This window comes from Muntiacus reevesi, chromosome 1 (assembly GCF_963930625.1).
Source record: "Muntiacus reevesi chromosome 1, mMunRee1.1, whole genome shotgun sequence".
NCBI classification, from domain to species: Eukaryota; Metazoa; Chordata; class Mammalia; order Artiodactyla; family Cervidae; genus Muntiacus; species Muntiacus reevesi.
In genome coordinates this window covers 198,851,535-199,076,986 of record NC_089249.1, presented here as the reverse complement: position 1 = coordinate 199,076,986, position 225,452 = coordinate 198,851,535, and the positions used below count along the sequence as shown (strand labels likewise).

Genomic DNA, 225,452 nt, shown 5'->3' with positions numbered 1-225,452 from the left:
CAGGCGGGTCCTAGCGCTTTAGCGAGTCTGAGAAGCAGTGGGCGGAGCAAATGCGAACGAGGACCTGTAAGGAGCGGGGCCAGGGGCGGGACCAAGAGGCCGGCCCAGAGAGGAAGAGCAGTCGGCATGGGAGGGGACTAGGAGGCGTGGTCAAAGAAGGCGGGGTCTCTGGGGCGTGGCCTAGGAGGCGAGTCTTGGGGGCGAACTCTCGCTGGTCCTGAGGCGGGGAAGCCTCCAGACAGTAGGTTTAAATCCAGACTGCTCCAGGAGACGAGGGGTGGGAGCTGGAATGGAAGCCGAAAAGTCTTAGATGATGGGCTGACCCTCTGTGAGAGTCATCATCATGCTACACCACTGCCAATACTTGTGTTTCCTGGATCAAGCTTTAAAAAATCATTTGCATAACGTCTTATAAGTTCCTCATTAACTCATTTTATAGATGGGGAAATTGAGGCTAAGAGAGGGAAAGTCACTCCAAAACTCCGCCCCCAATGAGCCAGTGTAGCGCTGTGATTTGAACTTGGTGGCCCATCCGCCTTTGTCCTGTAGGTGCTGGCGAACCATGGGAGGGCTTTGAGCAGGGAGGGATGTAAGGGGTCTTTATCTTTAGGTGGAGTCCCTGCAGGGCCATTAGAGAGGGGCAAGACCACAAAGGGGCGAGAGTGTCATCCCGAAGAGCTGAAGGAGGCCAAAGTCCTGCTCTGAGTTCCTCAAACCCCACCCCAGGGGATGGTGCTTAATTCTTTAAGCCCTCTTTAAATGTGTAGAACACAACTTCCAGACACCATCCTAGATGCTAGCCTTGCATATTCTGCTTGGTGCTGCAGCGTGGGTTGGTGGGTGATGGCATGGAGGCAACCCTTGTTAACTGCCTGTCTTGGGATGTGGGTTGTCCTGATGACAGGCTGGCCCAAAACGTGATTTTCCCCACCCGGATGCATCCTTGAGCATATCTCCTCTGACCATAAGGGAACATAGTTGCGATTGCCTAGCCAACAAGCTATGCCATCTGTGTCTGGGATCAAAACTGGGTTGCCAAGGGCTTGCTTACAGACAGGATCTTGTTTTCAATGCAGTGTTTCTCAAACTGGGAGTCAGGGAGAAATATTTTCCCCTTAAAAGGGGTCCATGCATTACTCAGTTTGACGGACTGGCAGAACATTCTCTGGGGAGTGTGTGCTCCTGAGGTCAGCTTTTATTTACTTTAAAAAATCTTTTCAGCCAGGCAGCATGTGGGATCTTAGTTTTCTGACCGGGAATCAAATCTGCGTCCCCTGCAGTGAAGTGCAGTCTTAACCACTGGCTTGTCAGGGGAGTCCCCTGCAGTCAGTTTAAAAAATTTTTTTCCAAGCCAAAGTGGAAGCCAATGCTACTAAAGCATTTGGGTCCATTGTTGATCTTATTTATTGTGATTCTTACTAATGTTTCTTTGTGTTCTCCTTCAAACTCAAGTCTTTAAACTCCCACCCAGACCACCAGAGAGACAGAGAGAGGTGGCTGATGCTTATTACCCGATTTATTAGAGATCTCTTCAACGTAAAAAGGGGTGGGGTGGGGTGGCGGGGATGGGGCGGGGAGGATCTGGGGCTGCATACGAGTGTTATGGGGCCAGCAGTGGCTGCAGTCACAGAGGCGCCCACGGCTCTGGGTTTGAGCGGGCTGGCGTCCTGCGCCCGAGGAGGCTGAGCCCCGGATTGTCACACACCAGACCACGGGGGCTGAGCACACGGGACCCCCAGTGAGATTAAGACACACAAGGTTTGCAGTTTTGTTGTGTTTGGAAATCAGTTGGGCCATAAAAATGGGGTTGGGGTGGGGACGGGCGATGCAACCGAATCACCAGAGGTGACTGAGGGTGCCTGTTCTGGGGTGGGGACCGAGGGGCTGCGGCGACAGTACCATGGCAGGGGACCCCATGGGGATGGGAGTATTGCACTGAGCCAGGTGGTGGAGGAAGGGGACGAGAGGAGGCTGAGGATGGCGGCTGGGAGGGGACACGCGGGAGGTCCCACCTTGTCAGTCTCAGGATACACCTTTCCCGTGTACAGTACGGCACGGCAGACAGTGCCCACATTCTCAGTGACAGCAGCTGTCAAGGACGAGCTGGGATGGACGAGCTGGGGCATCACCACCCAGGAGTTGGCAGATTTCTATCCTGGGGGTGGGATGACAGCTGGGTGGGTCCAGGGCCCTTACTGTTGGGGGTCTGGGGAAGGCCGTGAGTTCGCTGCATGTTATAAATAAGGTCTTGCCTTCCCACCCTCTCACCCTGACCATAAGCATACGCTTTCTGGCAGCCTAGTCCGAGGACCACCTTGCATCCATGTGACAGGTCTCTGAAAAAGGGACAAAAAAATACAACCAACACAAAGGGGACTCTGAAGGGGTATTCATGACTTAGCACGGGAATGAAAACATCATGATGTCCAGGAGGTTTGCAAATTTCTCCAAGTGAGCATCTGTCTGTGATTCACTCAGGAAAGCCCCGGGGCCCTGCTCCCCGGCTCCAGGTGGCCGAGGATGCCCTGGATATGAGGCCTACGGCTCTGGTCGTCCCCACGGGATGCACCGCATCTCTGCAGCCGGCCTTGGGGGCCTGGGCAGGGGCTCTGATGTCGGCATCAGGGTGACATAACAGTGGCTATTAAGTCATCTTCAGACCTCTGCCCATTCAGCCCACCTCCTCTGGGTGGGACAGGGCACCGATTGGGGACTTGTGCGCATGGGGCACTGTGGACGGTGCCTTGGTGGAAGTCCAGGTGAGGATGCTCCAGGGTCTGGACACACCCTCGTGGGTAGGAGGGGAGCAGAACACCTGCAGGATTTTTCTGATGGGTCCTCTTCCCCAAGCCTCATGCTGTGGCATCCTTGGTGGCCCTGTGAGGAGAGAGCCCCCGGGGCACAGCCCAAGGAGGGGTGCAGCCAGCCAACAGGCTCCATCCAGGTGCACAAAGCAGGCTGTGCCAGGGGATGCGACGAGGGGCCCTCGTAGGAAAGGACAGCAGTGTACATAGCTTGCAATGAACTTGAAAATTAGATCCTGGCTTGGCGGGTTCTCCAGACATCTCAGGCTCCACCAGGGAGGCAAAGGTGGGAGTTCTGCAAAGTGCAACTTCCACTACACTCTGGCTCCCAGCTCCTCCCACGCAGGGCCGGGTGGGCCAGGTGAACAATCCCTGATGCGTCCCTCTCCGGAGGCAGGCAGGAGAGACCCTGCAAAGCTGTCAGCTCCAGCAGTCGCCTATGGACGCAGCGGGGCCCCTGGCAGTCACCCTGTGGGGCTCTGCGCCCAGAAGTGGGACCATATAAAAAAAACATTGTTTTTTCACCAATAATTTCTTCTCCTGTCCTTCACTCGGTACAGATGTCTCCATCATTTAAAAGAGAGAGGATGCCCACCTCAGTCCTTTTACAGGAGGGGGTCTGGTCTTCTAGCCCTGGTGGCCTGCCTCGGGGGGCTCCCTTTCAGGACACAGACCTTGGGAAGTCCCAGGGCCTCAGTGCCTGGCTGCCTCTTCCTGGCTCAGCCGTCTTCCAGAGGAGAGTGAAGCCCACAGCCCTAAGCTCCACTGAGTCAGGGCAGCTATGTGTCCACATGGAAGTTCTCATCACGCCTGGGGATTCCTGCTCACGGTCACAGGGAAAGCAGGTGGTGGGAGACAGATGCTGAGAGATGGCAGGGCCACTGGTGAAAGCCATCCCCAGCCACCACTGTGCTGCCCTCAAGGATGGTGTCCAGCTCTCTCGGCCCAAAAACCTGAGCCAACAGTGCTTGGCAGTCGCAGTGTGCAGCCTCCAGAGGCACCCTGGGGAACATGGTGGTCCTTCTGTCCTAGGGGCCTGTCCATCCCAGTCCAGACCTAGAGTGGATTCCGCTGGGGTGCAGTTCCCTCAGCAAAACATGCAAGCACAGCAATGAACCAAAAGTGCAGTGAAATAGTTTCTTCTTTTCCATTGTGGGTTTTTTTTTGCCTTTTCCTTTTTCTTAAAAAACACACACGTGTGTGCTACCATGTCTGTGCAAAGAATAAGGACCCAAAATAAATACATGATCGGAAATGCAGGAGGGTTCACAGTATCAGGCGTAGGTAGTTGTCGGGGAGCCAGGGCAGGGCAGGCCGTCTGGATGGGGGTCGCTCAGCAGCCAGGAGTGTCGGTGTCGTCAGGGGAGGACGAGGGTGAGGGCTGGCTGCCAGGCGGGCATCTCCCGAGCTCTGGGCTGAGCGAGGCGGGCAGTGCCTCCAGGAAGCGGCCGGGGCAGCAGCGGGCACTCGGCTCCGGGTCAGTGTCTGCATAGGAATTACTGCAGAGGCAAGGGGGCAGGTGAGCTTGTGGTGGGCTGGGGCCAATCCCCACCCGCCCGGCCTCCCGTGGCTGATGTCACAAGCCAGGGACCCCAGGAGCCGTGAGGCCATGGTGCGGCAGAGCCCGGCTGCCCCTCCCGCTGGAGACCTCAGTTTCCCCGTCGGTCCCAGAGGTGTCTGGGGGTCAGGCCCTCAGGCCCTCCTGGGCCAAGGCCGTGGTCTGAGCCCCGAGTGGGCCTGGCTGGCCAGCCATGGGCTCACTTACTGTGTCGCTCTCGCCGTCGGAGGCAGGCTGGGCCTGAGTGCTATAGTGAAGCGGGGAGTACACCCAGCTCCTCTCATCGGTGGGCTGCAGGGCGGGTGGGCGGGCGGGCGGCACGTGCAGGAGGGGCGCAGAAGAGCAGGGTGCGAGGAGGCGCGAGAGGCAACAGGGAGGAAGGAAGGAAGAAACAGAAATAAAAGAGGGGGACCCCCAACGTGGGACGAGTGGGCGGCTCAGCCCCCGTGCCCTCTCCCTGACAGGACCTGCCCCAACCTGGATGGCCCTTGGGCCTGGTGGGGCGGGGGCCGGGCCTCCGGGGCTGAGTGGCCAGAGCGTGGCAGGGGGCGGGGTTGGCAGCGGGAAGCGGCGCGTGGGTCAAGGCAGAGCCGGCACAGCAGGAGGGGGAGGCGGGTGGGGCTCGGTTTGCTCTGTTGTCCACCCACCCCCGGCCCCCTAATCTCTGCCCTAGCCCGGCAGCACCCCAGCTTCAGGCCTGCCTACCACTGGGGACTGCCAACTGGAGCAGCACCCTGGGGACCCGCTGCAGGGGGTCCTGGGTGGTAAGGGGGCAGGGTGGAGCCCACTTCCTGCCCCGGAACACACAGACCTGCTCCGGGACCGAGGCAGGTGCCCCCAGAGAGCAAGCAGCAGTGGCCTCTCTGCCCCATGCCTGGGGCACAGGGACGCCTTCCCGGGGAGGGGCACAGGCAGAGTGGGGATTGGCCACCAAGGGGCCCCTGGGTCTGGCAGGGGCAAGCTGACCTTTCTCCAGCCGTGTCTGGGCAGGGGTCCCAGGATGGGCTCAACTAGCGGGAGAATGTATGCTTCCCCAGCCCCCCTTGCCCTTCTGAGGTCTGCCCTCACCACCAGAGCCCTCGGGCCTGGCAGCTCCCTTGGGGCTCCCCAGCCACCTTCTTGTCTTTCCTTTTTCCCCCCACTGCACGCCAGCCTTCAACACCCCACAGCCTGTTACTTCCACCCCAGCCAGAGCACACACCTGTCCTAGCCACATCCCCCTGGCTGTCTTATGGCCCCTAAACCCACCATGGCCCCCCAGACCCAACCCTCCTTGGCCTGGCTGGGAGGATCATCAGCAACCAGCCTCTGCCCTCCTGCCTCTTGGGGTCTACCTGTTCCAGGTACCTACACAGCCCCTGCCTCTACACCTGCTCCACCCAACTTTCCCCACAGCTCACAGGCCATGATGGTACCCACGTGGACCCAGAAGGCCCAAGAAGGCTGTGTCCCTACGTGGGCGGGTTCCCACAAAGGCACCCAGAGGCATGGTAGCAGGGTGAGACCCAGTGCAGGCCCTGCTCATGCCTTCAGGGGGCCGCAGAACCACAGAACCCATGTCTGGCCACGTCGGAGCCCAAGGCGCAGGTACAGGCCTGTCTGTGGCCACAGCAGGTGCTGACGCTGGGTGGTAGCCCTGCTGGGCTCAGAATGTGGGGGACACAGGGGTCCCCAGGAACCCTGTGATAAGCTGGCCCTGGGTGACCCACACAAGCTGAGTCCAGGACATGCCTGCCCCGCACAGCAGGCCTTGGGGTCCAGCCTTCCTCTTGCCACTCCCTTGCCTCCCTCTCCACCCATCGGCCCTCAGTATCTGATTCTGTGGTGCCTCAGTGAAGATAGCCCTTCCTCTTCCACCTCCCCACACCCCAGGTGCATCTCAGAGCCCGCCTGACCCCTTCCAGATGGCCTTTGCCACTGGCTCCCCTCCCCATGGCCCTTGGGCACCATGTGTCCCCAGCTCTGGGACCATCTCTGGGGTGCAGTGTCCCTGGCTGGACCAAGCGTGGAGGGGATCTCCCCTTTTAGGCTTGCTCGGCAGCGCATGACACCTAGCGACACTCAGAGGAACGACTGATGGGGCTGGAGTGTGGCCTCTGAGGAGCCTCAGCTTGAGAACACAAAGGCTCGCATTAGATCTTTGCCCTGTTCTGCCCACTGAGCGCTGCGTGCCTCTGGGAGGTCAGCTGGCCTCTCTGGGCCCCCTGTTTACTGCTTACGATGACAATAACGAGCACTAACAATGCCACTGCCACACAACATCCCCACAGCATCCCAGATACGCCGGGTGGACAAGTGTTTATTAGACATACGCCTGAAGTTTGGGACCTAGATTTTGTCTACACTACATGCTCGTGGGCTACCTGGGGAGCCAGGGTCTGTTTCTTCATCTGTGAAATGGGTACAGAGACACCAACTCCTCTCTCCTGTAATTAAGAGCTTGGCTTTGTGGTCCTTCCGCTGACCTGGGAGGAGGTCACCCCCTTCAAGGGACAGACGCTCCGGGAGTGCTGTCAGCAGCAAGATCTGAACAAGTGGGAGCTGTCCACGTGACACACCCCTGACCCAGGAGTGCTGGGACGAGGGGCAGGGGCGGCTGCGGGCTGGGGGTCAGATGCCGACCCTGCCATGGCCAGGCTGTCCCTGGGAGCCGCAGCGGTGTGCCCGCAGGTGCCATGACGCCCAATTCAGTGGGGAGTAAACGTCCCCACAGGACGCCCACAGCCCAGCGCCCCATGCGGGCCAGCGTGGCCGACCTCAGCCGCAATGATGTTTTCCCCACGTCCCTTCTTGGAGGAAGAGGGACCAGGACTTGTGGCTCCCTGCTGCCCAGGGCGCGGGGTGGGGCCTGGCTCCCTGGAGGCCTGCCGTGGTCACTTACAGTCCCTGAGGAGCTCAGCGTCACGGCCCGCAGTCGGCGATGCCGGGGAGAGTAAATCCAGTACCTCCCATCGGTGAACTGGGCGGGCCGGGCGGGCGGGGGAGGAAGCAAACAGAGGACAGGATGAAGTGATAGGACAAGGCCACGGGAGTCTGGCGGGCGGGCAGGCGGGGAGGGCATCGGGCGGGGCAGGTAAGCTGTGCCAAGCGGGAAGAGGGGGTTGGTGTCCCACTGGCTTTCTTCTCTGCTGCGTGCCGGGCCTGGCTGCAGATCCGGGTTTCACGCCCCCGACTCCTGACAGGACAGGGCCCCTGGGGCCGCCTCACACACAGATCCAGAGGACGGGACAGATCAGCCCCGCTGGGGTGGGGGTCGGGGGGAACACAGGGTGCGCTCGCTTGGTGCCCTGCAGGCCAGGCAGCGTTGGCTTGGGGACTGAGAGCAGGGGGCTGTTAAGAAGCAGCGATGTCAGCAGGAGGGCCAGGCTCACCCAAACAGCCCCGAGGCCCAGCGCTGGGCAAGGGCAGGGTTGGGGGTCACAGGTGAGAATGAAAGTCTGGGAAGAGGACAGCAGGCGGGGCTGGTGTTTGGCCCTCTCTGCTGTAATCAGGACCATCTGATCCCGGAGCGGGGCATCCTGGGGAGACAGCTCAGGACCCGCTGTTAGGGGTGGGGCAGTCACTGGACTGGGCTTTGCGGGCTCCCAGGCCCCCCAGGACCCCCTTCATCCAAGTTCCTGCCTGCCTGTGGGAGGTGTGAGGGGGAGGAGATGGCCAGCTCTGGAGGGAGGTCCCAGGTACTCAGGGGAGGGCCCCCTCCTGCTCTGACAGACCCCACCTTGTCCAGGAGCAGCTGTGCATCCTCGTCCCTTGAGGCCAGCAGCGTGGAGCCCACCTGCCCCGGCCTCCCTAAGCACGGAGCCTGCCTGCTGTACCCACTACCCGGTGAGAGAGAAGGTGTGTGTCATGCCAGCCCCACGGTCAGCCTGGGCCTCCCCTCGGGCCAGGGGGCTGAGCACGCCGGGACTCCAGACGCCTCCCCAAGCCCTGCTGGGCGCAGGGCCAGACGTGGGCACAAGGCTGGGGAGGATGGCGGGGGCAGGGCGCTGCCGCATCACCTGAGAGTGAGCTAGTGTGAGAAGGTGAGCACACACTCGTGCCTGCGCCTGAGGGAGGCACCTGCAGGTGTGTACGAGTGCTGTGAGCGTGCAACGCGTTCATGGGAGTGTGTGAGGGAGTGGCGCGCCCGTGTGTGAATAGGGTGGATATGAGCATCCGTGGGTTTGTACGGGCACGTCTACACACACGTAAGCACAGGTGAGCACAGGTGGTCGAGGGTCCGGCGACGGGAGGAAGCCCTGGGGGACTTACAAAGTAGATGTCCGTGGCGGGCGTGTCTTCCTCGTCTGAGGCCTGGCTGGCGGGCTCGGAGGCCTGGCTGGCGGTTTCCGCTTCGACAGCGGCAGAGGCACAGGCTGGGGACGCCCCCTCCCTGGGTACACGGGCAGGACATGGGAGTCCTGGGCGGGCTCTGGAAAGCACGCATCTCCCCCCTCCACAGCCCGGACCCTCCCCACTCCCTCCATCTCTCATGGAGACCACAGACGCAGGAAGTTCAACGGCAGGGATGGGTTCTGCCTGACACATTCTGGTTCCCCCACAAGACAGAACACCCCCAAACACCACTGCTGCCAAGGGAGCCAGGAGCCCGGCTCCGAGCAGGTGGCCTGGCCCCCTCCACTCACTCAGGGGCACGCCTGTGGGCAAACCCCCTCCTCACCACTCACTCGCTGGGCAACCATTAGGACCACCTTCTTTCTCAGGGCCTCCGTTTCCTCACCTGTAAAGTGGGACACATACCTGCCCCTGAGGGGCCAGAGCCTTTCGCTCCTCTTTCCAGGACACGTCCTAGGTGCCAGGCCTGTTCGAGGGCCTGCTGTCCTGTGTTGCTGATTTGCTCAGCTGTGTCTGACTCTCTTGGGACCCCATGTACTGTAGCCCACAGGCTCCTCTGTACATGGGATTTCCCAGACAAGAATACCAGAGTGGGGTGCCATTTCCTTCTCCAGGGCATCTTCCAGACCCAGGTAACGAACTCACGTCTCCTACATTGGCAGATGGGTTCTTTACCACTGAACCACCAGGGAAGCCCCTGTCCTGTGTTACAGATGAGGAAACTGAGGCACAGAGTGAAGGTGGGGAATGTGCTGGAGGCCACGGCTGGCAGCCACGTGATTAGTGAGAAATTCACTTCTCGGATGAGGAGCTCAAAACCTAATACAGTTAGAAATAAGTACCAAAAAGGTAAACAAAAAATCTTAAACACTTGAGAGACACCCCTGAAATGCCTCAGTCCAGGGTCTCGCCCTCAGCACTGTTGACAGTGGGCAGGTCATTCTTTGTGGGGGGCAGTCCTGGGCACAGTGAGGTGTAGGGCAGCCTCCCTGGCCCCCACCATGATGCCAGCAAACCCCCGACTCATGACCACCAGAGATGTCCCCAGACATCACCCACTGTCCCCTGAAGGCAGAATCACCCTCAGGTTGTTGAAAGCCCCTATCTTAATTCAAAGAGGAAATTAAAGAAGAAAATTACTACCCATCTGTACCTGAGCCAATATAAAAGAACTGCTTCATGTCAAACCCATGGCACCTGGCTATAGCAGCACTCAGAAAAAACACATAACCTTAAGGGCCTCATTGTTAAAGAAAAGAAGGAACTTAAGCACTCAACCTACACTGGAAAAAAAGAAACAAGTAGAAAACAAACCAGAAGCAGCTAGAAAGAAGACATTACTGCTGAGTTACAGTGAATGAGATAAAAACAGAACACAACAGGGGACCAAACTTAGTTTTTGAAAACCTTATAGGTTACTGTCGTGCAAGCCCTGACAAAGCCAAGAGGATGCAGAGAGGAAATGTGGCAGGAAAAGTGACCTCAGATGACAGGGCGGTTCTGAGTTCTGGAGGAGGAAACCCTTCCTGTAGTGAAAGACCCACACTATTCCTGGCCTTCCGTGCCCCCTTCCCAAGCTGGAAGCCCCATTCCCACCTCTAGCTTGCATACTACTTTTCCCAGTTCGCCCTGCGGCCAGCTGGCTACATGACCATGCTCGGCCAATGGGGCGAGGGCAGAACGAGACCAAGAACTAGTCAATCTACTGTGGGGACCACTCACCCTGCATCTTCCTCCTTGGGGACCACGATCTCCACGCTGCACGCGGGCTCCACCTGCACTGTGATCTGCTGCAGGTCCTCCTCCGCGTGCGTCTCCTCCTGGGGCCTGGAGGCAAAGGGAAGCCGCGCCTCAGTTTCCCTCCTCACCCCCTCCGCCCTGGAAGGGCCTGCTGAGCTCCAGGCCGGTGTCAGTTTCCAGTCGCAGTAAGAAGCTTGGAGCTCCAGGAGGTGCTATCTCTGGGCGCCATTGGACTAGAGCCCTGGGCTGGCCCAGCTCATATCTGGTCCCTGGCTGTTCTGCTCACCTGGGGCTGCAAGAGGGCAGTGACTGACCATCCACCTGGGGCTAGCCTGTGACTCTGGCACCAGCTGGGACATAATGAGTGAATGGGGGTCTGGATCCTGCCCACCCACTGGGGGCAGTTAGGCACCTGCCTGGGGCCTGCACTAGGGGGCTGGGGTGGTCCTGGGGTTCCAGGCCTAGATCCCTGATGTAGGTGGGTCAGAACATGCCAGCAACCAGGTGTGCAGATGGCACACCTCCCTGGATAGCAATACCAGAGAGCAGACGGGTGGCTGATGTCAGAGCAGGTAGCTGGACAGAGTGACACACATGACTTTTTTTCCAACTGGCAGAAATTACTGCCCCCTGAAAACTAATTACAGAAAACAACCCCTCTTTAGTCCAGGCCTGTTACAAGATCAGACAACTGGGAACAACCCACGTGCCCGGGAGGGCAAGTCACAGCCTGTTAGAGAAAGGGGACCAGCATCTACTCCACCTGTTCACAGAGGTGACCTGCCGCCAGCAGGTGACACAGCAAAGGGCAGGGCGGCGCCCAGAGCGCATACTGGTTGAAATGAGAGGGAGAGACAGGCCCGAATGTGTGTCTCTTTGTATATTCACAAATGTCTCTGGCAAGAGACAAAAAAAATCCGTCCGCGGGTTACTCCCAGAGAGGGGAGCGGGCATGGGGCAGGGTGCAGGCTTTTCTATTTGTATTTCTTACAATAAAAATATTAATAAGAAAGAGAGAAAGAATAACCAACAGGCAAGTGCGGGAGATGAGTCCTCTGGGTACCGAGGTGGAAGACAGATTCCGAGTGACCTGAGATTCTCTGTGCTTCTAGAGCCTGACTTGAATCTGTGCTCAGAATGGCGTGGTCAGAGAGGAAGGGCTCTGGTGGGGAAGGCAGAGGAGGGATGGGGGCAGGTGGTAGTGGGGGAGAGGGGAGAAGAGACAGGAGAGAAGGGAGAGGGCTAGGGTCTCATCTCACCGGCCATCCTGTCCCGAGGACTGTGTGCGCCGCCTGCAGAGAGACCGCGAACGCATGGAAAAGTGAGGTGAGGCCCCTCCCAATCAACGTCCTGCCCACCCCACGACCCCGCCCATCCAGCGGCCCAGGGACATGGTCAGGTCTACTCACCTGTACCGCGGCTGCTCTGATGACTCCGAAGGGGACCGCTCTGGGATGGAGAGGGACGTGGAGGACAGGGTCGTGGCGATGGAGGCGGTGGTGGCCTCCTCAAAAGATGGCGGCGTGCAGGGCAAGAGGTCCGGCCGGCCTATGGGGAGGAGCAGGTGGGTACTTGTGCCAGCCAGGCACCCAGGGCTGCTCCCGGGAGGCCTCTGAGCTCTACCTGCAACCTGGCTCACCCCCAACTATCCATGCCCTCTCTCTCACCCACCACCTCACACTGTTGTCCCGGCCAGCTTCAGGAGGGGAAATACGCTCCAATTTCCCCCTGGTCTAAGGCCTCCCAGTACCTGTCCCCTGCTCTCAATTAAAAACTCCCCTCAGGGTCCTGCTCCACTGGCCTCTCTGCCTCGCTCTGCTTCAGCCACACACACTTCTCGCTATTCCCTGGACACCCATAGGCTAGGCCCCATCCTGCCCCCAGGCCTTTGCACAGGCAGTGTCTCCCTTCCTTGATGCTCCCCCACACCACGCCTGCCCCTCCCTGCCTGGAGCCTCTGACCCAGGAGATGGGAGGGACCTTCCTGAACACCAGGCTGACCCCATTAAGCACTTCATCCCCCCAGGTCTCTGTGCATCTTTGATGTAAGGGGAGCCTGTCACCTGAGGGTCGGGGGTGGGGGGTGAATTCTGTGCTCAGCTCTCACTGTGGCTCTTCCAGGGGCCCAGTCCCAGCTGCTGCCCACTTCTCAGCTGCAGATCTTGGGCTGAGGGGGGTGACTGTGACCCAGCCCCTCCCATCCAGGTTGGCCCAGCACAGGGGCCCCTCCCTTCTCAGCCCCCTTGTCTCCCAGCCACCTGCTCACCTTCGTCCTCCAGTGTGGGGTAGCTGCGGGCCCCCCGCAGGTCGTACTGTGCGTCCTCCCGCTCGCTGGGGATCTGGCTGGCCGAGAAGGCGGCCGTGGGCCCCAGGGGCTTGACGGCCAGCAAGGCACCACGGCCCTTCTTGGACGGTGAGGACTTCAGGGCTGTGGAGGGAGGGCGGCTGGTGCTGGGGAGCCCGAGCCACACAGCAGCACCCAGACAGGGCCCCACAGCCCCCAGAGCCTCCTCTGTACCAAAGCCTGGCGGCCCCACTGCCCCACCTCAGCCTGTTCGCCAACACCCTTTGCTCTTGCTCTCGGTAGGGGAAGCCTGCCCTACATTCCAGCTGGCTTGCCGGCAGGGGCAGGGTGGGGGTGCAGGAGCCCAGGTGCCCTGTCCTGCCCACTGGCAGAGATGGGATCCCAGGGACCCAGAACTCCCACTCTAGCCCCCTGGAAACAGCAGTAGGATCAGCAGCTGCCAATGTTTACTTAGCACTTTGGGGCCTGAGCCCCCGAGTCGCAGCCTACCTGACTCTCAGACATGGAAGCCAAGGGCCTGGTTACTATCCAGGCTGCATGGCTTTGGGGCCCCCGAGACCCCATCTGCAACAATGGGTCAAAGGAGGCAGGAAAATCCTGACACACCTTCCATACCACCCTGGCCCCACCAAGGCCTGTCACCAGCCTCTTCCGCGCCTCCGGTGGCCGCTGCCCCCCACACAGTAGGTGCTCAGTTTGCCTTACACAGCCATCCAGTCCTGGAGGCTGAGGAACTGCCTGGGTCCCCAGCTCTATGCCACGTCCCAGAGGGGCCACCCCAGCTGCCCTGTTCCCTGGACCAAGTCCCTGACTATGTCCTAGGGCTGGTGAACGGAGGACCAGGACCCTGGGTTTACCCTGCTCTTGACCTCCCACCCTTTTCCCTCTGCACCCCCACCCAGAGGGCCCGGGCACTCACAGGAGTTCTTCCGGAAAACTGTGTTGCTCATGAACTTGAAGAAGCGCTCGGCATAGAAGCTGGGCCGGTGGACGGAGACTGTGTCCTGGGAAGGGAAGGGGGGCCTGAGGGCAGGCAGGGGATGAGGGCTGGGGTGGGGCCCGTGGGAGCCCCCGTGTCAGGGTTGGTGTATCACCTTGGTGGGGATGGGACCCTAGGAACCGGTAGTGGTGGCAGAGACAGGGAGGCAGGGAGATGGTTTCGTGGTAACGGTGTCCATATTTTTAATTGTTGACCCTCATGAATAAAATGGCTATTCAAAGAGGTAACTGAATAAACATCAAAATCAAGAAACTGCGAAAAATCTCTAGAGCTGAGGGGTGGAAGGAGAGTGCAGCTGACCCTGCTGCAAAGGAAGGCTTTGTCCTGGGGGCAGGCAGACCCGCTCCTGCACACATGGTGGGGCAGCCCTGAGCCTGCTGGGCAGGCCAGGACGCAGGGCTGGAATGCCTGTGAGGCAGGGAGCCCGGCACACAGTTGGGGCGCCATACTGCAGGGCCCCTGGGTGCACACCCTGGCTGTCCCTGGATCCAGTCTGCTCACTTGCTACGGCATTATCTCCCCAGCACTGCTGATTGCAGGCCGGTCGTTCTCTGGGGGTCCATTCTATGCCCTAGGGTGGCGCCAGCATCCCTGGTCCCCACCCACTAGATCAGTGTGACCACCAGAGATGTCCTCAGACACTGCCTGGCAGCCTCCCCCGGCTATAACTTAACAGAACGCATCTGGACACAGGGCCTCTCTCCCATCCTGGCCTGCCCTGAGGTGGTCACATGGCCTCGGGGACTCGTCCTGGTTGATGGTGAGTGAACAAAGACAGCAGAAGAGTCTCTCCGCCCCAAGAGGAAGATGCCTCTCTCTCTGGCTGGAGCCAAAATGGGGGCTGCCATCTGGGCCAGGGCCCAGGGGCAATGCCTGGGGCGTACGGGGACACACAGAAGAAGCTGGTCCCCAGTACTGTGGCGCCACCCTACCAGTCTCAGGTTTCACACACGTGGATGGTTACTTTTTTGGGGCCATGGTGCATGCATGGCAAGCGGGATCTTAGTTCCCCAACCAGGGACTAAACTTGTGCCCCCCATGATGGGAGCTTGGAGTCTTAACCACTGGACTGCTAGGGAAACCCCTGGATGGTTACTTTGATGTTTGGGTTCCTCTGGAGCTGACTTCGATCTTCTGACAGGGTTGCGACCCCTCCATCTGCTTTTCCTTCTGCTGTGGGTTCACCGCACAAAAGGGTTTCCGGCCAGCCCCACCCAGGAGGGAACATTCTGAAAGCTCCCCCGAACCCTCGAAACACTCTGAGGAGTAGTGGGGGAGGCTGTTGGGACCTTGGGTTTTGCAGACTGCACACAGACAGCCCTCAGCCCTCAAGTAAGAACTGGCCTGTGGAAGCTACAGCGGGAGAGGCCTCTGCCTAAGGGTCCACAGCTGGACTAGGGCCACAGATGGACAGTTTAACCCCAGCAGTTGGTCCTCACAGTATTTTACACTTTGAAGTAATTCACTGCAAGGGTTTACAGGTAGGCTGTGCTCACAGGAAAACATGAATTTCTAGCTTTTTTTAACAACTGAGCCCAACTGTGTAAGCAGGCCCAACCTGCAGGGTCAGCAGGGTCAGAGCTGTGCAGTGCTGCCCAAGACCCCCTCCATACCACACACTTCCAGAATGTTCCCTGCCTGACTAGCCCCTGACTTTCCCAGCCTGTCCTCACTTCTAACTCACTTGGGGCCCCCAGTCCTGTCCCTTGGGAAGCCTGTATGCTAAGCCTGTACCCTCACAGATGGCTCGGGCCCCTGGTGCGAGGATCCCATGGCTGCCTCACTGCCTTGTCTTGGCTCTGAGCCCCTGGCCTGTGACTGTGGCTCCAGAAAAATGGACGTGTCCCTCGGCTCTTTAGCACCCAGGTCTGGCCCAGGGTGATGGTCAGGATGTTTGCGGATGGCTAGACAGAATGAACAAGTGGAGGATGCTCACACCATCGTGGACGAGTGCCTTCCAGGTGTGTTCCAGCTTCTTGATGAACCTGCAGAGGAGAAAACGCCCAGGACATCAGCCACACCTCCAGGTCCGGAGGAGGTCTCTTCCAGGCGAGCTCGTCCCAGGGCACACAGGTAGTCTCCAGGGACCTTTGTGGTCATTATGACTGGGAACGTTCCTGGCATCAAGGGGGCAGAGAAGCCCTGGTCGAGAGGAACCAGGCCACCTGCTGCACCAGTCAGAGGCCACCCTGCTCTTTCCGGGCCCCTTGACCCCTCCCCACTGGCTGGCTGCTCCCATTGCTGCTACTCTGTAGGACAAAGTGGAAAGGCTGCGGTGCGTGGCCCTCCATGGGGGACAGAGCCCGCCCTTCCTTGCTCCCTTGGCCCAGGCTGAGCCTGTCTTCTCCCTGCTGGAGGAAGTGCCCAGTGCCTCAGCCAGGCCCCCGTACCACACCTGGGCTGGGGAGCACATTGCCGCCTCCAGGCAGCCCCCCCAGACGCCTCTGGGCTGCAGGGGGAAGGATATCCTCCTTGATACACACGCCTGCCCTGGGATGAGCTCTGGCTGCCCGCCCTGGGCTGTCTTGCCCACCTTGCCCCACCCGGGTCTCCACGGAAACCCTCACCCATTGCTTGGAAAGCTGCCTGCTCTGCTCCACGCTGGGAGGGAGACACCAGCAGGAGATGAGGTAGCTTAGTCTTGGCACACAGCAGGGCCCACAGTCAGCCAGTGACACCCCACTCTCTACCCTGCCCTGTGCCAGCCCTGACCTGTCCCCGACCAGGCTCTCACTGGGGAGTGGGGAAGTCGGGCCAGGGGCACGCACCCAGCCCGGCAGGATGGGGGGCAGTGACCCACCTGTAGGACTGCAAGATGTCGATGATTCCAATGTGCAGAAGCAGCCGCTCTCCTCGACCATTCACAGCGGGGATCCCCCCCATCCTGAGGAGAGGGGTCAAGACTGTCAGCACCCATGGAGCCAGCCCAGGGATGAGCCCTGTCTATCAGGAGCACAGGCTGGAGGCGGCCTAAAGCCCCAAGCCAGGGGTACCTGGTCTGAGCCTTAGTGGCACTGAGACAGAGGGATGAGCAGGCAGGAGTGACGGAGCCCAGGGCTTGAGGATCCACACGCTCCCTGTAGGTGGCCACCTGGCCGGGCCCCCGGAGAGGGGCCTGACAGCAGGGAAGGCCGCCACGAAGAGGGACTGGGTGGCCTTCCTGGCCTGCTGAGTCAACATGGGCCAGAGGCTGCCCAAGGGTCCAGGCAACGAGACTCAAGTACACGCATACCCACACGTGCACACGCGGAGCTTGCACACATACACAGGTGCATGCACACCCACATGTGCACACGCGGAGCTTGCACACTCACACACGCGCATAGGTGCATGCACGAGCACATACACACCCAGGCAAGGCTGGGCTTTGGGTGCAGGCTGGGGAGTTAAAGCCGCTGCAGCCCCAGGCCAAGCCCGCCCGTGCAGTTAGTGGGGCCCACGAGGCAGCAGCTTCCTGCACGCCCAGACCCCCCACAGGCTCTGCCAGCCGCACTCCACACTGCGCTCACCTTCGCACCTGCCGTCTCGCCTGGCCTGGCACCAACCCTACAAATGCCAGACGGCTGAGCTCTGGGCCTACTCAGGTCCCCCCCACTCATTCCAGGCAGGCCCTTCAGCTGGTGGCCCAGTTTGATGGCCAAGCTTTAGCCTGTCCCCCAACTGGCTGTATACTCTGATGGCTACCCACCCCCACCGTAAGGACTGGACAAGGTCTGGACGTGGAGGGTCCAGCCAGCTCCCATGTGGTTTGTGCATGGTGATACAGGGTCAATTGCGACACCTGTCTACAGCAGCGGTTCCCATCGGGGGTGACCGTCCCTGGGGACACTGGTGCTGTCTGGGGACAGTCGTGATTGTCACAACTATGGTCAGGAATGCTGCTCCACCCCTCACAGTGCCCGGGACACCCAAAGAGTGACCGGGGCCTGCATGGGGTGGGGGTAGAGATGCCCCGTGAGTCTGTCTCTGTGCCTGAGCCCCGAGGGCAGGACCAGGTCGGCTGTTTGGGGGGTCAGAGGGCGCACTCTCCTCTGGATCGTTTGACCTGGCTGCTCCCACAGCCACCTGGCATCACTAGGGAAGAAATGTTCTCAACCCCTGCACTCCTCCTCCCCGGGGTCCTGGGCAGGGATCTTGCTGTGAAAGGGTCCCTCGTGCCCAGCCCTTTCCACCTTCTCCTGGCTGCCTTCCATTACCTTTCCAGCTTTGCTGCCTATGGTGAGGCTTTAACTCCCCTGGGTCCAGGGCGGGGGTACCTGTGTTTCCCACAGGGCTGGCCAGTGACCTCCGTCTACTGACTGACTGAGTCGGACGCCAGGGTCAGAACACCTAGTCATAGCTGTGCGCCCAATATCTAACTCACAGGGCCCAGGGGGTGGGGATGGGTGGGCACTGCTGGCTTACAAACCAGAAACCAGGAACCTGCCAGGTTCTGGACTTGGCCTTGTCCCTCTCACCTTCCTCAAGGCTCCCCCTCCTCCTCCCCCTTGCCTGCTTCTTGCCTGGCAAGGGGGCCGGCGCAGAGATGAGAGCTGAAAGCCCCCCCAGCCCCAGCACCTACGTGTCATCTGTCTCGATGGCCTCCCCGCGTGCGGCGCCACCCTGGATGGACTCCATGGCTGTGGAGTAGAGCGCCTTCTGGCCCAGCGGCCGCTTCTCATCGGCTGTGCTCTGGGCGCCCTCAGCCTGCCGCTCGCGCTCCTGCTGGTCAATGTTGTGGACGCCCAGGAGCAGGCTGTAGTCCATGATCTTGAAGCTCTCCAGCACCTGCGGGAATAGAGGTCAGGGGTCGGCCGACTCTGTCCCGGTACCTTGACCCTTGGCTGGTGCTGAGCCTGAGCTGCATCCAGGTGTGTGTCCACTGGGTCCCCATGGCCAGGTGGGGAGGTCCTCATCCCATTTTACCAATCAGGTGAGCAACAGGCCCAAGCGGCTAAATAGACCACGGTGGGTGGGCCTGGGGTGTGGCTCCTGACCTGAGGTTCAGAAGCCCGGCTTACTGGCCACCCCATCCAGCTCCAGACCATGAGGTGCAGCCCAGGACGTGGACACAAGGACACTGAGGATGGGGCCTGGAAGCCATGGGACCCAGAGATGGCTGGTGGTTTTCTGGGGTGTCTGGGAGCCAAGGGTGCAGGGCAGACCCTGGAGGATCCAGGCCTGACCTGAACCCCCTCCAGACCTCCGTATCTTCGCCTTTGAGGCCAATGAGGGGCGGGGTGGACCACAGTAGCAAGGCCTAGGATGAGCCTGGCAAGCCTTCTTTCTCCCTAAGAAATACCTGCCTGTGGAGGAGGGTGGCTGCACAGACCTGGGTCTGCTGCTAACTGCCGGGTCTAAGGAGAGCCTTAAGTTTTTTCAGTTTTGCTTTTGTTTTGGCTGTGCCGCAGGCATGCAGAATATTAGTTCCCTGATCAGGGATCGAACCTGTGTCCCCTGCAGTAGAAGCTCAAAGTCTTAAACACTTAAACACTCAGGCCAGGCAAGCCCTGAGGTGCACCCTGAGTTGAGCCCTGAAAACCTCAGGCTGCCCAGAGGCTCTGGCAGCAGAACACAGCCTGTGGGGGAGGGTGGGCGTGGGGCACCTCCCCAGCTCACATGGCGCTCGCTTCTCCCTGCATCCCCACTGCACAGCTAGGAGGACGGGGCTCAGACACGGGATCCTGGCCGACCAGCCGGCCGCGCCTCACCAGGCAGTCGCGCTGCAGCGTCTTGACAAGTGCAGAGAAGGTGTCGGCGTCAAGCATTAGCCCCTCGGGCATGTCCTGAATGAAGTCCAGGTCCTTGTAGGTGGGGATGCTCTTTTCCTTCTCCTTCTTGCTGGCCCGCCGCTTGTACGTGGAGCCTTTGAGATCGAACTTAAGATGCATCTTGACCACGCGTGGCAGCACATTGTTCATCACCACCACACGGATGTTCTTGCCGCCTGACTGCACGCAGTATAGCCCATAGAACTTGGGCAGCAGTGTCCGGGGGTTCTGGTTGAGGTTCTGGTGGAGGGGAGAAGGCAGATGGAGAGGACGCCAGGAGCCTTGCTGGGACCCCACACAGCACCCTGTGGCTTGCTCCTCAGAGCTCAGACCAGAGGCCACCTCTTCAGGAAGCCCACCCTGACCACCTCCCTGAGGCCTGCCCTCTCTCCTTGCCCCTAGCTCCCGGTCAGCTGAACTCCTCATTGCCCCACCTGACAGAAAGTGCCAGGAGGGTCTGTTTCTACAAGGCCAGGCCCAGGGAGAGGTGGCCTTTCCATAAAGGGCCCCAGGGGACTTCCCAAGGAGTTGGGCCTGGTTTCCCAGGAGGTCAGACCCAGGTCTCTCACCTCCCTAGTCTGCCCTGGGGGGATGGGGGTTAGTTGGCCTCTACGTGTCAGGCCATTTGTCTTTTTTTTTTTTTTTTTAATTTTTTGGGCTGTGCCTTGTAGCATATAGGATCCTAGTTCCCTGACCAGGGATTGAACCTGTGCCCCCTGCATTAGAAGCATGGAGTCCCTGGAACATCAGGGAAGTCCCAGGCCACTTGTCTTTGTACAGCTGGGAACTAAGAATGGTTTTACATTGTTAGGAAGCTGATAAAACTAAACAAAAAATAGTGTTCTGTGGCATGTAAAAATTACATGAAACGCACACGGCAGTTCTATCAGCACTCAGCCGGGGTCACTTGCTCTCTCCCTGTCTGCGGCAGCTCTCTTGCTAGAGCGGAGCCATGGAGACAGAGGCTGCGCTCAAAGCTGAAAATGTTTGTTTTCTCATGTTTCACAGAAAACGTTTGCTGACCCCTGACCTAGGGGAGCTGAGGATCCCACCCAAGATCATATATGGCGGGGCGGGTTACAGGGTGGGGGACGGGTCACAACTTTGTGTGCAAAGTTGCCCAGGGCCTGGCCACGCCTGCCAGGCAGCAGGGAAGGCTGGCCTTCAGGCAGGGGTCCTCATGTCCCGTCTGGGTGTGTATCAGGACCCCCACCCCTGGGGGGCCAGGAAGTCTGAGGTGCCTGCTCCCAGAACCCCAGGGGCCTGAGTGACAGCTGATAGCCCAGGTCCTCCTCAGTGCCTGTCTGAGTCACTGGCTGTTGAGACTTGAGGCCCGAACCCATGATTTCTAGGTGGGTGGTTGGGGATGGCCACCAAGGCCCAGATGGCTATTCCTGCTCGCCACGTGAGGGGGTCCTGCGGGTGAGGCTCGGTGACCCAGGACGGCCAGTCAAGGCCTGCCTAGAGGGGACAGTTCCTGGAGGGGGTGGTTCCCAGGAGGGGTAGTTCCCAACGTGGGGATGCCTGGAGCTCCTCAGCAGAGGAAGGAAGGCCTACGTCCAGGGGCAGCCAGGCTCCCCACCATGTAGTAGCCGGGCAGCAGCTTCTGCAGGAACTCGGCCTCCTTGTGCATCACCGTCTTGATGATGAACTCGTCGTCGCTGGTGACGTAGAACAGGGAGCCGCTGGCACCAGGGTTAGACAGCTCAATAAGCGGCTCGTTGCACAGCGAGTACTGAAAAGGGGATGGTGAATGGGTGGGGTGGTCACCGACACCCCACAGGCCCAGGGGCTGGTGGCTGATCCCGGAAGTGGTCACGGTCAGCTCCATGTGATAATCACACAGGAGACCGTAGTGTCTGGAAGGAATGGAAGGCCTGGCCAGCAAGGACGGAGCCTGGCTAATGACGCCAGGGGTTTGGAAGAGACCTGATGCAGTTGAATCCACCTGAGGCCACAGCCTAGCCCTGCATGACAACCTGAGCAAGGAGCCCAGCAATGCTGCAGCCACGTCCCTGCCCCATGGAGGCCGAGGACGACAAGCAAGTGGCAATCTAAGCCCCCGAGCCAAGGCTCAAGTGGGTGACCATGTGACACAGCGGCTGCCGAGGACACACTCACCAAGTAGTCGTCTGGCCGAATTCCAAAGAGCTCCCGGAAGTAGCGGAAGGCAACAGGCGCATAGGTCTTGAACCTGAAGTCCTGGAAGTGATGGGCGGGAGTGAGGTTGCTGCCTTCACTGCAGAGGAAGCAGGGGGGAGACTGTGAGGTACCCAGGCCTGTGTACACTCCCTTCCCCCACCGACAGCCCGCCTGCCCGCCCAGCCCCAGCCCCAAGGCACCTGAATAGCCAACCCAAAAAGTGACATGGGGCTCCCATGCTGGACACGGGTCAAAGGGTTGTGGCCAGTCTCGGGCTGTCCTCCAGTGATCACCCTCCCCTTCCTTCATTAGCCCAGTGTGGGGTGTACACATGGCCATCCAGAATAAGACCACTGCCAGCCTCTTCCACAGCCAGGCATGGTCAGGGTGCTGTACTTGGCCAATCCCATGAAGGGAGGAGAATGACTTGGTCTTTTCCTAGTCATGCTGTTAAAGGGCAGGGGTATGTGCTCTCCTTCTCTTTCCTGTGGTTGGAACGCAGATGTGATGGCAGGAGCCTAGGCAGCTCTTGCAGTCACTGGTTTGTAAAAGCAGCATAGATGGTGGAGAAACCAGAAGGAATCTGGGCCCAGCAACATCATGGAGCCACCTGACCAATCTTCCAACCTTGGACTATGTGTGTGTGTGTGTGTGTGTGTGTGTAGGTACACACACAGAAAGAGAGAAACAACAAACTTGTCTTCCTCTCTTTCTAAGAGTCGCCATTCTATTGCATCTCTCTGATTCAGCAGCAAACATCCTGACTGACACAGGACTGTACCTCAAAGGTAAGGGGAGCCCAGGAGGGGCTGGAGCCATTTCCAGCAGAGAAAGGCTGAAAGAACAGCCGGGGGGGGGGGGGGGGTTTGTGTGTGCAGGGAGAGTGCAGAGGGCTTGGAGCGGCCAGGCAGGGTACCTGGGGAAGAAGATGCTCTCCACCACATAGAAGTCCTGCATGAGCACGTCGCGCTCCGGCTTGGAGCTCAGGTTGCCCACGGTGTAGCCGATGCCCAGCTGGATGGCCCCCTTCAGGGTAGAGGACGTGGTCTGCGGGAAACCCAGCTGCATCAAGACCCCTGGGGCCCACCCCTTGGCTGCCATGGTCAGAGACAGGATGGGAAGCCCCCTTAGGATAGAGGGGGCAGCATCCGGCCTGCAGCTCAGCCCCCAACACCCATGACCTCCAAGGGGCCCCCAGGCAGCACCCACCAAGCCCGTCACAGACATGCTAGCCTCGGGCCCACCACTCAGCCCGCATAACCACATGGCCAGGAAGTGGCCTGAGGTTACAATGCCACCATGAGGCCCCGTGGCCTGTTTTCTATCCACATTCTAGAAGGTTCCTAGAGCTGAGAACCGCCCCGACTTGGAGGGGGGTCTACCACTGCCAGGGTTCTCTTTCGGGAAGCTGGAGTACAGCATCCAGCAAGGCCCAGGCCTCCCTTCTGAGATCCGGGCTCCTTCTGTCTACCCTCAAAGGGATCTGCCTCTCGGCATCCCAGTCCTCCACCCTGGCACTGGCCCTCCTGCCGCCCTCCCTAGAGAAGTACCAGCTGCCTGTCCATCTGTCAGCACTGCCATTCACGTTACCATCACCATGAGCCCTAAGCAACACGCCCACCATCGAGGAAAGACGCCTTGGTGCTCAAGTTACCGACTCCGGTCCCCCACACCCCCATCGCAGGGACAAGCCCTTCTCAAGCATCCACCCCTCCTCCTGAAGCCCCCCCTCAATCCATTCCCTCAAGATGACATCGACTGAACATATCTCCAGAGGAGATGCGCAGATGACCGGTGAGCACAGAAGGTGCTGGGTACCACCAGGTGCCAGGAAGGTGCCAATCTAGACAGTGGGACCTGCTGCCCATGCACCGGGAGGGACAGATCAGACAGACAAGCACCACATGGGGCGGGGAGTAGAGTCCCCACGCTCAGGTGGCAAGAATGGAAAACGGGACGGCCACGGTGAACAGTGTGGCAGCTCCTCTGAGGGTTACCTGTGACCCCCCGGGGGCCCCAGTGGTTCCACTGCTAGGACTGTGGCCCAGGGAGGGCAGTGCAGCCGTCACAACAGCCAGAAAGGGTATCAGCGGAGGGTGGATACACAGAACATGGTCCCTCCACCCATGGGAGCATCGTTCAGTCACAAAAAGGAGAGAAGCCCTAACACCCACTACCACGTGGATGGACCCTGAGGACACGACGCTCAGTGAGAGAAGCAGACACAGAAGGACACACAGGGTGTGATTCCACTGATGGGAAATGTGCAGAACAGGCTGATCCAGACACAGAGAGTGGATTCCTGGTTGTCAGGGGATGGGGGAGGCAAATGGGGACAGGGCTTTTGAGGTGAGGGAAACGTTTTAAAATTGACTCTGGCGATGGCTGCACAGCCCTGAATATTCTAGAAACCGTCTAACTGAACACTTCAGAAGGGTGACTCACTCGCTGCACACACTTGCTCTCAGCGAGGTGGGTGTTTTGGGAAGGTGTGACCAGGCGGAGAGGACCAGCAGCAGTGGGGCCAGCTCATCGCACAGAGCCCTGGTCCAACCTCAACTCCACCCTGCTCCCAAGGGACGGGAGGAAGCTGCAATTTCCTCTCGCCCAAAGTCACAGTCAAGGCCACAGTGACTTGAGGAGCGGCAGGTGGTGCAGCCTCCAGCCACAAATGGCTCACACCTGACCTTCCGTGGGCCCCATGCACATGTGGGGGGCCCCTCCTTGTCCCACCCCCGTTGACTGAGGGCAGAGCAGGAACCTTCTTGTAGGTGGTTTCGCCAGATGCGTCCACACCCCGATGACCCAGCTTCTTCCCGTGGCCAGGACCGGGCTGTCCAGTCATCAGCGGGACCTGGGGAGGAGGAAGCAGGAAGTTCAGAATTGGCAAGAAACCAGAACGCTCTGGAAATCCTGGCCAGAAAGGGCCTCTGTCGCTGGGCCCAGCTGGAGTCTGGGGCAGGGGCTGGGTGGGTAGGCTGCAGGGCATGGGGACTCCTCTCTCTGGGGGCCCACATCCCACATCTCAGCAGCCTGGGTCCTCTGCAAGGAGAAGAGCCCCAACTTCAGGGTCACCCCCAACCCCAGCACTGTTGACTTGGGGCTAGTCACTCTCTGGGGGGCATCCTGAGTGCTGTGGGGTGTGGAGCAACATCACTGCCCCACCTCTTCACTGCCAGGAGCCCCCCAGTTGTGACAACCACAGATGTCCCCAGACGTGGCCGGGTGAGACCCTTTGAACTGAAATAACAGTATCTCCTCCTGGATGGGGGAAAGGTCCCGCTGGTCTGTGGGCAGGTTGGTTCCTGCCAGCTTCATGGCACAGGTGTGACATCCTGGCAAAGTTGTGTGGAAGCCACTGGCCCCCATGTGTGACATCACAGGGCAAAGATGGTGCACAGGGCTATGGGGTCTGAAGGACACAGCTCGAGAGCCGGGCTGAGGCCAGCCCGCAGATGGTGTCTACTTGCTAGCATTCACAGGGCTCAGACCAGCCTGCTCTGCACACTAGCCACCAGGGGGCGGGCTTCCCTCAGGCAATGTTAGTTGCCAGCCCTGCTCGGCACCCCTGCTGGCTCCCCACCGCCAGTCAGCTGGACACCCCCCAGGGCTCCAGCAGATAGGCAAAGCCCTCCTAGGAAGGACCCTGGGTGCCCAGAAGTGTCCTGGGAGAGGAGCCTGGCTGGAAGGGAACATGGATGCCAGGGTGGCTCCTGCTATACCTGGGGTCCTCTAAGCTGCTGCCCACGGCTCCTCAGATAACAGGGCTCACAGAAGCCCCTCGCAGGTGGCCTCCAGGAGTGACCGGAAATTAACAAACTAGAGACAGTGTGCCAAGGGCTCACGCAAGTAGCCCTTCCTGGCCACCACCAGGAAAAGCTGCCTGGGGACAGGACCAGCGGGACCCTGGGTGGGCAGGTGTGGGACAGCAGCAGGCAGGGGGGGAAAGCCAGCTTGGAGGCACTGCTGGCAAAGACAGGCAGGGGGGCCACCCTCTCCAGGCCCCTCGGGGCTCTCCTCACCCACTCCATTCCTCCCAGAAACTCAAGGTGCTGGTGGGACAGACGGTTTTCACCATCTGACAACATGTGCTTATTTGCTATGCCAGCATCTGAGGCCCAGAGAAGTGCAGTGAGATGCCCAAGGCCACGGAGCAGGACGCGGGCAGGGCGGGGTGCTGCCCCGTCCACCTTCGGGAGGCAGGGAGGGTGGGCCTCCGAGGACACTCACCTCTGCTGGGGTCGTCTTTTTCTGGGCCGAACCTGAGGAAGAGAAGGGATACTTTAGTCTGGACCCTTGGCCTCCGCCGTCAGCACCGCCCCACACACTCACCCTGCACCCCTGGGGAGGTGGTAGGGACCCCGCGTGGTAGATAGGCCTGGAGATGCAATGTGGCAGCGGATGCGGAGTGACCATGCTGACGCGGCTCTGCAGGCAGGGGTAGTGGGAGGTCGGGTGGAGACAAGGCACAGCCCATCGCTAGGAGGGCCCCAAGCGAGGAGGGTGGACATCACAGCGACCGGGTGGCAGTGATCAGCGGCTGCGGCCCAGGCTTGAGTAACAGCACCAGCCCCTGAGGCAGCTGGGTGATGGAGAGGCAGCCAGCTGAGGATACCCCTGGTCCCTGTCTACATGGCCCCTGTCTGCACAGCCCTCATCCACACGGCCCCCATCCCCACAGCTCCCGTGGAAGGATGCTCCCAGTGGGAAGGCCAGCGACGTTCACCTCTCAGGACCACTACAACCCCCTCCAGCCCAGCTCCTCAGGGGGGCCTCAGGCCAAGCACGGGCGCTGCTGAGCTGGTGTCCTCATCCAGAAAGCTGGTTTCTGCTGAGGGTTATCTGTTCAGTGCGAGTGCTCAGCACACACCTGCCCCAACCCCCAGGATGCTCACATTCTGGTCCCAGAATGGGCTGTGCTGGGGGGTTAAAACCCCTGAGATGGGGATGACCCTCCCTCCCCAGGAGGCCCAGCACCATCACAGGGTCATCATAAGAGGGAGGGCGAGGGTCAGAGGCAGAGAGACGGAGACGTTGCTCTGCTGGCTGTGAGGGTGGAGGGAGGGGCCGTGAGCCAGGGATGCGGCGCCTCTAGAAGCTGGAAAACGGGGGAGCCAGTGCTCCCGTGGAGCCTCTGGAGGGATGGGCCCTGCCCACACCTGGATTTAGCTCCGTGAGGACTGAGGTGGACTCCTGACCTCCAGGACTGTGAGATAATCAATCTGTGTAGTTAGCAGGTCAAGTCTGTGGTGATCTATTACAGCTGCAAGGGGGAACTCATGCACTGGTGTCTGCCAGGAATCAGCGTGGAGGGGAGGCAAGTGGTGACCAGGACGGTCCTGGCCCCACCTTCCAGGGCCCACAGTCAAGGGGTGCAGAGAAGGGTCTGGACAGCACAGCGAGTGCCAGGAGGACCACATGAAGAGACAGGTGGGGGGTCTGATCAGCAAGGGAAGGCTTGGGCTCTTACCTCAGGGAGGTGGGAGCCCTGGAGGGCTGGGGTAAGGTGGGGACACCTGACTCAGGTGCTCACAGGCGCCCCCTGGTGGCCGTAGGGGAACAGACGGGGGGCGGGGGGCGGCACACCCAGCCGGGAGGCAACTGCGCTACTCCAGGTGGGAGATAATGGGGTGGACCACGGTGGCCACCGCGTAGCATGTGAGAGAGAAGTGGGCAGATTGGGGAAGATCTAGAGTCAGGACAGACAGGCCGTGCTCACTGGAGGTGGACTGAAGAAAAGTGAGGCGTCAGGAATGACTAAGGATTTTGGAGCAACTCACAGAAGGATGGAGCTGCCTCAGCCAGGATGGGGGCTGGGCAGGAGAGGTGTCGGGGGTGGTCGGGGGCAAGGTGGCCATGTTGAGTGTGAGACCCCTGCGTGAAGACGGGAGGGACAGCTGGACCCCACGTCAGGAGCTCAGGGAGGCCCCAGCTAGAGGCAAGGCTGGAGGCAGTTGTCCTGCGGCTAGATGGGCTTTGAGCCCCAACAGTGGGCAAGGCCACCCAGGAGATGTGGGGGCGGGGGTGGGGAGCCCGAGGACCCAGCCCTGGGCCCACGAGCCGGGGGGGCCGGCCAAGGCCGCCAGAGAGCAGCAGGCCCAGATGGCGGGTCAGGGGTCAGAATGTGCTCTCTGTTCACTGGGCTCGGGCCAGGCCTGGGTTGGGGATGGCTACTGGGGACTCAGCTTCCTCTAGGAGGATGAGAATGGTCTGCAATCAGTGGTCATGGCCACACAGCACTGTAAAGATACAGGAAAAACTGAATTACACACCTACAAGTGAGTTTTCTGGTATTTATGAATTATCTCTCAATGAAGAACACAAACCCAAGATAGCACAGCCGTGGTGCAGCCAGGCTGGCTGGGGTGGGGGCTCTCCTGAGCACCCTTCTGCCTGCAGTGCCCCTCCCCCCGCCCCCACCATCAGGAGACAGGAAAACCAAGGCCAGGGAGCAGCCGGCTCAGCCCTTCATGACACCAGGGTCCACAGAAGGGACTCTCCTGGAGGACACAGCCCACGGATCCCAGGAAGGTCGTAACAGCGCCAGGATGGGACACACCAGCCCACACGCCCACCTGCTACATGTGGGGCTCCCTGGCCACAGGACGAACCTGGGCTCAGCCCACCCCGAGGCCTGGGGGTGGGGGGTGGCGGAAGGTGCTGGAAAGCTGACATAATATTTTCGTTGGCCGCCCAACGCAAAACAATTCACGGTTTTGTGTCTGGGGTGTGGGGGAAGGAAGGGGGGATGAGGCAGGAAGTGCCAGTGGACTGAATGGAACATTCCAGACCTCATCTGGGGGCCCCAGGCATCTCCTTCTCAGTCTAGCTGGAGCACCTGAGCCTGAAGCCCAACCCCTGGGCCCACCTATGTCCTCTGCAGCTCCCGACCCATCCCAGGGTGGAGACAGTCCAACACCGTGGTCCCTGTCCTCTCCACCACCAAGGCCTCTGCAGTCTCAGGCCTGTGGGGGCGGGGCCCGGCCAACACCAGCGCCGCAGTGAAGTCCAGCCGGGTCCATCCCACCCCACCTGGAATCCCCCCAGGCATGAGGCCAGGAGGGCAGCAGGCAGGCTCTGAGCCAGCCCCGGTCACAGGCAGGGGTGCGCAGAGCAGGGGGAGAAGCAAGGGCAAGAAGTGACCAGCACACTTGAGACGGGGTTCTGCCTAGACATGCACCTAGATGTCCCCTCTAGGGGCCTCCTTTCCCCCTCCTCCAGAGTCCCACCATCCGTGCGCCCACCCGCTTTCTGAAATGCCCTTCTGGAGCCTTGCCCTTCAGCTCTGGGACCAGGCAGCCAGGTGGCTCTTGCACCCACTCCTGCCATCCGGGCTGGGGGTGGCAGGGACCAAGATCTTGCGCTCCTCCCAGCCCAAGACGTGACCAATTATCTTTTGAATGAGCCACCCGGTTTCGAGGAAATTAGGTTTTAAAAATAGCTGGGGGAGGGGGAGAGCGTGAGGCGCTGCAGGCGGGAGGCAGGGCTGAGACCTGGGGGGGAACTGGGGACACAGCTGTGCCTCGGGCTGGCCCCCCCACGTATGCCCACGAAGGCTGCTGGTGAGGGACCCCTCCCCCGGCATACACAGGACTACTTCTCTTACATTTTTTAATGAGGAAACAGGCAGAGAAAACACACCCCAAGGACTGGGGCAGGGGGCCTTACCATCTATCCCTCAGCAGAAACACTAGGTTATTTTTACTTTGAAGTCCATTCATAGTCCACCTCTGCCTGGCTCCTCTCAGCCCCCATCCGGTACCAAGCGGAAAATTGCCCCCACCCCACCGAGTCTGTCCTCCCCAGAGCAGCCACCAGAGGGTATCCGTGAGCACGAGTCAGGCCCCCTCCTCTGCCCACAGCCCTCGGGGTCCCACCTCCCTGCAGATAAGAGCCCAAGTCACCTATGCGGCCTATAAGGCCCTGCGCGGCCTGTCCTGTCCCCTTCCCGTGCTCCACCCCCCCCCATTCACTCTGCTCCACAGGGGCCTCCTCGCTGTTTTCTTCCAGCATGCCAGGTACAGACCTGCCCCAGGGCCTTTGCACGGGCTGTTCTCCCCACCTGAAACGACCTTCCCAAGACCTCTGCAGGGTTTGCTCCCTTGCTTCAGCCAATACCTGGCTCAGACATCGCCCCTTCAGATAAGCTCTTCCCCTGATCACCTCACCCCAGAATGCCCCCCTAACTCCAGGCCACTCTCCCCACCTTCTGGCTTTCTCTATCTTCCAGCACTGGGCCCCACCCCACCTGTGTATCATCTCTCATACCCCCAGTCACGGGGCATCAGGTCTGCCCTGCCACCCGCAGAGCTGTCTGCAGTGCACAGGGGAGCGTTCCTCAGAGACGGGCGGGGGGGCCTGAGGTGGTCACTGTGCGATCACTGCCCGCCTGGTGCCCAGGGGAGGGCTGCTCCCCATGACTCAGAGCAAATGAGACAGTATGAGGCAGTTGAGACAAGAAGCAGCACTGGGGCCAGGGCTCACTCACTTCCCATCAGCTGGAATGGTCTGGCCACAGGAGCAAAGTCCCCCTGGGTCAGGGCCCCCCGGAGTCTTGGTCCACCATGACTGGAGTGGACAGGCCACCCACAAACCACTGAGGGAAATCTGCTTGTAACCCACAAGGAGGGTTCTGTGGCTGACCCCAGGCGAGGCCGCAGCCCCTGCAGCCAGGCAACCCACCCTGAGCCACCAAACCCAGCGGAAGGGACCCTGCAGCGTGAGGAAGGTGGGTGGCTTTGAGCCACAAGGTCCCTGCTGAGGCCCTGCGGGAGACCCCATGGGGGCAGGACCAGGCAGCCCCCACCCCCAAGTGCAGGAGCCTCCTAGACGGTGTGCTGCCCGCTGAACCCAACCCGGACGACAGAATCGCAAGTGTGTGCAGTTCGCAGCCCTGCGGCCCCAAGGTGGCTGGTACACAGCAGCAGCTACCTGATGCAGGGACCACTCCTTCAGGCGAAGCGCATCTCCAAGAGGAATTTAAGGACCTAGTCTCAGCCTTTGGGGGATGGAGACAGAAGTGAGTACTTCATGCCCTCCATCCAACTTGCGTTCCTCACATTCACAAAAGCATTAAAGGTACCCACACGACAGATCACTCAGCCACGGAGAGAAGTCCTGACACTCACTACCACATGGATGGACCCTGAGAACATGACGCTCAGTGAGAGAAGCAGACACAGGAGGACACACAGGGTGTGATTCCACTGATGGGAAACGTCCAGAACAGGCAGATCCACGGACACAGAGTGGGTGAGTGGTTGTCAGGGGCTGAGAGGGAGGAGGTGGGGGGGTGACTGCTAAGGGCTTTCTGGGACTGATGGAGTGCTCTGGAATTAGATTTTGGTGGTGGTGACACAACAAATATAATAATGACTGTGCATTTTAAAAGAGTTAATTTTATACTATGTGAACTATGGCTCAAAAAAATTTTTTTAAAGGAAAGGTCTTTAGTTGCAAAACCACCACCCAGTGACATGTGGCTCCAGGGCCTCCTCCAGACCCTGCTCCTCCAGCAGTGATACTGCGAAGCAAGAGGACGCAGGACCTTGGTCCCCTGCCCGACCCCAAGATGAGGTCGTGCAGCCAGATGGAGGAGTCTGAGCTCAGGAAAGGCAGCCAAGCCTCCAGGTTGGCTCTCCCCCACCTCCTGTGGGGAATGGCCAGCTTGTCCTATTTCTTACCCATCTTGGACCGAGATGTCCACACAACACGATAAACATCAGCCACCGGAGAGGTGAAGACACATAAGATCAAGCCCAAGGTTTTGCTGCTGCTTTTTCAGCCTCTGTACAACTGCAATCACACAGACAGAAGCACGGGGACCCCACCACAGCTCTCACCTGTCAGCTGAGCTGTGACACTGTGAAGCCCAGCCTCTCCTCAGAGCACTGCACAGGACACCGACAGTGTGGGGCTCCGGGCACCCCCAAGGCCCATTCACTAACCCAGGCCCCAGCACTGCAGACACGAGGGTGGGGTCACTCTGTGGGACATCTGGGGTGTTGTGGATGTGGAGCCACATTGGCCCCCCAACTGGATGCTAGGGGTTTCCTCCCAGTATATATAATCCCAGTCATGACAACTGCAGACATCCCAGGAGACAGGCAGTGAGACTGTCTACATGAGTCCACGGTGGAAAACCCCAGACAAGGCGTTGATGATGGCAGCGGCACGGTAACAGTGAGCACCACACCCCTCGCTCTGCGGGCCCTGTCCGACAGACCCCCCGACTCGTCCCCTCACTCCACGCTGACTTGGTGACACGGGGACTGCCTCCCCAGTCTGCATGGGGACCTGGAAGCTGGTGGTCCCCACAGGAAAGCGAAAGGCAAAGGTGTGAACTCAGGCCCCCCCCCACCCACTCCACAGCCCCAAGCTCGGTGAGTGTATCCCCCAGCTATGCCACCGGGAACCCCTACCTGGGCTTGCTTTCTGGCGGTAGAGGGTCAATGCAAGTTGAGTCAACTTTCAAAGTCACAACGTTTTGGAGATAAACCTGGGTTTCTTGGAAAATGAGCACATCGACACAGACAAGGCCAGCATGCTCGCTCGTCTGGATCCACGTTCTCACCCTTCAGGGTCTGCTCCATAGCAGCCAGGGGGCGCCTGTGAGCACCTGAGCCAGGCACCATCGTGATCGCATTTCTTTACCACCATTATACAGAAGAAAGCAAGGGTCTGGAGAAATTTAGGAAGTGATCCCAAGTCGGAGGTGAAAAACTTTATGGTCACATCTCAGAATCCAGAACAGTGTTCCATAAAATTCAACAGAAAAGTCATGTCCAAAAAGCTATTAAGAAACTAGAGGAAGGTGGGGGTGGGGGAAGTAGGGGTGGGTTGGGGGACAGGAACAACCTTTACTTAAAAACAAGTAGGGGACTTCCCTGGTGGTCCAGTGGTTAGGACTTCATCCTTCCACTGCAGGGGAATGGGTTCAATCCCCGGTCAAGGAACTAAGATCCCACAAGCCATGCAATGTAGCCAAAAAAAGGGGAAAAAAGTACAAACGTTAAGCACATTAACATCAACCACAAGACAGAGTGCAGCTGCGAGGGCTACCACTTCAGTGGGAGAACTGGCCAACGCAATAAAATAAGAAAAAAAGAAAAGGAATGAATTGAAAAGAAAAAAAATTTTTTACAAAATCTAAATCTAACAGAACCAACTGACCAAGCATTGAATTAAGTGGAGCAGAGCAAGGTGCCCAGACAGATACCAGTAACTCACCTGCGGTCATATTGCAAGCAGATCCGGGAGTTTCTGCCCTTTGGACCACCATCTGCTCTTATTCTTATATGCATGCCTGTCCCTGGTTTCACACTTGAGTTAATTTTTATCTGTTGGACCTGACCTCTCTGATTAACAGACATTAACAGGGAGCTGCTAATCTTTCCTTCACCAGGGTCACACCTGGTGTGACACTGAATAGGGTGAATCTGGGGTAAGTATCACACAGTGACAGAAACAAAGAACTTTCATATTTTTGTTGTTATCTCAGACTTTTACCACCAGTACTAACGACAGGGAAGGCTAAGAAGTCTAAAGTTAATGGGTGATCAGAGTAGTTAACATCACCAAGAACATGCTGGAAAATATCAAAGTCTAATTAATGAAGCACATGCTGAAGCATTTCAAGGGGAGTGTGCTGATGTCTGCAGCTCTGAAATGCATTCAAAAGGTTAGACGGAGAGACTAATGGATGAGTGATGGCAGGTGCTGGAGGGATAAACACAGCAAAACATCTATTCTAGGATCTGAGAGGTAATGAGTGAGTGTCCACTCTCCAATTCTTCTGACTTTTCTGTACAACTGAAAATGTTCTTAAAAAAACATTTTTCCTCTGCATTAAAGGTGAATTTTGACCTTTCCTGTCAGGTATTTTCAAACTCTGGAGAGAAATATTTTTTGAGGTTCTGCCCACAAATGTGAGTGATCCCAGTGAGCAGTGAGCAGCAGTGGCCATACATGATGAGCACACCTAACAAACTCAGTGAGCATCCCCCATGTCCAGCGTCCTGCTTCAGGGATAAAACACTCCAGAGGGAACTGGCTCCTTGCCTGATGTTTAGTAAGAAAAGAGCTTAAGTGCCCAGAAAAATCCAAAATAATATAAAAGACACCAATGTGTTCCTATACAGGTTAAACAAATCTTTGTTTCTCCCTTAAGTCAGGAGTCAGCAAACATTTTCTGTGATGGGTCAGAGGAGACTCAGCAGAGGCCAACCAGGGGTCCGGGTGAGGGGAGTGCCCTAAAGGCGGTTCTCACCCTGGTGATCCTGCCCCCAGGGGACACTGCGCAATGTCTGGGGACGTCTGTGATTGTCATGACTGGGGGCTCCTGGCATCCAGTGTATGGGGCCGAGGTGTGCCCAGCACCCTGCAGCGCCCAGGATGGCACCCAGGGGATGACCTGACTTGACACAGGCAGTGCTGGGGGGAGACCTGGAGCACATATAAAGATGTGTGGGACAGGGGGCAGAGCCTGGAAGTGGGTGCTTATTATATTACTCTCTGGTATTTAAAATATTTCATGATAAAAATGCATTTACTTGTACTATCCTGTTTTGTCTTCTGTTTGAAATGCATTATAATGAAAGGCTATAGCATGTGCGCTCAAGGGCGCGCACACACACACACGCGCGCACACACAGACACACACACACACACACACACACACACACACAGCCTCCCTGGGTTAGGGTCGATTCAGCCAAGTCTCCAACCCTCTCACCACCTCCAGGAGATAACTGCCATTCGACCCACTTAACAGCTGGGGAGGCTGAGGCCCATTGGCCCGGTGACTTCAAAGGCTGCAAGGTCACTGCTGGCTGCATTGATAGCTACCCCGAGGCTGGAGCAGTGGCGGGGGGGGGGTGGCGGGTAAGACGGGTGGAGGAGGTTCTGGTGTCCAGTTTCCAGATAATGGGGTCAGAGCCACATAGCCTGACTGAGGTTGCGCAGCCAGCAAGCCCCAGGGCCTGGGGGGTTTGATAAACGACTTGCTCTGCGCTGGCCAGACGTGCCTGGTTGTGCGAGGTCTCCCACTGGGCCCAGACCGTCACCGGGTAAGGCACGGCTCCACCCCTGTGATACAGGAACTAAGGAGAGGGAAGCCGTGTCTGGTTCACACCTGGGCAGAGCTAACCTTCCCTACGCCTGTCCTGGGGCTGCAGCAATCCCAGCTCTATCCTGCCCTGGTGGCCTGGATCACCCTTCTGCATAACATACCACAATCCTGCCCCTAGTGCCCTCCCAACTCCACCAAAAGCTCCACTTCCCGCCCTGGATGCCTCTGCACCTGCCCAGGGCTGGGCATGGTGTGGACCTCAGCGAGTATCAGCTGAGTGAGAAACCCGGGAGGGTTGCATGGAGGAAGCTAAGAGTACGCCCTATCAGGAGCCTTGGGGAAGAGCGGTAGGAATGCAGCCCACACGTGTCTCCAACACATTCCATCAAGCTGGACATCAGAAGAAGGGCTGGAGGCCAGTACGGCCACAGACTGTGGTACTTCCGGACCAGCCTGTCCCAAGCAACACCCTGCTAATCTCTCCTATTCAGAGGAAGAAACTGGGCTCAGAGAAGGGGTATTCGGATGTGAGTCGAGACAGAAACACAACAGATGCTGCTGGAAGAAACCAGGTGGGTGTGGGGGAAGATATTTGTTGATGTGAGTCAAGAACCAGCAACCTGCCCCGTGGACCAAACTCACCACAGGTGTTAAAAGGTTTTACTGGCGCATGGCCCCTCCCGCTCATTCACAATCACAGCTGCATCAACTCCCACACAGACCACCCAGCCCCTCACAAAAAAGGTCTGCAACCCAGCAAGACCAAAGAGGTCGGGTGATGGGCTTCAAGCCTCGCGGGACTCTGTCTCCCCGTCTCAGCACTGATGCCCTTGATGCTGACCCCCCAGCAGATGCCTGGGTCCAGGGGTGGACCAGCTGCCCCTTCCTCTTGTCCCTGCGAAGTCCCAGGGCGGGGAGGCTCTGACTCACCCGGCCACAGCACTCTGCCTGGCGGGGTAGGCAGGGGCTCCCCAGGGGAAACCAGGGCACGGGGCCCAGTGCTCAGGAGGCGGACAGCAGACAGGGGCCAGACTGGAGGACAGTGGCCAGAGTGCCCAGGGATAGCACCCTGCCCACCCCGCAGGCGTCCAGTGGAGGGTCATGTGCTGTCTCAGGGCTGGTGTATAAGGCTTCCTGGCCCAGTTTTCCTCCCAGATGTATTTTTACTTTCCGGCAGCCTGTGCTGGGCGACACACACTGCACCAGACGACACACATCATGCCGGACGACACATGCCACACCGGATTCCAGCGGACGAGGGCTTCAGGGTGAGACGGGGGCCACGGCTGGAAGTCCCCTGCTCGCTGGTGGGGTGTTGCTGCCAGCCAGGTGGGGGCTGTTCTCACATTCAGTCCCAGGCTCCACTTCAAAGGGGGCCTCCAGAACCCAAGGGCCTGGACCCGCCCAAAGTCCCTGGCAAGCTGGCAGCCGAGCCAGGTCCCCACTGCCTGGCTGGGCTCCGGGAGTGTCACAGGGGCTCCTGCCCTTTGAGGTCCCTTGAGCCAGGCTGACCACACAGGCCCATGTGATGAGACAGGGGTTAGGAACGTCCCATTTTACATATGAGGGAATGGAGGCTCCATCCTGGGGGCGGCTCCTCCCGCCTGGCCCACAGCCTCACTGCGACCTCATAAGAGATGCAGCCACGAGGTGTGGGGATAAGCCACCTTGGGATTCCCGACCCACAGAAAGTGGGAGATGACAGGTGTTTATCACTGTTTTAAGCCATGAAGCAGCTCTGGGGTAATGTCACACGGCAGTAACTAACGGATGCTACCTGGTCTCCACATGGCCCCTGAGGGACAAAGCGGAAGAGCAGAGACGGAGATGGAGAGCAGTTCATATGGGGGTCCTCCGGCCCTCACCCCTCCTCCTCCTGCGCTTACTCCCTGCGTTCCCACCACGTGGCCCCCTCACTGCTCCTCACACGTGCCAGGCACAGTCCTGCCCCAGGGTCTCTGCACATGCCTCTCCTCTGTCTGGAACACTCTGCCCCAGCTCACGGATCAGGCCTGGATCAAATGGCACCTCTTCAGAGAGGCCTTCCCTGACCACTGGCTGAAGTTGGCCCCTGACTCCACTCCCTGCCGTTGATCACAAGTCACACCCTGCCTGGTTTAAACCTTCTCCTGTACCTCTGCTCCTCCAGCAGCTGCTCCCTTAGTGGGGAGCAGTCACATCTCCTGCATGGCTGCAGCCCAGGGAGCAGGCACCTGGCACCACCATGGACACCAGCACCCACCCTCTCTCCCTGGTGGTGACCCCAGGAATCATGTCGAGGTCTTGCACCAGGGCAGGCAGGCTTGGATCAGAGGGCAGACGGGGGCAGGAGGCTTGGGGTACAGCCTGCCGTGTGGGCCTCCAGCTCTGGCCTGCTGGTCACTGTGAGGAAAAGCCGGAGCAACAGGATGAGGGCCCAGGAACAGTTACTGCTGAGCGTGACCATGCGATGAGGCCGGTGCTGCTGATTTACTGAAACTGCCCATCAGCCCACAAGATCGGTTCTATCATCACCTCTACACAGCAGATGTGGAGGTCGAAGCTCAGAGAGGCCAGGTCACTCACCAGAGGTCACTCAGGACCAAGAAAGGAGGATGCACTTGACGCCAGACAGCAGACTCCAGGCTGAGCCACAAGTGCATTCATGGAGAGCTGGGAAGGAACTAGCCATCTGAGAGCCGCACAGCCTCCCAGCAGCAGCAGAAGCGAGCACCAAGGTCCTGAGGTAGGACTGTGACTGCAGAGCTGGGGGTCAGCCAGAGGCTGTTGAGGCCAGAATAGAGTGAGCGACAAGAGGCGAGGGCAGGGAGGGGACAGCCCGGCCACATCTGTCACTGCAGGACCCATGCGTGGTTGGTGATTAGGGTCCACCTGCAGCTCTTCCCAGACTGGAGTCCTGCTCACAGCAACACAAAACTAACTCAAACGCATCACAAACCTAAACGAATGCGAGGGCTAAGGCCATAACACCCTCAGAGGAAAACAAGGTAAATCCTCATGACCCCAGGTCAGGCAGGGATTTCTCAGCTACAACATTCAGGGAACCAGCAGCCAAGGAAGAGAGAAATGGGGCCTGGTCACAATGAAATACATCTGTGCTTCCACCGGCACCACTGCGGAGGTGAGACGACCACCCACAGAACAGGAGGGAGCACTATGGATCATCTGCCCGAGGAGGGGCTCATGTAAAGACCACAGAAAGAGGGTCTACAATAGAGTGATGAAACGAAAACCAACCCAACTGGAAGACAAGCAGGGACGTTCAGGGCAGTTCCTCGTGGTTAAGACTTCGCCTTCCGATGCAGGGGGTGTGGGTCTGATCCCTGGTCGGGGAACTGAGATTCTACGTATCACATGGCCAAGGCACCAAACCATAAAACAGAAAGGATGTTGCAACAAATTCAAGGAAGACTTTAAAATAGTTCACATCAAAAAAAAAGAAAAAATATTAAAAGAAGGAAAGAAAAAAGAAAAGAAGCAAAGGATTTGAACAGACATTTCTCCAAAGAGGAGACATGAATGGCCAACAAGCAAGAGGTGTTCACTGACCGTCAGGGAAACTCACCTGGACATCATCGTGAGCGCCCACCCCCACCCCACGATGAGGACGGGGAAGGGGAACTGGTGCAGCTGAGTGGGAACAGAGCGGTGTCTCCTCAGAAAGGTAGCCGGAGTTTCCATCTGACCCAGCAGCCCCGAAGCTGGGTGTCCGCCCAAGGGACATGAGGACCCGTGTCCACATGAGGGCTCTACACAAATGTTCTCAGCATACGAGCCACACCGGCCGAGAGGTGCAAACAGCCCGATTGTCCACGGACGGGCGGATAAACACACGTGTCCCTCCACCCCGGGAGCATCACTCAGCCACGAAAAGGAGAGAAGCCCTGACACTCGCTACCACGGAGACGCACCCTGAGGACACGATGCTCAGTGAGAGAAGCAGACACAGAAGGACACACAGGGTGTGATTCCACTGATGGGAAACGTCCAGAACAGGCAGGTCCACAGACACAGAGAGTGGGTCCCTGGCTGTCAGGGGCTGGGGGAAGGGATGGAGGGTCACTGCTCATGGGGACGGGTTTCCTTCTGGGGTGATGAAAGTGTTCTAAAATCGACTGTGGTGATGGCTGCACAACTCTGTGAATATAGTAAAACCACTGAATTACACACTGAATAGGTAAAACCAAGTGGCATGTGAATTCTATCTCAACAAAGCTGTTACCCAAAAAAGTGTTTAGGAAAACGCCTAAGTGCAGACTGAGGTCTGCAGCCCAGCCTCGCCTCATTGCACAGGGCAGACACCACGCGCTTCTCACATTGCACGTCTGCAGGCACCCTGCATTGGGCAGGTGTGCCAACGTCGTTTACCCAACAGCATTTGCTCCCTTCAAGCCTCTGAGTCACATTCCGTTAATTCTCACGTTTCAAACTTTATCACTATTATACTTGGTACAGTGATCTGTCGTAAGCGATCTTTGATGTTACCACTGCAAAATGATTACTACTTTCTAAAGACTCAGATAGCCAATAAAGTTTTTTAGCAATAAAGTATTTTTAAAATATTTATTTATTCAGCTGTGCCAGATCTTAGCTGTGGCATGTGGGATCTAGTTCCCTGACCAGGGATTGAGCCTGCACTGTGGGCGGGGGTGGCGGGAGTGGGAGGTGGGGGTGCTGGTGAGAGAGGTGCCTGGGTGGGCCTGAGGGTGGAGCCAGATCTGTATTTTGTGCCAGAAACACACGGCAGCTTCACAGAAGAGGAAAATCACGAGAGCTGAATTCTTGGGGGGGTGGGGGATGCAGTGGGCAGCACACACAAAGGCCCTGTGGTAACGGGATGGGACACTCTCCAGGAACAGCAGACAGGGTATGATGTGGCTGGAGGGGAGCGTGCAGGTGGGTGCCAAGTCCTGACCAGCAGCCCACACCGCCCCCCCATCTCGGTGCACAGAGTGAGTGTCTCCAGAGTGGTAAACAGGAAGCCTTGCACAGGACAGGGTCGGGGATGGCAAGGGGGGTGGGGGCAGGGGGGTTCGTCCAGGACTCTGCGGGCCCTGAGAGAAAGAAGGTTCCAGAACCTTCACCACAGACAGCAGAACAGCCATCAGGGCCAAGCACAGGTCTGCTGTCAGAGTTCAGGGCCCGCAGCTCAGGCAGAGACGACCCAGAGGGCAGTGGACGGTCACCACACGGCCATCACGTGAAAGGTCTAAGGATGGGGGGGCAGCCTTGGCCAGGAAAACCAAGTGGGCTTCCTGGAGGAGCAGGCAAGGATAGGTTCCCTTCCCAGGAGGAGGGCAGGGTCACCAGGCACATGCCCGGTGGCTCCACAGGAGGCAGGGTATGGGTGGTCATCTGAGGTTAAGGTCACAGAGGGGCCCTCAGAGGGTCCCACTGACCCCAAATGTGAGTGTGATCCTGGATGGAGTCCCAGGGAGGAAGCAGATGTTACCACGCAGGATGGCCTGGGTTAACTCATGGAACTGAATTCTGTCCCATGTTCCATTTCCTCCACGTGACCCTGTGCTGGGCTCAGACAGCCTCTTTGTTTATGGGACACACAGCCCGGCCTCCTCCGTCCTCCTTACTCACAGATTCCCCATCTGCAGGTCTACCTAGCGGCTGGAATGCACCTGTAACTCACATGTTCACTCCCAGGTACATGCAGATCAGCAAGGTCCTAGAATGCTCCTCATGTGCCCAGTGAGGTGACGCCCTGGCTGCTGGGTTCAGCCCTCAGACAAGGGTCCTTGGCGGGGTCTCTTTAGTGCCAGGCTTTCTGCATTTCTGACTGAATCAACAGCTGGTGTCAGACTAGGCTGCATGGGGATCAGTCGTGACACTGGGTGACAGAGCTCTAGGGAGCCCAGCCCTGCGTGTCCTCCTTCCCCTGGACTTCATGGCAGAGGGCAGGTGGGTGTTGCCAGAATGTCGCCCACAACTCTGAGAAGGTTTCAAAGTTTTCAAAGTAAAATGTTGAAAGGATAATAATATACACGGAGACAGGTAAACACCCAGAATAACAGTCATTGCCTCTGCAGAGATGCAGGGTCGAGACAGACACAAATGCTCACTTTCCACGAACTGCAGGTCTCACTGCAGCTTTTCTCCTGGTAAACGTGTTATTACTTGCAGCTGAAGGCACGACTTCTGCATGAAGGCAGAGGCAGACGAGAGGAATCGAATAAAAGTCCAGAAATAGACCAGCCACTCGCCGGAGTCTGGCCAGCAGTCGAGGTGACATTTGCCAGCGGGAGGAAAGCAGATTATCCAGGAAGAGGGGCTGGGATGACCCAGAACTGCCCGGGAGCACTCTGCTCGATTAAACCCTCACACATCTCATGCCAGAATAAACTCCAAACCTAACAGGAATTTAAACATAAAGGGAAAAAAGTAAAATTATAGAAGCACTAGAGGAATTTAACTGTAACCTCAGCACAAACAACACACTCACCAACCTGAGAAACCATAGAAGGAGAGACAATGATAAATGTGACCACATGAAAACAAAATATCTCCCTGGCATCAATAATCACTGTAAGAGAAGATGGGGAGAAGCTACTTGTATCATGGATTAAAAAAATAAATAAACCTTCCATAATACATAAAGTGAAGTCGCTCAGTTGTGTCTGACTCTTTGCAACCCATGGACTAGTCCACGGAATTCTCCAGGCCAGAATACTGGAGTGGGTAGCTTTTCCCTTCTCCAGGGATCTTCCCAACCCAGGGATTGAACCCGGGTCTCCCAAATTGCAGGCAGATTCTTTACCAGCTGAGCCACAAGGGAAGCCCAGGTCCTACAGATCAGTAAGTAAAAGACCGATAAATAATTTGAAAATGGAAAACATATGAAGTAACTGATATGCAATTCCCAGAAAATGAGGTAAGAGTCCTGAGATGTGTAGGATGGAATGCATTTGACCTCAGTGGGTAGGTCCCTTTATCTCAGGTTTTTCTGCTCCTTTTGCTGGGACACATTTTTCTTTCTTTTTTTCTATTTTATGGCCATGCCACTTTGCATATGGGATCTTAGTTCCCTGACCAAGAATCGAACCCGTACTCCTTGCAATGGAAGCGCAGCATCTTAACCACTGGACCACCAGAGAAGTCCCAGGACACATTTTCAACAAAATGAAGATGAAACATTAAGATGAAACAATAGGTGAAAACCTTTCCCTCTGATTCATGTTTTCTCTGACTCAGTTTCGATAAGTATTAATATGAGAGATATATATACACAAGTTGCAACTACATCAAGACATCCTTTGTGTGTAAGTTCAGCAAAGATGGAAGAAATGAAAGAGGCGCTGCGCTCTTGTCCTTGCTGGAGGGAGCTCAGAAGAGTTCACCTGGGGTTAATCACATGCATCTTAACGATGCTCCAACATCTTGGGGGCCCTGCAGACCTGGGGACTGTCCCTCCAAGAGTCAGCCAACTCCCAGATCACAAACAACTTGCCCATGAGCACATGTGTGCTGTGCAAACCAAGCCACCATGGTTCACACCCTCCCCCTCCTCATCCTGCTCACACACAAGCCAGAGGGCCCCACCCCAACCACCCCCGGCCAGGCCAGGCCCAGTCAGGGTTCACCCCACATCCCAGAGCCACCGCCATCAAACCAGTCAACCCTAAGCTGGTTCAGGGTGCTGACCCTGATCGTCCCTCCTATCCTGAGAACACCCCGATAAAGGCCCCTGCTCTCTCCACATCCATCCCAGCCCCTGGCCGGTGGCCAGAGACAGCCCACTCAGCTTCCTGCCCTGGTGGGTGCCCCCAAACCACCAGCCCCCAATGGCTGGGCCCTGTCCTGGACAGCTCCTGTGGGCCGGCTCATCTAACCCTCACGGGACCCCGAGAGGAAAGCAAGCCTGGATCCTGCTTCCCCCATGAGCCTCCCGGGGCTGCTGGGACGCCCGCTCCCTGGTCACCTTCCCTCCAGTGGCACAGGTTGAAAAGGCCATGTCCTACCAGAGGCACTAAGACGTGTCCTCAAATGGGGACTTCAGCTGCCCAGTCATGGCTCCACGCAGGGAGGCCCTGGCCCTATCTCGCCCCCACCTCCCCGCCCCAAAGCCACCTGCCCACCACCCCCCCGGGCTCCAGACTGGGACCTCTGCCCTCATGCACTTCTCTATGTCTCATACTAACACTGCACCTGACCGTCCCCCACACCTGCTCCCAGCCCGTCTGCCACCTCAGACAAGGCAATTTGTCTTTCTGGGGCGCAGATCACAACATGGGAGTCACCCCCTACTCCCCACTGTCTCTTGCTCCTCCATGCTCAACTCTTCAATCAATCCTGTCAACTTGGCTTCTAAAATCTACTCTGAGTCACTCCTGCCTCCACCTGAGCCTCAGCCCTACCCACCAGGACCCGCACAGTCCCCTCTGCCCCAGTGCCTCACTCCCTCCTCCCTCCCCACAGTCTGTATCCTACTGTGGCTCAGTCTGTGAGCACCTAAGTCAGGCCCCGCTCCTCCTCTGCCCACAGCCCTCCAGGGCTCCCAATTCCCTGGGGAAAAAGCCCATGTCCTCCCCCAGGTCCATGAGGCCCTGCACAACCTGCCTGTCCCCTCCCTGACCTCTCCTCCCCTCCTTAGCCTCCCCTCCTGGCTCTGCTCCAGACACACAAGCCTCCTCTTTGTTCCTCCAACATGGTCTGCCCCAGGGCCTTTGCACGTGCTGGAAGCCCCTCCCCACACTCCATAGTACACACCCCTCTGTCCTTTCTCTCCCCTTCTCTGCTCTTCTCTTCCCCTTGGCAGCATTACACCTCTTTTCCTCTTTCATTTACTGTCTCCAAGCACCCCACCAGCAACCCCCCCCCATACACAAGGACCATGCTGTCTCATTCAGGCTGGCTCCAGCACCTGGCCCAGCCACTCTTCAGCACCCACATGTACACGAACACCCGCCCTGCATCCCACAGCCTCAAACTTTCAAGGACAACCCCAGCCCCCAGGATCAAGGCCCACATATGGACATGATGAGTATGTGATTGAGTGAGGCACGACTGTGACTAATGCTGGGGTCCCCTTCCTAGGTCAGAGCCAGACGCCAGGTCACCAGATGCCCTCCTGCTGGCTCTGGCACCTGGTTCCTCAGGTTGGACCCTAACTTCTCCAGGCGGCCTGGTGATGCCTAGTTAGTGCAGGGGACCCTTGGCTAATCCCCAGGCTAGTAATCCCCAACATGGGCGGTCTCACCTCAAGCCCCAAAGCCCAGCTGGCAGCAGCCCGGAAATTCCCAGCAGGGTTCCAACCTGGACTGTTATGAGTGGTGACATGCGACTGGGGCTGGGCCGGGGCGGCGGGCTTGGGGAACAGGGGGACCTGGAGTCCAGACACTCTGGATCCTCAGTCCCCAGGCTGGTAAATGCTGTCACTTAATGAGTGCTGCCAGGGGAGGTGGGTCCCACCTCTTCCTGTCCTACCAAATCTTTGGGACTCCACTGTCCTCACCTTGCGAGGTGGAAAGAGGTACACAGTCCTTGGCCCAGGCAAGAGTGAGTCAGGCCGAGCCTCAGGCCACCCCACCCAAGGTCCCGTGGGCCTCCACCTGCCTCGGGAGTCCTGGGAAGCCCATCAGACCTGCCCTTCCCCCATCAGCACAAGCCTGCCAGGGCCTGGACCCCCAAACCGGCTCCTTCTTGGGCCCTTCCCTATCCGCCCTCATCAACTCCAGGGTGCAGACTCCCTCATCTTCCTCCACCTCCACAAGACCCCCGTCCAGGCCCCCAGCCCCACAGCCTTCTCCCTACCAAGCCACCAAAGTGTGATCCCTCTGGAGTGTGACCTACCACCCTGCTCACACCCGCCAGTGCCATCAACTGGACTCAGACCAGAACCTGAGTGAGGCCAGCCCCACCATGCTCATTCCTGCCCCAGGGCCTTTGCACAGCTGATCTCCTGCCTAAATGTTTGACATGGCTGCTATTTCTCCCTCGGGTCACCTGCTCCCCTGACAGCTCCAAGGCAGCAGCTCCTGGTCACCCCCTGGGGCCATAATGCCCCTTTCACTGCCCACACAGCTCCCTTGGAGCCAGTGTGGTCTGACTCAGGGGTTGGCAGGCATTTTCCATAGAGCACCAGTCAGCAAGTGTCCCCGACATCACAGGCCACGAGGCCATCTCAACACTCAGCTCTGCCGCTGCAGCTGGATACCCTGTGGACGACAGGCAAGTGACAGGGCCTGGCCAAGCGCCAACGAGATGCGACAGACAAAGACTGGCAGGTGGGATAGACTCGGGCCTCAGCCTATGACCCCAGTCTCACCTGCTTGCCATCGCACCCTGACCCCACCAACCTGAGAGCAAGGGAGCCCTGGTACCTGACCCCCACCCCCAGTCAGCCTCCCCGAATGTCCAACAGGCCACACCAGGCACAGAGCGACAAATAACCACAAGACCCCATGAGCCGAGTTGGACATCGGCCCTGCCCGTCCAGGTTCTGAGGGAAGTGGTCCCTTGAGCAGGTCTCCACCCATCCTTCCAGGGCTCTACATGTCAATCTGCCTGGCCCAGCCCTCCAAGAAAGGCACAGTCATCTGCCCATTTCACAGATGAAGACACCAAGGCAGAGGGTACCCAGCTGGCAAAGGTGGTCTAGCTCCCGAGGCTGCTTTACAGAGAGCACTGAGTGTGCTGGCCCAAGTGCCGGATGTCACATCACTAGAAAGGGGCCAGGGTGGGATCAGAACTGGGACCCTTCTGCCTCCAAAGGCTGTAGCTGACTCAGCGAGGGGACGAGGGCGGCCACAGCCCCATCTTACCATCTACCCACAGCTGCAGAGGAGGCCTCATGAAGAGGCCCCGCCCGCCCAGCTATGATGGCCCCCACTGCTCTTCAAGCCACTCAGGCCTTTGCCTGGGCTGTGCTGGCTTCCTGCCCCTCCTTCAGGCCCCTCAACCATCAGGGGAAGCCTGAGAGGAGATGTCAGAGCAAAACCTGGAAGGGCTCCAGAAGCAAAGACAGGGATATGAAAGACAAGCATCCCGGGCAGAGAGCACAGCAGGTGCAAAAGCCCTGAGGCAGGACTGGGTCTGGTGTGCTGGAGGAGCAGGGTGGAGGCCCGGGTGTCTGTTACAGAGTGAGAGAAGGGGAGCAAGAGAAGAGGGGAGGGCAAGACATGCATGGCCTTGGGGAGGACCTGGGCTTTTACCCCAGGGAGGTGGGATCCTGGAGGGCTGTGGCAGAGGAAGGGCAGAGCCTTCTGGAGTTGAGTGGCAGGAACACAGGAAGAGACAGGAGATCAGGCCAGCCATAAGGATGGGGCTAAACCAGGTGGAGGCAGAGGGGTGGGGGGTAGTGGGTGGATTTTCAGTCCATTTGGAGGCAAAGCCGACAAAATCTGCCAAGTTAAACGTGGGAAGGGGTTAGGGGGTCTGTGGGACGAAGCTGACTGTTCTGAAATATCATGGTAGCAAGAAGGGCAGAAGGGAAATAGCTCAGAAGCACCAGACCATAGCACAGCCGAAGCCCACAGGCAGCTCATGGGCCCCCACAAGGCCCAGCCCTCCCTGAGATCCTTGCTGGAGCCAGACACCCCATACAGCCCCCAAGAACCAGAGGAGAACCCCAGCAGGCCTTCCCTGGACCAGGCCTTGGGAACCTAGGCGTTTAAAGTAACCAGATTCTAAACACCACTAACATTTAACTCCCATCAGATTGGCCCCAGTGACCGAGGCTGATAACATCCGGAGTGGAGCTGGCAAGGCTGTGGGCACACAGACAGTCAGGCTCTCTCAGCCCTGCCGGGACTCTCCACAAAGACCCCAAGCGTCAACCTGCTTGCCCCTGACCCAGCCACTCAGAGGCAGGGACTCCAACCTCTAGGGATAAAAGCAGCACAGCACCAGGCCACGTTCAAGGGTGCTTACTGCAGTACGGCTGAGACAACAAAGCCGGCTCCAGACACCGCCCCACTGTCCCCCACCAGGAAGCCCTCTGAGTCAGTAAGGCCTAACTGGCGTGGGCTGTTGCTAAAGTTCCCCAAGCACTATCCACTTGCTGACGCGCTAATTCAGGTACTGCCGGCGGCGTGGCCCCATTTTACAGATGGGGACACTGAGGCTCAGAGAGATCAAGGCATTTGACCTTGGAGGTCACAGAGCACCTAAGTGGAACTGAGGCAAGCTACAGAGTTTCTACCCTCTCAATCATAGCGCTGGATTCTCTCTCTCCGAAAAGAACTGATACCAACACGGGGGCGGGGGAGGGTACATATTGTGGATAAAAAAGCCAGCAAGGCACAGAATGATACGGGAAGTGCAGCAAGCCTCACCCTGGGTGGCTGCATCTCCAGGGAACACGGGTGATGTCTGGGGAGGAGGTCTGTGGTCATCAGGACTGGGGGGGCTCCTGGCATCGAGTGAGTGGGGGCAGGGATGCTGCTCCACTCCCCACAGCATCCAGGATGGTGTCCCCGCAACAAAGAACTTTCCAGCCCCAACCGTCACTAATGCCAAGGTATGAGGGTACCCTCCGAACCTTGGTAAATGAGTAGCCCCGGTTGTGTATTTACGTGTCTGTGTGAGCAGCAGGAAAAGCGCGGACAGTTGTTCCCCAAACTTAACAGAAATGGGTTCAGCAAAGGAGAGGCAGTTCTTTACCCTACAGTGAGTGAAATAAGCCATCAGCTGTGGGAGTTGGGTTTCTGTGGATCGGGGTGGGGGGCGGTTCTCACTGGTCAAGTCCCTGTGCTCAGACCCGACCACAGCCGGGCCCTGGAACTTTATCTGCACCCATCACCTAGCCCCTGATAAGACAGACGTTTGCTGTGTGGCTTTCCTGTGGTCACTGCGTCCTAGGCTGTTTTGTCTCTGTCCATATAGGGTAGAGAACTGCTGGTGGAGGTCAGGGGGCTGAGAAGGGACTTCAGCCGGGTCCCTCCACTGTCTGGTGCCGGCGAACCAGGGTATCGCTGCCAGCAAAGAAGCAGGGCGTGGGGGCCGGATGGTGGAGTTGAACGGGGTCATCCACCACGCAGCTCCAGATGGCAGCAGGAAGGGGAGCGGTGGGAGTGCTCCGGAGCCCGGGGTGGGGAAGGGGGTGGAGATTGCTCCCCGCTCCAGCTCTTCCTCCAGACATTTCTCCCAACTCCTGGGCAGTGGCAGTATCTCCCGCCTGCCACGGAAGCTTCGGGAGGCCCGGGGGAGGAGGATGATGGGTGTCCCAGGTGGGTGTCCATAGGGACTCGCCAGCGAGGGCTGCCTCGGGGAGGGGGAGGAGGGAGAGGGAAATGGAGAATTCTGCAGATCCGGAAACTTCATACTGGGGAGCCTGAAATTTGGACCAAGAAGGAACCGGCCCCTCCAGGAAGGGACTGGGCTCTGCCTGGAGCCTGCAGGACTGGGTGAGGCCGCATCCCTCCAGAAACCTGCTCTAGGGAAGGGCGAGGGATACAGGCCCAGGAGAGGAGAATGGGAAAGCAGTACCCCCTACAGAGCCACGACAGCCCCCTCCCAACATCCAGGGAAAAGGATGGGGGCTCGCCTGTTCCCCATCTGCTTGCAGAGCCCTAGCACTGAAGGTGTCTGGAGATGTCAACCCCTAGCCCCCTCCTATTAGAGCAAGTAAACTGAGGCCCGGGAAGGGAAAGAACGGCCAGTGAACTAAAAACCTGGTCTGGTGAATTCCACAAAGAAAGATAAGGTAGTCAGGAGGCTGGCCTTCGAGACCCCCCATTCCCACCACAGCAGCCCCTGCCCTTCACGACCAGTAAGATGGGCCCAGAGGGTGCCCGCTTGCAGAGCAAGAGGTGAGGCTCAGGCGCTGACACTAGCAAGGTGGGCGGCCGGGAACAGAGGGTCCGCATCACCCTTTGGAGGCAGGGCTCCTCACCGGAACGGGGGTACTCCACAATCCCACGCGTAGAGCAGCCCCCTCACAAAATCGGGTGGGATGTCCTCCCCCAGTACCCTCAGCAGGAGGCAGGAAGGGCACCCACTCACCCATGGCGCGTCCTAAATGGGGGTCGCCTCCCCCCGCCCAGAGGTGAGGACCCATCTTCCCCGCGCGCCTCCAACCCGGGCTGCTCCACCCACAGCCTCCCAGAATGGGGCCCTGCACCCACCCCCGCCCCCAGACCCTCAGCTCTCCCCAAGGACCCCAGGAAAGGGCGGCGCCACCCCTGAACCACCAAGGCAGGGAGTTCCGTCCTCCCTCGGGGCCCAGGCAACGCGTCCCCTGGCCCCGGAGTGGGGCGTTCCATCCCCCCCGCGAGCGCCCCCGAGTGGAACGTTCCGGCCTTCCTGCCGCGGGTCCCGACGCCCCTCCAGCGCTTGGACGGGTCCACTGGGTCCCGGCAGGGGGGTCAGGCGGGTCCATTCGGGAAGCGGGGAGGGGAGGAAGGTCCGGAACCGTTACCTGCTGTCGCACCGCTCTCCGCCGCCCAGGCCGCCTCCGAGGTCACGGCCCCGGCTTCGGCGCTCTCCGCCTCGTCCGGCACCTCCAGCTCCATGGCCGCGCGCGGACCCGCCGGCGGGCTGGCGGGCGGCCGGGCGGCCGGAGGCTGCGACCCGAGCTGCGGCCGCCGCCGCTGAACAACAACCGCCGCCGGCTGGAGAGCGGAGGGAGGGGGCCGGGCCAGGGAGCGAGGGGCGGGCCCGGGGCGGGGCCAGGCGCTGCGCCCTCACGCACTGCGCGCGTCGCCAATAGGGACTCGGGGGCGGGGCCTGCGTGCGTCAGAGTCCCCGGTAGCGTCGCGAGCGCCCTCACGCGCCCACGGAGTGGAAGAGCAGCGCCATTTCTGCCAATACTGCCAATACTCTCTGTCGAGTGCGATTCTATGACCCCACGGACTGTATGTAGCCCGCTAGGCTCCTCGGTCAGTGAGATTATCCCAGGCAATACTGGAGTGGGTTGCCATTTCCTTCCCCAGACTGATGTAGTACTTAAGAGCATTATTTATAACGAATATAAAAAACAATTACAGTTTAAAATCATCATACTAGTAAGACTTATATTAAATATGCTTACATTTGATGTCGGTAATGGTTATGTAATAATTTAATAAGTAACTTTAATTTTTATCATTATGCAGAACATACAAATTATGTGTAATTTTGTATTGATGTATTAACATTATTAAATAGTGATATGGTATCATGATAAGTAATATTAATAAGTAAAATAAAATATTATTTATGATATATAACATGTGTGTTCGTAATGTGGTAAAAATTAGTTACACATAATAACATTCTTAAGTGTCAAGCTCAGTGCTAAAGCCTTTATATGCATATGCAATATCCCCAAAAGTCAGAGACCTGATTTTTATTTATTTATTTTTTTATTTAAAAAAAAATTTATTTATTTAGCTGTACTGGGTCTTAGTTGAGGCATGTAGGATCTAGTTCCCTGACCAGGAATCAAATCCAGGCCCCCTGCATTGGGACCATGGGAGTCTTAGCCACTGGACCACCAGAGAAGTCCCTGTTTCGTTTTTTTAAAACTACTATTATAGCCGCATTCAGTTCAGTTCAGTTGCCCAGTCGTGTCCAATTCTTTGCAACCCCATGGACTGCAGCACTCCAGGCTTCCTGGTCCATCACCAACTCCTGGACCTTACTCAAACTCATGTCCATCGAGTTGGTGATGCCATCCAACCATCTCATCTTCTGTCATCCCCTTCTCCTCCTGCCTTCAATCTTTCCCAGCATCAGGGTCTTCTCCAACGAGTCAGTTCTTTGCATCAGGTGGCCCAATTGGAGCTTCAGCTTCAGCATCAGTCCTTCCAATGAATATTCAGGGCTGATTTCTTTTAAGATTGACTAGTTGGATCTCCTTGCTGTCTAAGGGACTCTCAAGAGTCTTCTCCAACACCACAATTCAAAAGCATCAATTCTTTAGTGCTCAGCTTTCTTTATAGCCCAACTCTCATGTCTGTACACGACTACTGGAAAAACCATAGCTTTGACTAGATGGACTTTTGTTGGCAAAGTAATGTCTCTGCTTTTTAATATGCTGTCTAGGTTAGTCATAGCTTTCCTTCTAAGGAGTAAGCATCTTTTAATTTCATGGCTGCAGTCACCATCTGCAGTAATTTTGGAGCCCCCCCCCCCAAAATAAAGTCTCTCACTTTTTGCACTGTTTCCCCATCTATTTGCCATGAAGCGATGGGACGAATGCCATGATCTTAGTTTTCTGAAGGTTGAGTTTTATCCCCATTACCTAACACAAAACATTAGACCTAGAAGACAATAAATACTTGATAATGTTGATCAACCAGATGGAAACTATTATCATCCCCATTTCACACATGAGGAAACAGGAATCCAGAGAGCTGAAGCCACGTGTTTGGAATTACACAAAATACCTCGTCGTAAAGCAGCCTCTTTTCATATTGTGTTAAGAATGATAATATTATTAAAGTGCAGTGGTGAGCTCACCAGTGCTATCGTCAGGCAGTTATTTATTCTGAAGTCATGGTTTGGGGGATAATAAATGTTGCTATTAGTAGTTTTATTCATTATTAATGATTTCTGCTCGGAGGCAGGTGGGGGAGTCGAGGACACAGGTGGTGTGGTCGGAGCTGGGATGTTTTCACCCAGGCCTGTCCAACTCCAGACACGTGACCTTTCTCTTCACTGTCATGTTGCTGGCGAGGTCAGCGGGAGGCTAAGACTGGGCTTTGGGGAGCTGGGTGATGGGATGAAGGGGAAACAGCGAGACAGAGCAGCCTTCAGTCAGACCCAGGGCTCAGGAAGATGCTTCTAAAATATTCTCTATCAAAACAAGGAGACAAATGAAGAAAAGGAAAGACATAGAAACAGGACCCAGGATCAGGTGGAGGGATCCCCCAGCTTAGCTGTTAGAAATGAGCCAACTCAGAGGGGAGGGGATCAACAGATGATGGATACACCTATGTGGTCTACCCATACGCTGGAATATGATTCCGCCTTAAAAAGGAGATTCTGACTTTTTAAGGAGGTTCTGCCACATGGATGAACCTTGAGGACACGATGCTCAGTGAGAGAAGCCAGACACAGGACAAATAGTGTCTGATTCCACTCACCTGAGGTCTCTGGAGGAGTCAGATCCACAAGGACAGGAAGTAGATGGTGGGGAAGGGGTGAGGAGTCAGTGTTTCATCGACACAGAGCTTCCGTTTGGGAAGCTGAGAAAGTTCTGGAGATGATGGTGAGGATGGTTGCACAACAATGTGAAGGTACTGAATGCAGCCAAGCTGTGCGAGTGAATACTATGCTTTGTGTATTTTGCCACCATTTTTCTAAAAGGCTCCAAGAGGAGTTCTTTGGTTCTGATTCATTTTTAATCTGCCTTGAGAAAAGATTTATATCCATGGTTCTCAAAACGAGGTGCCCGGACCTGCCCCCATCAGCATCCACCAGGAGCTTGCTAGAAATGCAGGTTCTCGGGCCGCCCGCACCCCAGGGCTCCTGCATCAAAAACTCGGGGTGCGGGGACTCATAATCTTTCTCTGAGCCTCTCAAGGCGTTTCGGATGCCTGATAGAGTTTGAGAACCACTGACTCAGACAACTGGAAGTGCAGAGGAGGGGCCAGGATCGGGATGGGGCAGCGGCTTTTGCTCCTCAGAATTCATCCTCCCGTGTCCCTGCACAAAATTCCCATTTTGCAGGATGGGAAACCAAAGCTGCCGCGACTGGAATTGGTAGCTTGGTTTCGGGCGCCCCCTGGTGGCCTTCGAGGTTATTACCGGCAGTACTGGGTCCTGCAGGTTGTTCAGTCGCTCAATGGCGTCGGACTCTGCAACTCCATGGACTGCATGCAAACTGTCCATCACCAACTCCCGGAGTTTGCTCAGACTTATGTCTGTTGAGTCGGTGATGCCATCCAACCATCTCATCCTGTCGTCCCCTTCTCCTCCTGCCTTCAATCTTTCCAATGAGTCTTTCCATCAGGGTCTTTTCCAGTGAGCTGGCTCTTCTCATCAGGTGCCCAAAGTATTGGAGCTTCAGCTTCAGCATTAATCCTGCGGGTAAAAGGGACTTAATGAATCCCCAGACTTCCCCATATTCCTTCCATTCATTCATTCATTCACTTCACAAATATTTACTGGACACCTGCTGTGTACCAAGCACTGTTCTATGCCACAAGGACACGCGAATAAGCAAGACCAAATTCCTACCTCAGAGAGGAACCATCTAAGGGAACTTCCTGGTGGTCCAGTGGTTAGGACACAGTGCTCACACTGCCGAGGGTCAAGGTTTGATCCCTGGTCAGGGAACTAAAATCTCACAAGCTACGTGTGTGGCCATAAAGAAAAAAAAAGAGAGAGAGAGAGAGAGACATCTAGGAGAAACAGATAAACAAGCAGACAATACACAAGGCATTTTAGCTGCTAACAAATACTTTGAAAATAATAGAGATATTGTACAGCAGCGAGAGAATGTGATCAAAAAAGCCTCCACAGTTGATGTGTGTGTTTTTTGTTGTTGTTTAGTCACTGAGCACTTATCCCAGTGTTTTCCAGTAGAGCTACAAGGCAATGTAAAATTTTAAATGTCATTTAAAGTTTTCTAGCAGCCACATTCTTAAGAAATTTAAAAAACCATGGACTTCCCTGGTGGTTCAGTGGTTAAGACTCTACATTTCCAATGTAGGGGCTGTGGGCTTCATCCCGTGGTCAGAGAACTAAGATCCAACATACCATGGGGCATGTCCAAAAATAAATAAATAAAAGTAAAACAAGTAGGTGACGTTACTTTTAAGAATATATTTCATTTAACCCAATACATTCAGAACCATTGTCATCTCTACAGGGAATCGATGTGTAAAACTAATGAACTATTTTAGGTTCTTTCCTGCAGAACGGCTCTTCCAAATCCTGTGTGTATCTCTCCCACCTCTCATTCATTCAGCCCAGCCACCTGTGGGTAGAGATTAGAAAGTGCTGCCCTACTGTGCGCCCGCAAAGCTCTGAGCACTTTATGGACCAACATTCATTCAGTTACTCAAGGAAACAACCCTAGGAGCAGACACCAGTGTTGTTTCCGTTTTTAAACATTTTGTGCTTGTTTGTTTTTATTGGAGTATAGTTGCTATACAATGTTTTATGTTGTTTCTTTTTGGGGGGGGGGGGTTGATTTTTTTGTTTTGGCTGCAAGGCGTGGCACCTGGGATTCTAGTTCCCTGACCAGAGATTGAACCCATGACTCCCTCTATTGGGAGCACAGTCTTAACCACTGAACTGCCAGGGAAGTCTCTGTTCCCATTTTTTGAGAAGAGGAAACAGGGGGCCTGGGTGACTGGCCCAAAGCTGCCCAGCTGGGAAGTGATAGAAAATTCTCAGAGTAGGGATCTTGCCACTCATGTGGGGGTAGGGAAGCAGATTTTGTGCTCAGATCCTCAGGAAGGAAAGGAGCAGTCCTACCCCCAGGTGCGAGACGGGGCCTTGAGGAAGGCAGGCGGAGCGATGGCGGGGTGGGGTGGGGGCGGGCGGGGACGCACCATTCATTCACTCAGTTCTGAATTTATTCCACCGATGTCTTCCACCTGCCACGTGGGCCCATCTCTTGCTGATGCCAAGGGCTTGGCGGTAGCCAGTGCAAGCGGGATGGGACTGGCATCCCTGGCCTCTGGGCGGGCAGGGGTTAAGGCCAGCGGCTCCCACGTGAGTGCACCTTGCGACAGAACCACACACCCAACCAGGCCTCTCTCACTCTCGCCAGCCGGCCTGTGGCTGTCGCCCTGCTGGTTCCACCTGGCACGGGACGGGCCAGTCTGTGGCCACCACAGGAGGAAGAGCTGGGCAAACAAGTGGGCAGGCCGGAGCCCAAGCTCGGGTCCCCTTCCTGCCCCCGATGCCAGGCAGACATCCAGGCCCTGACTGCTGCTGCCTGCCCAGAGGCCACCCAGCCTCCTAGACAGGTGAGTCCCCCACCCCTATTGGCCTACCACCCCAAAGGTACTGTCCAGATGGGGCTCCCCACCACGAGGTCCCGGGCCCCCTGCCACCTCCCCCCACCACCAGGCTCCCGGGAAAGCAGGAAACCGACACTCCTGTGTGGGCATTTGACATAGTTTCTAAGGGATTATCTGGCCAGCAGTTACTGCCCCTGGCAGCCCGCCCAGGACGCCACAGCCACAGACTTCAGAGGGTCATTGTTAGCCCAAGCTCTTTCAGGGAGGCTGAGGGGGTACCAGCTGGCCTCTGATCCCCCAAACTGAGGAGGGGAGGCTGACGGGGAGGTGGCAGGTGAGACAAATTGGCACCTGGTTGGTATCTGGACCTCCTGGAACTTCTTAAGGGGCCCCCAAGTTTTCAGACAGTTGCATCTCGTCTCCCTCCACTCCTGCTGCTGGAGCTAGGGGCGACAAGGGTCCTGGGGGAGGAGGGCTTATCTCCTTATCTCTTATTTCTTCTCTGGGTGAAATCTCCCTACGGAGAAATGAAGCAATGAGTGGGTGGATGATGGCCACAAGAGTCTGCAGAGTGGACTGTGGGCAAGAAGCCAGGATGGTTTCCAGGCAAAGGAAGATTAGACCCCCAAGAAGACAGGAATCCGGTGGCAAGAGCTTTTCTGGGTCATTTTCTCCCAAAAAGTGCAGGACAAAGAGCGAGTCCTAGCCAACCAAGTGTCTGATTGCACCTCAAAGCTCTTTGTCCGAGATGAAGAGGGCCCTCTGGGGCTCAGAATGCGTGAGCGTCCCAGTTGCAGGGTATGTGGTTGTGGGGGCAGGGAGTGGTGACTGGTGTTTGGAGTTACTCCTGGGAAACAGATGCTAAGATTCAGGGTCTGAGGAGTTAGGAGGGAATATACCTCAACTGGGGTTTGGAGAAAGAAAAACCCATGGAGTCAGAGAGATCTGACTTCAGTTTTCCACTCTGTGAAATGGGTATAATTAGAGACAGCAAGTCGCAGGGCTGCTGAGAATAGCATATGCTAGAGCACATAATAGATTCCCAATCATGCAAGGGGCAGGGTAAACTGCGCCCCCTCAAATCAGAATGCCAAACCAGGGGTAACTGCCTTCCTGTTTTGCAGAGGTCAAATCCAGGCTCAGAGAGGGGCAGCCACCTGCCCTGGGCTGCACAGGAAAGTAGAGCTGTCAGCCTGGTAGGAGTGAAAATGCGGAGAGTCGGGGAGGTGTGGGGGCTGCCTAAGCCCCCACCCCCAGCCAATACCCCAGTTCCAGCATCTTGTTAGAGTCCTGCCTCCCTGGCTCAGGGCTTCCTTGTGGCCCCGGTTCTGGGGAAAGTCCACTGCGGGAGTCTGGGTTCCTGTTCTTCCTCCTCGGGTCTGGCCTGGTGCCAGGGAAGCTGTGTTTGCTCAGGGCGGAGCCTGACACCCTTTGGAATGGGCTGAGGTTAGCCGGGATCATGCCTGGGAGGAGGTGCTCTCCAGGGAATGAACCTGCATTTACGGAGCACCTAGTACTACGTGCCGAATGCTGGTCCAGGCCTTGGGGATTCAGGGAGCAATCAAGAGAAACAAAGATCCCTACTCTTGTGGGGCTTGTGTTCTGGTGGAGGAAGACAGACAAGAAACAAGAGATAATAAGGAAGTAAACTATATCCTGGGTTAGAAGATGTTCAGTCTTACAGAAAAAAGAAAAAAAAAGAAAAAAGTGAAAGAGGTACAGCTGCTGCTGCTGCTGCTGCTAAGTCACTTCAGTTGTGTCCGACTCTGTGCGACCCCAGAGACGGCAGCCCACCAGGCTCCGCCGTCCCTGGGATTCTCCAGGCAAGAGTACTGGAGTGGGTTGCAGGGATAGGAGTAAAACAGGCAGGGAGGTATTTCACAATTAAGTAGAAAGATCAGGGGAGAACTCATTGCTTTTCAGTTGCTCCATTATGTCCGACTCTTTGTGACCCCATGGGCGTCTGACAGCATGCCAGGCTTCCCTGTCCTTCACTATCTCCTGAAGCTTGCTCAAACTTATATCCATTGAGTTAGCGTTGCCATCCAACCATCTCATCTTCTGTTGCCCCATTCTCCTCCTGCTTTCAACCTTTCCCAGCACCAGGGTCTTTTCCAATGAGTCAGTTCTTCACATCAGGTGGCCGGAGTATTGGAAGTTCAGCTTCAGCATCAGTCCCTCCAATGAATATTCAGAGTTGATTTCCTTTAGGATTGACTGTTTGGATCTCTTTGCAGTCCAAGGGACTCAAGAGTTGTCTCCAACATCACAATTTGAAAGCATCAGTTCTTCAGTGCTCAGCCTTCTTCATGGTTCAACTCTCACATCCATACATGACTATTGGAAAAACCATAGCTTTGTCGGCTCAGGGTGACAAAGTAATATCTCTGCTTTTAATACATTGTCTAGGTTTGTCATAGCTTTTCTTCCAAGGAATAGACGTCTTGTAATTTCGTGAGCTCATTGAGAAGGGGACATTTGAGCAGAGACTTGAATGAAGTGAGTGGTTGGGGGAGGGGCATTCCAAGGGCAAAGGGCAGCCTGTGCAAAGGCCCTGGGGCAGGATTGTGCCTGGTAGAACAGCTGGGAGCCCTCTGTGTATGAACAGAGGGGAGAGAAGGAGACAAGGGGAAGGCCTGGAGGGGACAGGACAGGTCCTGCAGGACGTTGTGAACCTCCGGAAGGACACTAGCTTTCAGGCTTAGGGAGGTGGGAGACCTGGAGAGCTGTGAGCAGAGGAGGGGTGGGGCCTGACTCTGGCGCTCACGGTTGCCATCTGGTGGCTGCTTCAGGGAGGACAGACTGTGGAGGGTGAGGGTGGAACCAGGGACCTGGAGGAGTGGACTCTGCTGGTCCAGGTGGGCGAGGGTGGGGTGAACCAGGTGGAGGCTCAGAAGGAGAAAGAAGTGGGAGGATTCTGGACACATTTTGGGAGAAGTAAGAACATTTGCTGACATATGAAAGACAGGGTTCAGGGTGATTAGGAAGAAAAGTGGGAAGAATGTTCTGGGACTTAAAGATGTTAACGGGTAAGAGGGAATAGGTGGAAATTTCTTGAGGGAGGAGCCTTGGACGCTAGAGTGAAGGCTTTCAGTGTAATGGAGGTAAGGGATTTTTTTTTCAAAAAAATATAAAAGCATGACTATACTGTAATATAAACCAAACAAGGCCTTCCCTGGTGGTCCAGTGGCTAAGAGTCCATGCTCTTGATGCAGAGGGTCTGGGTTCGCTCCCTGGTCAGTAAACTAGATCCCACATGCTGCAGCTAAGACCTGGTGCAGCCAAATAAACAAATAAAAATAAATATTTAAAAATAAAACAAACAGGTGCTTTATGAGTTTACTTAACTCATTCATTAATATGGGAACTAATAAGATCTTACAGCTTGTTTAAAGGAGAGCCTATTAACAAAGAACACATACAGGCAATCAAGGCTGAAATGAAATAACAAATAGTTATAAAACCGGTCAATAACCACAGGACAACAATCAATAGTCTCCGCAGGACAAAATTCATTTATATGTCTGTGGACAAGAATAGCTTGCAATGTTACCAGTTTCCTGTAACTTTGTTGTTGCTGTGAAGTTGTTAAGTCGTGTTTGATGCTTTTGCAATCCCAGGGACAGTAGCCCACCAGGCTCCTCTGTCCATGGGATTTCCCAGGCGGGAATACTGGAGTGGGTTGTCATTTCCTCTTCCAGGGGATCTTCCTGACCCAGGGATCGAATCGGAGTCTCCTGCATTGGCAGGCAGGCTCTTTACCACTGAGCCATCAGGGAAGCCATTCCTGTAATTTACAGGGATGTAAAATAATTTGAAGACCATAAGAAGCACAGATAACTAAGAAGAGTGCCCGGAGCCTGGCATTGATCAAATACTCAATAAATATCCTGACCAAAGGCTAGGGAACTATGGAATGTTCTTGAGCTAAAGCCACAGCTTTTTAGCCACACACTAATTGCTGACACTGTTCTGTTTATTTATTTATTTTGGTCGAGACACACAACATGTGGGGTATTAGTTCCCTGCCCAGGGCTCAAACCCACATCCTCTACAGTGGAAGTTCAGAGCCTTAACCACTGGACATGCAGCGAAGTCCCTCAGACTGTTAGTTGCATGTCTGCTCTGAAAGTCTGTGAGCTCACCTCTGCAGTGTCCTGAGTTCCTATTATAGTGCCTGGTATGCAGTAGGTGCTCCATAAAGGAATGAATAGCTCATGGGGAACCACCTAAGATTCTGAGCAGAGTAGAAAGACGAGTACTGTACATTTTAGAAGGACAGATTCCAGCTGTGGCTGGCCCAGTCACAAAGCAGATAAGACCCCTAGCAAACTGGGGGTCACGAGGAACCTTTCATGGGACGTGGGTGGGGGGGAGCTGGCGGGGGCACAGCTGCAGAAGCCAGACTGGAGATAGGGATGCAGGTATCAGGGGTGTGGGTGCTTCCCGAGGCCATTGTACCAAAGGATGAAACCTCGAAGTTGACATTTCTGTGGGCGGTCCCTGTCCAGCCCTGGGGGACACCATAATTCACTTCACTTTTTCCTACTAGGGGCTTATTTCCCTCCTCCTGACTCAAGTTGGGATGGAGCCACAGAGAGCACCCGGGCAAACCTTTCAGTGCACCTGCTGGGTGCCAGCTGCTTTAGTCTGTGGACCTTCCCAATCATAGCGCTCAAAGGCAGAAGCAGGCCCCATTATACAGATGAGAAAACTGAGGCTGGAAGCAGAGAGGCTGGGATTCTCAACAGGCACTGCTCTGCCCCCTGCGGTGGGCCTCCTCCCACTCAGGAGGCAGGCGATACGGGGAACACACTCTGTGAGGCCCCCTACGGCTGCCCCCAGAAGGGTCTTCACCCCTCTCCTTCCAACATCAAAGTGCTCTCCCTAACGTGCTCCAGCGCCCTCACGGTGCCAACTGCTGGGACACACCTCAGTGCTGTGAGCATACACAAGCCAGCCGCACCCCAGAATCTGCCCTTCGTCCCATGCCCTCTGCCTGAACCCACAACCCCAGTCCAGGCACTGGACAATTCCCAAATGAGGAGTAGTATACAAAGCCGCTGCCTGGTCTCCTCCAGGCTGGAGAGGTCCATGGCACACGGGGGAGTGGAGCCCGAGGAGATGTGAGGACCGGATGCACTGTGAGATGCTAAACGGGGTCCTGGTGCAGTAAAACCTGAACGCAGCCTGGAGTGTAGTTAGCAGTGATGAGACTGTGGTTTCTTAGTTTTGGCAGGTACATCGTGGTCATCTTAAATGGTGTTTGGAGAAACTGGGTGAGGAGCATAGGGGGCCTCTCTGAATTTCATCTACAACTTTTCTGTCAGTTTAAAAACAGGCCAGGAAGTTCCCTGTTGGTCTAGTGGTTAGGCCTCCGCTCTTTCATTGTCCGAGGACCTGGGTTCAATCCCTGGTCGGGGAACTAAGATTCCACTAGCGGCACGGCCAAAATTAAATAAATAAAATAAATAAAAAGTTCCAAAATAAAATGTCTTGGTTCTTTTTGGCATCGCAGCTTGTGGAATCTTATTTCCCTGACCAGGGATCGAACCTGGGCCCTCGGGCAGTGAAAGCGCAGAGTCCTAATCACTTGACCCCTAGGGAATTCCCCCCAAATAAAACTTGATTTGAAACATTTTTTTTTGCAGGGCCTCTGGGTTTGGGCTCACAGCTTGCCTAGCTTCTGCCCCCACCACTCTGTCTGTTATTCTAGCAGTGGGCCCCTGAATCAGGCCCTGGCCATTCATCTGCCCATAGCCCTCCTGGGTCCCACCTCCCTGGGGCCAGAAGCCCTTATCTCCTCCCAGCCCTCCTCTCCTCCTCTCTCCCTCACTCACTCTGCTCCAGCCATAACGTTTTCCTCGTTTTCCTCGCTGTTCCTCCAACACTCTAGGCCCAGTACTGCCCCAGGGCCTTTGCACTGGCAGTCCACTCAACTCTCCCATGGTGCCTCCCTTACCTCCTTCAGGTCTAGCTGTTACCTCCTCCCAGATCCCTCTCACTTAGGTCACTCCTATTAATCTCAGTAACACCTCCTCAGAGAAGCCCTCCAGGAGTCCCCAGACCAGCTGTGTCTCTGTGCAGGTGCTCTCAGAAATCTAGATTGGACATTTTATTTCTGCTACCTGAAGATTATTTCATTGTCTATCTTCCCCAAGGGCCCTGGGCTTCCTTTTGTTGGATGATCGGTTGTGTCCAACTCTTTGTGACCCCATGGACTGCAGCACGCCAGGCTTCCCTGTCCTTCACTATCTCCTAGAATTAGCTCAAACTCATGTCTACTGAGTCAATGATGCCATCCAACTATCTCATACGCTCCTCTTCCTGCCCTCAATCTTTCCCAGCATCAGGGTCTTTTCCAACAAGTCGGCTCTCTGCATCAGATGGCCAAAGTATTGGAGCTTCAACATCAGTCCTCCCAATGAATATTCAGGGTTGATTTCCTTTAGAATTGATTGGCTTGGTCCCCATGCTGTCCAAGGGACTCCCAAGAGTCTTTTCCAATGCCACAATTCAAAAGCATCAATTCTTCGGGTGCTCAGCCTTCTTTAGGGCAGGGCCTGCGTCAGAGCTGGGTGTACACAGTGGGCACTCAGTAATTGAAAGAGCCAGCGCCTGGCCAGGTGGCTGAGCAGCTTCATTCTTGGGTTCTGGTCAGACCTGTTTGACCACAAATAAGATCTCCGCCTCCTGCAGCCCAGCAAAGCAGCCTCCACCAGGGAGTCTTTAAGCCTCAGGCGTGATTGACCACCACTCCCTCCCTCCAGGTTCCCACCCTTCCTGGTGGCCACCACTCAGGGGGACCTCAGCCCTGTCCCCACCCCTTTTGAGCTGAGTTTCCCCCTCGAGGGCTCAGAAGGGGCAGAGAAAGGTCATCCCTCAGGTTCCTAGTATCCTCCCCTCCCACAACATCACTTCAGGCCATGTGCACACTGCCTCCTCCTGGTGGTAATCAGCACTGCAATTCCAGGCGGGAATTCCTTACCCCCTCACTTCCTCCTTCACTTGGTGCATAACAAGGGTTTGAAATATTTTTTTGCATGAACGACTGAATAGGTGATAAAATGAATGCATGAATGACCCTACCTCTGTGAGGCAGCACTGGATGCATCCTTCTCCAAAGCCCTGAATTTGAGTACAGATTATCTGATGGATACCGGGGAGCCGTTGAGTGTTCTTGAGCAGGGAAAGAAGCATGTGAGGTGGCTGAAGGAAGACCACATATCTTGGGGTGGTTATCCCCCTTAGAGGACTTTAAAGTGGGGTTTCTCTACCTCAGCACTATTGACTCTTGGAGCTGGGTGGTTCTCTGGGGTGGGGCTGTCCTGGGCTGTCCTGGGTGGTGAGCAGCATCCCTGGCCTCTGTCCACTCCATGCCAACAGGAGTGCGTGCATGCTCAGTTGTGTCCAACTCTTTGCAACCCCATGGACTGTAGTGGGTCAGGCTCCCTCTGTCCTTGGGATTCTACAGGCAAGAATACTGGAGTGGGTTGCGATTTCCTCCTCCAAGGGATCTTCCTGACCCAGGGATGGAACCCTGGTCTCCTGCATTGCCAGGTGGATTTTTTACCACGAAATCACCTGGGAAGCCCACTCAATGCCAACAGTATCTAGTAAAAATGTCTTCAGATATTAAAGTGGAGTTTTGAGGGGGAGTGAGGGGTAAATCACCCTGCACACAGAGTGAGGGGTATGGCACCAAACAGAGCCAATCCAGCTCTTCTAGTTGGGCCCGCTACTTGACATATCTGGTCTCAGTTTTCTCAGCTGCAAATGGGCATGTGTAACAGTGGTTGCAGCAAAGCTAACCCTCTTAAGAATGAGACAGCCTACTTGTCTGATTTTGCCAGACCTACATCCCAATCAGTAACTCCTCCCCAGTAATCGCAACCGCAAATTACTATATATATGTGGCAGTGGAGAATTTATTTATGTTTTTTCCTGTAACTCATTAAAACAAATATACATCTATTTTTTAAAAAATGGTTGACTTTCTTCTACCTAAAATCATTTTGTGTTTGGCCCAAGGTCACCTGCTGGTGGCCCAAGGTCACATTGGAAAAGACTGAAGTTGGCTAAGATGGTAAAGAACCTGCCTGCAATGTAGGACACCTGGATTTGATCCCTGGGTCGAGATCTCCTGGGGAAGGGAAAGGCTACCCACTCCATTGTTGCCTGGAGAATTCCATGGCCAGAGTAGCCTGGCGGGCTACAGTCCATGGGGTCGCAAAGAGTCAGACCCGACTGAGCAACTAACACTGATTTATTTACTTATGAGTGTCCAAATAGGTCCTTAGAAAGGGGCTCTGGCAAAGGGTTATTGCCTTAGAAGCTTTTGGGCACCCTTAAGGGGTAAATTCTGGCTAACTGGGATCTCTAGACTAGTGTTTTGGGTAGAGGTGAGACATCAACCTTGGGCGCCTCAAAAGATTTTGATTATCTTCTTGCACATTTGGCAAATTCTTATCCAACCTTCTGGCTGGGCTGGATGAATCACAAGCTGAAACTGAGATTGCCAAGAGAAATAGCAACAACCTCTGATAGGCAGATGACTCCACCCTTATGGCAGAAATCGAAGAGGAACTAAAGAGCCTCTTGATGAAAGTGAAAAAGAAGAATGAAAAAGCTGGCTTAAAACTTAACATTCAAAAAACTAAGATAATGGCATCTGGTCCCATCACTTCATGGCAAATAGATATGGAAACAGTGATGGACTTTATTTTCTTGGATTGAAAATTACTGCAGACAGTAACTGCAGCCGTGAAATTAAAAGACACTTTATCCTTGGAAGAAAAGCTATGATAAGCATAGACAGTGTATCAAAAAGCAGAGATATCACTTTGCCAACAAAGGTCTGTATAGTCAAAGCTATGATTTTTCCAGTAGACATGTATGGAGGTGAGAGTTGGACCATAAAGAAAGTTGATCGCAAATTGATGCTTTCAAACTGTAGTGCCAGAGAAGACCCTGGGGAGTCCCTTGGACTGCAAGGAGATCAAATCTGTCAGTCCTGAAGGAAATCAACCCCTAATATTCAATGGAAGGTCTGTTGCTGAAGCCGAAGCTTCAGTACTTTGGCCACCTGATGAGAAGAGCTGATTGGTTGGAAAAGATGTTGGGAAAGACTGAGGGCAAGAGGAGAAGGGGATGACAGAGGAAGAGATGAATGGATAGCATCATCAACTCAATGGACGTGAGTTTGAGCAAACTCAGGGAGATGGTGAAGGACAGGGAAGCCTGGCATGCTGCACTCCATGGTGTGGCAAAGAGTTGGACACAACTTAGTGACTGAACAGCAACAGCAATATCCAACCTTCTAAACCCCAGTGGCAATGCCCCCTCTTCCAGGAAGCCTTCCCTGATCCCTAATTTTCCCCTCTGCCTCCCTCTTCCCACAATCTGGAGCTTCTCTCAGCCCAATCTTGGCTGGGTGAGGCTGGGAAGGGGTGTCTATGCCCAGATTTGCCCCTTCAACCTTGAGCTGGGTGGGGCAAGGAAACAGTTGGGCCTCAGGGTCTATATTTTTTAAACAAGAAGGAATGTGAGGGTAGAGCCAATGGTGGCTCCACCCACCCAGGTGACTTTCTCCCTTCCACACCCTTAGAGGGTTTCCTCCTCTGGTCCAGTTATTCCCAGACGGGTCCCTTAAGGGTGAGGCAGGGGGTGGAGAAGGAAGCATGACCTTTACTCCAAGAATCTTAAAGAATTTCCTGCCTGCCCTCCCCAGCTGGGGACCCAGCCCAGGGCTAGGTGTGAAGACAGGATGATGACACTGGATTCTGGCCAGACCCAGAGGTGACGGCTGTGCACCTTCTGGATCCTCCACTGTAGGGGACATCAAAAGGGAAGTCTCCTATCAGCCTACACCTTCAGAAAGTCCATACCCCTCACCCCACCCCAGGCTTCTCTGGGCCTCAGTTTCCTCTCTAAAATAAACTCCCATAAATGAAAGAAATAAAATAGGGTGAACTTGCTGAAGATGAGGTGACCGAGAAAGACCAGCCATACTCTCCGGACGTCTCTGACCCTTGGCTAGCTCCTAATCATAACACGTCTCTCTGCAGAATCTCAACACGCAGAGGTTTTCCTGGATGGAAAACCTTCCACAGCCCCGGCTCCGTTCCAAACGCGGCCTTAATCCCTGCCTTGTCTTCCTTGCAGCCACTCCTGGCGGGTCTCCAACCCGGCCGCCGGCTAGTGCGCAGCTGGGTGGAAAACTCGGCCTGGAATTCCCATCCCAGGGCCTGGATCCTGTGTTGGGAGGGGCGGGGGTGGTGGGAACGAAGGCGGCCTCGGCGGCGTCCGGGAGGCGTGTCGGAACAGAGGCGGGGCCGGGAGGGGACTCAGAGGAGGAAGAGGTGCAGGTGCAGCCCTGGCGGCGGAGCGGGCTGGAGCGGGGCAAGTGCTGGACACCTGCTTCGCCGCGACCCTCCCCAGCCTCCTCCCTCACGCCAGGGTGGGGTCCAGTTTTGACTGCTTCTAGGCCCCCCGCCCTGAGCCAGAGGCGCTGGACAGCCCCCAGGGTGGGCTATGGCGGTGAGATTCCAGGCGAGTAGCCCGCGGAGGGCCGGAGGGGGAGGGGACCGAGGTGGGGTCGGGGCTGGTGCCGGGACCCCGGGACTCCAGATCACCCCCTGCCCAGGTAACAGATGGGGAAACTGAGGCCCAGGAGAATGTGGAGGCTAGCACGGGGAGAGTGTCCGCGCCCACTGGCCTCCAACGCTGCCTCCCGGGGCTCCCTCTGCCCCGGGTCTGCCTCCCTTAACAGATAGCGTTCGCGTGTGTACTAAGTCACTTCAGTCGTGTATGACTGTTTGCAACCCAATGGACTGTAGCCCGCCAGACTCCTCTGTCCCATGCTCTTCTCCAGGGGATCTTTCCGACCCAGGGATGGAACCCGCGTCTCTCACGTCTCATGTATAGGCAGTCGGGTTGTTTACCACCAGCGCCACTTGAGAAGTCCCTTAGTAGAGAGACCGGTGTTCGAATCCCGATTTTTCTGTGTAACTTTGAGCCAGCCAGTGAGTCCACGCCTCTGAGAACCTCGTCTATAAAGTGGGTGATGGTCACTTTATAGAAGGGCGTGGGGAGGACCCTAGGAGAGGAGGGGAAATGCTCCTGGTACATAGTAGGTGTGCAGTTTCCCAGGGGGATGGGCCGAGTTGAGCTTGAGCACTAATGGTGGGACAGTAGGCAGGGACTTTGTGGGCTGGAACGGCTGTGGCGAAGGCAGTGAGGCTGTGGAAGAGGGGATCACCATTTCCTGAGTGCCTACTGTATACAGAGTCGTTGACTTGGGCGATCTGGCTTGAGAGCCCTGTTTTGTTGCATCGGGCAGGCGGATCGGGGCTGGGGCAGGGAATCCCCGTGGCTCTGTGGTGAGGGGGGCGTGCTTCGTTCTCTAGTGTTGGAGCTTGAACCGACTTTGTCACACCCACCCTTCTGCGTCTCAGGTCGAGTCCCAGAGGCATAAACAGGTGAACAGGCTTGGGAGATCTGTGGCTGGCCCCCGGCCAGACCACCCGAGGCTCTAGGGCTGTGAAGCTCTTTCTCCTTCCCGGCTGCAAGCAGCAGCTCCCAAAATCCCGTCCTCAACTCGAGTATTTGTGGTCCCCTCCCCTTCCCTCCCCCACTCCGACCCCCGCTGTGGTTCCCAGAGGTGGGGGCGGGGAGGGGCAGAGCGATCTGCAGCCTGGCAACCATGTGCCCCGGCCGGTGTGACTCGGTAAGCCCAGTCCCCTCTGGAGGCCTTTCGTCTCCGGTGTTTCTGTCCCGCGCGTGGCAAGGGGCGGGGATGTAGGCCCGGGGCCGCCTCTCGGAGCTCACCTGGAGGGGGGCGGGGCTGAGGAGGCTAGGAACTCTGGACGGATTTGCAGGTGGTGGTGGTTGTCGCTAAGTCGTGTCTTAGTCTTTGCGACCCTATGGACTGCAGCACATCAGGCTCCTCTGTCCTCCACTATCTCCCAGAGAACCTGGTGGAGTTCCTGTCAAAATCAGCCTTTTATTCTACCATTAGTGCATTCCTCAAACTTCCTCCCACACGGTCCTGTGGGGACAATGATGGGGTCCCAGGGCCCCCAACCCTGCGTACCAGGAATCCCCAGACTCAAAGGTATAGGGGAGACAGGTGGACTGGAACCTCCCACGCCTCAATAATCAGAGGCAAGAAATGTATGTGTCTTGCGGGTGTGTTGAGGACTTATTTCCTGAAGGAAGAGAAAGTGCCCCTGGGGCTGTGAAGGATGAATAGGAGTTTGCCAGGGGGTACAGCATGTGCAAAAGCCTGGAAGGGAGGCTGATTGAAGGACCAATCAGCAAAGTACCCAGAGAGACAGCTCCGACTAGCCTTCACACCCAAGAGGAAAGATCAGAAACTCACAAACTGATGATTAAACAGGGCAATTGAAGATGGTTTTGGATGCCATGAGTAAAACCTAATAAAAAAAGCAGAGGAGTGGTAGGATACCAAAGATTGGCTAGTCTGGGAGGTCTTCCTGGGGAGGTGGCATTTGAGCTGAGACCCCAGTGTCAGGGGACAGCTGTATGCATGTTGGGAGGATGTCCAGGCACAGGGGTCAGACGGGGAAAGGCTGGGGGTGAACTAAGCTGAGGTGGGCTGCGGGGTTAGGTGTGACCCTATGGGTGTCAGAGAGCCTGCCAGTATCCATGGAGGCGAACCTGCACAAGCCAGGACAAGCCATGGCCACCTGTGCCTGCCCCCTCAGGGGCTGTGATTCCCTGGGGGCTGATTCTTAAAATAGAGCCAGGAACTCAAAATTCAAGGGGATCATTTAATGACACCAAACATAAATCAGAGCAAGTGAAAAGATTTTGTTCCGAAAAATAAGTTTAGAAGGAAAAAAAAAAAAACCAAACAAACAGAAGGATGCTGGGACCAGGTGGTTGAGAGCAAAGGCATGGGACAGACTGCCAATGTTCACATAGTGCTGTGTGACCTCTAGTAAGTTACTGAACCTCTCTGGGCCTCCTTTGCCTCCCCTGTGAGGCAGGAAGGCAGAAATAGAAGCAGCACCGCTTCCTGAGGTCACTCAGGAGTAAAGGAATGGGCACTGCAAAGTGCTCGCTGGCAGCTCATGGAATAGTGTTGCTTATTAATGTTACACAGAGGAGAAGGGCCATTATTATTACTTCTCACTACAACCACTGCCGTCCCTCCAGAGGCTCCTGTTGCTATTTGTGGGAGACTCCAGGCCCCCTTCTCACACCTCAGTGCTGAAAGATGGGGCGGCGGGGGTGAGGGAGGTACCCATTGTACAGATGGGGAAGATGAGGCTGGAGAGGTACCACCACAGCCAGTCAAGTGCAGACTGAAGGATTTGAATCTTGGTGAAAGCAGGCCTGGCTCCCAGGAGGGCTCATGAGGCCCCGCCCTTGGCTGTGTTTCCCTTTTCTCCTCCGGCTTCCTACCTCCCTGGAGCCTGGAATGCTGCTCTCCCAGGAACCTCTAAGAAAAGGTAGGGAAACACACCACTCCTGCTATGCTATGTGGGGAGGGGGCGTCATTTCTCCAAGGACCCCCAGGGGCAGCAGAACCCCCAGGTAGAAGTAAGGGATTGGTGGGGGCCAACATCCCCCCTTCTGTTGACTTCCTGACCTCTATTCCCAAAGCCTCTGATCTCATCTGTACCCTAGACTTGAAAATAACAGAAGCCACGCCTCCCCAGCCCTATGCACCAATTGCTCTGTTGTCTTGACAAGTGACTTTCCCTCTCTGGACCCAGCTTTCCTCATCTGTGATTGTTCAGTCACTCAGTCATGTCCGACTCTTTGCAACCCCATGGACTGCAAGCATGCCAAGCTTCCCTGTCCTTCACCATCTCCCAGAACTTGCTCAAACTCATGTCCATTGAACTGGTGATGCCATCCAACCTCCTCATCCTCTGTCATCCGCTTCTCCTCCTGCCTTCAGTCTTCCCCAGCATCGGGGTCTTTTCCAATGAGTCAGCCCTTCGCATCAGGTGGCCAAAGTATTGGAGCTTCAACTTCAGCATCAGTCCTTCCAAAGAATATTCAGGGTTGATTTCCTTTAGGATTGACTGGTTTGATCTCCTTGCAGTCCAAGGAACTCTCAAGAGTCTTCTCCAACACCACAGTTCAAAAGTATCAGTTCTTCGGCATTCAGCCTTCTTTATGGCCCAACTCTCACATCCATACATGACTGCTGGAAAAATCATATAACAGATTAATAATAGAATATCTGTTAACAGAACACCTGTTAGTGAGAAGATTAAATGAGATCTTACTGCAAAGAGCCTGGCTCATAGGAAGCACTTCATTTAATCATTCTATAGATAGAAAGAATCTGAGGCAGATAAAAATCTCTGCCATCCAAAGCAGACATTCTAGAGGGAGAAGTGCAGTGACCAGATTTTTAAAATTCAGAGAATGTCAAGGGCTCACAGCTTCTATTAACTGGGAATCAGGGCGAGGTGGAAAAACTGGTCTATTGTAGGCTGGGGTGGGGGCCAGTTGCAGACCGGGTGGCTGGGAGAAGGAAGTAAGGGAGGAAGCCATGTAGAGATCTAGTGGATGAGAGTTTCAGGCAGAGGAGAAAGTGTGTGCAAAGGTCCTGGGGCAGGACTGGGCCTGGCATGTTGGAGGAATGGTGAGGAGGCCTGAGGGTCTGGAGCAGAGTGAGTCCCTTGTGCCTGTGGGCCTTGCTTGATGCCCCTAGGCACCAAGTCAGATCTCCCAGAGGGAAAGCAACAAGGATTTGTCTCTTCTCTGTTTCCATTACAGTTCAGCACCATTAACATCTGGGAAAGGATATTTTTTTATTGTTGTTTTCTGTATTTCTGGTTGCTCTGGGTCTTTGTTGCCATGCGCGGGTGTTCTCTAGTTGCGGCAATCAGGGGCTATTCTTCATTGCGCTGCACGGGCTTCTCATTGACGTGTCTTCTCTTGTTGCAGAGCACAGGCTCTAGAGGCATGGCCTCAGTAGTTGTAGTGCGTGAGCTTAGTAGCTCCTCATGGCATATGGAATCTTCCCGGACCAGGGATCAAACCCATGTCCCCTGCATTGGCAAGCAGATTCTTACCCACTGTACCACCAGGGAAGCCCATGGATCATTCTTTTTGCTGGGGTCTGTCCTGTGCACTGAAGGAATTTGAGAAGCACCCCTGGCCCCCACCCACTTGATGCCAGGAGCACACCTAATTGTGACAACCACAGATGATCCCAGATACCACACAGTGTCCCCTGGAGGAGGCAGAACAGCTCTGGATTGAGAACCACTGACTTAAGTCCACTTTGCAGATGAAAAAACTGAGGTCTCAGGAGAGATTGCAACTAGCCCACAGGCTTGGGCCAGGAGAGTGTCAGAGCCAGGCTCCCCACCAAGGTATGAAGACTCCTGAATCCTCACACCCACCTTCCCTGTCACCTCCCTCCAGGTGTTGGACATGGAGGAGCTGACCATCTGGGAGCAGTACACAGCCACGATCAGCAAGGTGGGACCTCGCTCTCCCTGCATGGGTGCCAACAGAAATGGTGGGTTAGTCCCCATAGGACGGCCTTTGTCCCAGTGAAAAGCAAAATCGCATTCTGTTTCTCATCCTCTCTCAGGACCCCCGCCGAGGCTTTGGCATCGCAATCTCCGGTGGCCGAGACCGGTCCGGTGGATCTGTGGTTGTGTCCGATGTGGTGCCTGGAGGGCCGGCTGAGGGCCGGCTACAGTGAGTGTCAAGGCAGCTGGGTTACAGGGGACAGGCATGTCAAGAAGAGGGACCTATGTGGACCAGAGTCGGGAGGCTAAAAAATGCCTGGCACCTTCCAGCTCTGACAACACAGGACTGAAAGCTGACAGCATGACTGACTGTGTTCTCGGGGTCATGGTGGTCCTGGAACGCTCCTGGAACAAATATCCTGGAAACCTCTTTTTGGCTGGAGGGAGAGTGACCCAGTATCCTGAAGTCTTGGGGGCAGGAGGCTCCTGGGAGTCATTTTGGGAAAAATGGTTCTTGGGCCTGAGTGGCTGACAGGTGACGTGATAATCAGAATTGGGGGCCAGCTTCAGAGAGAAACAGAGTGTGAAACAGAGACAGAAGGGAAGAAAAGCATGAAGAGGTGGGCCTAGAGAAAAAAGTAAGGGGGTGAGATGCCAGTTGCAATTGCAATTAATGTTCTACAATTGCATTTCATTACTATGTGGGTTCTTTGATCAGCCCCACTTTACAGATGAGGAAACTGAGGCCCAGAGCCTCAGTGAGCCTGGGGACACTGATGGTTTGGAACCAGGCCTTGTAGAGCTGGGGGTACCTGCCAGGGGCCCTCAGGGAAGGCCTGGGGAGAGGGGCTCCCAGCAAGGCCTCCTCCCTGAGACCTGGCCTTCTCCCTTAGGACAGGGGACCACATTGTCATGGTGAACGGGGTCTCCATGGAGAGTGTCACCTCCACCTTCGCCATTCAGATACTCAAGACCTGCACAAAGATGGCCAACATTGTGAGTGGGAGGGGCAGCTCCTGCTCAGCAGCACCTCTGTCCTGGCTGAGTCAACCCCCCCCACCACCCCATCCCCGATCCTGCTGCCCATGGGCAGATGAATATAAGCTTTCCCAGAGCCACTGGAATTGTGTCCCCGTTTCACAGCTTGGATGTTGAGGTTCAGAGGGACCAGAGTCCCCCAGGGCTGCCCAGGGGATGGGCCAGAGCCTTAAACTGGCACCCCACCCATCTCTGCCTCCCTTAACAGACGGTGAAGCGTCCCCGAAAAGTCCAGGTGCCTGCCACCAAGGTCACTTCTGCCCTGGGACACGAGGACTCAGATGAGGAAGACAGGCTGCAGCGTTTGGAGGAGGTTGACCACGGCCGGGGATACGAGGGGGACACGTCCAGCGGCTCTGGCCGCTCCTGGGGCGAGCGCTCCCGTCGGCCAAGGGCAGGTCGCCGGAGTCGGGCCAACAGCCACGGGCGCAGGAGCCCGGGTGGCGGCTCCGAGGCCAACGGGCTGGCCCTGGTGTCCGGCTTCAAGCGGCTGCCGCGGCAGGATGTGCAAATGCGGCCCGTGAAGTCCGTGTTGGTGCGGAAGAGAGAGAGTGATGGTGAGCCTTGGGGCTACGTTGTTGGCAGGGGTCTTGGAGTCCCTGGGAAAGGGCCACATTGCTGCCCTGACATTCGGTCCTGCGTGGTGTGTGGTCAGCAGAATAACGGCTCCCAAAGATGTCCACACCCTATCCCAGGACCTGTGGACGTGTCACCTCACGCGGCAGAGGGGACTCTGCAGGTGCAATTAAGCTAGGCCCCTGCGATGGGGACGACCCTAGATTCCCTGGGGCCCCAGTGTCTTCACAAGGTCCTTATAAGAGGGAGGGGGAGGATCAGAGGCAGAGAGAGGCAGAGAGAGGAGATGCTGAGCTGCTGGCTGTGAGGATGGAGAGAGGGGCCACACGCCAGGTGGTGCCTCGGAGCTGGAAAAGGCAGAAGCCGGTGCTCCCTGGGAGCCTCTGAAGGAACCAGCCCTGCCCACACCTGGATTAAGTCCCATGAGGCCCATTTCAGACTGTGAGATAAATCTATGTTGTATTACATGCATTAAATTTGTGGCATGTTCTTAGAGAAACAGGAAGTTCACACATCGTGACATCAGTAGATTGTCAAGGTGTTCTAGGTAGAGAACAGTAGACCTCTACCTCTACAGAGGTAGAGAGACATGACCTCTCACCCCCCTCTTGATTCAAGGACAGCATCATGATCTCGGAATTGTGGTTACGATGGGACAGATGGCACTTGGACCTCTACCCCAGTAGACATCGTACTTTGAATAATCCTGAAAACGTTTGTTTTGATCTCATTGAATATTGGGGGTTGTGACCCCAAAGCCCCTTTGGTGTTGTCATCAGGGTGTCCGGAAGGGACAGCCCGGGCTCTGTCCCTTCTCAGGTGCCTACTGCCGACCACTATGCAATGACATCAGAATCCCTGCCCCAGGGCATTTGCATAGACCATTTCCCACCTGAAACAACCTTCCCAAGACCCTTTTAGGATTTGCTCCCTTGTTTCCTCTGAGACCTGGCTCAGACATCACCCCCTTAGAGAGGCCGTCCCCCGACCACCTCGTCCCAAACGGCTTCCCCCTTCCCACCAAGGCCACTTTCCCCACCCCCCTGCCTTCTCCATCTTCCCAGTTCTTGGCACCACCTGGTGCTTGTGTGTTGCATCTCCAGCTACGGGGCACCAGGTCTGCTGTCACCTGCTGACAGGTACCTGAGGGGGAGAATGCCCGCTGGAAATGCTGAAGCTTGCCCTGTCCCCTCAGGACAGCAGCTGGGAAGATAGGATGGTAGAGAGCAGGTGAAAAGGCTGGGATCTGAGAGCCCCTGGCAGCCTAGAGCCCAGGCCCTGCCTCAGTTTTCCACCTCCTCCCACAGATTTTGGGGTCAAACTGGGCAGTCAGATCTTCATCAAGCACATCACAGATTCGGGCCTGGCTGCCCAGAACGGTGGGCTTCAGGAAGGAGACCTCATCCTCCAGGTAAGCCTGGGCTTCCCATTAGAGGCAGGGACACCAGGGCCAGAGAGTAACAGCGCTACCAAGACACCCAGTAAGGTCAGCAGAGCTGAACTACTTGCCGGCTGCATTGTTATCTATTTTCCAAAGGTTGGAGATAGCTATGCAGGATTTTCCCCCCTTTCCCCTATCTGCTGCTAATCCATTGCCAAATGTTGGTTTCTAGTACACCCTTTGGGTTGTCTGTTTCTAGTATCCTCAGAATCACATGGCCAACTGGCTACAGCACTGATTCATGGACCTGCCTTAGGTGACTGGATACTAGTGATCCAGAAACCAGGCTGCAAGGAGCAGCTCTGCCTTAAGAGTTCATTTCCTTCTAGACTCCTCCCCTGAAAATCTGTTTCTAGTGATTCCTGGTGTTTGATTTCCAAATCATTTCTGGTTGATTGTTTCTAAACTCTTCTCAGAGTTGTCTGTTTCTAGTGACCCTGAGGAATTGTCTGTTTCTAGTGGCTTTTGTGTGTTTCTAGTCTACTTCTGGATGTCTGTTTCTAGCACCTCCTAGAGATGATCTGTTTCTAGTATTTAAGTATTTACTCCCTCACCCCAAATTAGAGTTGTCTCTATTATTACTCCTGAGTTGTTGTTTCTAATATCTGTTCCCAGTGTCTCCTGAGAAATTTTCCTCCCTGGGGAGATGAGAGAGTCAATCCATTTAAAATTTTTCCCTAGCATTCCCCCACCCCTCTTAGAAAACTATGTGTTTCTAGAATTCTTCGGAGGTCAGTTCTTGACAGTATCCTCTCACAGATGGAATGCAATTCTATCATTTTCTCTTGAGAATGTCTGTTTTTAGTAACCCCTGAGAGTTGTGTGTTTGTAGTTCCCCCACCAAAATATCTGTTTCTAGTATCCCCTATCTCTCATGAACTTGCCTCCTCTCTTCTTTCCTGATTCCTTTTAGATCAACGGAGTGTCCAGTGAGAATCTATCACTGAGTGACACCCGACAACTGATCGAGAAATCAGAAGGGAAACTGACTCTGCTGGTGCTCAGGGACCGAGGCCAGTTCCTGGTGAATATCCCTCCAGCCGTCAGTGACAGCGACAGCTCCCTCCTGGAGGGTGAGGGGCCAGGAGGCCAGCTCTGGGCAGAGAGGTTCAAACAGAGGGCAAGGGAAGCAGTCTGTGTCTGGCAGGGCCAAGCAGGGGTTGGTAAGCCTGGCCCTGAGAGGCTGAGAGAGGGACAGAAACTTGCCCAAGGCCACACAGCAAATCAGAGCTGGAGGTTCCCAGCTGAGCCTGACTCTGGTCTGGGCCCCTTTGCTTAGAGGGGCCTGACATGCCCCTCCGTGAAATGGGTCCAGCCTGGAAGGCCATGCCCATGGCTGACACATGTTTTCCCCCACAGACATCTCAGACCTCGGCTCAGAACTGTCCCAGGCACCACCATCTCACATCCCACCGCCACCCCAGCATGGGCAGCAGAGTCCAGACACCAGTCGAACCAACTCCCTGGTGTATGTAATCCCATTGGCTAGAATGGCCAAATGAGAGGGGAACACGGGCATGTCTTTTCCCACATGGAGTAACCTTGAGGATGCAGCCATGGTGGCCTGCCTGGAAGAGGTCTCTCCTGTCCATGGGAGGTTCCAAGACGTGGTCTAGGGCTATGGGCTTTTGGGGGTGGATAATCCCCTTCTAAGCTCCCTTGTATGGTTGTTGGTGGGAGGAATCAGACCCTCAGCAGGGGGGTCTGTCTAGGGGAGGGGACCACACAGGAGTAACAACCAGGGGTAGAGGTCACCACAGTCCATCTTCGAGGCCAGAGGACAGCCCATGCCAAGGTTCCAACTCTTACTTCATTGTTGGCTCTTTAGGTCATTAACTAGTCATGGCATGAGGAGCAGAGGGCCTGAGATCACACAGCTGCAGAGGGGCAGGACTAGAATTAAAACCCAGTGCTGATAAATTAAAATTCTAAAATTTGCTGCTCGACATCCCCCCGTCCACCTCACCCCAAATCTGTTTCCCACCAGGGAGAGCCACCAGCTTCGGCAGGAAAGTTCAATGGATTCTAGGACCGCGTCAGAACCAGGTGAGCAGGGATTTCCATGGTGGTCCAGTGGCTGAGACTCCGTGCTTTCAATGCAGCGGGCTTGGGTGCAATCCCTGGTCGGGGAACTAAGATCCCACATGGCACAGCAAAAAAAAAAAAAAAAAAAAGGCATTTCAACAATGCTGACTTCTCATTTGTCATCAACAAATATATATATATTTAAAAACCAAACAGGTGAGCAGAGGGTGGTCATTCTGAGCACCTCTCCTCTGGTTTTTCTGATCTCAGCCAATGAGGTTGTGCCATGCAGAGTGTGGAAGGCTGGCTTGGGCCTCAGAGGTCAGGGACAATTCCCTCCGGAAGGAGCGGGGGTTGGGCAGCCACATTCCAAGGGGCAGGGACACCCTACAGCAAAGGTTTGGCGGCTGGACCGGTCAGTGCACTTGGGGAAAACTGGCTGTTCCTTTTCAGACTCCCCGAGGCCAAGAAACTATGACATCTACAGGGTGCCCAGCAGTCAGAGTGTGGAGGACCACGGGTATGTGCCCCAAAAGAAAACTGAGGACCTGCACACGCCGAGGTGTCTCCCCGGTCCCCACCACCTGCCTTCCCGGGACACCCATGTGGGGCTGTTTGGGAAGCTCGGCTTGGAAACAGGGGAGCTCACGGTTCTCCTGACTCCGCCTGCCCTGACTCCGCCTCCGCCTGCCCTGACTCCGCCTCCCACCTGACTCCGCCTCCGCCTGCCCTGACTCCGACTCCGCCTCCCCTGACTCCGCCTCCCACCTACTCCGCCTTCGCCTCTCCGCGCAGGTACAGCCCAGACTCGCGGGTGGTCCGCTTCTTCAAGGGCGCGAACATTGGGCTGCGGCTGGCCGGAGGCAATGACGTGGGCATCTTTGTGTCCGGGGTTCAGGCGGGCAGCCCGGCTGACGGGCAGGGCATCCAGGAGGGAGATGAGATTCTGCAGGTGAGTGGGAGTTTTGCCTGGGGCGGCTGGCGGTTGGCGTTCTGGGTGGCCCCCGAGTCTGTTGCTGCCTGTGAACCCGCCTCTTGGGCCTCCCTGGGAACTAGCAAGACCGTCAGAGACACTCGAATTTATATATATATATATATTTATATTATTTGTTTTTGGCTGCTCTGCGTCATCCTTTTTCTTGGGGATAGTTTTGGTCACCACCTCCTATACAGTGTTACAAACCTCCGTCCATAGTGCTTCAGTCACTGTGTCTATCATATCTAATCCCGTGAATCTATTCGTCACTTCCACTGAATAATCATAAGGGATTTGATTTAGGTCATACCTGAATGGCTTAGTGATTTTCTCTACTTTCTTCAACTAAGGTCTGAACTTTGCAGTAAGGAGCTCATGATCTGAGCCACAGTCAGCTCCCGGTCTTGTTTTTGCTGACTGTATAGAGCTTCTCTGCAGCATGTGGAATCTTCCCGGACTAGGGATTGAACTCTTGTCCCCTACATTGGCAGGTGGATTCTTAACCACTGGACCACCGGGGAAGTGCCTGTCTTTCCTCTTTCATGTTTCACCAAATTCCCACCAGTGTCCTGGTCCTGTCACAGCTGAGACCTGTCCACCCCCCACCCCCCCCCCATTCCTGTGTCTTGATGTTGACCACTCACTGAGACTTGGTTGTGCCTGAATTGATTACATTTCCTGTTTCCTAGTTTCCGGGTCAAACCTTCACGAGTGTGTGTGAAGCCCGGGTTCCACAGGCAATGCCTACATTGGAAAGCCATCCCCTAATCTCCAGGACTCTTGACAGCAATGCTGGAAAGAGAGGGTTGAGAGCTTTGTCAAGAGGAAGACCTGGGATCTCTCACGCGGGGCATTGTCCCACCCCTGCACCCCATTCCCGGCAGGTGAATGATACCCCGTTCCAGAACCTGACCCGGGAGGAGGCTGTGAACTTCCTGTTGGGGCTGCCAATTGGCGAGGAGGTGGAGCTGGTGACACAGCGCAAGCAGGACAGTGAGTGTGTGTGTGTGTGTGTGTGAGAGAGAGAGAGAGAGAGAGAGAGAGAAAGGTGTGCGTGGCCCATGGCTGAGTGTGATCCACAGTCAGGCCCTGGGGAAAGGTGCGGTCTGGGTCCCACCAGTTCACAGAGTCTCCCCATCCAGTCTTCCAGAAGATGGTGCGGTCTGGCTTGGGCGACTCCTTCTACATCCGCACGCACTTTGAGATGGAGCCCAGCCCACCGTCTGGCCTGGGCTTCACCCGCGGAGATGTCTTCCACGTGCTGGACACACTGTACCCCGGCCCCGGGCAGAGTTCCGCCCGGGGAGGCCAGTGGCTGGCGGTGCGCATGGGGCGTGACCTCCGGGAGAAGGAGCGGGGCATCATCCCCAACCAGAGCAGGTGGGGATCAACAGCACACTGGAATGGGTTTAGCATCGCTACTTAGCATCCCTGGTGGTGCACTCTGGAGAGCCATGCAGAAGGCTCCAGCCAACCAGTCAGCATTAGGATCAGTTTCCCGCAGCTGCTATAACAAATTATCATAAACCTATGGACTTTGAGCAACATGCATTTATCATCCCATGTTCTGGAGGTCTGAAGTTTGAAATGAATCTGATGGGACTCAGTCAAGATGTGGGCAGGGCTGGGTCCTCCCGAGGCTCTAGGGGAGCATAAGCTCCTGCCTTTTCTAGCATCTAGAGGCACCACTTCCCTGGCTCACGGCCCCTCCTCCATCCTCACAGCCAGCAGCACAGCATCTCCTGTCTCTCTCTGCCTCTGACCCTCCAACCCCCCTTTTTTTTTTTTTTGTAAAATTTATTTATTTTTGGCTGCACTGGGTCTTCCTTGTTGCACACAGGCTTTCTCTAGTTGCAGTGAATGGGGGCTACTCTTGGCCACAGTGCTTGGGCTTCTTATTGCAGTGGCTTATCTTGTTTTGGAGCACAGAGTCTAGAGTGCACAGACTTCTGTAGCTGTGGTACAGGGGCTTAGTTGCTGTGAGGTATTAGGATCTCCCTGGACTAGGGATTGAACCCGTGTCCCCTGCATTGGCAGGTGGATTCTTTTTTGTTGTTGTTGTTGTTTTCCATTTATTTTTATTAGTTGGAGGCTAATTACTTTACAATATTGTAATGGTTTTTGCCATACATTGACATGCATCAGCCATGGATTGGCAGGTGGATTCTTAACAACTGGACCACTAGGGAAGTACCTCCCACCCCCCTTTTATAAGGACCCTATGGTGACACTGGGTCCCCCCGGGAGCCAGAGTTGTCCCCATTTCAGGGGCCTTAACTTAATCGCTCCTGCAAAGTCTCCTCTGCCCACTGAGGTGACATGTCCACAGGCCCCTGTTTAGGCCATGGACATCTTTAGGGCTGTCACGCTGGACTCCTGTGCTCACTTACCTCCTCCCTTCTCTCCAGGGCTGAGCAGCTGGCCAGTCTGGAGGCTGCCCAGCGGGCTGTGGGGGTCACACCTGGAGCCTCAGCGGGCTCCAACTCACGGGCCGAGTTTTGGCGGCTGCGGGGTCTTCGTCGGGGAGCCAAGAAGACCACCCATCGGAGCCGTGAGGATCTGTCGGCTCTAACCAAACAGGGTCACTACCCACCATATGAGCGCGTGGTGCTGAGAGAAGGTGGGCCAAGGTGGGAGGGGAAGGGCCTCAAACAAGAGTGTTCAAAAGCCACAATCCTTACCTCCCTCCTTCAACCCTAAATACCCACTTTCGGTTACCTTAGGACCAAGAATGCCATGCCATGTCATGCTTTAGTCGTGTTTGACTCTTCGTGACCCTATGCACTGTAGCCCACCAGGCTCCTCTGCCCATGGGATTCTCTAGGCAAGAATATTGGAGTGTGTTGCCATGCCCTCTTCCAGGGGATCTTCCCACCCCAGGGATTGAACCCATGTTTCCTGCGGCTCCCACAGGTAGAAAGATTCATTACCACTGAGCCACCAGGGAAGCCCAGGACAAAAATACATACGCACAAAACCAGGAGATTCTTTCCCTCCCTGAGAATGTAAAAATACACCTTATCCAGATTCTGGAAGGGAAAAGATTAAGCTCTTACATACAGCCTCAGGGCAGAGGATTAAAACCAGGTGCAGAGGCTTTTAGAACAGTGGGAGGATGGGAATAGCAGGTGACCCAGAATGAGAAGGTGGCTCAGATGGTAAAGAATCTGTCTACAATAAAGGAGATCCCTGGGTTGGGAAGATTTCACTGGAGAAGGGAATGGCAACCCACTCCAGTATTCTTGCCTGGAGAATTCCATGGACAGAGGAGCCTGGTGAGCTACAAGTCCATGGGATTGCAAAGAGTTGGACACAACTTAGCGACTCACACACAAACAGGAGAAATAGGACATAACCAGATGTGACTCTGTGCCAATAAAACTTTATTTACAAAAATAGTCAATGGACCGGATGTGCCTGAGGGTTTTAACGGCAGTTACCAACCACTGAGTTAGCTGGATTCAGCTGCTCTAACAGACCTCAAGGGACAGCTGTATAAACAAGAAGCTTCCTTTTCTTTCAAGTAACAGTCCTAGTGTAAGAAGTCAAGGAGGACTCCTACCTTTCCATGAAGGTTACAATCCAGACGTCACTTATCATTCTGCTTGCATCCCATTGGCCAGGACACAGTCACATGGCCTCCTTTAGCTGCAAGGGAGGCAGGGAGTTGTAGTCCTTAGCTGGGCAGCCATGGGCCTCACTAGATCTACTGTGAAGAAAGTGAAGAAGCAGTTGTGCAATAGGCTAGCAGTCCTTGCCACACATGGGATCCTGATTCTTGTCATTGATTCTCTGCCCTTCAGCAAGTTTCAAGCGCCCGGTGGTGATACTGGGACCCGTGGCTGACATTGCTATGCAGAAATTGACAGCTGAGATGCCTGACAAATTTGAAATTGCAGGTGAGAAACTGGGTCCTTTAGCAACCTCACTGGTGATTCGTTTCATAGCCTTTTCCTAGGAACTTCCCTGGCGGTTCAGTGGTTAAGACTCCACCTCTCAATGTAGGAGGTGTGGGTTTGATCCCTGGTACCAAGATGCCATGGGGTGTGGCAAAAATTGAAAAAAAAAGAAACCTTTCTCAGCCTCTGGGGTTGAGGCAGCGTGGTAAGGGAGCTGCTAATGATGTAGCCTCAATCGATCTTGGCACTCTTTGCCCAGAGAGCCTCAGAATCCTTAACATGTTCACCAGGCAGTCATTGGCAATGGAGCCAATTGAACAGTTGCCAACCGTCCATTCATTAGTTTAAGACATTTGTTTATTGAGCTCTAGACACAGTGTTGAAAAAATACACAGAATTTCTGGAAGACGCCAAAAGTGAACAACTACAGAAACAATTAGGATAGGGTAGAGAATCAGCAAATTATAGCTCCTGGGCTAAATCTGGTTGTTTTTATTCAGCCTGCTAATGGAGAATGGCATAAATTTAAAGTGGTTGAAAAGAAGTTAATTTTTTTTGGTGATATGTGAAAAGAACTGAAAGCTATGACTTGAACAGATACTTGTACATGAAGTTTCGGCATGGTTCACACCAGCTGGAAGGTGGACACAGCCCAAGTATCCATCAACAGGTGATGAATAAATAAAATGTGCCCCATCTATCCGTGGAATATCATTCAGCCTTAAAAAAAGGAAGTAAGTTCAGACAACATGGATGGACCTTGAGGACTTGATGCTCAGTGAGAAAATCCAGACACAAAAAGGAAAAATACTGTCTGATTTCACTCACAGGAGGTCCTAGATAAGTCAGATTCACAGAGACAGGAAGTAGATGGTGGGGCAGGAGCTCGGGAAGGGGATGGGGAGTCAGTGTTTCATGAGGACAGAGTTTCAGTTTGGGAATATGAAAAAGTTCTGGAGATGATGGTAGGGATGGTTGCATGATACTGTGAATGTATTTAATGCCACTGAGCCGTGGACTTAAAAACAGTTAAGATGGTACATTTTATGTTACACAGATTACCACAACAAAGAGAAAAAGGCAAGGTTGTGTCCCCCTCCCTTCTAGGCACCCCAGGGCAGGGCGTGCCTTCTCCCTCAGCTGCCAGGATATCTAGGAGGGCTTCCTGCAGGAAGCAGTGCTTCATCTAGGGTCATAGAAGACACGTGGGGGTGGGAGAGTGGCTTCTTTTGGGTCACAGCCCAAGCAAAGGCCTAGAGCTGGGACTGAACCTTGGAGAGTGAGTGTCTGGAGCTCAGACTCTGCACCCAGCTCCTCATGCCATTTGGTTCAGTGACTCTGAGCTGGTGACCTTATGTCCCTGAGGCTCAGTTTTCCCATCTGCCAGATGGGCCAGTAACGCCACTCTTGTTCAGGAGGAGGAGGTGAGGGTCATGTTCAAGAGGGGACCAAGTGTAGTGTCAAGCATGAGGCCAACAGGAGCTACTATTGCCGGTGTTAGGATTTCCCTCAAGGGCCATAGGGAGCCATGGTGGGTTCTTGAGAAAGGGAGGGGCAGGTAGACATGAATTTGAAGGGCCAGTGACTGCCTCCTGAAGCTGCCAGTCGCCTCTCCCCTCCACAGAGAGCGTGTCAAGGACTGAGAGCCCCTCCAAGATCATCAGACTGGACACTGTGCGGGTGATTGCGGAGAAAGTAAGCAAGGCTCTGCTGTGGGTCCCATTTCATGGATGGGGAAACTGAGGCCCAGGCCTCCAACCTGTTCTGGTCCCATGCCCCACAGATGTGATTTTCCATGGAGGCCCATTTTGGAGGCTTTTTCATGTGGAGGGCTTGAGGGGGACAGAGCCCGCCCTGTGTCATGCAGTGGCAAGCCCTGAGAAAAGGCAGAGAATCAAACTGGGGACTCTGTACTCAAGACACTGTGACCCAGGCCAACACCAAACTCCACCCCAACATGCTGGCCTGCAGATGTGAGTGGTTTGGGGGTCCACTCTGACCTCAGACTCTTCATCTCCATCTGTTTGATTCTTCACCTGTCTCCAATGCTCTGTCTCTGAGTGTGGTTTTTCTCTCCACTATCTCTCTGTCTCTGTCTCCTGGCCCCGTGCCACTGCCCCCGACGCTGGCCGGCCCAGGACAAGCACGCGCTCCTGGATGTGACACCCTCAGCCATTGAGCGCCTCAACTACGTGCAGTACTACCCCATTGTGGTCTTCTGTATTCCTGAGAGCCGCACAACCCTCAAAGCCCTGCGCCAGTGGCTGGCCCCCGCCTCCCGCCGCAGCTCCCGCCGCCTCTACGCCCAGGCCCAGAAGCTGAGGAAGTACAGCGACCACCTCTTCACAGGTGGAATGGGAGCCGAGGGTCTGGGGTGGGTGGTGGGCCCTGGCCTGAGTCTCCCAGCCATGCTGATGTCCCCTCCCTGTAGCCACCATCCCCCTGCAAGGTACGAGTGACTCCTGGTACCAAGAGCTCAAGGCCATCATCCAGGAGCAGCAGACGCGGCCAATCTGGACGGCTGAGGACCAGGTACCTGGGTCAGGGGGTGGGACCTGCCTGGAGTTAGGGACTAGGGGGCGTGGCCAAGATTTGACCCTGAGGCTAGGGTCTCTGGACCTGGTTCCTGGGATGAGATGGGACTGGGGGTTGGGTTTGGGAACTGGGGTCTTCTCTGGGGGCTGGAGTCAAGACTTGGGGCTCAGTTCAGATTTGGAGGCTCTGTCTTGAATAAGGTCAATGGTGAGAACTCACCTTGGGGTCAAGAATTAAGCCTCAACTTGAGGTTGAGGACTGGAATTTGAAGGGTGGTGTCATGGGTCTGGGGTTTGGTCTCAGATCAAGGAAGTTTGGGGCTGGAGGCGGGAGTAGGGAGGGGGAAGGGTCTTGGCTCAGCCCGGCCATGTGCACCCGCAGCTGGACAGCTCCTCGGAAGACAACCTGGACCTCCCCCACCACGGCCTGGCGGACAGCTCCGCGGACCTGAGCTGCGACAGCCGGGTCAACAGCGACTACGAGACAGATGGCGAGGGCAGCGTCTACACAGACGGTGAAGGCTACACGGATGGAGAGGGTGGGCCCCACACAGACGTGGATGAGGGACCCTGGGTGCCAGCCCTGGCCCGGTCCTCAGAGCCCGTGCTGGGGGATGAGCCCCGGATGCTGCAGGATCATGGGAGACCCTCCGGTCCCCAGGGAGCACAGGTGAGCAGGGCATGGGGGTGGTGCCAGCGAGGGTTTGGGGATGGGGCTGAGACGTGCAGGGAGCCTGTTACCACCCCCCCCTGCCCCCGCACCCCTGGATGTGAAGGAACAGAAACTTCCCGGATCACATCAGCATCTTGGACCCGCTTCTAGGGTATTTAAACTGAATACACTTAGTCCAAGTCCCTCCCCATTGTAGTCAAGTATTTAACAATAACAAATATTGACTCAGCACTTATTCTCTGGGGGGCTGCCTCAGCTGCCTAGGTGCTTTTCTGTGAATTAGAGAAAGTTCTCCAGATCCTCTCTAGGGTAATGTAAAAACGTACAAATCTATGATGTCACTGGTAGAATGGTGCTGTGGGGTTGTGCAGTGCCCAACCTGTTCAACTGTCTATGGCATCCTGTTTATGAGGCAGCTCTATGCTAAGCAGTTGACATACATGAACTCATTTATGCACTCCTGACAACACGACTCTGAGGAATGTCACAGATGGGAAATCCAACTCTCCCTTTGTTGACAGGTTGGGAGGTCTCAGCCAAGGCCCTGCCCTGTCCAAATCAATTTTCTCATTTAAAATTGGGGATGGTTTCAAGACTTCTGTGGGGACAAGGAGAAAGTCTGTGGGTAGAACTACCTGGGCAAAGGGAGGGAGGTAAGATGGGGGTGGTTACTCATCCCTATTTCTCATTCCTTGGTGGGGTAAGTGTTAACCTTCTTTCTCCCTTTCCAAGATGGATAGCCGCCACCCACAAGGTCAACGGCGACAAGACAGCATGCGGTAAGAATCCCTGTACTCCACATTGGGACTGTTCAACCCCCCGCCCCGGGATTTTGGGGTGCTTAGAATCAATCTGTGCCTTTGTGGTGCTAGAGCCTCGTGGGTAAGATAGAGCCAGAGAGAGCCACTCCAAGCCCCATGCAGTCAAGGCCATAAGAGTAGGAATCATCTTCCTGGGAGGATGAGAAGGCTTCCCGAAGGAGGGGATATTGGGGCTGGGGCTTTGAAGGATGTTTAGGAGTTTGACAGTCTTGCTCATCTCTGACTACACCCACTGTGCCTAGCCCAGAGTCAACTCACTTAACAGTAGGTAAGTCCACACTCTCCCTACCCACAGCCTCTTCTATTTTCTGATCCCCAGGACATATGAGAGGGAAGCTCTGAGGAAAAAGTTTACACGAGCCAGAGATGTGGAGTCCTCTGATGAAGACGGCTATGACTGGGGACCAGCCACTGACCTGTGATCCCCTTCCAGGTGGCCAGCTGGCCTGTCCTCCTATTTCCTCCCTGGAGCTGAGACTCAGACTTCCATACAGAACCTAGAAACCTGCCTCCCTCCACCTGGTATTTAATAGAGTATTTTCACAGCACTGGCTTCTAGTGATTTCCTGGGACAAGGGGCCACAGTCAATGTTGTCTTTCCTCTATCAACCTCACAGACTCAGATCTGAGATTTTGCCCATTCAATAATCTTTTAATATTTTACATCAGAAAATAATATAGAACCAAGAAACCTTTGGGACCTTGGCCAGCCGAGGAGGTTCCGCGGACGGAGTTCCAGGGCCGGCAGGGGCTAAGGCACAATGGTGGGAGTGAAGGTGGTCGATCACAGGTACACCGGCTGCTCCTGGCCTGTGAGCAGGCGGTAGGTGGCGGCGGGCATCGTCTTGATGTGGACCTGGGGGTGGAGAGGACGCCGAGGCTGCGGTTGGGCTCATCCCACTAGACCCCGCCCACAACTGGCTCCTCCCACAACAACCCCGCCCACAACATGCCACGCCCACCTCAATGTGGGCCTCAGTGAGCAGCTCGATGATGCGAGCGTGGGGTGTGGCCACCACACTGTGCCCATTGATCTCAATGATGCGGTGTCCCACGCGGACACCCCCACGTTCAGCGATGCCACCCCGAAGGAGGCTGCAGATCTGGGGGGAGAGGAAGGGCCATGCTGCTCATGGGGCTGGGATTGGGGCCACCCCACCCCCTTCCCCAGTCCCTGGGCTGGGAGCTCACGATGCCATCCTCCACGCAAAAGCCCAGCTGCTCACGGACGTGTGGCCGGCGGATGATGGCTGTGGTGACCGGAGGGCAGTGGACGATGCTGAGGGTCACCAGCGTCTGCGACTTCACTTCCTGTGCAAGATGGGGGCTGTTGGCTTGGCTGGGCCTTCGCGGAGGGGGCGTGGGTGGGGTGCTGCCAGGCTTCTAGTCAAACTGCAGCCTCCTGGGCCTCAGTTTATCGACTCGTAAGATGGAAGCTGTAGATTCTACAAGACCTCTTGAGAAGTGATTAAGAACCCAGACCAGGGCTGGGCGGCCTAATAGTGAGAGCTGTGTCACCTCTCATCTCCCTGGGCTTCAGTTATGGTCAAAAGTGAGGTTCCAGCAGTGCCCGCAGGACAGGGTTACAGAGAGTAACACGGTATGGACCGTGTCAGTCCTGCCCTTCTGGTCTGGCCAGGTCCCTCCCCATCTCTGGGCCTAGATAGCCCCATCTGGGCAACAGGAGTCAAGACTCAAGAACACCCTTGCTGCCTCGTGGCACAGAGTCAAGGCTGTCTGCATTCCATCCTGCTCTGGCACCAGGAGGGTGTCCCTGGGCTTCTCCTCTCTGAGCCTCGGTTTCCCTAAGTGCCTGGGAGCCTCGTGGGGGGGCAGAGTGGGCCTCGCAGGCCCTCCACCCTGGAGCACTCACCCGGACGGCAGCCTGACAGGCGGCCAGGGGCAGCCCCACCAGGCTGGTCCCGTTGATGGCGGTGATGCGGTCGCCGATGCTGAGGGCCCCCGAGCGCTCAGCGGGGCCCCCGTGCAGCAGATTGGCAATGACAGCAGTGGGCAGCAAGGAGCCCCAGCCCGATTCCACTAGGGCCACACCTAGACCCTCGCCCCGGCGTTTCTCGATGAACACCTGCGGGGCCACGGGTGGCACTTGAGGGAAGCTTAGAAGAGGTGGGAGGGATGGGGTGGGGGGGTTCTTCAGGTCCACTCAGTGGGCTGGGGTGGGGGGCCCTGGTTGCTCACCTCCCTGCAGTTTTCGCTGTTGGAGAAGTGGTCGAGGTCCCCGTTGTGGAGGTGGCCGGGGCCCATGGCCCCCTGGCTCTGCTGGGTGCCCACCTGGCTGGGGTCGATCCCGCTTTCCCGCAGGAACTGACTGTAGGCCACAGCAAAGGCCTGGCCAATGGCCTGAGCGATGAGCTGGGCCTGTGGGATGGGTAGCACCTCTCTGGGGGTCCCGCCTACCTCCTTCAGGTCCCCCACCAATACACTGATATTCCCAGAGCTGGCCTTTGTACCCCCAAGTGGGACTGCCCCCCAAGCCTCTGCCTGAGATTCTAGGGGAGGGGAAGGGAGACAGGCCTGGGGCGGGGAGGGCTTGTGGAGGTGGCTGCCAACCTCAGTGTCTTACAGGAAGGCCGGGGATATATGGCCTGGGGCCCAGAGCAGGGCGGGGATGGAAGAATGCAAGGGTGACAGAGTGGCTGGGTGGGGCTCTGGTGAAGGGCAGGGGCCCAAGCCATGCCCCCTCACCCCCAAGGACACCCAGAGCCCACTGCTCACGTCCTCTGAGTGGAAAACATGGCAGATCATCTTGTAGAGGCGGCGGCTGTGAGGCTGGGCTGCTGGCCTATGGGCCAGGCGCCGCCGGGCCATGAGAACCAGTGTGCTGCCGATGTCAGCGATGTACGAGATGGTCTGCAGGGCATGGTCCATCATGGCCTCCTGGCGGGAGCGGGGAGCCTGAGCCGGGTGGGCTACAGGAGCCTTGCTCGGCCCCGCCCCTTGGTGGAGCCCCCCATGCCCCAGAGACCAGGCCCAACCCAGTACCTGGGAGTCGGTCATCAGGACCTTGACCCTCTTGGTGGAGACGAACAGGTCCACCTCCGTCATGGGCTGAGTCTCCCCATCGGGGGCCTGTGGGGAGCAGGGTGGGGCATGGAGACCCCCAGAGACCCAGGCTCTGACCCACCAGGCTCAGGGGGTCTCAGAGGAGCCTGCCTGCCCGCCCATCCACCTGCCAGCCCAGGGCTTCACCTTGACACGGTCCATAGCTTCCTGGGCCTGTGCCATGCGCGTGCTGGGGGGTGGGTTCCTCTCAGATACCAGCTGGGTGGAGCCCAAGTACTTGGCCCCAAATATGACACCGTCTAGGAGGTCTTCGTGGTCGCAGGGGCCAGATACTAAGGGTGACAACAGAGGTGGGTCAGCCCCCTAGAACCCCTGCCAGCTTCATCCACCCCTATGGGCTCTTCCCAGAGTCCTGGATGGTCTGGAAACACAAAGTTCTGCTCTGCGGCTCAGCCCTGGAGCCACACCGGTCCACCCACTCTGGGGTTCCAGAGCCATTCCATTAGCCAGAGCCATGGACCAGAGGCTCGACCCTCAAAGATGGAGAGCCCTCTGTCCATCTATAGCCTTGTCTGCCCAGGGCGCAAGGACTCCCGAGCTGAGCATGCAGTTTCAGGAGCAGGCTGTGGGTCTAGAACCATGGCCAGACCCAAAAACCACTCTAGTGCCCACAGATGCCTCCTCCCTGTGTTTCTGGAATTCCAGGAATCAGGCTTGAACCAGACAGCCTCACTCTTATGTCTAAGATATGTGACATTCTAGAACCATGGTCAACTCTGCTGGATGGTTCAGGAATCCCAATCAATCTAGAAACAATTAGGTATGCCCATTGTTCTAGAATTCTCTCCAATCAGCCTACGACCATAGACATCTCCATGGTCATAGAACTGTGTAAAATACAAAGAGGCAACTGTCCACATAACTCAAGCTCTCATTCTATCGAGAACCCCAGGGGCTCCTGATCCATGAGTATAGAACTCCCTGACAGGTCTCAAACCACAGAATTCTGCCAGGGATTCTAGAAACCTAGAATCAGATTTCTCCACTCTATGATTCCAGAACTTCTTAATCAAGATAGCACTGGGGGGACTTTCCCTGGTGGTCCAGTGGCTAAGACTCCATACTCCCAATGCAGGGGGCCCTGGTTTGATCCCTGGTCAGGCAACTGGATCTCACATGCTGCAACTAAAGATCCCACATGCTGCAACGAAGACTTGGTGCAGCCAAATAAATAATTTTAAAAACAGATAGCATCCAGAAGCTCTTCCAATGGTTCTACAATCCCCACAACGATTCACAACTGCAGGTACACCTGGAAATTCTAAGAATGATCTGAACAGTCCAGAAACAAACAACTCTGCTCATAGTTCTAGAACCCCCCAACCCAGCTCAGAACCTCAAAAAGCTTTGCCCACATGGCTGTAGAATTTCCTGAGTAACCTAGAGTCAGACAGGAGTGCCAGTGATTCTAGAATATTCTAACCAATAGCTATTGTTTTTTGGAGAACCACAGATGTAGGCCCTAGGGAATGAAACCACACCCTCGTGAACTTAAAGGATAGCCAGTTCTGTCCTATTGTCCTTCATGAGCTCAGCATTCCCTGGACAGCAGACAACTCTGCTCTGGGGTTTCAGAGATGAACCATCCAATATGGTAGCCACCTGGCACAGGCAGGCGTTGTGCACTTGAAATGCAGCTGGTTTGAACTGAGACATGCTGTAAGTGTAAAATGTGACACTGGATTTTGAAACTCTCATATTAAAAAAAATAATAATTATAAAATGTTAATTGTACATTGAAATAACATTTTAAATATGTTGGGTTAACTTTAAAGTTAATTTTTTCCAGTAGTCATGTATGGATGTGAGAATTGGGCCATAAAAAAAGGCTGAGCGAAGAATTGATGCCTTTGAACTGTGGTGTAGGAGGACTTTTGAGAGTCTCTTGGATAGCAAGGAGATCAAACCAGTCAATCCTAAAGGAAATCAACCCTGAATATTCATTGGAAGGACTGATGCTGAAGTTGAAGCTCCAATACTTTGGCCACCTGATGTCAAGAGCCGATGCATTTGAAAAGAACCCAATGCTGGGAAAGATTGAGGGCAACAGGAAAAGGGGGTGACAGAGGATGAGATGGTTGGATGGCATCACCGACTCAATGGACACGAGTTTGAGTGAACTCTGGGAGATAGTGAAGGACAGGGAAGCCTGGCATGCTGCAGCCCATGGGGTTGCAAACAGTTGGATACGACTTAGTGACTGAACAACAATAATTTTGAGTGGTTTTTTAATGTGGATAACTAAGAAATTTCAAGTGATATGTGGCTGGAATTGTATTTCTGCTGTATAGCTCTAGAACTTTCTGACGACTCTAGAACTGGACAGCCCTGCCCAGTTCTAACAGAGTTCCTAATGGTCTAGAAACCAGAGATAAATTCTATTCGCTCCATGGTTCTAGACTGCTCAGTTGGGAGAACCGGACAGCTCTGCTCATCATTCCAAAACGCCCTCAGCAGCCCAGGTCACATTTAACCACAGGCAAAATGCCAGGTTCTGGAACTTGCTAGGTGAATCTAGCTCCATGACTTTAGAACCTTCTTGGAACTACAAGTCCAAACCAGCACCCTTTCCCGTGATTACAGAACTTGTCCTTTGACCTAGAGCCTCAGGCAGCATGGGGGGGAGAATATTCTTGAATATTCCAGGTGGCCAGAACAGTACTTCTCATGCCTTGAGGGCGGACTGGCAAACTCTTCCGCAAAAGGCCAAACAGTAATTATTTTTCCTATGGTCTCTGATGCAACTACTCAACCTGGCCTGTGGTAACAGGAAGGCTGCCACAGACAACACTTTAATGAATGGGCTTGAGTTTGTCCTGATAAAACTTTATTTGTGGATACTGAAACTTGAATTGCCTATCATTTTCACCCATCAAGAAATACTTTCCATTTTTTCAACCATTTAAAAATGCAGAAGCCATCTTAGCTCACCAGACATAGCAGAAGGCCCATGGACAGTAATGTGCCAACTCTTGCTCTAGAATCAAGTGCTACAATTTGCCAAGGCTGCCCTATTCATTCCAGAACATTTTCAAGACTGTCTTTCTTCTCCTGGGTATACAGAATCTATTCAAAACCAACCTCAGGGCCTCTCTAGAAGCCACTCCTCACAGGCTAACTTTGTGCCAAATTTTGGGAACTCGGGTAGGGCTGTTCTGAAACCCCTGAGCCCCTGGGGCCAGGGTGGGCGGGACACTCACCCTCCTGGAGGGCAGGGTAGGAAGCCAGGGTCTTGGGTCTCTGGAAGAAGAGAGAAGAGGGGCAGGCCTGAGTCCTCCTGCTTGGCTCCCAACAGTGGAGGCCTGGGGGGCGGGGTGAGCTCTACCTGGACACTGGTAGGTGGCTCCTCAGGAGTGACCAGAGGTGAGGTCTCCAGCCAGGGTTCCGGGGAGCTGTTGGAGCTCCTGTCCTCATCCTGCTCAGCAGAGGCTCCGTCCGTCCACTCCTGGGGGCCAGTGTCCTCAGGGGGCTGCAACAGGCGAGGAGCAGGGTCCGGAGGAGGTTCCTGGGGACCCGGCAAGGAAGGAGGGCCCTCATCTTGTTGCAAGAGACTCAGCAAGTCTTCCCGATCAGCCTCAGCAGACAAGAGCCCATGGGCATCAGCCATGTCCTGTGGGGCCAGGCCATGGCCAGTGGCAATGTGCAGGGGGCACGGGGATCCATCTGGGGACAGGCCCACGAGGTCACCTGGCAGAGCTTCAAACTGTTGCACCAGGTCCTGAATATTTAGCCCATCAAGTTCCATCTGACTCAGGCTGCCAGAACCTCCTGGTGTGGGGTCCCACTGGCAATCACGGGTGAGGTCCTGAGAGGGCAAAAGTGTGTCCCTGGGCTCTTCCAAGTCCATGGCTGGAGGTCCTGGAGGGGGTTGGGAGGCTGTCAGGAATTCCATGCCTGGACCCTGGGCTCAAGCCAGCATCTGAAAGGGAGATTCAAAAATTAGATTTTCTGGGCTTCCCTAGTGGCTCAGTGGTAAAGAATCAGCCTGTCAACGCAGGAGACATGGGTTTCGATCCCTGATCTGGGAAGATCCCACATGCCATGGAGTAATTGAGCCCAGTGGACCACAACTATTGAGTCTGTGCTCTACAGCCCGGGAGCCACAACTACTGGGGCCCCTGCGTTGTAGAGCCCAAGCCACCACAATGAGAAGCCCATGCACCTCAGCTCAAGAGCAGCCCCTACTCTACACCACTAGAGAAAAGTCCATGCAGTAATGAAGACCCACAGCACAACCAAAAAAACAGATGAGATTTTCCAACTGCCAACTTGGTACCAGGATCTAGTCTGGTAAATGTTCATAAAGAACACATAATTTAATCCTCACCATACCCTGCAAGGAAGATTCTGCCATGACCCTCATTTTACAGGGGAGGAAGTCGAGGTGTAGAATCAGCAGTTGTAAGGCAGTGGCTTCCTGGGCTCCAAACCCCAGGGGATTCTCCTGTGCTCCTCTTCCCAGACCTTCCCCTCCCACCCGTGAACCCCGTACACCCCAGCCCTGATTCTTCCAAGTGTTCCTTCCCCGGGATGTGCGACCCAGGCTGGAGACACACTTTGACTACACAGACCCGACAGGTGTAGGTCCCCGATACCCAGGGATCAAGACCTCAGTCCAAGCCTTCGGATCCAGAACTTCAGACTAAATACTAGAGTTCCAAGATGCCAGAAAGCAGACTCACCTCAAAACCTCCAACGCCACATTCAAGATCAATCCCAGACTCAGACCTGGACCTCAGACCCAGCCGAAGACATAAACTTGAGCCTAAAGCTGAAAGTTAAGACCCGAGTCCTCTCGAGGACCCCAGATTCAAGACTTCAGACCCGTGACCTCAGATGCTGGCTCCAGACCTCTCTATGCCCCGCCGGGACACTCACTTACCAAACCGAGGTGGTCTCAACCCGCGGGCCGCCGAGACCCCGCAGCTGAGCTGGTACGGTGCTTCCAGTGACCACCGCCTGCCAATTTCTGCCAATTCCGCCGCCGCTTCCAGATCCGCGCAGGGTTCCTGGATCACTGGGCATGCGCATTCCCGCTGGGCTTGCTGGGAAATGTAGTTCTTGCAGACAACCTCGCCCGCTCAGGGGCTCCGGGTATGTGGACAACGAGTTCGAATTCCGAGCCTTCATTTACTCGGCGTGAAAGCTCCGACTGGCTTCTGAGCCTATTTCCTTAACTGCAAAGTGCGGTTAAAAATCACTGCTTGACTGCTACCTCTTTGGTCATTATTCTAAGGGATAGCAGATGGGAAGAAATGGGACTGGAAAAATACTAAAGGCTCATGAGAGATAGACTTTCTGACTGCAGGGGTGCCAGAAGCGGCACGGGGAACAGATTGCACACAGGCTTTCGGCTTGGCGAAATGGCTCGGTTATGCTTAACTTTATTTCCCTGAGCTTCCGGCTTCCTCAGTTGTAAACTGGGGATAATAGTGCATGCGTGCGTGCTCAATTGCTGAGTTGTGTTTGACTGCGACCCTATGGACTGTAGCTGGCCAGGCTCCTCTGTCCATGGGATTTCCCAGGCGAGAATACTGGAATGGGTTGCCATTTCCTTCTCTAGGGATCTTCTTGACGAACCCGCATCTCCTGGGTTGGCAGGCCGGTTCTTTACAGGCTGAGCCACCAGGGAAGCCCACACCTACCTCCTAATTAAACGAAATCGAGCTGGGTGCAGATTTAGCAGTAGGGCTGGAAAATATCGAGTCTAGTAAGTGTTAGCTTTTATTACTTCTAGGTTTTCGGTAATTTAGCTACTGAGAAGAATCCAGTGCCAGAACCTGGAGAAATATTTCACTTTGAAAAGTTGATTTAAACGTACTTCTTTTTCTTTTGTGTAGACTTGCTTTGTGGAAAATTAATTGGCTTAGGATAGCCAAACCCTTATTTATCACCTGTTGCATGTGATGACTTTCGAAAGTTTGAGGGCCATTGGCTACATGGGTATAACTTATAGGGTGGTAGGACTTTTTAATGTAATGCTAACAAGTTTTCTACCCCCCGATCCCCGAGCCTTTTAGTTTTTAAACGCCATGTGTAATCTGTGGTCCACAAAATTGGGAGCGAGAGACCTGAAACAGACCTGCTATAAATTTAACGGATACATAATCCCATATCCAAGGCTTCTCAGGTGGCGCTAGTAGTAGAGAATCCACTTGCCAATGCAAGAGACCCAGATTTGATCCCTGGGTTCAGGAAGGTGCCCTAGAGAAGGAAATACTCCGGTATTCGTGCTTGGAAAAAAATCCCATTTTTTTCCACTCCCAGACAGAGGAGCCTGGTGGACTACAGTCCCTGGGGTCGCAGAGTTGGACCTGATTGAGCACACACATTTGCTTGTTGAATACAATCAGGAATGTATAAAAGTGTGATAAGTAAGTGATATAACTGAAGGGCAAGAGGTCAATGAAACATCCTTTGAAAGTCGCTTCTTCCCCTAACTAGGGATAGCTATAAAAGTTTAAAGAAATCACAATAAAGATATGCTTACCGCTGGAATACTACATTTCCCATAAATCTCTAGGGGCCTACAACTCCCAATCCCTCGGCCGCTGACGTCTTCCGGAAACGTGCACGTGCACGTTGCCAGCATACGTCATGGCGGCTAGACTCCTCTTCGGTGCTACCCGGAGCTGGGCCGGCTGGCGGGCCTGGGAGCTTCCGGACCCCGCGGCTTCTGTAAGACTACATGTACGCGATTATGCCAAGAGACCGGGTAAGCTGGCTTAAGAGAGACCAAAATGGGAATAGTGAGGACATTAGGGAGTTCGTAGTGCGCAAGCGCTAGTCGGGAGGCGCATCCCAGTATGAGCGCGCAAGCGTAGAGGCAGCTAAGCGCGGCTGTGTGCGCAGGCGCAGTGTGAGGTAACTAGGGTGCGGTTGGACTCTGTGCGTAGGCACAGGGTTGGGGTTGGGGTGTGTGTGTATGGTGGGGGGTGTGTGTGTTTAGGGGAAGAACTTGAACTTGGGTCCCTAGCACGTTTCTGCGTCCGGAAGAGTCACCTTTTTAGCAAATTACCTCCAGAAATTCGGACCATATGGGCATCTACGTATTAAAGCCAAAACAAGATTTAAATTTTTTCCTGGATGCAGCGTTGCCTGATCTCCCTTGTTGAAAGGAGGGACTTGGCAAACGAAACATGAGGTTTTAAAGAGACACGGCAGCCGGCGGAGATTTTCTTCGTGAGATAAACAGAAGGAATGAAAATGGAATTGAAAAGGAATGAGCTTAGTTACTGTGAATAGCAGTGTCATTTAATGTAGTGCCCGTGAATATCAATGTCATTTAATGCAGTGCCCGTGTCCCAGTTAAAATCATTTTGAGAACAGTACACAGGGTGCAGCTGGAGCAGAAAGGGAAGGCTGGCCTCCCGAGGGTGTAGCTGGGCTGACATAACTCTCCTCCACCGCAGTTTTTAAGGGGGGCAAAGGTGGCAAAGGTGCTGCGGTGGGAGAGACCCTGAAGGACCCCGAGGTGTGTACAGACCCAGTCCGGCTCACCACGCACGCCATGGGTGTCAACATCTACAAGGAGGGCCAGGATGTGGTCCTGAAGCCGGATTCCGAGTACCCCGAGTGGTGAGTGGGTCAGGACTGGGTGAGGAGGGCCTGGTGGATCCCATCTGAGATTTCAGGAGGGCTTCCCTGGGGAGTTGGTGAGTAAGTTAAGACCTGAGTGGATGGCCAGAGCTTCAGAGGCAGGTGGGAACAGCCAGTGCAAAGGCCCTGTGCACAACTGCACCTGGTTTGTACGTGGATAGCAAGGGGCAAGGTGGAGGGTAGGGGAAGACAGGCAGGAACCTGGTGGAGCCTGGCTGTCGGTGCTGCAGGGGGAATTTTGCTCTTGGCTCTGTGAGCAGTGGCAGGATGCGGAAGCCATCACCATGTGTCCATCCTTCAAACGGTAAGGTTTAGAAAGGTTGAGTGAGGGGGTGGGGAGGCCTTACAGGCAGGCAGCGCAGCACAGACGACGGCCAGGAGGCAGAAGTCTTGGCGTGTGCCTACCTCAGATCCCAGGGCCACTGGGGTGGGGGCGCCCCCTGTTCCACAGCCAGGGAGCTGGCTCATGGTGGGGAGGGACCGCCCTGAGGTCAGCTGGCCACCAAGGGACCTGGTACTGCTGCAGCCTGTGCCCAAGGTGTCTGGGATGGGATAGGGGAGCCATGGGGAAGGGGGCTGCTCTGTAACCCCGACTCCCGCCCACTTCCCATCAGGCTGTTCCAGATGAATGTGGGCCCCCCCAAGAAGCTGGAGGAGCTGGACCCGGAGACCCGGGAGTACTGGCGGCTGCTCAGGAAACACAACATCTGGCGCCACAACCGGCTGAGCAAGAACCAGAAGTTCTAGCGGGGGAGGGCCAGAGCTCTCTAAAAGGACACTGACCCTCCAAGGACCTGGAGGAGACAGGACAGATTGCAGGGTGGGGGAGAGTTGGTACCTCCCCCAGCCTGCACCCAGGACTTTTTATTTTCTGGAGAAGCAGACGTTTCTGAGAACAGAGGAGAATCCCCCCTCACTGGGGTTGCCCCCAGAGTGAGACTAAATCAGGGCCCGGGGAGCTAATAAAGCCTTCTGGGGGCAATTATCAGCAGGCCTCGGATGTTGCTGAGTGTCCTGTGATATCGGGGTCAGGAGGGACTTGGGACAGGCAGTGGGGGGCTGAGCACTTCAGGCCCAGTGGTTCCATGGCCCAGCCTTCACCCTCAGTGATTGCTGGGGATCTGCAGGTCCATCTTCACCTCCCAGCCTCGTTGAGCTTCTCACCCTGATTCCTGGAATTCCTAGCATTGCCCAAGAGGCCCCAACCTCTGTCCTCAAGGGGGAGATTTTTTGAGCCAAGCTTCCCTGGATTGCAGTGGACTTGGACTCATACCCGAGCCACATCATCCAGAGCAGAAGAGTCTTTGTGAGCTTCAGGAATGGAAATGTCCAGGGCTAGACATGGCTGGATCCAAGTGCTTCAGCATTCAGCTATGAGGTGCTCTCCATCTCTGGGTCCTTTTAACTCCAGTGGGTAGGTCCTTTTACCCCTTGGGTAGGGGTTTCTCTAGGACTTCTGACTGACATCCCATACCCAGTTCAGCAAACCCAGCCAGAGGGAAGGGACTTCTCTTTCCTTTCTGCCAGGGTCACAGGGGTTATCTTTGTTGGCCAGTCACTTGAGCCAAGGAACCTGGGCCTACCCACCATCCTTCTGTCCACCCCACTGGTGCCCACCAGCTTAGAGGAGGCTGAAGGACACACACACACACACGGTGCCAGGGCCCACTCCCAGTGGTACAACCATGCCCCCTCCTGGGTAGATACCTGGGTTTGGGGTGGCATACGCTGCTTAGGGGGCTGGACCAGGGCTCTCTCACCCTCCAAACTCCTCCAGAGCTGGGCGGGGCAGGGTCCCTGAGGCTAATTCTGTCTGGTCCCAGGAAAATGAGAGTCCTCATCCTCTTAGGAGGACTCTGCCAAGCGGATTACCGCTTACTTGCCCTCCCTGCAGCCCACGCTGAGCGGGCGCATCATCCCAACCCTGCTGCGCAGGTCCCCACAGCTGAGTGAAAACCCAAGTTGTAATGGCCACAGGCTTCCTGGCTGCTCCTCCAACACGGCAGGCGTGGTGCTCTCCTGGGCCCTCTGCCTGGGTCTCTCCCCGCCGCCATGTCCTCAGGGCTCCCTCTTTACCTCCAGACCTTTGCTCTGATGGTGATGACCGCCATATTAAACTGCAGCCCTGCCACATGCTCCCGATCGCCCTTCCTGGCTTTATTTTTCTCCCAAGCACTTAACCACCAGCAGGTGTTTCATGTTTTACTTATTTATTTTTAAAATTAGGGCTCTGGTCTCTCTCCCACTGGAGTGGCAGCTCTAGGAGGGCAGGGGTTTTTCTCTGCTTTGTTCACTGTTGTGTCCTCGTTGTAAGTTGGAACGGGTGGATGAATGATTGGGATGGTTGGCCTGGCTGCTGCAGCGTAAACAGCACAGGGGCCATAGGGGTTCACGTGGAGGTGCCCTCTCAGATGGGAGGTGAGCAGGCCAGCTGAGAGCGGCCTGGAAGCGAGATTCCTGGAATTTCCTAGCAACTGTGGTCACTTCCTGGCCAGAGCCTGGAGCGAGTGGGGTGCTGCCACGTCGCCCCCCCCCCCCACCATACACTCTCCTATCCTGACTCGTCCCATCCCACAGGGAGGTGCCCTGACATGTGGGCACTTGGGCCACACACCCCCAGCCCGGCCAGCCTCCTTGTCCTGGAGTCCAGCTGAACCCCGGCAGGGGTTGCCATCATGCCTTTGTGAGCCCTGGGGGGACGTGGTAGCACACAACAAATGCTTGTCTTGCTACCAGGGCCCCAGCCCCGTCTCAGTGGGCTGGGAGATGTGATGGGGGCTGTGGTTGATGGGGAGACAAGCCACACTGATAACGTGGAGCAAAGATCAACTGTTCACCCAGTGTCAGCTGCTTCTACCAGGGAGCGCCCTGTTAGCGCCCAGCCTGGGTCCTAGGTGTCTGGGGTGGTGGAGTCAGGCAAGGAACTTAAAAAGAGCTCCACCCCCTACTGGCTCTGTGGCCTCAGGAAACTGGCTATCCCTCTCTGGGTCTCAGTTTCTTCCCCTGTAACATGGGGCTGATGGCCATGCCACCTTGGGGTAAAGTGATGGGCATGCTGGAAGCACACAGTCAAAGGGGGCAGCTGAATGTGAACTGCTGCAGCTGTTCCTTGTTATCTCTCAGGGCAGCCCTACTGTTGAAAGATTAGGAGCAGGCAGAAGGATTTAGAATCATCAACTCAGAATTAACATCCCTGTGGCTCCTGGTTACAGCCTTAGAGTCTTAAGAACCTCAGAATCTACCCCACACACGCCCATTTGACTGATGGGGAGACTGAAGCCCCAAGAGGGCACCAGCTCCCTGGAGACTAGGCCAGGGACCCCCACCCTGGCTGGGCACCTCTGGCTGCCACCTTTAAGTCAGGTGCCAGTTAACCCTGCAAGGCAGGGTAAGTAGGTGGTGGTGGGTGGGGGACTTGGTGTGGGTGGCCATGGACAGGCTGAGCAGGAGGGGCTGGGCGGACACCAGGCTCAGGCTGACGGCCAGGCCCTGTCCAGAGCCTGCACGTGCTCCTTGGCCAGCAGCCGCAGGGAACCCTCCTCCAGGGTGAAGCCGTCCATGAAGGCTGGACTGAAGGCGTGGGGCCCAAAGGAGCCCTGCAACCCTGGGCCCGAGCCCAGGAGGCGTGGGAGGGCTGGCACAGCTGGGGGCCCTGGGCCCAGCCAGGGCTCCAAGGACAGTGGCATGGTGGGAGGGCGGGCAAAGGGCAGTGCTGGGGCCTCGGGGAGTCTTGGGGCTGTCACGGCCCCGGAGCCTGACTCCAGACGCTCCTGGCGGCGCCACTTGGCCCGGCGGTTCTGGAACCACACCTGGAGGCAGCAAGAGAGGTGCTCCCATGTCAGAGGTGGCTGGCGGGCGCCAGGCAAGGCTTCTCTCCCTCCCTGGGCCTCCCAGCCTCTCAGCGTTCTGCCTGCTGTCTGACCTGATTCCTACCCCTTGCGATGCCAACATTACTTACCCCGAGGAGACGGCTGTTCTGAGAGCAAGATCTTTGCCTCTTGGCCCCCATTAGATCATTCCTGAAGCCTTCTGAGTCCAGGTTCTCCTTGCTTTTCCCTTTGCCCAGGCCCCCTCAGGCTCCTCAGCCTCCTGCCTGGTCTACCTTGGGTCTCAGCATGAAGTTCCAGCCACTGAGTTTGGCATTTGAGGGGCTTCACCAGCTTTCTCTGCCTCCCCTTCCACCCGCCTCAACACGGAGCTCAGTAGAAATGCCTCCAGTTTAACTCCTGCACATCTTTGCACTCATTGTTCTGGATGCCTAGAAAAATGCCCTTCCTCCTTGCTAGCTGGCACATTCCTACTCAAACATCAAGGCCCCAGCCCCACGTCCCCTCCTCTGGGAAGGCTTGCCCTGCCCTGGGAGGGTCTGTCTCTGGCACCGGCTGCCTCGGGGGCAGTTGGGGGCACCCTCACCTGCACGCGCACCTCAGGCAGGTGCACCTTGGCAGCCAGCTCCTCACGGCTGTAAACATCCGGATAGTGGGAGGCCTCGAACGCCCGCTCCAGCTGGTGCAGCTGGTAGGTGGTAAAGGTTGTGCGGTTCCTCCGGTGCTTCTTCTTGGGGGCCTCCTCTCCGGGCCCTGGCCCCCCACCCTCCGCCGCTGGCCCCTCACCTGGGCTCAGGAACATGGCTCCTCTTTGCCCCCACCTGGCAGGAAGGCAGCAGGACAGATGGTGGTGAGATAGGGGAGGGACACCCCCGCCCCTTGCCGGATCTGGGGTCAGATATGGAGGGGCTTCTCCCTCCACTGGGTCCGGCGTTCCCTCTGCCTCTCTGTGCATCTCAGGTGACCTCCCTCTGACTCCACTTCCTCCTTTCCGATGATTTTTCTGTCTCTGCCTCTATTTCTCTTTCCCTCTGCAGCTCTCTGTCTCTTTTGTCTCTGTGTCTGTGACTCCCAGGAAGGCAGGATCTGGGCTACTGCCCTAAGAAACACTTTCTTAGCCCCCAGCTCTCCGCCCTGGCGGGCTGTCTGTGCTCCCACCTCCCACCCAGGCCCACCCGTGCCCACCTCCCAGTGCGCACTGCTCCCGGCAGCCCCTCTAACAGCCCCCGTGGGCCCGGTGCTGTCTGCTGCTGGCCTGGCCTATCCAGACCCGAGGGGGTTGGGGTCGGGCGGGGAGGAGGATTAGCGAGGTGATTAATTGAGGGGGCCCCTCCCGCCCAGGCGCTGGTTGCTCTGAGCTACAGAGGGAGTGCCGGGCAGCAGGACACCGTTAGCCTGGGTCTGCCACACCTTGGTCTAGAACGTAAACAAGAGCCTCCCCCTCCCCGGGCCTCAGTTCCCCAGCTGTAAAATGGCAGCAACAGGACTCAGTGAGCTGATGAAAGAGTACATTGATGGAAAGATATACAGTGATTGGCCAACGGTGAGAGCTTAGTGAGCACTCACTAAATCGGCCACTGTCACCTGCTTTTGTTATCATCTGGAGTGAGAAAAGAACCTCTCAGATTCACAGATGTCAAGGGGAGTTGGGGAAGCTGAAGTCCCCAGAGGTGACGGTGATTCCAGTCGGTTCCTCTGGGCACTGTCCAGGGCAAAGGAGTATGGGGCATTTTAGCTGTGTTTTGAAGTATGAATAGAAGCTCACTTTTCAGTCACTCAATAAACATTTAAGCGCAGTAAACATTTGCGCTTACTGAATACCAGGTACTGTTCACAGCAGGGAACAAAGCACAGACACACTTGTTGGAGCTGGCACCCTGCTGGGGGAGACCGATAATCCATAACTAACTAAATTGCAGCATGTCAGGTGGTCAGAAACCTGGTAGGAAAACTCAAGCAGGGGACGGAGGGTTGTTCTTTTAAGGAAGGTGAGTAGAATGGGAGATGGAGTGTAAGGGTGTAAATTCTGGACAAGCGCGGGTGTGAACAGGGTACTGGGGAGCCATGGAAGGTTGTGGAGCATGAGGGGGCACAGGTGGCATTTTGGATGAGTGTTATGGGCAAGATGGGAGGCCAGGAGAAGGCTAGAGGCCTGGTCAGGGCTAGATTTGGGGGGAGGGGGACAGGAGAGTAATTCTGGGGGGAAGGGGGACTTTCCTGGTGTCCAGTGGCTAAGACTCTGCACCTCCAATGCAGGGGGCCTGGGTTGGATCCCTGGTCAGGGAACTAGATCCCACATGTCTCAACTAAGACCCGGTGCAGCCAAGTAAATAAAAATATTTTTAAAAGTTCTGGGGAGAGAAAGTCTGAGGATGGAAGAAGACTGGTGAAACCAGCCCCTGTCTGGGGACAAGTGGGTGATGGGACTGTCCCTCCGGCGGTGGCCTGAGCACCAAGTAGGACCTTGGTGATACCCTGAGACTGGATGGTCAACCCCCTGCCCAATCCAAGGAGCTTGGGGGTGCTCTGGCAAGGGGTGCCCTGAAAACAGGAGGGGCCCTGGGGGTGACAGGGGGCAAAAGGAGGCCCGGGAGGACGGGAGGGATGGAGGGAGGTAGGTTGTCTCAGTGGAGTGAGGCTGGAGACCCAGGCCCGTGGATGGACCAGAGTGAGTGCAAGCAGAAGCAGAGCTAAGTCCTTCCAGAATGCTGGCTTTGTAGGGGGACGACACACACAGAGATAGGGAGGCGGTGCTCACACGTGCATGTGTGCACAGTCGGACACTCACAGCACCGAGGGGCAGGCCCTGGAGTGCTGGCAGGGCCGAATGGCCTCAGAGGAGGAGGGGGTCTGGGTAGGCAGAGGGCTTAGCACCCAAGGGGTCAGCCGGACAGGGAGGTTCCAGGAGCTCTGAGTCCAGGCTGGAGGGGCGGTGAGTGAGGCCCCTCCAGGCCTCAGTGGCCCCGTCTTTGAGATGCTCTGGGGCATTGTGGTAGGGGGAGCCAGGCCTCGGGAGAGGGGGAGTGGGGGTGGGGGGAGGTAATCCCCCTAATTGCTTCATCACTTTAAAACGCTAATGAGCTGCTCTGTTCTCAGCCCCCAATTAGCTAATTGGCCCCAGTGGGTTAAGAGGTGCAGGAGGGATCGGGGTGTTAGGCGCGGGGCAAGGGGCGGGGGGGCACTGCTTTGGCGACTTAGCCAGCAGCTGCCGGCCCAGACGCTGTGTCAGCTTAGAGGGCTGGATTAGGGGTGGGCAGGGTGGTGTGGGGCCACAGTGACAGGCTGCCTTCTCCAGCTGGATTGGGTCAGGGGGGAGTGGGCAGGCCACTGTCAGCCTCTCTGGACTCCCATCCTGCATTTCTCCCCCAGGAAGAATCACTAATCCCCTTCAGGTGCTGGTGGGGAAACTGAGGCCAGAGAGTGGGTGGGGCTCCTGTGGGTGGCGAATTGCAGGAGGCCAGTGTGACCTTGGGAGAAGGCAATGGCACCCCACTCCAGTACTCTTGCCTGGAAAATCCCGTGGACGGAGGAGCCTGGTAGGCTGCAGTCCATGGGGTCGCGAAGAGTTGGACTGAGCGACTTCACTTTCACTTTTCACTTTCATGCCCTGGAGAAGGAAATGGCAGCCCACTCCAGTATTCTTGCCTGGAGAATCCCAGGGACTGGAGCCTGGTGGGCTGCTGTCTATGGGGTCACACAGAGTTGGACTCGACTGATGTGACTTAGCAGCAGCAGCAGCAGCAGTGTGACCTTGAGACATATGAACAGCTCAACTTGGGCAGGGGTGGGCCAGTGGAGGTGGGAGGCCGTGCCGTGGCCTGGGATCCCTGCACCAGCTCAGGGGTTCCTGGGGTGGGGGCCACACGCCACAGGCCAGACACTTCTCTCCAGGCAACCTTGAAGCATCTGGGAGTGTCATCGGAGAGGGGGTGGTTGACAGTCGTGGTAACAACTGGGCACCAGCTATGTGCACTCAGCCCCTGGGGTCCTCATGGCTCCTCCAGAAGACGCCTGATCACAGAGGAGGCTGCAGGGGTGGGGGAGGGAGGGAGACCACACCCCCCCCATTTCCCTGGGACACCCCGGGTTTAGCACCAACACCCCCATCCCAGACACACCCTCAGTTTGAGGTGCTGGGTCACGGTGAGCCTGGGCCACAGAGTGGTGGAGTCAGGATTCGAACCTGGGGGTGCAAGCCGCGAGCCCCAGCCCCCGCTGGAGAATGGACAGGGCCCTGGGACAGGTCGTGCCGCTGACTTTTCCTAGCGAGTGTTCCCCAGAGTCACTGGGTGAGGCTGTTGGGGGTGACAGGTGGAGGACATAACCACCCTGGAGTGCCCCAGGAGGGGACGCTGCTATCCTCGCAGCCCCTCTTCCCCATCCGGGCTTCCATTTGCTCTCTCAAAGGGAAAGGCGGGGGAGGAGAGGTGCCAGACAGAGGCTCAGACCTCCACGGCCCCTGGAACTCTCCCACGGTCCTTTGCACCCGGGACCCCGAGGGCTACAGCAGGAAACGGGGGACCTGCAGGTGATGGCAAGTGGATCCTCGGGTGGCTGTGGCCCTGGCCTGGAGGGTCTCCTGGCTGGCATACTCAGGGAAACATGTGCCCTCAGGGGCAGCAAGCTCCCAGCCAGGTGGCCCCCTCAGTGGGCAGATCAGCGGGCAGGCAGATGGCCCCCAGGCTGAGTGACGGGCCCCAGGGCGGACACAAGGGGCAGCAGAGAGACACTCAGACACCCAGTTTTGGAACCAGTCTTTATCCAGGCGCTAATCCTTCGCCTCCTGGGGTCGAGGTGCCCATGGACTTCTGGAGCCCCCAGCATGGGCCTGCCCCTGTGGTGCGAGCCAGGCAGGCAGCTCACCGGCCCTGCCCCTCTTCAGGCCTGGTCCGCATCCCCACCCTGAGCCCCCCACTCTCTTAGTCCTCTGGGGCTCGAAGCCCCGCGGGCAGGGTTAGGGCTCCTGGCTGCGGGGCAGGGCGGGACCGTCTGTGTCCTGCCCCCCATTGGGAGCTGAAGCACCCGCACTGCGTAGCTCCCGGGCCAGCTTCTCAGCCAGTTTGCGGAAGGGCGGCCGGCGAGTGGGTTCAGCCTCCCAGCAGCTGCCCATGAGGGCATGGATGGACCCAGGGCAGCCTTCGGGGGGCTCCATGCGGTACCCCTTCTCCACGGCCTCTGACACCTCCTTCAGTGACTGCGGGCAGAGGCCACTCCAGTGTGAGCTGGGGGTCAGGATCACGACCCCCTAGACGGGCAAGGGACCCAGCACCTTCCCGCCCAGCCCTTCGACCCTGCTTACCATCTTGGGGTATGGAGCCCGGCCATATGAGAAGACCTCCCATAGCAGCACCCCAAAGCTCCAGACATCCGACTTGCTGGAGAACTTCTGTGGGGCCCGAGATCAGGATGAGAGGGACCTCTCAGGGCTTCTGCTCCAGCTCCTGCTTCCTCCAGGAAGTCCCCCTGGGTTGACCTTCACTCTGTAGTCTCCTCCCAATAGACTCCTGCCTCTGAATCCTCCTACCCCTCAACCCAGACTCAGTGAAAAACAAGGTGTTTCTTGCTCTCACTCGCTGAGCCCAAGACTGTTGCAGAAATGAGGAGACAAAGGCTCAGAGAAGGGCTAAAAGGAACAATTAGTGGCCAAGGGTTTACAGGGGAAGTGAAGCCATTCTTTTGGAGGTTCAGAGGCCAGAGACACGCCCCGGGGCTCATAGTGGAACTAGGGTCCCAGGGCCCTGGGGGTAAGGGGGGCTCACCCCGTGCTTGAGAGCCTCGGGTGCTGTCCACTTGACGGGCAGCCGGCTGGAGTCCAGCCCCTTCCGCTCAGCTTTGGCCAGGCCGAAGTCGCTGACCTTGGCCACCAGGTCCTCCGAGACGAGGATGTTCCGGGCGGCTAGGTCGCGGTGCACCAGCTTCTTACTCTCCAGGTATTCCATGCCCTCGGCCACATGCCTAGGAGGAGGGGGCACTGGGCAAGGGCCTGGGATGCCTGGGCCAGACTCCCAAGGCCAGGCTCCTCCCTGCTCTGTGCCTTGATTTCCCTGCCACCCCCTGGAGCCCCACTCACAGGGAAAATTGCAGGAGCTGCGGGGTGTTCACAAGGGCTCGGCCCCGCGTCCGTAGAAAATTCACCAGGTTACCCTGTGGGGGATGCGGGCAGGGTCTAGGAGTGCTGGAGGCTGCTCAGCTGCCCCACCAGCACTCTACCAGACCCCTGGGTCCTGCCCCACCCCTAACCCCCATCCTCAGGTTCTGCCCCACTCCCACCCCACCCCGACCCCCCAGCCCTGCTCCCACCGCCCCCCACCACCCTTAGGTCCTGCCCCACCTTGCTCACGTGCTCCATGACGATGTAGAGGCCCTGATGTAGGATCACACCCAGTAGACGCACCAGGTTCTTATGCTGCACCTTCCTGGGGGCAGGTGGGTATGGGGTGAAGGCGGGGTGGGACCCTGGCCCTAGGGCGCCCTACCCTGCCATACCTAGGACTCACGTCATGACCGCTGTCTCGTCCAGGAAGGCCTGGGCTGTCACGTCACATTTGATATTCTTCACGGCCACCTTCTGCCCCAGGTACTCACCCTGCAGGACAGCTGGGGGGAAGGCAGGGGTGGGGAGGAGATCAGGACCCCACAGAGACAAGACAGACACGCGCATACCCAGTCATATGAACCGCGGAAGAGGCCAATGCAGTGGCAGGTCCCCAGGCCTGGAAACCCCTCCCGGTAAGCTCCAGTTGTTGTTCAATTGCTCAGCCGTGTCTGACTCTGTGCGACCCCATGGACTGTAGCTCACCACGCTCCTCTGTTCATGGGAGTCTCCAGGCAAGAATACTGGAGTGGGTTGCCATTTCCTCCTCCAGGGGTTCTTCTGAACGCAGGGACCAAACCTGCGTCTCTTACGTTGGCAGGCGGGTTTTTACCAATGAGCCACCTAGAAAGCCAACCAGCTCCAGACCCGGAACAAAGATAGTCACCTAAACCAGGGGTCTGCAAACTCCAGCCCTTGAGCGCACTCTAGTCCCCTCAAGGGTTTTTGCAAGGCCTGCAAGCTCACAATGGGTTTTTACATTTTTTAAATGGTTGGGGGGAAAAAATCAAGAAGACTATTTCATGACATGAAAATGATACAAAATTTAATTTCAGTGTCCATAAAGTTTTATTGGCATGTGGCCTTGGTTGTTTGTCTCCCTGTGGCCTGTAGCTGCTTTCCTATAACAAGGGCAGAGCTGAACAGACGTGACCGAAAACATGCGCACACCAGCCCTTTCCAGAGAAGGTCCTGATCCAAGCCCTGGGACCTCCCAGGATAATAACCTCAGGCTGTGGCATCGACACAGAGGGACCTGGGACTTCTCTGGTGGTCCAGTGGTTAGGACTCTGAGATGTCACTGTTGAGTGCAAGGGTCCAATCCCTGGATGGGGAACTAAGATCCCACAAACTGTGCAGAATGGCCAAATAATAATAATAACTCATACATTTTAAACATTTGGGACTTCCTTGGTGGTCCAGTGGTTAAGACTCCATGCTACTAATGCAGGTTCGATCCCTGGTTGGGAAGCTAAGATCCTACAGGCTGCATAGCCAAAATGCAAATAATAATAAAATAGAAGTGTGCAAGGGTCCAGGGGTGTGAAGGACTCACTCATACCCACTGGGTACCTGCCCTCATCACTTCTCTCCTCATCCTGGCTGTCATGAACCTCCTTCCATAGAGAGGAGCCCTTGTGTCCTCAGTGGCATGGTAAATAGGTATCAAACGTGGGTGTCAATTCATCTCTGGGAACCCCCCTCTCTTCCTTCAGCCCCCACTAGGTCCCCTACTCACCTCCAAACTCTCCCTCTCCGATCTGCGCTCCCAGCGTCAAATGCTGCAGGTTAAGTAACCAGCCGGCTGTAGGGGGGAGACCCAGTGAGAGGGCTGCCAGCGGCTCCACCCGGCAGGAGACCAGGCCCTAACCCCATAGCAGCGGCCCACGGCCACGTGTGATGCACCACACTCCTGGTACCAGTTATGGGGGCTGGGGGTGGTGGTGAAGGCAACAGGGCCCACCTGTCAGGGCCCTTCTCTCTTCTACCTGGAGACTGTGTCCTTCCAAGGACCCTGCAGAATCTTCCTTTACGGTGCTTTCCCTCTGCCCTCCTCCCTCCACCAGGGATACACAGACCAAAATATACAACGGATACTGGGAAAGTTTCCAGAACTTCTGGTAAAGGTTCTGGAACATTCTTAGAATATGCCAGCACTCTAAGTCGTCATCTTGGGACTTCCCCAGTGGTCCAGTGGCTAAGACTCCATGCTCCTAATGCAGGAGGCCTGGGTTCGAACCCTGGGCAGGGGACTAGATCCCACATGCCACAAGTAAGACCTGAAAGTGTTAGTCACACAGTTGTATCTGACTCTCTGCGACCCCATGGACTGTAGCCGTCCAGGTCCCTCTGTCCATGGGATTCTCCAGGCAAGAATACTGAAGTGGGTTGCCATTCCCTTCTCTGGGGGATCTTCCCGACCCAGGGATTGAACCTGGGTCTCCCGCATTGCAGGCAGATTCTTTACCACCAGGAAAGGTGATAAGTGAAGAGCTTCCCATACTCAGATGGTAAAGAATCTGCCTCCAATGCAGGAGACCCAGGTTCAATCCCTGGGTTGGGAAGATCCCTTGGAGAAGGGAATGGCAACCCACTCCAGTATTGTTGGCCGGAGAATCCCATGAACAGAGGAGCCTGGCAGCTACCGTCCATGGGGTTGCAAAGAGTCGGACCCAACTGAGCGACTAACACACTCTTAGATGGTAAGTAAGACCCAGTGCAGTCAAATAAATAAAAATAAATATTTTAAGTCATCATCTTTGTTCTAGCTTCCCTGATCTTTGTGCCGAGCATGCCTGTGTTCTCCCACCCCCCTGCATTGTCCTCTGACAGACTCTGTAGGTCTCCGCCTCTTCCCAAACAAATACCCTCTTAAAATCACCAGCCCTTGGATACGGTTAGGCACAGCCTCCACCCGGGTGTCATCCCCAAGACATTTCCAAGAAGACAGCCACGATCACCAGGTTCAAAGGTGGGTGGCCAGGGCAGGGTGTGCTTGCTCTGAATGTGGGAGATCTCACTATTCAAGGGCGGGAAAAGCATTTTAGGTAAAGGGAACAAAATGCACAACAGTCCAGAGGCATGAGGGTAAGTGCAGAGTCACACAACCCCAGGGGCATGTGGAAAAGAAGGGCCTCGTAGATGAACCAGGAAAGATAGCTCAGCCACAACGGAAGGTTCTAGAAGGCAGCGGAGCTGCCTGGCCTCCCCACTTTAGACACGGGAGTGAGGTGGGTGGATTTTCATGTAGAAAGTTGCCTCTGAGGCCACAGGGTTGGGGAGGAAGGGGGACTCCCCCCTCAGGAAGGAGGTGGTCTGATGGGAAGGTCCAAGGCTGGGCCAGGGTGGGGGCACTCAGACAGGGAGGGGCCAGATTTAAACTGGTGTTAATAGAACTTGGCCGTGGAGGGGCTGTGGGAAGGTGGGGGGCCGGGGATGGGGTGGCACTGAGGATCTGCCCAGGGTTTCTGACTCAGGTGAAGGATGATGAAACAAGGGGAAGCAGCTGGTGTTGGAAATGGATGGATGGTGTGCTGATGGGTATGTGCAGGCGCGCCCCACCTAGCCCAAGGGCACCCAGGTCTTCTGCCTGCAGGGCCTGGCACTGTGACCTTCTCAGGTAGGCAGCCTTGGCTGTGTGCCCTGCTTCCCCAGGCCAGGCCGCTCAGGCAGGAAGGGCGGGGCCCCTACCCTTGGCCAGCTCCTCCTCCGCCGACTTGGTGCCCTGCTTTCTCTTCGGTCTCACGAGCTTCGTGCAGATGGCCCCCTGCTCCTTGCTGTAATACTGCAGGGGGTGAGGCAGGCAGAGGCAGCCGTGAGTGCGACCCCCACATCTGGTGAGCCCCTGCCTCCCGTCCCCTTCCCAGGGGGTTCTTCCGAGGGGTGGGTGGGCGCTGGGGAGGAGGAGAGGGGGTGGGTTCCCACAGGACTCTTTAGGCTGGTTTCCATGGGAACAGGAAAGGATGCAGAGGAGGAAACAGGAGGATGGGGGTGTGTGTCTTGGGATTGGTGTCAAATTGGAGGTTCCTGGGTGTCCCTGGAGCAGTCATCCCAGCCCCTGGAGATGGGGGGACCTGAAGAACTCAGACTATCTGGAGCGGGGTGGTCCAGGGACCAGCGCCTCCTTGTCCCCATTGGGAAGCATGAGCCTCTGGTGCGGGGGTCCCATGTCTACCCAGCTGTTGGGACGGGCTGAAGCCTAGCCTCCCTACATCTCTGCACTAGGGGGCCTGGGCGGCCGCACCTCCACCATATCCATGAGGTTGCAGAAGCAGACCTCCTCGTCGATAGTCAGGTGGCCGTCGCGGTGCAGCACGCGGTAGTGGATGACGTCGCGGCCGAAGCTCACGCACAGCACGTAGTCACCCGGGTGCCGTGCCGACTCCCGCACCAGGAACAGCCCATCCTCGGCCGGCTGCAGCTGCTGCACCGCCTCCTGGCCCGAGATCTTCCCATGGAACCACCTGTGGCGGGTGGAAGGGCGGGCTGGGCGGGGCTGGCCGGGCCCTGCTGACCCCACCCGCGTCCCGGGGGCGCTTCCCCAGGACTCACGGCATGAGGCTAAGCTTGGGGTCCGCCGAGAGGGCCTCTCGCTCACGCAGCGCCCCAGCCGCCAGCAGCCCCTCCTGCCCGCTGGCGTGGTGCTTGGCACGGTACCAGCTCTTATTCTGCCGGGAGGGAGCCAGGGGTCGGTGGGGGGAGATGTTTCCTGGAGGAGCACCCCCGCTGTCCAAGCACATCCCCCACTACTCACTTCGCAGGCCTCAAGGATGGTGACCACGTCGCCCTTGCAGAAGGCCAGCTCCCCGGGCTTGGGGCGTGTGTGCTCACACTTGGTGATGCACTGGGTGCCGGGGGCCCAGCGCCTCTGGGGGGCGTGGCGAGAGGGCGAAAGTGGTCATGAGAGAGATGATGGGGGTCGGGGGTGGGGCCCCCAGGAGAGAGAAAGACTGTATTGAGGCAGAGACCAGGAACAGAACACAGGAGAGAGGAGATGGTGGGGGTGGGGGGTGCACAGAGCACCCAGTAGAGGAAACGGAGTCACAAACAGAGGGACCCCCCAGGGTAGAAGATGGCAGGAAAGAGTGGGAAAAAAAACACCAAGTGACAGGAAAAGACTTGCGGCCGCCGCCTAAGGGGACACGGGTCAGATGGTCCCCCACCCCTACCCCCCAGCCCCACGGAGCTGCGGTCCTGTGGCCAGAGGCGAGGAAGGGCCTGGGCCCAGGCACCCAGCTGGGAGTACTCACCGTTGGCATCCTGGCTGAGATGGGTGAGGGGTGCCAGGCGTGGAGGAAGCGAGGGCTTCCCTGGGGAGGGGCAGAGACCAGCTGGAGAGCTCAAGATTCAAGCCAGGCTGGGGGCCCAGCGGCCGTTTCCAGCCTGGCCCAGGTGGAGGCGACCGTCGGGCGGCCTCTCCCCCACCCCAGGGGTTGTGGGGGCCCCAAGGCGCTGGTCCCCAAGCCCCTCAGGGGAGGTGGCCTTTCCCTGGGAGAGTTACTTAGCAGGGAGCCCGGCTGCGCCGTCATCCCCAAAGGGGAACTGAGGCACAGGGCAGGCTCAGAGTGAGTGGCCAGGCGCTGGCTCAGGCCCCAGCAGCCCACACTGGGGCACTTGGAGTCACTAAACGTGGGGCGCTTGGAGCCACTAAACGTGGGGCGCTTGGAGCCTCTAAACGGAACCTGGTTCTTCCTCTTTTCTGGTAAAGTAGGCAGGGGTATGATGAGGAAACAGAGGATGATTCAAGGTCATTCACAAGAATCTCTGACCCTGGCGGGGGTGGGGCTGGGCAGTGCCGCCCTGCTGGGTTCCTCTGGCTGCCGGTGGGTCTCTGATCCGCCCCCCCTGCCCCCGCCCCCATTCCCCACCCGAGGACAGAACACAAAGTCCCGCACTGGTGCTGGGGTGGGGGCATTTCTGTCCCCTGCTTTCCCCACGGATCCCACCAGGTGGCCGAGCCGTGGGCCAGGTGGGGAGGAGTGAGTCTCCGCCCCCAGAAATCCCCAGCCCTCTATGTACTCACACGCATACTGATCCATGTACACACGAGAACACACAGAAACACACAGGGCTTGGACACAGGTGGACACAGGTACCCACAGGCACGCGGGTGTGCAAGCAAAAGCAGTTTCTCCTAGAGACAGTTGTGCACACACGTCTACACGTGTGAACACACGCACAGACATTCGGAAATGTGTGTGCCGCCCCCCCACCACAACCCACACTTGAACACCTGGGCGCCACACGCTGGGCCACCCGGGCACGCAGGGCTACACGCAGGGCCGCGCACACGCAGCGCAGAGACACGCGCGCACACCCCTCCACGTGGACGCGCGGATACACACACCCAGGGGCTGCAGACGCGCATACCCTCACCTACAAAAATACCACCCCACCCGACTGCTGGGCGCATCCAACCCTACCCGCCCCAGCCGCGTACCGGCCGCGCGCCCCGGACGCGCGCGCTCGCACACTGGCCCCTCCCGCGCTCGCCCAGCATCCCCCCACCCGCTAGCCCTTGGGGCCCCCCCCCCACAGTCCTACGGTCTTTCCCCACTATCCCCTCCGGCGCCCTCACCTGTTCAGGGGTCGCCCCTGGGCTGCACTCCGTGCCCGCCCCCAGGAGGGCCCCCGCGCGCCGGCTGCGCACCCCGAGGCGGCCCCGGCTGCACAACTTGGAGCAAGTTGCTGCGTTTCCTCATTTTGGGGGGGTGGGGAGCTGGGATCGGGGTGGGGGGAGCGGGAGGCGCGGCAGCTTGAGCGGCCCCCGCGGGTCCTAGCGCCGGCCGCACTGCGGTCTGCTCGGCGCGCGCCACCGGCGGCCCCTCCCCGCCCCGCCTCCGGGGCCCCCAGCGCCTCCCGCGCGGCCCCGGCGGGGGCCGGCGGCGCTCTCGAGATCCACGCCACTTCCCGGCCTGGCGCCGCGGGGCGCGCAACCCGCGCATTCCGGGAATCCACGCCTCCCGGAGCGAGGGCAGCGAGGCACAGGGAGGGGAAGGAGAGAGCTTCCCGTCTAGGCAGGTAAGCAAGTCTCAGAGCCCAGACAACACAGTGGACCCTTCTGACTTCAACGCCCTCAGCCAACTCTAACAAGAGTCTCATTTCAGTACCTGGCCCTAGGAAAGAACTGTTGGTGCCCGGCACAAAACCCTCAAAATGTCAACCACCATGAATATTCTTATAATCATCCTTGAAATTAAGGGAGAATTGAGACTAAAGGGAAAAACATCACCTGGAACTGGAGGCCTCCTGGCTGAGCAACACTGGGCCTCTCCAAGGCCAACCCAGCTCATGCCTCGGTTTCCTCCTCTGTAGGGTCAGGCAGCATCAGCTTCCAGCTCAGGAGGCAGTTCCCTGAGCATCTGAAGCCTGCGGGCCCAGCCCCCAGCTGTTCCTCTGTGATTTCATTTCGAATACTTTCTAATGGATGAGCGGATGAGTCCGTAAGGACAAGGATGAAGCTGACCTTTGCAGGGTGATGCACCAAGATGCCCAGAATTTAATTTTCTGGTACCCCCAAAGTCTAAGTGTCTGTGCACCAAGATGTCATGTGATTTCTGGGAATAGAGGCCCAATGACAAGAATTAGGGGCTTCCCCAATGGCTCAGAGGATAAATAATCTACCTGCAAAGCAGGAGACATAGAAGTGGGTTCAATCCCTGGGTCAGGAAGATTCCCTGGAGGAAGAAATGGCAACCCCCTCCAGTATTCTTGCCTGAAAAATCCCACAGACAGAGGAGCCTGATGGGCTACAGTTCATGGTGTGGTAAAGAGTTGGATTCGATGACAAGCTAAGCACACGACAAGAATTAGAGATATTCAATATCATGCAATATTATGCACCAAAAACTAGGAAATTATGTATAAGAAAATGCTAAAATCTCTGGTTGTCAGAAACAACCACCACTTACCAGAAAGTGATAGAAAACAAACTGCGTGATCCCATACAGGTTATACAGGAAACAGCAAGTCCAAGGGGAACATTCCAGAAGGGGACTCTCGAACCTGCAAAAGGTTATTCCCAGTGAAGGAAGCAGGCAGGAGCGGAGCGAGAGAGGGGGCGTCTTTCTCTGTGCTGGTGTAATGTCCTAATACTGGCAGTGTTTGCCGGGAGGTTTCCTGCTCATCCGTCTCTCTGGGCTCCATGGATCTGGCTGTGGGATTGTCCCAGGTGCCCCCCCCAACTTCCCAGCCATGGGCACTGCTCTGGACCAAGGGGCTGGGGACCCTGCAGCTAGCATTCGGCAGGGTCACTGGGGGTCAACCGTATATGGCAAACCATCATCACTTGCCCAAAATAGCAGCGCAGCGTCAGAGTGGCCACAGCGGAAACCCAGCAGCGCTGTTAGAACCACACCAGCTACTGTGGCAGGCCCCGGCGCGACGGAGGGCTGCCTGCTCTCCTCAGCACAGCCTGTGCTTACGACTTGGCTTCCCCGGTGCCCTGGCACCCCACGGAGCTTTCCTCCTTGATGCCACCAGAGAGATGGGAGGAGGTTGAATGGGTCTGCAAAACCGTGACACTTTGTGTCTCAGAAACATCTCCATCCTCCCTGGGACAGGATCCTTGTCCCACGCTCCGTGGGGCCCTTCCCTGAAAGATGGCCCTACCAGAGAAACCAGAGGTGCTGAGCTTGGAGAAGGAGAGTCTTGAGCAAACGACATCAAGTGCCCTTATCAACAAGGGCTGGCCTGGGAAGGGGAGGCCCCCATGGCATAGGCATGGGGCACAGGCCAGTGCCTGACTAGGGGGACAGATTTGAGCCCATGATTTATGTGGGTCAGAGCTACATAAGGGGTGAGCTCCCCATCCCTAGAGGCATCCAAGAATTGACCATCTTGAATCATAAAGATGTTCTTCCAGTCCCCAGGGTGGCCATACCAGTGTCTCCTGCCTCCTGCCTTCTACCTGCCTGAAGCCAGTGGGTAGCCACATCACAAATCACACCCCCAGACATGCCCAGTTGGGGGCTCCTCACCCTCCAGGTTCCAGTCCTGTCGACTTGATTCCAGAAATTCTCTGGCCCCCCTCCCCAACCCAGGCGAGCCCTGTGGTGCAGGCTGGTGACAGAGAAGCCCCCTCACTGCTCCTTTGGCTCCTCCAGGTTTCCTTCTTGTAGTCCTCCATCTTCTACTGCACAGACAAGGGATGGACTGTGGCCCTCCTTTGCTCCATACCCCTCTGCAACTCCCCATTGTCTGAGGGCAGAACCTAAATCGCTCAATCTGGTGTTCAGGGCTCTTGTGTTCAACCTCCAGCTGGCATCCCAGGTCTCACCTCCTTCTCCCACCAAGTACCCAGCAGTCTGGCAGCACTGAACCACAGGAGCTGGCAAGCATCTGTCCCCGCTGTCCTCCCTGCCTGGAATGTCCTTGCCTTGTCTGGCTGGCACCCCCAGTTCTCCCCATCTTTACAGTGCCCTCTTAGATGTCCCTACTTGTCTCAGAGCAAGACCCCAACCCACTTCCATTCCCTGAAAGCACACAGCACTAGCCCTCTCTTCTCGCTGTGTGATGGGCGTGGACCTGACCATGGTGACTGAGCCCATCAGCCTGCCTGAGAAGGAACCAGCCCAGGGGAAGCAGAGAGAGAGACTGACTCCCTCAGGAAGAATTAAAATGCTTGGATCCAGCCATGCCTGGAGTTTATGCTCTGCCTCATGTCGGAAGCTGGTCTTTGCTTTTTGGAGGCTTCAGACTGACTCAGTGGTTTGAGCAAACTTTGGGAGATGGTGAAGGACAGGGAAACCTGACGTGCTGCAGTCCATGGGGTCACAAAGAGTCAGGCACGACTCTGAGCAACTGAACAACAAATACGGAAAATGGGACCAGAAGTTGGCTGTTGAGATGAATGGATTCTATGATGTGGAACTGGTGAGTCAGATTGGGTTGCCTTAAACCCAGCTGGAGAAGAAGGAACTCTTGGGTGTTCCCTTCCATGAGCTGCTAAATATACCTTCCACCCACCGGGTCAGGTGGCACTGACTTTCATTGCTCGCCACAGAGAAGCCCTGATGGACCCACCCTGTCCCCCTCCGAAGGCTTTTCTTTTCCTTGTCCAAATCTCACTGTTCTTCACCTTTCTGTTCTATTTTCACTGTTGTAGTTTGGCTACCCCTCCCATCAACAGCATCAGATATGCAGATTATACCACTCTAATGGCAGAAAGTTAGGAGGAACTAAAGAGCCTCTTGATGAGGGTGAAAGAGGAGAGTGAAGGAGGCGGCTTAAAACTCAACATTCAAAAAACTAAGATCATAGCATCTGGTCCCATCACTTCATGGCAAATAGATGGGGAAATAATGGAAACAGTGATAGACTCTATTTTCTTGGGCTCCAAAATCACTGCAGATGGTGACTGCAGTCATGAAATTAAAAGATGCTTGCTCCTTGGAAGAAAAGCTATGACAAACCTAGACCTGTATTAAAAAAGCAGAGACATCACTTTGCTGACAAATGTCTGTATAGTCAAAACTATGGTTGTTCCAGTAGTCATGTACAGATGTGAGAGTTGGACCATTAAGAAGACTGAGCGCTGGAAAGTTGATGCTTTCAAATTGTGGTGCTAGAGAAGACTCTTGAGAGGCCCTTGGACTGCAAGGAGATCAACCAGTCCATCCTAAAGGAAATCAACCCTGAATATTCATTGGAAGGACTGATGCTGGAGCTCCAATACTTTGGTCACCTGATAAGAGCCAACTCATTAGAAAAGAACCTGATGCTGGGAAAGATTGAGGGCAGGAGGAGAAGGGGAGACAGAGGATGAGATGGTTGGATATCACAGACTCAATGGACATGACTTTGAAAAAACTCTGGGAGATGGTGAAGGACAGGGAAGCCTGGTGTGAGGCAGTCCATGGGGTTGCAAAGAGTCAGACACAACTGAGCAACTGAACAACAACAACAACAATAATGGACACTGTGTGTCACGTAACAGGCACTTCATGTTACACACCAGTTGTGATTACAATCAGCTCCACCAAGGTGAGGCACTGGTCTCCTCTTCCTCAAAGCTCCCAGGCTTGCTCCCATCTCAGGACCTTTGCATTCCTGTGCCTCCTGCCTTGGACACTTCCCCAGATGTACCCCACCTTCCAGAACCCCACAGAATATTTCAGCCCGCTGATACTTCACACGCCCTTCCCCAGAAGCCCTGTAGAACCACCATGGGCAGAAGGAACATAGACTGTACTGCATCTTGTTTGCTGGCTGTGTCTTCTCTAGAACATCAGCCCCCTGAGGGCAGAGCTTTTATATGATGTCCTTCACTGCTGTGGCCTCAGTACCCGATTCAGAGGAGGTGCTCAGAACACACTTAAAAAAATATTTAATTATTTTTGGCTATGCTGGGTCTTTGATGCTGTCTGTGGGCTTTCTCTGGTTGCAGCTAGTGGAGCTACTCTTTGTTGTGGTGCGAGGCCTTCTCACTGAGGTGCCTTCTCTTATTGTGGAGCACAGGCTCTAGTGTGCCTGGGCTTCAGTAGTTGTGGCGCATGGGTTTTGGTGCGCCACACCATGTGGGAACTTCCCAGATCAGGGATCGGACCTGTGTCCCCTGCATTGGCAGGCAGATTCTTAACGAGTGGACCACCAGGGAAGTCCCAAAATGTACTTTTAAAGCCAGAGAATACTGGGGAGAGGTAAGCTAGTGAGCCGTGCCTGTTACTTGTGAGGTGAGCGCTCTTATTGGACCCATTTTGCAGACAAGAAAGCTGAGGCTAAGAGGGTACTCAGTCATGTCCGACTCTTTGTGACCCCATGGACTGTAGCCTGCTAGGCTCCTCTGTCCATGGGATTCTCTAGGCAAGACTGCTGGAGTGGGTTGCCATGCCCTTCTCCAAGAGATCATTCCCACCCACATCTCCTATGTCTTCTGCATTGCAGGTGGGTTCTTTACCCACTGAGCCACCTGGAAAACCCACCCTGAGACATAGGAGCTTTGAACCCAGGCCAATCCAGCTCCAGGACCCACACTGACTGCCCAGCAAGGTGTGGGGCACATGGTAGACCGCCCCCCCCCCCAAATAGAGTGAAACTATAAGAGCTCCATAGATGTGGAAGACCAGCTGCTGCCAGATATGGGGATGGCCAAGTTACTGGGTCCCCAGCTTATCCGCAGCTGGAGCACACACCGGATCGGACTGCCCCAGTTAGCACACCTTTAAATTTAGCTTTCTCTCCCTGCCAGGGGACATGGGGATTCAGCACGGGAACGCTCTCTTCTTTCGAGGAAAAATGCTTTGCAACTGAAGTTCAGGCCACTGGGCCACTCCTGCCTGGTCCAAGGAAGGGCCTCTCGGGCAGTGTACTCTGGGTGCCAGGGTGAGCTTTAGGCGGATCTGCCTTTAATGGGAGAGGCTCCCTGCTCTTCCCCAGTCCCTTGTCCCGTCTTCCTGGTACCAGAAGTGGAGCCGGGCACCTCATTTCCCAGCCACGCTTGTGGGTTCAATGTGTGTAGCCTGAGTTTATATCACTTCCTGGCTTAACACCTCCCCTGGGGACATCCCTGGTGCCCAGTGGTTAAGAACCTGCCTTGCAATGGAGGAGATGTAGGTTTGATCCCTGGACGGGGAACTAAGAGCCCACATGCCGTGGAACAACTAAGCCCTCCCTTGTACTGCAACTACTGAGCTTGCTCGCCAGAACTAGAGAGTCCATATGCACTGCAACAAAGATATCTGCATGACTCAGTGAAGATCCCACATGTCACAGCTAAGACCCAGTGCAGCCAAACAAACCAAAAACCTCCCCGGGTGCCAGCTGTGCTCATGAAACCCAGCTCCCGGCTATGGCTTGCTGGGGCCACTGTCCCCTCTGCTTGAGTCTCTCTCCTGTTCCTCAGATGGTCCGGCACTGTCCAGCCCCAGGGCCTTTGCACATGCCACTTTCTCCTCCTAGCACGTGCTCCCCCAAGCTCTTCGAAAGGCAGGCTCCTTCTCAGCACTTCCAACAATGCCTCCAAGAGACCCTTCCCGGCCTCCCAGAGGGGCCGCCCACCATCTAAGCCTGATTACTGCCTGTTACCCTGTCTCACTCGCTCTTGTCAGTTGCCTGGGATCTGCCTTGCTCTCCTTGATGGAGTGTAGGCTCCATGAGCAAGGGCAGAGGCTGGCTGCAGCCTGGGCAATCATTTATCTCTGGAGCCTGGCATGGGGTAGGCTCTCCCAGCAAAAAAGAACACAGAATCATACGAGAGGGTAAACTTAGAGGAAGAGCGGGTGGCCCACAAGGTACCCAGAAACTTGCCCCTGCTCCAGGGTCCCACCTTGATCCTCCCCATCCTGTCCCACACCCTCATGCTCTAACACAGGAGTCAGCAAACTCTCCATCAAGGGCCAAGTGTCTTTTCTTCTTTTTTTACTATGTATATTTTTTGGTTGCACCGTGTCTTAGTTGCAGCCTGTGGGATCTAGTTCCCTGACCAGGATTCGAACCTGGGCCCCCTGCATTGGGAGCCCTTAGTCTTAGCCACTGGACCACCAGAGAAATCTCAGGAGCTGCAAGTCTCAACTACTCGTTTCTGCCATGGTGGCACGGAAGCTGCCGTAGAGAGAGAGAACACAAGGGAAAGAGAACAGGTATGGCTGCCTTCCAATGAAATGTTACTTATGGACGCTGAAATTTCAGCTTCATGTACTATTCACGCGTCATGCAATATGGCTTTCTCCCCAGCCATTTAAAAATGTAAAGCACCATTTTTAGCTCCCGAGATGCACAAAATCAGACGATGCATGCTAGATGGTAGGTAAGTGGGCTGTGGTTTGCTGACCTGTGGTTTCTCTCTGTCTTTATTTTCTTTTAATGTAGGCACATTTTCTAATCTGTTTGATCCTATAAGTGCACTCCTCATCAATTAAATTGAATGTGGAAAATTTTCTGGTGGTCCAGTGGCTAAGACTTGGGGCTCACAATGCAGAGGGCCCAGGTTCCATCCTTGGTCGGGGAACTAGACCCCATATGCCAGTAAAGTAATACCCCAGTGCAGCCTAGTAAATAAATATTTAAAAGAAAAAAAAAGAGAAATATGTTGCTGTTCATGGCACACAGGAAGTTCTCAAGTGCTTTCCAAACCACATAAAGCTCCTCGACTCAGCAATGGGCCCCTCGAGGGTATGTGTGTTTTCCTCTTGTCAAAATTAATAGTAGCAATATTTGTAGAACTTTTGGGTCTGTGCTGAAGACTGTACAAAGCTTAAAAAAAAACTGTTTTAAACAAAGCACCATGTGTCTCACTCTCCAGTGGTTCACACATCTCTGGATTTATCATTGGAATGTTCGTTATCCATTGATTTCCTACTCCTGAAAGAACAGACCTAACTCTATGAGGCATATTTCTTTCTCCAAAGTTCTCAAACAGAGGTATCATGATTTTTGTTTAAATAAATATTCAGGGCTTATATTATATGAAACTTTTGTTCACAGTGCAACAGTGTCCACTAAGGAACACTTTTATTTTCTAGGACTTGCTCTTTGCTCTTCCTGGAGTTAGTGATTGCCTTTGTTTTGTTTGTCTGTGACTCTCTCCCCGAGCTCCTCGAGTGGAACTAACTACCCCAAACAGGAGCAGCTGTTGCCTGGTTGTGCTTCTGACCCCTCTTTCTTTAGCACCCAGGACTCCTGAGATGTAGCTCCAGTTTCTTGGGGCCAAGTCTCCTGTTTATTGGTTTGTGCCTTTGTTTTAGGAATTCATACTCCCCGGGCATTCCCAGAGGAAGTGTTTTCCGTCACTCTCCTGTGTGATTGGTGGTCTGACTGAGGACAGGTGTTTTGGGTAGCAGAGCGCTCTGGGGACACAGTCCCTTGTCTCAGGTCTTCCAGCTTCCAGTCTTGGACTGCTAAACAATCTGAACTGTTCTGCTTCCTCATTTTCTGCTTGTCACTTTTTTCCCCTCCTCTTTTCTCTCTGGAAGCTTGTAGAATCTTCTCTGTCTTCTTTTGTTTTTGTTGTTCACCCAGTTGTGTCTGACTCTTTGTGACCCCATGGACTACAGCATGCCAGGCTTCCCAGTTCTTCACCAATTCCTGGAGTCTGCTCAGACTCACGTCCACTGAGTTGGTGACACCATCCAACCATCTCATCCTCTATCGCCCCTTCTCCTCCTGCCCTCAATCTTTCTCAGCATCAGGTTCTTTTCCAGTGAGTTGCCTCTTCACATCAGGTGGCCAAAGGATTGGAGCTTCAGCTTCACCATCAGTCCTTCCAATGAATATTCAGGGTTGATTTCCTTTAGGATTGACTGGTTCGATCTCCCTGCTGTCCAGGGGACTCAAGAGTCTTCTCCAGCATCTCGGTCCAAACATATCAATTCTTTGGCCCTCAGCCTTTTTTATGGTCCAACCCTCACATCCATACATGACTACTGGAAAAACCATAGCCTTGATGATACAGACCTTTGTTGGCAAAGTGATGTCTCTGCCCTCCCCACCCAAATTCTTATTTTCATGGCTGCATCAGGTTTTAGTTGCAGCACGTAGAATCTTCACTGTGACATGTGGAATCTAGTTCCCTGACCAGGGGTCAAACCCGGGCCTCCTGCATTGGGAGTGCAGAGTCTTAGCCACTGGACCACCAGGGAAGTCCCTCTATCTTCTCTTTGTTCTCCACATCCTTCCCTTTTACAGTGTGGGTTTGCTGTGGATCTATTTTCACCTGTGATGCTATACAGTTGGTGGGCTCTGTCATGTTTTCCATTCCTGGCAAACTTTTTGGATGATGTCACTGGTGATTTTTTCCACTTTTGATGTCCCTGGTCTGTCTTTGTGGAACTCTTCTTAGTCACGTATCGGGCTTCCTGAATTGATCTAATTTTCTTGTCTACATTTTTTTTTCCTTTTTGTCTTCTCTGTTTTTTTTTTTCTCTTCCAACCCTTCTGTTGCCATTTGAATTTCGATCATCAGGTTTTTTGTTTCCAAGGGCTTTTTTTCTGGTTATTTGAGCATTCCTTTTCAAAGGGCAAATTTAAGCTTGTTTCCTGGCTCATGTACTTTCTACTAGCTCTCTGAGGATAGTTTATATACATAAGGTGTTTTTTTTTTTTTCCCTAGAACTGCTTTCTTTTGTTCTTATTCTTTCCTCCAAGTTGTGTGCTCATGCACGCTCAGTTGCTTCAATCATGTCTGACTCTTTGCACCCCTACAAGGTGTAGCTTGCTAGGCTTCTCTGTCCATGGCGATTCTCCAGGCAAGAATACTGGAATGGGTTGCCATTGCCTCCTCCAGGTGATCTTCTTGACCCAGGGATCAAACCCGCGCCTTTTATGTCTCCTGCATTGGCAGATGGGTTCTTTACACTGAGCCACCTGGGAAGCCCTCCTCCCAGTTATTTCCGGCTTCTTTGATGGTTAACATTCAAGAGGAGAGGGCTACGGAGCTGACAGGACGCTCCTCACCGTGGGAGTGGCTTCACTCTGGGGTGATTATGGGGGGACAGGACACTGTTGGGGAGTCCTCGAACATCAGCAGCACCTGTAGGGCTTTTTTCACTCACATGCATGTTCTGTGTATGACTTCCATTCTAATCACCAGTGTTTGCCCTCACCCCTGCCCTCCACTGTGCCCATATTCCTGGGACTAAACCTTTCTGGGCAGCAAGCTTTTAAAAAAAATGCATTTTATGTTTGTGTCTCCATTTTTGCTGTTCTTCAGTTGTTCAGTCATGCCTGACTTTTTGCCACCCCATGGACTGCAGCATGCCAGGCCTCCCTGTCCCTCATCATCTCCTGGAGTTTGCCCAAGTTCATGTGCATTGCATTGGTGATGCCATCCAGCCATCTCATCCTCTGACACCCTCTTCTCCTTCTGCCCTTGATCTTTCCCAGCATTAGGGACATTTTTGCTGCCCTGAAAATAGGTTCATCAGTAACCTCTTTCTAGATTCCATATATATGTGTTAAAATACGATATTTGTTTTTCTCTTTCTACTTACTTCACTCTGTATAATAGGGAGGTTCAAGAGGGAGGGGACATATGTACATCTATGACTAATTCATGTTGATGTATGGCAGAAATAAAATCAATATTGTAAAGCAATTGTCCTTCAATTAAACATAAATAAAAATTTTTTAAAAGCTGTGATGCAACTAAACTTGGTGCACAACCACTACTGAACCTGTGCTCCAGGGTCTATGAGTCACAACTACTGAAGCCAGTATGCCCTAGAGCCCGTGCTCCGAAACAAGAGAAGTCACTGCAACAAGAAGCACGTGTAAAGCAACAGAAACCCAATGTATTTTATTACTGAGTTTTCCCCACTGCCCTGCAAGGTTGGTGCTGTGAGTTTTAATCCAATTTCATAAGAGGCTCTGGGAAGTGAAGTGAGCGCCTGACACTCCATGGCTAATATGTTAAAGGGTCACGGAGTCACCCTTTCTGAGTGAAGCGACTCTGGCTCCGCTTTGGGTTCTCTCAAGGAAGGCGATGTTTGCTGATTGTTGTTGTTCGGTTACTAAGTTGCATCCGACTCTCTGTGACCCCATGGACTGCAGCATGCCAGGCTTCCCTGTCCTTCACTGTCTCCTGTAGTTTGCTCAAACTCATGTCTGTTGAGTCGATTTGCTGAGTGAACATTGAGCCAACCTCAGCATTCTCAGTCAGGGACACAGAGAGATCCTATGAGCAATGGCCCATGGCACATAATAAGGTGTTCAATCAACATGTGTTGCATGAATGAGATGATGATAGAACAACAGCTGAATATCCAAGACATGACAGAGGGAGACCTAACTGTTAAACGTACGTGCAGGAAAGTATCTTGGAAAATGAGAGGGCATGGTCCTGAATTGGGGACCAGAGTGGGTCTCTTTAAAGTGGGGGTGGGGTGGGGTGGGGAACTCACACAGCTCTGATGGAATGTGGTCTTGCACATGGAAGTTTCAAATGCCTTAAAATGCTCATTCCTTTAAACATTCAGGAAGGTGTTTGCCGAGGTGTAATTTGTAATCTGCAAACAGTCTAAACGTCCAACAGCAAGAGAACAATTAAGCAAATTAGGGTATGTTCATGCAGTGGAATGCTGCTGCTGCTACTGCTGCCAAGTCACTTCAGTCGTGTCCGACTCTGTGCGACCCCATAGATGTCCGACTCTGTGCGACCCCATAGATGGCAGCCCACCAGGCTCCCCCATCCCTGGGATTCTCCAGGCAAGAATTCTGGAGTGGGTTGCCATTTCTTTCTCCAATGCATGAAAGTGAAAAATGAAAGTGAAGTCGCTCAGCCTGGAAAATCCCATGGATGGAGGAGCCTGGTAGGCTGCAGTCCATGGGGTCGCTAAGAGTTGGACACGACTGAGTGGAACGCTACACAGCTATTAAAAACTACATCTCTTCAAAGGAGAAACATTGTATGACATCCCTTGTATGTGGAATCTAAAAAGAAATGATACAAATGAACTTACAAAACAGAAAGAGACTCACAGACTAAGAGAAGGAATTTATGGTTGCCGGGAGGAAGGGATAGTTAGGGAGTTTGGTATGGATATGTACACACTGCTATATTTAAAACAGATAATCAACAAGGACCTGCTGCATAGCACATGGAACTCTGCTCAATGTTAGGTGGCAGCCTGGATGGGAAGGGGGTTGTGGGGGAGAATGGACACATGTACAGGTATGGCTGAGTCCCTTTGCCCTCCACCTGAAACTATCACAACATTGTTAATTGGCTCTACCCACGTACATAGTAAGCTAAAGAGAAGAAACAGACCAAAAAACTACATCTCTTCATAGTAGCCACAAAGTGGAAGTGACCCAAATGTCCATCAACTGGTGAATGGATCAAATGTGGTCCATCCACACACATGTAGTCAAAGCTATGGTTTTTTCCTGTAGTCATTTATGGATGTGAGAGTTGAACCATATTTTAGCATCTTGATAATAATGAAAAAGATTTGTCTCCAAAGGTCTCCAGAGGAATTAAATTAGAAAAACTATATCTAAGCACCTTGAAAACACAGCTGAGAAATCAAAGTTGTTATAATGTCAAGTGAAGAAAAGGAGGAACGAAAGTGGTATAAACAGCGCACCTGTAACCAAGAGTGTGGAAAATGAGAAAACTGGAAGGAAACAGTATTAACAGTTGTTAACTTTACTTCCCTTCTTCCACTTTTCTTGAGATTTCCAAGATTTTGTAATTGGAAAAACCCAGTGCATGAAAAGAAAATTTTATTGTGTTAAAATAGACATGATACCATAGACAAATGAAATAGACAAAATACCATTGTAACCATTTTTAGATGCACAGCTCAGTGGCATTAAGTGTATTCATATGGTTGCACAATCATCCCCATCATATGATGCAGTCATTCATATGATTCCCTACCATCATCTCCAGAACTTTCTCATCTTCCCAAATTGAAACTCTGCCCCCATGAAACACTGCCCACAGTGACTTCCCCATCCACTCCCCCTCCCCCAGCCCCTGACCCCTGCCATCTACTTCCTATCTCTACAGATTTGACTCCTCTAGGACCTCCTGTGAGTGAAATAAGACAGTGTGTGTCCTTCTGTGTCTGGGTTATTTCACTGAGCATCATGTTCCCAAGGTTCATCCATGTTGTAGCAGGTGTCAGAACCTCCTTCCTTTTTAAGGCTGAGTAATATTCCATCATGTGAGTGACCATACTTGTTTATTCATCATCTGTAATGGACACTTGGCTTTTGGCTTTTTCTCACCATTTAGCTGCTGTGAATCCTGCTGCTGTGAAAATGGGTGTTCCATGAACAGCAAATATCTGTTTTCTAGTATCTTTATTTTTCAGAGCTTGGGCAGATATACACAGGGTGATACTCCCCATGCCCAGCTGCCTACTCTGGGCTGCCTTCTCCATGAGTCCTCTGGCCTGTTCACTCTGAAGAGCCTTGATCCGCTTACCTGAAACATCTCCTCAGCCTTACAAACAGGTGACCTAACAGGTGACCAGGGAGAGGATGGAGCCAACGTCTCTCCAAACGAGTTCGGACCGGCCGAGCCCAGAGATGCTTCCTGTACCACGGAGCATGACTTATCTGGACCAGGGGCTGCAGTGCGTTTTCGTGGTTTTCATTCAGTGTTATTGGTGACCTTAGCAGGTGCGGTTGCAGGCAGGTCTGCCCTCTCATGTTTGTCTCTCCTGGACTGCCTGCCGGGTCTGGTTCTGGCCCTGCCCACACCACCCGCGTCATCCCTCCCACACGCAACACCATCTCCTAGCAACCGGGCTGGCCTCCAGCATCCCACAGCCTGAGGTCCCGCTGTCTCTGGCTGCTTTTCTCCCCTCTGTCCCCCCACAGCAGTCTCAGTTCTCAAGTGCCTGGTCCTGAGTCTCCCTGCCAGCCACCTGCCTGCTCCGGGGTCCTCTACCCAGTGGGAAGAGGGTTGGGAAGCAAAACTGAGAAGCCATTGCTCTTCAGGCCTGCAGCAGGCACCACCGCCTGGGCGTTCCGTCCATCTGGACCGAGTACATCGTTCACCAGCTGTCTGAGTCTGTGGCTGTGTTGCCTAAACTCGGTGTCTCGCAGTTGCTAAGGGGGCAGATTTAACTCTCTGTCAGCTGGGCTGGTTTTAAACCACCTGATGGAGAAGGTCACACCCGTCTTCCCCAGGAGGCAGGGATGGGACGGTGAGCCATGGCTTGTGAGATTCTGGGGGCTGCCGTGGCCAGGATGAGAGAGAGGCCCATGGTAGCGGGACAGGGTTGTAGCCGTGACTGTCCACTACCCCCACCAAAACTGCTAACCCATTCTCCCTTCCCTCCATCCTCTCATCGCCTTAGCTAAAGCCCTCACCCTGACTGGTACGGTAATCTCCTGGGATAAGACCAGAACAGGTGGTGTCATTTCACCTGGTGGGAAAGGAATTCCTCCAATACAGAGACCCATCTGAGGGCAGGGGCATGGCTTCGAATATTAACTTGCTAACTTGGTGTCTTCGAGACCTGGGGTACCATGGTAAGACCGATGCACAGTTTCTGTCCACAGACAATTCATAGTGGCGGTGAGCAGGGGGGAGGCCGATAACAAGCTATTTCAATCGGTTCTGTGTGGGTCTGAAGGAAACAGAGTTATGTGACAAGCCAAAGGGGTCAAGGGTTTCCCTGGTGGCTCAGATGGCATAGAATCTGCCTGCAATGCGGGAGACATGGGTTTGATCTCTGGTTTGGGAAGATTCCCTGGAGAAGGGAATGGCAACCCACTCCAGTATTCCTGCCTGGAGAATTCCATGGACAGAAGAGCCTGGTGGGCTACAGTCATTGGTCGCAAAGAGTCAGATGTGACTGAGTGACTAACACTTTCACTGAGGGGGTCCAGGAGGCCTCTCTGAGACCCAGAGGAGAAGAGCAGTGGCTGTACATACAGGTCGGGGAAGGGCTGACCAGGCAGTGGGAACAGCATGTGCAAAGGCCCCGGGGCAGCGGGACATGGGCTGGTTCACTGAGGACCAGCAGAGACTAGTCGGTCTGCAGTGGAGACACTGAGGTGGAGGGTGGCCCCTGGGGTTCCTCTGGGGGCATTGTCAGGATCAGGTGTTTTATCTTGGGTGCAGTCCTGAGTTTTACCCAGAGCCCCAGCTGCTGGAGGACTAAAGCTGTGAGTGGAGCAGCAGGCAGGGACCAACAGGACTTCTTATTGGCTTGGCCCAGAGGAACCCAGGAGGTCCCCAGTCGTGGTGGCAGTGGTAGCCTGGGCAGCTGGGCGAACAGCAGGGCTGTGGATGGAGATGCAGAGGGGGAGGGCTGTGTGGGCAAGGCTGCCCTGCGTGAGTGGACAGTGTCCTCTGAGCCTGATCTGTGACCATGGCCAAGACCTGCTGAGGGGCTGCTCTGTCTCCTGGCATTGTTGGGATGCCACTCTCCCAGGAAGGGCATGGAAGTGGAGGAGACAGCCTACCCTCCTGGGGAGGTCGAGTGGTCAGGCACCAGCTGGCCACTTCCTGTTTCTGATAGATATCGCTCCAGCTAGAACCAGACTCAGCTCTGTTTGCACCGGAGGGCTGATGTTCCCTTAGCTCAGCTATGAGCAGGAGGTACTGGCCGTCTCCCTGCCCAGGTCTGTGCTCATGGGCATGTGCCACTCCCACCAGGGGCCACGCAACCCTGCCCGCCTCGTACACCTCTGGCCTCCCAACCACTGCCTGGGGATGCCCCCGGGGACTTGAAGCTGTCAGGGGCTCAGCTGTGACGGGTCTCCTTATCTAGACCCCCTCCTGCTGCCCCCTGAGGTTTGCAATGAGGACTTGGGGAAACAGCGGGGGGAGCTCTTGGTAGGGGGCCTGTAGGCAGAGAGCCACCCCTCCCACTCAGCTTGGTTGCCCCCTCTTGCAGGAAGCCTTCTGAGTCCCACCTCCTGCTGACAGCCTGCCAATAAGAGTATCTCCTGGACCAGGGCAGGCTGGCTTCCTCGAGTGGCTGTGGATGTGTGTGAGATGAGTGCTGTGTTGGATCCCTGGTGTTGGGGTGGGGGTCTGCAGAGCCTGGCTTCTCTGTGGCCCCGGGGACCTCGGTAAGGAGAGGGCCTGAGAAGACGCCCACACCTGGACCTCCTCCCATCCACACTCCCAGTCTCAGCGCCTTGGGGAGATGTACTGGCTGCTCATCCTGCCTGGAGCCCAGCAGGGTCACTGCGTCCCGTGTGGGCCGCACCAAGACACAAGCATACCTCGTTTATTCCCCACCCTCCAAGCTTCCAGGTGGTTCCACGAAGACACTAGATGTGAAGCTGCACACAGATTGTCCCTTAAACACAGAGGTGAACTGGAAAGAGTCAAGTGACCAGGAGAGACAGTGTCCGCCCAAAGATGGACATGGCCCCTTCAGCACCACTGGGCAGCCAGGGGAGAGGAGGAGAAGTAGCGAAGAGGGAAGTTTGGACAGATGGGGGTGGGGACTGGATGGGGCTGCTTCCACGCCCACCTGCCTGGGGGAGGGGGCGCCTGATCCCATGCCCCACCCCGGGCAGAGCCCCCAGACTCTGCCTCTGAGGGGTGGGCCCCGGACCCACGTTGGCTGCACCTATGCAAGGAGGATGAGAGAAAGATGGAGGCAAACCAGCCCTGAATGAGGCACACAGAGGGGCTCCCCACAGTGCAGAAGGCTCGCAGGGGCACAGCATGCGGACGGGAGGGGGGTCACTGATGTTCCTGGGGTCAGGGGCCCGCCCAGCCTGCACCCTCACCACCCAGGGGCTCTGTGGCCCCTTCCATGGCAGGCAGGGGCGAGCCCAGCTCAGACCCTGCAAACCTCTGGCCGAGCCTCCAGGCTGGGGAGCTGTCACAGGCAATGTGTTTGGAACCAGCTGGACTTGGGGACGGGGGACTCCCAGGCTTGGCCAACACCCCCTTCCAACCTGCTTCCAAGGCAGGCTTCCTGATGTGGGGCCCTCGGTGGGCTTGCCCATGTTATGTCAAATCCACGTGCGCTGGGCGCATCCACACGAAGTCATTAAAAACCCACACCCTTCACAGGCCACAGGGTGACTTTAAAGCTAGCAAGAAAAGCCAGGGTTTACTGTTGTGCTGCCCCTTCTCGCCCCGGGGTGAAGGCAGGCCTCGGGTGCTGCTCCAACCCCCACAGCTCAAATTGCCAGATGAAGAGAGTTCACTAATGATTTAAGCACAGATGTGTTTAAAAAAATCTACAGAACGTTATTGCAAAGGGAAACGTGGACTGTCGGTGTCAGGGGTGAAGCGGCCGCTCAGCGGCAGCGTGTCAGGTCCCGCTGGGGAGGCGAGGCCGCTTCCTCTGGTCGCCGCCCCCCTTGGCCTCCGGCTCGCCTGCCTCCTGTGGCCTCTTCCGGAAGCGTGCCCCCAGCCTGATTCTGGGAGGCGGGAGCGGGTCGATGCCCAGGATCTTGTGGATCTGCCGGAACGCCAACATGCGCAGGGCGTGCTGGGGGCAGACCAGCTGTCAGGACCTGCCTGCCGGCGCCCACTGGCCCGCCTCACACAGCCTGTGCAGACTCAGGCATCCTCGCACCCTCCCAGCAATGGCCAAGGTCAGAGCACCTCTGGGCGGGAGGAACTGTGCTGGGAGCTGTTCACACCCGCTGGTGCCGAGGACGCTGCCGGGAAGCCTGGGAACCTCAGCTCTTCTTGCTAGGGGGACCCTGAATCCTGCTTCTCCCAGTTGGGCTCTGATTAACAGCAATTTGACTCTTTCCACTTAAGACCCTTCATAAAGTCATGCCCAATATGAAGTCTGCTGAAGAGACTTGCTCATTAATAGAAATTTGCAAATGAAAGGGAAGCCAGAGATGGGGCGGTGGGGATGGGGGTGGGGGTGGGCAATGCTTTGGTTCTTGAAGCTGTTGAGGCGCAGCAGGAGGCCTGGCTAGGTGTGTGCAGACCTGGGGCATTTGGGTACCCCCAGGACGATGAGGCTCCAAGTCTGCACCTCATCACGGCCTCAGTTCTGGGCTGGGCTGGCCCTGCCCCTGGAAGCAGTCCTGTCACCCACAGGCCACCTGATTCTGCAGGGAAGAGGATGGGAAGCGGGCCCAGACCATTTCCTGGGATGCAGCAGAGATGTGCACAGGGGCTGGGAGCCGGGCTGCCTTGCAGCCGGCTCATGTGGGCCCAAGTTGGGCTGGCTTCCTACCTGGGCACTGGCTGTGATGTCTTCTCGTTCCTGGAGGGTCATGGAGCTGAGGGCATCCATCTGGTCTCTCTCACAGGGATCCTGGAGCCCAGGCCCATCTGGACGAGGAGGGGTTGGTGGGAGCAGCAGAGAAGCAGATGCACCCTTGTGAAGGCTGCCACCACGGCTCTGCGATGTTGGAAGTCTGCGCCTGGACCCCACGGGCCCATGGACCACAACTGGGCCTCTTCCTGCCAGTCCCCCTCTGGCCCCACATGCCTTCAGCAGAGCTCCTCGCAGCCTGTGTGTGTGTGTGTATGCACGTGCACATGTGCACACGCGTGGGTGAGTGTGCAGTTACATAAAGGGCTCACACCACAGGCCCATATATCACACTCTTCTTCCATGAAACACGCTATCATCCAAATCACCAAAACAACTGGAAAACACTGTCTGCATGTAACACGTCATGTGGGTTGTCCCCCACCATCTCTTCCTCCCGCTACCACTCAGGACGCCATGAACATCTCTGTGTCCAGCTCACCATGGACCTCCTGTTGTTTCCTTCGGAAGCATCCCCTGGGTTACCCCTGGTTCCCCAGGAAAGATGGATGTGGCATCAGAGGATCAGATGGAACCCCCCTCCAGCCTGCACCCGCCTCTCCTTCCACCCGTCCACGCCTCCTCACGGCTCCCTTGGGTGAGTGACACGCATGTGTGTGTCTGTGTCCACTGTCCTGCCTAGGTTGGATGGGGTGCTCGAGTGTTCTGTAGAGGCTCCTCTGTCCACCTGCCCCACTCCCCCATAGCCCCTGGTGTCTGCCAAGTGCTCCAGGGTCTGAGCTGCTGGCCAATGGGGACTGACCTGTGAGGAGCGTCCCTGAGGCCACGCACTCCAGGACTCGGCGCACGGCATCCCCGGGGCTCAGGGGCCCCTTGGTGCTGCTCAGGGCCTTCTCCACCAGCAGCTCCATGGCCTGGGCCGGGCAGGGACAGAAAAGGAGACCCAGGCCTTTGAGGGGACAGCGGTTGTGCAGGTGGCCAGGTCTCCAGGGGACATGGGACCAGACGCTCCCGCCCAGTGCCCCCTCACGCCCACCCGGGGGCCACCAGACCTCACTGCCCTGGCGTGGCCATGGGCGTGGCCATGCCTGGAGGGCCCAGGGACAGGGTTGGGGTGTGAGCTGTCGTGGGGGCATGTCTACACTTAAGGGAAAGGGGCTCTGGGAAATGCGTGACCCCCTACCCCCCGCAAATGTCTGAGTGAACCTCTCTGGTCACTCAGCACGGGGCAGCCGCTGTGCCACCCACCCGGGGTGGAGCTGAAAGTGGACGTCTCCTCAGACCACAGGCAGGAAGCCGAGGTCTGGGGGGCACCAGAGCCCCTGGTTTTGGAGATGGCCCCCATGAGTAAGGTCAAGGGCAGCCTGGGTTGAGGTGTGGGGAGTGTCCAGGAGCCCGCCTGTGGGCATGGGAGCCAATGGACTGGCTACAGATGGCTGCAGAGAAGAGGCACGCGCCCCTCCAAGTTCAGGGCCAGATTCCCAGGGAAAAGGTCAAAGGTGAAAGCCTTAGAAACCTACAGGTTGTCTCGGTCACTGGGGAGGTCAGTGGGCGTGTGACAGGAGAGGACACTCAGAGATGAGACCCTGAAAGTCGAGGCAGGGAGCCCCAGTGTGTGGCACTGGAGGTCACACGAGGCAACTTTGGGGGTTTGAGGTACCCAGGGTCCCTTGCATCCTCTCTCCTCTCCTCTCCCCCTGGAAGGGCTCCAGGGCCAGCTGAAGGGATGCGTCAGGGTCACAGGGTTCTCTCCTTCAGAGGAAGTGGGTCTGCCCCAGGCCTAGAGGTCAAAGTGGAGCCAGGACAGGTACCGGCTTCTTGCCCTCACTGGGGCCTCTGCACCAATGCCTGCAGGTCTAGGCAAACACCCCAGCTTTTGTTGGGGTGCCCTTGTATTTACATGCTTCCTGATTCTGCCTGAAAGGTTGTGGGTTTAAGATAATACAGTCAAATGAGGCCGTGTCCTGTGGCAAGCCTCCCCCTGGGACTCAGACTGACACCAGCCTTTTCTCAGAAAGCTGGACACTGGACAAGGATACGAGGCTCGGCCTAACAAGGCTGTGGCCTGGCAGGGTTTGGGAGCTTCCTAAATCAAGGCTGGCCCCCTGGCGCTGTCTTACCCAGTCCGGCAGGGCGCCCCAGGTGGGCACGCGCTGGCAGAGGTCCCGGAAGACCCTGATGACGATCACACAGGGCTGCAGGCCGCTGGCTCTCGCCTTTGGGGGAAGAAGCACATGGGAAGCCCCAGGAAGCTCTGAGCACATGGCTGGGGTGGGACGGGGAGCTATAGTCGGGGCCAAGAGAGCGAGACTGAGTCAGGGCAGTGAGCCTGGCCGGCGGTCCCATGCTGGCAGTGGAGGCATCGAGGGACTCCAGTGTGATCAGGCCAGCCTCCTGGGCTGTGGGAGGCAACCGGAAGCAGACTCCACTCCCAAATGGCCCAGTCTACACCCTAGTGCCAACCAACGGGGCCAGAGCGGTGGTCACCCCTTTCAAGCTCCCAACCCAATTGGCCAAGAAGTGACCTCCGTCACGATGGGGAGTGCGGGGCAAGGACACATAGCCACCCCACCCATGTCTGCCCCTGGCCTCTCCTGGGAGCCCGCCCGCCGCTAACCTGGAACCACTTGGCGTGGCGGAGAGCAGCCAGTGCCTGGAGGCACTTCTCTGGGCTCAGGACATCTCCTGGGTCCGGCGGAGGCACCTCGGTTCCTTCTAGAAGAGAAGGGCAGGTAGGCCGGCCACCCCTCCCCCTATTCCCACCTCCTGGACCCTCAGGTCCCTGGGCCTCACTGTGTTCTTCCATTCATCAGGAAGACATGCAGCTCGGCTTGCTGGCCCTGTCTCCAGACACTGACACTGGGACACAGAGCTCTCCTCTTGAAATACCACCCCTCCCCGAGACTCTGTGGTCCCTTTCCTCCAAGAGCTCCATGTTCAGGTGGAAAACTAAGAATGAAGCTGGATTTCCAGAAACTTCCACGTGCGTGTGTGTTAGGGTCAGGTTTGAGCACATGCCATCACGGATGACCAGGGCCCCATGTCGGCAGAAATGTCTGTTTTTTCTTCCTTCTGCTTGCTTTAGGAAGATTCTTCTCCCCTCGTCCCGTGAGGCCCTGGTGTTCAGGTCTCAGGAGGGAGCACCGCTCTTCCCCCGTACCCCCCAGGCCTGGGTCAGTTCCTGGGGGCTGAGAACCAGCACAGAAACAGCTGAATGCAGCCCCCTCCCACCCAGCAGCAGCTGGTAGGGTATGGACCCCAATGAGGAGCAGCTCTGGGGGTCCAGGGTGCCTGCAGAGGGGCTTCCTGCTCTCTGGCCCCCTCCAACCTGCCCCCTCCCCAACATTCCCAGTCCCCGTTTGTTGGCAGAGGAGCAAGCTGGAGCAGGCCTGAAGCTGGGGTCGAAGGGCGAGCATCACTGTTTCTTCCGACTGCATCTACTTTCAGATGACACGTGACACTCCCCTTATGACAAATGATAATGGCTTTCCACTCACAGTTCAAAGGCTCTCTTCTTTAAAAATGGAAGAGCCAAAAAGGAGTTGAATCAGAGAAAGCAGCAGTGGTTCGTGGCCCTCAGTCAAGGCAACAATCAGGAAGAGGGTCTGAGAAAGGCTGGAGTTTGGGAAAGGGTCCCAGGGGCTGTCCCAGGGGTTCCCCACTCCTGAGCATGAGACTCGGGGTGCCCTCCGGCCTGGCCCACACCCTCTGTGTTAGCTGCCCTCTGGCCTCGGCCTGTACTCCTCCCACTTGCCCAGGCAGCAGTGCCCATGTGTCTCAGGTCCCCAGGGCCCCTGCTTGGCTGGGGGACCCGGCACAGTGGGTCTCCTCGGGGCGAGGAGCAGGTGCCTGTGTAGCCTGAAGGCTCAGGGGGAAGGGCCCCGAGCACGCCTGCCACAGCCACGTTCTGAGCCACTTGACACTTGTCCCAGCTCTCTTCCTGCCTTCTTCCGCTACCCCGAGGCCTGGCCCTTATCTGACTAGGGCATCCAGGCTTGACGGAAGCACAGGAAGGTGGTGGTGGCACCCCTCCCCCTAAACCAGAGCAGAAGTGGGCGCTGCCCTAGGCTGCCAGGTATGTGGGAAGAGGGGGCTGAACAGAAGGGCCCGACCGCACCTCGGTCTGTGGAGGGGTCCTCCCGCATCAGGGGCGAGGTGATGGACACAGCGACCTGTATCCGGGGCTCCTCGCAGGAGGAGATGACGATGCTGGCGTCCGGGTCAGAAGACACCTCGTACTTCTCGTCTGTGACCACCTGCAAGGCGCACATACAACATGAGGCTTCAGGACTCCACCTGAGAGGTGGGATACAGCTGGGTGTCCAGCCCCATGCCTTCTGGAGCTTCCTAGGGACCGAGACACAGCCTTGCCCTCCAGAAGTGCACATGTAGAAATACCAAGGTGCCTTCATATGTAAAAAACACCTGGAGCTCAGTAGCAACCAGATCAGCAACCCAACAACAAAACTGGCAAGCGACAGTTTGCAGAGAAAAAAACCAAAGTGACCCTTTTCACACAATGACAAAGAAAAGAGCCCCATGGTAAGGAAGAATCACATTAAAAGCAGAATGACATGCCATGGCCACCCGTAAGAAGGACAAAACTTAAGGAGTCTGAGGAGCAGCTGGGCTGGTGTGCCTAGTCACTTCAGTCACACCTGACTGTGTGTGACCCCGTGGACTGTAGCCTGCCAAGCTCCACTGTCCGTGGGATTCTCCAGGCAAGAATACTGGAGTGGGTTGCCATGTCCTTCTCCAGGGGATCTTCTGGACCCAGGGATCTCGAACCTGAGTCTCCTGCATTGCAGGCAGATTCTTTAACATCTCGGCCAGCAGGGAAGCCCCTGGCTGGCAGATCCGTGCATCTCTAAACTCCTGGTAGAGGCTGACCTGGCGACACTCACCAGGAGCTTCCAGGTTTGTGCCTTGGACCCAGATTCTGCCCCAGGAAGTGCTCCCACGCATGTGGAGCAGTGTGTGTACAAGGTTATCACTCTCTGCAGCTTCGCTGGTGACCCAGAACACTGGACACAACCTAAATGTCCAACTACACGGGAGGACCCAGCCAGCTATGGACATGTGGCAACAGGATGCCCTCCGGCCACAAGGAAGAGTGAGGCTCCCTATGCATGAGTGTGGAACGTGGCCTGACAGATCCACAATTATCGAGTGAAAACCACACAGTCCTTCATACGGCCTACCAGGCCACCCTTGGGAGGAAGAGGGCAGACGATAGTCTCTCGGAATGCAGGATAGGGGGTGCCTCCAGGCAAGGTCTGAGGCCCCTTGGCTCCGGTCTCCATCCCACACCTGCCACGGGGCCCTGGGTTCAGTCTCACCCCAGCACGGGCATCCTTACGGCCCCGCCAGCCCCGGCTCCATCACCTGGGGCTACCTGGAGGGTCAGTCCTCTGCAAGCAGAGACTCCAGGCGAGCCCCGCCCTCTCAGCAGGTCCCCTCCTCTCCAGACCGTGGTCCAGTCAGTCTCACAGGGGGACCTTAGGGAGGAGGGACTCTCCTCATGGCCATGAGAACTCCGACTGCTGCCCCCTGGGAGACGGCACAACGAAGGTGGGTTTGGTGCAGTGACCCAGTGCCTGGAGACACTTTACTGTGTCCCTCATGTTGCTCTGGAGTTCCCAAGTCACTCAGCCAGGTGACGGCTAAGAGGGTCTGTCTACATCTCTGGGGGCCAGGCACCACCAGCTCTCCCATGGCCTCTGCTCTCTTCCCTCCAGCCTCGTCCATCTTCATGGCCCTGGGTTGCCAGATTCTGGAGGACAGCGCCTGCATCTGAGCCATCTTTGCACCCCTTGCAGCATTTAGCAAAAAAACTGCTATGTCGTGGGGTGTTCAGGAAAAATGAGTGATTAAAGTGGTGAAGTTGGAATATGTCACTCCCCTGCTTAAAGCCCTCTAGTCGCCCCATTTCCCTGAGGAGGCAGTCATACCTCCCCACATGGCCTTCCCAGGTGGCACTAGAGGTAAAGAATCTGCCTGCTAGTGCAGGAGACATGAGAGACACGGATTTGATCCCTAGGTCAGGAAGATCTCCTGGAGGAGGGCATGGCAACCCGCTCCAGTATTCTTGCTTGGAGAATCCCATGGACAGAGGAGTCTGGTGGGCTATATAGTCAATAGGGTTGCACAGAGTTGGAGACAACTAAAGTAACTTAGCACTCATATGGCCTTTAAGACTGGCTTGATCTAGGCCCTCGTCCACTCAGGCTCACCTCTCCGTGGGCCTCCTGCCTCTTGGCCTCTGCAGGTTCACGTTCTTCTATGGGGAACTCTGCCTGCCCCCATCTGTCAAGGCTTCTCCTCATCTCTCACCTCACCTACTCCATCTTCTGGTGAGTCCTGTCTGCAGGACATGGTCCTGTCTACAGTGGACCCCGCGCTCCTTGGGTGCTCCCCGCCTGGCACCAGGCTTGAATCGCTCTACAGAAGATACATCAGAAGTCAGCCTTCTCTGTGTTTGCTTATTGTGTCTGCCTACCAGACTGGGAGCCCTGGAGAAGGACCTAGGAGGGACGAAGCTGAGTCCCCTCGGGAAAGGTGGCAGACAGGAAGGAGAAAGCACCCTGGGAAGTGATCATTTTAACGGAAGACGATCAATTAACATCATGATGTGATCTCCCTTTTCTTCCAGTTACTATCTTGGGTGAGAAAAGATCTATGACAATGACGGGAACTGTGCTGAAAGAGAAAGTCCGGCCAACCCTGCAGTCCTGTGCCTCCCTGGTGCTTTCCCTGCAGATCGTCCTCAAGCCAGCTGGCTAGGCTCTGTGTGGGTGTGACAGAAGTGACTGTCCTCATGAGCCGGATGTTAGACTGTTTCAAGCCCTACTGTGAACCCCCAGATAAGGGAACCCTCAAGTTCCACCAGTGGATCCCTGCGCCTGTTTCTAAAAGCAGACTGGACCGTGTCTCACCCAGGCAGACCCCGCGCAGCGCGGCCGGGCACCTCACCGGGAGCTGGAGGGGCAGCTGCTCGGCGACTCTGCGCTGCAGGGCGCGGGTGGGCTTCTGGGAGCAGAGCAGGATCAGCTGCACCGCCCGATCTCCCCGCAGGAGTAGCCCCTTCGCCAGGAGGCCGACCCGCATCACGCCTTTCAGGATCCGGGCCGAGGGGCTGGGGCGGCTGCTGAGACAAACCCATGGACCAGTGAGCAGGGGGCGGGGAAGAAGGACCCCCAACTCCTGACCCAGGGGCATGGGTTTCCTTGCCAGGCGCTCTGCGCCTCCATGTCCTCATCTGTAAAGTGGGAACATGGCCCTTCCCAGAGAGCGCCTGATTCGAGAGACACCAGGAGAACTGGGAGAACAGGGAGAGTTCTCGGACCTGAGGATGGGAACCTTTGCTGCTCAGTGGGGCTGGCAGCTGGCACCCTCTGCTGATAAACTGCATGCTGGGAAAAAGATTGCCTGACCCCAGCCACCCTCATCAGCCCCTGGCTTCTGAGCTGTCTCTGCGGCCACGTCACCCCACCTGGACTCCTCTGAGGAGACCTGGCCGGCTGCTCCCTGCCCTGCCCTCCCCTCCAGCCTGCTCATCTAGTCCCACCTCCCCTGCCCCCAAGTCTGCCCTCACCCACCCACCACTGTCCTGGTCACTTTCTGCAGGTGACCCCCATGGCTGCATTGGCCCGGCAGTCACCCTCCTATTGCTGCCCCACTGCAGGCTGGGGACACCCCAGCTTCTTCCTGGGGCCCCCACCCTGACCCCTGGCAGCTATACCACCACCCTCTCCTTCCACTCCCTCCTCATGAGGCTCGCCCACCCGGACCATTGCCTGGGTACCTCTCCACGCTGTCTTTTCTCTCTCATACACACAGTCACCTCCTCAGAAGCTGCCACCCGCTCCCACCACTCCCTGACCACCACTTTGCTTCGTGGCATGCCTCAGGACATGAGATAACTTTGTTCTGTGATGCACTTGGGTGTCTTTGTGGTCTGTCTCCAGACCACCAGTGCTGGAGCATGGGATGGTCTGGGGGGACCCAGCCGCGCCTGGAATGTTTACAGGACAAGGAGCAGACCCTTTGGGGGAAGGCAGGGCAGAAAAGCGGGAACCTGCAGATCAAGAGACTTACAGGTTGTCAATTAACTGGGACCCTGATTCAATGCAAACTGCAAAACAAAAAACCCTCCTAAACAAAAGACTGAATTATTATTATCTACGGGACAATTGGATGCTGCAGCACTGACTGGATATTTGATGTTGCTAAAGAATTATTGTTCATTTTTCTTTGAGGATGATCATGGCATTCTGGTTTTGTTAAATGAAAAAGAGTCTTGTTTAGAGACGTGCACTGATGCGCTGACATACTCTAGCTGTGGGTTGGCACCCGATAGGGTATAGGACAGGGTTTCCTTTAACTGCTGTGGGCAAGGCGGGGGATGGGGAGAGAGCAAGTGAGTCACCCTCTGTTTAGATATGGTCGTCTTTTGTGTGTGTTAGAGAATTTCCATAATAAAAGTGAAAAAAAAAACAACCAACACTAATGTGCTCTTTGTGACAGTTAAGTAAATAATGCAACAGTTTTTCATGTTCCTATTAAAAACACACACACACACATTTCCACAGAGAAAAAGGCCACAAACAAGAGTGAGAAAGGGAATTCCCTGGCAATCCAGTGGTTAGGACTCCATGCTCTCACTAAGGGCTCTGGGTTCAATCCCTGGTCGGGGAACTAACATCCCACAAAGCTCAGTGCGATGAAGGGAAAAAAAGCTGAGAGGAAAAAAAGCCACCAACACTTCTATGTTTTTGAAAAATAATGTAAAAAAAAAAAATGAAAAAGACAAAAAATAAAAAGAAACAAACAACAACAACAAAAGAAACATAATGTGAGGACAGAACATGTAACATGACATCAGTGTTATGTGAAGGCTTTAAAAAAGTGCAATCAGCTTTGCTTTAAAGCTGGGTTTGGGGGGATTGTGGCAGTGTGGCGGCGGTAGGGCTCCTGTGCTAGCGGAGGCCCCGTGTCCTCACTGCAGTGGGGCATCTGCTCAGGGGGAGAGTTGTCCAGCGCCGGGGAGGCCTGAGCGGGGCCTGGGCCTTGCTGAGGTGCCTTTGTGGACGCCCGGCCTTGACACCTGTGGGTCCATGCTGTGGAAGCTGGGGGAGGGGGAGGGTCCTCTACTTACTCTGTTTGTGTTGAGTCAATAATCACTTCAAAATGAAAAGTTAAACTAACAGAAACAGAACACGAGAATGGGGAGAAAACGGGGAGGGAAACCACGAAGTACCAAGTGAGGGCTCTTCTCCTTCAGGAGACACGGGGGCGGAGGTTAAGGGAGGGCTGCGCTGTCTGGGGCCACACCTGCTTCCACTTCCAGGCAGTGAGCTTCCTCACCAGAGTTGGGGGTCGCCCATGTTCACACTGAGGGACGAGTGCATTTGGTTATGACACCTGGTGACCCACGCATGGCTCTAATGTTCTTCTCAGCCTGACACTAGAATCAGCCTGACACAAATGCTGCACGATTCCACTGACGGGAAACGTCCAGAACAGGAGACGGTGGGTGGAAAGGTGGGTGCTGGGGACTGGGGAATTTTACGGGATGGATTTCTGTTTCAGATGATTAAAAAGTTCTGGAAATGGACAGCAGTGATGCCGGTACAACCTTGTGAATGTGCCCACAATGGCCGATTTCCTGTTATGAATATTTTACCACCAAAAAAAAAAAAAAACAACCTTAAAATAGTAAACGAGGGACCTCCCTGGCAGTCCAGTGGTTAGAACTGTGTGTGCTCACTGGTGAAGGTCCAGGTTCAATCCCTGGTTGGGGAACTAAGATTTTGCAAGCCATGTGGCACAGCCAGAAAAAAAAAAAGTAAATGAAAAGGAAGCCACCCAGAGATGAGGGACCTGGAAAAGCTAAGTCCTTTGGGATTCTCTAAACCGTGCAATGATTCACTGTGAAGTGCCGGGACTTTCCGTCTTCTGACGGTCGGGCAGCTGGAAAGATGATTCACACACACGCTCAGTGCTTGGCGGCACCCCTGCTCCTCAAGCCTCGCACTGGTCTCTGTGTCACAGGTGAGGACACAGAGGCGGCTAATCCTCTGCAAACCACAGCTCTAGACGCGCCTTCTACAGGAAAGTGACTTCCAGTGTGAGAACAATCACTCTCCTTGGCTGGGGCTACTATAACCCTCTTTGACCTCCCAGCCTCCTGGCTAGCTCCTAGCTCCTAGCCTCCTGGGGAGATATCTGAAGGGGGCTGGAAAGCCCAGGCCCCGAAGACTCCAAGCCTCCTGGCACTGGAGCTGCTACTTCCTGTCCAGACCCTGACCCCTGCCCACCCAGCCGGGGGTCAGCAGCCTCCGGGCCCCTGGACAGAAGGGCGCTGTCCATCACCTGTGGTCCCCGCCCTCGGGCTCTGGGCTGGCAGAGTCCTCCTCAGCCAGCGTGTCAGACACCAGCTTGAGGGCACGCTCCGCATGGGAGACGGCCTTCTGGACGGCCAGGAGCTCCTCCTCCGTTGGGTAGATGGCCGCGTGCTTACACATGACATGCCGGTCGTCGCTGGACTCCGGCCGCCTGGTGGGCTGCGGGGAGAGGTGCGTGTGTCTTGTCACAGGCAGGCTGAGAGGTCCCGGTCACTCGGGAGCCGTGGGGGCCCTTGGAGCCTGGCTGGTGTGACTGGCGAGCGGGGGCTGGAGAGCCGGGCAGAGGAGTGACAGGGCCCAGGGGGAGGTGGAACAGGGAGGACCTCAGCCCCAACAGCCGTGGGGAGCTTGGGCCAAGTTGGGGGGGGGGGCGCCAGTGGGCTCCCTAGGGAACGCTCTCGAGTTTCAGAGCCAGAGGCTCCGGAGGCAGCTGGGGCCCCTCCCTCGGCAGGGCGCCCTCCACGGTTCCCCCACAACCCGCCTGGTCCCCAAGGATGGATAGTCAGACACCTCAGTGCTTCTGAGGGATGTGACCACTGGGGCCTCAGGAAGTTCTGAGGGACCCCTGTGGCTGGCAGTGAGGCCCTCAGGCCCCTTCAGCATCCCCCACTCCGAGGCATTCGACCAGCACCCACCAGAGGCTTGGCTGTGGGCGCCCCTGGCCGACTCCTGAGGGCAGGCAGGTGGTCAGGCAGAGGGCGTCCTGAGCGTGAGTCCGGGACAGGCGGCCCCTCTTCCAGCCGCCTCCTGCACAAGTCGTAGCGCCTGCGGGACGAGAGGGACTCGGGGCCCTGAGCGGCGGCAGGACTGTGAGGTGGCCCCACTGGAGCCCTGGGGGGCCCGAGGGGAGCCCTCCCACCGTGCAGGGCCGCGAGGCCGCACCTCGTCTCGTTGTGCCAGCGCCGCAGCTCCCCCAGCCGCCTCTTGGTCAGCTGCCGCTGCCTCCGCAGTGTCTCCTCCACGAGCTTGCGCACCCGTGTGCTGGGCTTGTCTGCGATCGGGAGGTCAGGGTTCACTTTTTTCTGCAAAGTTTGGGGACCGTCATTCAGATAAGAATGCTGGGAGGGGGGAATCTCGGGGCCTGGGGGACACCCGTGTGACAACACCTTTCCACTGGACTTAGACAATAGTGAGTTTTAGTCCCAAAGTCTCAACACTCCTTGTCCCCCAAAGGCCATGGCAGAAAACCATGAGGACAAAACCATGGCTGACTCAAAGAGCTGCAGACGTGACACTGAGCGAACCATCCGGATGTCTGACGGAGGAGCCAGAGGAAGAAGGTGCTGAGACACCTTGAAGCACCTGCCACCAGTGGTCATGCTGTTCTCAGAGGACTGACCAGAGGTGCTCGTCCCGAACAGAATAATTCAGAAAATACCATTTGTATGAGATCCAGTGTGTACTGTAAATAGAATTGTTAACTCACTCGCTGGGCTTCACTTTTAGCATGTAATTTCCTCACTCAGAGAGCATGGTGTTGTCTAAGGATTAGTCACCAGTGGAAACAACACAAGTGTGCTTCAGTGGGTGAAACACACAAAATGTTGTCCCTTCCACACACAGAGCATCCCTCAGCCACAAAAAGGAGAGAAGCCCTGGCATTTGCTACCACATGGATGGACCCCGAGAACACGACATTCAGTGAGGGACCCCCTGAAGCAGACACAGAAGGACACACAGGGTGTGACTCCACTGATGGGAAACGTCCAGAACAGGCTGACCCACAGATACAGGGAGTGGGTTCCTGGTTGTCAGGGGCTGGGGAAGGGGTGGGGGTATGACTGACAATAGGGTCCGGGGCTCCTGATGGACTGTTCTGGAATCAGATGGAGCTGCTGGCTCAATGTACACATTTGTGAATGCAGTTAAAGCCACTTCATATGCACCAGCTGCTTGGTGTGTGAGTGATATATCAACAGGCTGCTTAAAAGAGAAAAATGCCCAGAAGCCACTGTCTCTCATGAGGGTCATAGCCTGTGCAGTGCACACGCGTACTCAGGGTCCAGAAGTCACGTGTGTCTAAACACACTTGTGTGCACGTGTGCCCCGGCAAACCTGGGGCAGGGAAGCCTCATAACGGCAACTGAGGGCCTCTCTGGTTGAGCCCGTGGTGCTGAAGGGCCTGGGGACTCAGACTCAGAGAGGAACAGGGTGCGTTCCGAGATGTGGGCCAGGACGTCCAGAGCACAGATGCCCCCCTGCCCCCCTGTCAGGGCACACCTTGTACTGCAGCCGGTGCCGCCGTCCCCGCACGTGCATGTCCCTGGCGTTGGGGTCATTGAAGCTGCACTCACACAGCTTGCAGTGGAAGCGGATCACCCGGCCCTCCTCGTTGCACACCTGAGACACAAGGCTCGGCTGGGCGCCACCTGCAACCCCCACGCCCCCCACGCTGCGGGTCTGGGCTCTAAGAGGAGCCTCCTCCCCCAGGGCCTTCCAGGCCAGGCACTGGCTTCCTGTCTGCCCTGTGGTTAATGTTTTCAGAGGAGTGACCTTCACCAGCACACCCTCCCAGCCTGGCCCTTCTTGCCACCACCTCTGCCACCATCGTTCCATCCTCCCTCCCTGCCCCACTAACCCCCCTTCCTGGGGCTGCCACCAGGAAGCCTGCCTGGCGTGGCTGTTTTTCAGGGCACAAAACTGAAGGTGTTGAGTGGATTGAACAAAAGCCTGAACTCCAGCACAGAAAAAGTGCCAACATGCACGTGCCTAGAGGCAGGGACTGTGGGCGTGGGGGCAGAGGGCTCAGAGCCCGAGCTCCACAAGGAACCGGGTGCCCGGGCAGGTGCCCGGGGGGCACGTGGACTCCAGTACCCAAGGGTCACATGCCTGTGGGTTTCCAGGGCACAGACCCCTCCTGTCACCTTCCTTCCTGCAGGAACTGGGGCTACCCAGGAGCAGGAGACGCCTCTGCCTGTCTCAGACCTCCTTCCAGGACCTGGAGCCCCGCACCCAGGGCTCCCAGTAGGGTCCCAGTACGCTGGCTCACGGGGCTATCTGCCCAGGCAGGTGAACGAGTCTCAAGGCATGGCCCCACCAGGCCTAGCCAGGCGCGCAATGGTCATCCAGCTCTTACCTCCTCCACGTAGCCTGGGCCCACCGGCTGCCCCTCACAGCTGCTTCCAGAAGCTTCTGCGGAGCCTCCTCGGGCGGACGGTTCCCCAGGTCGCTCCGATCTGGGGGGTGCGGGTTTCCCGTGGAGGGGTCTGCAGTCAGTTGCTGGCAGTGCAGGAGGCCCTGGAGGGAAGAACTTCATGACTTGTAGCCTGCTCCAGCCAGAAATCATGGCCAGCTCCTGGCCCACCAGCTGGAAGGGTACAACACAAGGCCACCGGGTCCCCCACCATCCCTCTCATCCCCTCGTGACATCAGCCTGTGGGGTTCGTGATCCTGTGAGGACCTCACCCACCAGCTCGGGTCACAGCTGGAGAGCAGGGCCCTCACGGTGTTTCATGCCCAGGCGGACGGGTCCACAGGGAGGCCCAGGTTGTAGGCCTCTCACTGAGGACAACCCCCCTCAATTGCACAGTCTGCAGCCCTTAGTTAACAGTGGACACCAGGTGGACCGGGGTCACGTTCACTGACCTTGGTTCATTGAGCCCCAGAAGAGAGGTTTTTTTTTAATAATGTGTTTTTAAAAATAATTAATTTATTTATGGCTGCACCGGGTCTTTGTTGCTGCCAGGGCTTTTCTTTAGTTGCAGAGAGTGGGGGCTACTCTCTGCTGTGGTGCATGGGTTTCTCATTGGGGTATCCTCTCTTGTTGCAGAGCACAGGCTCTGGAGTGCTGGCTCAGTAGTAGTGGCTCATAGGCTTAGTTGTCCCGTGGAATGTGGGATCTTCCTGGACCAGGGATTGAACCCATGTCTCCAGCATTGTAAAGTGGCAGGTTATTTACCACTGAGCTACTAGGGAAGTCCAGGGAGACATTTCTTTGTCACCAAAACTGCTTTATATCCTTGCTATCACATGACTGTTCAAACCTCAGACCTGCTGAGGCTCAAAATAAAATAGCCCCCCATCCCTCAAATGTGGTGGTGGAGAGCGGAGACTGTCCCACACTGGGGTAGAACCCCGCCTCCCCTGCTTACCAGGTGGCCCAGGGCCAAGTGCTTTGCCACACCTCAGTTCTTCCATCTGTAAAGTGGGACTGATGACAAATCTAAAGCATCGTGGAGGGAGAGTCAGGCCCTGCACGTGACTCAGTCATTGGAGCTCCTAACACGGAAGCCTATGTACCCATGCCACACAGGGCCCTAGGTCACAGCGACAGATGCGGGGGATGCACACCTGAGGGGAGGCAGGGTTGCGAGGAGCCCGCCTTAACCTCCCGGTGCCCAGCTAAGTGATCAGAGCACCTGAGGGGAAGGGGGTGCTGCATCCAGCACGTGGACTGTGGCCATCCAGGGGCTGCTCCAGGCCCAGGGTGGGGCTCGGGAGTGTGACCAGCACCCTCTGGGTCCCAAGCTCCAGGAGAGGAAATGGAAGCTGCCATCTCACTGCCCACACTTCCCCAGGTGGACCAAAGGTGCCAGGAGGCACTGCCCAGCCGGAATCCGGCAGAGAACCATCAGAGGTCCTGCCTCGCCAGAAGCTACGGCACACAGTGAACTGGATGGCCAGTCTCTGAAGCTCAGGCTCGCCCAGGGTGGCTGTGAGGCGCAGAGCCGTACCCACACGCGAGGCCTTCGAGGTGGCCGGTCTCCTGGGCGGTGGTGGCCTGCTCATGGCACACACGCTGGGGCTGGCGGGGGCCACGGGCTTGGCTGAGGCTGCAGGGGTGCTCTCTGCGGTGACGGTGACGGGGGTGGAGGCCGGCTGGCTGGTGCTGGGGGCCTGGGCCAAGCTGGGGTTGGCCGGTGCGGGGTCTATGGTGGGGATGGGCTTCCCCAGTTTGGTGTGCAGCTTGAAGACCTGGAACAGACCAGCCCCATCAGGGCCCCTCCCGCCTGACCAACCTTCTCAAGGGCGGGCAGAGCAGCTCGCTGGAGTGGGGAGCTGGCAGCCTGTGCAGTGAGGGGTTCTATCCGGGTCTCCCTGGGACACTGCCCCCACCCCAGCACCCCTTAAATGTCCCAGGGAGGGCCTTCCCAAGCTGTCTCCTGCTAGGAGTCATACACAGGTGGGACCTCAACATAACCTCAAACTCCATACTCCACCACCTGTGCTGGTTTCTGCAAACCCAGCACCAGCCCAGGGACAGCCCCACAGCACACATGGGTGAATGCGCTGAGGGGGCCGGCTGCTCCGAGGTACACGTGTGCACGCCCACACACAGGTCCACGCTCTGCTGGAACTCATACACACATCCAGAGATACAGATCACCGAGGACACGGTCATAGCGCCTCCTTGGCCTGACCTCCTCCAAGACATTTAAGTGCTGAAGCTCCACTGGGCAAGGATGATCTGCACTGATGACCGTCTCAGACACATTCTCGGGCTCCAAGTTTCTGACGCTCACAGCTCAAACCTGCCCCCCAACCCCCTACCCCGGGGCTTCCTGCAGGGCTTCCTGTCCCCAGAAGCAAGTCCCAGCCTGCAAACCGAGCCGTGACACCCGCAGTCCACCCTACCTGGGCCCCAGCTCTCCCCTTGCATCCCGTGCCCATCAGGCCAGGGCCCCTTCTCCACACTCCCCTGCTCCTTCCTCTGTGGGGTCACAGAGGGTTTGCGGGTTCACTCAGGCATTCGAGAGCCTGTCCAAGCTGGGCTGGGGGATGAGGCCCATGGTGAGCTGGGGCAAAGGACAGGATGGGCACTCAGGGTGACCCGGCCTGCAGAGGGGGCTGGGGAAGGGCTGGCAAGGCCGCGGTGTGGGGGGCTGGGGGTGGTTCGAGCAAAGGCTGTGAGGCAGGAGGAGCATGGTAGGTGGGCTGGGGCAGCTGGAGGGGATTCTGTGGACGGGGCAGGGGCTGTCCCAACCCTCTCACTCCAAACCACACAGGGCAGCACCAAGCAGGCCTCCCGCCAGGAATTGCCCCCTCCTGCCTTCAGCGCACACCCAGAAGGCGAGCGTCATCTACCAGGTTCATGACACCATCTGGGGGAGATTTGCTGATTTCCAAAAACCACCTCTGGGCCAAAAAAAGAGGGCCCAGGGTGGGGGACACTACCTCCTCTCAGGTGGGGGACCCTGTTCACTTCCCCATAAGATGACATACTACAAGCATTTCTAAGGCCATGAGAAAACGCTGATAAAAAAATAGTAATAAATATGACAAATGCTGATACTAAATAGCATCAATTAAATCTCGGATGTTCAAATATGAAAACTTACCACTTTAATTTGATTTTTTAACAAATAAGGACCCCCAAATGAACTATATCATTGGATCTCATCAATATACAGACTCTGGTCTGTATACAGACTCTAGTCTTGTGTGCATAAACACACAAGACACCCTGAGGGCCCAGAGCAGTCTCCTCTTGGGCCGGGCGTGGGGTTCGGCTCAATGCCTCTGTCTAGGGGCAGGTGTGACTCTTGTAACTGGGAGGGGGGCTAGTTCCTGAGGAAGGAGGACACATGGGCCTGAGGGGAGAGCTGCCTTTCGTGGATGGCTGTCCCCCTGCCCCCTGTGTCAGTGGACGCCCCTCTGGGTCCCGAGTGAGCCTGGCTCCACGCAGGGTCCTACCTTCTGGTGTTTGGCCCCCCGGATGTGGGCGGCGTAGGCCTCTGCCCCGGTGCAGGACACGGCACAGAGGTCGCAGTGCAGCTGTGCCTGCACCCCCCGTGGGCTGCCGTTGGGCTGGACGCCCATCTTCTGAGCTGCCTCTTTCTTCTTGTGCTTCTGCCCTTCCAGGTGCTCGCGGTACGTCTGCTGGCAGAGAGTGAGGGCGGCCTCATGGGGTGTGCCCACCCAGCATCGTGTCCCCACAGTGCCCAGGGGTCTGATGTCCCCACCCCTGCTGTTTACGGGCCTCCGAGAGGTTTGTGTACCACCTTTTAAAGCCCAGTCAGGACCTCCCTGGTGGTCCAGTGGTTAAGAATGCACCTGCCAATGCAGGGGTCGCGGGTTCAATCGCTGGTTCGGGATCCCACATGTGGCAGAGCAACTAAGCTCATGGGTCACAACTACTGAAGTCCATGTGTCCTAGAGCCTGCAGTCTGCAACAAAGAAGCCACTGCAATGAGTAGCCCTCACACTGCAACTAGAGGGTAGCCCTGCTTGCCACAACTAGAGAAAAGCCTGCGTAGCAATGAAGACCCAGCACAGACAAAATAAATAAAATCTTAAAAAAAAAATAAAGTCCAGGCAACAGACCTAGGAAGCTCAGACTGAAAAACATAAGATTTTCTTCCTCTTCTAAAAATCAGTTTCTGAAGAAAGCAGCAAGCATCCTCAAAGGACAACATTTAGTTTCAGAGGCTGCTTGAAAAAATATTCCAGCTTTTCAGAATCTGACCTCAGAAGCCAAGGACGGACACGTGTTACTTGATAGACGTGGGACACACTTCTTTTCAGGGTGCTGCTTCCAAACCGTGAGTCCAGGCGGGAGGGGACTTCACGAGTCACAGACCCACGGCTCTTGCCCCAAGGCACCTGAGATACCAGACACATGACCGAATGTTCACAGGGCAGCCCTGACTTGTCTCTTGGAAGGGGGCCTGCTAATCCGATGTCCTCTACCCACACCAAGAGTCAATAACTCTCAGAGCAGAAAGGCCTCTGGGAAATACCAAAGGCACTGGTGATCTTGGCTGGTTCTGGGGGCAGGTAAGGAGGCAGGGACAGGAGTGGGGGCGGTGCTCTCGAAACGTAGGCATCTGTCTTTACCTAAGCCACAGGACAGGCATACACACATGCATGTGCGCGCACATGCACACATGCACACATACACGTGTGCGCACATATGCACACGCACACATACACGTGTGCACACTCACACATACAAACACATACATGACGTAACTGCCTATGGACAGAGATCAGCCTAGAAAGAGATAAACCAAGGTGCCAACAGTAAACTACTTCAGAACACACTTCGTAGAAAAAGCATGTGTTCACAACTTATGCCATCCCGATGCCCGACTTGGTGGTGGTGGTGGTGGTGACGGTGGCAGATGCGCGAGCCTGCCCAAGTGATGAGCTTGCACAGAGCAAACCACGAGCATGCACACACTCGCATGCAAAGACACACACGGTGCACTGAGCAGACGGGCTCAAGGCCAACAAACGTCAGCACTGGAGGCTCTGGAGCAGGGCCGGTGGGCCTCCCTGCAGTTTTTCTTACAACCACATGTGAACCCACTGCTATCTCAATAAAAATTTCAACGAAAAAACGCTGCTAACATTAGCAAAAAGCTGGGAATAACAGGAGCTGACATTTCTATGTGCCAGATGCTATGCTGAGTGGTGATACGCTCGGGCAAACCCAGTCCCATGGGAGACAAGGCTCAGAGAGACCTTGACACTGCTCGGATAATGCTCACGTGCCCACACCCCGTCCCATCCCACGTCCGAGGGGAGCGTCCCACGCTTGCTCAGTGTGATGCCGTGAAGGGTCTAGAATCACAGAGCAGACCTTATGTTTGACTGGTGACAATAACAAAGAATCCTCATGATGCAAACTTAAAGTCGTGCAAAAAAATAAAGAAGGGAACAGGGAAGGCCGATGTCTCACTAAGGGAGAGTGTCATGCAGTAGAAAGAACCACAAGGAGCTGGGGTGTCCTGCACTCTGAGAAGGGAAGCACCATGAACAGCTGGGGGTCTTGGCACCAAGGCCCTGCGTGTGGTGGACCTGGCCCCTGACCCTCAGCCAGGAAGTCAGGCTGGAGGAGACAGGCGTGGGTGCCTCCCAAGTCTCTGCAGTCCATGATGGGGAGTCTCTAAGGGCCTCCGGGGCAGCTTGACAAGCCCTAGTGTCTGATAACCTCTGCAGGGAGCAAGTTGGGTTACCTGCGATCGTGGCTGGGGAGGGCCTTTGCTTACAGAGCAGTACAGGCCCACTCACATGCACACACATGTGCTGCTCCTACCTGGCTGCAGGCCTGTCTACATGGCCCTTCCTACACAACCCTGTCTGTACGGCCCTGCAGCATAGTTCCACTGTGACCAGCCACATTCTCTGACCCTCATGTCCAGAGCGCCTCCCTGCTACAGGCAGCCTCAGAGTGCAAGACTGCGCTGCTGCGGCCCACACCCAGAGCTGGGCTGGCTCTCACATCTTCCACAAGAACATCAGGCAGTTTTAAGGCCATGCTGATGCCCACTTGATGCAAATTATTAACAAGCCTCTTCTGGGCAGGTAACAACCCTGCCCTCTGGCCAGCTGCAAGGACAAGGAAGGGCTCCCCACTATGGGGGCAGGGGGCTCCCTTGGGCTTCCCTGTGGGGGCCAGAGTGGGGGCCTGACCTGGGGGCCGGCACAGCTGATCTTGCAGATGTCACAGTAGTGAAGCGGGAGCGGCTGGGGGCCAGTCCGGGATCTTGGCAGCTTGCTGGGAACTGGAAGCTTCTTGGCGATGCTATTAGCACAGCTGGCACTGGGACTGCCTCCTGGGCCACCCCACTGGGATGACTCCACAGGCTTTGGGGGTGCAGGGGGCTGCTGGGGTGGGGGTGGCGGCGGCGGTGGCTGCATCTGTGGAGTGAGTAGCGGTGGGTAGTAAGGACGGGCCACGGAGTAGGAGGACGCGCCATAGCTCGGGTAGCTTGGCCCTAAGAAGGAAGAGAAGAGTGAGAGGGTGAGATGGTTGGTTTTGAGAGAAGGACCACACGTATTTCAGCAGCAAGCAGTGGAGGGGTCTGTGCCCATGTGCCGGCTCACCCGTGTACGGGGCGGAGGCTGCGCTGAAGGATGACGAGGCCGGCAGGGTGGGGACGGAGGAGGCCATGGGCTGGGCACTGCTTGCTGAGGCATAGGTGTAGCTGGAGCAGGTGACGCTGGCTGGCGGCCCTGCCTCGGCGGTGGGCATCTGTGGCAGGGGCTGTGCCTGGCTGTACCCACCGCCCCCATAGGCTCCTTGGGTCCCTGGAGAGCAAGCATAGCCTCTACAGAGTCAGCCCTGCGGCCCTGGGTCCCGGGAGTGGACAGCAAGAGCCACACAGGCGATGGTGTTGCTATCTGGCCGTGAAGCCCAGGTGTCTGAGAGGTGCTGGAGGCCGAAGCCCCCGGTTCTTCCATCTCTATGTCCTCCATGAAACCCACCTCCTTCCATCCTGGGAAAGCCTCCTGGGAAACCACTCCCAGCTCTACTTCAGTCTCTCCCCGTCTCTCTGCCTCACCTCCCACCCTCCCTTTGCACCCTCTGGCCCACTGACCTGTGCAGACCTGGGGGTGTATCAGGACAATCCACCCTACTCCTGCACTATGAATCTGGAGTTTGAAATGGGGCTTTCCCAGGCTCCCTCCTGTATGAGCAAGGACACGGGCCCCACCCCGACCCACCTGGCGGGCAGAGCGTGGCCGCGGCTGGGAGCTGAGGCTGGCTGGCCACGGATGGTGGGTACTGTTTGCTCTCGTAGCCACTGGTGGCTGTCGACAGTCCGTAGCTGTAACTGTCCTGAGAGAGGATTTCCATAGGGAACACAGGGCAGGGAGAACGGTGCTCAAGGCGGGGTGAGGCACCCTCCCTCAGCCCCCACCCCAGGCCCGCATCCATAGGATTCCTGAACTCCGGCCCTGTACCAAAGCTCTGTTTTGGGACCTGGGGATGAGGGACCAGGAAGAGGGCCGTGGCCTGCTCCCTCAGGACCTCACATCTGACAGCAAGAGTCCCACAGGACATGGGCTGCTGGGGACGGCTCTTTGGAGGGGCAGTGACAAAGAGGCTGGTATGCAGACTCCAGGACAGAGCTCCTGGTCAGGCCAGTAGAGTCCAGAGGCCTTGGTGAGGGTCAGTGTGTAGGCCTGCAGGAGACCCAGAAGGTGGTCAGAGCAGAGACCCAAGAGGGCCAGGAGAGGGGCTGGGTGGGCAAGTGGGCAGGGGCTATGGGCAGGGACGGTGGGAAGGATCTGGGGTGGCAGGGAGCAGGGCAGGATTTTGGTTCACAGAGGGATTCCAGCTGCGGGGTGGACCAGGGATGATGTGGAGGCAAGAACGGAAGCACAGAGGCCGGAGGAGGCCCCAGGAACAGGGCAGGAGCTCGGGATGGTGGGTTTGGAGAAGTCCCAGGGCTCTGGGGGAAGCAAAGGGGAGATAAGGAGGAAGGAGATGGAGCCAGATGGGTACGAGCTTGACTGAGCGAGTCAGGAACCAGCTGTGGGTGACAGAGGCTGGGGGGTGGGGGGTGGGCCACATGGAGCGCGGGAACACAACTGCCCAATCTGCAGGCCTGGGACTCAGGGTCAGCACTGGGAGGGCCCAGCCAGGAGGAGCCCATTCTTCACGTCCTCTATGGGCAGGAACGGGAGCATTAGGAGTGGGGACCTGTCCCCGACTGTGTTCTCAAGGAAGGGCCGTGCTGGGCAGAGACAAGTGGTGATACCTGGTAGGAGGGTGCCGTGGTGGCAGCTGGCATAGGCTCCTGGGGTTGGGCACTATAACCGAGGTCCTGACCGGAGTGGGGCTGGTACCCACTGTATCCTGGCCCAGGGGGCTGGGCGGCCTCGGGAAATGGGATCAGGGCCGGGCCCAGTCCAGGAGCAGGCTGTGTGGACAAGCTGGCTCCAGCAGCGGGGAGGGGAAAAGCTGACGGAGGCGGGACGCTGGAACCACAGATGAACACAGAGTTAGATCCTGGCCCAGTCCGTAAGGACCTGCGCTGAGCAAAAAAACGCCGTTGATACTAGGCACCAGCTCTCTGCGTGCTCCTGGTCCAAGACCTTCCTGGGAGCGCTGGCACCATTGGAGGCGCCCTTCCCGAGTTAACACAATCTCACAGCAAGCTTGCAAAGTTGGAGCCAGCCTGGTCCCCGTTTCCAGGAAAATCACGGTTTGCTCTGCAAGAAGCCGTGTGTGTGTGTGTGTGTGTGTGTGTGTGTGTGTGTGTGTGTGTGTGTGTGTGTGTGTGTGTGTGTGTGTGTGTGTGTGTGTGTGTGTGTGTGTGTGTGTGTGTGTGTGTGTGTGTGTGTGTGTGTGTGTGTGTGTGTGTCTGATTCTTTGTGACCCCATGGACTGTAACCTACCAGGCTCCTCTGTCCATGGAATTTCCCAGGCAAGAATACCGGAGTGGATAGCCATTCCCTTCTCCAGGGGATCTTCCCGACCCAGGGATCAAACCCACGTCTCCTGTATTGCAAGCAGATTCTTTACCATCTGAGCCACCAGGGAAGCCCATAGGGGGCCCAGAGCCTAGGCCTCTTATCTACCTCACCTCATCCCACCTTCTGGCCCTTAGAGAAGGCACTGGCTGGCTGGCTGTCAGTCCACCTGTTGGTCTGTCCCCACTGTCTAGATGAGGAACTTTGAGGACAGGTGATAAGTGAGGTACTCTATTCGAACCCAGATCGGTCTGATCCCTGCACCCCTTACTCTGCTGAATATCAGCCAACCCATAGAGAGTGCTTGAATTTAAAAGCCCACATATCAGGGAAGGGTATCAGCAAAGATTTTAGCCCAATTCCAATAAGAATCATATAAGAAAGTTCCCGCAACCCTCCTACATGGTTGGTGGGAATGTACACTGGTGCAGTCAGTATGGAAAACAGCATACACATTCCCTAAAAAATAAAAACAGAAGCAATCTCCTGGCGGCATAAGTGGCTAGAACTCCACACTCTCACTGCCAAGGGCCTGGGTTCAATCCTTGTGTGTGGGTGTGTGTGTTAGTCACTCAGTCGTGTCCAGCTCTTTGCAACACATTGGACTATACCCCAGCAGGCTCCTCTGTCCGTGGAATTCTCCAGGTAAGAATACCGGAGTGGGTTGCCATTCCCTTCTCCAGGGGATCTTCCTGACCCAGGGACTGAACCCAGGTCTCCCACATTGCAGGCAGATTCTTTACCATCTGAGCCACCAGGGAAGCCCTGGGTCCAATCCTTGGTTGGGAACTAAAATCCCACAATCTGTGCAATGCAGCCCCAAAATACAAACATAAAAACAAATAAATTTTTAAAAATAGAGTTACCATATGATCCAGCAATCCCACTCCTGGATTTATATCCAGAAAAGACAAAACACTCTAATTCAAAAAGATACATGCACCTCAATGTTCTCAGCAGCACTGTTACAGTTGCCAAGACAGGGAAGCAACCTAAGTGTCCATTCACAGATTAATACATAAAGAAGATGTGGTATGTATATATATACACACACAATGGAATATTACTCAGTCATAAAAAAGAAAGAAATGTTGCCATTTGCAACAACATGGATGTACCTAGAGATTATCATACTAAGTGAATTAAGTCAGACAGAGAAAAACAAGTGTCATATAATATCATTTATATGTGGAATCTAAAAATAATAAATGAATTTATTCACAAAACAGAACAAGACACACAGACACAGAAAACTTTACGTTTACCAAAGGGGAGGGGAGTGAGGGATAAACTGGGAGTATGGGATTAACAGATATATACTATTATGTATTAAAATAGAGAGCATGGGGGACTATGTTCACATCTTATTATATCATAATCTATAATGATAGAGAACCTGCAAATACTGAATCACTTTGCTGTACATCTGAAACTAACACAAGACTGCAGATCAACTACGCTTCAGTTTTTGAAAGAAGAACGTTCCCGCAAACCCTGTAGGGGATGAGGCGAGGTGCGTGCCCAGCCTGGGGCCAGGCAGGCCCAGAGCGTGGAGGGACGAGGGCCGGCAGTACTGGTCCACTAGCGCCTTCACACACCTTCTGGGCCGACTCACACATGGCACTCACAATGCCATTCCTGCCCCTCAAGCGGCTCACTGTCCAGTGGGAGACCCATGGAGAAGTGGGGACCACACTGGGGGTGTGTTATCCAGGCCATGCTGGGGGCGCTGAGGGTCAAGCAAAGCCCACTGCACTGCCCTGCCAGGACCCTGCCCAGCTCCTGGCCAGCTGCTCCTCATTCCTCCAGGCAGCCAAAGGGGTCCTCTCCAAGCACAGACCTGACCAGGTCACCCTCCTGCTCAGACCTTCCCAAGGCCCTCGGCCCCATCCCCGCCCACACCCACTCACTCCCCTCCTCCAGCCCTCCCTGAGCCTTTCCTCCTTGGAACTCATCACCCTGCCCCCCTGTCACCTGCTTTATTCTTCCTCCCAGCATTGCCTGACGCAATCCTTGCACCACCACTTCTACCACCGTGAAGCCCCAGGAACTGCAGTGCGTCTCAGGCCATTTCCCAGCACCACAGTGGCACCCAGCACATGGCAGGCACTCAGGAAATATTAGCATGGGGAATGGTGGACGGAAGCAGCCCGACAGGTAGTGTCCTGGCCCTCGGTGCTGGGGCCTTCTCCCCACGTCCTGATATGGTCTCCCTTTATGTGAGTGTGTCTGTGTGCTAATCTCTCTCTTTTGACTTATCTATTCGGCTATGCTAGGTCTCAGTTGCGGCACACGGGATCTTCGACCTTCACTGTGGCACGCAGGTTATCTTTTAGTCGCAGCATGTGGGTTCTAGTTCCCTGACCAGGGATCAAACCCGGGCCCCCTGCATTGAGAGCATGGAGTCTTAGCCATTGGACCAGCAGGGAGGTCCCCTAATCTCCTCCTCTTATAAGGACACCAGGCATACTGGATCAGGGCCATCCTAATAGCTCATTTATAGCTTCCCTGGTGGTTCAGTGGTAAAGAACACGCCTGCTGATGCAGGAGACACACGTTCGATCCCTGGGTCAAAAGATCCAGGGAAGATCCCCTGGAGAAGGAAATGGCAACCCGCTCCAGTATTCTTGCCTGGGAAATCCCATGGACAGAGGGGCCTGGAGGGCTACAGTCCATAAGGTCACAGAGTTGGACATGACCAAGCACACACACACAATACCTCATTTTACTGTAATTACCTCTTCAAAAACCCTATCTTCTACAGTCACATTCTTTAGTTAGGACTGAAGGCCTGATGCCCCAAACCTAACGGCCAAATATGAATTTTATGTGACACAAGTCAGCCCACACCAGCTGCTTCAGGCCATTATTGTAACAAAACTCAAATGATATGAAAATCTTGATTACACAAACATCACTCATACTGAAAAGAAAGCACCTAACATAAAGTTTACAGAATATATAATCATTTATGAATTAGTATGTTTTTATTTCAGACAGCCAAACATCACCAGCCCATCACCAGACACACTCAATAGTAACCTATGATGATTTGAAAACCATAAACCAATGTAACTTTTTTTCTTGCTCATTGGAAAGGTATATTTGTTGAGGTGTGTGGGACAGGACATATGGTATCTAATTTTTGCCAGCTTGGGCTATAATGTTGAAATGTTAGGGCATGGCATGCCAGCTTCCATTTGTACATTTGCCCTGGGCCTCTCAAACCATAAAGGCTATTCATTTGTTTGACTATATCACAATTCATTTGCCTATTTTACTATTGGACGGTACCTATATTATATATCAGTTAGCTATTGAAGAGTTAAAAATTACCCCCAATAAATGTCAGTTGGTGCAGCCACTATGGAAAACAGTTTGAAGGCTCCTCAAAAAACTAAAAACAGAACTAACATATGATCCAACAATTTCATTTCTGGGTAATTTTCTGAAGTAAACAAAAACACTAATTTGAAAAGATTACACACCTCAGTGTTCACTGCAGCATTACTTACAATAACCAAGATATGGAATTGACCTAAGTGTCCATGGATAGATGAATAGATAAAGAAGATAGATAAAGAAGATATATGTATCTTTCTCCACTCATCTAACGACAGACACTTAAGTGCACACACAGGCATGTGTGTGCACAACAGAATATTACTCAGCCATAAAAAAGAATGAAATCTTGCTATTTGTGACAACAGAGTATTATGCTGAGTGAAATAAGTCAGAGAAAGACAAACAACATGTGATCCCATTTACATGAAGAACCTATAAAACAGATGAATAAACATTACAAAACAGAAGCAGGCTCATAGATACAGAGAACAAACTGGTGGTAGCCAGAAGGGAGGCAGGACAGGAAGATGAGTGAAACAGGTAAGGGAGGTGAAGAGGAAGAAACTACCAGTCCTTAAATAAGCCACAGGATTGTAATATGCAGCATGGGGAATATAGTCAATAATACTGCTATAAAGATATATTTAATACTATTTATTATTTAATACTATAGTTAACATTATTATTAATATAGATGTATTTATAAATAAATAGTTGATAAACTTGCGTGGTGGCAGATGATAACTAGACTTTATCCTGGTGACCATTCCGTAATGCATAAAAATATATCAAATCTCTATGTTACATACCTAAAACTAACAGATTATTATAAGCGATTATACTTCAACTTAGAAAACTACCCCCAGTGATGTGGCTCCAAACAATAGTTTATCATCTTCACAGTTTCTCTGGGTCAGAATTTGGGGTGTGTGTGTGTGTGGGCTCTGATTCAGGGTCTTCATGAAGCTGCCAATAAGAAGTTGGCTGGGGCAGCGTCGCCTGAAGGCCCGACTGGGGTAGTGGGACCTGCTTCCAGGGTGGCTCCTTCACGTGCTGGGCAAGTTGGTGATTTCCCAGGGCTGCTGGGTGTTCTTACAACATGGCTACCTGCTCCCCCCAGAATGAGAGAGGGGGGAAGGACCAGGTGGAAGCTCTCCTTGTTATGACACAGCTTTAGACATCGCATGGCATGACTTCCGCCACATTCTGTATTAGAAGTGAACCGCTGAGGGACTCCCCTGGTGGTCCAGAGGTTAAGACTCCGGGCTTCCAATGCAGGAGACATGGGTTTGATCCCTGGTCAGAGATTAAAGGGGCTTCCCAGGTGGCACTCATAGTAAAGAACCTGCCTGCCAATGCAGGAGACATAAGAGATGTGGGTTTCATCCCTGAGTTGGGAAGATCCCCTGGAGGAGGGCATGGAAACCCACTCCAGTATTCTTGCCTGGAGAATCCCATGGGCAGATGAGCCCGGAAGGCCCAGTTCATACAGACACAAAGAGTTGGACATGACTGAAGCAACTTAGCATGCATGTACACAAGGAACTAGATCCCATATGCCTGATGGCATGGCCAAGAAATTAAAAAAAAGAAAAAGAAGTGAACCACTGAATCCACCCCACCCTCAAGGGGAGAGGATTAGGCCCCAACTTCTGAAGGAAGGAGTAAGCTTATTTGTATGTTGAATATGAGAACTTATGTAAAAATTTTTATTATCTTTTTAAAGATCTGTGTTATATTTTTTAATTTTGGGCCACATAATGAGACAAGCTGGATCTTATTCCCCGACCAGGGATTGATCCTGCTCCCCCTGCACCCCCTGCAGTGGAGTCTTTAACCACTGGACCCCCCAGGGAAGTCCCTATGGCTATGTGTTAAACCACCACATACTATTTGCAATTTTCTACCATCACCTGTGTTCTGTGCATGTTCTATACATGTCTTCGTGTGCCAGCTTCCCCTCAGGGCTTGTTGTTGTGCTGCTTGGGTCCCATACCACCAGCTCCAACCAGGGCACAGTTGAGGGCAATGGGGCAAGGGCGCCTGCTTCAGCTCCACCAGGATTTGTCGGGGAGCTGGGGCCACCTTCTCCTGACTCAGTTACATGGGATAGTGCATGGGACAGGGGTGGTCCCAGCGCAAACCGGCAAGGAAAACAGAAGGCATGGACTTCGGGAGGATGATAAAAGGCCATGCCGTTGAAGCCACCCAGAAGGCTCACCAAGGCGGTCTGAGCTGTCCAAGCTGCGAGGACAGAACTGGAGCTCTCTGGGCTGAGCCCTGCTGCCTCTGCCGGTGAAGAAGCCATCAGCTGCACACTGCTTCCTTCTTCTTTCTAAAAGATTTATTTTTTTAGCTGCCCTAGGTCTTAGTGGCAGCACAAGGGCTTTCTCTTATTGCAGCGCACAGGCTTAGTAGTTACGGCACACAGACTTAGTTGCCCCGAGGCAGATAGGATCTCTGTTCCCCGATCAGGGATGGAGCCCACGTCCCCTGCATGGGAAGGCGGATTCTCAATCCCTGGACCGCCAGGGGAGTCCCAAGCTTCCCAGCATGCCAAGGGCCCCCACCTCCGTCCAGTGGGGTCTCCCCTCCCAGCCCTGAAGCCCAGCGCACCGAGTGGTGCCAGCTGAGGAGGCAGAGGCAAGTGTCTCCCGGATGGAAGGGTGAGTCTCCTTTAGCTGAGGGCCCTAGCGAGGAAGCCGAGACAACTTTGGGTGCTCTTCACTGGCGGCTGCAGCAACCCAGTTCAGGTTAGAAGCTGTGTCTCCGTCCAGCGGGGGCCTCATGCAGGGAACCACTGAGGTAGGCGGTTGTTGAACTTGTTCATGCCTGCTCCATTTAGGGCAGGCTTTATCGCTCCTGGTCCTGCTGACACTGTGACCCCTCTCTCTCTCTCTGTACGGGACCGTCCTGGGCACTTCGGGTTTTCGAACAGCATCCTTGGCCTCCACCCACTCAGTGCCGGGAGCGCCCACAGTCGTGACAACCAGAGATACTCCCAAACACTGCCTGAGAGCTACTGGTCTAGGACATGCCCGATCCCAGGGTACCAGCTTTGAGACCCAGGCCGCGGATGGGCAGCGTCACATGCTCAATTACGCCTGGTCCAGACCCTGCTCCAGAAGGACCCCTGGGACGCTGCAGGCTGCTGTCTGACTAGGATCAGGCTTGAGACAGCACGTCTACGGGCGTAAACGGAGAACTCAAGACACGTTTTGGTTGTGTACGACCCCGAGTAGTGATGATCACACACCCTGAGGTTTGAAGACTGATTCCCCGGTGGCGCTAATGGTGAAGAACTCACATGCCAGTGCAGGAGACATAGAAGACACGGGTTTGATCTCTGGATCGGGAAGATCCCTTGGAGAAGGAAATGGCAACCCACTGCAGTATTGTTGCCTGGAGAATCCTATGGACAGAGGAGACTGGTGGGCTACATTCCATGGGTTTGCAGAAGAGTTGGACGTGACTGAAACGACTTGGCACAGGCTAAACCAAAGTCAAGGACAAGAGGAGCGTCTGCCCACAGATGGCCTTGATGTAACTCAGTGCTGGGAGACCTCAGGTGTTCCTGTGTCCTGCAGGGTGCTCCCATCAGGTTTATTATGAAGGCAGACAAAGGTCACAGCTGTGAGAAGGCCAGTTGGCTGTGAGATGCACAGGGTTGAGTATTCATCAGCTTTGAGGTTTGTTTTTTGGCTGTGCTGGAGCTTAGTTGCAGCACTTGGGATCTTCAGTTGCAGCATGTGGGATCTAGTTCCCTAACCAGGAATTGAACCTGGGCCCCTTGCATTGGGAGCGAATTCTTAGCCACTGGACCACCAGGGGAGTCCCAGCTCTGAGTTTTATTTGGGATGGTGAAACACCCTTGACCTTACCAGAGGTCACTCTCCCATCTGCTCAGATGACAGGAGGAAGCGCCTCTCCTGAGGGAATAGCTGAGATGCTGGGGGGGGGGGGGGGCAGGGGAGATGGAAACAGGCTGTCTGGGAGAAGGATGGGTGTGCCGACAGCCGGGCAGGTGGCGGGAGCCTCCCCACTCCAACCCCGGAGCTGAAAGCCCTGACTATGGAGGTTTCTGGGGTTCCAGAGAGGGGCTCAGATGCAGCCCCCAGGCTGAGACCAGGGCCTGGCACACATGTGGGGATGGGAGATGAGCACGGAGGTTGGCAGGAGAACAGCCCTGTGTGTGGAGGCATGGAGGAGTTGTGGGTGACAGGAGACTGGGCGGTGGGCTCAGGGATGCCAGGCAGAATATGGAAGTCACCCAAGTTTCTTAGGACGAGATCTGTCCTGTTTCAGGGCGCTAATGGGGTGCTATGCTCCGAATTGTGCCCTTCCCTAAGTTCACATGAAGCCCTAACCCCAATGTGACTTGTTTGGAGATACAGTCCTTACAGAATTACATGAAGTTGTAAGGGTGGGGTCCTCATCCTGCGAGGCTGGGATTCTTATGAGAAGACACGCTGGGGATGCCTCACAGAGGGAAGACCACACAAGGACATGGGAAGAAGGCAGCCCTCTGTGGGCCAAGGAGAGAGGCCTTGGGAGGAACCAACCCTGCCGGCACCTTGGTCTTGAACATGCAGCTTCCAGACTGCGAGAAATATATGTGTTGTTTAGGCCGTCCAGTCTGTGGTGCTCTGTTGTGATGGCCCGAGTGGACTAGATAGGCAGTGAGCGCTGTGGACGGCAGAAGCTGAGGGTCCTTAGAGGACCTGACACACATGGGCCTCAACCAACCTGGTGGAAGTGGGGAGAAGACACATGAGACTTCAGGCCTCCTGCACAGAACCTGGCCAAGCCGGCTCCTGGTAGTCGAGAGCTTTGCAAACACCCAAGTGGGGGCTTGCCAAGCAGTCAAGTAAACAAACGTTTGGTGACGTGATCAGAGCAGCAGCTGTGACCCCAAAGAGAACACTGGGTCCACCATATGCTGAGTCACTGCTCACCAATGGCACAAAGGTGTCCATGGTTTGGGAGGATCATGTGTGACCTGGCATTTATTTAGCTGAGCAAGCTCTGTGAGGAAGCAGAGCACAGATGCCCTGGAGCTATGGGGCGGGGGTGGTGGGTGAGGTGTGTGCAGGTCCTATGGTCTCACACCCTTCTCAGGAGTGGCCTGGTGGAGCCCCAACTAGACCATTAAAGAGAAACAGAAGGGATTTAAAGCAAGGCTTGGACAGTGTGGCCACACCTGCCCACTGCCTGCTTTTGCACAGCTCATGAGCAGAGAATGGAATTTGCATTTTTAAGTGGTTGGAGAGGGTTAAGAGAGTACGATTTCATGACACATGAAAAGTATACGAAATTCACATCAGTGTCAAAATATAAAAGTTTTGATGGCCCACAGCCACATCCACTTGTTTACATCTTGTCTTCAGCTGCTTCCACCCTATGGTGGCAGAGCTCTGTAGTGGTGACATGTATAAGTACAGTCTGCTGCTGTGGGCTGAATGTCTGTGTCTCCGCAAAATTGTTATGCTGAACCCCCTTCCCCTGAATATGATGTTAGGAGGTGGGGCCTTTGGGAGGTAATTTAGCATTAGATGACGTCATGGGGGTGGGGCCCCTGAGATGGGGTCAGTGCCCTTATAAAAGTCAAAGGATGAAAGTGAATCAGACAGAGGAGAAATATCAAATGACATCCCTTATATGTGGAATCTCAAAAGAAATAATACAAATGGACTTACTTACAAAATAGAAAAAGACTCACAGACTGAGAGAATGAATTTATGGGAATTTATGGTTGGTGGGGGGAAGGATGGGGGAAAAGGATCGTTAGGGAATTTGGGATGGGCACGTACACACTGCTATGTTTAAAATGGATAACCAACAAGGACCTATGTATAGCACAGGGAACTCTGCTCAATATTATGTGGCAGCCTGGATGGGAGGGGAGTTTGGGGGAGAATGGATACATGTATATGTATGGCTGAGTCCCTTATCTGTTCAACTGAAACTATTACAACAATGTTAATCAGCTACATCTCAATACAAAATAAAAAGTTAAAAAAAAAAAAAGTCACAGGAGGGCTTCCTCCACCCTCTGAGCTCCTCTATGAGAGACAAACAGAAGTCAGAGTCTGCAACCTAGGGAGGGTTCTCAGCACAGCCCAGCCCTGTCTGCACCCTGATGGCAGACCTCCAGCCATGGGAACTCAGAGGAATAAACTGTCATTTACAGGTCATCCAGTCTGTGTTTGATCACAGCAGGCTGAACTAAGACACCCACAGAGTGGAAAATATTTACCCTCTGACCCTTTACAGACAAGGTTTGCTGAGCCCTGGCTTAAAATAGCCATCATTGGGATTTCCCTGGTGGTCCAGCCTAAAAGACTTCAAGCTTCCAATGAATGTGGTGTGGGTTCAATCCCTGGTTGGGGAACTAAGATCTCATGTGCCAAGTGGCTCAGCCAAAACCAAACAAAACAGCTATTCATTACTTTGCTCTTCACCCCGTGGGCTGTGCTGGGCTGGGTCAGTGGCAGGCAGCTCTGCTCCTGGAGAGCAGGCCCTGCACCAAGGCCCTCCTCCCTGTGGCATCTCCTCCTCCAGTGGGCTAGTCTGGGGTCCCCCATGTTGTAGCAGGATACCCCCGAGAATGGACAGGATGTGGGCAAAGGCTCTGAAGGTCTAGGCTTAGAATCAGATTAGCAGCTCAAACAGATGCTCCATCATCACACCACAGAGTTGGAACTTATAAACAGAAATTGCTCAGTTCTGGAGACTAGGGAGTCTGAGACCAAGGCACCAGCAGATCCAGTGTCTGCTGAGAGCCCGAGTCCTGGTTCAGAGATGGCCACCTTCTTGCAGTGTCGTCACATGGCACAAGGGGTGAGAGTGCTTTCTGGGGTCCCTTTAAAAGGGCATTAATCCCATTCATGAGGCACTTCACCCTCATGATTTTATCACCCCTCAAAAGGCACCACTTCCTAACACCATCAACTTAGGGGTTAGGTATCAATATATAAATTTAAGGGGGGACATAAACCTTCCACATACGCACATATGGTGGTATCACTTTCACTGCAATCTATGGGCCAAGGAGAGGCATGAGGAAGCCTGGCTCCAGGGCCAGGGAAATAGATGTACTTTCCCAATGGGAAGAATTCAAGGTCCCAGTGGAAAGGACGTAAGAAGGAATTCCCTCCTGATGGCTCAGTGGTAAAGAATCTACCTGCCAATGCAGGAGACTCAAGTTTTATCCCTGAGTCAGGAAGATCACCTGGAGAAAGAAATGGCAATCTACTCCAGTATTCTTGCCTGGGAAATCCCATGGACAGAGGAGACTGGCAGGCTACCGTTCATGGGGTCACAGAGGCAGACATGACTTAGCAACTAAACCAATACCATAAGAAGGAAAGACATAAATGACAGGGGTGTTTTGGCCACGGATCTACCACATGGAGGTTTCAGGCGCTGGGAGTGCCAAAAAACAGTTCATGGGAAAGCCTCCACAGGCTTGGCCCGTATGGTTGTCAAAACCTTGGTAATCTAGATCAGCGTTCTCTCCTGGGGTGGTCCTGCCCCCAAGGGACACAGGGTGATAGTGGGGGCATTTGTAGTTATTTTGGGGGGCTCCTGGCATTGATAAGTGGGGGCCAGGGATGCTGCTCAACACCCCACAGTGCCTAGGATGGCCCCACAGGGAAAGTCTGGCCTGGACGTCAGCAGGGCTGCTGCTGAAGAGATTCAGGTCTGCAAGGTCGGGGTGCCCAGGGGTGGTGGATTAGAGTCTAACATCTGGGGGGAGCCATAGATAAGTCAGCAGCACAGGCTGTCACTCCCACCAAAGCTCCCTGCCCCAAGTCTGAAGGGGTAGTCCCCACACCTCTTCTCTAGCTCCCCTTGGTGAGAGGTCAATTTCTAATTTTTTTGGCCATGATACATGGCATGCAGTTCCCCAATCAGGGATCAAACCCACATCCCCTGCAGTGGAAGTGTGGAGTCTTAACTGCTTGGCCAGACAAGGGAAGTCCCGAGAGGTCAGTTTCTAATAGCGTTTTTCAGGATCCTTTTAAGAATGAGATGAAAGCTGTGACTTCCTGCCCTCTCAGATGCCCTGGACATGGCACAGTTTTGCCTGTAATTACCTGGGGCTTCACAGGCCCACGTAATTTGGAAGGACATTGCTCTCCCACATGGGAGAGCAAAAAGCATGTGTCAAGGGTAAAAGGCAAAGTTTATTTGGCCCTGCGTGACATGGCATATTCCCTTCTCTCAGAGCGGGGTTGGGGAGAGGAAAGTAACCAATCCTCTTTCAAGGGCAAAACCGCCCCCTGCCGTCAGTCACCTCAAGATGAAAACTGCACAGGAACAAATGAGATGTGCCCTGAGAAGAAGGTGGAAGGAAGCGGATGAGGACCCAAGGGCTCTTCCTGAGGACTGAAGGCCAGGGACCAGGGAAAAGCTGATAGGGTTTCAAGCTTAGGAACTGAGAGGAGCGCTGCAACCTAGGGGCGGGGACAGGAGCCACACCGCCTGGTTTCCAACCCTGTCGCTGCTCACTGCGGGGCCTTGAGCAAGTCACTTAGTCTTTGCTGACCTCAGTTTACTCACCTGTAGAATGGAACACATACCTTTTGGGAGGGTGTGACAAACAAAAACTCACGTGCTACAGTGCCTCGCACCGGAGCTCACAAGGCCTCCCAAGGCGGCCAGCTCTTCCCATTTTAAGCAATACTAGAAATTTCTGAAAAGTCTTCCAACTTTACAGTACTGGCTCCAAAGTTAAACATTTTGTTTGTGCTCAGTCATGTCTGATTCTTTGCGACTCCACAGACTGTAGCCTGCCAGGCTCCTCTGTCCACAAAATTTTCCAGGCAAGAATACTGGAGTGGGTTGCCATTTCCTACTCCAATTCAAATATAGCAAGCTAAAAAACCCCACTGCACACGCCCAAGAGAGCAGGTGTGAGAATCCAGCATGGTCTGCAGGAGATTCCTGAGCAAGAGCAGAGCACTGGGAGTGAGTGCTGGGGAATGAAGAGTCACGAACTGACCCCAGGTGAAGCCTCCCCGAAGCCAGGGGCCCCGGCTGCTGCTGCTGTGTGCTTCTCACCGGCTGCTCACAGTGGGGGTGTGCCACTGCAACACCGGTCCTTGTGACGAGGGCCCAGCGGCTGCCGCCTGCCCTGCCCTGCCCTGCCCTGCCCTGCCCGGGAAGGGGGAGCTGAGGCAGGAAGCTGGGGAATGCACTGGCGCCTGTGGGCTCAGGAAGAGCAAGGCTGAAGCACGTCTGAGTGACACAGACTCAAAGGCCTCGCTGGCGTTGTCTATGGGTCCCAGGTAAATATCCTCTGACGGCTTTCTGGTCTGAATTCTGTTTTGGGGAGTCAGGTTTTTTTGGGTGACTAAACATCTAGATAAGATTTTAAAACTTGTTTTATTATTCTTATTGTATTTATTTCTAATTTTTGCCTGTGTCACATGGCATGTGGGATCTTAATTCCTGGACCAGGGATCAAACTGGAGCCCCCTGCACTGGAAGCAAGGAGTCATAAGATTTTAGAATGGAGAGACCCATGGATGTCACTTTGTTCAGTGAGTCACCGAGCTGATTGTGACATGGAGGGGTACATCTGGGGAGGCTACGTTTCCCAACCCAGGGGTCTCTCCCATGGGACACATTCTGGTTGCTCCTATAAGGCCAACCATGAAGGACATGTGGGACCTTGAGCACAGACCTCACTTCAGAAGGGCACACACCTGAGGGAGCTACAGAAAGGTGGTGAAATGTCCCAGAGACCATCAGGAGGAACGACAGGTCATTCGAGGTTTGCTGTAACAACTATCTCTGCTGCAGACTGCTTTCAAAGAATCGTTCTCAGTGAGAACACACACAAAATCAAAAACATGCAGAGTTTGGGGCAGAAAAAAATCAAGTGGAAAAAAAGATTTTCCTGGAATCACAATGGTGAGAAACCTCACACAATAATTTCTTTTAAAATCACGGACTTCCCACCTGCTCAATGTTATGTGCCAGCCTGGATGGGAGAGGAGTTGGGGGGAGAAAGGATATATATGTATATGTATGGCTGAGTCCCTTCGCTATTCACCTTAAACTACAACATTGTTATCAGCTATATTCCAATACATATATTTTATTTTAGGTGTTTAAATAAAAAAATAAAATCACAGGTTTCCCTGGTGGTCCCGTGGTTAAGAGTCCACCTTCTAATGCAAGGGCTGTGGGTTTGATCCCTGGTCATGGAGCTCAGATCAAAAAAACCAAAACATAAAACAGAAGTTAACAGTTTACTATTATAACAGTATTTGTTACAATACTGTAACAAATTCAATAAAGACTTTACAAAATGGTCCACATCCAAAAAAAAAAAAAAAAATTCATGGACTCTTCCCTCCAGGGCAGAGCTCTTCACTCACTCATTTATTAGCCCTGCTCCTAACACTCCCCTTGCCCACCCAGTGGCTTAAACTAAACCAGACTGAGGGGTTAAACCTGAGTGCGGGACAGTTCGACATCTCAGCCTAGATGATCACAAACTCTGCAGGGCTATGGGGAGAAAACCCTGGCTTCGGCATCCTGACCCAGGTCAGCTCCCCTGAAATGTCGTGACTCCTCACATGGGTGAGGAACATTCAGGGGTTAGGGTTAGGGTAAGGCTAACATGCTCACTCAAGACATCCAGCAGGGAGGAGGTTTTCAGATGTTTTATTGGCAATGAGATCACATCTGTTACTTTGTGTGTATAGGCATACATACACACCCAGAGAGAGGACCTCGTTTGGCACTTCAGTTGACAAGGGTTTTATGTCAAAACATGACATACCTTACATTTATACCCGTAACAATTCTGATTTTTTTCTAACGATTTGTTTTTTCACTATGAAACCTATATGCATTCTCCATATGAAATGCCCATTTCAGATCCAGGGATGCCCAGTAAACGCCATGGAAAGAGATCTGATGAACTAAATCCTTGGGCTCTTAGGAGAGGATGGAGAATTTCATTCCTCTGCCCCCGTCTGCAACCTTCTTTGAAATGTAGTCAGGAGACCCCAGCTCCCCGTCAGGGCCAGCCTGAGCCTCCTCAGAGAGTCACAGGATGGCTGGACATTCCCGAGGCAGGGGTTTGAGACCGCTGACAGGAGCTTCCTAAGCCTCAAGGGTGAGCCACATTGTTTGGCAGTGAAACTCCAAGAATCCTCTTCTGCTCTTCTGAAAAGGAATGTAGTTCTCACGTGGAGGGTGGCTGCATGGTTAGCGCTGTGGGTCAGATGCTTAGGAACGCCGTCTTGTTGATACGTGCTGGTTAAGCTAAACAGAAAGCGTTACATACACACACACACCACCCTCCCTCCCCAAAAGCAGTATAGGTCAACCAGGATCAGAGTGGCTGCGCCTCTTTACTGCAACGAACCAAACCGTTAAAAGGCTGCTCTGGGCACAGCGAGGGCTCATTCGTGGTTCCAGCCCTCTCCTGCTGTTTCAACGGGCAGAAGAACCTCCACAGCCATGTTGGTGCTGGTCTAGCACATGTGCCTCTTGTATCAACACAGGGAGCAGCCACTAGACAGCCAATCTGAGTTCCTCATGAGCAAATACAACATATGTTGAACCACCAACCCTGGATCCAACCAATGACATTCAAAATTTAAAAGAAGTCAATGGCTTTTTAAAACATTCATTCCAAGAGTCTGAGAAGTTATAGGTCATTCTGCTCCCCATCAAGGAGAGAATCTCAGTCTATGGGACTGATTTTTCAAACTACAAAGTGCTGCAGAGCCAAAGCAAGAGATTTCTCAAATCTTGTTGTTTAGTCTCTAAGTCATGTCTGACTCTTCTGCAATCCCATGGACTGTACTCCGCCAGGCTACTCTGTCTGTGGGATTTCCTAGGCGAGAATACTGGAATGGGTTGCCATTTCCTTCTCCAGGGGATGTTTCCGACCCAGAGATTGAACCTGCGTCTCCCACGTTGGCAGGCAGATTCTTTACCACTGAGCCACCATCGAAGCCTTCTCAATTCTTAGTCAACAGTTAATTGTAAAAGGCAAGTGAACAGTGATGTGCCATAAATGCAACTTACCTCTGGGGGGAGAAAACTGCCCAAAGCAGCAAAATATCTACCAAAAAAAAAGAAGTCCCATTCCCCAAAATATTTACAAATTAAGTTTCTAATTTAAAAAGGTCTAGCAACCTTACAAAAATCCTCTAACACAAGTGTAAGAGGAAAGGACAGGCAGAGGTCAGTTCCCGGCTGATGGCAGATGCCTCAGTACAAGGCACACAACAAGAAACAATTAGTCAAGCAGTGAGACCCTGGGTGGTACCAAAAGCTTTTCCTACCAAGATTCTACAATACGCTATGACCAAAGAGCACCATTCAGATTTAAGGCATCACAGACATACAAAAAACAAAAGAAACAAGAAAAAAATCTCTGTGCTTTGTCAAAGCTTCCTAATTCTGTTTTGAATTAGACAGTGTTCCTCACCTTAGATGAATAAGCTATCTGAAGAGCTCAGAGCCGTGATGAAAACAAAAACTGGTGTTATCTTTTAATACACAGAGACACACATAAACCCAGAACTTTCTTTTTTTTTTTTTTCAGAACTTTCTTAAATAACTAAAACCAGTTGAAATGGAGGGCTCCTCTTTCTAGTTGAAATAGATACTGTTCCTTTCAACTATTCAATGTAAACTATAATGTCTTCCTATCCTCCTATCTTATTAAACATTATTATGTTTAATTATCTTCCTGTACATTCTTGTATCCTCAAGAACATAAAGGAAGGTCACAGAATGGAAGCAGATGTCATCTGTCTCACACAGTCTGAATTTGGTCCTGGTATTTAAAACTTGGGGGATTTCACACAGAACGGGGATTGTGGATTCTCTGGGAAAGCAGGAAGACTCTAGGTTCAGTCCCACGAGTCAATGACAGATGGGGGTGGGGTGTGCAGGCCCTGTTGTGATCCTCCCCCGATACACCCTCTATCCTCTTAGACTCCACTCATACATGTATGTGTCCGCCTCTCACAAGGCTGTCTGCAATCCCTGATCTGAAGTTTCATAGACTTTCAATCTATTAATATAAAATAAAGAGTGAATACAAGGTCTACGAACACCTTTCTACCTGTCTACCTTACTTTTTAGGACTCTTCAGTTACTCATCCAGGTCAATGGTCTTGATCTCCTTACCTCCACAGCCACACAGAAGAACACCAATTACACTCAATGTGAAAAAACAATTTTAAAGGATCATTTGAAAATGCTTTTAAATTTGATATAGCTGTTCTGATCATTCTAAATATATACACTGGGAGATTCAGACAAAAGACAAAACAAAACTAAAAAACATTCAGAAACAGAATATGTTGAGAAAAAAAAATCTATATTAGGAATTAACTTATACTCTGAGGTTGATGAGCTGGTTTTTGGTTCTAGAATGTATAAAATGAAAATTCAAAATCCACACTTCAAAAACTTTCAATGTACCTTGATAGGAACACAGATAACACAGTTCTATCATTTGAAAGGTTTTCCTTAAAATATCCTGAAGTCAGGTTTTGTCTGAAGTTGAGAGCTGCCACTCAACACTGCCTTCCAAGGGCCCCTCTCACTCAACCCCTAACAGGTATCTCAGCCTGATTGAGGTGGGCCTTTAAGAAAACAATAGGAGTCACACTCTAACAGGAGAACGCCTGTGCCCAGTGTTCCCAGGGTCCACTTCAGCTAATCCCTTCAGGAGTGAACAAGGTGCTGTTGAGGAGCAGTCAGGTCAAGTTCCCACCAGCCCCACCCCAGTCCCTGGGGCAATGACATCAGATTCCCCCTGGCAGCCTGTGCTCCTGGGACCTAAATTCAGGGGACAGACAGGCCTTGGAGGGGAAAGTTTATTCTGGAATGGCCTGGAGACTGGAGCGGGGGCATGCTGCGGGGTGGGTACAGGCAACAGAGGCTGGCAAGGGCACACCCAGGATGCTGCGCCCACCCTGACAGGGCAGGGCTCCCACCCGGGTGTGTTAATGGGTGGTCTTCCTGTCCTGCTTCCTATGGCTGGCGTGGGCCCCGGTGCCTTTCCCAAGCCAGCTGTTTCAATTGGGGGAGATTACAGACATACAACTTGGGTTACCATTACCATCCCCACCACCCTGGACTAGATGCTTCCTTGGCTTCCCTGCTCCAGAGAAGGTCATTTCTCAAGGTCTGAAGAACATGGCCCTAAACCACAATCTGACTAGGACCAAACTAAAGGGGCAGGATCCAGGCAACACCTACAGAATGACGAAACCCAGCCTCCGCCAGCAAGCCCCACTGCTAAGCAGCTGTGTCAGGCTTGGTCTGCTACCACCAGCACCTCCCAAGACTCAGGTAAGCCCCACCAAGGGGCAGACGCATGACAGCCCGCATGCCTAGCCAGACCCCACTGCTCATTACCCTGGGGATCCTACACTAGTTACTGAACCCCAAGTCTCATTCCCTTATCAGCATCAGAACACCTTGCTCACAGGATAACTGGGAGGACTGGACAAGATGTCAAGTGTCTGGGACTTATTCAACTCAGAGAGTCGGTAACCAGGACTCCTCAGTGTTAGCATCACTAATGGAATTTGATGGGGTTTCACTCGGGCTTCCAACTTCCTGACACTCTCCAGTTAAAGGAATCCAGCCATTAACATACATACCAAAAGCTTATCAAGCTCCTGATGGGAAATCATGTATTACATCAAAATCCAGCAGCTGTCTTAGAGTTAACAAGAATGCAAAGGTAGAGACCACCAACTATACTAGATGGGTGGTATTTTGACAAAACTGCCTGGGTTCAAGCCCTGGTCAGGGAGGAAGATCCCACATGCCACAGCTAAAGATTCTGAGTGCCGCAACTAAGACATGGCGCAGCCAAACAAAGAAATACTTTCTTAAAAAAATCTGCAAGAAGAGGGAAATGTTAACAGTAGATCTGGCCGGCCTGCCATGTTCCACCAGTGTGAACATCCACCGGACAGCTCTGAGCTCTCAGAGTTTTCATTACCAACATGACTTAACTCACACAGAGCCCTGTCAGATTTCTCCAGCAGTGCTCAGCCTCACAACTGAAACCTGCATTCAGTGCAAATTAAACGCACTGTCAGTTTTCCACGTAGGATTAATCCTTAATTCTGAAAACTTACAGCGCTAACTCTAAAAAAGCCTTAAGAGATCTAAAAGACCACATAGGTAAAATAAATGAAGATCACATTAAGAAAGAATTACAAACTTTTCTTATAGTTCAAGAGAGAATGTGCAATTGATCCTTTTCTTCCTTTTTTTTTTAAGTTTTTACTTTTTGGCTGCATCACGCAGCATGTGGGCTATCAGCTCCGCGACCACGGATTGAATCTGTGTTCCCTACACTGGAAGCACATAGCATTAATCACTGGACTGCCAGAGAAGTCCCTGTGGTTACCAGTTTTAAAAGCCAAGAAAATCTACACAAAATTCCTCTAAGAAATAAACTGCTGTCTCTGCTTTGGTAGTTCAGGAAATGGGCTTTGTCAATAATGCTGTCCAAATGCTACCACAAAGCTGATACTCACAAAATCTGTTATCTGATTAGTTTTTCCATGGCACATTACACAAGAAATATATACTTTAAAAGCAGCTGAAGGTTTCAAGCAAAAGTTGCTTCCCCGAAAAGGGAATGTCTGGTTAACTTAAAACTGTTCAGATAATGCAGATTATCTTGTTTCAAGGTTTTGTGAGACTGAATTTTACTTTGTTGTAATTCCTACACTTCTGTTTTAGTTAAATCTACTTCTTAAGGAATAACACACCTTCTTGGAGACAATTTTAAAGACAGACAAATCTGACATTCAGTTCATGACAGTTTCACATCCTTAGTTACATGGATGTTTACTGTATGACTTAAGTTATCAGAATCCAGACAATAGCTGCAACAAAATGTTTAAGCACCTTAATTCAAATAAATGACAAGAACATCTGAAGTCCTGCGATTAGCTATTTTACCAGTGTCAATTCTCAAATTTCTCCTCTGGAAGATAATCTTAATAGAAAGCACAACATCCAAGTGATTTTCCACACCTGACTAAAGAATGCACTGGAGAAAGAAAAAAAAAAAGAGAGAAACAGAAAAATAGAAAGAAAAGACAGAAGTGGCAGCAAGCAGTCAGAGGAATGCAGCATTTCCAAAAAAGGCCTTGGTCTCTGACAGCCTAGCCAAGTCCTGCTGCTGTAACTAAGCACTGGCCGTAAGCATACCACCAAGAATGCTGGAAAGAGGGAAAGAGGAGATAAAAATGCAACACTCTGTTTCAGGAAACAGCAGGCTAGACATCCTTTCCCTGATAGAAAATCTATGTCTAGTCAACGCTACACCTCAGAGAACACTCGGGGTACAGGAAACAGGAAGAACTCTGCAAGCTGCACAAGCCTTGGATCCAAGCCCTGACCTCATTCCTTCTGACCCCACAGAAGTGAACACGGCAGCATCACAACTGGGTAGACAGGTGGGCACTAACTTCCCACTAGCCTGGCCTGTGTTCAACGTGCTGAAACAGTGCATGAAAGAAACACGGGGCACAGGCCCATCCTGCAAGCAGACACCAGTCTCTCAAGGGGCAGTTCGAATCCAGTTTGTGAGTGACTGGCCCAGAAGGTTCTGCCAGGCTACCAGCTGGAAACTGACCCCAGGGTGACACATGAAAATGATGTGAGGAGGGGGACACTTTTCCCCAGGGACGCCAGCTCTGTCTGCATCCCTGCCAGGGACCTGGTCTTGCGTCCCCAGCTGAAAGACTGAGACCAAACAGAGGCTCCAAGGAGAAGCCATGGAAAATGGTGTGTGTGTACATTTGGGGTCCAGAAGCACTCCATGTGTCTCTACCCCTAGATATTTTCTTCCCCTGGCTGCTTCCTATCCCTGCCAACCACACCTCCCCAGCTCTTCTCTCAGCTCCTTTCTCTCCCCTCCCAATGCTTGAGTCCCTGTCTGTTGTACTGCATTGCATTTTATTCCCTAAGTCGTGTCCGAATCCGCTTCCCCAGGGACTGTAGCCTGCCAGGCTCCTCTGTCCATGGGATTTCCCAGGCAAGAAAACTGGAGTAGGCTGCCATTTCCTTCTCCAGGGGATTTCCCCGACCCAGAGATCGAACCTGTTGTCTCCTGCATTGGCAGACGATTCTTTACCACTGAGCCACCAGGCAAGCCCTCCCAGTCTGTTAGTGTTAGTCACTCAATTGCGTCCAACTCTTTGCGACTGTGGCCCGTCAGGCTCCTCTGTCCATGGGATCCTCCAGGCAAGAATTCCCTTCTCCGAGTCTGTTACTACATCTCAAATACCCAATGGCCTCCTCCACTGACTTTCAGGATTCCAGGTCCCTCGATCCTTCCTTACGGTTCCCGTCCCCCGGAAGCCCCTGGTGCCCCCTCTCCTATTGGATCTCAGGACCTCGCTCAGGTCCAGACTGCTACTCCCTTGAGTCCCGGCCCACCCCTCCAGTCAGGCCTCTATCCCCCTCCCCCAGGCCTCTGTCTCTCCCTCCCGGGTCTGTGTGTTGTCTAGCACCTCCTGCCCCGCTCCAGGGTTCATCCCACCGAACTCAAATCCCCCTGTCTGGTCAGGAACCCCTCCAGGGCTGTCCTGCTCCCAATCAGGGGTCAGGTTTCCAGCTCCACACCCCTGCTCCCCGCCCAGGTCTCTCTGCTCCACCCCCTGCCCCGCCAGGTGCCCTCACAGGTCTGTCTTCTCTCTACTCGCCCCACCCCCACCACAAATGGGGTCTCGACTTCCCCGCCCTCTGTCCTTGGCCCTTGCCCCGCCCCTAACCCAGCCAGGTACTGTCCCACCCGGTCTTCTCTCCCCCACCTCAGGTGCTGCGTCTTCCCAGGGCAGCCCCTTTCGTGGTCAGACCTCGGCACCCGCTGAGGTACAATCCCCCCTCGGGCCCATCCCCGCGACAAGCCGAGAGCCCGTTCCCACGTCAGGACCCCTCCGGCTCTCCCCGACAGAAACAACTCGGGGCCGTGGCCTCCCCGGGGCCGGGGTTGGGGTCGGACGGCGCGAGCGGCGCGGGGCCGTTACCTGTACTGCGAGCCGACGCCTTGCGCAAAGCCATAATAGTTACTCGCCGCCATCTTGGCGTCTCCGCCGAGCGCCCGCCGACCCGGAGGCGCGAAGGGGCGGGGCCGTCAGCGCATGACGTCATCTGGCCGGCGCCTGGGCCGCGTGCCTCTCGCGCCCCGCCACGCGCCACAGGCCCCGCCCCCCCTCGCGAAGCTCTAGCCTTCTCGCTTCCTAGTCTGCTTCCGAGGGCGTGTCTTTGCCTCGAACCCCTCCCTCCGCTGCAAGCCCCTCCCCTTACTTGGAGTCCCCACTTTCCCTCTGTTCGGCATCAGGATCTTTTGGCTCTCTTCTGGTGGAGTCCCAGAACCGACCCTCTCTGATTTGGTTCAAGCTCCGTCCCTCGCCGCAAGCCCCGCCCCATATTGGACTTCCGTTTAACCTCTCAGCTTAGGGATTTCGAGGCTGATAGTGGTTTTTCCTTTTTGTGCTCTTGAGCGAGGTTTCGTTGCCCCGCTGGCCATTTCTGGCTGGGTGAATATGGCCCTGCTGATACAGCCAAGTCCTGCTGATCAGCGCCCTGTGTGCCAGTCTTTCCTTAGAAGGCTCCAGTACCTAAAATTCAGTGGCTCTAAATTCGTGGTTCTCAACTGGAGTGTTTTGCCCCCAGAGGACAGTGGACAGTGTCTAGGGACATCTGTGGCTGTCATGACTGGGAGTGCTCCTCGCATCAAGTAGGTGGGGACCAGAGATGCTGCGCAACACCCAGCAGTGTGCAGGCAGGTGCCCCATGACAGAGAAGAACCTGGCCCCAATAGCGGCAGTGCCAAGGTGGAGAAACCCTATTCTAAGGGTAATTCATTTTGAGAGATATTTCTTTACCCACTTACTACAGGCAGGGCCTTCTTGGGGGCTAACAGTGAGCTGCCTGACACCAGTCCTCAAGAACTTGGATTCAGGGAAGCAGATCATAACCAAACTATTACAGTTATGATACTCTTTGGTTAAGAACAGATTTATTGAGATATACTGCACATACCATACAATTCACCCACCTAAGGTGTGCGATTCAGTGTTTTTTTTAGCATATCCATAAAGTTGTGGATGGCAGTTACAAACATTAATTCCAGAACATTTTCATCACCCCAAGAAGAAACCCTGTACCCCTTCACAGTTACTTGCCCACACCTCCCCCAGCCTCTGGCCACCACTAGTTTGCATTCTGTCTCTATGGATTTGCCAGTTCTGGACATGTCATATAAATGGAATGTTACCCTCCAGTAAGAAGGAATGAACTCTTGATACACGCAACAACTTGGATAAAGCTCTAGAGAATTGTGCTGAGTTTGGAAAAGCTGATGTCAAGAGGTCACATATGATTCTATTTACATAAAATTCTTGGAAGATCAAAAATTATAGAAACGGAGAATGTATTTGTGATTTCCACCAGTTAAGGGCATGGGAGGGGGGAATGGGGAATGGGATTAGCTATAAAAGAGCAACATGAGAGCTTCTAAGGTGATTGAAATGTTGTGTATTTTGACTGTATCAAAAGCAATAGTGCTATTGTACTATAATTTTCCAAGACATTATTAATACCATTGGGTAACATGGTGGAAAAGGGTACATGGGATCTTTCTGTGTTACTTTTTACAACTGCATGTGAATCTACAATTATTTCAATTTTTTAAATTAATTTTTTGGAACTTCCCTGGTGGTCCAGTGGCTAAGACTCCACACTCTCAATGCAGGAGGCCAGGATTCTATCCCTGTTCAGGGAACTAGATCCCACATGCTGCAGCGAAGAGTCTGCATGCTGCAGTGAAGGTCAAAGATTCCACATGCTGCAACTAAGACACCAAACAATTAATTTTTTTAAATTTTAAGCCCCCCCCCCAAAAAAAAGTTCATTTACTGATCATGTTGGAGTGGTGTTCTTTTGCCCCCCTTTTAAGCAGGCACAGGGCTAGTCAACCCTTGGACAGAAACCATGGCAAGCCCAGGATGCCAAGGAAAGCCGTATGGGTGATTTAGTGGATGGCATTCTTCCATTTGTGTCTTAATAGCCATGTGTGATCATTAAGGAACAATCCAGGGCGGCTGGCAAATGCAGCTCCCCCGCCATGCCCTGGCTGAAGTCCAGTGTGGTAATTACCCAGGACCTCACTCTGATTCCCTGCAGCTCTAACTAGCTAACCTATGCTGCATGACTTTTACAAAAGCAGGTCTGTTTTCTCTGGAGTACATAGTATCTTTTTTTCCTATTATTTGCTGTAAGTGTTAGTCACTCAGTTGTATCTTACTGTTTGCCACTTGATGGACTGTAACCCACCAGGCTCTTCTGTCCGTGGAATTCTCCAGGCAAGAATACTGGAGTGTGTTGCCACTCCTTTCTCCAGGGGCATCTTTCTTATTTAACCCAGGTCTCCTGCATTGCAGGTGGATTCTTTACCATCTGAGCCACCAGGAAAGCTCCTATTTGCTGTAAGCAGTGTGTAAAATGCTTTACATGCACAACATTATCTAGTCCACACAATAGCCCTCAGAAGTAGATACAGTTGATTCTCATTATTGGCAGCAGTTTTGGTTTATAATGTTGCAGCAAACACTTAAATGGCAAATACTGACCCATTGCTCCCAGGGGAAATACAGAGTTAGGTTCTTGCAAGTCTCAGATCACATTTTCATTAGTCGATCAATACCTAAATGTGTGTGTGTGTGTTTTGTTTTGTTTAAGGGCATCTTGTTTAATGTACATTGTAGATTGCTTAACACTGAACTCACAGCCCACAACACTATAACTCACACTTGAATGAAGCTTATCTAACATGCTTATTTTCTCCATAATGCACATCTTGATAGCTTACAGTGAATGATGTCGGATTCCTGATTTCTGAAGAAGATTTAGCTTCAGGACAAGAGACCAGGTTTGACCACTCAAGAGCTTTTGTGTAGCAGAGTTTTATTAAAGTTTAAAATGGACAGAGAAAGCTTCTGACATAAGACATCAGAAGGGGGAAGGAGAGTGCCCCCTCACTAGTCTTTTCAAGGCCTTATATCCTTTTACTAGACTCACTCCTACAGCATATATCTTAAATTAACAAGATTAGAACTAACAATAGAAAGGTCTTACCAGACTCTACTCCCACATAAGATAACAAGATTAGTCAGAAGGTTCTTGTTAAAACAAAGGAGAAACAAGTCCACGAGCAAGATACATTATTGTTCTATAATCCTGAGTATAGAGTTTAAGATGAGTGTTGTGTAATCATTAGCTCTGGGTTTAAAGACAAGGCAATGTAGGGAAAAAAAAGTTTGTCCTTTTCTCCTCTTTGAGAGCCCCAGACCCTTTTCTCTGTCTCCAGGGCCCTTGACCCCTTCCCAAGGCAAGAATACTGAAGTGGCAACCACTTCAGTATTCTTACCTTGAGAATCCCATGAACAGTATGAAAAGGCAAAAAGATATGGCACTGAAAGATGAACTCCCCAGGTCGGTAGGTGGCCAATATGCTATTGGAGAAGAGTGGAGAAACAACTCCAGAAACAATGAAGAGACAGACCCAAAGCTAAAACAATCCCCAGCTGTGGATGTGATTGGTGATGGAAATAAATTCTGATGCTCTAAAGAACAGTATTGCATAGGAACCTGGAATGTTGGGTCCATGCATCAAGGTAAATTGTAAGTGGTCAAACAGGAGATGGCAAGAGTGAACATAGACATTTTAGTAATCAGTGAACTGAAATGGACTGGAATGGGCGAATTTAATTCAGATGACCATTATATCTACTACTGAGGGCAAGAATCGCTTAGAAGAAATGGAGTAGCCCTCATAGTCAACAAAAGAGTCTGAAATGCAGTACTTGGGTGTAATCTCAAAAATGACAGAATGATCTCTGTTCATTTCCAGGTCAAACTATTCAACATCACAGTAACCCAAGTCTATGCCCCAGTCACTAATGCTGAAGAAGCTGAACATTTCTTTTAGGACCTACAAGACCTTCTAGAACTAACACCAAAGAAAGATGTCCTTTTTATCATAGGGGATTGGAATGCAAAAATAGGAAGTCAAGAGCTACCTGGAGTAACAGGCAAGTTTGGCCTTGGAGTACAAAATGAAGCAGGGCAAAGGCTAACAGAGTTTATCCAAGAGAACGCACTAGTCATAGCAAACACCCTCTTCCAACAACACAAGAGTTGACTCTACACATGGATATCACCAGATGGTCAATACCGGAATCAGATTGATCATATTCTTTGCCATCGAAGATGGAGAAGCTCTATACAGTCAGCAAAAACAAGACCAGGAGCTGACTATGGCTCAGATCATGAACTCCTTATTGCCAAATTCAGACTTAAATTAAAGAAAGTAGGGAAAACCACTAGACCATTCAGTTATGACCTAAATCAAATCCCTTACAATTATACAGTGGAAGTGACAAATAGATTCAAGGGATTAGATCTGATAGACAGAGTGCCTGAAGAACTATGGATGGAGGTTCATGACATTGTATAGGAGGCAGTGATCAAGACCATCCCCAAGAAAAAGAAATGCAAAAAGGCAAAATGGTTGTCTGAGGAGGCCTTACAAATAGTTGAGAAAAGAAGAGAAGCTAAAGGCAAAGGAGAAAAGGAAAGATATACCCATCTGAATGCAGGGTTCCAAAGAATAGCAAGGAGAGATAATAAATCCTTCCCCAGTGATCAATGCAAAGAAATAGAGGAAAACAATAGAATGGGAAAGACTAAAAATCTCTTCAAGAAAATTAGAGATACAAAAGGAACATTTCATGCAAAGATGGGCACAATAAAGGACTGAAACAGTATGGACCTAACAGAAGAAGAAGATATTAAGAAAAGGTGGCAAGGCAAGAATACACAGAAAAACTATACAAAAAAAAAATCTTAATGACCCAGATAACCATGGTGTGATCACTCACCTCGAGCCAGACATCGTGGAGTGTGAAGTCAAGTGGGCCTTAGGAAGCACCACTACGAAAAAAGTAAGTGGAGGTGATGAAATTCCAGTTGAGCTATTTCAAATCCTAAAAGATGATGCTGTGAAAGAGCTACACTCAATAGGCCAACAAATATGGAAAACTCAGCAGTGGCCACAAGACTGGAAAAGGTCAGTTTCATTCCAATCCCAAAGAAAGGCAATGCCAAAGAAGTTCAAACTACTGCACAATCGCACTCATCTCACACACTAGCAAAGTAATGTTCAAAATTCTCCAAGAATGTTCAAATTCTCCAAAATGTTCAAAATTCTTCAACAGTACATGAACTAAGAACTTCGAGATGTTCAAACTGAAGATAGAAAAGGCAGAGGAACCAGAGAACTAATGGCAAACATCCACTGGATCATAGAAAAAGCAAGAGAGTTCAAGAAAAATAGCTACTTCTGCTTTATTGACTATGCTAAAATCTTTGACTGTGTGGACCACAATAAACTGTGGAAAATTCTTAAAGAGATGGGAATACCAGACCACCTCATCTACCTCCTGAGAAATCTGTATGCAGGTCAGGAAGCAACAGTTAGAACTGGACATGGAACAACAGACTGGTTCCAAATTGGGGAAGCAGTATGTCAAGGCTGGATATTGTCACCTGCTGATTTAACTTATATGCAGAGTACATCATGCGAAATGCTGGGCTGGATGAAGCACAAACTGGAATCAAGATTGCAGAGAGAAATATCAATAACCTCAGATATGCAGATGACACCACCCTTATGGCAGAAAGTGAAGAAGAACTAGAGAAAGAGGAGAGTGAAAAGACTGGCTTAAAACTCAACATTCAGAAAACCAAGATCATGGCATCCAGTCCCATCACTTCATGACAAATAGACAGGGAAACAATGGAAACAGTGACAGGCTTTATTTTTTGGAGCTCCAAAATCACTGCAGATAGTGACTGCAGCCTTGAAATTAAAAGACACTTACTCCTTGGAAGAAAAGCTATGACCAAGCTAGACAGCATATTAGAAAGCAGAGACATTACTTTGCCATCAAAGGTCCGTCTAGTCAAAGCTATAGTTTTTCCAGTAGTCATGTATGGATGTGAGAGTTGGGCCATAAAGAAATCTGAGCACCAAAGAATTGATGCTTTTGAACTGTGGTGTTGGAGAAGACTCTTGAGAGTCCCTTGGACTGCAAGGAGATCAAACCAGTCCATTTTAAAGGAAATCAGTTCTGAATATTTCTTAGAAGGACAGATGCTGTAGCTGAAGCTCCAATACTTTGGCCCCCTAATTCAAAGAACGACTCATCTGAAAAGACCCTGATACTGGGAAGTACTGAAGGCAGGAGGAGAAGGGGTCAACAAAGGATGAAATGGTCGGATGGCATCACTGACTCGATGGACATGAGTTTGAGCAATCTCCGGGAGTTGGTGTTGGACAGGGAAGTCTGGCACCCTGCAGTCCATGGGGTCACAAAGAATCGGACACAACTGAGTGACTGAACTGAACTGGACCCCTTCCTCCTTGAGGGCCCCAGACTCCTTATCAGTCTACCTAAATCAACTCTCTCAATCACAGCCTTCTTGTGCTAACAGAAACTAGACAGCACTTCAGCACTATGCGTGGGGGCCATTTTAATACCAAAATCACCAACAAACCCCAAAATGTTAAAAGCATAACTCTAAATAGACCCCTAAAAGGACAGTTGTTTGCAGTCAAGGCTTGAATGACCATCACCTGGTTCAGCCTCAGCGGGGAACACATGCACGGCCAGTACTCAGTTTTTTCCACTTCTCTGTGTTGTCTACAAATGATCCTGAAAGCACCATGAATATTGATTTTGGGAGTTACAAATAAAGTTCAACAGGCAAATTTACAAATACAGAAACTGAAAATAATGAGAATCAAATGTATTTGTATGAATCCCCTTTGCAAATGAGGAGAAGAAGATTCAAGGCGGTTTAGCCATTTCATTGCCTCAACAAATTTTATTGAAAACCAACTTTGTTTCAAGCCAAAGAAATGATGCTTTTGAACTGTGGTGTTGGAAAAGATTCTTGAGAGTCCCTTAGACTGCAAGGAGATCAAACCAATCAATAGTAAAAGAAGTCAATCCTGAATATTCATTGGAAGGACTCATGCTGAAGCTGAAGCTCCAATACTTTGACCACCTGATGTGAAGGGCTGACTCATCGGAAAAGACCCTGATGCTGGGAAACATTGAAAGCGGGAGAAGGGGACAACAGAGGAAGAGATGCTTGACAGAGGATGAGATGTTTGGATGGCATCACCAACTCAGTGAACGTGAGTTTGAGCAAGCTCCAGGAGATGGTGAAGGACAGAGAAGCCTGGTATGCTTCAGTCCACGGTTTGCAGCCAGACACGACTGAACAACAACAATTATCTTGGGAGGGGGGCTGTCCTGGGCATTGTAGGGTGTTGGGCAGTGTCGTTGGTCTTTACCTGCTCCATGCCAGTATCAACTCCATCCCCTCCAGTCATGATAATCAAAAATAGCCCTGACATCACCAAATGTCCCATCTTGGGTAAAATTGCCCACAGGTTCTCAACCACTGATCTAGGGATTAAAAATACAGCAATGACAAAATGAAACATCTCTGACCTCAAGAAACTTAAGGGAATTGGAATGACATCAGTGTTCCATGAGGACAGAGTTTCAGTTTGGGAAGATGAGAAAGTTCTAGAGATGAATGGTAGGGGGGTGTCCAACAATGTGAAGCCACTACACTTTACATTTAAAAATTATTAGAATAGGGACTTCTCTGGTGGCCCAGTGGTTAAGACTTTGCCTTCCAATGCAAGGGGTGTGGGTTCAGTCCCTGGTCAGGGAACTAAGATCCCACATGACCAAAGAACCAAAACATAAAACAGAAACAATACTGTAAACAAATTCAATAAAGACTTTTAAAAAGGTCCACATCCAAAAAAATCCTTATGGACTTCCCTGGTGGTGCAATGGGCAGGAATCCTCCTGCAAATGCAAGGAACACAGGTTCAATCCCTGGTCTGGGAGGATCCTACATGCCACAGAGCAACTGGGCCCGTGCACCACAACTACAGAAGCCTACTTGCTGCAACTGCTGAAGCCCACATGCCTGGAGCCCACACTGTAGCAAGAAAAGACATTTCAGTGTGAAGCCCAAGCACCCCAACTAGAGAGTAGCCTGCACTCACCACAGCTAGAGAAAAGCAATTAAGACTGAGCACAGCTGAAAAATAAAAATAAATAAAAATTTAAAAAAGAAGAAATGGTGGTGAATGTAGAGGGTTAAATTATTTTCGAAATCTTTAAACATTCAGTTCAGTTCAATCACTCAGTCGTGTCCAACTCTTTGCAACCCCATGCACTGCAGCACGTCAGGTCTCCCTGTCCATCACCAACTCCCAGAGATTGCTCAAGCTCATGGCCATTGAGTCAGTGATACTATCCCACCATCTCATCCACTATCATCCCCTTCTCTTCCCACCTTCAATCTTTCCCAGCATCAGGGTCTTTTCAGATGAGTTGTTCTTCGAATTAGGGGGCCAAAGTATTGGAGTTTCAGCTTCAGTATCAGTCCTTCCAATGAATATTCATGACTGATTTCCTTTAGGATAGACTGGTTTGATTTCCTTGCAGTCCAAGGGACTCTCAAGAGTCTTCTCCAACACCACAGCTCAAAAGCATCAATTCTTCAGTGCTCAGATTTCTTTATGGCCCAACTCTCACATCCATACATGACTACTGGAAAAACTATAGCTTTGTCGAGATGGAACTTTGATGGCAAAGTAATGTCTCTACTTTCTAATATGCTGTCTAGCTTGGTCATAGCTTTTCTTCCAAGGAGTAAGCATCTTAATTTCAAGGCTGCAGTCACTATCTGCAGTGATTTTGGAGCTCCAAAAAATAAAGCCTGTCACTGTTTCCATTGTTTCCCTGTCTACTTGTCATGAAGTGATGGGACTGGATGCCATGATCTTAGTTTTCTGAATGTTGAGTTTTAAGCCAGCCTTTTCACTCTCCTCTTTCACTTTCATCAAGAGGCTCTTTAGTTCTTCTTCACTTTCTGCCATAAGGTGGGTGTCATCTGCATATCTGAGGTTATTGATATTTCTCTCGGCAATCTTGATTCCAGCTTGTGCTTCATCCAGCCCAGCATTTCGCATGATGTACTCTGCATATAAGTTAAATAAGCAGGGTGACAATATTCAGGCTTGATGTACTCCTTTCCTGACTTGGAACCAGTCTGTTGTTCCATGTCCAGTTCTAACTGTTGCTTCCTGACCTGCATACAGATTTCTCAGGAGGCAGATGAGGTGGTCTGGTATTCCCATCTCTTTAAGAATTTTCCACAGTTTGTGGTGATCCACACAAAGGCTTTAAAATAGTCAATAAAGCAGAAATAGATGTTATTCTGGAACTCTCTTGCTTTTTCAATAATCCAGTGGATGTTAGCAATTTGATTTCTGGTTCCTCTGCCTTTACTAAAACCAGCTCGAATATCTGGAAGTTCATGGTTCACGTACTGTTGAAACCTGGCATGGAGAATTTTGAGCATACTCTACTACCGTGTGAGATGAGTGCAACTGTGTGGTAGTTTGAGCATTCTTTGGCATTTCCTTTCTTTGGAACTGGAACGAAAACTGACCTTTTCCAGTCCTGTGGCCACTGCTGAGTTTTCCAAATTTGTGGGCATGTTGAGTGCAGCACTTTCACAGCATCATCTTTTAGGATTTGAAATAGCTCAGCTGGAATTCCATCACCTCCACTAGCTTTAAACATTATTAGATGGTAGATTTTAGTTCCATGAGATTCTCCAGGCAAGACTACTGAAGTGAGTTGCCATTCCCTTCTCCAGGGGATCTTCCTGACCCAGGGATCAAACCCGAGTCTCCTGCATTGCAAGCAGATTCTTTGCCATCTGAACCACCAGGGACGCTCTCCCGCTATATTTCAACCACAATTAAAAATAAACCTGACAAGAGCCAAACTTGTTTCGCGCAAGCGGCTTGGCGGCGGCGGCGGCAGCACCACGGACAGCTCCCGGCACGCTCCCAGGAAGGAGAGGCCACTGATTTACAGAAGTCCTGTCGAAAATAAATGCTTTTCTTCTTCTTCTTCATTCATCCAAGTCCTACTCACTCCTCAGGGCCCAACTCACATAATCACCTCCCCTGCCCGGCTCTGAGAAATCTCCCCATGCCCCACAAAGCCACTCTACTCCAAAGATGTCTTTTTGCTGTTGTTTAGTCACTAAGTCGTGTCTGACTCTTTTGTGACCCCATGGACCATAGCCTGCCAGGTTCCTCCATCCATGGAGTTTTGCAGGCAAGAATACTGGAGTGGGTTGCCATTTCCTTCTCCAGGGGATCTTCCCGACCCATGGATCAAACCTGCGTCTCCTGCATTTGGCAGGTGGATTCTTTACCACTGTGCCACCGGGGACTCTAAGTCAGCCCACACTCCCCTGCCCATTTGCTTCTCCGAGTAGGAGTTCTCTGAAAGCAAAATCTTATTCATGTTTTGGACCCCAGTGCCCAGCACTAGAGCTAATCTGGATTCCCGACTCAGTGTCTCTCCCCAGAGCTCCACTGCCTCCAGCTGGGAAGTGCAGAATCCAGACTTTGTTCCAGAGGCTCTGGGCTCTCCTCCACTGCTGTGGGGTGGTTGTCTTTATGCCTTTGGCTCAGAAGGCCACAGCCGCCGAACCAGTAAGAGGGGTGGCCATGTGAATAGAGTGTTGTCTGAGACCACAAAGGGAGCCTGCATCTATGGTGTCTACCTGCCTTTCCCAATATCTCCTTTGTGCTGGGTGTACCTGCCATGGTCCATTACAGTGTATAAAAGAAACCAAGTCTCTTTTCCCTTGAAATTTCTATTCCAATAAGTGGAGGGAATAAACAAAGAAACAAATAAATAATTTCAAACAATTGTGTTGTGGGGGGAAAAAAAGAACTTCCCTGGCAGTCCAGTGGTTAATTAAGACTCTGTGCTTCCAATTCAGGGGCCATGGGTTCAATCCCTAGTGGGCTAACTAAGATCCCACATGCCATGTGACATGGTCACACACACACACACACAAAACCCACTGTTTAAAATCACCTGTATTTTGGGAACTTACCTTGTGGTCCATTAGTTAAGAAACTGCCTTGCAATGAGTGGATATGAATTTGATCCCTGGCCAGGAAACTAAGATCCCACATTCCACACACTCAAAACTTTAAAAACAAAATGCATCAGTCTTAAACATAGAATTAGCATATCATTCAGCAATGCCACTCCCAGGTATACACTCAAGTTCACTGAAAACGGATTCAAATAAATCCATGTACACCCACAACAGACAAAATGTAGAAATACTTTTGTTTATCTACTGGTGGATGAATAAACAACAACAACAAAAAAAGGCACATGCACACAAACAATGAAATATATAATTCAGCCAAAAAGAGGAATGAAGCACTGACACACACCACGATGCAGATGATCCTGGAAAAATGATGCTCAGTAAGAGAAGCCGGATACAGAAGATGGCATAGTAGATTATCCCATTGATATGAAATATCCTGAGCAGGCAAATCCACAGAGACGGAGAGTGGATTAGTGGTTGCCAGGGGCTGCAAAGGAGGACTTAAAGGACTGTTTAATGGGTATGGGATTTAGGGTGATGAAAAGTTCTGGAACCAGATAGTGGTTATGGTGACACAACACCATTAATGTACTTAATGTCACTGAACCATACACTTTCAAATGGCTAAAGTGGTAAATTTTATGTGATGCATACTTTGTACTTGCATGCATGTGCACAGTCATGTCCTAACTTTGTGACCTGATGGACTGCAGCCTGCCAGGCTCCTCTGTCTATGGAACTTTCCAGACAAGAATACTGGAGTGGGTTGCCATGCCCTTTTCCAGGGGGTCTTCCTGAGCCAAGGATCAAACCAGTGTTTTCTACATCTCCTGTGTTTGCACGTGGACCCTTTACTGCTGAGCCACCTGGGAAGCTGACGTGTATTTTACCACAGTGATAAATAAATAAATATACTGAAAAACAAATCAGATTAGGTAACGGGATGAAGGATGATGGAGTAAGAGGTAAAGGTGAGGGATCATCAGGGAAGGCCTCTCTGAGCTGACACCTGAATAATGCAAACATCTGGGAGAAGGGCATTCCTGGCAGAGGGAACAGTTTGTGCAAAGGCCCTGTGGTGGGAATGAGCATGATGTGTTCATAGAACAAGTGAAAAACCACCACAGTGATTAAGAGGCACAGGCGAGAACAACAGGTATCTAACCCTGCTTGGGGTTATGTATTAAGTTTCTTGTGGCTGCCGTAACAAAGTACCATACTAAGAGGCTCAAAATATAGAAAAATAGTTTGTTTGTTTCTTTTATCGTGCTGCATGGCATGTGCAATCTTAGTTCCCTGACCAGGGATTGAACCCAAGTCCCCTGCAATGGAAGCATGGAGTCTTAACCAGACTGCCAGGGGAGTCCCAGAAATTTTTTTCTCTCCCAGTTTTGGAGGCCAGAAGTCTGAATATAGTGGCAAGGTTGGCCCCTTCTGGGGTCTGTGAGGAGAATCCACTGGGTGCTCCCCCAGCTTCTAGAGGCCGCCAGCCATCCTTCATGCCCCCTGGCTTGTATATGCCTCACCCTGATTTATGCCTCCATCTCACATGGTGTCCCCCCCTTCTTCTCTTCTCTCATGAAGTTACTTGTCGTGGGATTTAGGGCTCATCATTAATCCAGGATGATCTCATCTGGAGATCTTTAACTTAATTCCACCTGCAAAGACCCCTTTTTTTCCCAAATAAGGTTACATTCGCAAGTTACAGGGGCTAAAACATGGAGGTATCTTTTACCGGGGGGCGGAAGGCACCACTCAACCTGCTACCAGTCTAAACATAAAATCAGTAACAGCAGGAAACACGCACAGAATTCTCATGCTGTGGTATGTGCCAAGCACCCAGTCCGGATCACCTCATTAAATGCTGAAACGCCAGAGGCCTAACGTTTCCTTTTCGCAGATGAGGAAACCGAGGCCCAACAGGTACGATCACTTACCCAATCGAGTTCCCCAGCTCTTGGCTGAGCCAGTGTTCAAACCGATTATGGTCTGATTTCAGAGAGTGCGCGCTTAACTCTATTCCACCGTCTTTCAGGGCGGGGCTACCGCACGCACATCCGCAGGGGGCGCCTTTCCCTCGGTGGCCCCGAGCGCGTGTGTCTAAGAATCCTGCCTCCCCAGCACCCAGCCTGGTCTTCGGCACATGGGTCATAGAAAGTGGCCAGCTGAGAGACCCACGAAGTGGGTACAGGAGGTTATTATTCCTTCTCTCATATTCCGAGGAATGAGGCCATCTCTGCCATTTATTTATTTATTTGTTCCTTGTTTTTGTTTTTAAATCTGTGATGCGCCATCAGGAATCATTTCCGCTTCGGCCCCCAGTGAGGCTCTTAGCACTGCTCCCCTCTCAGCCAATGGAGAGCACCGATTCTGCCAGGGGGCTGTGCTTTTTGGTCAGCCCTGCCCCCACCCACCCACCCTGCACACAAAAGCAGCATAATTGACTGTCTTAAAGGAAGCCGAGCCTCTGCCAGCTACGAGCTGGCGAGAAGGAAATACCTCGGGAGGCACAAGCTGAGACAACGATGACCCAAGACGCAGCCGCGGCCGAGCAAGGGGGAGTCGACCGCTAACTGCAAGCCTTCCCCGCCCGCCGCCCCACCATCCCTGGACAAAAAGCGCCCTTCTGCGCCCGCCGCGTTGCTCTGGGTGACCTTCCTTGGATGCAGAGTTCGCCCTGAACGCATCTTCTTCGGATGCTCTGAAGGCCCGGGGACCGCGCTCTGCAGGCGCCCGGGGCTCGTCTTTGTTTGCGCTCACCCGGGAGAGGCCGCGGAGGTAGCCGGTACTCGCACGGAGGTGAGTCCACTTTCTCCCCGCCCTGTTGAGGAAGATCGTCCCCCATGTTTCTGGGGATGCAAACCCTGCTTCTGGCAGATGGGCGGGTGGGAGCAGAGAGCCGGGGTACTTGTCGATTCTTGGAATGGCAACACCTCCATTTTTTCCCCACGCGGAGAAAACCATCCGCCGCGCGCGCGCACACACACACATACACACCCACAAGGTTGACCCCGCGTGCCCACCGTTCACCTGGAAGGCAGAGGATTGCACCATTTCCAGGCTGTGTTGGGAGATTAGGCGGCTCAAACCCTCAGCCCCTCTCTGGGACGCTTCCTGCGAGACCAAAATGTACAAGTCTCAACTCTGTGTGTTTCCTATTTATAACGCCGTGAGCGGATTTGGGGAAAGGATTTGACAGAAGTGCACCATAAAGGCTTGCCTATGGGGTGGGGAGGAAGGGAGATGGTTACAGACAAGAGATGCCTCCTCCTGTGTCTGAACTTGTATGCGAGGGGCTGATAATTCAGCACCACGGCAGAAAGGACCGCTTCTCAGCTTCCTCTCGCTGCCGCCTTATTCGATGGTCCTTGAATGTGAAGTGGGGACCAGAGGGCGGGAGTGTCCAGGGCCCAGCGGGACCCACCCATATCCCGGCACTTGGAGGATGGTGGGGCAGACATGTGAGGCTCCAGGCTCGGCTGTGGGTGGGGAAGGGGGGTGGCCCTTTTCGGGGGGCTGAGGCCACACTCAGCTCCGGAGAAGGAAGACAGACGCAAAGACCACTCCCTTCATAAAGAAAATGAATTTCTACTGACGGGAACTTTCCCTTGCGGTAGGTTCTGGGCGGCGGTTGCCCATAGCATCAGGACGAGATCTCTCTTCTCCCCCCGCCCGCTTCCGGACTGCGTCTTACTGTCCCTCCTCCATGAATGAGTGACGACATCCAGGGCAGTGACAAAATCGAGTGAGAAACTCTCACTGAACGGGGGAGGGTCACATTTCAGACACCCCCTCTCTCCTACCTGGGCCTCACCCTGACCCCTCTGAGTCCTCCCTCTGAGCCCCAATCCCAAAGGCAGACCCACCATCCACAGGAGTTTCCGTCCAGCGAGGGGCTTTGGAAGACACACCCAAATGGAGAACCACCCACCAGCTTGAGAGGGGCCGCTGCGGCGTGGGGGAGGGGGGAGGGCTGGAGGCGGGACCTTAGGTGCTGTCAAGTGAAGATGACAACTTAATCTCAGCTCTATGGACGTTTGGGGCCAAATCATTTTTTATTAAGGGGGACCATCCTGGACACTGTAAGGCATTGAGCAGCATCACTGTTCTCCACCCACTTGATGTCTGTAGCGCCCCACCCCCACCCCATGTGACAACTAAAAACATGGCTCCAAAGATTACCAAGTGACTGGTGAGGGGGGAGGTAGCATCACCCCCAACTGAGAACCACTGGCTTAAAAGCACAGAACCTGAGCTATTCGTTAAGTCATAAGATCTTGGGTGTAATTCCAAAAGGGATGTTAGAGGTTATTTCTGGATCAAGTCTTTCATTGACAGACAGGGAAACTGAGGCAGGGGACGTCTGTTCAGGCCCCAAGTTCAGTCTCACTCAGCAGTTCTGACCACATTCCCAGACAGCCCAGCACTTAAGCCACCATCTAGAGCGCTAACCCCACCCCGTGCCCCCAACTGGTTCCTCACAACCGTTAAAAACAAAACTGGCATTTTGCAGTTAGTGAGAAATTATGATCCTGATTTCCAACCTCAGGCACTTTCTCACTGTATTTTTTCGTCCTAGGGTCAGGTTGTCAGGACTTGCTTCTTCTTGGGGGCATGGGAGTAGCAGATAGAGGAGCAGGGGAGGTGGGCCAGAGCAGATAGAGGTGGTTTAGAGTTAACCAGGTCCTGTCTGAATGTCAATCCTGGCAAGGAAACTTAATTATATCAGTCATTAGCACTTTAGTATAAATGACTTTAATTGCATTTGTGGCTTCCTAGTTGAAGTCCAAGGTAAGGGAGGGCAGGTGAACCATGGGGAGGGTGGATTTCAGAGCTTCATTGGGAGGTAGCTTATAACTGGAGGCTCAGCCCCTCTTTTGGGTTCAAATTCCCGACCCACTCACATGGATTTTCAGCTTTTCTGTGTCTCTGTTTTCTCACCTGTGACATGGAGGAGCCTCATGGGTTCAGGCAGTGATTCAGTAAGATGAAAGACACAAGTGCTCTTTGCGGATGGATCTCTGAAGTTCTGTGCATGGGTGGGATGCAACAATGACGATTAGGATGATTGTCTCGTAAACCCTCCGTCCATGGCTCTCCTTCAGGATTCACCCTAACTTCAAGTCGGCACCTCTTCCCAGCTCTCATGGGGACCACTGAAGCCACACTCCGGATGGAGAACGTGGACGTGAAGGAAGAATGGCAGGACGAAGCTCTGCCCAGGTACGGCTCCCCCACCTGCATGTCAGCCGTGGAGGGAGTGGCCCGGCCCGACACTTCTCCCAGGTGTGGTGCAGACACCCCAGTTGACCTGGCCAAGTTCATAATTGGTATTTGCTGACTTAAGATGGATTTCCCACCTCTCCCTGCCCACCTCTGCAAAAGTACTAAAATAGCTCCCATTCCCACACTCTTGTAAGAATTGTAAACATTCTTCTATGAAGAAAGCTATCTTATGGACTATTGGGCTTCCCTGGTGGCTCAGATAGTAAAGAATCTGCCTGCAGTGCAGGAGACCCAGGTTCGATTCCTGGATCAGGAAGATCTCCTGGAGTAGGAAATGGCTACCCACTCCAGTATTCTTGTCTGGAGAATTCCATGGACTGAGGAGCCTGGTGGGCTACAGTCCATGGGGTCGCAAAGAGGTGGACATGATTGAGCAACTGACACTTTCATGGGCTGTTACAATCTTCTTACCTGGGTTCCCAAGAATCCAGATAATAATGTGTTTTTATCTGCAGCAGCCAGATGGACTGTCTTATATCCCTGCTTTAAATCTCTGGGTCAAATGTTCATTCCTTGGAAAATCTGGCTTTCAACCTCCACTTGCTCCTGCCACTCTCCACCCTTCGTGTCCTCCAGCGCCTGCTGCTCCCTTCCTGTTCCTTCTGTGCCGGGCTGGCTCTGATGTTCTGACTTTGCACTGGCTGTTCCCTCTGCCAGGAATGCTCTTCCCCAGATACCTGCCTCCCACACCTCCTTCAGATCTCCACCCACTGGCCGCCTTCTTAGAGAGGACCTCCTATCCCTTTCAATACCCACCTCCCCCAGTTCTTAAATTGTTTCCTTCCTAAATAACAGCCCTCCCAACATACCCATGTCCTGATCTCTCCCTGGAGAATGTTCGTTAATGTGGCAAAAGGCACTTTGCAAATATGGTTGAGTTAAGGATCTCAAAATGGGGAGATGACAATCCTGGATTATTGAGGGGGAGGTCTTGAATGTAATCACAGGATTCTGTATAAGACAGTCGCCCCCAACCTGTTTGGCACCAGGGAGCAGTTTCATGGAAGACAGTTTTTCCACAGACCTGGGGTGGGGGCAAGGGGATGGTTTCAGGATGATTCAAGTGCATTACATATATTGTGCACTTTATTTCTATTATTATTGCATCAGCTCCACCTCAGATCATTAGGCATTAGATCCCAGAGTTTGAGGACAGAGTTGAGGACAGTATAAGAGGATGGCAGGGGACTTCCCTGGCTGTTCAATGGTTAAGACCCCGAGCTTCCAGCTAAGGGAGTGCAGGTTCAATCCCTGGTTGGGAAAGTAAGATCCTACATGCCTCAGGACACAGTCAAACAAAAAAAAAAAGGAAGATTTGTCTACAGGTGTAGGAGCTGTGATGATGACAGTAACAACTTGGAGTCATGGGAGGAAGAGACCACCTGGCCAGGGATGCTAGCACTGCACTGGTTTCTCCAGGAAAAACCAGCCCCTTGAAACTGATTTCAGACTTACTTCTGGTGTCTAGATTCATAAGAGAATACATCTGTGCTGTTTGAAGCCACTAAATTTGGAACAGTTGCAACCACAGGAGACTCATACAATCTGTTCTCCATGATGGGTCCCAGGAGAGCAGGGGCCTTTGGTGTGAACACAGGCATACAGTTGGCACTCAGTAGATATGGATGGCACTCAGTGAATGGATGACAGTCATTAGTAGGAATGAAAAATCGAAAGAAGGGAGCTATGTATGGCTGAGGTACTTGTCTCTGTTTTCTCCTCCAGCAAGGCGTTCAGTAAAAGGAAATATCATCAGCACAGGCACCCCCTGATTCAACTGCTCATCTCCTTCCCACTTTTTTTTTCTTGGACATGCTTGCAGGGTCTTAGTTCCCCAACCATGGATTGAACCCATGTCCCTTTGACTGCAGTGTGGATTTTTAACCACTGAACCACCAGGGAAGTCCCTCCCTCCCACTTTTTAAAAAATATTTATTTATTTATTTATTTGGCTGCATGGAATCTTAGCTTCAGCACACAGACTCTCTAGTTGTGGCACGTTGACTTGGTTGCCCCAAGGCATTGGGATCTTAGTTCCCCGACCAAGGATCGAACCCATGTCCCCAGCATTGCAGGACAGATTCTTAACTGCTGGATTGCCAGAGAAGTCCCTCCCTCCCACTTTAATGCAAGTCCCTCCGTCCCACTTTTATCCCAGGGAGATGATGCCCAAGAGTTAGTTGCATAACCATTTGGGAAGGAAGGTCAACGAGACGGAGCACATTCACCCTGGAAAAGAGAACTTGGATAGGAGTTCCAGCTCCAGAAAGTCTCGGTGCGTAAGGGTGCTGAGGGCAGAACTAGACTGAGGGACAGGCATGAAAGGTTTGAGTCTAATCTAGGCTCTTTGGACTCAAATGGCCCCGGATGTGCATAGTTTATACTCCCATCCTTTTAAAAGTAGAACAGGCTGATGGGGGAGGTCTAGAGTTTCCTGTCGACCTATCCCAGGAGAAGCTGTGATGTTAAGGGCATCACCCCCTTATTTGAGAATCTTGGGCTTCTTGGCAATCTAGTCCTTTTCACCCAAATCCTTGTGGTTCTTCTTCTTTTTTTTAATATTTATTTTATTTATTTTTTTTAGCTGCCCTGGGTCTTAGTTTTGGCATGCAGGATCTTTAGTTGCGGCATTCAAGCTCTTAGTTGCATCATATGGGATCTAGTTCCCTGACCAGGGATTGAACCTAGGCCCCCTGCATTGGGAGCTCAGAGTCTTAGCCACTGGGCCACCAGGGAAGTTCCCCTTGTGGTTCTTAAAGCAATAGATGCCCCACATCAGAATAACCAAGAATCTCTTGTCTGCCCAGTACCATTGTCTTCAGGAAGACTTAGTTTGAGAAGGACATGGCAACTTCATTGCAGTCAAGCTCCTATTCATTAACTGTTAGAATGTTCTTTGTTCTACATTCCCCCCTGAAAGTCTTTCTCTTCAACTCAATACAAGGAGCACTGTTGCCTGGATGCGTAGAAAGGGCTTTCATGGGACATTCTGGTGGTCCAGTGGTTAAGACTGCACTTCCAATGAAGGGAATGCAGGTTTGATCCCTAGTCAGGGAACTAAGATCCCACATGCTGTGCAGTTTGGCCAAAAAATAAAAGAAAAATTTTTTTAAAAGGAAAGGATCTCATGATACCTGGCAGTTAGGGTGAATTAAAGATCATTTTTCTAACTTTTTATTTTGTATTGGGGTATAGCTAATTAACAATGTGACAGTTTCAGGTGAACGGTGGAGGGACTCAGCCATACATGTTCATGTATCCGTTTTCCCCCCAACTCCCCTCCCATCCAGGCTGCTACATAACATTGAGCAGAGTTGCCTGTGCTATACAGTAAGTCCTTGTTGGTTTTCCGTTTTAAATATATCAGTGTGTACAAAAGTTTTGGCGGGGACTCCTCCCATGGCTAGAAATGCCCCAGAGTGGGCAAGAGCCAGCCACCTTGAGGAGCTGTCCCTCATCTGTGGAAGGTCTGTTTTGTCCCACGGAAAAGGTGGAATTAGATGGGGTGATCTCAGTGGGTTCCTTCCAGCACCAAGCGCCCTGGGAGTTTAGAAACATCTCCAACCAGTCTCAGCATCGTTCACCCTGTGGCCCCATGAACTCTGACCTCCACTGAGACCAAAGCATTCCCAGGTCCAGACTTCAAAAACCTTCTGATTCAACCCCGCCTCCCCAGGTGGCAAACTCCAAGCCTTCCTGGACATTAAAGAAAAAATTCTCTGATGACAGCACAAAACTCACCTTGCTCACTCTAGTTTTATTTCAAGCAACACAGCGGAAACAAGGGGGCACAATCTGTGGAACCAGACGCCAGTGAGTTCAGATTCCAATTCTCTGATGGGCTTGTGTGGCCACCTGGGACAGCTCTTTGAGCATCTTTGTGCCTCAGTTTTCCTACCTGTAGAATAGGGACAGTCATTCCTGGTTCACAAAGTGGTTTGAGAATTTGATGCTGCCTGCAGCATCATTTTTCTTTTCCTTCTTTTTTATGTATTTATCTTTTGACTGCACCTCAGAGGTAGACCTGGTCTTAGTTCCCCAACCACGGACCCCCTGCAGTGGAAGCTCAGAGTCCTAACCATTAGACCATGAGGGAAGTCTCAACATTATTCTTTTTTTTTTTTTAAGTTGTCTTTGGTATGGACCATTTTAAAGTCTTTATTGAATTTGTTACAATATTGCTTCTGTTTTATGTTTTGGTTTTTTGATTATAAGGCCGGTGGGAGTGTAACTCCCCAACCACAGGGATTGAACCCTCAAACCCTGCATTGGGAGGCGAGGTCCTCACCACTGGACCCCCAGGGAAGTCCCAGCATCATTGTTATCAGCTTGTATCTCCTTCACTCTAGTTCCTTTACCCAGCCCCCACCCCCCCATAAAAGAGACCCTCCTCTCCCAAGCCTTCTTCAGACAAAGTGGGGCTGACTGCAGCTGCACGTGTGAATTTCAAGTGAGTTTCCCCAGCTGCAAAGGGCTCCTCTCCCCCATTCAGTGGTTCAGTGTTCACAGGATAGTGGCTGGCTGTGCAGCCCCGGGTTGGGTCGGGAACATGCCTTCGTTGAGGCACTGTCCTCCGGAGGAGTGAGTAAAGCTCCTTACACAGCGTCCAGATGCAGCCCAACATAAGCACCTCTGTCTGAGTCAGACAACCCCTGATTCTATTCCTTCCAGCACAGCAATCCCTTCCTGGGTCCTCTCCCAGCTTCCCCCGGGTGTGTCCGGGCATGCAAACTGTGCCTGTTTTCTGCGGTGTCTTTCCGCACTTCTGCAGATTCCCATGGGCTATAGCTGAGGGCTGCCTGGAGATGACCCATTCACTGCCTCCTTTGCCCATCCATTCATTCTAGCGATGTGCACCAACTGTGCCAGGCCGTGGGTGAGACACTGGGGACACCTAGCAAACAGGAGAGCTGCCCTCATGGGGTGCTGGAAGACTAGGGCAGAGACAGGCAGTCCCTTATAACCTCACTGGCCAGTGGAAAATTGAAGCTGGGTTCTTGGCACCTGGAGCACGCCTGGGTGGGTTCTGACTGGGTTGGGGAGGTTAGAGAAGGAGTTGACCTTGAGCTGTGAAGGATGATGAGGGGGGAACAGGGAAAAGAGGCTGAGGGTAGCAATCAAGCATTCCAAGCAAAGAGAGCAGCATGTGCAAAGGCCCTGGGGCCAGTGGAAGCAGATTGAGGGACCGAAGGAAAGTTGGATGGGGAAACTGAGGACCTAGGGGGGGAAGGGTTTGGCTAGCATCTCACAGCTAAGGAGGTGGGTGTAGGATTAGGTGTCTCAGCCTGTGGGTTTTGTTTGTAAATTTTTTTTCTTTTTCAGGGGGCTGTGCTAGGTCTTGCAGCATCCGAGCTCTTCATTGTGTTTGTAATTTTTTTTCCTTTCCTTCATCAGAGTGTAGTCAATGATGCCAACCAACCGAGGATGAGATGGTTGGATGGCATCATCGACCCAATGGACATGAGTTTGAGCAAACTCCAGAGGATAGTGAAGGACAGGGAAGCCTGGCGTGCAGCAGTTGAAGGGCTCACAGAGTCAAAATGACTTAACAACTGAACAACAACAAAGTCGATTAACAATGTTGCGTTAGTATCTGCTATGCAGCAACGTGAGTCAGTTCTGTGTATACATATATTCACTCTATCCGTTCTGTTCCCGTGTGGGTCATTACAGAGCACTGAAGACAGTTCCCTGTGCTATACAGTAGGTCCTTATCAGTTACTTATTTTATATACGATATGCATATGGGCTTTCCCAGTGGCTCAGTGGCAAAAAAAAAAAAATCTGCCTGCAATGCAGGAGACACGGATTCAATCCCTGGGTTGGGAAGATCCCTCGGAGGAGGGCATGGCAACCCAATCCAGTATTCTTTTTTTTTTTTTAATTTTCCCAAAGTCTTTATTGAATTTGTTATGATATTGATTCTATTTTATGTTTTGGTTTTTTGGCCATGAGGCATGTGGGATCTTGGTTCCCTGATAAGGGATCGAACCCGAAACCCCCGCACTGGGAGGTGAAGTCTTAACCACTGGACCGCCAGGGGAGTCCCCCGATCCAGTATTCTTGCCTGGAGAATCCCATGGACAGAGAAGCCTGGTGGGCTACAGTCCATAGGGTCGCAAAGAGTAGGACACGACTGAAGCACACACAGTTTGTATATGTCAATTCCAATCTCCCAATTTGTCCCTCTCCCTTGTAACTTTTTATTCTGACATAGTCCCGAGCTTAGAAAATAAAAATTATAAGAATGGTGTAAGGAATATCTGTAAACTTTTACCCAGACTTGCTGACTCTTAAGATTTTATTGATACTTCCTTTATTGTTCCCTCTTCCCCTCCTCTCTCTGTCTCTGCCTGTCTGTCTGTTATCTGTCTGTCTACCTATGCTCAGTCTCTGTCTGTATGTACCCATCCCTGCAGAGGGTAGGCCAAACATGCTCCCTCTCCTAGTTCAACACACACACAGCAGTGATTTCATGTTGTCCAGCTCAGCAGTCCTCAAAACTGTCAGGCAGGAGCCGTGGGTTTAGGGCAGGAAGTGATGGGGCGCCCTGAGCGTTCACTGTCCCCCACCCACTCTGCTGTTTCTCTTTCCTGCTCTCCAGCGATGCTGGGCTGTCACACAGAATACGGCACACGGGGCAGCTTCAACAGCAGGTGTTTATTCTTGCACAGCTCTGGAGGCTGGGTGTCTGAGATCATGGTGCCAGCAGGGCTGGCTTCTGGTGAGGGCTCTCTTCCTGGCTTCTTGCGACATGGCATTTCCTTTGTTCTCAGTGGTGGAGAGAGAGCTTTCTCGTGGCTCTCCTTCCTCTTGTAACGCCACAGTCCTAAGGGATCAGGGCCCCACACATTTTTTTTTTTTGACTGCTCATGTAGGATCTTAGTTCTCCAACCAGGGATCGAACCCCCACCTCCTGCAGTGGAAGGGTGGAGTCCCAACCACTGGACCACCAGAGAGGTCCCAGGGCTACACACTTTTGACCTCCTGCAATCTCAATTGCCTCCTAAAGACCCTGTCTCCAAACACAGTCATACTGGGCATTGGGAGAACACCGTTAGGTCCAGAACATCCTGTTTGCATCTGCTGAGCCAGCGTGACTGGCCGGAGTGAAGTGGGGGATGGGGAGCAAGGGCTGGGAGGTCTGTGATTCTGCTCTCAACCCCAGGCTTTCTTTTTAAAAAGTATTTCTTTACCTTGCTAGGTCTTAGTTGTGGTTAGATCTGTAGTTGCGGCATGTGGGATCTAATTCCCTGACCGGGGATCGAACACAGGCCTCCTGCACTGGGAGTGTGGAGTGTTAGCCACTGGACCACCAGGGAAGTTCCCCCATAAGGCTTTCTGATCCAGCCAAGAGGTGATGGTGCTGGGGGAGACCAGAACAACATAAGTGGAAAAAGGTGTCAGAAAGTGCAGAAAAGGGTAGATTTATCTGAGTATCTGAAACCACCAAAGTTGCCTATGATTTTTGAAGGCCTCTCTGCAGTTCCCTTGACTTAGGTTTGCAAGAGTCCTATTATAAGTCCTGGAGCTGCTAGTCCAGCTTTGAGCCTCTGTAAAGCCTACTTAATGCTCAGAAAGAGTTTTTGCTGTTACCCTGCATCAGAGGTGGCTGTGGATCAGGCAGAAGCAGAAGCTGAGAAGCCCTGGAGGGGCAACTGAGGCAGCGTGGCCAATCTGAAGGCCATCGAAGCCCTGGAGAACTGCTTGGGAAGCAGTGCTCAGCCGTGTCCGACTCTTTGTGACCCCATGGACTATAATCCACCAGGCTCCTCGGTCCATGGGGTTTCCCAGGCAATAATACTGGAGTGGGTTGCCGTCCCCTCTTCTGGCGATCTTCCCAACCCAGGGATCAAACCTGTGTCTCCTGCATTGGCAGGCAGATTCTTTCACCACTGAGCCACCTGGGAAGCCCCTTGGGAAACAGGAGGCATATTCAAAGGTCCTGGGGCCCACAGTTTATTCCCAATTCCTTTCTTTCACACCATGAGTAACATTAAGACAGAGTCTAGGACCTGAGCATAGAACTAGGTCTAGGGGCCACCTCTGAAGCCAGAACTATTGCAATATCAGCTTATTCTGAGTGACAGGTATTTCTTGATTTGGGCCTTTCCCCGCCACTTGCAAAATGTGCCCTGACTTAATCTTTCCTTCAACAGACCCTTGCTGAGGGCTGCTTCTTCCAGGGCCAGGCCTGTGACTCACCAAAGCAAGAGAGGAAGAGGCAGAATGCAGGGGTGAGGTGGAGGTCAGATTCAGACAGGGTCTTCTGGAGGACACTGACCCAGCCTCAAAAGCTAGGCAATTTCACTGGGCAAAGAAAGCAAGAAGTGGCCCCTCTAGTCAGCGGGGACAGGATGTGCAAAGGCATTGGGGCAGAGAGGACCTTCGCATGGGAGGGGCTGCAGTATGTAAGTGAGTCCGGTTAGATCATAGGTGTCAGGTTGGAGGGTTCACATACGTCATGTCCAGAAGGAATTCCCAGGAGGGAAATCTGGATAGTGCTTTAATAAAGTACCACAAGCTGGCTTAAAACAGGAGACATTTTCTCTCACAGTTCTGGAGGCTAAACATCCAAAAGCAAGGTGTCAGCAGGGCCATGCTCCCTCTGAAGGTGGTAGGGAAGGATCCTCGCTGCCTCTTCCTGCTTCGGGTGGTGGTTGGCCATCCTTGTTCTTCGGCTTGTAGATGTATCACTCCTTGCCTCCATCTGTTTTTTTTTTTAAGCTTGTGTTTTATTTTTTAGTTTTTAAAAAAATTTTGGCGTGTAGTTGGTTCCCAACATTGTGTAGTTTCAGGCATACAGCAAAGTGAGTCAGTTATATACATATACGTGTAGCCACTCTCTTTTGGATTCTGTTCCCATATAGGTCTTTACAGAGCACTGAGTAGGGTTGCCTGTGCTATACAATAGGTCCTTATTAATCATCTCTTTTATGTATAGTAGTGTGTATGGTTGGATAGCATCACTGGTTCAATGGACATGAACTTGGGCAAACCCCCGGAGATAGTGAGGGACAGGGAGGCCTGGTGTGCTGCAGTCCATGGAGTTGCAAAAGTCAGACTTGCCTTAGCGACCAAACAACAGCACCAAAGTGTGTATATGTCCATCTTAATCTTTCTGTGTATCCCCCTACTTACTGTCTCGTAAACATAAGTTTATTTTCTACATCTGTAACTCTTTCTGTTTTGTAAATAAGTTCATTTGTACCATTTTTTTTAGATTCCACATATAAGCAATATCATGATATTTGTCTTTCTCTGCCTGACTTACTTCACTCAGTATGACAATCTCAAGGTATATCCTTGTTGCTGCAAATGGCATCATTTTGTTCTTTTTATGGCTGTAACATTCCGTGGTCTATATGTCCCACATCTTCTTCATCCACTCATCCATCAGTGGGCATTTAGGTTGCTTCTATGTCTTAGCCACTGTAAACAGTGCTGCAATGAACATAAGGGGGTATATATCTTTTCGAATTTTGGTTTTCTCTGGAGATATGCCCAGGAGTAGGATTGCTGGATCATAGGGTGACTCTATTTTTAGTTTTTGAAGGAACTGCCATACCGTTCTCATACTGACTACACCAATTTACATTCTCACCAACAGTGTAGGAGGGTGCCCTTTCCTCCACACCTTCTCCAGCATGTATTGTTTGCAGACTTTTTGATGATGGCCATTCGGACCAGTGTGAGGTGGTACCTCATTGTAGTTTTGATTTTGCGTCTGCCTCCATCTTCCCATGGCCCTCTCCTCTGTGCATGTGTCCAAACTTCCCTCTTGTTAGGAGCCCACCAGTGAGTCTCGTATGACTTCATCTTAACTTAATGATGTCTGCAACTATTCCAAGTAGGTCACATTCCTAGGTACTGGGAGTTCAGACCTGAGTTACGTTTTGAGGGGATGCAAGTCAACCCACGCCAGAAGGATAAAGCCACACTGTACACCTGGTGGAGTCGGGGAACCCCACTTTTCACGTGGGTTTCCCAACACAGACAGAAAGCAGGTGCTACATGGATCCAGCCATCTGGATCCACTTGGAGTTCGTGAAGGGGTTTCAGGTCTGCAGAAGTGGAGATCTTTCTGATGCTTGGGGAATTAACCCCAGTACTATGGCCCTGTGATGTGAAGAGCTGACTCATTGGAAAAGACCCTGATGCTGGGAAAGATGGAGGGCAGGAAGAGAAGAAGGCAACAGAAAGTGAGATGGTTGGATGGCATCGCCGACTCGATGGACATGAGTTTGAGCAAGCTCCAGAAGTCGGTGAAGGATAGGGAAGCCTGGCGTGCTGCAGCCCATAAGGTCGCAAAGAGTCAGATGCAACTTAGGAACTGAGCCACACTTGGCCTTGAAAGCTGTAGCACTGTGGATCTGAGGGGCTGGTGGACATGTGCAGACTGGCACAAGGGGGCAGTAGTGGGCAGTGACTGGGCTCAGCTCAGCCACTATAAACGGTTCAGCCCGCCCCGCTCTCCCTGGTTTAACCTTGGTTTCCTCCTCTGTGAAACAGTCTTCTCCCTGCCTCGTAGGCATGCTGTGAGGAGCAAATGAGGTGATGCATTTCACCAAGATGGCAATATTTCAACACAGGGAGTGTCCTGCCGTGGGGTAAATGACGGTTCTAGCTGATTCTAGCACAACAGGACTTCAGCCTCAAACTGACAGGTGCAGGGAAGGCAGAGTCCATGAGAAAAGGAACTAGAAGGAAATTCCAGCATCCAGGTGAGCAGGGGTGGCAGACAGTCAGCTCCTGGTGGTGGTTACCATACAAGGAGGGCAGATCTGATTCAAGAAAAGACTGAAATCTAGACTTTCTGTGTCTCATCTCTGATTTGACAGTGAGTTTTAAATGTTGTGAAATGTTGTGTGGGCAGACAGAGCTAGCGGCGGTTCATCAGCTGCCAGTCTGCAATTTGGGAGCACAATTTCGGGTTACCTTGCAAGGAGGCGGTGTGCCTCCTGTCCTCTGGAACCCTGGACGTATTCATGAATTACCAGCTGCCCTCCCCATGTTCAGAGCATGGGTGTCAGCTACAGACCAGAGGGACAGAGCAATGTGTTCATCAAACGGGCATGTGAGTTGTCTTATCTCAACCTGAAAGAAAGATGCCTCTTTAAAACCTTCTGACTTAATCTGAACCTTGTTTTTTGCTTTTTTAAATGGAGGTGAAATTTCCATAATGTAAAAATAGCCATCTTAAATGCATAACTCATCTGTTGTGCAACCATCAACTCTATTTAGTTCTAAAACATACCATCACCCCAAAAGGAAACCATTCCCATTAGCAGTCACTCCCCATTTCCCTGGCAACCACAAACCCACTCTCTGTGTCTGTGGATTTGTCTGTTCTCAACGTCTCATATAAATGGAATCACACCCTGTGTGTCCTTCTGCATCTGGCTTCTCTCACCGAGCATCCTGTTCTCAGGGTCCCTCCACATGGTAGTTGGTGTCAGCACTTCTCTCCTTTTCGAAGCTGAATAATATTCCAGTCTGTGGATGGACCATGTTTTGTTTATCCATTCATCACTTGATAGACATTTGGGTTGTCTCCAGTGTGATCACGCTGCTGTAAGCATTCAGGTATGAGTTTTTGCATAGATATGTGTCTTCATTCCCTTTGCACCTCTGCATAGTTGTGACTTTTGACCTCCATGAGAGCAGGGCGTCACCCATGTCATCCTTTACCTCCAAGACCCACCAATACTCCTGGAAGATAGTGGTTACTCAAAGAACATTCAAAGGATGGTGAATGGGAGAAGGGTGGGCGGGGTGGGGGAAGGGTGTGGAGGAAAAAGCATGATTAGATTCCATCTTGCAGAGGGTGCCAGCTCATGCCCTACAAAGAACAGAGGTGATGGAATAAATGTGTACTTGTTGCTCAGCCACTAAGTCGTGTCTGACTCTTTGCAACCCCATGGACTGCAGCACACCAGGCTGTCCTTCACTTTCCCCCAGAGTTTGCTCAAGCTCATGTCCACTGAGTTGATGATGCCATCCAACCATCTCCTCCTCTGTCGCCCCCTCCTCCTCTTGCCCTCAATCTTTCCCAGCATCAGGGTCTTTTCCAATGAGCCAGCTCTTCGCTGGCCAAAGTATTGGAGCTTCAGCTTCAGCATCAGTCCTTCCAATGAATATTCAGGGTTGATTTCCTTTAGGATTGACAAGGGACTCAAGAGTCTTCTGCAGCACCACAATTTGAAAAGAAAAAAAAAAAAAAAAACCCTACTGTCCTTCTCCGTCAAAACAGCTCCCCGTTTAGCTGAGCTGGCACTGCTGAGTTGTAGAGATGAATTACCGCTGCAGTGCCTCCCTGAGTCAGCAGGCCCTGCACTGGAGCCCCTGACAGCCCCATGCACTCCGCAAACCCTTCTGCCTGAGAATTTCCCTGGGGAGCAAAGGAGCCGGAGCACGTGGGTCAGAATCAGGCAGAGTGAGCTGTGGTCCAAAAGACAGGCTGGGCATTGCCAGGAAAAGCAGGTCTTATTTTGCAAATTCCTGCTCCACCAATTAAAGGGGCACAGATGCATAGCTGGCTGCCTTTCTCTTCTTAAAATTTTACTTTTTTGTAGCTTTAGATTTACAGAAAAGTTGCAAGAATATTACAGAAAACTTCCAAACACACCTCTCCTATAATTAACATCTTACATGAGACTGATACTTATATTACAATTAATAGAATGGTATTGATACATCATTATTAACCAAAGTCCACAATTTATTGTGATATCCATAGTAATTTTCTCCTAATATTCTTTTTCTTTCCTAGGATCCCACCCAAGATACCATGTAACATTTAGTCATGATGTCTCCTTAGGTTTCTCTAGGCTGTGACCATTTCTCAGACTTTAAAAAAGAAAAAGATTTTTGGATGTAGACCATTTTAAAATTCTTTATTGAATTTGTTAAAACACTGCTTCTGTTTTAAGTTCTGGTTTTCTAGCCAGGAGGCATGTGGGATATTAGCTCCCCTGACCAGGGATCAAACCCTCGTCCCCTGCATTGGTAGGTGAAGTCTTAACCACTGGACCTCCAGGGAGGTCCATCACAGACTTTCCTTGTTGTTGATGCCCTTGACAGCTTTGAGGAGGACTGGAGTCAGAGATTTTGTAGAACTTCCCTCTATGGGAGTTTATCTGGCGTTTTTCTCACGGTGACACTGGGGCGCTGGATGTGGAGAGGAGGACACAGATAAGGGGCCGTCTCATCCATCATCTTGGGGTGCCTGTCATCAGCATGACTCTTCCTTGGTGTTGACCTGCATCCCCGGGCTGAGGTCATGCTGGTCAGGTGTCTCCACTGTAGAGTCACGCCTCCCTTCTTCCCATACTGTCCCCTTTAGAAGGAAGTCACCGTGCCCAGCTCATGCTTATAGAGAAGTTACTCTCCATCTTCTTGGGGACAGAGAATTTACATACATTATTTGAAATTCTTCTGTGCAAGAAAAATTTGTCTCTTCTCCCCATGTTTATTCAGTCACTTGCTTACTTCTGTATGGACTCGTGGACGTTTTATTTTGTACTGTGAATCACCAGCCAATACTTCATGATATGTTTTGTTGGTCAGGCCTGTCCAGCATGGGCCATGGAGAGCTCTCTCAGTTATCTGCTTTGTCTATTGGACAATTTCTGGCTCATCAGAGACCCCTGTGGGGTCAGCCCGTGAAGAATGCTGCTTATATTCCAAATATAATATAGATGAGACCCTCCTTTTCTCTGGGCCCCAGCTTTTACTATCCAAAAAATAAAGGTTTATGGGACTTCCTGGTTCACCTTCCAATGCAGGGGGCAAGTGTTCTATCCCTAGTGGGAGAGCTAAGATCCCACATGTGGCAAAAAAAAAGGAGCAATATTGTAACAAATTCAATATGTGTGTATGTTAGAGGCTTCAGTCATGTCTGACTCTTTGCCCCGCCATGGACTGCAGCCTACTAGCCTCCTCTATCCATGATATTCTCCAGGCAAGAATACTGGAGTGGGTTTCCATGCCCTCCTCCAGGGGATCTTCCTGACTCAAGGATCAAACCGGGTCTCTCGCATTGCAGGCTGATTCTTTACTATTTGAGTCACCAGGAAAGCCCAACAAATGGTCCACATCAAAAAAAAAGTATTAAAAAAAGGCTTAATATTTGTTAGATGTCCTGATGAGAGCCCCCTGGCGCTGATGGTGTGTGATTTTCTATGCTCATGAACAGATGTATTTTCTCCCAATGATTTCCCAAAACTAAACAAATTCTGTTGCTATCATTCTGTCTGAACTCCACGCTTCTGCGGCTGGACTTGTGTTGGCTGGTGGCTGGTGTCCACTCCCGGCTGGGTCTGCAGGCCACTCCCGGAAGAGACGGGGATGGACTTGCTTGGCAGCCCCACAGAAGACACATCCTGTAAGTTTCCATGTGCAGAAATGGGCACACGATCTGGGCTCTGCCCAGGACAGTAACTGTAGAAATGTCAGAGGCCATGCCTCCTGGGTGGAATGTCACAAAAGGGGGTTGTTCAGCTCCAAGGCCTGTAGGGAGAAGCAACTGTGGTGGTGACCCAGAGATGTGTGTGGGCACCATCGTGAAGTCAGTGTGTGGTGTTGCTGTGTGTCCTTGAACTGGTGGCTCAGCCTCTTTGTGCCTCCAATTCCTTATGTACTAAATGCAGGTAGTGAGCCTTCCACAGAAGGGGTATACAAGGATTAAATGTGATGATTTATGTAAAGTGCTCAGGGGAATGCCAGGGATAAAATCAGGGGACTCTCCTGCCCTGAGCACTCAAGAGGACTCATGGGTCTGAGGACGCAAAGGCCTAGACTTTGAAAACAGGAGGTCTAGGGCAGCCAGATGGGCTACATCAAACACATGTTCTCCTTGATGTCATCTCCTGGCAGAGTCCTGCTGAGAGTTCCCACTCTGCCTGCATCTCCCCCATGCAGCCCATCACAGAGCCCGCCCTAGAGGGGAAGGACTGCTCAGAGAGGGACAGCCACATCCCTGAGGTCACACAGCAGCAAGGACCAACTCTGCCTACTCCCGTAGCATACTATGCCCATGAGCCAGGTAGGGGGATCAAGTTGTCCCAGTTCTCTGGGGTCAAACTTTATGGATCTGAACAGCTGGTCACCCTAGAGTACCAGCCATTCTTCCCACCTGAGCATATATTCTCTGCCCAGTGTTGTCACATCCCTACAGGGTGACCTTGGGTGACTCCCTTCTCCCCTCTGGGCCTCCACTTCCCCCTTCTGTAAAACGAGGGGTGTGTGGTAACAGTACCTCACTTCCTAGGTGTGACTGCCTCAGTGATGGCCCCCAAAGGAATCCAGATTCTAATTCTATGAAACCACGAATGTTCCCTCAGGTGGCAAAAGCAATTTTGCAGACAGGATTAAGTTAAGGACCTTGAGGGACCTCCCTGGTGGCTCAGTGGTAAAGAATCCACCTGCCAAGGCAGGAGACATGGGTTCAATCCCTGATCCGGGAAGATCCCACATGCTGTGGAGCAACTAAACCCATGCTCCACAACTACCTAGCGCACACTGTAGAGCCCGTGCTCAGCAACAAAAGAAGCCACCTCGGTGAGAAGCCTGCACACTGCAATTAGAGAGTAGCCCCTGCTTCCTGCAACTAGAGATAGCCTGCATGCAGCAACAAGACCCAGTGCAGGCAAAAATAAATAAGCAAATTAATTAATTAATTAATTTAAAAAAATTTTTTAAAGAAACTTGAGATGGGATATGTGATAGTTAATTGTATAGATTCACTTGATTGGCCCATGGTAGCCAGCTACATGATCAAACATGATTCTAGATACTTCCGTTTAGGGTGTTTTCTAAATGAGATTTATATTTAAATTCATGCACTTTGAATAAAGCAGATTGCCTGTCATTGTGTGGGTGGGTCACATTTAATCAGTTGAAGGGCTCAAGGTATGGGGGCGTCAGGGCGGGGAACTCAGGTATGATTCATCCTGGGGCAAGATTCCAACTGTGAACCTACGAAATCAAGCAATTTCTCTGCTTCCAAAGTACAAAGGTGAGACAGGCACAGAATAGATATTCCCACTGCAAATGGGAGAAATTGGAAGGATGCAGGGGTCACGAGTCCCAGCGAGTCTGAAATTTGGCAGGGCAAATTCCACTGGATTTTTTTAAAGGCAAATTCCATTACGTTTTAAGGCTGAAGAATCATCCTCTTTGGTTCAGCGCCCTTTCCTCCGGGTCCACGTGCTGACATTACTGCCTCGGAGGTTCCCTGCACTTTCAATCTTGCAGTCACCATGCTGGGATCCACAACCTGATCCCACCAGCAAAAACATCAGTATTCTTTTTAACATATTTATGTCTTTGGGTGGGTTGGGTCTTAGGTGTGGTGCACAGGCTTATTTGTTCCACGGCATGTGGGATCTTAGCTCCTGGAAGAATGAATGAATGAAAATAGTCACTCAGTCATGTCCAGCTCTTTGCGACCCCATGGACTGCAGCCTGCCAGGCTCCTCTGTCCATGGAATTCTCCAGCAAGAATGCTGGGATGGGTTGCCATGCCCTTCTCCTGAGGATCTTCCTGACCCAGGGATTGAACCCGGGTCTCCTGCATTGTGGGCAGGTTCTTTACCATCTGAGCCACCAGGGAAGCCAGAATCAAACAAGATTCCCTGCACTGAAAGACAGATTCTTAAGCACTGGACCACCAGGTTAAGCAGTATTTTAAATCAAGCATGCCTGATTCGCTGCTCCCAGCACACTTCCCGTGAAAAACGCAGGGTAAATTGAGAGGACTAGGGTCATATCCCTGGGAAGGTCCCTGCCTCAACATCCCCATCTGTAAAATGGGTAATATTTCCCACCACACAAAGTCATGGTGAGAGCAGGAAATTATGCCAGTGCCTCACACATAGCAGACACTCGGTAAATGTGACTTACGGGGTTTTTTTATTACTTTTTTCATTTTATTTATTTATTTATTTTTGGCTGTGCTAGGCCTTCATTGTGTGTGAGGGCTTTCTCTAGTTGCAGCACGCGGGGGCTACTCTGTATTTGCAGTATGCAGGCTTTTCATGGCAGTGGCTTCTCTTGGTGCAGAGCACAGGCTCTAGAGTGCAGGCTCAGTAACTGTCGTGCTCCGGCTTAGTTGATCCGAGGCATGTGGGATCTTCCCAAGTCAAGGACTGAACCTGTGTCTTCTGAATTAGCAGGCAGATTCCTAACCACTAGACCACCAGGGAGGTCTGTAACTTGTGTCTTTATAATGTTCTGCCAAAATGCATATTTCCATCCCGCAGTGTCTCTTGAAGCATTCTGACCTGTTGCTTAGGGATCGAAAGATTCAAAGTGAAAAAAAAATGAGATTCAAAATGAAAAAAAATGGTAATCCAAGGATTTCCCTGGTGGTTGGTTCAGTGGCTGACTCCAAGCTCCCAATGCAGGGGACACAGGTTTGATCCCTGGTCAGGGAACTAGATCCCACAGGCTGCAAGTAAGACCCAGTACGGTCAAATACATAAATAAAAATAAGTACTTAAAAAACATGTGGTCCATTTAATTATGGATCTATGAATGTCATCCAATATAAAAGAGGGGTGAGATTCTCCTTGATGTTGTTCAGTCGCTCAGTCGTGTCCAACTCTCTGCGACTCCATGGACTGCAGCACACCAGGATCCCCTGTCTTTCACTATCTTCTGGGGTTTGCTCAGACTCATGTCCATTGAGTTGGTGAAGGACTCTCCTACTGGTTTATTGATTTTGTCTTCAAAGGCTGTGTAATGAAACAGGGAGAATTTCTGGGGTCTCTGGAAGGTCAGCCTCTTTTCCCAGAGCTGCCTTTGGGGGAGGGGGTGGCTCTCCTCCCCTTGTAAACCCCATAAGCCTGAGGGGTTAGCTCTGCTCCAAGGGCTGTTAGATGGTTTTAACCCCTTGAGGGCAGCCCAGGAGGTGAAACCACCTTTTATAAGGAGACCAGAGTCCAGGCTGAGTCTTTAGGAGGAAGTGGTCCAAACCATGGGGAATATCCACCCCCATGGCTTCAGAGTGACGTGGGAAGATCCTGCCTCCCTGTACCTCGGTTTACTCACCTGTCCAACAGGGCAGTAGCAAGGCTGCAACTGACTCAGCAGTAAAGAATCCACCTGCAATGCAGGAGATCCAGGAGACACCAGAGACACAGATTTGATCCCTGGGTCGGGAAAATCCCCTGGAGGAGGGCAGGGCAACCCACTTCAGTATTCTTGCCTGGAGAATCCCATGGATAGAGGAGCCTGGCAGGCTACAGTCCATGGGGTGGAAAACAGTCAGACACGACTGAGCACACATATCTGTCTAGAGAAGTCGGAACATGAAAACGTGGGCTAGGGCTTAGCAGAGGGCCTGGCCTGTGTTATGTGATCCCTAAAAGTTAACTGTTAGAGTCACACATCCCAGAAAGGCAAAAAGCAGAACTCGGACATTCTCCATCAGCCTTAGCCAGAAGGAAAAAAAGGCGCAGATACTGGCAGGGCTGGAACTCGATCTGGAGACCAGGCTGCCTGAGGTCTAATCCCCATGTCATCGTTTGACCTTGACTCGACTCACCTGTGAGTCTCATTTTGCAGATGGTAAAACTGAATCAAGCTTGGAGCAAGGTGGCACTGCAGGGTCACAGAGATGGTGGGTAGCAAGGTCAGGCTCTGAACCCAGGACTGTCCAATGTCCAAGTGTCTGCCCTTGACCTCCGAGCTGGATGGTTCCATTAACCGCTGCTGTGAAAGGATGTTGTCTGATTTCTAAGCACTCCCCACGGCAGGGCAGAGCAGATCTCTGTAGGGTCTGGAATAGGAGAAGGGGAAGAAAAAATAAGCAATTGATTTGGTTTTGCTTTGACTTTCCGTTTTCCCTTTCCCCCATAGCCCCTCCCAACACGCTGAACTTCAACGGGGCTCATCGTAAGCGAAAGACACTGGTGGCCCCTGAGATCAACATTTCCCTGGACCAGAGTGAGGGCTCCCTGCTGTCAGATGACTTCCTGGACACCCCCGATGACCTGGACATCAACGTGGATGACATCGAGACCCCTGATGAGACCGACTCACTGGAGTTCCTGGGGAACGGCAATGAGCTGGAGTGGGAAGGTAAGGTTGGTCACTCACCATCTCTACCCGACCCCCAAATTGGACCCCAGTGCTCCTCTCGGCTTCTGGGGCCATCTTGCCAGGGTCCCCCCTCTGGCAAGGTTCAAGGTGGGCAGGGCTTCTTTTATTGTTTTTTGGAGTTCTTTTTTGACCACGCTGTGTAGCGTTTTAGTTCCCAGACCAGGGATGGAACTTTTTCCCCCTGCATTGGAAGCATGGAGTCTTAACCACTGGCTCACCAGGGAAGTCCTGGAGTGGGGCTTCCAACCCAAGACTCCCAAAACAGGCCCTGGGACTCCACGTGCATTTTCTCGTGGACTTGTGGACTTCGCTGGGAGACGTGTCTTTCACCCAATTCACTTGATCAAAGGTGATCAAGACCAAAAGGAGGGGCCGCCCCCTGATTCCACAGGTGTCTGTGGAGAGGGTCTTGATTGCCGTGAGGGGGTAGGGTAGAGAGGGCAGGGACCCGTCGGGAAAACATGGTGCCTGCCTGCTCTCAGGGCAGTCAGAAAGCTGGGCTCTGGGTAACAGAACAAATGGATACAAGGTAATTGCACCTGGTCGCTGGTGCTGTGGGAGAGATAGGTGATGAGAGAGGGCGGTGGGGCTCAGTCAGGCAATTGAACCCTCCCACGGGACACTGGGCCACATTTGGGGGCATCTGTGGTTGTCACAAATGGGGGGATCCTGGCATTGAGGGGGTGGGATCAGGGATGCTGCTCCACACCCTGTAGTGCCCGGGACGCCCCCCACAGACAGTGACTGGCCCTAAATGTCCACAGTGCCCAGCCCAAGACACCCTGAACCAGGCTTCCTAGGGTGGGGAGGATTCTTCTGCAGGGTTGTCGGGACTGGCCTCGCTGGGTGGGTATTACTGGAGCTGATATTCCAAGGCAAGAACACAGGTCAGAAAGATAGCAGCAAGAAATTTCCCTGGTGGTCCAGTGGCTAAGACCCCATGCTCCCAATGCAGGGGGCCCAGGTTCAATCCCTGGTCAGGAAACTAGGTTCCGCATGCTGTAACTAAAGATCCTGCATGCTGCAACCAAGAGGGCACAACCACATAAGTACTTTTCAAAAAGGTAGCAATGGTGGTGTCCATGGGGATGGAAGCAGAGGCACAGCATTTGTTGGATGGATGTGAAATATGAAGAGGAAAGAGGTCTAAGATGGTAGCTGGGTTTGGGGCCTGAGCAGCTGGGAAAATAGTCAGGCCATTTTCTGAGGCGGGAAGATTGCAGGATGACAGATGGGCAAGAGACAGATAATTTCAAGAGTGGTTAAGAACCCGTGAGAAGCCCAGAGAGGGGAAAAATGTGTGCAAGGTCACACAGCAAGAAAGGGGCTCTACCCAGAACAAAGGGTGAGATGAGTGGTCTTCCTCTGGCCTGGGGAGGAGAGTAAGAGGCTCTGTGGCCACAGGTGACCAAGGCAGCCCAGAGAGGGAGGCTGGGACGAGATGTCCAGATTCAGGCGTCCCTCCTGCTCACCCTCCCTGCTGCCCTCCTCCAGATGACACCCCCGTGGCCGCCGCCAAGAACATGCCCGGAGACAGTGCAGATCTGTTTGGGGACGGTTCGGCGGAGGATGGCAGCGCAGCCAACGGGCGTCTGTGGAGGACAGTGATCATTGGGGAACAGGAACACCGGATCGATCTACACATGATCCGGCCCTACATGAGGGTGGTGACCCACGGAGGTGAGACCATGCCCCGAGGGCCCCTTCCCGGCTCCGACAACTGAAGGGCCCAGCAGCAGTCCTCTCTGAACCTCGGTCTCTTCTTCTGAGCCAGGGGGATGCTAAGCCGTAGTGTCCAGGTGTGCAGGGATAAAACTCACATGGGGGCAAGGCTTAGACGCCTGGGGGCACACCAGAGGTGCCCATGACGGTGGCTGGCATCCCTCCATGGAAGGTGTTTTCTGGCTTCTGTAGCCAGGCTGCTGGGGCTCAGAGCTATGTCCTCTGAGTATGGGCAGTGGGTGGGAGGGGCCGGCCAGCTGTGAGATACACGCATGGGGCAGAGCGCAGGGCAACTCAGAACTGGGAGGGGGCTCTGCCCGGCCCTGTCAAGGGCTGCTCACCAGCTGCCTCTCCGCAGGGTACTACGGCGAAGGTCTCAACGCCATTATCGTCTTTGCCGCCTGCTTCCTCCCGGACAGCAGCTCCCCCGACTACCACTACATCATGGAGAACCTCTTCCTGTAAGTGGCCTGGCTGCTCCATCCCAGCTGCCCACAGGTCTGAGGTTCCCAGCCAGTGGGCAGGACAGGCATCAAGGACCACATTGGGTGGTTCTGCCCGGCACCAGGGAAGGGCTGGACCACGGGCAGACCTGCCTCTGAGTCCTCTGCTCGCCCGCTGGGCCTCACTGGTGCTGTTGTCATCATCACTAGCATTTATGGAGCATGTATGGGGTGGGCTTCCCCAGTGGCTCAGAGGGAAAGAATCCACCCGCCAATGCACGAGACACAAGAGATCTGGGTTTGATCCCTGGGTTGGCAAGATCTCCTGGAGGAGGACATGGCAACCCGCTCCAGTATTCTTGCTGGAGAATCCCATGGATAGAGCAGCCTGGCAGGCCCCAGTTCATAGGGTCGCACAGAATCAGACTCGACTGAAGTGACTGAGCATGCATGCCCACTGTGGTAGCCACAATGCTAAGGGCTTTGTACATGAGAATATGTTCCATCCCCAACAAGACCCTGTGGGGTAGTTACAGTTGCCTCCCATTCTGTGGCTGCAGTGCTTGAGGCACAGAGAGGTTAAGTCACTTGCCCAAGGACACACAGGTACAGTTTTGCTAGGATGGAGACAGATAATTAAGCATAAAGCACCTGGTGGAACTCCATTGGTGTCCTGTGGTTAAGACCACACCTTCCTCAGGTTCTTAATGCAGGGCCATGGGCCTGATTCCTGGTCAGAGAACTAAGATCCCATATGCCTCCTGGTGTGGCAAAAAAAAATAAAAAATACCTGGCAGATGACAGTAAGAGCTCAGAAAATCGTTACCACTCCCATTTTCATTATTATGAAGATTTCCTTCTTCCTCAAGGGGGTGAGGGTGCCAGGTGGGCCAGAGGAAGAGGAAGTACCCATGGACAGTCAGATCAGAAAGTGGCCTGACTTACCCGGGAGCCCAGTCTCCCTGATTTACAGATGGGGAAGTGGAGGCTGAAAGAGGAGAGGATTCTTGGAAATCACTTAGGGGGAGACACAGCTGGGATGGACCCCAGGTCCCTAAAGTCAGGTGCAGTGGACCACTGTTTGTGGGTACCTGTCCCCCAAGGGCATTTGGGGCTGTTGAAACTTACATTCCAGAATTAATGGAGACATTAGATGAGTTCAAGAGGATAAATCACTTGGCACCTAGTAAACACTCAAAAAAATTGTAGTTTACTTGCTAAGTTGTGTCCAATTCTTTGCTACTCCATGGACTGCAGGGTGCCAGGCTTACCTGTTCTCCACTGTCTCCTGGAGTTTGCTCAAATGCATGTCCATTGAGTTGGTGATGCCCTCCAACCATCTCATCCTCTGTGGTCCCCTTCCACTGCATTCAATCTTTCCCAGCATCAGGGTATTCTCCAATGACTGGACTCTTCCCATCAGGTGGCCAAAGTACTGGAGCTTCAGCTTCAGCATCAGTCCTTCCAAGAATGTTCAGGGTTGATTTCCTTTTAGGATCGACTGGTTTCATCTCCTTGCAGTCCAAGGGACTCAATTTAAAAAACAAAACAAACAAAACTCCTGAGTAAGATAGTAACTACTACTATCACTGTGCCCACTGACCCAGACTTGGGGGGTGTCTGGGAGTCCTCTGCTCCCCTCCCCCGCTATCCGGCTAAGCATGCCAGGACAGCCAGCGACACCCAAACAGGTGTGACACAGCCAGGGCGGGTGGAAAGAGAAAGAACGGGGCCACAGGGCCTCGTCCCGGGGGACTGGGCTTCCTGACCCTGAGCCAGCCTTGCGGGTCCCCGCTCCTCTGTGCCCGTGACCAGGTACGTCATCAGCAGCCTGGAGCTCCTCGTGGCGGAAGATTACATGATCGTGTACCTGAACGGCGCCACGCCCCGGCGGAGGATGCCAGGCATCGGCTGGCTGAAAAAGTGCTACCAGATGATCGACCGCAGGTGAGCGGATGGGGCTGGGGGACGGCCTCAGCGTGCCCCGGGACCGAGCACTGAAGTCCCTCCGACTCTGAAAGGGTGAGGCTGGCGCGGCCATAACAGAGCGCCAGAATGGGTGGCTTAAACAGGAGAAGTGTGTCGTCCCCTAGTTCTGGAAGCTAGAAGTCCTTGGTCAAGTTGACTGCAAGGTCGGTTCCTTCTGGAGCTGTGAGGGAGAACAGCCCCTGTGCACGCCTATGTGCAAATGCCCCCTTTTATAAGGACACCCCAGTGGTTGTGGATTAGGGGGAAGGCCCTGCTGGGATATGATCTCACCTTAGCTAATGACCCCTGCGGTGATCCTGTTCCCAAACAAAGAGGGCTGCAGTTCAACATGCCCATAATAGGTGCTTAGAACTGGGGGCCCTGGAAAATCTTTCAGGAATGAGACGTGATGTGGCCCCGCAAGGGCTTCCCAGGTGGCGCTAGTGGTAAAGAACCTACCTGCCAATGCAGGAGATGTAAAAGATGTGGGTTCAATCCCTGGGTCTGGAAGATCCCCTGGAGGAGGGCATGGCAGCCCCATCCAATATTCTTGCCTGGAGAATTTCGTGGACAGAGGAGCCTAGTGGACTATAGTCCATGGAGTCACAAAGAGTTGGACATGACTGAAGTGACTTACACACACGTGCACAGTGTGTGTGCATCTGACTGGCCACACAGTCAGATGCTCAGAATCTAAAGAGGGAGCCGGGTTCCGGGGCCAAACATCAGCTCTGCCACCTGCAGACTCTGCAAGGGGTGGAGGGGGTGGACTTAGCTTAACCAAGACTCAGTCTTCTCCCCAGAGTACCGCCTGGGTTCACAGAGTGGGTGACACCCGTTAGCTGCTCCTTCCCCAGGGCTTTTCCCCCAGGGAGCCCATATTGCTCTCTCTGCCTCCCCACACAGACTTCGGAAAAACCTGAAGTCCTTAATCATCGTCCACCCATCCTGGTTCATCCGCACCGTTCTGGCCATCTCCCGCCCTTTCATCAGGTGAGATCGTGATCTGAGTCTGGATGTCTTTTTTTTTTTCAATCAGCATTTTCCAGCTCCTGTCTGGGGAGTCTATATTGTTGCTTTACGCAGTTTAAAATTGGACTTCCCTGGCAGTCCAGTGGTTAAGATTCTGTGCTTCCAGTGCAGGGGGACTTGGGTTCCATCCATGGTGGGGGAACTAAGATCCCACATACCGTGTGATATGGCCACTATTTGGACCTTTGTTGGCAAAGTGATGTCTCTGTTTTCTAACACACTGTAGATTTTTTTCATAGCTTTCCTTCCAAGGAGAAAGCGTCTTCTAATTTCATGGCTGCAGTTATCATCCGCAGTGATTTTGGTGCCCAAGAAAATAAAATCTGTCATTGCTTCCACTTTTTCCCCTCCTGTTTGCAATGAAGCAATGGGACCAGATGCCATGATCTTAGTTTTTTTTAATGTTGAGCTTCAAGCCAGGTTTTTCAGTCTCCTCTTTCACCTTCACCAAGAGGCTCTTTAGTTCCTCTTTTTATTTTTTATTATTTTACTTTTTGGCCATGCTTCTCAGCATGTAGGATCTTAGTTCCCCAACCAGGGATCGAACCCAGGCCCCTTGCAGTGGAAGCTCGGAGTCCTATCCACTGGACCACCAGAGAAGTCCCTATTTGATTATTTTATGACTTATTGTACAGTTACTTTCTCTTAGCCTTTGAGAATGTAACTCATTGTTAGAAAAACTGATTTGACCTTCAAAAGGAGTTTTTATGACACTGTACCAAAATTAGATTTAAGGTAATTAAAAAAAAAAAATCACGAGTTCAAAGCCCCAAGCTGGAGACCAGTCACGTCAGTAGTAGCCGGTGGCCAGAGCTGGATTTGGACGGGAAGAAGCCATTCACCCTGAAAGAACGGAGGATGAATCAGCAGTCCCCACATGCACCTGTTTCATGCCCAAGTGACTACTGGTGCCACCAGACAGTGACGATTGTGGGGAGATTGACAGAGGAGCACCTCCTGGGGAAGATGGAGCCTGGAGTCTGGTATTAATAGCACCTCGTTCCTCTCTGCTTTCTTCCTTCCTTCTCTCTCTGCTCAAAAGTCCATATAGTCAAAGCTATGGTTTTTTCAGTAGTCGTGTACAGATGTGAGTTGGACCAAAAAGAAGGCTGAGCGCCGAAGAATTGATGCCTTCAAGTTGTGGTGCTGGAGAAGACTCTTGAGAATCCCTTGGACAGCAAGGAGATCAAACCAGTCAGTTCTAAAGGAAATCAACCCTGAATGTTCACTGGAAGGACCGATGCTGAAGCTGAAGCTCCAATAGTTTGGCCACCTGTTGGAAAGAGCCGACTCATTGGAAAAGATCCTGATGCTGGGAAAGATTGAAGGCAGGAGGAGAAGAGGGCGGCAGAGGATGAGATGGTTGGATGGTATCACTGACTCAGTGGATGTGAGTTTGAGCAAACTCAGGGAGATAATGAAGGACAGGGAGGCCTGGTGTGCTGCAGTTCATGGGATCGCAAAGAGTCAGACACAACTGAGCAACTGAACAACAACTCTCTGCTCAGCGGGGACTGGTTTCAGACACATGGCTCAGGAGCCCTCCCTTCTTGCAGCAGAGACCCCAGGTTCTGCTCTGTACCTGCACTAGGGACAGGGGGTAAGGTCTGGCATGGGCTGAGAGAGAGGTTGGATGAGTGTGCTGGGGCATCCTGGAATAGGGCTGTGTGTGCATCCCTGGCTGCCATCACTCCCTCTGACCCTGAGTCACCACCCCAAGGGCTTGCTTTCAGATGTGTCCCTCCTTCTCCCACCAGCGTCAAGTTCATCAACAAGATCCAGTATGTGCACAGCTTGGAAGATCTGGAGCAGCTCATCCCCATGGAGCACGTGCAGATCCCAGACTGCGTGCTACAGTGAGTGTCTTGTGCCATGGGAGCACCGCCTCACCTCCATCCCCATCATCCCGAGGGTTGCTCATCTCCCAACCACCCATGCTTCACCCAGTCAGGCTGCCAGAGAACCAGACCTGAGTGGGAGAGCAGGACAGAGGGAAACAGTGAAACAGGCACCTGTGAAATGACAGAACACAGTGGATCTGGCCCCTCTAGTGCAGGTGGAGGGGCCAGTGAGTCCTGGCCCCTGGCTTGTCTTTGTAAATAAAGTTTTATTGGCACACAGCTATACTTGTCCATTTACAAACCATCCACCGCTGCTTTCGAGCTACAACAGAATCAAGGGGTTCCCACAGAGACTGATCTGAAAAGCCGAAAATATTGACTCTCTGGCCCTTTGTGGGGGGGTGGGGCGTCTGTAGACAAAGCCACATTAATAATTAATTGCTTTATCCAGGCTTTGTTTAGGGCAGACGCTAGAAATGTCTGCTGAGTTGCAGCGACACCAGACACTGGAATATGCCAGTAAAACAGCCTAGGGTGAGGTGGGGCTTTGTAAAGTAGCTGCAGGCTATCCTGTCTGCTCTGAAACCTGGCCTGTGTTCAGATGTGACAGTGAGACTGCTTTCCTGTTCCCAGAGGGGAGGGAATTCCCAGGCTACCTCTTAAGCCTTCTCGTTTTTCTCTCTTCCAGGTACGAGGAGGAACGGCTGAAGGTCAGGAGAGAAAGGTCTGTGCGGAGCGGCCCATGTTCTGGCCGGGTTGGGGCTGGCTCTGAGCTGGGTCATGGCTGGGGGAAGCCGGCAGCTTCAACTCAGTTGGGACCCCTGTCACGCACAAATGTGGTTCAAAGCCCTGCCTTCTCTAGAGGGACTGGAGTCAGACCCAGGCTGGAATCCAGGCTCCCCTGCTCATTCTCAGCGTAACATTAGGCAAGTGAAAAATTCACAGCCATCCTATGGGTTATCATGAGGAATTAGGACCAGTGTAACCCACTGGGCAAAAATAGTGGGCTCGGTAGAGTCCTTCTAATGATGCTGATGACAGTGGGGGCTCAGCCCTGGGGAGCCTCCTAAGGCCCCCAGGTTGAGCCCTCCACCCTTCAGGAGAACCTTCGCTCTCCCGGCCTCATCCACCCCCCGGGGCTCACCCCCCAGACCCCCTCCGCTCCCTGCTTTCCAGTTTCCTCCTCCCTCTGAAACCATTTATGTCGGATTGGGACTCGAACCCAGCCAAAACCCACAGTGCCTTGTTTCAGGACCTAATGAAATTTGGGTTCTTGATGTCTCACCGCAGAATTTAGTGAGAGACAAAGTGATAGGTAAGAGGTGGGTTTATTCAGATGCAGAGAGAAGTGCAGTCCACAGAGTGTGGGCCTTTGCAGAGGGCGCGCACGGCCGTGGAATGTGGTGTGGTTAGTTTTTATAGGGTGGGTAATTTCATAGGCTAACGAGTAGGAGGATTATTCCAACTATTTTGGGAGAAAGGGTGGGGATTTCCAGGAAGTGGGCAATTGCCCGCTCCTTGGTCTTTTGACAGTGCCTTGGAACTGTCGTGGTGCCTCTGGGTATGTCATTTAGCTTGCAGATCGAGGATCAAGGTCTCATCAGAGTCCACTTGTCTCCCATCTTGGACCTATTTGATTCTTATTGGTTTATGTTGTGTCCTTGGGCTATGTCATTCTTTCAAAAGTTGTGCCCTGCCCCTTTCCCTCCTGTTACACCTCTGGAGACCCCTCATCCCTCTGAGGACCCCAATCTGTCCTCTGGACTGGGCCCTCTGTTCCGCGGGGTTCCCCTCTTGCCCTCAAGGGCTCTCTCCTCCCTCCAGGCCAAGCCCTTCACCATCCAGGAAACCCTCCACCCTTTAGGGTCCCCATCCTCTGCATGCCCCCTCCTCCCTTCCAAAGGCCCTCCACCATCTGGGAAACCCCCATCCTCCGGTTCCCTCCTCCTTCCCAGGGCTCCCTCCATCTTCCAGGGCCCGCCTCCCTCGGCGCCCCCTCCACTCTCTGGGACCCCGTCTGTCCTCCAGGGACACCCCCAAGGGCACCCTCTGCCCATGTAGGTCCTGCGGGTGCAGGGGAGAGGGGAGACAGAGCAGGGGTCCCTCCGGGTGTGGAAGAGAGGGGAATCCATCTGGTGTTCCCCTGCCCAGGGCCCTGGGGAGCCTCCTGGGGGCCTGGGCCTTATCCTCTGCACAGTAAAGCCCTGGGTCATGAAGATCCTTTTTGTATTGTTCTTCTATGTATTCTTGTCACCTTTTCTTGCCATCTTTTGCTTCTGTTAGGTCTATACCATTTCTGTCCTTCATTGCACCCATCTTTGCATGAAAAATTCCCTAGGTATCTCTAATTTTCTTGAAGAGATCTCTAGTCTTTCCCATTCTGTTGTTTTCCTTTATTTCTTTGCATTGATCACTGAGGAAGCCTTTCTTATCTCTCCTTGCTATTCTTTGGAACCCTGCATTCAGATGGGTATATCTTTCCTTTTCTCCTTTGCCTTTAACTTCTCTTCTTTTCACAGCTATTTGTAAGGCCTCCTCAGACAACCATTTTGCCTTTTTGCATTTATTTTTTGGGGCGATGGTCTTGATCACTGCCTCCTGTACAATGTCACGAACCTCCATCCATAGTTCTTCAGGAACTCTGTCTGTCAGATCTAATCCCCTGAATCTATTTGTCACTTCCACTGTATAATTGTACGGGATTTGATTTAGACCATATCTGAATGGCCTAGTGGTTTCCCCTACTTTCTTCAATTTTAGTCTGAATTTGGCAATAAGGAGTTCATGATCTGAGCCACAGTCAGCTCCAGGTTTTGTTTTTGCTGACTGTATAGAGCTTCTCCATCTTTGGCTGCAAAGAATATAATCAATCTGATTCCGATATTGACATATTGACCATCTGGTAATGTCCACGTGTAGCCTTATCTCTTGTGTTGTTGGAAGAGGGTGTTTGATATGACCAGTGTGTTCTCTTGGAAAAACTCTGTTAGCCTTTGTCCTGCTTCATTTTGTACTCCAAGACCAAACTTGCCTGTTACTCCAGGTATCTCTTGACTTCCTACTTTTGCATCCTGTCCCCTATAATGAAAAGGACATCTCTTTTGGGTGTTAGTTCTAGAAGGTCTTGTAGGTCTTCATAGAACCATTCAACTTCAGCTTCTTCAGCATTACTAGTTGGGGCATGGACTTGGATTACTGTGATATTGAAAGTTTTGCCTTGGAAATGAACAGAGATCATTCTGTAATTTTTGAGACTACACCCAGGAACTGCATTTGGGACTCTTTTGTTGACTATGAGGGCTACTCCATTTCTTCTAAGGGATTCTTGCCCACAGTAGTAAATATAATCGTTATCTGAGTTAAATTTGCCCATTCCAGTCCATTTTAGTTCACTGATTCCTAAGATGTCTATGTTCACTCTGGCCATCTCCTGTTTGACCACTTCCAATTTGCCTTGATTCATGAACCTAACATTCCAGGTTCCTATACAATACTGTTCTTTACAGCATTGGACTTTATTTCCATCACCAGTCACATCCACAGCTGGGGGTTGTTTTTGCTTTGGCTCCATCTCGTCATTGTTTCTGGAGTTATTTCTCCACTCTTCTCCAGTAGCATATTGGGTACCTACCAACCTGGGGAGTTCATCTTTCAGCGCCATATCTTTTTGCCTTTTCATATTGTTCATGGGGTTCTCAAGGCAAGAATACTGAAGTGGTTTGCCATTTCCTTCTCCAGTGGACCACGTTTTGTCAGAACTCTCCACCATGACCTGTCCGTCTTGCCTGGCCCTGCACGGCATGGCTCATAGTTTCACTGAGTTAGACAAGGCTGTGGTTCATGTAATCAGTTTGATTAGTTTTCTGTGATGTGGTTTCTTATTCTATTATTTTCTAATCTTTGTTATTAGTCTTCTAATCTTTGTTATTAGTTATCACTCTTATTTATATTTTTCTTATTATATATATATATATTTTTTTTTTTTTTTTCTTTTTCTTTTTCTTCTCTCACTTTGCTGTTGGAGTCTGGTTTTACCCTCCAGGGATTGTTATCTTTTATTCTTCATTATTGTTCTGCTTTTTTTAATCTCTCTATTTTTTTTTTGTCATTTTTTTTCTTTCTTTCTCCCCATGGCCTTCATCTTCATGAATTCCTGACCATCCCATCACTTGCTCCACCCTCTGGGCCCCGGCACTTCCCAGGGCACGCAAACCCTTTCCAGACTGCTGTCGGTCACGGCAGCCCAGATGGAGGGGCACTGGGAGCCAAGAGCCCCTCAGTCCACTCGGCCAGCTGGTCACCCCTGCTCACCTCTTTCTGTTCCCAGCGCAAGGCCACAGCCGGAGTACGTCCTGCCCAGGTCTGAAGAGAAGGCAGAGGCGGGGCTGGCGGAAGACAGGTAAGCATCCAGGTGGCCGTGGGCAAGAGCTCACACCTGCCAGGAGCTGCCGAGCCCAAAGAACATCAGATGAAAGTGATCTGAGGTCACTATGGTGCTGAAATAAGACCATCTTGGGACTTCCTTGCTGATCCAGTGGTTAAGACTTCGCACCTCCACTACATGGGGCGCAGGTTCAATCCCTGGTCTGGAAACTAAAATCCTGTATGCTTTGTAGTGAAGGAAAAAAAAAAAAAGGTCCACCATGAGACCTGCTCCATCAAACCATTTTAATGTGAATTTAGTATATCTCTTTAGAGTCCCTTGGACTTCAAGGAGATCAAACCAGCCCATCCTAAAGGCAATCAACCCTGAATATTCATTGAAAGGACTGATGCTGAAGCCAAAGCTCCAATAATTGGGCACCTGATTCAAAGAGCTGACTCATTGAAAAAGACCTGGATGCTGGGAAAGATTGAAGGCTAAAGAAGAAGAGGGCAACAGAGGAGGAAATGGTTGGAGCGCCTCACCGACTCAATGGACATGAGTTTGACCAAACTCGCGGAGATGGTGAAGGACAGGAGGCCTAGTGTGCTGCAATCCATGAGGTTGCAAAGAGTCAGACATGACTGGGCAACTGAATAACAACAGCTTAGGGCAACCAGCAGCTCTCTCCCAGACATTCTTTCCGCCCAGAGGGAGACCCTGTACCCCACTAAGTAGTTGCTTCCATTCCCATCCCCCTCCTCACTTGTCTTTAATCCAGTGACTGTCTGTTATTGTAAAAGTCCTTCAGTACCTCACCCTGGGATGTGTAGACAGATGGCATGGCCCCCTCCTTGGTCTCTAGAAGACCCCTCCCTCCTTCCCTATCTCTTTCTGTGCCATCTACCTCCTGCCTTTGCTGCTTGTTGTACCCTTCTTCTCCTGTCCTTGGGCTCTTTGAGGGCAGTGGCTATATCTTGGGACTGTTCCCTCCCCCTCCTCCCACCCTGCATCTATCACAGGCCAAGCACGGGGACCAGGGGCAAATGATGTGCCTGAGAGACCAGGATCTGCTCTCAGATGGAGGTTCTGGCTGACCTTTGGGCAGGTCCTGGTGGATGGGTCCCACCTTCCAGGTGGGTGGACCTGCAGCAGCACTGGTGGTTTCACTTTGTGGCAGCCAGGGGGCTTGGCCGTCCTCGTGACTACCTGTCCTGGCTCATTTGTTACACAGCAGACACACGCTGACGCTTGTTTTGTGCCAGATCAGGATGCAGCCGTGTTGGCCCTCACAGGGCTCACAGCCAAATGCCAAGGCTCCCCAGACAGGCAACTAATGCTGGGATTCCTTCCTTTCCCCACAGGTCTGCTCTGGCCACAGAAGATCAGGAAACGAGGTGCGTGGGAAGCCGGGGGGAGGGGGGAGGGGTTGTTCTTGGCACGTTTGTTTGGAAACATTCTAAATGGATCCTAGCCTGGATGAGTACCCCATGATTTGGTGGTGGAGGGAGGATGCTGCACCAGGGAGGCAAGGAGATCATAGTTACCCTGACAACAGGGCCTCCTCTGGGGTTGAGTGAGCAGCTGGTCCCTGCCCAACTCCAGGGGGTGCCATTGATGGGAGGTCCCAGACTGAGGACCCTGGCTGAGACTTTCACCCATAGCCAGGACCCCTGAAACTTGGGATTTAACTCAGCTGAAGGGTGCGATGGCTGCCCACAACCTATCTCAGTGTGTCTGCCCGGCTCTAGATGCCAGAAAAAGCCTCCCTGTGTGTCACAGGTCCTGGGGACCACCCTCATGGTCCATGGTTTGCTAGAAGGACTCCCGGGACTCAGCAAAGCAGATCTGCTCATGGTTATGGTTTATCACAGTGGACGGGTGGATGCAGATCAAAATCAGCAATAGGAAGGACTGTATGGGGCTGGGCAAAGAGAGACAGGTGCGAGTTCCCAGCTGTTGTCTCCCAGGGGACTCGTGGGGACAGCCCTTTATTCTCCCAGCAGCCAAGTGTGGTGACGCACACCAAGTGTCACCAAACTGTGCTGCTCGCCAGGAGCCCTGGTGTCCAGGGTGTTTATTGGATGTCAGTCATATGCGCAGTGGACTGGACACGTGGCTGACCTTCGTCTCTCTAGCCCTTGCAGAGGTTGAGCTGATACCACATGGCCGATAGTCAGCATAGACTATCCAGCATGACCCAAGGTCCCAGGCAAACAGAGATACTCTTATCAAGAAGGACATTCCAAGGTCATGGAGGTGGCCTCCGAGGGGCTGGGAAAGGGCCAGGCTTTTCTTTGGAATGTGCAAGGTTAATCCTTGACCACATTCTCTGCTACAGATCTGTAACATGGGCCAGCCACATGTCTTAGTACTATCCATGTGACCCAAGAAGCCCCAAGCTGAGAAATAAACATCAAAAACGGTCTTAAACCAGTACTTCCCTGGAGACTGAATAGAGGCAAGTTCTCAATGCATTTCCAACAAGACCATCTCAATCCATGTGTTCTGAAAATCGGTCCCCGTCCACAGACACAAAACACAAAAGGAAATCATTCACCATGAAAAAAGTCAGATACAACAAACGGCAGAATTAGGCCCCCTCCCCCGGGGATTCTCAGGCAGAGATAATAAAAAACAAGCACTTTTTGAATGATTAAATACATAATAGAAAGAATGGTTGGGAGCAGTGGATAGATAGACAGATGGGTGTATAGATAGATGGATAAGTAGATGGACAAGTATATGAGTGGGTGGATAAACAGATAGATGGGTCCAATGGATAGATGGACAGATGGGTAGACGGGTGATGGATAAGTCGATGGATGGAGGGTTGAATGGGTGTGTGGATGGATGGATGGGTGAATGGATGGATAGTTGCTTGGATGGATGTGGATGGATAGTTGGATGGATAAATGGATGGTTGGATGGATGGATGGGTGTGTGGATAGATGGATGGTTGGTTGGACAAGTGCATGGATGGATGATGGATGGATGGTTTGTTAGATGGATGAATAGATGAATGTGTGGATGGATGGATGGTTAGTTGGGTGGATGGATGGATGGATAAATGGATGAATGTGTAGATGGGTGGATGGATAAATGGATGGTTGGATGGATGGGTGTGTGGATAGACAGATGGTTAGTTGGATAAGTGGATGGAGGGATGAATGGATGGATGATGGATGGATGGTTGGTTAGATGGATGAATGAATGAGTGTATGGATGGATGGATGGTTGGTTGGATAAGTGGATGGAGGGGTGAATGGTGAGTTGGGTAAGTGGATGGATGGATGGGTGGATGGATGAATGGATGAGTGTGGATGGATAGATGGTTGGTTGGATAAGTGGATGGAAGGATGAATAGTGAGTTGGACAAGTGGATGGAAGGATGGTGAATAGATGGATGAATTGAAACCTGACCCATTCTGATTGAGGGCACCTGCCCTGGGGTCTGCTCTTTGGCTGGGGCACCAAGAGAGAGGTGCCTTTCAGAACCACATCTGGAAGGTGGATGGCAGGTGGCAGACTTTGCAAGGTAGGTACCACTCTTGCTGTTGAGGGCATGCCAAAGCCAGATTAGATCATTCTTTTGAATTCCACACACATGGAACACTTTCCACTTTCTCTAAATCCAATCACGGTAGCTTGACCATGTCTCTCCCTCTCCAGCATGTCTTGAAGTGATGTGAGCACAGAGGAGGACACGAAAGAAGATCTCAGACACCAAGAAACCTCTGTTGGATGCCCCGCTGCCCTGGATCTCATCCTTACCTCATCCCGAGTCCCAGTCTCCGGTGGGGTGCCCGTCTCCCCCATCCATTTCTGAAACCCAACATCCTTTCTAGCTGCTTGAAAACACTTTTTAAAAAAATGATGCAGTATTAATTCATCTGGAAAAGGACCCAATTCTCCACCCTTCCACACTCATGAACTCATGGCCAAGAAGAACGGGAAGCATCGAGCATGGCCCGTGCCTCTTGGTGGCCTCAGAGACCCCATCCCACTGCACAGACTCCTGGTCGAGACCCTTCTCTTGCTTGTCACCTGGTCCAGGTTGGAGCCACAGATGCCCACCGACTCCCTGACTGGGTCTGGATTCTTCCTCGTGCCTTTCCTCCCAGAACAGTCCCTGCAGTCCTGGGCATCGGGCCTGGAAGGTCAGCAGCACCATGTCCTGGGGGAACTGCCTGACCTTGGAACTCACGGCTTTTCCTTTAAACCAGCCCCCTCGCCTCCTATAGCTCCCACCTCCTTGGGGAACATCAGAGCCCATGGCACCAGTGAGGGCCACTGATAATCATCCTTGCCCTACGTTTGCAAATCTGCCCCCCACCCTCAGTCTAGAACATTCTTCAGCCCCTTGAAGGCAGAGGCCATGCCACAGGGCAATCCCAACCAATACCTCCTACTGAGAGAATGAGTCTCCTCACTTCCCCAGTCCCTCCCCCTAGCATGGAGTTGAGATGTGCCCCCTTGGGTTCCCACTGGGAGCAGAGGCTGAGAAACCAGCTTTCAAGATAAGCTCATCACAGAAATACTGACAGATAAGAAAGAAGACACAGGGTACTGGACTTTTGAGTGTTACAAATGTCACTGGGAAAAATAAATCGCAGTGGTCTGGATGCTATGGCCACCTGCATTAAAAGGAGACAGATTTCCTTAGGGAGGAAAGAAAAAAAAAAAAGACTTTTCTAATGTGCTCCAAAGGCCAGTCAGGTGGGCTCTAGAGGGAGTGAGTTCCCTGTCTCTCGAGGCATTCAAGAAAAGGATGAGCAGTGCTTGCACAGGGTGGTCCCCTGCGATCCCCTATGACCCCGAGAGTTTCTGTTTCCATGAAAAGTGTGAGTAGTTCACTTGTGTCCGATTCTTTGCGACACCCTTGACCCATGGACTGTAACCCACCAGGTTTCTCTGTCCATGGGATTCTCCAGGCAAGAATAGTGGAGTGGGTTGCCATTTCCTTCTCCAGGGGATTTTCCCGACTCAGGTATCAAACCCTGGTCTCCTGCATGGCAGGCAGATTCTTTACCATCTGAGTCACCAGGGAAGCCCTCTGTTTCCACAAATTTGGGCAGAAGTCAAGCAGGGGCAGTGTCTGGCCTCTGTGGCTGGCTTCTTGGCTGGCGTTATCCAAGTTTGATCGATCCCCTACCCCAATCATCTCCCAGTAGGAGATTCTTGGCATCAAGGGGGTGCATCTAGGGTTACCCTGATGACGGGAGGGAGCCAGTAGCACTCAGCACTGAGGCAAGGGGACAACAAGGCTTTCCACATGGCGGGGAATTGTCCTACCAGTGGCTCCCATCTTGGAAGATGCAGGGCTTCGGGCCTCTGTCTTCTGGAACCCAGCACTGCTCCTGCAAGGCTGGGGCCTTTGGGTGTCTGGTGGGATTTTTTAATTTGTATTTTTGCTCTGTTTCCCGAATGTCAATTAAAGGACAGGATCCATG

At 53.5% G+C, this 225,452-nt stretch overlaps 8 protein-coding genes across 19 annotated transcripts; 3 read left to right on the top strand and 5 right to left on the bottom strand.

Moving 5' to 3' along the window:
* Positions 1 to 1,505: 1,505 nt before the first annotated feature.
* On the bottom strand, positions 1,506 to 49,273 carry PIP5K1C (phosphatidylinositol-4-phosphate 5-kinase type 1 gamma). Of its 10 annotated transcripts, XM_065918050.1 has the most exons (19): positions 49,072 to 49,273; positions 25,865 to 25,896; positions 24,396 to 24,488; positions 22,551 to 22,681; positions 21,614 to 21,731; positions 21,075 to 21,227; positions 19,433 to 19,732; positions 18,304 to 18,509; positions 16,543 to 16,626; positions 15,679 to 15,727; positions 13,662 to 13,746; positions 12,704 to 12,865; positions 11,847 to 11,985; positions 11,697 to 11,729; positions 10,420 to 10,524; positions 8,614 to 8,734; positions 7,244 to 7,321; positions 4,570 to 4,653; positions 1,506 to 4,303 (listed from the first exon to the last, which is right to left on the bottom strand). In XM_065918050.1, the coding sequence occupies exons 1-19, from the start codon at positions 49,163 to 49,165 to the stop codon at positions 4,301 to 4,303; spliced, it is 2,070 nt and encodes a 689-aa protein (XP_065774122.1). In that variant the 5' UTR covers positions 49,166 to 49,273; the 3' UTR covers positions 1,506 to 4,300. The 10 variants fall into 10 exon arrangements, with proteins under 10 accessions (XP_065774122.1, XP_065774123.1, XP_065774124.1 ...); XM_065918051.1 differs by lacking the exon at positions 7,244 to 7,321; XM_065918049.1 differs by lacking the exons at positions 1,506 to 4,303; positions 4,570 to 4,653; positions 49,072 to 49,273 and adding exons at positions 31,318 to 31,429; positions 32,056 to 32,312 and having other exon boundaries at positions 4,665 to 7,321; positions 22,551 to 22,660.
* A 5,092-nt stretch (positions 49,274 to 54,365) lies between these two features.
* On the top strand, positions 54,366 to 84,556 carry TJP3 (tight junction protein 3). Of its 2 annotated transcripts, none has more exons than XM_065918040.1 (21): positions 54,366 to 54,559; positions 69,971 to 70,027; positions 70,143 to 70,252; positions 70,917 to 71,019; positions 71,270 to 71,618; positions 72,945 to 73,048; positions 73,992 to 74,151; positions 74,438 to 74,546; positions 75,066 to 75,124; positions 75,557 to 75,665; positions 75,899 to 76,055; positions 76,964 to 77,072; positions 77,222 to 77,459; positions 78,488 to 78,699; positions 79,883 to 79,978; positions 81,603 to 81,673; positions 82,117 to 82,327; positions 82,410 to 82,510; positions 82,895 to 83,182; positions 83,918 to 83,964; positions 84,326 to 84,556. In XM_065918040.1, exons 2-21 carry the CDS (start codon positions 69,980 to 69,982, stop codon positions 84,426 to 84,428), a joined length of 2,784 nt encoding a protein of 927 aa, XP_065774112.1. In that variant the 5' UTR covers positions 54,366 to 54,559; positions 69,971 to 69,979; the 3' UTR covers positions 84,429 to 84,556. The 2 variants fall into 2 exon arrangements, with proteins under 2 accessions (XP_065774112.1, XP_065774114.1); XM_065918042.1 differs by having other exon boundaries at positions 75,557 to 75,623; positions 84,326 to 84,555.
* An 81-nt stretch (positions 84,557 to 84,637) lies between these two features.
* On the bottom strand, positions 84,638 to 92,100 carry APBA3 (amyloid beta precursor protein binding family A member 3). The gene is made up of 11 exons (XM_065918043.1): positions 91,973 to 92,100; positions 90,416 to 91,009; positions 90,291 to 90,330; positions 87,217 to 87,362; positions 87,010 to 87,096; positions 86,743 to 86,904; positions 86,206 to 86,385; positions 85,880 to 86,092; positions 85,198 to 85,317; positions 84,969 to 85,109; positions 84,638 to 84,862 (listed from the first exon to the last, which is right to left on the bottom strand). Exons 2-11 carry the CDS (start codon positions 90,980 to 90,982, stop codon positions 84,791 to 84,793), a joined length of 1,728 nt encoding a protein of 575 aa, XP_065774115.1. The 5' UTR covers positions 90,983 to 91,009; positions 91,973 to 92,100; the 3' UTR covers positions 84,638 to 84,790.
* Positions 92,101 to 93,664: 1,564 nt separating this feature from the next.
* MRPL54 (mitochondrial ribosomal protein L54) lies at positions 93,665 to 95,693 on the top strand. The gene is made up of 3 exons (XM_065933835.1): positions 93,665 to 93,805; positions 94,503 to 94,668; positions 95,304 to 95,693. The coding sequence occupies exons 1-3, from the start codon at positions 93,688 to 93,690 to the stop codon at positions 95,434 to 95,436; spliced, it is 417 nt and encodes a 138-aa protein (XP_065789907.1). The 5' UTR covers positions 93,665 to 93,687; the 3' UTR covers positions 95,437 to 95,693.
* Positions 95,694 to 98,159: 2,466 nt separating this feature from the next.
* RAX2 (retina and anterior neural fold homeobox 2) lies at positions 98,160 to 99,318 on the bottom strand. The gene is made up of 2 exons (XM_065933827.1): positions 99,103 to 99,318; positions 98,160 to 98,498 (listed from the first exon to the last, which is right to left on the bottom strand). Exons 1-2 carry the CDS (start codon positions 99,316 to 99,318, stop codon positions 98,160 to 98,162), a joined length of 555 nt encoding a protein of 184 aa, XP_065789899.1.
* A 3,954-nt stretch (positions 99,319 to 103,272) lies between these two features.
* On the bottom strand, positions 103,273 to 111,265 carry MATK (megakaryocyte-associated tyrosine kinase). Of its 2 annotated transcripts, XM_065933802.1 has the most exons (14): positions 111,188 to 111,265; positions 110,633 to 110,743; positions 109,860 to 109,919; positions 109,364 to 109,477; positions 109,162 to 109,277; positions 108,854 to 109,073; positions 108,301 to 108,394; positions 106,349 to 106,414; positions 105,014 to 105,113; positions 104,848 to 104,932; positions 104,587 to 104,660; positions 104,276 to 104,471; positions 103,816 to 103,902; positions 103,273 to 103,710 (listed from the first exon to the last, which is right to left on the bottom strand). In XM_065933802.1, exons 2-14 carry the CDS (start codon positions 110,636 to 110,638, stop codon positions 103,471 to 103,473), a joined length of 1,458 nt encoding a protein of 485 aa, XP_065789874.1. In that variant the 5' UTR covers positions 110,639 to 110,743; positions 111,188 to 111,265; the 3' UTR covers positions 103,273 to 103,470. The 2 variants fall into 2 exon arrangements, with proteins under 2 accessions (XP_065789874.1, XP_065789884.1); XM_065933812.1 differs by lacking the exon at positions 110,633 to 110,743 and having other exon boundaries at positions 111,188 to 111,256.
* Positions 111,266 to 128,167: 16,902 nt separating this feature from the next.
* ZFR2 (zinc finger RNA binding protein 2) lies at positions 128,168 to 173,245 on the bottom strand. Its single transcript, XM_065933787.1, has 19 exons — positions 173,170 to 173,245; positions 151,057 to 151,276; positions 150,017 to 150,131; positions 149,396 to 149,599; positions 148,982 to 149,286; positions 146,258 to 146,440; positions 144,298 to 144,538; positions 142,701 to 142,861; positions 141,845 to 141,964; positions 140,507 to 140,646; positions 140,260 to 140,389; positions 139,593 to 139,783; positions 136,191 to 136,362; positions 133,336 to 133,474; positions 131,836 to 131,930; positions 131,339 to 131,434; positions 130,021 to 130,132; positions 129,177 to 129,274; positions 128,168 to 128,468 (listed from the first exon to the last, which is right to left on the bottom strand). The coding sequence occupies exons 1-19, from the start codon at positions 173,220 to 173,222 to the stop codon at positions 128,289 to 128,291; spliced, it is 2,955 nt and encodes a 984-aa protein (XP_065789859.1). The 5' UTR covers positions 173,223 to 173,245; the 3' UTR covers positions 128,168 to 128,288.
* Positions 173,246 to 186,703: 13,458 nt separating this feature from the next.
* On the top strand, positions 186,704 to 224,994 carry ATCAY (ATCAY kinesin light chain interacting caytaxin). The gene is made up of 13 exons (XM_065933774.1): positions 186,704 to 187,036; positions 189,343 to 189,460; positions 203,851 to 203,909; positions 208,388 to 208,609; positions 210,125 to 210,310; positions 210,711 to 210,813; positions 212,611 to 212,742; positions 213,670 to 213,756; positions 215,553 to 215,651; positions 216,325 to 216,360; positions 219,964 to 220,035; positions 221,364 to 221,396; positions 223,672 to 224,994. The coding sequence occupies exons 2-13, from the start codon at positions 189,384 to 189,386 to the stop codon at positions 223,679 to 223,681; spliced, it is 1,116 nt and encodes a 371-aa protein (XP_065789846.1). The 5' UTR covers positions 186,704 to 187,036; positions 189,343 to 189,383; the 3' UTR covers positions 223,682 to 224,994.
* Positions 224,995 to 225,452: the final 458 nt, after the last annotated feature.

What these genes read in the sequence shown, in the direction of transcription:
- APBA3 (XM_065918043.1), bottom strand. Translation starts at nt 90,982, where the DNA reads ATGGAATTCCTGACAGCCTCCCAACCCCCTCCAGGACCTCCAGCCATG. An exon ending in AAGCTATGGACCGTGTCAAG is followed by an intron (nt 87,097 to 87,216) that starts GTGAAGCCCTGG and finishes TGCTCCCCACAG; the next exon opens with GCCCCCGATGGGGAGACTCA. An exon ending in TCACTGAGGCCCACATTGAG is followed by an intron (nt 84,863 to 84,968) that starts GTGGGCGTGGCA and finishes CTCCACCCCCAG; the next exon opens with GTCCACATCAAGACGATGCC.
- TJP3 (XM_065918040.1), top strand. Translation starts at nt 69,980, where the DNA reads ATGGAGGAGCTGACCATCTGGGAGCAGTACACAGCCACGATCAGCAAG. An exon ending in CGACAGCTCCCTCCTGGAGG is followed by an intron (nt 74,152 to 74,437) that starts GTGAGGGGCCAG and finishes TTTCCCCCACAG; the next exon opens with ACATCTCAGACCTCGGCTCA. An exon ending in CGGCGACAAGACAGCATGCG is followed by an intron (nt 83,965 to 84,325) that starts GTAAGAATCCCT and finishes TCTGATCCCCAG; the next exon opens with GACATATGAGAGGGAAGCTC.
- RAX2 (XM_065933827.1), bottom strand. Translation starts at nt 99,318, where the DNA reads ATGTTCCTGAGCCCAGGTGAGGGGCCAGCGGCGGAGGGTGGGGGGCCA. An exon ending in TGCCTGAGGTGCGCGTGCAG is followed by an intron (nt 98,499 to 99,102) that starts GTGAGGGTGCCC and finishes TGCTGCCTCCAG; the next exon opens with GTGTGGTTCCAGAACCGCCG.
- MATK (XM_065933802.1), bottom strand. An exon ending in CCATCCTTGAGGCCTGCGAA is followed by an intron (nt 109,278 to 109,363) that starts GTGAGTAGTGGG and finishes CCCTCCCGGCAG; the next exon opens with AATAAGAGCTGGTACCGTGC. An exon ending in CGGAGAGGGAGAGTTTGGAG is followed by an intron (nt 105,114 to 106,348) that starts GTGAGTAGGGGA and finishes CCTTCCCCCCAG; the next exon opens with CTGTCCTGCAGGGTGAGTAC.
- PIP5K1C (XM_065918044.1), bottom strand. Translation starts at nt 49,165, where the DNA reads ATGGAGCTGGAGGTGCCGGACGAGGCGGAGAGCGCCGAAGCCGGGGCC. An exon ending in GGAGAGCGGTGCGACAGCAG is followed by an intron (nt 25,897 to 49,071) that starts GTAACGGTTCCG and finishes TCTCTTCCTCAG; the next exon opens with GTTCGGCCCAGAAAAAGACG. An exon ending in GACATCTTGCAGTCCTACAG is followed by an intron (nt 15,728 to 16,542) that starts GTGGGTCACTGC and finishes TCTCCTCTGCAG; the next exon opens with GTTCATCAAGAAGCTGGAAC.
- ATCAY (XM_065933774.1), top strand. Translation starts at nt 189,384, where the DNA reads ATGGGGACCACTGAAGCCACACTCCGGATGGAGAACGTGGACGTGAAG. An exon ending in CAGGACGAAGCTCTGCCCAG is followed by an intron (nt 189,461 to 203,850) that starts GTACGGCTCCCC and finishes CTGGGTCTGCAG; the next exon opens with GCCACTCCCGGAAGAGACGG. An exon ending in GCGGGGCTGGCGGAAGACAG is followed by an intron (nt 220,036 to 221,363) that starts GTAAGCATCCAG and finishes CTTTCCCCACAG; the next exon opens with GTCTGCTCTGGCCACAGAAG.
- ZFR2 (XM_065933787.1), bottom strand. Translation starts at nt 173,222, where the DNA reads ATGGCGGCGAGTAACTATTATGGCTTTGCGCAAGGCGTCGGCTCGCAG. An exon ending in AGCCTCCGCCCCGTACACGG is followed by an intron (nt 149,287 to 149,395) that starts GTGAGCCGGCAC and finishes CTTCCTTCTTAG; the next exon opens with GGCCAAGCTACCCGAGCTAT. An exon ending in CGCCCACAGCCAAGCCTCTG is followed by an intron (nt 139,784 to 140,259) that starts GTGGGTGCTGGT and finishes CTCTCCCCGCAG; the next exon opens with CCCACCAGGCGGCCGGAGTC.
- MRPL54 (XM_065933835.1), top strand. Translation starts at nt 93,688, where the DNA reads ATGGCGGCTAGACTCCTCTTCGGTGCTACCCGGAGCTGGGCCGGCTGG. An exon ending in CGATTATGCCAAGAGACCGG is followed by an intron (nt 93,806 to 94,502) that starts GTAAGCTGGCTT and finishes CCTCCACCGCAG; the next exon opens with TTTTTAAGGGGGGCAAAGGT. An exon ending in GATTCCGAGTACCCCGAGTG is followed by an intron (nt 94,669 to 95,303) that starts GTGAGTGGGTCA and finishes ACTTCCCATCAG; the next exon opens with GCTGTTCCAGATGAATGTGG.